This window comes from Trematomus bernacchii, unplaced genomic scaffold (genome assembly GCF_902827165.1).
Source record: "Trematomus bernacchii unplaced genomic scaffold, fTreBer1.1, whole genome shotgun sequence".
Classification (NCBI taxonomy): Eukaryota; Metazoa; Chordata; class Actinopteri; order Perciformes; family Nototheniidae; genus Trematomus; species Trematomus bernacchii.
This window is the reverse complement of record NW_022987786.1, coordinates 2501-216974: the sequence shown is the minus strand read 5'-3', so window position 1 is coordinate 216974 and position 214474 is coordinate 2501. Positions and strand designations below refer to the sequence as shown.

The 214474-nt window shown below is 40.7% G+C and overlaps 4 protein-coding genes and 1 pseudogene across 5 annotated transcripts in view; all 5 read right to left on the bottom strand.

Annotated features, from left to right (window-relative positions):
- Positions 1-13211: 13211 nt before the first annotated feature.
- LOC117497551 lies at positions 13212-125523 on the bottom strand (annotated as a pseudogene).
- On the bottom strand, positions 113996-118720 carry LOC117497571 (coiled-coil domain-containing protein 106-like). The gene is made up of 2 exons (XM_034149539.1): positions 118680-118720; positions 113996-114394 (listed from the first exon to the last, which is right to left on the bottom strand). The coding sequence occupies exons 1-2, from the start codon at positions 118708-118710 to the stop codon at positions 114078-114080; spliced, it is 348 nt and encodes a 115-aa protein (XP_034005430.1). The 5' UTR covers positions 118711-118720; the 3' UTR covers positions 113996-114077.
- Positions 125524-129302: 3779 nt separating the features above from the next.
- Positions 129303-147802, bottom strand: LOC117497538 (semaphorin-4A-like). Its single transcript, XM_034149505.1, is given in 12 exon segments — positions 129303-129759; positions 130214-130409; positions 131724-131794; positions 132223-132386; positions 137655-137770; positions 137874-137883; positions 138530-138718; positions 140779-140917; positions 141950-142131; positions 146090-146152; positions 146231-146391; positions 147775-147802. Coding segments are annotated over 12 exon segments (1596 nt in total). The 3' UTR covers positions 129303-129482.
- A 4794-nt stretch (positions 147803-152596) lies between these two features.
- On the bottom strand, positions 152597-192755 carry LOC117497565 (semaphorin-4B-like). The gene is made up of 16 exons (XM_034149534.1): positions 192576-192755; positions 180066-180226; positions 179925-179987; positions 176610-176708; positions 173961-174057; positions 172761-172880; positions 169270-169391; positions 167016-167197; positions 165845-165983; positions 163601-163784; positions 162516-162631; positions 160556-160719; positions 160067-160137; positions 158536-158731; positions 157857-158081; positions 152597-153679 (listed from the first exon to the last, which is right to left on the bottom strand). The coding sequence occupies exons 1-16, from the start codon at positions 192658-192660 to the stop codon at positions 153367-153369; spliced, it is 2337 nt and encodes a 778-aa protein (XP_034005425.1). The 5' UTR covers positions 192661-192755; the 3' UTR covers positions 152597-153366.
- Positions 192756-198675: 5920 nt separating this feature from the next.
- LOC117497575 (non-classical arabinogalactan protein 31-like) overlaps positions 198676-214474 on the bottom strand; it is a 16917-nt gene continuing 1118 nt past the window's right edge. The window contains exons 3-7 of one of the 2 annotated variants that reach the window (XM_034149543.1): positions 210693-210801; positions 203290-203337; positions 202790-202852; positions 199817-199920; positions 198676-199512 (exon numbers count right to left, since the gene is read on the bottom strand). In XM_034149543.1, coding sequence (XP_034005434.1) covers positions 199458-199512; positions 199817-199920; positions 202790-202852; positions 203290-203337; positions 210693-210801 — 379 coding nt within the window. In that variant the 3' untranslated portion in view covers positions 198676-199457. The remainder of the gene's footprint in view (positions 199513-199816; positions 199921-202789; positions 202853-203289; positions 203338-210692; positions 210802-214474) is intronic. The other variant, XM_034149544.1, reaches the window with a different exon arrangement.

Here is a 214474-nt window from a genome sequence, read left to right as displayed (position 1 = left end):
TAGAGAGAGAGACAGACAGACAGAGATAGACAGACAGACAGACAAGACAGACAGACAGACAAGACAGACAGACCAGACCAGACAGGTGTACCTGAGGCTCGGCTCTCTATCAGGCAGCAGCAGCTGATCAGGATGCAGGTGATGCTCAGCAGTCCTCGCCATGTTACACGTGGAGACAGAGGAGCAGCACTGCCTCTTTATAAACCTGCAACCTGCTGAGTCAGCACCTTCATACTCCTCCTCTTCCTCCTCCTCCTCCTCTTCATCCTCCTCTTCTGTGTGTCTCAGTGGAACCAGGACACCTGAAGCAGCTCTCAGGAGGTGGTCAGCGGGCCGTGGAGCCCTGTGATTGGTCGAGAGGATCTCAGGAGGTGGTCAGCGGGCCGTGGAGGCCCTGTTGATTGGTCGAGAGGATCTCAGGAACACAGGGTGAGCGTGCAGTGTGACGTCCTGCACCCTGAAGAGCTCTCACCTCAGGACCAGGTGTGCACACAACAGGACATTAAGAGAGAGAGAGATTACAAACTAAAACCAGAGGCACTATTTTTATTGTGTATTTGTTTTTACTGTTTGTTTATTAGTTTTGTGTCTGATATATGTTCATGTTGTATTGTTGCAGGAGCCTGGCTCTTCAGATTCTCATGTCTTCAGTGCGTCTGATGATAAACCCTTTAGAGCTTTATCCGAGTCGTTACAAGGCAGCAGATGTTATTATATTCCTTTACATGAAGGACTGGGAAACCATCAGAAATGCTTTTAACTGGAACCGTTGTGTTTCCATTGGTCATATACTGTACTGTGTGTTTATCTCAGCTATTTTAGAAAAGACTGGTTAGCGGATGTTTTGTGATCCTGTTATTATCAATATATATTTTAAATACTATTGAAAGCTTCAGATCAGAGTGTCCCATTTGAATATCTCTACGGTGTCTTATGAATGTATTTCTAAGTCAGGGGTGTCCAAACTACGGCCCGGGGGCCAAATGCGGCCCGCCGACCATTTTGAATCGGCCCTCCTCATCTAATTCAAAAAGTATGATATGGCCCACAAATGAAACTTGTGCTTGTCTTATATTGTACTCCTTAAATATGAATGTAAATATACATTACTCAGTAGTGTTCATGTGTTAATGAGACCACTTTTCAAATAAATGTAGTCGATTAAAGTTGGAAACATTTTCTAACATGTCTTAGTTGATAAGAAAAAAGCCCAATTACTTATTTCCATAACAAGTTTGAAATAAACCCATCGTATAGAGCGGTGCAGGGAGGACGTGTTCACCCTGAAGGAAGCTGCTGGTTCCCTCCACTAAAAAGCAACGGGATTTCTCCAGAGGGTTTAGGAAAATAGCTGGAAATCAGGTCTGTGGAAAAGGAACCTGTTTGATAAATGCACGTTTTGTTCAGCCGGATCATCTCCACATGTCTACCCTACTTTTATAATGTTCTAATCATAAATCTAATGTCCAGAAGCTAAATGCTAACGTGATGCTATAAAGGAACTACAGCCGAGTCCAGCAGCACGACTTCAACGTCACGCCAACTGCAGATCCATATTCAAACACACAGATTCTAAATGGAACGAGTTGAAGCGTTTGTTTGAACACTTTGCAGGAGGCAGGTACTTGCTTTCAAGCAGAACAGGGCAAACTAACTTAGAGGAGTGTTTACGTGTTCGGCGTAATGACGTACAACGTCCTCCACGACTTCTGTAGTCCTATTCAGCCACTTGGTAACAACCATCGTTTTTCAGACACGTCAACTCTTCAGAAATCACCAGTGGGGTCACTGCTGATGGATTTAATGTCCTAGAACAAAACGTGATCCGTCTCTTCAACGTGTCTCAACCACAGACCTTATTTACAGATATTTTCCTAAATCCTATGGAGAGATCCCATTGGCTCTGAGACCAGGGAACAGGAAGTGGTGAAATGCTGACTCACTTCCTGGTTTTAGGACTCATTCCTGCACCTCTCTATTTCTCCTTATTATAATCAATCTGAGGCTCCTGTTTTAAGGAATGAGCTGCCAACACTCACAAGCATCATTTACCTACATTTGATTGATTTTGCTCATTTATAACTGAATTTATGAGGCGATAAACCTCTAGTAGTATGTGGCCCTCGGTGAAAACAGATTGAACCCCCCTGTTCTAAGTGAATAAAGGGACTCGTGTTGTATGATAACACCTCCTCTTACACAGGCTGCTTCTTCACTACTTGTGTAACGCTGCGACCTCTCTATTTACCTCGAGTGTGTACTTAGTGTTAGTCCACTCTTATCTGCAGCGTCCCTGTTCAGATGCTGATGAATGCAGAAATACTTCTCCTATCACAGTTTGTATGAGTTCTGAATCAGAGTTACAAATACAGAATTTGGAGGGCAGGTCAACATCTCTGCAGTGTGTCATTATCCTGCTGGAAGAGGGTCTGTCACAAAGATTAGGGAGGTGGTACGAGTCAAAGTAACATCCACATTGTGACAGTTAGATTTTTATTTATTTATTTAGGGGTGCAGCCAAGTCTCTCTCCTGGCATTTTCGTTTCAATAGGATTTTTCTATTTAAATGTTTAAATCAACCATCACAAAGGTATGCACACACATCAGAATGTACACCCTACACATTGAATGACCATTGATAATCTTGCCCCAAAACCCCACAGTCCCCAAACAATAATCCAACTTAAAATTCCACTACGGGTTTTCTTCCACACATCTATTTTTAGTCCCGGTAAAATTTCGTCGCTCCAGAAAAAGGTGAAAAAAACACACGATGTTCAATTCTGTTCTGTGCTTTAAATAGCAACAAAAACAGACACGAAACCTTTGAGAAAAATAAATAGTCTGGTTGTTAAACACGGGCCAGCCTTCGCTCCCCATCACTGAGCCTCGGCCTCCCCTGTCGCTTGGTCACTGTTTTTCCTTCCTTGGACCCAGGGGCGGTTCTAGGGGGAGCAACAGGGGCCAGTGCCCCCTTCATTGACCAGGGACCACCGTACAAAAAAAAAGGTTACAATATTACGATGTATTGGAACTAAATCAAATCAGAGACCCGGATGTACAGTGGAGATTAAACTGTTCATGAATGTGAATGCTGTGCTACAATTCTTTATTCTTCCCCTTATTATTTCAGCCAATACTTTGGCTCTCCATAACTTCAGCTTATTTTCAGCTACAGAAACCATTCAAATATTAAACTATTCAGCCTTTTCAGGAATCGATGGGACACCTTCAACTTTTTAAAAATATGTAATACTTTTTGAAATATTCAGCTCTTCATGCAAACTCTTTTTTTAACATGGAAGTCAATGGGAGATGCCTTCAAATCCTCTTTTCCTACACCTTGCGCCAAATGCTACTCCTTCCACATACTTTCAGCTAGACACTTCATTCCAACTTTCAAATGATCACAAGACCTTCAGCTATTCAAAGATGTTTTAAACTTGCCATAATTCCCAAACCCTACACTCCTCAGACATATTTTTTCATGAAAAACGTAGGAAAACCTCTCCTAGGTTGGAAAATAAAAAAAAATGAAGAAAAAATATTAAACAAAATGCCTCTTGAGGGCATGAAGAGACAAAAAGTCCACCTAGCTCCCAATTGATTCCCATGTTAAATCTTTCCGGATCTTTCTTCATAGCAGAGAGAAGTACACTTTAGACAAACTGCTCCCATCTTCACATTTTACACACAAAACCCCCCAAAAAAACATATATCAGTTCATTGGGGTTCCCTGATGCTCACGGTCTGCTCATTTTTTTGATAGGAGCCCACTGCAAAAACTGAAATCTTACTAAGATGAAATCAAGGCAAAATATGCTTATTTCATTTCATTTCATTTCAAACCTTTATTTAACCAGATGGTCCCATTGAGATCATAGATCTCTTTTTCAAGGGAGACCTGCAGCATATAGGTTCCACATGAAACATTAAACAATAAAGGACATCATACATTATATTTACAGGATACATTTACATACTTATAGACATATACAAGTATCCATAGTATCAACGAGCATTTCATTTAGCCTAGCTTTAAAAACATGCAGAGGAATGAGATTGCTCAGTTTCAATTCTTGCTGTAGATTGTTCCAAGCAAGTGGAGCTGCGCACATAAAAGCTGTCTCACCTAAGACAGTCCTTGCTCTTGGCACATCTAACAACACTACATCATGCGATCTCAGACAATAGCTGCTTGCAACTCTCTGTGTGATCAGAGAGCAGATAGAATACGGGAGTTTACCCAACAAAGCTTTATAAATAAACGTGTACCAATGACTGAGCCTCCGTACAGTAAGTGATGGCAGACCTGCCTTGGCATACAGGGTACAGTGATGAGTAAGTGCTTTACAGTTTGTGACAAATCTCAGTGCGCTGTGATAGGCGGCATCTAACTTGTCCAGGCAATGGGCAGGTGCATTCATATAGACCAGATCACCATAGTCCAGCACAGGTCAAAAGGTCACAGAGCCTTTTCCTGGCCTCGAGCGAGAAACAGGACTTGTTCCTGTAGAAGAAACCTAGTCTAACCCTCAGCTTTTTAAGCAGGTTATTGACCTGAAGTTTAAAAGAGAGGCAATCATCAAGCCAGATACCAAGGTATTTATAACAGGTAACCACTTCTAGTACTTGTCCTTGCATAGTAACAATATCTAAAACAGGCTCTGGTGTCTTTTTAGCTTTTGAAAAAAGCATTACCTTGGTTTTATCAACATTTAAAAGAAGCTTAAGTTCAGAGAGCTGAGTCTGAATAATGTTAAAAACAGCCTGTAATTTAACAACAGCCTCCTTAATGGAGGGACATGCACAGTACATAACGGTATCGTCCGCATAAAAATGTAAAGTAGCTTCATCCACATTTTCACCTAAACTATTGATGTAGATGGAGAATAAAAGTGGACCTAAAACAGAACCTTGAGGAACACCATTAGCAATGTTCAACCACTCAGAAGACAGCCCATCAAAGTGAACACATTGGGACCTTTCAGAGAGGTAGTTCACAAACCACCCACTGCATGGCTGGATAAGCCAATACTGAGTAGCCTCTGCTTTAAGATGTGATGATCGACGGTATCAAACGCTTTGGAAAGGTCAATAAATAGAGCTGCACAGCTCTGCTTATTATCTAAAATACTCGTAATGTCATTCACCACTTTCATTGTGGCAGTGATGGTGCTATGTTGCTTTCTGAAGCCTGACTGATGTTTAGACAGGATGTCATTTGTACATAAAAACACCTTTACCTGTTCACTCACTAGGCGTTCAAGAACCTTAGCCAGAACTGACAATTTAGAGATGGGCCTATAGTTATTTAAAACAGTTGCCTCCCCTCCTTTCAGCAAAGGCAGGACATACGCTGACTTCCATACTTTAGGAATTGTGTTTGTGCTGAGGGAGAGGTTAAAAAGAGAAGTGAGAGGTGGAGCAATAAAATCTGCAGCTATCTTTAAAAAGAAAGGTTCTACGTCGTCCGGGCCGGCCGGTTTCTTAGGATCTAACTTAGATAATGCTTCATGAACAACATTTACAGTAAAAGGAGTAAAACTGAAAGGGTTTTCCAGACCACATTGTTCAGAGTCACCGACTGTGGTGTTCACAGAAGCAGAGTTAGTCACAGAATCAAACAGAGAGCCACAGGACACAAAATGCTCATTAAAACAATTTAACATAGTAGCCCTGTCCGATATAGAGCCAGATGTTGTGGTAATGCACGGAGGTAGCTCATTACGGATCTCACCGGTGGATATCGATTTTATGGCTTTCCAACATTTCCTAGGATTATTCAGGTTTTCTGTGGTAACTGACAGATAGTACTGAGACTTAGCACTTTTGACCTGTGAAGTGAAGCTATTCCTTAGCTGCCTAAAACGCAGCCATTCAACCTCTGAGCCTGATTTCCTAGCCTTTGCCCAGGCCTTGTTTCTCTCATGTAGGAGACTGGACAGTTCAGCAGAAAACCAAGGATTGTCTCGTCCCTTTACTCTAAAAGTACGTAGGGGTGCATGTCTATCTATAATTTCCATAAAACCAAGATAAAAATAAGACCATGCAGTTTCAACATCAGCACACAGATCGATTTTTCCCCAATCAAACCCAAACAGATCATGAACAAAACCCTGCTCCACAAAATGTTTTATGTGTCTCTTAATAATAACACGGGGTCTAACCTTTTGGACCTTAGTGTCCCTAATTGTGGCTACAGCACAGTGGTCTCTCACATCATTCACAAATACTCCCACAGATGGGTATTTATAGGGAACATTAGTTAGAATGAGATCAATTAGGGAGGATTTATTAGGGGACTTAATGTTAGGGCGAGTAGGACTGTCAACAATCTGAGTAACATTCAGAGAGATACAAAGGTTTTTAAAATCCTCTGATACTGCAGTTAACCAGTCCCAGTTCAAATCACCAAGCAGCACTATTTCCTTGTAGTCAAGTTTAGATAAAAGATTTGCTAGCGAAGACAAGGAGTCCTTGACAGCTGAGGGGGGTCTGTAACACCCCACCACCATGACTTGTTGCCCCTTTGCCACTTCTATATTTAAGGCTAACAATTCGAATTGCTTACTGATAGATTTGGAAACTAATGTGGTTACACTGAACTTATTCTTAACATAAATGGCAACTCCACCACCTTTATTAGGCCGGTCGGTACGATACACATTATAACCATTTAAGGATATGTCAGAGGCCAAAATAGTTTTATTTAGCCATGTTTCTGATAACACAATGACGTCAGCGTCAGTCGAGCTTGCCCAAATGCGGACAAAATCTAGTTTACCTAACAGACTGCGCACATTCAAGTGGATGAGACCCAACCCAGACCTAGCTTTAAAATCAGCAGGAGTAGCGATCTGACTGCTACTACTGGGCGGACCAGGGTTAGGTTGGACATTTCCTGACAGTAATAACAACAAAAACAGGCATATTTTCCTCTTAATCGACACACATACATTGACATCTACTTTAGAATCACCGGAAAAGTCTGCGAGAGTTTGATTAGAGTTTAAGAAGCAGTCCTGAAGAACCATCATCGCAGGCAAACAAAAAAGACAAACATATTTTGTCGAGCAGATTGTCTGCGACAAGGTGACCGGTAACTGTTTGTGTAACACATCCGACCCTTTGCAGGGGATGCCCACTGCGGGTGGCAGAACAGACCTGAATCAGTAGACTTCTCAGGATGACTATAGATCTTCTCATAGTCCAGAACAGTTAACAGGCACAGCAGAATCACGATATGGGCCATTTCCCAGACCAGCACACAGTATCCGCCATGTTCCTGGGGCAAATCAGCACAGCAGCAAAGGACAGGCGAAAGCAGCAGCGTGGAAGCGCTCCGGTCCCTCCGTGGTATCCCCGGGGTGAAAGGTCTCCTCAGCAAGCAGCACACGACACCGCAGCACACGACAGGTAGGAGCAGGCCTCCACAACAGCAGAACCAGGACAGATGGAAAGCAGGCCAAGCCCGAAGCGTGGAGCCACTCCGTCTCTCCGCGACGACTCCGGGGTAAAAACCTCCTCAGCACAGCCGTACTCTACAGGTGGGAGCAGGCCTCCGAAGACCGCAGACAACTAAAACTATTACTTGTAAGCAGGGATGGCTAAATGTTTGTAAGCAGGAGAGATAGATGCTAACAGATACCAGATGCTAACAGGTAGTGGGAGCCTGTAAAAATTGCGACTGCGGTACCTGAGTGGAGATGCAAGATAGATATTCTCTCATTTCGGCTCATCTCTCCCTCTTCCCTTTTTTTTACATTTTGTCTGCCTAGATATTTCCTCTTACAAAGAAGTTTTTGCGGTTGTGAATTTCACTTACATTAAGTGTTTTTTTACTTCATTATCTTAATGAGGTTTTATTACTTGTTCTTGAGATTTTAATACTGATTCTGAGTAAATTAATGTTTAAATTGAGAAATACCATAATTCTAAAGGTATTAGATCAACACTGATCAGTAGAAAACTGCTTTTTCAAAGTCAGAATATCTTATTGCAAGCATCCTATCCTTTTTCATCTCTTAACATATTAAAAACAGATAATGACCAAATGAAATTCATTGTTTTATTGTCACTCTTTTTCTGTCCTTTAAGTAGGACTCAAACCAATTTAGAACTGTTGCCGAAAGTCCCACCCAGTTTTCTAGTCGGTCTAGTAATATGTTGTGGTCAACAGTGTCAAACGCAGCACTGAGATCTAATAATACTAACATTGAAGTTCTGCCACTGTCTGTGTTTAAGTGGATGTCATTGAAGACTTTACCTAGAAATGGCAGGTTTGATATTGGCCTGTAATTGTTCATTACTGAGGCATCTAGATTATTCTTTTTTAAGAGCGGTTTAATGACTGCAGTTTTCAGGGCCTCTGGAAAAATACCTGAGTGAAGAGATGTGTTTACTATATGAAGTAGATCTGAGGCCATGCAAGGAAAAACATCTTTGAAAAATCCTGTTGGAATAATATCAAGGCAGCAGGAGGAGGATTTCAGAAGTTGAATAATGTCCTCTAAGTTTTTACCATTAATCTGATGGAATTGTGTCATGGTGTTTGAATTGATATTAGGTGGACATAGGGACAAAACATTTGCTGTACCTGATGTAGAGGCACTGACTGCTTGTCTAATTTTCTGAATGTTGTCAGTGAAGAAGGAGGCAAAATCATTGCCCTGGTGGATAGAAATTCAGAGGCTACTGACACTGGGGGGTTAGTTAGTCTGTCGACGGTAGCAAACAAGGCACGTGCGTTGTTTTTGTTTTTGGTAATGATGTCAGAGAAGAAAGACTGTCGTGCGTTTTTCAATTCCAAATTATAAAGGCCAAGTCTCTCTTTATAGATTTCAAAGTGAACCTGGAGATTTGTTTTTCGCCACCTACGTTCAGCTTTTCGACACTCTCTTTTTTCTGTTCTCACGGTCATGGCCTTTCTCCATGGAGATATTTTCTTGCTAATCACTTCCTTTACCTTAGTTGGAGCAATGGTATCTATAACATTTTTAATTTTTGAATTAAAATGATCTACTAGCTCATTTACTGAGATGTTAGCAGGGGCAAGTGTGGATGAGAAATTATGAGTAAACATTTCCCTAGTATTTTCAGTTAAATATCGCTTTGTGGTTACCTCTTTCTGAACATTTTTGTGAACAGAAATAGAGCTCTCAAAGAAAACACAGGAATGATCAGAGAGTGCAACATCAGTCACCACAACCTTTGAGATATTCAGACCCTTTGAGATAATTAAGTCCAGAGTGTGCCCCTTATTGTGCGTGGGCTCCGCCACATGCTGAGTCAGTCCATAGTTATCAAGAACACAAAACAGTTCTTTAGCCCCTCTGTCCTGGGGGTTGTCAACATGGATGTTAAAATCACCAACAATGACTAAACGGTCAAAGTCAATACACACTATAGACAGCAGTTCAGTAAAGTCATCAAAAAAGCTTGCACAGTATTTGGGTGGTCTATAGATATTTAGGAACAGAGCTCGAGAGGAGCATTTCAGCTGAAGGGCCACATATTCAAAAGAAGCAAAGTCCCCATAAGATGTCTTCCTGCATTGAATGGAATCATTGAACAAAATAGCAACTCCACCCCCTTTCTTATGCATTCTTTCCTGACTCATAAAACTAAAGTTGGGAGGGGTTGATTCGATAAGAACAGCTGCACTGTTATTTTGTTCAATCCAAGTTTCCGTTAAAAACATAAAATCGAGATTGTGCTCAGTGATAAAATCATTGATTAAAAATGTTTTTCCTGCCAAAGACCTGACATTTAATAAAGCTAGTTTAAGTTTGTTAAATACACTATCAGTAAAACATTTTGTGACAAGCTGTGGCTGACATTGAATCACTGCTAAATTTGATAACCTCACACAAACGTTTGAGCACTTCCTGTTTCTAAGCTGATTTACCGCTCTTAATCTATTACCTATCAACACAGATATCGGCAAAGCTACTGGCAGGCAGGGCCCCGGCATGTGCTGGAAAGAGTTGAGAGTGCCATATGCCCTTGAGCCTGGACCCAGCACATATCAGTAAAAGTTTGTTGCGTTTTGTACACACACATCCTTATCAGGCTTCGGAGACTGCAGATGCTTTCTTGAAGGGATGGGAGGTGGTTGACATAGGCACAGTGATGAAGACGGGGGAGATGGTGCGCGTCTCTGCTTCGGTGATTTTGGTGGGCGTCGTTGAGGGGCGGGGGTAAAGGACATGCTGCCAACCCTGCATCTCGCCTTCATGCGGTCATCGAACTCCAGGGGGGAGGGCGAGGGTGAAAGGGTGAGCGGAGAGTAGAGAGAGCTGGGAGATGAATGAAGAGTATCCTCCAAGGCGTTGACAGGGGGGGTGACGGGCAGTGGAGACTCCTCCATTTGTGTCATAGGTCTCCCATAATCAGAACATTCCTCAGGCGGGTGCAGTGATACTTCTTCAGGGTTTTCTGCTCAATGTGTTGTGTCTTTCTCCTGTTTTGATTCCTCTTGCCGCTTGTCCTTGGCAGAGGGAACAGATTGCTGACGCAGGCAGTTGAATATGTTAGAGATAAACAATTTCACTCCTGACTTGTTCAGGCGCAGACAAAGATGTCTGCGATCCCAGAAAAAGTTAAAATTGTCAATAAAATGGACAGAATGGTCAGTGCAGGCAGTTGAAAGCCACATGTTCAATGCAAACAGTCTGCTGAATCTCTCCACTCCTCTTCTGACTGGCGGTAGAGGGCCACTGATGAACACCTCCGCATTTAGAGAGCTGACAGTTTCCAACAGACATTTAAAGTCTTCTTTCAGCGCTTCTGACTGTTGTTTCACAACATCATTTGTTCCAATATGTAGTACCACATTCTTCACAGTCGGATGTTCAGCCCCAATATGCAGGATCTTCTCAGCCAAGTCGGAGACCATATCCTTGGGAAAACAGAGTACTTTGGTGTTGTTCTTACTACACAGACCTTTTACATCTCTTACAGCAGAATCACCCACAATCAGAGTTTCAGGCCCAGCCGTTAGCTTTCCCTCTAGCCTTTTACTTTTGGAGTAGCTATTGGTCCTTACCCTGCTGTGTGAAGAGGACGGGTTATCCAGGTCATCAGAAAGAGATCTCCGGTTCTCGGTCAGCGGAGCGTATCTGTTCTGGATTGGCATACTTGGTGGTTTAGGACGATTGTTTGTAGTTCTCCCTTTAGCAGCTGTCCACGGCTGTTTCCTAGTATGAATAGGGGTTGAAGAGGCACTCTTCCTGGGTGATAACAATGCAGGCCAGCCGGTCGCATCACAGATTTCAGAGCGCTGGGCTCTGCCTGTTATTCGTCCTCCCAAATCCCATGGAAATGATTTACTCTTAGGCTTTGCACCCAGAGAGTTCCAGGGAGGACTACCACTTGTAGATTTATTACCCAGTACACAGCCCTCCTGTTCCTTGGAAACCTTGTAGCTGCTAACTAGCTGTGAGTTAGCATACCCTTTTCCATTATCTTGCAACACTGGTAAAGTGGTGTTATTCCCACAACATAGTCCATTCACTTCCACGTTAACTTCCAACCGTTGCATTTTCATTTCCAACACAGCCATCTTCTGTTGAAGTTTGTGGAAGTCATCTGTAGAGAACGTTAGGTAACATTATTCAGGCCAAGGGCATTTAGCAAACATAAACAGCGTTGATAAACACCTAAATGGACTGGGACTACAAATCGGCCCGGGACTCTCGACCGGCCCACTTCGGTAAAAACCACTAGTAAATTGTCGACGGGGGGGGGGGGGGCGGGTGCTAGTGACTTATCCGGACGGCTTCAGAAATGTACATTACTCTTTCTTTTCGGGGAATGGGAATGGACGCTCACATTGCCTTTAAACAGCCGCCGACATAAAAGGATGCGGTGCTTCCATGAGCGTCAAATACCGCCGCCGATGGGAATACATTGCAATCAGTTGAAAGCTCTTTGCGTCCGTTTATGAAGCTGAAGGAGCCTCGGAGCGTCACAACTGCACGCCTCGGGACCCTGACCAAGCATCGCTCCTGGACGTTTAGGGAGTAAGAGTGTGTTGGAGCAAAACACACACTTCAAGTTAGACCTAAAACACTTCGCTATTTTATCTACCTCTGGAACAAGCTATACTGAATTTATTCTAAATATGTTTATTCTTCACTCATTACTGGATCAGTGAGCTGCATGAGATACTGACAGGCTGTCAGGAGAGAGAGAGAGAGAGAGAGAGAGAGAGAGAGAGAGAGAGAGAGAGAGAGAGAGAGAGAGAGAGAGAGATTATTATTCCTGTGTTATTATCCAAAGTTAACGTAAATCTTTGAATAATGTACTGCATCTACTATAAGTAGTTTGTTTGAATGTAATACTTATGTTGTTTGTTGTTTGTGGAAGCGCATCATTTATTGAAAAATCAATCTGAACTTTTCAATCTTTCACGATTATAAACTGAAGCAATATAAAAATGAGCCCCATTAACTGAGTTTTAAACATCAGCATATCCGGTCATAGTCCGGTAATTACCTGCTAACGGAAACTCTGCTACACAATTCATATTATTATTATTATTATTATTGAAACATGACCGGTAAGTTTCGAATTTGTCCGGTAAAATAAATTATTTCCGGACACTTGACCGGCAAGAAAAAATCCTAGCGGACACCCTGATACACAATAATATCTACAAGAACATTTTCCTGCTTCAGTTATTAGTTTCAGTTCTTGACGATGTTTGATGAGTCTTAGGTTTTAATGATACATATGAAGAGCTTAGAGGATTTAAATATACATCTTGTTCTGTGTGGGCATCCTTTGTAAGACATACACACAGTAATATCTACAAGAACATGGAAGTTAAATCTCTGATTCAGCAGCAGTAACTGTGGTATGACTTGCTTGAAGTGAATATATCTGCTCCTTGTTGTTCGGAGTTTGATTCTTTATGGTGAAACAGATGAATACTCACTGGTCGGTTTAGTAAAGGATGGTTTGGTTCGTTGGATTAGCCGCCCTTCTTTCACACAGTGGATGAAACAGCTGTTGTTTAGTGTGACTTCTGTGAATCAGATAAACTGAAGCGGGGCTCATTAACATTTCAATCATCCATTACCACCTCGCTAAAGTGGATCAATGACGGCCAGCTTTGCAGAACATCAGTGAACAGGATTACATCTCAGTGCCTGTTCTCTGTAAGGGTTTCAATTTAAGTTTTTCAATAAAATAATACAATTACATGATGTTTAATTATTTATTATTATATTGGAAGAAGCAGTGCAGACTGTAGGGGACCTGGGACGTTTATAAGACAAAGATTTATTTGCCCAATTCATGGATTCATGAGCTGAGAAAGATGTTTATGTCAGCGTTGGAGCAGGGAGATGCTGCCTTCAGGGACCAACACAGAAATACGACATTCCTGCACCACTCAATGTTAGCACTAAAATATCCAATGCCGCTTCTCGAGTTACATTTTAAGAAGATTAAATGTTAACAGAAAAGTTCACTTATATTTGTACATTTCTTTTATGCCGTCTACGTGTATGCAATACCAAGAGTAGACCAGCAGATGTCCCCATTCAGACTAAATGCAATCATTCAAGATTCAAGGGTTATGTTATCATGTGCACAGCAGCTACAGTGTAGTTATGGTAATGAACATCTTAGGTCCCGAGCTCCTCCAACAGTGTAACATATTATATAAAGGACATAAGAGAAAAAATACAGTAATAACACAAAAATAAAAATAGTGCAATGAAATAGAGCACGATAGATTTGAATAGAAATAGTGCAGGTGAAAGAACAGTCAGGTTAAAAGACATCCAAAGCATGGACTTGTTTTCTTTATACTTTGGGAAAAAAGGTTGGTCACTATTGCCACGTAGGTTTAATTCACCATCTAAGAATATTATACTTACAGTCCCCAACAGGTAGAGGTCTTTGCAGTTTGATCACACAAAACAAACAGAACTCCCAATCGCACACCGAGGTACCAAATGCCCCAAAATCCCAAATCTGACCCAGAAGTCAGTACCAACTGGTAAAATAAGAACAAGCCCTGGTAGCTGCTCTCAGGAGGAAGTCCAGGAGAAAGGGGAGAAGGAAAGTAGCCTTCGCTCAGAATCTGTGTTACCTTCAAGGACAAGGGGAAATAGTTACAGGTAACAAAACACAGGACTAGACTTCAACTGTCACACACACTCCCCGAGGTTTTGCTTCAGCCTCGAGTCGAGCTCTTCGTAAAGATACGGGTCCAGCTCATGGAGAGCATTGATCAGAACCCTGCTGGCTGCAGCTCCTTTATTTCGCACCGCGTCCACCACTTCTCGTGCTCCGTCATTTTTGGGTTTGGTTCTGGCTGATGTCATTTCAGATTCACTGATCACCTCAGACTCAAAGAGTTTATCCAGAAGGAAGCTCAGCACAGGTAGAGACACTCTTTTGATGAACTCTGCCCGAACTGAGAGCAGCCACTGGTCTGCTGGGACTCTGCTCTCTGCTGGGACTCTGCTCTCTGCTGGGACTCTGCTCTCTGCTGGGACTCTGCTCTTTGCTGTGACATTTCTCTGGGACAATTCCTTCCTTGGACCTGGAAGATAAACAGGGAAAATACTTTTATTGAATAACCAACAATCACATTAAACAGATCTCTTAAAAATGTAAGTAACTCAGCATTCCCAGAGGTGGATTTCTGTTCACTTGAAGTTATAATATGTAACATTTCCTCATTAAAATGTATAAAAACTAATACACGTATGTTATTCATGTTTGGTTGAGTTGTGTACATACATTATCCCAAATGGTTCAAAGAGACGTGTAATTTTAATCAAGGTAACAGAACGTTCATAATGGTCTCCTGTAATGGCCGTATCCACTCAACCATGAGAAGCTGAAGACTACAACTCCCATGATGCCACGCTGTTTCACCACCGCACCACAGTAGTTTTTATTATGGTTTTAGAATATTACAGGTTGTGTGTTTAATGTCGTAATGATGCGCTGCCATGGAGCCTTAATAGAGAAGGCTATGAGATGGATCTTTAGAGTTATCAGTCTATCACTGGGTCTGAGCTCAGGTGGAGTCTTTACCTTCCAGTGACACGAGACGATTCCAGACTACGTTTCCATCTTGGTCCTGGACCTTCAAAACCACTCTCTCTGTGCTCGTCGTCAGGAAAACTTCAAATGTCGGAGGGTAATTTGGTCCAAACATTGTTTCAAATTCTTCATGCTGGAAACCAGAAGCAGAAGTTAAATGTTTATCCGTTTCTTTCCTGATTGTGGATCCACATGCAGATACATGTGTGTTAATGATCATTGTGTTTCTTTAGAGGAGCATCAGTGACTCACCTCCGGCTGTATGAAGAAGTCCTCAGGTTCACAGTGCACACTGTAACTGTGATCAATATCCAGCTTACAACGGGAAGAGATCTTGATGTGCACAGCACTTCCTTGTGGGACAGCAACCTTCAGTAACAGGACATTGTGATCACTTCAGTTCATGCTCTCATAGTCAGTTGATTTAAAGATCTAAAAACAACAAATGGTGACGGACCTGCTCCGCAGAGTGATGAGATTTACAATCAATTACAAACATAATAATAAGGATATATCACTCCTCTCTGTATCGAGACATTTAAAAAAGTTATTTTAATTATTGGATATAAGCTATTGAGCAATACTGTTATTTTTAACAGGGATGTTGAATATATAATACTTATCACATAAGTCTTTGAAACACAAAAGACGGCTGCCCGAACGTCAAAACATAGTGAGTAAGGATGAGATCACGTGATCCATCTCAGGAAGCCTTTCAGCTTTGTGCTGTGTTTACCATATGCCTTATGTATCACAAGTGACACTGGCAAAAACAACAACCAACGAACCATCTGAAGATTCAGTTCAGATAGATCTTACTCTCTTTGTGGAAACATCTGTGGTTAAAAACAAGTGTTTAGTCTGACAGTGAGCTTATATCGAGGCTGACTTTACCTCCTCCTTATGGACGTTTTTCTGCAGCATAAATACATCCAGTATTTGCTCCTCTCTGCCCGGGGGTCGTAGGAACAGCAGAATTTGGCCTTTTATCCGCCACTTTAGAAGCCTTTTCACTCGATCGATGATTAGGCCAAAAGAAGAGAGGTGAGGCACGTTCACCACCACGTGAGTGCGTGTGACCTCCAGCGGCTCCAAGATGCTCAGGCCTTCATCAGTGATGTGGACGACAGACAACAGGCCATCCAGGAGCAGCGCTGTGGAGCAAAGAGCTGGTCATCTGTTGCTTTGCTGCTGAAACAGCTTCATCATATTCAATGTCTCACCACTTTAGTTCAGAGCTAATGTTCATCTAATGTCATTCCCTTTGGAGCCTCACTAGGATGTACCAGTTTATATCCTCCACCTTTTATTTTAATGTTTCATTATTGATCCGTCCCCTGTGATCTTTCTGGATGGGAGCATTTACTGTTATGAATAAACTTTATTCATTATTTTATTATTTATAAGAACGCTGAAATGTTTGTCAGAAAAGCTTGACTCTGTCCGGTCACATGTCTGAGTGATTCTCTAGATGTGTGAAGAGTTTTCTAAAGCTTTAGGGCGTTACAAAGTTCTGTTGTTTAGTTTTGTATATGCTTGTACATGCTTCAGCCAAACTGACAATGATAATAAAGTAAAAATTATTCAAACTGCTAGCTTAGCATCACAACAGTAACAGGGAGTTAGCGTTGAGTTAGCACTGTTAGCAGCTGAGCATGCTGTGGACTGACCAATCACAGTTTAAATCTCTTTAATATTACAGTTAAGATTATACAACTTCTGAAATCCTCCTCCTGCTGCATTGATATTATTCCAACAGGGTTTTTCAAAAATGTTTTCCTTGCATGGCCTCAGATCTACTTCATATAGTAAACACATCTCTTCACTCAGGTGTTTTTCCACAGGCCCTGAAAACTGCAGTCATTAAACCGCTCTTAAAAAAGCATAATCTAGACGCTTCAGTAATGAACAACTACAGGCCAATATCAAACCATTTCTAGGTAAAATTATTGAAAAAGTAGTTTTTCAACAGTTGAGTAATTTCTTGCATTTAAATAACTGTTTCGATGTTTTCCAATCAGGCTTTCGACCAAACCACAGCACTGAGACTGCTCTTGTAAAGGTCTTCAATGACATCCACTTAACCTGTTAAGCCCGAGAGACCCCGGTACCGGGGTACTGCCGCAACATCTTGCAGGAAACAGTGTCTGAGGGCATGTTCATTTAATAAAACTATGAATGTTTTATATCCATGTAACGGGAAGAAACTCATCTAACTGATCATTTTTATTTGTTTTTCAAAAGAAAACCCACAATGCTAACACTGAGCCTCTGAATTAGCAACGAGCGAAAAATGCTAACACCTTACTGCACCGAAAATCACTCACAAAACCTTATTATTTATCTTTTCACCACATCCAACACATCGATTGACATCGTGAGGTGACACAGAATCGTTTGACACCGACATTACCACTGAATTATACGTATTTGCGACGTTATAAGCAAAAACGGACATCAAAACAGATGACGCTAGGTAGCTAAAAATGCTAACATTTTTACCTTGACTCTGTAGTCTCTCCAAAGTGGTCTTCAATGGCATTAAAACGATAAAAACGCTGCTGAAGTTAATCCATAGGTTAATCTAATGTGTCTGTGTCCCTTTGAAATGATTTCTGATAATCCATAAGCAATAAAACTGCTTTTCCGTTTCCAGATGTCAGAGCTAGAGATAGGTCCACTCTGATGCAAAATTACATGCGCGAAGCCCGCACCTTTTCTCTTCACAACGTGTGTGTGTGTGGGGGACTCCCCCTTCGATTCTATTGGCTCTAACGGTCAGAAAGAGGTGTCAACCATCAAAATCGAGCAAGGGGGGCCAGAGATATGGAAAATCCACCCAAATGACCCCAGAAGTGGTTTCTTTTTGCTAAATCTCTCTAAAAAGGTCAAATGTCACTTGTTTTGCATCAATTTTGATACAGGGTACTTATTATATGTTGTACTTTGGATTCCTAAAGTCTACTAACCCATCATCCAAGGGTGGTTTTCACTATAAGTAAAAAATAATTTTTGGACGGACACTATAATTGACAGTTTTTTACGATGTAAAATCTGAATTTTCTTTAAAATAAAAAACATCTATATTGATTCTGACTTTTCTACATCCAACTCAGAGGTTTATCATTACTTTGAGAAAAAAGATTATTAATTTAACCCTTTTAGAATGGAAGATATGGTCATTTGTTCTGGGAATGGCATTTTCGAGCCTGAGACCTGAAAAACAGGCTCAGGGCTTAACAGGTTAATTGAAATGCTTTTATGGATTTAGAAAATGTTTTTATTGATTTAAAAAATAGTTGTATGTATTGATTTAAATTGACATGCATCCGCTAAGAAAAATAGTCACTAGACACTTGACACAGTGGCTTTTGGCAAAGCAGAAAAAGAACACTCAAACCGAGAGATGAGTTATTGTTATTACAACGTGACTTCACTATTATTTAACAACTCTTTTTATTGGGTTCTTTTATTTGGGGTTAAGTACATTGTCAGAATAAGTGAGAAATGGATTTAACTTCTGTTAGACAGCTATCATACATACTGAATAAATATTGACTATGAATGTATGCAATATGTATGGCATTCATAATTGATATCTAATTACATTAACTGTGAATGTCCTTCATTTTATTTAAAATAAAATAAAATAACAAAAGATTTTTGTATGGATATTTGAAACGTTTATGCTTCCCGGACTGCAAGCCAGCAACATGTGCTTTTCTGCTGCTCAATAAAGTTACCTTTTGCACCTTCGATGCACCGCCTCCGACTCCTATCTCTCGGCAATACTATTGTTAATAGTTCATTCTTATCTAAAAACAGCGGGACGATAGCTCATATATGACATTTCAAAGGTCTTTTATCTTGAAATGTTACATCAGAATGTCCTGATATTCGCTGACTGACTTTCTCAGTCTGAAGTGGAATGACTGTTTGATTATGGACAGTTCCCATTAAACAATAATACAAATATAGATGGACAATAGATCTAATTTGAGATTTTAAACAGCATACATTTTAAATTTTGCTTCAGAAAGTCATGTTATTTTTGGAGTGTTGTGAGATGGTGTCAACATCAATTGAAATTAGTCACCCAGTGGAAATGGATATTTTAATAATATAATGATATGTCTTCATAACTGTATCCTTAAGTTTTACATTCACTCAGTTATAATGTGGTAGTTATAGGGTGAATTGCCCTAATGTGGGACATTTTTTGCATTTCAGATTTCGGGAATATATTGCGATATGAAGCCAATACAATAAATCAAAATCCAGTACCATTCTGAAATCCCCAGGATGTGTCCTAATCAAACCAAAAGAGCAAATGCAGATATTACACTCAGAAAAGAAATGGTAGACATATCAGTACTCTTAGTGCCAAGTTGTCTCAGACAATCTGCATTTCCTAATGTGGGACAGTTCTGTGCAAAATGTGGGACACTGAAAGGTCTATGTTAAAAAGCCTCAGTCACCTTAATTCATGTAATGAAAACATCTCAGGTCAGTAACACTCAAAGCTAAATGTTCAATACCATGTTCAGCTATGTTACTATTTATAATGTTATTGTTGTTACAACAGAAGATGTTTTTCTTTAAATTGAAGTTAAATGCATCAATCTGGTGCACTTTGAGGTCAAAATTAAGAGATGTATGGATACAGCTCTCAACACTCATATGAAACAGAACTGTATATATTTCAATAATCAAAAAACCATTATAATATGCTCACAACCAATCACAAATATTTGATAAACTCCTCTCTCTTATCTGTATCTTACCTAGTCTGCATTCTTTCTTTTTTATTTATGCATATGTTACTAATCACTCCCCTTTTAAACTGTGTTTTTTTTTTTTTTTTTACTGACCCATAGCACACATTGGAATGATTTCTGTTCAGTGAGGTGCTTGCCCCACGGGAACGCATACGGCAAAACGCATAGGATTAACGCAATCGCAAAAAAGCTTCCGTCCACACGCAATATACACCGGATAGTGTCTGTTCACACGAGACAGCTCCGTTTAGCTCCAACCGCTGGAAAAAGCTGCAGTACATATGCCGAGCCTGTACGTGGCGCTGTAACTTCCTCCACAAAAGCAGCGAAGAAGCATGGTTGTCATGGCTGCCCTTCTGTTTATTTACCGTGGTGGGGGCCGAGGGAACCGGGCAGAGTTTTTCCCCGGTCAACGTGTGTTAAAGTGTTAAAATCTTCCGGACAAAATGATAAAAGTGCCGGTCAAAGGTCTTCTTTGTTATTTATTGAGCTTTAAAACAAATGAATAACGACTCTATATAATGATATATAATAATAAAATACACGGAGCCTGGCCTCTCTTTTTCCTCTCTTCTGACAGCGTCAGTGTCTGTCTCATGCAGCAGCTGATCCAGTAATGAGTGACCCGGCCGACAGTAAAAAATAAACATATTTATAACTAGTTTAGGTAGTTTGAGAGGTAATTAAAATAGCTAAGGGTGATGATCTGACTTGAAGTGTGTGTTTTTGCTCCTCCCGCTGCATCACAGCGGGAGGAGCTGCGTGTCTCCGTCCTGTCAGATTAAACTTCACTCGCGTTTATGTCCATATTGAGATAAAGATAAATAATCTGAATTCAGTGTGCAGTGTACTTTTGCGGGGGTGAGCAGCAGAGGTGGGGGGAGGCAGGGCTATTGGGTCATCATTATCACAAAATGATCGTATAGGTCCTACACACGGAGCCGTTGGACCCCCCAGAGCGTTGCGTATGCCGGTCTATCCACCTTGGGACCCGTTATCGTTACCGCAGTTGTTTACTGCCATATTCGGTCGTCCTAGTGTGGCAGAACGGTCTATATGACACTAAACAGTTACGCAAACGGCCGTATGCGTTCCCGTGGGGCAAGCACCTAAGTCTTAGTTTGGCCACTCATTTTTAATCACACACGTCTCTCCATCCCATTCAAATTCAAATCCTTGATGGGAAGAGCGGTGCAGCCTACATGTAAATGTGTGGCATAGCCTATATGCATTTGAAAATAAATAGTACCCCCCTCTGAGTGACTATCTGTTGACTTCACATCTTGTCCAGGGGACTTTACTTCCTGATTTTTGGAAGACAAGACTGACCCAAGATACCTGTAGTCGACTAATTACAGGCCTCAATAAAGTTCTGCCATAGTTGTGCAAAATAAAGGTGGACATAGTGGAAAGTGAAATTGACATTGTCATCAGGTTCTATAAGGCTACTTCAAGTGCATAAAATAAAAACACAACACTGTCATTGGAAGTGACACTCAGTTAGTTGACTTTTATGTTCAACTGCTAAATTCGTTACTGATAAAAAATGGCTTCTACCTAATTACCTTAAATAAACTCACTAATTAATGAAACCAGTTCAATACGCATTATTCTTATTCTTATCATTCTTTATGAGCGCAGAAATAATCTTAAAATCAGACCTGTTTTTTAAATGAAATCTGACGGCAGGCAGGCAGCTCTGATTACCTAATGATAAATGCGCCACACCTAATCGCCGGCCATTCAGCCACAGCTCTATACAAATCAAACTGTAGACGGTGTGAAAGCACCTATTGTTTTAAATAATGGTCGGAATGTGACCTGTGAGCCTTCTGAATTACCGTGGGACAGCACATTCTAAACTAAAATGTTCAATCAATAAAGTAACATCTTATCTTATCTTATCTTATCTTAATAATATCTTCATATTAATAATAATAATAAATCATACAGTATGTGTCCGAAAGGGAGCAGGAGGAAGCAAACACAAAAAAAAAATTACAAAAAATATACTGCATATTAAAGCAAACGATTGTAAAGGTAAAATGAGCATAACAAATAAAGAAGTGTAATGTAAACATTTACATTATTATTATGATTATTTAATATATAAAGACTATATATTATTGAATTACAAGATTAGATATACTTTATTTGATCTAAAATATTGATGTGTTCAAATGCTCTTCAAAACACAACTGAAAGTCCATGAAAAGTTGTCTTTCTGTATTTGTGAATGAAGCGCCATCTCCTGGTTATGAGGATATTCCTCTAAATTCTGTCGGAATAATTTAAATGTCACAACTGAAGTGGGCCAGTTAAAGTTAGAATTTAAATGTCATAACTGAAGTGGGCCAGTTGAAGTTAGAATTTAAATGTCACAACTGAAGTGGGCCAGTTGAGGTTAGAATTGAAATGTCACAACTGAAGTGGGCCAGTTGAAGTTAGAATTGAAATGTCACAACTGAAGTGGGCCAGTTGAAGTTAGAATTTAAATGTCACAACTGAAGTGGGCCAGTTGAAGTTAGAATTGAAATGTCACAACTGAAGTGGGCCAGTTGAAGTTAGAATTTAAATGTCACAACTGAAGTGGGCCAGTTGAAGTTAGAGTTTAAATGTCACAACTGAAGTGGGCCAGTTGAGGTTAGAATTGAAATGTCACAACTGAAGTGGGCCAGTTGAAGTTAGAATTTAAATGTCACAACTGAAGTGGGCCAGTTGAAGTTAGAGTTTAAATGTCACAACTGAAGTGGGCCAGTTGAGGTTAGAATTGAAATGTCACAACTGAAGTGGGCCAGTTGAAGTTAGAATTTAAATGTCACAACTGAAGTGGGCCAGTTGAAGTTAGAATTTAATGTAAGAAATGTAAAACTGTGAATTGAGGTTTTATATTAGAAAAGGACCACAGCATGATATGTTTTGTATGATTGTCAAATTGTAATGAGCAAAGGTAAAAACCTGTAAAAGTGTGGACCACCGCCGGCGGGGGCAATCAGGCTTAAGAGGTTAAGGGTAAACTGATCCCACCACTGCTCAAAATTTATGAAGAATCATTTGATAGGGGATCCCTTCCTCCTTCACTAAATAATGCATTGATAACACTATTATTAAAACCTGGAAATGTACCTATCTGGGTGTAAAAATCACCCAAATTATTAACGAAATTATCCCAGCTAATTACAACCAGCTCACAGATGCAGTTATCCAGTTGATAAATAGATGGATTAAATTACCCATCTCATTGATTGGACCCATCAATGTTCTCAAAATGACAATTTTACCCAAATTCTTATACCTTTTCCAATCAATTCCACTTTCCCCACCACCTTCCTTTTTTAAACTGTTTAAAACTTTTAAACAAACGTCCAAGACTTAGGCTCTCTTTGTTATATTTGCCATACGATAGAGGTGGATTACCATTACCGAATCTCACCTGGTATTATTGGGCGGATCAAATTAGGGCGGGACTGTGACCCTTCTGCATGGGTCACAATGGAATCCCTGTCACTTGCTGTCCCCATAAACCTTTATATTTACTCAGCAAATAAAAAAGGTTAATTAAACAGAGGAACCCCTTTCTCAAAAACACAATTGTGGTTTGGCACAGTGTTCTGACATACTTTGGTGAGATACAGAATCTATCCCAATTCTCACCCATTTTTGGTAATGATGGATTTCGGCCAGGCAGGGCAGATCCAGGCTTTAAAATCTGGTCGACCAAAGGTATTGCTAAGGTGTCTGACATTTATAAAGAAGCTACATTTATGTCATTTAAAGAGCTCAGAACCTCATATGGAATTCCTGCAAAGCACTTTTTCAAATATCTCCAACTCCGGAGTTTTATAGGGTCCTGCCAGGGCAGCTTAGAACTTCCCCCTCTGTCCACTTTAGAAAACATAATTTTGAAACATCAAGAAGCCAGGGGTCAAGTATCCTTATTATACAATCTGTTTGCAAATGAATGTAAAGAATCCTCAAACAATATATTGCAGGCCTGGAGGAAATTGGACTTAAAACAAATTATAACACAGGAGGAATGGTCAAAGGCTTGCTCCTTGGCTCAAACTCAAACAACGAACACACTCCAAATTACTACAGTATGAATGGCTAACCAGACAGTACATTACTCCGGCTAGGTTGCACCACTTTAATCCTAATATTCCTGATACATGCATTAAATGTAACAACGTGAAGGGGTCGCTCTTTTCAAATAATCTCCTTTTGGAAAAGGGTGTTAGAGCTGATCAGTGTGGTTATTGGTAAAGAGGTACCTCTTGATCCTAAATTGTGTATCCTGAATATATACCCTCATGACTTTGTAACTTCCAAGAATGTAAAGTTTCTGCTCAATGCTTGCTTTTTGGAGGCTAAACGATGCATAGCTCGTCCATGGAAGGAACCATCGAACTGTGGACTTTCTCAATGGCTGAAAGGGATGACTTTCTACCTTGCTCATGAAAGGATACGTTTTCCCCTTACAAACAAACTGGATAGGTTTTGGGAAATCTGGAAAACCTTTTCGACTTCCTGGAGCATAATGGTCTACAACATGATCGGGAGAATGAAGACACTTGAATATTATTTGGGCTGTGTTTCTATTTTCTTTTCTTCTTTCTTTATGTTTCTGACATCTTCACCTCTCATGATCAGATGTTGATGTTCCTGACGGAGACCTGGGTCCACGCTGGCGAGTATACACCGTTTTCTGAACTTCTTCCTCCCGACTGTACTTTCTTCAGCTCCCCCCGTGCCACCGGCCGTGGTGGGGGCATAGCATCAGTGTTTAGACCTAGCCTCCAATGCCGATTGCTTCACCCTGTAACTAGCTATGCTAGCTTTGAGTTGCAGCTTTTTGAACTGAACCCGGCCTCGCCTGTGCTCTGCGCAGTCGTGTATCATCCGCCAAAGTGCAATAAGGATTTCATCACTAACTTTTCTGACTTTCTGTCCGGGATCATGGTGAAATATGATCGTGTTTTGATTTGCGGAGACGTTAATGTCCATGTGTGCTGCAAGTCCAAACCTCTGGTTAGGGACTTATTAAATCTTCTCTGCGGTCCTGCCTGGGTCTCATCATGCTGCTTCCCTGATGGCTCCCACAGGATTGTTGTTGACATCCTCGTGGACTCATCTTCTTATTATAGACACATGCATTTCCAAACATTCGGTCTACCTACGCTGTAAAATGTATTATCTCTTCGATTGACACACGGCATCTATTGCACGTCTGTCCGTCCTGGGAGAGGGATCTCTCCTCTGTTGCTCTCCCTGAGGTTTCTCCCATTTTTCCCTTTAAACTGTGAGGTTTTCTCCGGAAGTTTTTCCTTGTACGATGTGAGGGTCTAAGGACAGAGGGTGTCGTTTTCTCATACTGATATTCTGAACAAACTGTGCTGTTGTATTTGCTGTAAAGTGTCTTTACTGTAGGGTATTTTTATTATATGTACAGCACTTTGGCTCGACCAAAAATCGTTTAGAAATGTGTTATATAAATAAAACTTGATTTGATTTGATTTGTTTTGTTTGTTTTGCTGATAGAAAGTCTGTCTTGTTTATTAAGTGTCTTTTCTATGCATAATAACTAATAAAGAGATGTTTGATACAAATTAAATAATAATCAATAATGTCATGCAACTAAATGGACGTTTTCATAATGTAAATGTCTTCTTTTGGGGATAAAACTATTTGAATGTAAAGAATGGGGCGAAGCCTGCGAGCTAGTTCAGGCAGTCAACTTGAGCACTAATGCTGCATTCATACATAACGCCTCTTGCCACTCTAGAACCAACCAAACAGAGTCTCCTTAATATGCCGCTCTATTTAACCTGCCAGAAATCTCTCTATGCATTGCTTGCTGCTGCTATTGCTGCAGCTACTTCCACGTCGCTGCTGCTTGCCTGCCCCACCACCACCCCAGCTTCCACCTGTAGGCTCGGGGGGTTAGTTATTTAATCATCACTCATCGTGCTATGTATATCTGTGGAGTGATGAGGCCCGAGCCTAGACGCCAAACTCAACTATATGCTGCTTCAAATAAACATGTTAAAGAAACACGTGAGTTGTCTGACTGATATACATTTGGTGTCTTAATTATACTGTTGTTATCTTTGTTAAACTAGTTTAATAAAGCTGCTTCATAACCTTTGAGCGGTAGTGGATATTAAATGGTGCCACAGAAACATTATACAAGTGTATATTTGTTAACACTATATGTCTTTACCATCCTCTGTCTCACTGTGTGGCAGGTGGAGCTGGCAGACGGCAGCTTCCTCAGAACTCTTCACGTCGAACAGCGGCCCTGCTGCCTGCTTGCCAGCTGATTGGAGGAGGCTCTCATCCCAAGGGACCGTCCTGTACAGAAGCTCCGCCTCCTGAGCCATGACGAACACCAGGCCAGTCAAAGCACAATGGAACTCACCTGGACCAGGACACCTGAACCTGTTGACACACAAGAGACAAGTTACTACAACAAGCCTTCACTGGCCTGTGTTCTGACTGACAGGCGTTCATCCAGCTGGAGTCTGACCTGGAGGAGGGTTTGTTGAAAGATCTGAAACACCTGATGATTACAGGAACATCACTGAAGATGTGTCCACATGCATCAGTATGTGTGTGCATGTGTGCAAAAACAAAACAATCCTACACACAGACGCATTATTTCATTTATGTCTGTTAGAAAGAGATTGGATGCAATACCTCAAGGTGAAAGACATGAAATTAAACACAATAAAATAAACCTATTTTTTGAATGTGTTTAAATAATGTTTTGGTCATGTTATAGCATTACCTGTATGAAGATCCAGTTGTGTGTTCAGGTGAGAAGGATTCAGGAGCCTGGAACAAACATTTATTATTTGAAAATTGCAAATTCGTCTGGATCATCTGAGTTCATTGTCAATTTCATACGGTCAAAACACAGTATTACCAGCCAACCACAGTACAGTATTACCAGCCAATCACATCGCAGTATTACCAGCCAATCACATCACAGTATTACCAGCCAATCATAGAACACAAGTACCAGCCAATCACAGTACAGTATTACCAGCCAACCACAGCACAGTATTACCAGCCAATCAAAGCACAGTATTACCAGCCAATCACAGCATATTATTACCAGCCAATCACAGCACAGTATTACCAGCCAATCACAGCATTGTATTACCAGCCAATCACAGTACAGTATTACCAGCCAATCATAGAACATAAGTACCAGCCAATCCAACACACTCTCACTCCCTAAACGTCCAGGAGCGACGCTTGGTCAGGGTCCCGTGGCGTGCAGTTGGGACGCGCCGAGGCTCCTTCAGCTTCATAAACGGACGCAAAGAGCTTTCAACTGATTGCAATGTATTCCCATCGGCGGCGGGATTTGACGCTCAGGGAAGCACCGCATCGGTCCATGTCTCTCTCTCTCTCTCTCTAGGTCGTCCTCAGACGAGCCCTCCATCGTCGCTTCCAGTCATCCCGGTTCTCCATACATCTGGCCAGTTCATTGGTACTTTGTGCTCCTGCGTCATTCTTGAGTACGTCCACGTATGTTAGTGTGCGACGTCCTCGTGACCGATGCCCGTGTGTTGGTTCCCACAGCACCAATTTGCTGGCTGGCAGCTCTTGATGCCTTTGGCAATGTCCTGCTAGTCTCATTCTCCTGGCTGCAATTTTCTCGCTCACCCTTGGTATTCCCTCGTACAGGATCTTGTTGGTTACATGTACACTCTTGCTGATGTTAAGTACTGCTCGCAACATTCTGGTGTAGCATCCGTCTAGAGACTTTTGCAGGGTTGGCTTCAGGGTCCATATCGTTTGGGACTACACCATGTGCTTTGTTTGACAAACCCCGTGAATGTTGGAGTGGCAGTGCGCGAAGTTTACACCGTGTCAAACAGCACTTTGAAATGGAATGAAACCCATCGACGGCACACTATCCAAATCAAGACCTGAACGTGTCCTACCCCCCCCCCCCCTTAGGTCACAGGCTCCTCCAACAGTGCAACACAATAAAACAGATACACAGAACAAATAGTGCAAGTAAATACAAAAAGAAAAATAGTAAAATAGTAAAAAGTTAAATAGTGCAATAAGAGTCTATATACAAGTGATTGGAATATGATATATTAGACAAATAATTTCTAAGTAGCAGCCAGATGAATGTTATGGATGTTGTTTCAAAGTTCAGGTGTTTAATAGTCTTCAGGCCTGTGGGATGAAGCTGTCCCTGAGTCTGGTGGTTTTAGTCCGGATGCTGCGGTACCGCCTGCCAGACGGCAGCAGACAGAACAGTTTGTGGCTGGGGTGATGGGGGTCTTTTATAATCCTGAGGGCTTTCTTTAAGGTTAACCTGGTATTTTTACTACATTTATTTTAGTTACTTTACAGATTTGGATTAATGATGTGAAATATAAACAACCCTTAAATCAGACTTTAGTTACACCTCAGTAAGTGCAAACAATCAGGCGAGATATTTGATAGTTGGTGCTTGAGAAGACAAAAAATGTATCTGCAGATCCCTATAAAGCATATGCATTACTCGTTATTCTCTAATTGTTCATCAACAACTGTATATAATGGCTATTTTGCACATCCCTTTCAAGATTTTCAAAGGTTTATTGAAATATCATATACACAACTACGGTGTAGTTATGCAATGATGACAAACTTGGGTCATAGGTTCCTCAACAAGAGATCTATCAATATCTGTGTACCTCCACCATTAAACTGTCCTATTCTGCACATTTCTTATTCTATCTACATACATCTTATAAGAGTATAATAAATATGTATAAAATCGGTTAAAATAAGTGCTTCAACATAATTAACATTGCAGGAAAGTTGATTGTCGAGTCCCAAAACAAACCATGCAATATATTAAACTTTAAGTACTTTGTCAGGCTTAATATAGATACCCCCAAAGCTTTTTGCTTACATGTATATAAAAGAAGACCTTAACCTAAAGTATTATTTCATGTTTAAATAAAGCCTAATTAGTTTGTCTGTTTTGCACATCCTCCTATTAATATCTGTGTACATCCGGCACTAAACTGTTTTATTCTAGATACCATTTACAGTATCTTCTTGATATTTTCTATTCTATATTTCTATCATTGACCTTCTACTTTCCTCCTATTTTGTATATACTCTTAATATTTAAATGTTTTATAAAATATAACACATTCAAAAGTGCTTTACAAAAATGAAAGACATTAAGAAAAAGGCATTTTAAACAGTCATTAAAGAGCAACACAATCTACCTGCATTGCATTACTCTAAACGTGTAATAACGTGCTTTAACCAGTAGGAGGTGTGGGTTAAAAAGCTGTCAAGTTTACAGTGTTAACAAAATAAAATATACTGCTGTTTCTGGTTTAGTTTACGACGGATATATTTAGTTATTGTTTTTATATTTGTAACACAAAAGCGATGTAAAAAACCCACAGCAACACAGAAAAGATGGTCTTAACATGACCCAGCGGTCTATAGTTAATAAAAAACAATAATATCAAAACAAATTATTACTACTAACTTTATTGTGAAATTAAAACAGAACGGTAAAACAATAGTTTCTGGTCTATTCTGAGGCCCGATCTCTGTAGATAAATAAAGAACTATGAAAGATGTGTAATATTTAATGCAGCCGAACCATTTATTAAAATGCATTCATGTGATGACTTTCAAAGAGTAAAGCAAGCACTGCTGAATAAAGTATGATTTTATCTTTTACGAAACGTTTTTTTTTTATATGGAAAAACAAAGCACATGGTGTAGTCCTAAACGATAGCTGAGGATTCTGGGTAGTGTAGTGTCTTCTGCCATCCTAAACTCCGAAAAAATATTTGTTTCTCCGAATCGAATGGGAAAAATACAAAAGCATTGCACACAATTTAAACCAATCAATGTTGTGTAATGAACAAGGATAATCTGGTGTTTTTGAGTTGATGAGTAGTGCAGATATCACTGTAAAATCAATTGACAGTAAGGAGAATAGTAACTTCCGGGTGTAAAATCCTCCGTTATCCAATGGGAATGGACGCTCACATTGCCTTTAAACAGCCGCCGACATAAAAAAAAAGCTCTTTGCGTCCGTTTATAAAGCTGAAGGAGCCTCGGCGCGTCCCAACTGCACACCACAGGACCCTGACCAAGCGTCGCTCCTGGACGTTTAGGGAGTGAGAGTGTGTTGGCCAAACATAGCACAGTATTAGCAGCCAATCACAGCACAGTATTACCATCCGATCACACCACAGTATTAGCATCCAATCACAGCACAGTATTACCAGCCAATCACAGAACAGAAGTAGTAATATTTCCCATTTCGTCGGGAATCCAGATATTTTAAATGTCATAGTCATACACATTTATTGCATCAACTTGGTGATATGTAATCCCCTTAGGCACACCTCCCATTAAAGAAATGGGAGGTGAAAAGAAACAAATTCAATAGAACTCATAACTCATAATCGAATACCTGAATCCTTTCGATCAATTGCGAGCGTTTAACCGGAAAGCCATAACAATTATATTTTAATTCAGTGTTGAAATAAATACACTTCACTCACCTTTCTGTCTGTCCTCACTTCCTGTTCCACATCGGAGTCACCTGATGGAGAGAAGAGGTGACAGAAATAATAATTAAACTTGAACAAAGAGAAACATTAGCAGCCAAAATGATTGAATAGAGCTGTAACAAAATTAAATTAAACATATTGTTGTTGTTCTATTCAGACCTTTTAAGATCAGATTTAATGTAAAATATCTTGATGAATGGAGGATATGGTTTTAGTACTCACAGTTCTTCTGGATCTTGGCTCTGATCGTCTCATTACGTCTGATCCTGTAGGGATGAACAAAACCCAACAGTTTTAGCTCCAGTTTAAATAAGTGTTAGTTCTTTGAGTTAGCTTCAGAGTCCTGATCTCATGCTTTACATCCCATCATATCTTCTCTGCAAACACTACGACTGACTGCCACAGCTCTCAGCTGCATTACAGGAAGTAACCAGTCATTAGGCTAGAAACTAAAAACATCCCATAAAAAACAGACTACCTTTCCCACTCTTCTGTAAAATCCCATATGTCTGTTAGAATGTTGATTACTAAAGTGTGGCTTTGCATTTTCAGCTGGCCTTCAATAGTTGATGGAAGAATGAAAGAGCCTGCAGTCAGTGGGTAACATCACTGATCTGTTGTGATTCCCCAGTGAGAGAAACACCTCCCTGTGTTTAATACAATACTGCTGAACCAGCAGAGACCCCTTACTGACCTGAGAACCTCCAGTCTGCAGTCTGGACTCTCCAGAAGATCTCTCAGCAGCTCCACATCTGAATCCTGCAGATCGTTCTCACTTAGGTCCAGCTCTCTCAGATGGGAGGGGTTGGACTTCAGAGCTGAGGCCAGAGCAGAACTGCTGATCTCTGACAATCTGCAGCTCTCCAGTCTGAATAAAGAAAACATGATGTAACTTTAACAATGTTCCTGTTTGAAATAACTCCAGGTTTAATAATCTGATCAGAGCTGAAGAAGTTTAGAAAGTGGAAACTCCAGTTGAACATTTTTCCAACGCCAAATTTAAAATGGCCGAATTCCTGTACGTTTTTTTTATACACATCCATGAGGCTTTTTGGTTCGTCTCCTCACTTTTGATATGCGCATTAACCTTTTCACTTCCATGTCTGTTCAGCCCTGAGCCTGTTTTTCAGTTCTGTGTTGAGGGTTTCTGCCCCGTTGCTGTCAAACTCTGTCGGTTGTTTTTTTTCAATCAGTCAGCCTTTAAATAGTTTCATAGCCCATAATGTGGTCCGTCTTTTTGCCTCTCTTACTTCTCCGCTGTTTTCTTGTCCCTCTTGTCTTCATCCAAATTACTCTGCTCTCCAAATATATTACAATTCATATAAAAATCCTCCAGGTTGCTCTCAGACGGGAGACAACGGAAAATTAAAGACAAGCAAACAGTTTGAAGAGCAAACTATATACAGTTTGCTTTTCAAACTGTATACAGTTAAATCAACCGGACTTCTTTCGGCAGATGTGAGCGTCTTTAACAACGGTCAATAAGTCCTTGACAGCGGTCTGTACTACTGGATTAACAACGTGTCACATGTTCTGAGTTGACCAATCAGAATCGAGTATTCAACTAAACCATGTAATAAAATAAGTATAATATATATAATAATAATAATATTCCTATCGATGTCAGTAATGTAACGAGCTATCTGCGTCATGATTTTTCACTATTTTCCTGTGCTTTTGTGTGTGTTTGGCAGGGTCAATAGGGTCTTCGCCGTCCTCTGCTCTCAGACTCTAATAAGTAATCTCAAGAGTTCAAAAGACAATCTTATTCTGGGTTGATAAATCATACATTCACGATCAGAGTATGAGCAGAGTGCACATGTGAGCAAACTGTCCAAAGTGTGTAGAGCTGTTAAAGCTGACAGCTGATCAGCTGAAGCAGACATGGCTTCAGTGACGCTTCAGAGGAAAGCCCTCATCCCTCCTCTAGTCTTATGTGGTCTGAGAGAACATTAAGGACTGTCTCAATGACCCCTTCACTTCCTGATTACAAAGATAACATTTATCTAGCATCAAGTGTCTTTCACCAGACCAGGGCTTTTGTTTTGAAAGGACTTCTGAGTCTTCTGATCATTTGAGCTTTTAGTCACTTTTCTATTGAATAGTTTTAGAGAGAAAGACCATTAAAGTGCAGGTACACAGACTTCTCATTAATATTAAACACAACGTGCTTCTACTTCACATCTGAGACTCTGCTCCATCTACACTAACTCATGATGTGCAGTCAGACAAACACAAACCCTCAGAAACTGATTCAACTCAACATCACAACGTTTACAAAGAGGACAAATAGGATACATTTTAAATGTGAAAAGAACATCCAGAATCTGTATTTTAGGAACAGTGGTGTCATCAAATCACAGTTTCTTCAGTGTAAACTATTCAGTCAGTAAAGCATCATGTAGCTACAGAAACATGTTGGAAACAGCAACAACTGAAAATACTTGTTAGTGTTTTTAACATATTTAATTATTGTATTTCAAATAATTTGTTAAAATTATTATGGAGAATATAAGAGGTATTTAAGGTGTTTAAAGGTTCAGAGGGAATTATGCAGTGAAGGTTGTTTTTGTTATATTTAAATCTAAAGTTCAACATGGCTCTGCCACAGTCAGTGAACTAAACCACAGAAGAAGAAAGTAGACTTTAGCATTAAGATGATCAGTGAGGTTCAGAGTGATATCAGCCTGATGTCTGCAGCTCAGAGTCAACACAACTCTCTTAATCTCAGAAAGGAAGTTAAAGATGGAGAACTGACCTGAGAACCTCCAGTCTGCAGTCTGGCGTCTCCAGAAGATCTCTCAGCAGCTTCACTCCTGAATCCTGCAGCTTGTTGTGACTCAGGTCCAGAACTCTCAGATGGGAGGGGTTGGACTTCAGAGCTGAGATCAGAGTAGCCCAGCTGATCTCTGACAACCTGCAGTGCCTCAGTCTGAATAAAGAAAACATGATGAGGATAAAAGTCTGTTTATAATCCAGTCAGATGTTCAGGTTTAATGCATGTAGCTCAACATTACTTCGTCCTAATCAATTATATTTTCCCTTAATTACATTGACTGTCATTCTGTTATTGTGGATCATCATTATATCAGCCTTCTGTTTTTTATCTGTGAAAATACGTCTAAATAATGGGAACATAAACATTTCTATGTCAGAAAGTTTGCGTAAAACTAATATTAGCTCAGAGGACCTTCTTATTCAGAACATTTTCTAAAGAAAACATACATTTACTTTAACAACTAACAGTGGAAGAATAATAGTTTCTTTAGGAAACAATCAACTGTTACAACAACATTTACAAACATATGGATGATGACGAATCAGGTTGAATAACTAATGAAACAATGAGATCTCCAGCAGTAACAGAGAGTCAGTGAACTGACCTGAGGGTCTCCAGTCTGCAGGCTGGACTCTCCAGAAGATCTTTCAGCAGCTTCACTCCTGAATCCTGCAGATCGTTGTGACTCAGGTCCAGATCTCTCAGATGGGAGGGGTTGGACTTCAGAGCTGAGATCAGAGCTGAGCAGCTGATCTCTGACAACCTGCAGCGCCTCAGTCTGAATAAAGAAAACATGATGTAACTTTAGAAAACAATTTTCCTGTTTGAAATAACTCCACGTTTAATAATCTGATCAGAGCTGAAGAAGTTTAGAAAGTGGAAACTACAAACAGGCTCAAAAAACTGTGAGACAGAAAAAGAGAAATCGAGCTGATAGTCCGTGTTTTCTTTATTTCAATAGTTTTATTTGTTAAACCAGTAAACAGAGAGGAGACTGCAGGCTCTTTAGTTTCTGCTTTTAGTCTTATTAAATGATCATAGATCTTTGGGGAGAGGGGCGGGAAAGCCCTTGCTCCATAACGTGGGGGGAGGCTTTGTAAAGAATGACATCATCAAGGCATGTATATTAATATTTCAGTGAGAAATGTCAGCCTACATAGCCATGAGGCGCTGTCTGTAGTGAGGTCTGTGCTGAAGCGTTCCTCTGACGCTGCTGTGGCTCGTTTTGAAAGGAAATCCAACCACTGTTAAAAAACTATGGCCAGCCAGATTGAGCAGGAGAGTCAGTAAACGTCCGGTCAGCAGAGCGCTGTAGTGTTGTCTCTGCTGTATAACTACTCTATATGACAGTGGAAGAGAGACGATAAACACTTCATATTCATAAAGTACCGCCAGTTACATATATTCAAACTTTCCCACCAAACCAACCAGACTTGTATGGACAGTTAGTTCCTGAAGTTAATTCATGCTCCATCTGTTTTATTATTGTTACTTTGGGCGCAGCCGTGTTGCATTCTGGGAGCTTGTTCATTACGGCAGTGGATTTAAGCAGCAGAAAGCCGGGCAAGTGTACAGCCTCTAATGCTAGCTGCAAACTTCGCTACGGTGCTCGAGCGGCACTTTGATATATACATATTGATCTCAGCACAGAAGTTAAAGATGGAGAACTGACATGAGAGCCTCCAGGCTGCAGTCTGGACTCTCCAGAAGATCTCTCAGCAGCTTCACTCCTGAATCCTTCAGCTTGTTCTCACTCAGGTCCAGATCTCTCAGATGGGAGGGGTTGGACTTCAGAGCTGAGATCAGAGCAGAACAGCTGATCTCTGACAAACTGCATCCTCTCAGTCTGAATAAAGAAAACATGATGTAACTTTAGAAAACAATGTTCCTGTTTGAAATAACTCCAGGTTTAATAATCTGTTCAGAGCTGAACAGGGTTTTAATGTCAGCGATGATGTAGAAACAATCCATTGATAATCTGGAACTTTAACTTTGATTAGATGTTTAACAACTCCTTCTTCTCCCTCACAGCTCATCAGTACTGACAGCATCTTCATTGACTCATGGAGAACAGAGTGAGTCTGTGGAAGCTCAAACACTCTCTCTCACACATTCACCTTCTCTTTGAAAAATATTCAGTCATTAGCAAAAGTGAGAGCAATTATTAAAATGTATTTGTTCTCAGGTAAATTCAGAAAATCATAAATACAAACAGATCTGTATGAACTGCACTCGGTGAACTGACCTGAGAGTCTCCAGTCTGCAGTTTGGACTCTTTAGTCCAGAACTCAGCAGCTTCACTCCTGAATCCTGCAGATCGTAGTTGTAACTCAGGTCCAGATCTTTCAGATGGGAGGGGTCAGACTTCAGAGCTGAGGCGAGGACTTCACATTGAGCCTCTGAGAGTCCATAGTTAGAAAGTCTATAATAACACATATATTACAACATGTGTTAAAAAAGAGGAAACATTATATTAAACTCAAGCATTTAATTAAAACATATTTAACATATGTTCTGATAGACATTTTCTGTTATTCCATGTAATATTATATGTAATAATTTATTACAATAGAGTTTAATGTGTTGTCAGTGTGATCTGATCACATTTCTGTGCTCCTGCTGTCAGTGACTGTTACCAAAGAAACATCAATTAAATAAATCACTTGACAATATTAGAGATGTACATATTTAAATGTTCATTAATATTTGGATGTGATGGATGAAGGATGTTTTGGCTTTTCTGAGCATCTGAAAATGTACTGCACACACAAACACAATTAACAAACCAATACATTTCAACATTTTAAACTGAATACCATCAGATGTTCCCCGTATATCAGCATTAACACATAACTCTGTTATTGGTGGGAAATGATATAGATCTTATTTTAAACTCAAAAACATTGTGATAAAAACGTGTGTGTTTAATGATAAATAAACTACAAGAAAGTAATAATAACAGCTTTCTCTGATAACTGTAAGTCCTGCTGTGTGGTGTGATCACATGCTGAGAAACCTCTAAAGTCCTTCACGTATTTGACATGTCGCCTCCATCACTCAATATGAAGATAGAAACGGTTCAATTTAACCATTATTATAAATAAAGACAAAACAGTGTTGGTTTTATTTTGCTCTCACAGTATTTGAAAGCAGAAATGTTATAGTGTTTATTTGAATAATTAAACTTCTGATCCACATTAGTTTATACAGTTAATCACATCTGGACTTACACAGCCTTCCTGCAGTTCCTCACAGCTGGAATCAGTCTCTGTCGTCCCTCATCTCAAAATAAATATATATTTTAAATAATGTTTGGTCATGTTATAGCCTTACCTGTATGATGATCCAGTTGTGTGTTCAGGTGAGAAGGATTCAGGAGCCTGGAACAAACAAAGTTATTTATGTATTATTTGAAAATGGCTAATTAGTCTGGATCATCAGAGTTCATCGTCAATTTCAAACGGTCAGAACACAGTATTACCAGCCAATCAAAGCACAGTATTACCAGCCAATCACAGCTAGTATTACCATCCAATCAAAGAACACAAGTACCAGCCAATCACTGCACAGTATTACCAGCCAATCACAGCACAGTATTACCAGCCAATCACAGAAGAGAAGTACAAGCCAGTAAGAATATTTCCCATTTCGTCGGGGATCCAGATATTTTAAATTGCATCGTCATATACATTTATTGAATCAATTTGGTGATATATAATCCTCAAAAAAGAAACAACTTAAAGTGGACCTATCATGCTATATTTAAATGATATATTGTGGGGCCATACCTATATAAGGTATATTTATACGTTTCTGTTTTCAAAATACCAAACAGATCATGCATTTTAGCCATGCCTCATTTTGCTCTATGTGCTGTTTGCTGTCTACGGGTCTGATTCTGCTGACCACGCCCCCCTGCAGGAGAGGGGAGACGTGCTCTGATCAGCTGCTGGGCTGTCAGAAGAGGGGGAGAAAAAGAGATCTCCGTCCTCCGTGTTTTATTATATAGAGTCGTTATTCATTTGTTTTAAAGCTCAATAAATAACAAAGAAGACCTTTGACCGGCACTTTTCTAATTTTGTCCGGAAGATTTAAACTTTAACGGACATCTTGACCGGCGAAAGAAACTGAAACTGAAACTCTGCCGCACGGTCCCCTCGTTCCTTGGAAGAGGCGGAGAGGTGGGTGTTTGTCATCTGCTGGTGGACTAACCTGAGAGAATTACAGTGCTTGCCTCGACGGGGAGGGATTGCATTGAATTAAAGCAGCGGGAGCAAACGCTTGCCTCGGGGAGGGAGAAAGAAAGCCACAGCGGAGAATAAACAGAAGGGTAACCATGGTAACTATGGGCGGGAAGTCTTCTTCGCTACTTTTGTGGCAGACTACAGCACCACTTACAGGCCTGGCATATGTACTACAGCGTCTCCAGCGCTTTCGAACGGCAATGGCCGTGGCTGTCTCCTCCTGATTGGTGGAGTTGGCCCAATAGCCGTAGCGCCACCGTCCTGACGTCAGGACAGTGTTCAAATCTGGATCAGTTTTCATCAGATCCGTTGCAGCCCCTTTTTTAGAGATTTGGGTATGGAGGAAAATAGAGAGGGTTGTGTTTTCTGACACTTGGTGAGTTCCCTGGAACACCGGGGACACATATTCATGTAGAAAAGACGTACAAAAGTGCATTTTGCATGATAGGTCCCCTTTAACCTGTTAAGCCCGAGAGACCTCGGTACCGGGGTACTGCCGCAACATCTTGCAGGAAACAGTGTCTGAGGGCATGTTCATTTAATAAAACTATGAATGTTTTATATCCATGTAACGGGAAGAAACTCATCTAACTGATCATTTTTTTTTTTTTTTTTCAAAAGAAAACCCACAATGCTAACACTGAGCCTCTGAATTAGCAACGAGCGAAAAATGCTAACACCTTACTGCACCGAAAATCACTCACAAAACCTTATTATTTATCTTTTCACCACATCCAACACATCGATTCACATCGTGAGGTGACACAGAATCTATTGACACTGACATTACCACTGAATTATACGTTATTTGCGACGTTATAAGCAAAAACGGACATCAAAACAGGTGACGCTAGGTAGCTAAAAATGCTAACATTTTTACCTTGGCTCTGTAGTCTCTCCAAAGTGGTCTTCAATGGCATTAAAACGATACAAAGTTAATCCATAGGTTAATCTAATGTGTCTGTGTCCCTTTGAAATTATTTCTGATAATCCATAAGCATTAAAACTGCTTTTCCGTTTCCAGATGTCAGAGCTAGAGATAGGTCCACTCTGATGCAAAATTACATGCGCGAAGCCCCCACCTTTTCTCTTCACAACGTGTGTGTGTGGGGGACTCCCCCTTCGATTCTATTGGCTCTAACGGTCAGAAAGAGGTGTCAACCATCAAAATCGAGCAAGGGTGGCCAGAGATATGGAAAATCCACCCAAATGACCCCAGAAGTGGTTTCTTTTTGCTAAATCAAATCAAATCAAATCAAATCAAGGTTTATTTATAAAGCACATTTAAAAGCGATTTGTGGTCGGGCCAAAGTGCTGTACATGTAATAACTACAATCACATAAAAACACATTTCTATAATCACAATAAAAGACAATAAATTACAACAGATAAAACACAGGGAAAAGTCAGGAGTCGTGCTCCGCTCTGACTAAAAGGCCAGGGAGAAGAAGTATGTCTTAAGAGTGGATTTAAAAACCCCTAGGGCCTGGGCCGACCTCACATGGAGGGGCAGAGTGTTCCAGAGCCTCGGGCCAGCTGCTGCGAAGGCTCGGTGCCCTCGGGTTTGGAGCCTGGTCTTGGGCACTATCAGCAGCAGCTGGTCAGCAGACCTTAAAGCTCTTGTTGGGGTGTAGCGCTAGAGGAGTTCAGCTATATAGGCCGGAGCCAGCCCATTTAGTGCTTTAAAAACAAATAAAAGGAGTTTAAAATTAATTCGGAACCGAATTGGAAGCCAGTGCAGTGAGGCCAGAATTGGGGTGATGTGGTCACGCTTTTTGTGGCCAGTGAGTAGACGTGCAGCTGCGTTCTGGACTAGCTGCAGGCGTTTAATTGACGCCTGGTCCATACCCACGTACAGAGCGTTGCAGTAGTCCAACCTCGAGGTAACAAAGGCATTAATAACCCTTTCCAGGTCCTCAAACGATAAAAACGACTTAGTCTTTGCCAATAGTCGTATTTTAAAAAGAAATGTATAAAAATCTCTCTAAAAAGGTCAAATGTCACTTGTTTTGCATCAATCTTGATACAGGGTACTTATTATATGTTGTACTTTGGATTCCTAAATCTTGTAGTCTACTAACCCATCATCCAAGGGTGGTTTTCACTATAAGTAAAAAAGAATTTTTGGACGGACACTATAATTTACAGTTTTTTACTATGTAAAATCTGAATTATCTTTAAAATAAGAAACATCTATATTGATTCTGACTTTTCTACATCCAACTCACAGGTTTATCATTACTTTGAGAAAAAAGATTATGAATTTAACCCTTTTAGAAGGGAAGATATGGTCATTTGTTCTGGGAATGTCATTTTCGAGACCTGCAAAACAGGCTCAGGGCTTAACAGGTTAAATAAAAAATATTCATAACTCATAATCGAATACCTGAATCATTTAGATCAATTGCGAGTGTTATAGCGTTTAACTGGACAGCCCTAACAATTACATTTTAATTCAGTGGTGAAATAAATACACTTCACTCTGTACAACTGCTCCTCTCTCACCTTTCTGTCTGTCTTCACTTCCTGTTCCACATCGGAGTCACCTGATGGAGAGAAGAGGTGAAACAGAAAAATTATAATTAAACTTGAACAAAGAGAAACATTAGCAGCCAAAATGATTTAATAGAGCTGTAACAAAATTGAATCTAAAGATATTGTTGTTGTACTATATAGACCTTTTAAGATCAGATATAATGTACAATATCTTGATGAATGGATGATATGGTTTCAGTACTCACAGTTATTCTGGATCTTGGCTCTGATCGTCTCTCCTCTGATCCTGTAGGGATGAACACAACCCAACAGTTTTAAATCCAGTTTAAATAAGTGTTTGTTCTTTGAGTTAGCTTCAGAGTCCTGATCTCATGCTGTACATCCCATCATATCTTCTCTGCAAACACTACGACTGACTGCCACTGCTCTTAGCTGCATTACAGGAAGTAACCAGTCATTAGAAACTAAAAACAACCCATAAAAAAAGACACTACCTTTTCCACTCTTCTGTAAAATCCCATATGTCTGTTAGAATGTTGATTACTAAAGTTTGGCTTTGCATTTTCAGCTGGCTTTCTATAGTTGATGGAAGAATGAAAGAGCCTGCAGTCAGTGGGTAACATCACTGATCTGTTGTGATTCCCCAGTGAGAGAAACACCTCCCTGTGTTTCATACAATACTGCTGAACCAGCAGAGACCCCTTACTGACCTGAGGGTCTCCAGTCTGCAGTCTGGGCTCTCCAGAAGATCTCTCAGCAGCTTCTCTCCTGAATCCTGCAGATCGTTGAGACTCAGGTCCAGAACTCTCAGATGGGAGGGGTTCGACTTCAGAGCTGAGGCCAGAGCAGAACAGCTGATCTCTGACAAACTGCAGCTCTTCAGACTGAATAAAGAAAACATGATGAGGATAAAAGTCTGTTTATAATCCAGTCAGATGTTCAGGTCTGAAATGTGTAGCTCAACATTACTGCGTCCTAATCAATGAGCTTTTCCCTAAATTACAGTGACTGTCATTCTGTTATTGTGGATCATCATTATATCAGCCTTCTGTTTATTATCTGTGAAAACACGTCTAAATGTTGGGAACATAAACATTTCTATGTCAGAAAGTAAACTTTGCGTAAAACTAATATTAGTTTAGAGGACCTTCTTTATTATTTTTTTTATTTTCATGAGATCTCCAGCAGTAATATAGAGTCAGTGAACTGACCTGAGAGTCTCCAGTCTGCAGTCTGGCCTCTCCAGAAGATCTCTCAGCAGCTTCACTCCTGAATCCTGCAGATCGTTCTCACTCAGGTCCAGATCTCTCAGATGGGAGGGGTTGGACTTCAGAGCTGAGATCAGAGCAGAACAGCTGATCTCTGACAAACTGCAGCTCCACAGTCTGAATAAAGAAAACATGATGTAACTTTAGAAAACAATGTTCCTGTTTGAAATAATTCCAGGTTTAATAATCTGCTTAGAGCTGAAGAAGTTTAGTAAGTGAAACTCCAGTTAAACATTTTTCCAACACCAAATTCAAAATAGCCGACTTCCTGTACGTTTGTTTGTACACCTCCAAGAGGCATTTTGGTTCATCTCCGCACTTTTGATATGCGCATTAAAATAATAATCATAATAATAATAATAATAATGATAATATTCCTATCGATATCAATAATGTAACGAGCTATCTGCCGTCATGATTTTGGACTCTTTTTCTGTGCTTTTTGTGTGTGTTTGGCAGGGTCAATAGGGTATTCGCCGCCCTCTGCTCTCAGACCCTAATAAGTAATCTCCAGAGTTCAAAAGACAATCTTATTCTAGGTAAATAAATCATACATTCACGATCAGAATATCACTGAGTACAGACACAGGTAATGAATAGGTAGGCTCAGATGAACTCTTTCTGCCAGTTTAGATGCATCCTGTGCCGCTAAGCAGGACACAGAACAAAGATGAGATGCAGGTGGTTGATGATGAGCAGGTGTGTGTTTAACAGGTAACACACTGCTGCTGCTTCATGATAACTGAGAGCATTATATTAGTATGAGTAAAGTGCACACGTGAGCAAACTGCCCAAAGTGTGTAGAGCTGTTAAACCTGACAGCTGATCAGCTGAAGCAGACGAGGCTTCAGTGACGCTTCAGAGGAAAGCCCTCATCCCTCCTCTAGTCTGATGTGCTCTGAGAGAACATTAAGGACTGTCTCCACGATCCCTTCACTTCCTCTTGTGTGATTATAAAGATACCTGAACACATTTATCTAGCATCAAGTGTCTTTCACCAGACCAGGGGCCTCATTTACAAACGTGGCGTACGCTCAAAATATGGTGTACGCCAATTTCTAAGCAATCTTTGCGATTTATTAAAAACAAACTTGAAGGGAAAATGTGCGGTCCTCCACGCAAACTCTGACCCATCCGTACGCACAAAAACGGGAGAGACGAGAAACTGCGACACCGTTGGCAGAAGGAAGAATAGAGAGGAATATGTAAAATAATACCATAAATCAAAACATTACCTCTCATTTATCAAATATGAATAATTCATTTGCAAAAATGTATTAAAGCCAATCTTAAAATGATGAAACAAACGCCTGTTTGAGACTCCTCAGTGCACACAAAAACATAACTTGGAGAAATAAATAAATACGGATATGTTATTGAAAACCACCTCGGATATGTTGTCTTAATGTTATGAAATGTATTCTCATAAATGATGTGGTAAACAGAAGGACAGAATTACGTCTAAACTGACCGTTTGCCAAAACTTGATAATGGAAACTAAGAATACCATGTATTTGGTCAACTGTGCAGCTGATTTAACACAACACATTTGTTTTATTTCCTTTAACTCGTGGATAGAGTTGCTGCTGGGGTGTTGAGACGCACAGCTGATTGAGTTGGTTGTGAGTTGAGTCATTTCATGTTTTTAAATGACGGTTTTGATGTGTTTCAGTCGGGCTTTCGACCAAACCACAGCACTGAAACTGCACTTGTAAAGGTCTTAAATGACATTCATTTAAACACAGACAGTGGCAGAATATCAGTTTTAGTATTATTAGATCTCAGCGCTGCATTTGACACTGTTGACCACAACATATTGATAGATCGTCTAGAAAACTGGGTGGGAGTTTCAGGAACAGCTCTAAATTGGTTTAGTACCTACTTAAAGGACAGAAAAAACATTGTCTCAATAGGCAACTACACATCAACTTTGACAAATATGTCATGCGGGGTTCCCCAAGGCTCCATCTTAGGACCTTTGCTTTTTAACCTGTTAAGCCCTGAGCCTGTTTTTCAGGTCTCAGGCTCGAAAATGACATTCCCAGAACAAATGACCATATCTTCCCTTCTAAAAGGGTTAAATTAATAATCTTTTTCCTCAAAGTAATGATAAACCTGTGAGTTGGATGTAGAAAAGTCAGAATCAATATAGATGTTTTTTATTTTAAAGAAAATTCAGATTTTACATAGTAAAAAACTGTAAATTATAGTGTCCGTCCAAAAATTCTTTTTTACTTATAGTGAAAACCACCCTTGGATGATGGGTTAGTAGACTAAAAGCTTTAGGAATCCAAAGTACAACATATAATAAGTACCATGTATCAAGATTAAAGCAAAAAGAGATTTAGCAAAAATAAACCACTTCTGGGGTCATTTGGGTGGATTTTCCATATCTCTGACCCCCCTTGCTCGATTTTGATGGTTGACACCTCTTTCTGACCGTTAGAGCCAATAGAATCGAAGTGGGAGTCCCCCACACACACACGTTGTGAAGAGAAAAGGTGGGGGCTTCGCGCATGTAATTTTGCATCAGAGTGAACCTATCTCTAGCTTTGACATCTGGAAACGGAAAAGCAGTTTTAATGCTTATGGATTATCAGAAATCATTTCAAAGGGACACAGACACATTGGATTAACCTATGGATTAACTTCAGCAGCGTTTTTATCGTTTTAATGCCATTGAAGACCACTTTGGAGAGACTACAGAGCCAAGGTAAAAATGTTAGCATTTTTAGCTACCTAGCGTCACCTGTTTTGATGTCCGTTTTTGCTTATAACGTCGCAAATACGTATAAGTCAGTGGTAATGTCAGTGTCAATCGATTCTGTGTCACCTCACGATGTGAATCGATGTGTTGGATGTGGTGAAAAGATAAATAATAAGGTTTTGTGAGTGATTTTCGGTGCAGTAAGGTGTTAGCATTTTTCGCTCGTTGCTAATTCAGAGGCTCAGTGTTAGCATTGTGGGTTTTCTTTTGAAAAAAAAAAAAAAGATCAGTTAGATGAGTTTCTTCCCGTTACATGGATATAAAACATTCATAGTTTTATTAAATGAACATGTCCTCAGACACTGTTTCCTGCAAGATGTTGCGGCAGTGCCCCGGTACCGGGGTCTCTCGGGCTTAACAGGTTAATATTTATATGCTACCTCTGGCTGAAATTATTAAAAAGAGCGATCTAAGCTATCACATCAATGCAGACGACACCCAGATTTATTTTAAAATTACACCAGGAGACTATTCTCCGATTAGAACACCGAGCAAGTGCATTGAGCACATCACTGACTGGATGACTCAGAACTTTCTCCAACTGAACAAACAAAAAACTGAGATCATTGTTTTTGGAGAAAAGAAGGGCCGATTAAAAGTAATCGCAGAGCTTCAGTCGGCAGACTACAAAACCACTAATAAAGCCAGAAATCTAGGTTTAGTGATGGACTCAGACCTGAATTTCAACAGCCACATTACAACAGTCATTAGGTCTGCATACTATCACCTGAAGAACATATCGAGGATTAAAAAACTAATGTCACAACAGGACTTGTCCATGCTTTTATTTTCAGTAGACTCGACTACTGCAATAGTGTATTCACAGGGCTGACAAAAAAATCCATCAGAAAGCTGCAGCTGATTCAGAACGCTGCTGCACGTGTCCTCACTAACACTAAAAGAGTGGATCACATCAGTCCATTTCTGAAATCTTTACATTGGCTTCCAGTCGGCCAAAGAATTGATTTTAAAGTACTATTGCTAGTTTTTAAATCATTACATGGTTTAGGACCAAAGTATATTGATGAACTCCTACACAATTACGAGCCATCAAGGTGCCTCAGGTCTTCTGGGACGGGTCTGCTATCGGTTCCGAGAGTAACAACAAAACATGGAGAGGCAGCATTTAGCTATTATGCCCCGACACTCTGGAACAAACTACCCAAATCATGCACGTCCGCAGAAACGCTTACCATTTTTAAATCAAGACTAAAAACATATCTCTTTACCGCTGCTTTTGATTGAGCTGCTCATATTCGGACTACAGTATGCCTTTTAAACATGTATTGTATACCTGTTGTGTTTATTTTTATTATTTTATTATCTTTGCTTTGTAATGCCTGTTGTAAAATGCAATTATATAATGTGTTTTTACTGTATTTATTCATAAAAAGTATTTTAATTTGTTTTGTAAAGCACTTTGAATTGTCGCGTACAGAAAAGTGCTATATAAATAAACTTGCCTTGCCTTGCCTTGCCTTGCCTCATGTAACAGATACAATCTCATTTGAATCCATACAGCAGTCTGCAATGGCTTCACCAATCACACCGCAGGACTCTAACGGCTAACTAGCTGTCCTACTGCCGACATAAGAAGACGCTCTCTGTTGTAATAATAATCCCTAGCGGAAGATTCCAAACTGTACTCAGCTGAAGTACTTCAGTACATTTATTTACTGTAAACTTGTTGTGTAAAGTAGGGGTGAGTGTGATAACATTACTCAGTCAATCAAATCGGTGCAGTCAGTGAGTCAGCACGATAGATTCAAACACACGCACACAGACGAGACAAGAAGAGAGAAACAGTCGGAGTAATTTCAAATGGCGTGCTCAAAAAAGAGAAAGGTAGACAGCGAAAACAGAGCATTAAATGACATTTTCTCTTACTTGACCTTTTTGAAATGCAATTGAATACCCCTGTATTATAGCAACAACAACAATAATAATAATAATATCAATCAATCAATCAATCAATGTTTATTTATATAGCCCAATATCACAAATGTTACATTTGTCTCAGTGGACTTCACAGTTTGTACAGAATATCAGTATGACAATACGACACCCTCTGTCCTTAGACCCTCACATCGTACAAGGAAACACTTCCAGAGAGAAACCCCACAGTTTAAAGGAACATGGAGAAACCTCAGGGAGAGCAACAGAGGAGGGATCCCTCTCCCAGGACGGACAGACGTGCAATAGATGCCGTGTGTAAATCAAAGAGATAATACATTTTACAGCGTAGGTAGACCAAATGTTTGGAAATGCATGTGTCTGTAATAAGAAGATGAATCCACGAGGATGTCAACAATTCTGTGGGAGCCATCAGGGAAGTAGTATGATGAGAGCCAGGCAGGACCGCAGAGACAGGTTCAGCCACGACTCGAAGTCCAGGACTCAATCCAGAACTCAGGATAGAGGATCCAGGACTCAGGACCACAGCAACAGGATCAGCCTCGACTCAGGATCCCGGCGTAGATATAGACACCAAAGATAAATGTTGGGGGAAGCTGGGTTATTGGGAACATGAGAGTACACAGGTACAGACAGGCAGAAGGAAGAAGTAAGGTGTCCCCCGACAGTCCAAGCCTATAGCAGCTAAACTAACGTGTCTACGTACAAGCACTCCCTTAGGATAGGTTGAGGGATAAGGGGCAGCAAGTAAGAAGTAAGGAGCAGAGGTGGAGAGGCACAACGTGTCTACGTACATGCACTCTTTTTAGATTATTTTATTAGCTATAAGCTTTATCAAAAAGGAAGGTCTTAAGCGTACTCTTAAAAACGGATAGGCTGTCTGCCGCCCGAACACAAACTGGAAGCTGATTCCACAAAAGTGGAGCTTGATAAGAAAAGGCTTTGGCTCCCATGGTACTTTTAGAGACTCTAGGAACAACCAATAACCCTGCATTCTTGTAACGCAATGCCCTAGTAGGACAGTAGGGTATAATGAGTTCTTTAACCTGTTTAGCCCTGAGCCTGTTTTTCAGGTCTCAGGCTTGAAAATGACATTCCCAGAACAAATGACCATATCTTCCCTTCTAAAAGGGGTAAATTAATAATCTTTTTTCTCAAAGTAATGATAAACCTGTGAGTTGGATGTAGAAAAGTCAGAATCAATATAGATGTTTTTTATTTTAAATAAAATTCAGATTTTACATAGTAAAAAACTGTAAATTATAGTGTCCGTCCAAAAATTCTTTTTTACTTATAGTGAAAACTACCCTTGGATGATGGGTTAGTAGACTGAAAGCTTTAGGAATCCAAAGTACAACATATAATAAGTACCCTGTATCAAGATTGATCCAAAACAAGTGAAATGGGGGTTTTACCGTTTCTCTGGAACCCATTGGTCGATTTTGGTGATTGACATCTCTTTCTGACCGTTAGAGCCAATAAAATCGAAGGGGAATCTCCCCTCTCACACACATGGTACAAAAAAAAGGTGGAGGCTTCGCGCATGCAGTTTTGCATCAGAGTGAACCTATACTCTAGCTCTGACATCTGGAAACGGAAAAGCGGCTTTATTGCTCATGGATTATCAGAAATCATTTCAAAGGGACACAGACACATTGGATTAACCTATGGATTAACTTCAGCAGCGTTTTTATCATTGTAATGCCATTGAAGACCACTTTTGACCAGACTATGACACAGGTAAGCCATGTTCGCGTTTTTAGCTACCTAGCGCCACATGTTTTGATGTCTGTTTTTGTTTATAAAGTTGCGAGTTCATATCATGGAGTGATAATGTATGCACCCATCGATTCTGTGTCACCTCACAATGTGAAACGATGTGTTGGATGTGCAGAAAAGATAAATAATAAGGTTTTGTGAGTGAATTTCGGTGCAGTAATCTGTTAGCATTACGCTCGTTGCTAATTCAGAGGTTCAGCGTTAGCATTGTGGGTTTTATTTTGAAACAAAATTAAAATGATCAGTTAGATGAGTTTCTTCCCGTTACATGGAAATAAAACATTCATAGTTTATTAAATGAACATGCCCTCAGACACTGTTTCCTGCAAGATGTTGCGGGAGTGCCCCGGTACCGGGGTCTCTCGGGCTTAAGCCATGAGCCTGTTTTTCAGGTCTCAGGCTCGAAAATGACATTCCCAGAACAAATGACCATATCTTCCCTTCTAAAAGGGTTAAATTAATAATCTTTTTCCTCAAAGTAATGATAAACCTGTGAGTTGGATGTAGAAGAGTCAGAACAATATAGATGTTTTTTATTTTAATGAAAATTCAGATTGAACCTAGTAAAAAACTGTAAATTATAGTGTCCGTCCAAAAATTATTTTTTACTTATAGTGAAAACTACCCTTGGATGATGGTAAGGTAGACTAAAAGCTTTAGGAATCCAAAGTACAACATATAATAAGTACCCTGTATCAAGATTGATGCAAAACAAGTGACATTTGACCTTTTTAGAGAGGTTTAGCAAAAGAAACTCCACCTCTGAGGTGATTTGGGTGGAAATGGGGGTTTTACCGTTTCTCTGGAACCCATTGGTCGATTTTGGTGATTGACATCTCTTTATGACCGTTAGAGCCAATAGAATCGAAGGGGAATCTCCTCTCTCACTTATATTGTACAACAAAAAGGTGGGGGCTTCGCGCATTCAGAATTGCATCAGATCGAACCTATATTGTAGCTCTGACATCTAGAAACGGAAAATCAGTTTTATTGCTCATGGATTATCAGAAATCATTTCAAAGGGACACAGACACATTGGATTAACCTATGGATTCACTTCAGCAGCCGTTTTTATCGTTTTAATGCCATTGAAGACCACTTTGGACCAGACTACGACACAAGGTACACCATGTTAGCATTTTTAGCTACCTAGCGCCACATGTTTTGATGTCTGTTTTTGTTTATAAAATCGCGATTTCGTTTAATTCAGTGATAATGAGGGTACCCTTAGATTCTGTGTCACCTCACGATGTGAAACGATGTCATGGATGTGCAGAAAAGATGAATAATAGGGTTTTGTGAGTGAATTTCGGTACAGTAATCTGTTAGCATTTTTCGCTCGTTGCTAATTCAGAGGCTCAGTGTTAGCATTGTGTGGTTTCATTTGAAAAAAAAAAAAAAAAAGATCAGTTAGATGAGTTTCTTCCCGTTACATGGATATAAAACATTCATAGTTTATTAAATGAACATGCCCTCAGACACTGTTTCCTGCAAGATGTTGCGGCAGTGCCCCGGTACCGGGGTCTCTCGGGCTTAACAGGTTAAGGTAAGATGGCGCCTGCCCATTAAGGGCTTTGTAGGCGAGAAGAATCATTTTGAATTCTATCCTGTGTTCTATAGGGAGCCAGTGTAAGGCAGCCAGAACAGGAGTAATGTGGTCCCTTTTCCGAACTCTAGTTAGTACACGTGCTGCAGCATTTTGAATCAGCTGAAGAGACTTCACTGACTTCTTGGTACACCCTGATAATAAAGAGTTACAATAATCCAGCCTTGAAGTAACAAATGCATGGACTAGTTTCTCTGCATCGTTTTGAGGCAAGATATGCCTGAATTTTGCAATGTTGCATAGATGAAAGAAGGCGGTCCTTGAGATTGATTTTATGTGGGCGTTAAAAGACACATCCTGATCAAATATAACACCAAGGTTCCTTACAGTCTCACTGGAGGCCAAATGAATGCCATCCATAGTTAGTATATCTTTAGGTAATTTGTTTCGTAGATTCTTTGGGCCGAGTAATAATTGGGAGGGGGGGCGCGGCTGTTCTTATGTTCTCTGAGGGGAGGCTCACCTTCCCACACTTTGAAAACCCCTGCTTTAGACAATAAGAAATATGAAGTTAACTGTATGGAGTGGCTCAGTTTTTTAAAATAAACAATACTATTACTGTATTTCAATATCTCACGTCTGAAAGTTTAATTTAAAAGAAGAAGAGGCACCTAAAATAAAGATTGGTATTTCAATACATTTAGTTGATTTTGTCTTTTTAATTGTTTAAAGTAAAGTAGATAGAAGAGTTTTAATACAGTCTGGTTGCGGAGGAGGCACACAGGTAAGAGCACTAACTAGCTACCATCACATGTTACTAAGCTTGACTTGAATGTATTAAAAGTATAATTAAGTGACAGCAAAAAATCAATAACTAAAATCATGCAAAAATGTGAATCTTTGCTGCGTCCACTATTTACCACATACTATATATTTTAGAAACCTGAAGGCATTTTAAGATTTGTAAGTATTATCCCAAAACTCAATACCTTAGATTATTATTGAAAGTTTTGCTGAATAGTTTCATCTTCACTTACCTTAAGCAACGTAAAATGTGCAGACCGGGAGCAACAGATGTAGGTTAGCTGGCTAGCATCGCAGAGCAGCACTGCTGAGCATGTTAGCTTAGCTTGTTAGGCTCAGCTAGCTCTGGAGCTTCCAGCTCGGTGGCAGCAGGTCCCGCCTCGGCTCCGCCTCTTTGTCCTTAGTTGGATCAGGCTGGAGCAGGCGGGAGTTAGACTCTGACGTCACTGTCGAGACGGCAGTGGCCGACTCCGCCTACACGGACACGGACACTACGTCCATTTATATATACAGTCTACGGTGCAAACCCAGCTTGATTGCACTTGGTTTACTATCATTTCTAAAAAGGGAAGAATATTACGTTACATCTGAGTTATCATGTGAGTCTGGTGAGGGGCACATCCCCCCCCCCCCTCGTAATGACTCCACTCCGGAGGAATTCTCCGATCATACTTACAGTTTCTCATCATGGGGGGGTCTCCTGTCCCCGGCACAAACACTGCCTGAGGAAGGTTATGTGTATTTTGTCGTTTTTTTGCAAATTTCCCCTCTGTGGGACTAATAAAGGTATTCTGATTAACTTTTTCGCACCACTTATTTATTTATTTTGGTGACGATCCGACCTCCATGCTGCTACTCTGGTTCAAACTGCATCCACCAAACAATATGATTTGTCTCCACCTCCCAGGAGAAATCGGAATATTTTTGTGCGTATTCACTTCCTTTGTTCACACGTACACCATCTTCTCACTTGAATCCTACGCAAAATATTATAAATGAGGCGCCAAGGCTTTTGTTTTGAAAGGACTTCTGAGAGTTCCCCCCCCGCCCCTCGCTACTATGATCATTTGAGCTTTTAGTAAAACACAAAAAGAGCCTTAAGTCACTTTTCTATTGAATAGTTTTAGAGAGAAAGACCATTAAAGTGAAGGAACACAGACTTCACATTAATATTAAACACAACGTGCTTCTACTTCACATCTGAGACTCTGCTCCATCTACACTAACTCATGATGTGCAGCCAGACAAACACAAACCCTCAGAAACTGATTCAACTCAACATCACAACGTTTACAAAGAGGACAAATAGGATACATTTTAAATGCGAAAAAACATCCAGAATCTGTATTTTAGGAATAGTGGAGTCATCAAATCACAGTTTCTTCAGTGTAAACTATTCAGTCAGTAAAGCATTGTGTAGTTTCAGAAACATGTTGGGAACAGCAACAACTGAAAATCCTTGTTAGTGTTTGATAGTTTTAACCTCTTAAGCCCTGAGCCTGTTTTTCAGGTCTCAGGCTCGAAAATGACATTCCCAGAACAAATGACCATATCTTCCCTTCTAAAAGGGTTAAATTAATAATATTTTTTCTCAAAGTAATGATAAACCTGTGAGTTGGATGTAGAAAAGTCAGAATCAATATAGATGTTTTTTATTTTAAAGAAAATTCAGATTTTACATAGTAAAAAACTGTAAATGATAGTGTCCGTCCAAAAATAATTTTTTACTTATAGTGAAAACTACCCTTGGATGATGGGTTAGTAGACTAAACGCTTTAGGAATCCAAAGTACAACATATAATAAGTACCCTGTATCAAGATTGATGCAAAACAAGTGAAATTTGACCTTTTTAGAGAGATTTAGCCAAAAGAAACACTTCTGGGGTCATTTGGGTGGATTTGACCTATCTCTGGCCCCCCCTTGGTCGATATTGATGAATGAAATCTCTTTATAACCGCTAGAGCCAATGGAATCGAGGGAAAGTTATATACACACCAAAACGTTAACAAATAAGGAGTGAGAGTGACGCGTTACCAAAACCGGAAGCTGCATACACTCTGGTGGCTACCATTAGCAGCTAACTTTTCCGCTCCGATTTTTACATAAAAAATTGAATTATGGATTATAAATAATTTTTTAAAAGGTACAGGTACATTATCAACCTATGGATCAACAGTTGTAGACATTTTTTTTTCGTTTTAATGCCATTGAACACGTCTTTTGACCTAATTGACAGCTACGGTGAGACGATCTGCCGTAAAAGCTCCGTAAAGGTACGTGTTGTGATGTCTGTGTTTGCTTCCCCTGTCGCAAGTTCGGATCGCTCAGTGATGATACTATACCTAAATAATCAGTGGAGTCTCAGCTTTAATAGGCTATATTGTATGTGCAGCTACGATAAGTAATAAGGGTATCTTTATCTTGAATTGTGTGCCGCAGTGCGTTAGAATTTTTTCGCTCAGGGGTCATTGAGACCCTTTTTATGAGACTTGTGTTTTGTTTTGGTAAAAATGGTTCATATCTTCAGTTAGCTGAGATTCTTCCCGTTAATCTGGTGCTACACATTAATAGTTTCATAAATGTTAAGAAGCCCTGAGACATTATCTCGAAAACAAAAAGGTGGGAGGGGTCCAATGGGGGGACCGCCGTGCTTAAGAGGTTAATAGACATATTTAATTATTTTATTTTAAATAATTTGTTAAAATCATTATGCAGAAAATAAGATATATTTCAGGTGTTTAAAGGTTTATAGGAATGTCTGCAGTGAAGGTTTTTTTGTTGTTATATTTCAATTTAAAGATCAACATGGCTCTGAACTAGACCACAGAAGAAAAAAGTAGACTCTAGCATTAAGATGCTCAGTGAGGATCAGTGTAATATCAGCCTGATGTCTGCAGCTCAGAGTCAACACAACTCTCTTCATCTCAGAAAGGAAGTTAAAGATGGAGAACTGACCTGAGAGTCTCCAGTCTGAAGTCTGGACTCTCCAAAAGATCTCTCAGCAGCTTCACTCCTGAATCCTCTAGATCGTTGAGACTCAGGTCCAGAACTCTCAGATGGGAGGGGTTGGACTTCAGAGCTGAGATCAGAGTAGCCCAGCTGATCTCTGACAAACTGCACCACCTCAGACTGAATAAAGAAAACATGATGAGGATAAAAGTCTGTTTATAATCCAGTCTGATGTTCAGGTCTGAAATGTGTAGCTCAACATTACTGCGTCCTAATCAATGAGCTTTTCCCTGAATAACAGTGACTGTCATTCTGTTATTGTGGATCATCATTATATCAGCCTTCTGTTTATTATCTGTGAAAACACGTCTAAATGATGGGAACATAAAGATTTCTGTCAGAAAGTAAACTATGTGAAACTAATATTAGTTCAGAGGACCTTCTTTATGCAGACCATTTACTAAAGAAAACATACATATACTTTAATAAATAACAGTGGAAGAATAATAGTTTATTTAGGAAACAATCAACTGTTACGACAACATTTACAAACGTATGGATATAATATATGTATGATGAAGAATTAGGTTGAATAACTAATGAAACAATGAGATCTCCAGCAGTAACAGAGAGTCAATGAACTGACCTGAGAGTCTCCAGTCTGCAGTCTGGACTCTCCAGAAGATCTCTCAGCAGCTTCACTCCTGAATTCTGCAGATCGTTGAGACTCAGGTCCAGATCTCTCAGATGGGAGGGGTTGGACTTCAGAGCTGAGGCCAGAGCAGAACAGGTGATCTCCGACAATTTGCAGCTCTCCAGTCTGAATAAAGAAAATTTGATGAAACTTTAGAAAACAATTTTCCTGTTTGAAATAACTCCAGGTTTAATAATGTGATCAGAGCTGAAGAAGTTTAGAAAGTGGAAACTCCAAACAGGTTAAAAACTTTAAAACAGAAAAAGTGAAATTGAGCGGATATTCCGTGTTTTCTTATTTCAATAGTTGTATTTGTTAAACCAGTGAACAGAGAGGAGACTGCAGGCTCTTTAGTTTCTGCTCTTGGTCTTACTAAATGATCAAATTATCTTTGGGGAGAGGGAAGGGACTCTCAGAAGATAATGAAGAACAAAAGCCCTCGCTCAATAACGTGGGGGGAGGCTTTATAAAGAATGACATCATCAAGGCATGTATATTAATATTTCATTGAGAAATGTCAGCCTACATAGCCACGAGGCGCTGTCTGTAGTGAGGTCTGTGCTGAAGCGTTCCTCTGACGCTGCTGTGGCTCGATTGAAAGGAAATCCAACCACTGTTAATAAACTATGGCCAGTCAGATTCAGCAGGAGAGTCAGTAAACGTCCGGTCACCAGAGCGCTGTAGTGCTGTCTCTGCTGTGTAACTACTCTATGTGACAGTGGAAGAGAGACGATAAACACTTCATATTCATAAAGTACCGCCAGTTACATATATTCAAACTTTCCCACCAAACCATCCAGACTTGTATGGACAGTTAGTTCCTGAAGTTAAATCATGCTCCATCTGTTTTATTATTTTTACTCTGAGCGCAGTCGTGTTGCATTCTGGGAGCTTGTTCATCACAGCAGTGGATTTAAGCAGCAGAAAGCCGGCACGTGTACAGCAGAGTTTCCGTTAGGTGGTAATTACCGGACTTTGACCGGCAACATATGCTGAAGTCCGGCAAATCTAAATCTCTCCGGTCAAATTAATTTCCCCTTAGCACAATACCGCATCAGTTGCGCCACTTATGTGACAGACAAGAATAGTACATTTTAATGTCTAACATTTAATGTGGAGAAAGAGATGTCCTGTATGGGTTGATTGTGCGTTGATCTGCTGGTAATGCCTCGGGGTTCTGGTGGGCATGTAAACAAATGCATAATGCTGCGCTATACTTTGTGGCCTCACCCGGTTGCATAGCGACGCTTATTGTGTATGTGTCTTTTGATAAGCAGGTAGTCATATCATTAGCTAGAACTAGCTAGATCTGATCGATATGGACATAAACGCGAGTGAAGTCTAATCTGACGGGAGAGAGAGATCAGCTGCTGCTGACGAGTCGAGACGCAGTTCTGCATGATCACCTGCAGCGGTGAGCGGAGCAAAACACACACTTCAGGTTAGAAAATCACACTTAGCTATTTTAATTACCTCTCAAACAACCTAAACTAGTTATAGATATGTTTATTTTTTACAGTCGGGTCACTGAATCAGCGAGCTGCATGAGACGGATACTGACGGGCTGTCAGGAGAGGGAGAGAGCGCTCCGTTTATTATTCCCGTGTTATTATAAATTACTGTACACTTTTGAAAAATATATTTAATCTACTATAATTCATTTGTTTAACCTGTTTAGCCCTGAGCCTGTTTTTCAGGTCTCAGGCTCGAAAATGACATTCCCAGAACAAATGACCATATCTTCCCTTCTAAAAGGGTTAAATTAATAATCTTTTTCCTCAAAGTAATGATAAACCTGTGAGTTGGATGTAGAGAAGTCAGAACAATATAGATGTTTTTTATTTTAAAGACAATTCAGATTGAACATTGAAAACTACCCTTGGATGATGGGTTAGTAGACTAAAAGCTTTAGGAATCCAACATATAATAAGTACCCTGTATCAAGATTTATGCAAAACAAGTGACATTTGACCTTTTTAGAGAGGTTTAGCAAAAAAGACTCCACCTCTGAGGTGATTTGGGTGGAAATGGGGGTTTTACCGTTTCTCTGGAACCCAGTGGTCGATTTTGGTGATTGACATCTCTTTCTGACCGTTAGAGCCAATAGAATCGAAGGGGGATCTCCCCTCTCACACACATGGTACAAAAAAAAGGCGGGGGCTTTGCGCATGCAGTTTTGCATCAGAGCGAACCTATACTCTAGCTCTGACATCTGGAAACGGAAAAGCAGTTTTAATGCTTATGGATTATCAGAAATCATTTCAAAGGGACACAGACACATTGGATTAACCTATGGATTAACTTCAGCAGCGTTTTTATCATTGTAATGCCATTGAAGACCACTTTTGACAAGACAATGACACAGGTAAGCCATGTTAGCGTTTTTAGCTACCTAGCGCCACATGTTTTGATGTCTGTTTTTGTTTATAAAGTCGCGAGTTTGTATCATTGAGTGATAATGTATGTACCCATCGATTCTGTGTCAACTCACGATGTGAAACGATGTGTTGGATGTGCAGAAAAGATAAATAATAAAGTTTTGTGAGTGATTTTCGGTGCAGTAATCTGTTAGCATTTTTCGCTCGTTGCTAATTCAGAGGCTCAGCGTTAGCATTGTGTTTTTTTTTTTTTTTTAAATAAAAAGGATCATTTAGATGAGTTTCTTCCCGTTACATGGATATAAAACATTCATAGTTTATTAAATGAACATGCCCTCAGACACTGTTTCCTGCAAGATGTTGTGGGAGTGCCCCGGTACCGGGGTCTCTCGGGCTTAACAAGTTAATATTGAATCATATCAATTTGTTTTAAAGCTCAATAAATAACAAAGAAGACCTTTGACTGGCAATTTTGTGCGGAATATTTTACATTTAATGGACATGTTGACCACCAAATATTTTAACGGAAACTCTGGTGAACAGCCTCTAACGCGAGCTGCAAACATCGCTCGGTGCTCGAGCAGCACTTTGATATATACATATTGATCTCAGCATAGAAGTTAAAGATGGAGAACTGACCTGAGAGTCTCCAGTCTGCAGTCTGGACTCTCCAGAAGATCGGTCAGCATCTTCCCTCCTGAATCCTGCAGATCGTTGTAACTCAGGTCCAGATCTCTCAGATGGATGTTGGACTTCAGAGCTGAGATCAGAGCAGAACAGCTGATCTCTGACAACCTGCAGCCACTCAGTCTGAATAAAGAAAACATGATGTAACTTTAGAAAACAATGTTCCTGTTTGAAATAACTCCAGGTTTAATAATGTGATCAGAGTTAAACAGGGTTTTAATGTCAGTGATGATGTAGAAACAATCCAATGATAATCTGGAACTTTACAAATGACTACAACTTAACTTCTAAAAGGGTTATATGAATAATTTCTTTTATCAAAGCAAGGTTACATCTGTGAGTTGGATGTAGAAGTGTCAGAATCAATATAGATGTTTTTTATTTTAAAGAAATTCAGATTTTACATAGTAAAAAACTGTAAATGTTAGTGTCCGTCCAAATATTCTTTTTTACTTATAGTGAAAACTACCCTTGGATGATGGGTTAGTAGACTAAAAGCTTTAGGAATCCAAAGTACAACATATAATAAGTACTCTGTATCAAGATTGATGCAAAACAAGTGACATTTGACCTTTTTAGAGAGGTTTAGCCAAAACCACCGCACCTCTGAGGTGATTTGGGTGAAAATGTTTTTTTTTCCATATCTCTGGCCCCCCTTGGTCGATTTTGATGGTTGACACCTCTTTCTGACCGTTAGAGCCAATAGAATCGAAGGGGGAGGCCCCCACACACACTCGTTGTGAAAACAAACGGTGGGGGCTTTTTGTGCGGATTTTGTGTGGACCGATCTCTCGCTCTGACATTTGGAAACGAAAAAGCAGTTTTATTGCTTATGGATTATCAGAAATCATTTCAAATAGGACACAGACACATTGGATTAACCTATGGATTAACTGCAGCATCGTTTTGTTATCGTTTTAATGCCATTGAAGACCAGTTTTGACCAAGGTAAGCCATGTTAGCGTTTCTAGCTACCTAGCTCCACATGTTATGATGTACGCTTTCGTTTATAGCGTCGCAAATGTTTATCACTGAGTGTTGAGGTGGGCACCCCCAGATTCTGTGTCTCCAGGAGATGCTAATCGAGGGGTTGGCTGTGCATCTAGGATAAGTAATAAGGGAGTTATGAGTGAGTTTAGGTGCAGTTTTAGGTTATATTTTTTCGCTCGTGGCTAATTCAGAGGCTGAGTGTTAGCATTGTGGGGTTTTTTTGGATTTAAAAAAAAAAAATATCAGTTAGCTGAGTTTCTTCCCGTTACATGGATATAAAACATTCATAGTTTATTAAATATTAAGATTCCTTAGACTTTGTTTCCTGCAAATGACGCGTTTATCCGCCCGGTACCGGGGGGGGGCGGTGCGTAACAGGTTAACAACTCCTTCTTCACTGACTCATGGATCACAGTGTGAGTCTGTGGAAGCTCAAACACTCTCCCTCACACATTCACCTTCTCTCTGTTATTCTGATCAATATTCACTCATTAGCAAAAGTGAGAAAAAATATTAAAATGTATTTTATCTCAAGCAAATTCTGAAAATCATAAACACAAACAGATCTGTATTAACTGCAGTCAGTGAACTGACCTGAGAGTCTCCAGTCTGCAGTTTGGACTCTTTAGTCCAGAACTCAGCAACTTCACTAGTGAATCCTGCAGTTCGTTGTTACTCAGGTCCAGATCTCTCAGATGGGAATGGTCAGACTTCAGAGCTGAGGCCACGACTTCACATTCAGTCTCTGAGAGTCCACAGTTAGAAAGTCTATAATAACACATATATTACAACATGTGTTAAAGAAGAGGAAACATATTAAACTCAAGCATTTGATTAAAACATATTTGACTTGTTCTGATAGACATTTTCTGTTATTCAATGTAATAATCAATGTAATAATGTATTATAATAGAGTTTAATGTGTTGTCAGTGTGATCTGATCACATGTCTGTGCTCCTGCTGTCAGTGACTGTTACCAAAGAAACAGAAATGAAATAAATCACTTGACAATATTAGAGATGTACATATTTAAATGTTAATTAATATTTGGATGTGATGGATGAAGGATGTTTTGGCTTTTCTGAGCATCTGAAAATGTACTGCACACACAAACACAATTAACAAACCAATAAAGTTTCAATATTTTCAACTGAACTGATGTTCCCAGTATATCAGCATTAAGACATGACTCTGTTATTGGTGGGAAATGATATAGATCTTATTTTAAACTCTTATACATTTCGATAAAAACGTGTGTGTCTGTTTAATGATAAAGAAACTACAAGAAATTAATAATAACAGCTTTCTCTGATAACTGTAAATCCTGCTGTGTGGTGTGATCACATGCTGAGAAACCTCTAAAGTCCTTCATGTGTTTGACATGTCGCCTCCATCACTCAATATGAAGAGAGAAATGGTTCAATTTAACTATTTTTGTAAATAAATAGAAAACAGTGTTGGTTTTATTTTGCTCTCACAGTATTTGAAAGCAGAAAAGTTAGTGTTTATTTGAATAATTAAATTTCTGATCCACATTAATTTATAAAGTTAATCACATCTGGACTTACACAGCCTTCCTGCAGTTCCTCACAGCTGGAATCAGTCTCTGTCTGTCCTCATCTCAAAATAAATATATATTTTGAAAGTGTTTAAATAATGTTTGGTCATGTTTTAGCATTACCTGTATGATGATCCAGTTGTGTGTTCAGGTGAGAAGGATTCAGGAGCCTGGAATAAACAAAGTTATTTATTTTTTATTTGAAAAATGCAAATTAGTCTGGATCATCTGAGTTCATTGTCAATTTCAAACGGTCAAAACACAGTATTAACAACCAATCACAGCACAGTATCACCAGCCAATCGAAGAACACAAGTACCAGCCAATCACTGCACAGTATTACCAGCCAATCATAGCACAGTATTACCAGCCAATCCCAGCACAGTATTAACATCCAATCACAGCACAATATTACCAGCCAATCACAGAACAGAAGTACCAGCCAATCACAGCACAGTATTACCATCCAATCACAGCACAGAAATACCAGCCAGTAAGAATATTTCCCATTTCATCGGGGATCCAGATACTTTAAATGGCATCGTCATATACAGTGGAGGAAATAAGTATTTGATCCCCTGCTGATTTTGTAAGTTTACCCACTTACAAAGAAATTAACAGTCTGTAATTTCAATGATATGTTTATTTTAACAGTGAGAGTAAGAATATGAAAAAGAACAGAACATCCAGAACATCCTCTCTGAAGATCCTCTCCAAATCCTTCAGGTTTTGAGGCTGATGCTTGCCTCTCGAAGCTCAGCTACCTCCACATATTTTCTATGGGATTAAGGTCCGGAGACTGGCTATGCCACTCCATCACCTGAATGTGCTTCTTCTTTATCCACTCCTGTGTTGCCTTGGCCGTATGTTCAGGATCATTGTCCTGCTGGAAGACCCCTCCATGACCAATTACAGTGTCCTGGCTGAGGGAAGGAGGCTATCGGCCGATATTTTACGGTGCATGGCCCCTTCCATCCTCTCCTCGATGCAGGGATGTCCTCCTGTCCCCTTAGCAGAGAAACCAAAGCATAATGTTTCCACCTCCATGCTGGACGGTGGGGATGGTGTTCTTCGGGTTATAGTCAGCATTTGTCTTCCTCCAAACACGGCGGGTCGAGTTGATGCCAAAGATCAACATTTTTTTTTCATCTGACCACATCATCTGGTCCCAAGCCTTCTCTGAATCATTCAGATGTTCGTTGTCAAACTTCAGACATGTCTTCTTGAGCGGGGGGCCTTCAGGCGCTGCAGGATTTGATCCATTACGGTATCGTGTGTTACCAATAGTTGTCTTGGTGACTGTAGTCCCATCTGCCTTGAGATCATTAACAAGTTCCTCCTGTGTAGTTCTTGGCTGATCCCTCACCTTTCTCATGATCATCAATACCCCACGGTATCAGTATTGTCTTGATGCCATCAAACAATTACCAATAACTACGAGCAGTCTCGATCAATTAAAACATGTGATGGCGTTAATCACAATGATAATCTGTGATTAATCCTGAGTAATCTAAAGTATTGTAGAACTGACTTGTATTAAGATATTGATTTGCATCTTCTCTCGTACCTGGTCACATAGTAAGCAGCTCAGCAGCTGCAGTGCAAATTGCTCTTCATCCCTGACAGCGCTCAGCAGTTATGTAGACCTGAATTTTTCAATAACAACTACTTTAATATATCAAAATCTATATGTCTTGATGATGTCAGTCTTTGTAAAGCCTCCTTTATCAATTGTTTTTAAGTTAAAAGATCAACCCAGACAATAGTTGGCAGGAATATTTCCCATTTCTCCGGTAAATTGAAATCTTCCCAGTCATTTTTCAACGATAACCTTATGGCGAGCACTATCTGTTCTTACAGTGGTGACCCTCTCCTCCATCCTCTCCTGTGCAACTTCAACAAACTGGAACATGCTTCATCAAAATGCCTTCCCTCCGTTATCAGCCATCTAAAGAACGAGTTAGTCATGGATGAGGTGTGCCATTACAGCGAGGAAGTGATGACTCTCACTGAGGGCCAGTGGTCTCCAGTCAGCAACACATGTGGCTTGTTCAAGGTTCAAGGCTTTTATTGATCATACGTGCATAGCTACAGTGTAGTTATGACGATGAAAATCTTAGGTCACAGGCTCCTCCAACAGAGCAACACAATAAAACAGATAAACACAAACAAATAGTGCAAGTAATTCAAGTTCAGGTGTTTAACAGTCTTATGGCCTGTGGGATGAAGCTGTCTCTGAGTCTGGTGGTTTTAGTCCGGATGCTGCGGTACCACCTGCAAGATGGCAGCAGGCAGAACAGTTTGTGGCTGGGGTGATTGGGGGTCTTTTGTAATCCTGAGGGCTTTCTTCCTGAGCCGCTGGGAGTAAAGGTCCTCCATGGATGGCAGCTCTGTCCTGGTGATGTTCTGTGCAGTTTTCACCCCCCTCTGTAAAGCCTTACGATTGAGGTCGGTGCAGCTGCCGTACCAGGCCGTGAAGCAGCCAGTCAGGATACTCTCTATGGTGCACCTGTAGAAGTTGCAGAGTATCCTGGAGTCCATATTGAACCTCCTCAGCCTGCGGAGGAAGAAGAGCCGCTGTCGAGCTTTTTTGGTGATGGTGGTGGTGTGAAGAGTCCATGTCAGGTCCTCAGTGATGTGGACACCGAGGAACCTGAAGCTGCGGACTCTCTCTACCGTATCTATACAATCAGCTCCTTTGTTTTGCTGATGTTGAGATGGAGGTTGTTATCCTGGCACCAAGATGACAGGTTTTCGACCTCCTCTCTGTACGCCGCCTCGTTGCCGTCGGTGATCTGGCCGATGACGGTTGTGTTGTCAGCAAACTTCGCGATGGTGTTGGAGTTGTGTGTGGCCACGCAGTCGTGTGTGAACAGGGAGCAGAGGAGAGGGCGGAGCACGCAGCCTTGAGGGGCTCCGGTGTTAAGGATCAGGGTGGAGGATGTGATGTTTCGACAGGAACGATGGTGGAGTGTTGGAAGCATGTGGAGACTACAGACTGCAGCAGGGACCTGTTGAAGATGTCTGTGAACACCTCTGCCAGCTGAACTGCACACACCGTGAGAATACGGCCAGGGATGCCATCAGGTCCAGGAGCCTTGTGTGGGTTAACCCTTTTAAAGGATTTGCACACATCTGCCCTATTTAAAACAAAAGGGCAGGGCTCCTGGTCCTTCTGTATTTCCACAGGCTGAGTGCTCTCGAAGCTTGCAAAAAAACAGTTCAGCTCGTCTGGGAGAGATGCGAACGCAAACAGTCTCGCAGCATCCCCCGCTGCTCCTTTGTTGTCTGTCATTGTTCTTAGTCCCGCCCACATGTTCCAGGTGTTGCAGCCTTTGAAGTCAGACTCCACTTTGTCTTTGTATTGTCTCTTTGCATTGCTGAAAGCTCTCCTGAGTTTATACCTAGAATTCCTGAACTTATCCAAATCTCCAGCTCTGTGCGCGATAGTGCGTGCTTTCAGCTTGGTACGCACCTCGCTGTTTATCCAGGGCTTTTGATTCGGGAATGTTCGTACAGTAACATTTGCCTCTACATGTGTTAGATCCCTCCACTCTCTTTGCCTTTTCACTTCCACACTTAAAGTCGTGCTGGTGTAACAGGAAGTAGGGTCGAACTTGGTAATGTGATTTTCTTTTAACGCGTTAAGGTTTTTAAATAAATTGCGAGCGTTTTAACGTTTAACTTGAAAGCCCTAACAATTAGATTTTAATTCAGTGGTGAAATAAATACACTTCACTCTGTACAACTGCTCCTCTCTCACCTTTCTGTCTGTCTTCACTTCCTGTTCCACATCGGAGTCACCTTATGGAGAGAAGAGGTGACACAGAAAAATAATAATTAAACTTGAACAAAGAGAAACATTAGCAGCCAAAATGAATAGAGCTGTAACAAAATGGAATTAAAATATGTTTTTGTTGTACTATAAAGACCTTTTAACATGTTAAGCCCTGGGCTTCAATACCACAATATATCATAAGTATCCTGTGTCAGGATAGATGCAAATTTAGTGAAACTTTAATTTTTTTAGAATATTTTGGCACAGGTAGGTCCAGGTGGACTCACCTTTGGGTACATTTGGTTATCATCAGTGCCATTTGACCTTTTCAGGTACCACACTGTAAAACTCATTTTATTCCATTGAAATATCACTATAGGTATTCATTCCATTCAAATACAACTGTTTTTGACCTTTTTGGAGAATTCACCCAGACCTCTATACCTTTTTTGGCCACAAAGAGTAATGAGGCGCCAGCTGCCATTCAGACCTACACATTACGCAGGGTCCTATCTCTGGAACCCATTGGTCAAATTGGGTGATTGACACCTATTTGTAACCGATAGAGCCAGTAGAATCGAGGGGCAGTTCATAAATCCATGTAAACATTACCATTGGTCAGTTAGAATGACTCTTACACAGCACGTCCCAAACCGGATGCTCCGGCCGGCTAAACTATATACGCCGTTTATTACCAAATAAATATAATGATAGATTATCAGTAATCATTTCAAGTGACACAGAGACATTGGATTAACCTTCAGCAGTGTTTTTATGCCCTTGAACACAACTTTTGATCAGAAAAAAGCAAAGGTAAGACATATTTATAGTTATGGCTCTGTTGTGGCTGTGTTGTTTTCTTGCTCTTTCCTGGCTGCTAGTTCAGCTTCGCTTTAGACGCTTGGTGTTGCACTTGTGTTTCGTTTCGGTAAAAATTGTTCATATCGTTAGTTAGCTGAGTTTCTTCCCGTTAAGTGGGTATGACACATGAATAGGTTGTTAATTGTTAAGAAGCCCTGAGACGCTGTTTCTTGCAAGATGTTGTGTTTTGCCACCGCCGGCGGGGGCAATAAGACTCAACAGGTTAAGATTAGATTGATTGTAAAATATCTTGATGAATGGAGGATATGGTTTCAGTACTCACAGGTCTTTTGGATCTTGGCTGTGATCTTCTCTCCTGTGATCCTGTAGGGATGAACAAAATCCAACAGTTTAGATGAAGTTTAAAATAAGTGTTTGTTGTTTGAGTCAGCTTCAGAGTCCTGATCTCATGCTTTCCATGCCATCATATCTTCTCTACAAACACTACGACTGACTGCCACAGCTCTCAGCTGCATTACAGGAAGTAACCAGTAATTAGAAACTAAAAACATCCTATAAAAACAGACTACCTTTCCCACTCTTCTGTAAAATCCCATATGTCTGTTAGAAAGTTGATTATTAAAGTTTGGCTTTGCAGTTTTAGCTGGCCTTCTGCAGTTGATGGAAGAATGAAAGAGCCTTCAGTCAGTGGGTAACATCACTGATTTGTTATGATTCCCCAGTGAGAGAAACACCTCACTGTGTTTAATACAATACTGCTGAACCAGCAGAGACCCCTTACTGACCAGAGAGTCTCCAGTCTGCAGTCTGGACTCTCCAGAAGATCTCTCAGCAGCTCCACTCCTGAATCCTGCAGAGTGTTGAAACTCAGGTCCAGCTCTCTCAGATGGGAGGGGTTGGACTTCAGAGCTGAGGCCAGAGTAGAACAGCTGATCTCTGACAACCTGCAGTACCTCAGTCTGAATAAAGAAAACATGATGAGGATAAATATCTGTTCATAATTTAATCAGATGTGTTACTCAACATTGAAATGAATGGGAACAAAAAATCTGTCTACTTCAGAAAGTAAACTTTATCATGTACAACTAATATTACTTCAGGTGAACTTTATTCAGATGTTATCGTTTACTAAATATTAAATACATAGATTTACTTTGAACAATTAACATCTATTACAGTTCCTTTAAAAAACAGTCAGCATTTATGTCTGCAGTTCTTCATTTAGTACGTGAAAATTAAAATAGAAAAAAAGGGACATTTACTAGTCTATGGATGTAAGTTATTAATGTACATAAATAAGGTTCAATTAGAAACTGAACATATGAGATCTACAGCAGTAACAGAGAGTCAGTGAACTGACCTGAGGGTCTCCAGTCTGCAGGCTGGACTCTCCAGAAGATCTCTCAGCAGCTCCACTCCTGAATCCTGCAGCTTGTTGTAGCTCAGGTCCAGATGTCTCAGAGGGGAGGGGTCAGACTTTAGAGCTGAGACCAGAGCAGAACAGCTGATCTCTGACAACCTGCAGCGCTCCAGTCTGAATAAAGAAAACATGATGTAACTTTAGAAAACAATGTTCCTCTTTGATATAATTCCAAGTTTAATAATCTGTTCAGAGCTGAAGAAGTTTAGAAAGTGGAAACTCCAAACAGGTTAACCTGTTCAGCCCTGAGCCTGTATTTCAGGTCTCAGGCTCGAAAATGACATTCCCAGAACAAATGACGGTATCTTCATTTCTAAAAGGAGTAAATTAATAATCTTTTTTCTCAAAGCAATGATAAACGTATGAGTTGGATGTAGAGAAGTCAGGATCAATATAGATTTATTTTATTTTAAAGTAAATTCAGATTGAACATCGTAAAAAAAATATAAATTATAGTGTCCGTCTGAAAAAAACCTTACTTATAGTGAAAACCACCCTTGAATGATGGGATAGTAGACTAAAAGCTTTAGTCTACTATTCAAAACTATAACATATAATAAGTACCCTGTATCAAGTTGATGCAAAACAAGTGACATTTGACCTTTTTAGAGACGTTAACAAAAAAAAAACACTTCTGGGGTCATTTGGGTGGATTTTCCATATCTCTGGAACCCATCGTTCGATTTTGATGATTGACCTCTCTTTTTAACCGTTAGAGCCAATATAATCGAGGGGGAGTTCCTAAAATTCATCTAAACATTACCCATTGGTGAATAGAGTGATGCGCAGCCAGAATGCCCAAAACCGGAAGCTGTCATACACTCTCGTAGCTATCATAATAGCTATATATGAAAAATCCGTTTTTGCCATAAATATGACGATGGATTATCAATAATCATTTCAAAGTGACACAGACACATTGGATTAACCTTCAGCAGCGTTTTTATCGTTTTAATGCCATTGAACACAACTTTTGATCAGAACAACAGCATTGGTAAGACAATGTCCCGTTTTTGCTCCGTAAAGCTCTGTGTTGTGATGTCTGTGTTTGCTTCCCCTGTCACGAGTTCTGATCGCTCAGTGATGATACTTATACCCCTAGAATCTGTGGAATCTCAGCTTGCTAATCGCTATCTTGTTTGTGCAGATCCGATATGTAATAAGGGTATTTATACCTAGAGTTCTGTGCTAAGTGTGTTAGCATTTCTTCGCTCAGGGCTCATTTAGACGCTTCTTGTGAGTGTTGTGTTTTGTTTCGGTAAAAATGGTTCGTATCGTCAGTTAGCTGAGTTTCTTCCAGTTAAGTGGGCGGGGGCCTCCGGGTTGAACGGGTTAAAAATTGTGAGACAGAAAAAGAGAAAACGAGCTCTAGTACCCTGAAGCTTTAAGTCTAATAAGTCATCTCCAGAGTTAAAAAAAGACTCTTATTCTGGGTTAATAAATCATACATTCACAATCAGAATATCCCTGAGTACAGACGCAGGTAATGAATAGGTAGGCTAAGATGAACTCTTTCTGCCAGTTTAGATGCATCCTGTGTCGCTAAGCAGGACACAGAACAAAGATGAGATGCAGGTGGTTGATGGTGAGCAGGTGTGTGTTAAACAGGTAACACACTGCTGCTGCTTCATGAGAACTGAGATCATTATATTAGTATGAGCAGAGTGCACATGTGAGCAAACTGTCCAAAGTGTGTAGAGCTGTTAAAGCTGACAGCTGATCAGCTGAAGCAGACGTGGCTTCTGTGACGCTTCAGAGGAAAGCCCTCATCCCTCCTCTAGTCTAATGTGCTCTGAGAGAACATTAAGGACTGTCTCAACGAGCCCTTCACTTCCTCTCGTGTGATTACAAAGATACCTGAACACATTTATCTAGCATCAAGTGTCTTTCACCAGACCAGGGCTTTTGTTTTGAAAGGACTTTAAAAAAAAATGCTAACGCTGTTTGCACAGAAAACACGGTATAACACCCTTATTACTTATCGTAACTGCAAATCTAACCAATCGACTAGCATCGTGAGAGTACACAGAATCGATAGGTATATATATCATCACTCCATGATAAGAACTTGCGACTTTATAAACAAAAACAGACATCACAACACGGGGCGCTAGGTAGCCAAAACGGCAATATGTCTTAGCTTTGACGTTGTCTGATCAAAAGTTGTCTTCAATGGCATTAAAACGAAAAAAACGCTGCTGAAGGTTAATCCATAGGTTAATCCAATGTGTCTGTGTTAGAAAATTATTTCTGATAATCCATAAGAAATAAAACTAGTTTTCAGTTTTCAGATTTCAGAGCGTGAGACAGGTTTCGATTTGGGGAAACTGCATGCGCATAGCCCCCACTTTTTTTGGTAACGTTGGTGTGTATGTGGAAATTCCCCTTCGATTCTATTGGCTCTAACGGTTAACAAGAGTTGTCAATCATCAAAATCGACCAATAAGTTCCAGAGAAACGGCAAAAACGCCCATTTCCACCCAAATCACCCCAGAGGTGGAGTTTATTTTGCTAAACCTCTCTAAAAAGATCAAATGTCACTTGTTTTGCATCAATCTTGATACAGGGTACTTATTATATGTTGTACTTTGGATTCCTTAAGCTTTTAGTCTACCATCCCATCATTCAAGGGTGGTTTTCACTAAAAAAGACTTTTTGGACGGACACTATAATTTACAGTTTTTTACTATGTTCAATCTGAATTTTCTTTAAAATAAAAAACATCTATATTGATTCTGACTGTTCTACAACCAACTCACAGGTTTATCATTACTTTGAGAAAAAAGATTATTAATTTTCCCCTTTTAGAAGTGTAGTTATGGTCATTTGTTCTGGAAATGTCATTTTCGAGCCTGAGACCTGAAAAACAGGGATGGGGTTTAACAGGTTAATTATTGTATTTCAAATCATTTGTTAAAATCATTATGGAGAAAATAAGATGTATTTCAGGTGTTTAAAGGTTCAGAGGGAATTATGCAGTGGAGGTTTTTTTTGTTATATTTATATTTAAAGTTCAACCTGGCTCTGCCACAGTCAGTGAACTAAACCACAGAAGAAGAAAGTATACTTTAGCATTAAGATGCTCAGTGAGGATCAGAGTAGTATCAGCCTGAAGTCTGCAGCAGCTCAGAGTCAACACAACTCTATTAATCTCAGAAAGGAAGTTAAAGATGGAGAACTGACCTGAGAGTCTCCAGTCTGCAGTCTGGTGTCTCCAGAAGATCTCTCAGCAGCTTCACTCCTGAATCCTGCAAATCATTGAGACTCAGGTCCAGATCTCTCAGATGGGAGGGGTTGGACTTCAGAGCTGAGACCAGAGTAGCCCAGCTGATCTCTGACAAACTGCAGTCTCTCAGTCTGAATAAAGAAAACATGATGTAAGTTTAGAAAAGAATGTTCCTGTTTAAAATAACTCTAGGTTTAATAATCTGATCAGGGTTAAACAGGGTTTGAATGTCAGCGATGATGTAAAAACAATCCATTGATAATCTGGAACTTTAACTTTGATCAGATCTTTAACAACTCCTTCATCTCCCTCACAGCTCATCAGTACTGACAGCATCTTCACTGACTCATGGAGCACAGAGTGAGTCTGTGGAAGCTCAAACACTCTCCCTCACACATTCAAATTCTCTTTGTCATTCTGAAGAATATTCAGTCATTAGCAAAAGTGGAAAATAATAATTTAATTGTATTTATTCTCAGGTAAATTCATAAAATCATAAACACAAACAGATCTGTATGAACTGCAGTCAGTAAGCTGACCTGAGAGTCTCCAGTCTGCAGTTTGGGCTCTTTAGTCCAGAACTCAGCAGCTTCACTCCTGAATCAAGTAGATCGTTGTAACTCAGGTCCAGATCTCTCAGATGAGAGGGGTCAGCCTTCAGAGCTGAGGCCATGACTTCACATTCAGTCTCTGAGAGTCTACAGTCAGTAAGTCTATAATGATACATATATTACAACATGTGTTAAAAAAGAGGAAACATTTTAACCTCGAACATTTGATGAAAAGAGATTTGACATGTTCTGATAGACATTTTCTATTAGTCCATGAAATATTATATATAATAATGTATTATAATAGTATAATGTGTTGTCAGTGTGATCTGATCACATGTTTCTGCTCCTGCTGTTAGTGACTGTTACCAAAGAAACAGAAATTAAATAAATCACTTGACAATATTAGAGATGTACATATTTAAATTTTAACAAATATGTGGATGTGAATGATTGATGAAGGATGTTTTAGGTTCTCTGAGCATCTGAAAATGTACTGTGCACACAAACACAATTAACAAACCAATAAAGTTTCAACATTTTAAACTAAATACCATCAGATGTTCCCAGTATATCAGCATTAAGACGTAACTCTGTTATTGTCGGGAAATAATATAGATCCTACTTTTAACTCTAACACATTGTGATAAAAACCTGTGTGTCTGTTTAACCTGTTGAACCCCATCCCCCCGTCCCCACGCGGAAAAACGCATCATCTGCAGGAAACAGCGTCTGAGGGCTTCTTAATATTTAATAAACTATGAATGTTTCATATCCATGTAAAGGGAAGAAACTCAGCTAACTGATGATATGAACCATTTTAGCAAACAAAAACACAAGGCTAACGCTGTGCCTCTGAATTAGTCCTGAGCGAAAAAATGCCAGCGCCGTTAGCACAGAAAACACGGTATAACACCCTTATTACTTATCGTAACTGCACATCCAACATATCGATGAGCATCGTGAGAGTAAACAGAATCGATAGGTATCTATAGCATCACTCCATGATCAGAACTTGCGACATTATAATCAAAAACAGACATCACAACATGTGGCATTAGGTAGCAACCACGGTAATATGTCTTACCTTTGTCGTTGTCTGATCAAAAGTTGTCTTCAATGGCATTAAAACGATAAAAACACTGCTGAAGTTGATCCATAGGTTAATCCAATGTGTCTGTGTCACTTTGAAATTATTTCTGATAATCCATCAGCATTAAAACTAGTTTTCAGTTTTCAGATTTCAGAGCGTAAGACAGCTTTCGTTTTGGGCAAACTGCTTGCGCATAGCCCCCACTTCTCAATCGTAACGTCGGTGTGTATGTGGAAATTCCCCTTTGATTCTATTGGCTCTAACGGTTAAAAAGAGATGTCAATCATCAAAATCGACCAATGGGTTCCAGAGAAACGGCAAAAACGCCCATTTCCACCCAAATGACCCCAGAGGTGGAAATCTTTTTGCTAAACTGCTCTAAAAAGGTCAAATGTCAATTGTTTTGCATCAATCTTGATACAGGGTACTTATTATATGTTGTACTTTGGATTCCTAAAGCTTTTAGTCTACCATCACATCATTCAAGGGTGGTTTTCACTATAAGTAAAATATATTTTGGACGGACACTATAATTTACAGTTTTTTACTATGTTCAATCTGAATTTACTTTAAAATAAAAAACATCTATATTGATTCTGACTTTCCTACATCCAACTCACAGGTTTATCATTACTTTGAGAAAAAGATTATTAATGTTCCCCTTTTAGAAGTGTAGTTATGTTCATTTGTTCTGGAAATGTCATTTTCGAGCCTGAGACCTGAAAAACAGGCTTGGGGGTTAACAGGTTAATGATAAAGAAACTACTAGAAAGTAATAATAAGTGCTTTCTCTGATAACTGTAAATCCTGCTGTGTGGTGTGATCACATGCTGAGAAACCTCTAAAGTCCTTCATGTGTTTGACATGTCGCCTCCATCACTCAATATGAAGAGAGAAACGGTTTAATTTAACCGTTTTTATGAATAAATAGAAAACAGTGTTGGTTTTATTTTGCTCTCACAGTATTTGAAAGCAGAAATGTTATCGTGTTTATTTGAATAATTCAACTTCTGATCCACATTAGTTTATAAAGTTAATCACATCTGGACTTACACAGCCTTCCTGCAGTTCCTCACAGCTAGAATCAGTCTCTGTCATCCCTCATCTCAAAATAAACCTATATTTTGAATGTATTTAAATAATGTTTGGTCATGTTTTAGCATTACCTGTATGAAGATCCAGTTGTGTGTTCAGGTGAGAAGGATTCAGGAGCCTGGAACAAACAAAGTTATTTATTTTTTATTTGAAAAATGGTAATTAGTGTTAGGATGCGTGGAAAGGGTAGGACCCAAATGCAGACTACAATAAAAGGTAAAAAGGTCTATAAACAAAAAGCGAGCTTTATTTTAAAAGCTGAACAAAAACATGGCATGAAACACATAGGTAGCACAAAAACTGACCGTGACGGACATGGAGGGAGACAGGAAAAACCAACAATGAACCGACAAGGCACACAGGGGAAGACAAGACTAAATACAGAGAGGGGTAATCACAAGACAAGACACAGCTGGGGTAAGGGAGGCAGAAACACAAGGGCAACAGGTGAACACAATCAGACACCACCAGGGAAACTAACGACAGGAAGGCAAACACAGGAAGAAGGAACAGAGAAGACACAAGGAGGAAAACATTTCAAAACAAAGGTGGGAAAATGAAAACATAAATACAAAACCGTAACAGAACCCCCCCCTCAAGGGACGGATTCCAGACGTCCCAAGAAAACCCCCAAAAGTCCAAAACCCTCTAGAAGGGTGGGCGGAGGGGGCCCGGAGGAGGGACGCACAACCAGGACCAAAAGGGTGGGTGGAGGGGGTCCGGAGGACGGGCCCGGAAGGGGTCCCGGGCGGACGGCCCGTGGGCAAGGCAGAGTCCAAAAAGGGGCGAAGGCCACAGCGGGCGAACTCAGGGGCCCGGAAATGAGAGCGAAGGCAGTGGCTGGAAGAGTCAGGAGGCCGGGCTCGAGGGCGAAGACCACGGCTGGGGAACTCAAGGGGCCGGGCTCGAGGGCGAAGGCAGCGGCTGGAAGAGTCAGGGGGCCGGGCTCGAGGGCGAAGACCACGGCTGGGGAACTCAGGAGGCCGGGCTCGAGGGCGAAGACCGCGGCACTCAGGGGGCCGGGCTCGAGGGCGAACAAGAAGGCGTCAACGGGACAGCTCCGGAGGAGGGGCAGGAAGGCGCTGACGGGACAGCTCCGGAGGCCGGGCAGGAAGGTGCTGACGGGACAACTCCGGAGGACTGGCAGGAAGGCCATGACGGGACAGCTCCGGAGGACGGGCAGGAAGGCGCTGACGGGACAGCTCCGGAGGCCGGGCAGGACCCGTTGTCGGCCAGACAGGAACCGGAGCCGACGGAACAGGCGTAGACGGGATCCTGGACATGACATGGACTGGTGTCAATGGGACCCCGGATGGAGCAAGGGCTGGTGTCGACTGGACCTCCAACGGAACAGGACACAGAGTTGGCAGGACCCCCGGTGGAACAGGTGTCGGCGGGACCTCCAACAGGACAGGACACAGAGTTGGCAGGACCCCCGGCGGGACAGGTGTTGGCGGGACCCCCAACAGAACAGAACATGGAGCTGGCAGGACCCCTGGCGGGACAGGTGTCGGCGGGACCCCCAACAGGACAGGATAAGGTGTAGGCAGGAAATCTGGTGGAGCAGGTGTCGGCGGGACCCCCAACAGGACAGGATCTGGTGTTGGCAGGAAACCCGGCGGAGCAGTAGTCGGCGGGACCCCCAACGGGACAGGACATGGGGTTGGCAGGACCCACAGCTGAACAGGTGTCGGCAGGACCCCCAACGATACTGGACGTGGAGTTGGCAGGACCCTCAGCGGAACCCCCAACGGCACAGGACATAGGGTTGGCAAGACCCCCGGCAGAAGAGTAGTCGGCGGGACCCCCAATGGGACAGGACATGGAGTTGGCAAGACTCCCGGCAGGAGAGTAGTCGGCGGGACCTCCAACAGCACAGGACATAGGGTTGGCAGGACCCCCGGCAGAAGAGTAGTCTGCGGGACCCCCAACGGGACAGGACATAGGATTGGCAAGACCCCCGGCAGAAGAGTAGTCGGCGGGACCCCCAATGGGACAGGACATGGAGTTGGCAAGACCCCCGGCAGGAGAGTAGTCGGCGGGACCTCCAACAGCACAGGACATAGGGTTGGCAAGACCCCCGGCAGAAGAGTAGTCGGCGGGACCCCCAACGGGACAGGACATAGGATTGGCAAGACCCCCGGCAGAAGAGTAGTCGGCGGGACCCCCAATGGGACAGGACATGGAGTTGGCAAGACCCCCGGCAGGAGAGTAGTCGGCGGGACCTCCAACAGCACAGGACATAGGCTTGGCAGGACCCCCGGCAGAAGAGTAGTCGGCGGGACCCCCAACGGGACAGGACATAGGATTGGCAAGACCCCCGGCAGAAGAGTAGTCGGCGGGACCTCCAACGGCACAGGACATAGGGTTGGCAGGACCCCCGGCAGAAGAGTAGTCGGCGGGACCCCCAATGGGACAGGACATGGAGTTGGCAAGACCCCCGGCAGGAGAGTAGTCGGCGGGACCTCCAACAGCACAGGACATAGGGTTGGCAGGACCCCCGGCAGAAGGGTAGTCGGCGGGACCCCCAACGGGACAGGACATAGGATTGGCAAGACCCCCGGCAGAAGAGTAGTCGGCGGGACCTCCAACGGCACAGGACATAGGGTTGGCAGGACCCCCGGCAGAAGAGTAGTCCCCAGTGGAACCTCCAACGGCACAGGACATAGGGTTGGCAGGACCCCCGGCAGAAGAGTAGTCGGCGGGACCTCCAACGGTACAGGACATGGGGTAGGCATCGGCCGGAGAGCCAACAGGAGACGAGGTGCTGGAGTCGGCCGGACCACCGACAGGACACGAGGGGCTGGAGTGGGCCGAACCACTGACAAAACACGGGGGGTTGGCGTCGGCCGGGGAGCCAGTACTGGAGCCGAAACTGGAGCCGGAACCATGGCTGCTGGGGCCGGAACTGGGGCCGGAACCATGGCTGCTGGGGCCAGAACTGGGGCTGGAACAATGGCTGCTGGGGCCAGATCTGGAGCTGGAACCACTGGAGCACGGGCTGGAATCTTGGTCTTGCGTCTCCTAGAGATTCTTTGGAGGATCTGTGGGCCTCCCCAGGCCTGGTCATACCCCAGGAAAGGGTTAGAGGCTTCGGACAAGTCCTCAGGACTACTTGTGAAAAGTTGTAGCCACGAGCAACCTCCTGACGTGCCTCCTTCAACGCAGCCTCTCTACCACGTCTAGAAGAGGCGCCATTCCAAGTATAAAAAATGTACTCCAGAGAGTACCCAAGACATTCTGCCTGTAGAGCAAAACGATCCGAGTCTGCTGAGTCCAAAGCTGGTCGGTTCATTCTGTTAGGATGCGTGGAAAGGGTAGGACCCAAATGCAGACTACAATAAAAGGTAAAAAGGTCTATAAACAAAAAGCGAGCTTTATTTTAAAAGCTGAACAAAAACATGGCATGAAACACATAGGTAGCACAAAAACTGACCGTGACGGACATGGAGGGAGACAGGAAAAACCAACAATGAACCGACAAGGCACACAGGGGAAGACAAGACTAAATACAGAGAGGGGTAATCACAAGACAAGACACAGCTGGGGTAAGGGAGGCAGAAACACAAGGGCAACAGGTGAACACAATCAGACACACCAGGGAAACTAACGACAGGAAGGCAAACACAGGAAGAAGGAACAGAGAAGACACAAGGAGGAAAACATTTCAAAACAAAAGGTGGAAAATGAAAACATAAATACAAAACCGTAACAATTAGTCTGGATCATCTGAGTTCATTGTCAATTTCAAAAGGTCAAAACACAATATTACCAGCCAATCACAGGACAATATTACCAGCCAATCATATCACAGTATTACCATCCATTCACAGAACAGTATTACCAGCCAAACACCAGCCAATCACAGCACAGTATTACCAGCCAATCATAGCACAGTATTACTAGCAAATCACAGAATATAAGTACCAGCCAATAAAAACACAGTATTACCAGCCAATCAGAGCACAGTATTACCAGCCAATCACAGCATGTATTACCATCCAATCACAGCAAGTTATTACCAGCCAATCACAGCACACTATTACCAGCCAATCACAGCACAGTATTACCAGCCAATCACAGCATAGTATTACCAGCCAATCACAGCACAGTATTACCAGCCAATCACAGAACAGAAGTATCAGCCAATCACAGCACAGTATTACCAGCCAATCATAGAACAAAAGTACCAGCCAATCACAGAACAGAAGTGCCAGCCAGTAGGAATATTTCCCATTTCGTCCGGGATCCAGATATTTTAAATGGCAGCTTCATATACATTTATTGAATCAACTTGGGGATAAGTAATCCTCTTGGACACACCTCCCATTAAAAAAACACACAAACTAATTTACCTGTTAAACCCGAGAGTACCCTAATCCGGGTCGGCGGGTAGTTTTTTTCACGAAACTGTGTCAGAGGGCTTCTTAATATTTGAAAACCTATTAATGTGTCATACTTACTTAACGGTTAGAAACTCAGCTAACTGAAGATATGAACCATTTTTACCGAAACAAAGCACAAGTCTCACAAGAAGCGTCTAAATGACCCCTGAGTGTAAAAATGCTAACGCACTTAGCACAGAACTCAAGGTAAAAATACCCTTATTACTGATCGTATAACTGCCCATAAAATATATCAGATTAAAGCTGAGCGATCAGAACTCGCGACAGGGGAAGCAAACACAGACATCACAACACGTAGCTTTACGGAGCATTCACGGGAGATCGTCTCACCTTAGCTGTTATTCTGATCAAAATTCGTGTTCAATGGCATTAAAACGATAAAAAATGCGGCTGAAGGTTAATACATAGGTTAATCCAATGTGTCTGTCACTTTGAAAAAATGATTGATAATCCATAATTCAATTTGTATGTAAAATCGGAGATTTTATATTAGCTGCTAATGGTAGCCACCAGAGTGTATCGCAGCTTCCGGTTCTCTCTAAAAAGGTCAAACTTCACTTGTTTTGCATCAATCTTGATACAGGGTACTTATTATATGTTATAGTTTGGATTCCTAAAGCTTTTAATGTATCATCCCATCTTTCAAGGGTGGTTTTCACTATAAGTAATTTCTTTTTTGGACGGAAACTATAATTTACATTTTTTTACTATGTTCAATCTGAATTTACTTTAAAATAAAAACATCTATATTGATTCTGAGACTTCTACATCCAACTCACAGATGTAACCTTGCTTTGAGAAAAAAGATTATTAATTTACGCCTTTTAGAAGGGAAGATATGGTCATTTGTTCTGGGAATGTCATTTTCGAGCCTGCTCCTCTCTCACCTTTCTGTCTGTCTTCACTTCCTGTTCCACATCGGAGTCACCTGATGGAGAGAAGAGGTGACACAGAAAAATAATAATTAAACTTGAACAAAGAGAAACATTAGCAGCCAAAATGATTGAATAGAGCTGTAACAAAATGGAATTAAAACATATTGTTGTTGTTCTATTCAGACCTTTTAAGATCAGATTTAATGTACAACATCTTGATGAATGGAGGATATGGTTTCAGTACTCACAGGTCTTCTGGATTGTGGCTCTGATCGTCTCATCATCTCTGATCCTGTTGGGATGAACACAATCCAACAGTTTTAGATCCAGTTTAAAATAAGTGTTTTTTCTTTGAGTTAGTCAGCTTCAGAGTCCTGACTGATCTCATGCTGTACATCCCATCACATCTTCTCTGCAAACACTACGACTGACTGCCACAGCTCTCAGCTGCATTACAGGAAGTAACCAGTCATTAGAAACTAAAAACATCCCATAAAAAACAGACTACCTTTCCCACTTTTCTGTAAAATCCGATATGTCTGTTAGAAAGTAGATTATTCAAGTTAAAGCTTTGCATGTTCAGCTGGCCTTTTATAGTTAAAGGGCCCATGTCATGGCCATTTCCACTGATCATAATTCCACCATTTCCACTGATCATAATTCCATTGTTGAGGTCTACTAGAATAGATTTATATTTTATATTTCCAAACTCACATTGGTTTCTCAAACAGCATCTCTGTAAACTACGTGTATTCACTGAATTTCACTCTCTGCCTTTAACGGCTCGTTGTAGCTCCAATAGCTCCAGCCCCCACCCTCCCTGTGAGCACAGTGTGCTCTGATTGGTCGGGACGTTGTGAATCGCGCTGAGCTCCGTGGAGGTGTTGTTTCCTTGTTAGCGATACACAGCCAAACACAGCCAAACTCATCCTGAGCAAACACAAAGTCACAGCCGAAGTAAAAACAATAAGTGTGGCTTGATATTGAGTAAGAAAAAGGTTGATAAACGCTGTGAGAATGGGTCTGCAGAGAGAATGGGTCTGCAGAGAGAATTTCGCCGCGATCCCAACTGTCTGTTATCAGCCTGCAGCCAGGGAGGAGAAATCAGCAGAGCTGCCTGCTCCCTGCACACAGATGTGTGTGTGAGGAAGTCCGTGGATTGGTCAATTTGGACCAATCAGCGGGGGCTTAACGTAACGGCTCCGCGGACGTAACGTAACGGCTCCACGGATTGGTCCATTTCGTTCCGGGTACGGCTTGACATCATGCCGTACCCGGAACGAAATGGAAAAATCAAATGGACAATGACGTATCTCCAACGAGGCGTTTTGGGGAGGTATTTTCTGTGTTAGAGTTTTACTCGCTACAGGGTGTACTTTGAGGGTTTGTGACTCTGCACACCGTTTACATGCATATAAACCTTCATAACACACAAGGGGACGGGTAATAACCGGAAAAGCATGACATGGGCCCTTTAATGGAAGAATGAAAGAGCCTGCGGTCAGTGGGTAACATCACTGATCTGTTGTGATTCCCCAGTGAGAGAAACACCTCCCTGTGTTTAATACAATACTGCTGAACCAGCAGAGACCCCTTACTGACCTGAGAGTCTCCAGTCTGAAGTCTGGAATCTCCAGAAGATCTCTCAGCAGCTCCACATCTGAATCCTGCAGATCGTTGTGACTCAGGTCCAGATCTCTCAGATGGGAGGGGTTGGACATCAGAGCTGAGGCCAGAGCAGAACAGCTGATCTCTGACAACCTGCAGCTATCCAGTCTGAATAAAGAAAACATGATGAGGATAAAAATATGTTTATAATCCAGTCAGATGTTCAGGTCTAAAATGTGTAGCTCATCATTACTGCGTCATAATCAATGAGCTTTTCCCTGAATAACAGTGACTGTCATTCTGTTATTGTGGATCATCATTATATCAGCCTTCTGTTTATTATCTGTGAAAACACGTCTAAATAATGGGAACGTAAACATTTCTATGTCAGAAAGTAAACTTTACGTAAAACTAATATTAGTTCAGAGGACCTTCTTTATTCAGACCATTTACTAAATAAAACATACATTTACTTTAACAAATAACAGGGGAAGAATAACAGTTTCTTTAGGAAACAATCAACTATTACGACAACATTTACAAACGTATGGATGTAATATATGTATGATGAAGAATTAGGTTGAATAACTAATGAAACAATGAGATCTCCAGCAGTAACAGAGAGTCAGTGAACTGACCCGAGAGTCTTCAATCTGCAGTCTGGACTCTTTAGTCCATAACTCAGCAGCTTCACTCCTGAATCCTTAAGATCGTTCTCACTCAGGTCCAGATTTCTCAGATGGGAGGGGTTGGACTTCAGAGCTGAGGCCAGAACAGCACAGCTGATCTTTGACAACCTGCAGCCTCTCACACTGAATAAAGAAAACATGATGTAACTTTAACAATGTTCCTGTTTGAAATAACTCCAGGTTTAATAATCTGAACAGAGCTGAAGAAGTTAAGAAAGTGGAAACTCCAGTTGAACATTTTTCCAACGCCAAATTCAAAATGGCCGACTTCTTTCACGTTTTTTTATACACCTCCAAAGGCTTTTTGGTTCGTCTCTGCACTTTTGATATGCGCAGTAAAATAAGTATAATATAAATAATAATAATAATCCTATCGATATCAGTAATAGAGCGAGCTAATTGGCGACATGATTTCGGACTCTTTTTCTGTGCTTAGCTGGGTCAATAGGGTCTTCGCCGACCTCTGCTCTCAGACCCTAATAAGTAATCTCCAGAGTTCAAAAGACAATCTTATTCTAGGTTAACCTGTTAAGCCCTGAGCCTGTTTTTCAGGTCTCAGGCTCGAAAATGACATTCCCAGAACAAATGACTATAACTTCACTTCTAAAAGGGGAAAATTAATAATCTTTTTTCTCAAAGCAATGATAAACCTGTGAGTTGGATGTAGAAAAGTCAGAATCAATATAGATTTTTTTTATTTTAAAGTTAATTCAGAAAATGTACATTTTAATGTCCGCCCAAAAAAAACACATTACTTATAGTGAAAACCACCCTTGAATGATGGGATAGTAGACTAAAAGCATTAGGAATCCAAATTATATTATATAAGTACACTGTATAAAGATTGATGCAAAACAAGTGACATTTGACCTTTTTAGAGAGGTTTAGCACAAAAAAAAGACACCTCTGGGGTCATTTGGGTGCATTTGCCGTTTCTCTGGAACCCATTGGTCGATTTTGATTATTTACATATCTTTTGAACAGTTAGAGCCAATATAATTGAAGGGGAAGTTCCTAAATCCACATACACGTTCCATTGAGGAGTGAGTTTGCAGTCGAATAGTCAAAAAATGAGCTCCTATCGTTTATCCCTATCGTCTATCCCTTGACCTCTGTGTGAAACGTCACGGGGTTAGGGGATAGTGGATAGGATAATTCAAAAGGACTTAGGAGAAGAGACTGCGGTACTTTAGAGAATCGACTGCACTTTCACTATCCGACGTGTTTATGATGCGCCACCGGACGTCATAAATGTGCGTCTGCTTCTGAGGGGAAACTATGGAAACTACAGTTTTCTATACAGCGGACTAGAACATGGATGTTTAATAAGAACGAAGGACTACTGTAAACTCATCTAGAGACTCTGCACCGTGCTCTGATGCTGTTATGCTTTATGAATGTGGAAAACAGAGAAACATATTCTTCATGACCAAAGTTGGAATTTAAATAAAAAAGGAAAGTGAAACTTATGCTCGTCACCCTCTCCCTCCGGTCCACATTAATACAAATGATCCCAATACGTATGAGTGTATGAAAAGATCTTAAAATCAATACAAATGTATTTATTATGAACGTTAGTCCTTAACATCTATCACTGTGTATATCACCATTCAAACATCTTTTAAAAGTTGAACAAACCCCACACAGCTCAGTAAAGACTGTGAAATGTTGACTTTATTTGATCATTTCAGTAAAAACTAACGTTCATATTTCTCTTTTTGATTATAATACTGATGAACGTTCAAAACAAAGCACTTTGGCAACTTACCACATACGTTTTAAAATGCTTAATAAGCACCGTAACTTTCATGATATAATTTCTCGGTCATAATTGGTTGTTTTGGTGAACGGCCGACTGTTGTGTGACGGCAAATGCTGGTGGGGCAGCATGTTCCCCTCTCCTTTCGTAAAGGAAGGTCCAGTGGTTCCTAAGCTAAAGGAAGTTATAATGGACGTTTGAAACCTCCGTTCCTATCATCGAGAGCAGTGGTTTTCAACTGGTCAGGCCTCGGGACCCACTTTTTCCTTTGTCAATAAATCGCGACCCGAAATTTGAACGACTTAAATCTATTCAACAAAAAATCGTGCTGTAATACGCTTTTCAGCGTACATTATTAAGTGAAGTACAGTGGATATATCCCTTATATCCCTTCACAGAACTAAAGTATGTTATTAAAAAGGTTTAATGAGATGATGGAATCAAAGCTGAAGTGTATAACATAAAAAGGCAGACATGCTGAAAACCCAACCCCAGCAGGGGGTCTGGGGGGATTCTCCCCCAGGAGATTTTTAGAAATACTAACATATAAACTACGCATTCTGGTACACTCTGAGAAGAAAATAAATAAATCTATTACTACCCGACATATTAATAATATTTTATGCCATTGTTTGTTTTTCACTTTGTTCTGACAGCTTGCTGCTCCACACAGAGAGAAGAGCAAAGAGGAGATAGTCTGTGAATTACTTTAAATTGTGGGTAGGGTAGATAGCCCCCATTGTTCTGTGACCTGTCAATCATCAAACCGGGGGTCATATTTTATTATGTGTTCATTTTTATCTGAAGTTGTACCCATGGATGTATAAAGTATAGTTCTACCGCAAAGTTATTCTCCGTGGTGACTTCCGGCAACAATCTTGATTCTGATTGGCCAGAAGACTCGAAAAAACCATCAGCAAAGATGTTTTATTGAGAAGATGATCACTACGTGACAGAAGTTTTCCAAACCGTTTATGGTCTCCGGTACTTCCAGTCCAACGCCTACTGCATGCACAGCGTTAGAACATCGGGCCTTCAAAATAAAAGTTTGACTTTTTTCCCAAAAGAAAATAAAGATATTATTTTTATTTTCAACTTTCTTTTTTGTTTCACTCACAAATCTGTGACCGACTCGAAACGGGAACCACTGATCTGGAGAATTCGAACGGCACTTATCATGGCTGCCACTGACGTACTTCCGGGTCATTTCACTCTGTTAGGAAGGTTCCTAAGCAAAATGGACTATTCGACCTCAACCGGAGAGCGATGCGCATGCAACTGAAAACTAGGTTTATTACTGATGGATTATCAGAAATAATTTCAAAGTGACACAGACACATTGGATTAACCTATGGATTAACCTTCAGCAGCATTTTTATCAGTTTAATGCCATTGAACACAACTTTTGATCAGAACAACTGCAAAGGTAAGACATATTGCCGTGGCTTCAGTGACGCTTCAGAAGAAAGCCCTCATCCCTCCTCTAGTCTGATGTGCCCTGAGAGAACATTAAGGACTGTCTCAACGAGCCCTCCACTTCCTCTCGTGTGATTACAAAGATACTTGAACACATTTATCGAGCATCAAGTGTCTTTCACCAGACCTGGGCTTTTTTTTTTTTTTAAAGGACTTCAGAGTTGCCCCACTGCCCCTCGCTACTATGATCATTTGAGCTTTTAGTAAAATACAAAAAGAGCCTTAAGTCACTTTTCTATTGAATCGTTTGAGAGAAAGACCATTAAAGTGAAGGAACACAGACTTCTCATTAATATTAAACACAACGTGCTTCTACTTGACATCTGAGACTCTGCTCCATCTACACTAACTCATGATGTGCAGCCAGACAAAAACAAACCCTCAAAAAATGATTCAACTCAAGATCACAACGTTTACAAAGAGGACAAATAGGATACATTTTAAATGTGAAAAAACATCCAGAATACGTATTTTAGGAATAGTGGAGTCATCAAATCACAGTTTCTTCAGTGTAAACTATTCAGTCAGTAAAGCATCATGTAGCCTCAGAAACATGTTGGAATCAGCAACAACTGAAAATACTTGTTAGTGTTTTATAGTCTTAAATATGTAATTATTGTATTTCAAATCATTTGTTAAAATCATGATGGAGAATACAAGATGTATTTCAGGTGTTTAAAGTGGATCTATCATGCTATATTATAATAATATAGTGTAGGACCATACCTATATAAGGCATATTTATTTTTCAAAATACCAAACAGATCATGCATTTTAGCCAAGCCTCATTTCGCTCAATGTGCACTTTTTTAGCCCTGGGCTGATTCTGTGAAAACAGCACCACCTACAGGCCTGGCATATCTACTACAGCGTCTCCAGCGCTTTCGAACGGCAATGGTCGTGGCTGTCTCCTCCTGATTGGTGAAGTTGGCCCAATAGCCGTAGCGCCACCGTCCTGACGTCAGGACAGTGTTCAAATCTGGATCAGTTTTTATCAGATCCGTTGCAGCCCCTTTTTTAGAGATTTGGGTATGGAGGAAAATAGAGAGGGTTGTGTTTTCTGACACTTGGTGAGTTCCCTGGAACACCGGGGACACATATTCATGTAGAAAAGACGTACAAAAGTGCATTTTGCATGATAGGTCACCTTTAAAGGTTCAGAGGGAATTATGCAATGAAGTTTTTTTTGTTATATTAAAATGTAAAGATCAACATGGCTCTGCCAGAGTTAGTGAACTAAACCACAGAAAAAGAAAGTAGACTCTAGCATTAAGATGATCAGTGAGGTTCAGAGTAATATCAGCCTGATGTCTGCAGCTCAGAGTCAACACAACTCTCTTCATCTCAGCACAGAAGTTAAAGATGGAGCACTGACCTGAGAGTCTCCAGTCTGCAGTATGGACTCTCCAGAAGATCTCTCAGCAGCTTCACTCCTGAATCCTGCAGATAGTTCTCACCGAGGTTCAGAGCTCTCAGATGGGAGGGGTTGGACTTCAGAGCTGAGATCAGAGCAGAACAGCTGATCCCTGAAAACTTGCAGCCCCACAGTCTGAATAAAGAAAACATGATGAGGATACAAATCAATTTATAATCCAGTCAGATGTTCAGGTCTGAAATGTGTAGCTCAACATTACTGCGTCCTAATCAAAGATCTTTTCCCTGAATTACAGTGACTGTCATTCTGTTATTGTGGATCATCATTATATCAGCCTTCTGTTTTTTAACTGTGAAAACACGTCTAAATGTTGGGAACATAAACATTTCTATGTCAGAAAGTAAACTTTACGTAAAACTAATATTAGTTCAGAGGACCTTCTTCATTCAGAACATTTACTAAAGAAAACCTATATTTACTTTAACAAATAACAGTGGAAGAATAATAGTTTATTTAGGAAAGAATCAACTGTTACAACAACATTTACAAACGTATGGATGTAATATATGTATGATGAAGAATCAAGTTGAATAACTAATGAAATAATGAGATCTCCAGCAGTAACAGAGAGTCAGTGAACTGACCCGAGATTCTCCAGTCTGCAGTCTGGACTCTCCAGAAGATCTCTCAGCAGCTCCACTCCTGAATCCTGCAGCTTGTAGTTCATACTCAGGTCCAGATCTCTCAGATGGGAGGGGTTGGACTTCAGAGCTGAGACCAGAGCAGAACAGCTGATCTCTGACAAACTGCAGCCTCTCAGTCTGAATAAAGAAAACATGATGAGGATTAAAAGCTGTTTATAATCCAGTCAGATGTTCAGGTCTGAAATGTGTAGCTCAACATTACTGCGTCCTAATCAATTAACTTTTCCCTGAATTACAGTGACTGTCATTCTGTTATTGTGGATCATCATTATATCAGCCTTCTGTTTATTATCTGTGAAAACACGTCTCAATGATGGGAACATAGACATTTCTGTCAGAAAGTAAACTATGTGAAACTAATATTAGTTCAGAGGACCTTCTTTATTCAGACCATTTACTAAAGAAAACATACATTTACTTTAACAAATAACAGTGGAAGAATAATAGTTTCTTTAGGAAACAATCAACTGTTACGACAACATTTACAACCGTAGGGATGTAATATATGTATGATGAAGAAATAGGTTGAATAACTAATTAAACATATGAGATCTCCAGCAGTAACAGAGAGTCAGTGAACTGACCTGAGAGTCTCCAGTCTGCAGTCTGGCCTCTCCAGAAGATCTCTCAGCAGCTTCACTCCTGAATCCTGCAGCTTATTGTGACTCAGGTCCAGAACTCTCAGATGGGAGGGGTTGGACTTCAGAGCTGAGATCAGAGTTGAGCAGCTGATCTCTGACAACCAGCAGCGCCTCAGTCTGAATAAAGAAAACATGATGTAACCTAAGAAAACAATGTTTACTCCAGGTTTAATAATATGTTCAGAGTTGAAGAAGTTTAAAAAGTGGAAATTCCAAACAGGTTAAAAACTGTGAGACAGAAAAAGTGAAATCGAACTGATAGTCCGTGTTTTTTTAATTTAAATAGTTTTATTTGTTAAACTAGTGAACAGAGAATAGACTGCCGGCTCTTTAGTTTCTGCTTTTAGTCTTACTAAATCAAATGATCTTTGGGGAGAGGGAAGGGACTCTCAGAAGATAATGAACAACAAAAGCCCTCGCTCAATAACGTGGGGGGGAGGCTTTATAAAGAATGACCTCATCAAGGCATGTATATTAATATTCCATTCATAAATGTCAGCCTACATAGCCACGAGGCGCTGTCTGTAGTGAGGTCTGTGCTGAAGCGTTCCTCTGACGCTGCTGTGGCTTGTTTGAAAGGAAATCCAACCACTGTTAATAAACTATGGCCAGCCAGATTCAGCAGGAGAGTCAGTAAACGTCCGGTCAGCAGAGCGCTGTAGTGCTGTCTCTGCTGTGTAACTACTCTATGTGACAGTGGAAGAGAGACGATAAACACTTCATATTCATAAAGTACTGCCAGTTACATATATTCAAACTTTCCCACCAAACCAACCAGACTTGTATGGACAGTTAGTTCCTGAAGTTAAATCATGCTCCATCTGTTTTATTATTGTTACTCTGAGCGCAGCCGTGTTGCATTCTGGGAGCTTGTTCATCACAGCAGTGGATTCAAGCAGCACAAAGCCGGCATGGGTACAGCCTCTAAAGCGAGATGCAAATATCACTCCGGTGCTCGAGCGGCACTTTGATATATACACATTGATCTCAGCACAGAAGTTAAATGTTAAGAAGCCTTCAGATGCTGTTTATTGCAAGATGTTGCGTTGGTTAAAGATGGAGAACCGACCTGAGAGTCTCCAGTCTGCAGTCTGGACTCTCCAGAAGATCTCTCAGCACCTTCACTCCTGAATACTTCAGATCGTTGTCACCCAGATCCAGCTCTCTCAGATGGGAGGGGTTGGACTTCAGAGCTGAGATCAGAGCAGAACAGCTGATCTCTGTCAAAATGCAGCCTCTCAGGCTGAATAAAGAACAAATGATGGGGATCAAAATCTGTTTATAATCCAGTCAGATGTTCAGGTCTGAATAAAGAAAACATGATATAACTTTAGAAAACAATGTTCCCGTTTGAAATAACTCCAGGTTTAATAATCTGATCAGAGTTAACCTGTTAAGCCCTGAGCCGGTTTTTCAGGCCTCAGGCTCGAAAATGACATTCCCAGAACAAATGACTATATCTTCACTTCTAAAAGGGTTAAATGAATAATATTTTTTCTCCAAGCAATGATACACCTGTGATTTGGCTGTAGAAGTGTCAGAATCAATATAGATGTTTTTATTTTAAAGTCAATTCAGATTGAACATAGTGAAAAAAATGTAATTAAAGTTTCCGTCTAAAAAATAAAACATTACTTATTGTGAAAACCACCCTTGAATTATGGGATAGTAGCCAAAAATCTTTAGGAATCCAAACTATAACATATGATAAGTACCCTGTATCAAGATTGATGCAAAACATGTGATATTTGACCTTTTTAGAGAGATTTAGCAAAAGAAACCACTTCTGGGGTCATTTGCCAACTCATCGCCACCATCATTAACTCAAGGTTCAAGGTTCAAGGTTCTTTATTGTCAATCTGACATAGCTACAGAGTAATTATGCAGTTGAAAATCTTATGTCACAGGCTTCTCCAACAATGCAACATAATAACATAACATAATAACAATAAGAGCAAGAGCAATACAAAAATAATAATAGTTATAAAAATGAAATAAAGTTATGATGTGGAATAGTGCAGTATGAGTCTATATACAAGTTATTGGAATGATATATATATATTAGGTATTAGATACATACTACTGAGTAGCAGTTGAATGTTTGAAGTTGTTTCAACAGTTCAATTTTTTAACAGTCTCACTGCCCGCGGGAAGAAACTGTCTCCGAATCTTCTTGTCCTTGCCAGGATGCTGCGGTAACGTCTGCCAGACGGCAACAGAAAGAACAGTTTGTGGCTGGGGTGATGGGGGTCTTTGATAATCCGTAGTGATTTCTTCCTGAGCCGCTGGGAGTAAAGGTCCTCCATGGATGGCAGCTCCGTCCTGGTGATGTGCTGTGCAGTTTTCACCACCCTCTGTAAAGCCTTACGATCGAGGTCGGTGCAGCTGCCGTACCAGGCCGTCATGCTGCCAGTGAGGATACTCTCTATCGTGCACCTGTAGAAGTTGCAGAGTATCCTGGAATCCATTTTGAACCTCCTCAACCTGCGGAGGAAGAAGAGCCGCTGTCGAGCTTTCTTAGTGATGGTGGTGGTGTGAAGAGACCATGTCAGGTCCTCAGTGATGTGGACCCCAAGGAACCTGAAGCTTTTGACTCTCTCCACCGTAGTCCCATTGATGGCGATGGGGGCGTGTCCCTCTCCCTGCTGCTTCCTGTAGTCCACAATCAGCTCCTTTGTTTTGCTGATGTTGAGATGGAGGTTGTTCTCCTGGCACCAAGATGTCAGGTTTTCGACCTCCTCTCTGTATGCCGTCTCGTCATCGTCTGTGATCTGGCCGATGACGGTCGTGTCATCAGCAAACTTCACGATGGTGTTGGAGCTGTGTGTGGCCACGCAGTCGTGGGTGAACAGGGAGTAGAGGAGAGGGCTGAGCACGCAGCCTTGAGGGGCACCGGTGTTGAGAATCAGGGTGGAGGATGTGATATTTCCCACCCGCACTGCCTGGGGTCTGCCCGTCAGGAAGTTCAGGATCCAGTCGCAGAGGGCGCTGTTGAGTCCGAGGTCTCTGAGCTTGATGGCCAGCTTGGAGGGCACAATGGTGTTGAATGCTGAACTGTAGTCAATGAACAGCATTCTCACATATGTGTTCCTCTTCTTCGGGTCCAGGTGTGAGAGGGCAGTGTGGAGGGTGAGGGCTATGGCGTCGTCTGTGGACCTGTTTGCTCTGTAGGCAAACTGCAGGGGGTCCAGAGATTCAGGGAGGGAGGAGGTGATGAATAATTTGACTAACCGCTCAAAGCACTTCATTATGATGGAGGTGAGTGCTACTGGGCGGTAGTCGTTGGGGCAGGTGATGATTGTCTTTTTGGGGACAGGAATGATGGTGGAGTGTTTAAGACATGTGGGGACTACAGACTGCAGCAGGGACCTGTTGAAGATGTCTGTGAACACCTCTGCCAGCTGAACTGCACACACCCTGAGAACACGGCCAGGGATGCCATCAGGTCCAGGAGCCTTGTGTGGGTTAACCCTTTTAAAGGATTTACACACATCTGCCCTATTTAAAACAAAAGGGCAGTGTAGCTCCTGGTCCCTCTGTACCTCCACAGCCTGGCTGCTCTCAAAGCGTGCAAAAAAACTGTTTAGCTCATCTGGGAGAGATGCGCACGCAGACACTCCCGCAGCACCCCCCGCTGCTCCTTTGTAGTCAGTCATTGTCCTTAGTCCCGCCCACATATTCCTAGTGTTACAGCCTTTGAAGTCAGATTCCACCTTCTCTTTGTACTGTCTCTTTGCATTTTTTATTGCTCTCCGGAGATCATACCTAGACTTCCTGTACTCCTCCAAATCTCCCGCTGTGTGCGCGAGAGTGCGCGCTTTCAGTTTGCCGCGCACCTCACCGTTTACCCAGGGCTTTTGATTTGGGAATGTCCGTACAGAAACCTTCGGTACCACGTCATCGATGCATTTCCCAATGTAGCAGATGACAGTGTCCGTGTGTGTGTTGATGTTATTGTCCTCAAACACACTCCAATCCGTGGATGCAAAGCAATCCTGCAGTGCTGAATCTGACTCCTCGCTCCATCGTTGTACTGTCCTTGTTATCGGTCTGTCCCTTTTAAGTTTCTGCTTGTAAGCAGGCAACAACAGTAGTGAGATATGGTCTGATTTGCCGAAGGGAGGGCGAGGGAGAGCCTTATATCCATTCCGGAAAGGGGAATAAACATGGTCCAGTATGTTTCCCCCGCGCGTCGGGAAGTTGATGTGTTGGTAATATTTTGGCAAAACCTTCTTCATGTTGGCGGTGTTGAAATCTCCGGCCACAACGAACGCCGCATCTGGCCGTGAAGTCTCGGTTTTATCAATAAACCCAAACAGCTGATCGAGTGCCGTGTTGTTGTCGGCGAGTGGCTGCGGCGGGATATACACTGCTGTTATCACAACAGATGTGAATTCCCTCGGCAGATGGAAGGCCCGACATGAGATCATGAGGTGCTCTAGCTGTGCGGAACAGTCCGATGAAATAATCTTCACATCTGAGCACCAGTTGTTGTTAGTCATTACACACACACCGCCTCCCTTACTTTTCCCCGAGTTTGCAGTCCGGTCCTGACGAAAAATAGAGAATCCGTCAGGGACAATAGCGGAGTCCGGGATAGCGGGGTTGAGCCAAGTCTCAGTGAGAATTAACACGTTACAGTTCTTAATGTCCCGTTGAAAAGCAATCCGGCTTCTGAGTTCATCTAGCTTATTTTCAATGGATTGAACATTAGCCAGAAGAATACTCGGAAGAGGGGGCCGATTCTCACGTTTTCTTAGTCTGACCAGCAACCCGGCCCGGCATCCCCGCTTTGTCTTCTTCTTGCGTCTCTCAGGTAGAACAGCAACAGGTAGCCATGGTGAATCTCCATTGTCTGTCGGAGGGTTAATATTGTCCACGAAGTTTCGCAATTGGAAAAGTTCCTCTCTGCTATATTGTATGGCAGAGTAGGTGCGGTCGGCTAGCATGTTGCGAACCATGTTAAAAGTAAAACGGCAAAAGTAAAAGAAATATGTACAAAATACGAAAATGGGCAAAGTTGGAGAGGAGCACGAAGACGATGCGGCCATCTTCACCGGCGCATCTCCTCCCTCAGATCTGGATCAGTTCCCACCTCTCTCAAACTGGCTGCTATCACACCCATTCTCAAAAGACCTGGACTCACACCTGATATCATGTCCAACTTCTGGCCCATCTCAAATCTCCCCTTTCTGTAAAAAATACTTGAACGTGTCATTGCCTCACAACTAAAATCCCACCTCAGCTCCAATGACCTCTTTGAGCCATTTCAATCCGGTTTCCGATCAAAACACAGCACCGAAACAGCTCTTCTGAAAATCACAAACGACCTCCTCCTCTCCTCTGACTCCGGCAACCTGAACATCCTCATCCTCCTCGACCTCACCGCAGCATTCGACACCATCAACCACACCATCCTGCTGTCCCTCCTCGAATCATCACTCAACATCACCGACACTGCACTCTCCTGGCTGAAATCCTACCTCACCGACAGACATCAGTTTATCAACATCAACAACTGCACCTCCTCCACTGCTCCTCTGTCCCAAGGCGTCCCCCAGGAGAAAAGTCAGAATCAATATAGATGTTTTTTATTTTAAAGAAAATTCAGATTTTACATAGTAAAAAACTGTAAATTATAGTGTCCGTCCAAAAATGTATTTTTTACTTATAGTGAAAACTACCCTTGGATGATGGTAAGGTAGACTAAAAGCTTTAGGAATCCAAAGTACAACATATAAGAAGTACCCTGTATCAAGATTGATGCAAAACCAGTGACATTTGACCTTTTTAGAGAGATTTAGCAAAAAGAAACCACTTCTGGGGTCATTTGGGTGGATTTTCCATATCTCTGGCCCCCCTTGCTCGATTTTGATGGTTGACACCTCTTTCTGACCGTTAGAGCCAATATAATCGAAGGGGGAGTCCCCCACACACACTCATTGTGAAAAGAGAAGGTGGGGGCTTCGCTAATGCAGTTTTGCATCAGAGTGAACCTATCTCTAGCTCTGACATCTGGAAACGGAAAAGCAGTTTTATTGCTTATGGATTATCAGAAATCATTTCAAAGGGACACAGACACATTGGATTAACCTATGGATTAACTTCAGCAGCGTTTTCATCGTTTTAATGCCATTGAAGACCACCTTGGAGAGACTACAGAGCCAAGGTAAAAATGTTAGCATTTTTAGCTACCTAGCGTCACCTGTTTTGATGTCTGCTTTTGTTTATAACGTCGCAAATTCATATAATTCAGTGATAATGAGGGTACCCATTTATTCTGTGTCACCTCACAATGTGAATCGATGTCATGGATGTGGAGAAGAGATAAATAATAAGGTTTTGTGAGTGATTTTCGGTGCAGTAATCTGTTAGCATGTTTCGCTCGTTGCTAATTCAGAGGCTCAGTGTTAGCATTGTGGGTTTTCTTTTGAAATAAAAATAAAATTGATCAGTTAGATGAGTTTCTTCCCGTTACATGGATATAAAACATTTATAGTTTATTAAATGAACATGCCCTCAGACACTGTTTCCTGCAAGATGTTGCGGCAGTGCCCCGGTACCGGGGTCTCTCGGGCTTAACAGGTTAAAAAAGGTTTAATGAGATGATGGAATCAAAGCTGAACTGTCTAGCATAGAAAGGCAGACATGCTGAAATCATGCATCAGCAAAGATGTTTTATTGAGAAGATGATCACTACTTGACAGAAGTTTTCAAAACCGTTTATGGTCTCCGGTACTTTCAGTCCAACGCCTACTGCATGCACAGCGTTAGAACATCGGGCCTTCAAAATAAAAGTTTGACTTTTTTCAATATTTAATATATAAAAAATAATGTATTATAACAACAACAAAAAACGGGTCCGTGAACCACTTTTGGGTAGATACCCACCAGTTCAGAACCACTGCTCTACGGCATACCATCCAACCTCCTCAATAAACTCCAACATATCCAGAACTCTGCTGCCCGCCTCCTCACCCACACCCGCTCCCGAGACCACATCACTCCCATCCTCTAGAACAGGGGTGTCAAACTCAAGGCCCGGGGGCCAAATCCGGCCCGTGACTTCATTTCATGTGGCCCCACAAGAGCTTGCAAAGAATATAATATGTTTATTATACGGTTACATAAACTACATGTCCCAAAATGCATCTCATATATGCCTGTTTTCTCAGAATTTTACTTTTTCTTCAAAACTTCACTTGTTTTTTTTAACTTTTTTTTTTACAGAATTTGGCTTTTCTTTTTTATTCATTTTGTGACATTCTCACTGAAGAGACTTGCACATATTTGCCCTAGACTACTGCTTTCAGACGTAGTTAATTATGAAGTTATACCCTATCCCAGGGGTCGGCAACCCCTGGCACGCGTGCCAGCATTGGCACGCGGCACCGTAATCAGTGGCACACTAGGATTAAGTGGAATAAGTGTGCAAAATATTTAAATTGTATTTTTGGATCCTGAACGAGACCGCCGCCAGAGCGCGTCTCCCCGTTACATGCAGAAGGAAGCCATGCACGCAGCGCAGCCCCGCTCTGTTGAACTCCAGGTGACTTTCTGCCGCTTTCCTCCATGGTGCAGTGCTGATCGTTTCACCACGGAGGAAAGCACAAATTGCAGTACCCATAAGGAGCTGTACAAATATCACAGTTTTTGCGTGGCTGTGTCTTTAGTTGAAAGCCCAGTGGCGATCTGCTCATCTCTCATTGAAATAATATGCTACAAAGGGGCGGACTGGCAATCTGTGTGTTGAACTTTCCTGTCGGCTCCCAGACCGTAGTCGAGGAGGGCAGAAGCAACAAGCTTCAGGTTCAATAACCCACTTTAGCTTAAATGACTGGAGAGAGGCGAGCTCTTCTTGGGATGCATTTATTTAGCTGTTCTTCTGTTTCACAAAATACATCACAGACCTCTGTTTTTCTGCTGCCTCGTTTCACTTCCAGAAACATACACACGCTCCCTCACTGTCGCTCTACCATCCACACACACACACATGCACACGCCACACCCCTCTCTCTCTCTCTTAAAGGGACAGCGATCTCATCTCACTCTGCCTGACCCTAATATCATAACATGTGTGTTCTGGAGAATCACAGAACGGACGATCGTCCTTATTATTATGCCGTTTAAACCAATTATTTAAATGTGTTTGTTAAATTCGGAATTATGTAAGTTGTGCTGACAGGTCCACACACTGCTTCCCCGCAGCGAGGCTCCCCCCACCCTCCTGTTGATAGTTCACCAGCGTCAAGCTCCTCAACACCCCCCCCCCCCCCCTGTTGATCATTTTCGATCGTTGGCACGCTGATAACAATGAATTTTTTTAATGGCACATCATATCAAAAAGGTTGCCGACCCCTGCCCTATCCGATAATAATCCAATGCAGAGGCAATAATGTAATATAATACATTATTTTTTATATATGAAATATTTATACATGCATTTAAGAAGAAAGAAGAAGAAGATACACTTTATTAATCCCTTACAGGGAAATTTCTGTATATAGTCTTAAAGTTACAACTGGCCCTTTGAGTGCAACCATAATGCTGATGTGGCCCGTGTTGAAATTGAGTTTGACACCCCTGCTCTAGAACCTCCACTGGCTCCCCGTCCGTCAAAGAGTCGACTTCAAAGACCTGCTCATAACGCACAAAGCCCTCAACAACCAGGCCCCCACCTACCTCACAGACCTGCTGCACCACCACACCCCTTCCCGCTGCCTCCGCTCATCAGAAGCCAACCTCCATCCCCACCCGTATCAAGCACCGGACCTGGCGGGACAGAGCCTTCTCCGTCGCTGCCCCCTCCCTCTGGAACTCACTCCCACAACCCATCAGAGACTGCCCTGACCTCACCACCTTCAAAAACTTAAAAAAAACTCACCTATTCAATCTGGCTTTAAAGGGCCCATGTCATGGCCATTTCCACTGATCATAATTACATTGTTGAGGTATACTAAAATAGATTTATACTGTGCAATTTTCCAAACTCACATTGGTTTCGCATACAGCATCTCTGTCAAGCATGTGTATTCAGCAGTATTCACTTTCTCCAATAAACGACTCGTTGGAGCTCTTGCCCCCCCCTCCCTGTGAGCCTAGTGTGCTCCGATTGGTCAGCTCGGCCACTCTGTTCTGATTAGTCAACCACCAGAGAGGCTCCGCCCGCTTTTTTCGGGGAACATCAGTGTTCCAGGCGTCGGTACAGCTGATATTTTATACTAACTAACCGAACTGAACCTACAACTGTTGTTATAGAAGAGTGTGACGGCCCCAGGGCCTTTGTGCAGGTGTGTTGCAGGGCTTACGGTGGGGTGGAGCTGAAGAGGGTAATCAGCGCGATCACGGACACTTCCGTAGCCGGTGCTATTAATCCCAGCGGCCCGGAGTCTCTCTCCAAAGCGGCTGCAGAAGGACGAACTGAGCGACCCTCTCCCCTCGACCACCTATTTCTGCATTTACCACAATAAATGTGCCGTGGTTTTGTAAACTCGTGTATGTCTCCTTGCCTTTCCGTTGTGGCCTACGAGCCAACATAACAAAGAGTAAGTTATTTTTACCTGTAATAAACTACTACTGTTTGATGAGAAATCAAATCATGGTTTGCTAATATATGAATTCAGGGAAGAAAGGATAGGCCTACTAAGTATTTCCATTAAACTTTATTTTTAGAAATGTACAAAATGAACATAAATATACATATATACACGGTATATCATCCATTCCTCCTCCTCTTGCCTGCGCACAGCCGGTGCGGTGCGGTGCCTTTTAGCACGAGGCCTCAGTAGTAGTAGAAGTCCCGTCCCCGTCATGGATTGTCCGCCAGGATCTGGCTGGACGAAATCAAATGCAAATCACAAAAATATTAGAGAAACTTAGTTGTTTTAGATTCGTTAGTAGTAGTTGTGTAATGAACAGCTTGCCTGCTAATATGCTAACCTAGCTTTGTTTACCTTGGTAGCTAACACGATATGAACGTTAGCTTGGAGGAAAGGCAACTATAATGCAGTGTAATAAAACTACTATGAACAAAAGCTAGTGGTTCATATTAGGCTAGCAATAACGTGTTTATAATTGCAATCGTATACGGGTATTCTGCTACCATACAATGTAACTTGCATGAATACATTGTTTTGCGCTAGCATACAGCTAGCCTCGTTAGCTACATGCAGTATATGTACGGTCACAATGTACGGTAAACCGGAGTATACTGTATGAGTATTCCGTGTGTGTGACTGCAGACATTCTCCTGCCATGACAAACATGTAAGGCCATCTGCTGACATTGTAGTTGATATATTTAAACGCTAGCAACGTAGCATCACAAAAATGTTTTTCCGATTAAATCTAGCTCTAGCTCCGTGTGTTAGATCGGTTGCACACACGCTATGCCAGCTATAATGTAATTACGTTTCGCGACTGACCGCACGGCAGTATACTGTCAATAGGTATTTTGTGTGTGAATGCAGACATTCTCCTGCTATGAGATACATGTATGCAAGGCCATCTGCTGATATTAGAGTTGATATATGGAAACTCTAGCAACTTAGTTAGCACAGTTAGCACTGTGTCAATGGCTTAGCAGTCCAACACAGTTTACACATTTAAACAGTCTTGTTTGATAAATACACAAATAACAATGCAAACTTACAGGTTGTATACCCGGATCTTCCCCTGCTCCAAACGGTCCAAACAAGCTGTGCATATCCGGCCTCAAACTGGGCAATGTTTTTGGAAGCTTTCGTCTGTGAAATGCCGGTTCTTCGAACCTCTGGAGGAGGAACACGCCGCTGCTGGTGTGGCCATAGCTCTTCGGGATTGGTCCATTTCGTTCCGGGTACCGCATGACATCAGGCGGTACCCGGAAGAATCAAATGGGCAGTGACGTATCTCCAACGAGGCGTTTTGGGGAGGTATTTTCTGTGTTAGAGTTTTACTCGCTACAGGGTGTACTTTGAGGGTTTTGACTCTGCACACCGTTTACATGCATAAAAACCTTCATAACACACAAGGGGACGGGTAATAACCGGAAAAGCATGACATGGGAGCTTTAAATGTGTGATTGTTTTTGTATTGCTTGATTTTAATTTGACTTTAACTATATTTATTTGTTGTTCTTGTCATTTCACTATCTCTGTAAAGCGACTTTGAGCACCAGTAAAAGCGTTAACAAAATAAATCTAATTTTTTATTTGGGTGTATTTGCCGTATCTCTGGAACCCATTGGTCGATGTTGATGATTGACACCACTTTTGAACCGTTAGAGCCAATAGAATCGAGGGGGAGTTCCTAAACCCACCTAAACATTACCATTGGTGATTGAGAGTGATGCGCACGCAGTTTTCCCAAAACCGAAAGCTCCATTACACTCTATATGAAAAATACGTTTACTGACATAAATGTTTGATGGATTTTCAGTAATCATTTCAAAGTGACACAGAGACATTGGATTAACCTTCAGCAGTGTTTATATGCATTTGAATGCCATTGAGCACAACATTTGATCAGAAAACAGCAAAGGTAAGATGTATTTGTCGTTTTGGCCCTGTAAAGGGAAGTTGTGTGTTGTCTTTCCTGGCCTTCGCTACCGTGAGTTTTGGTCGCACAGTGATGATACTTATACCTAGGGATGGGTATCGTTAGGATTTTATCGATACCGATACCGATACCGATACCGATACCGATACTGCTTATCGATACCGGTATTTTTTCGATACTCTTATCGATACTTTTCAATAATTTGGTGCTCAAAATTATAGACATGATCACAGTTTCGTGAATATTGTTTTGTTTGGGGCTATCAGGCTTAACCAGTTAAGCCCCATGCCCCCGGTACCGGTGGAAAAACGAAACATCTTGCAAGAAACAGCGGCTGAGGGCTTCTTAACATTTAACAAACTGAATGTCTCATACCCACTTAACGGGAAGAAACTCAGGTATCAGACAATATTAACCATTTTTAGATAAACGAAACACAAGGGTATTACCAAGGCTCTGAATTAGAACTAATCGAAGAAATGCTAACGCACTTAGCACAGAACTCACGGTAGAGATATTTTATTACTTATCGGATCTGCACAAACAAGATATCGGATGAAAGCTGAGATTCCACAGATTCTAGAGGTATACGTATCATCACTGTGCGATCAAAACTCAGGGCAGCGAAGGCAAACCCAGACAACACACAATGTAGCTTTACGGAGCCAAAACGGCAAATACGTCTTACCTTTGCTGTTTTCTGATCAAAAGTTGTGTTCAATGGCATTACAACGATATAAACGCTGCTGAAGGTTAATCCAATGTGTCTGTGTCACTTTGAAATGATTTCTGATAATCCATCATTCCATTTTTGTCAAAAACCCACAAAAACTGAGATTTCATATAGTGTGTGAGAGCTACAACCCAGCTTCCAGTTTTGGGCATGCATCACTCTATTCACCAATGGGTAATGTTTAGATGGATTTTAGGAACTTCCCCTCGATCCTATTGCTCTAACGGTTCAAAAGAGGTGTCAATCCTCAAAATCGACCGAGGGGGGCCAGAGATATGGAAAATCCGACCAAATGACCCCAGAAGTGTTTTTTTTTTAACTAAATCTCTCTAAAAAGGTCAAATGTCACTTGTTTTGCATCAATCTTGATACAGGGTACTTATTATATGTTATAATTTGGATTCCTAAAGCTTTTAGTCTACTAACCCATCATTCAAGGGTGGTTTTCACTTTCAGTAATATTTTTCTTTTGGACGGACACGATAATTTACATTTCTTTACTATGTTCAATCTGAATTTACTATAAAATAAAATAAATCTATATTGATTCTGACTTTTCTACATCCAACTCACAGGTCTATCATTGTTTTGAGAAAAAAGATGATTAAAAAAAGATGATTTTAAAAGTGAAGATATAGTCATTTGTTCTGGGAATGTCATTTTCGAGCCTGAGACCTGAAAAACAGGTCCATTGATAATCTGGAACTTTAACTTTGATCAGATGTTTAACAACTCCTTCATCTCCCTCACAGCTCATCAGTACTGACAGCATCTTCACTGACTCATGGAGCACAGAGTGAGTCTGTGGAGGCTCAAACACTCTCCCTCACACATTCACCTTCTCTTTGATATTCTGATGAATAGTCAACCATTAGCAAAAGGGAGAAATAATATATTTAAAATGTCAACACAACTCTCATATATTAAAGGTGGGGTAGGTAAGTTTGAGAAACCGGCTCGAGATACACTTGTTGTTATATTCCATGGAATGCTCTTAACATCCTGATAGCAATGAATATCTGAAGTGCTTTGACAAAAAATCCATAAAAAAATATCATCTGTGGAAGCCGTAGTACTGTAAAAAGCACGACCAATCATCTGAGCCGGCCCGGCTAAAATAACTGGATGGCCTACCTGCCTGTCAGCCTTCCATCTGTGCACAAACTTATCTCATGCCCTCATTGGTCATGTGCGCGTTCTTGTGTGTTGGAGGAGGGGCTCTGTAAGGAAGTGGCAGATTTGTTCCGGCTGTGTATTTTCAAATTCTAGCGAACTCGAGCTGGTTTCTCCAAAATTACCTACCCCACCTTTAATCTAAGCACAGAAGTAAAATATGGAGAACTGACCTGAGAGTCTCCAGTCTGCAGTTTGGACTCTTTAGTCCAGAACTCAGCAGCTTCACTCGTGAATACTGCAGCTTGTTCCGACTCAGGTCCAGATCTCGAAGATGGGAGGGGTCAGACTTCAGAGCTGAGACCACGACTTCACATTCAGTCTCTGAGAGTCCACAGTTAGAAAGTCTATAATAACACATATATTACAACATGTGTTAAAAAATGAGGAAACATATTAATCTCAAGCATTTGATGAAAAAAGATTTGATATATTCTGAAAGACATTTTCTGTTAGTCCATGTAATATTATTAGGGCTGTCAAGTTAACGCGTTAATAACGCGGCACACCTTACGTGTTTTTGTTGTTGTTGTTAGCATCTGGTGCTAGCTAGCTGCGCTAACGGATATAAGGAGCTGTTTCAATGAAAACAGAGGAGCGACATTTCGCCGACAACTGCGCCGAGCACTTGACTTCATGCAGGTAGCCAGACAGTGGGACATTGTACGAAAAGTCAGCACACTCAGCACGGATAGTACGCGCAACATGATTGCAGCGTCCAGGCAGCTCCCATTCGAGCATATATGCCTTGAGCTGCACATAGCTCCAACGATCCATCACAGTGTCTCCACACACACACACACACACACACACACACACACACACACACACACACACACACACACACACACACAGTATTATTGTATGAGAGAGGTTCCAGGTTGAATTGAGGTGAATATTTGTAATGTTCAGGTTGTTGTGTTTAATATTCATGAGAATATTTGTCATTGTTCAAATGATAATAAACAAACATATAAAGCATATTTGTCCACTCATATGTTGATAAGAGTATTAAAAACTTGAAAAATATCCCTCTAAGGTACATTTAGAACAGATAAAAAATGTGCGATTAATTTGCGATTAATCACGATTAACTATTTTAATCGACTGACAGCCCTAAATATTATATATATTAATGTATTTTAATAGAGTTGAATGTGTTGTCAGTGTGATCTGATCACATGTCTGTGCTCCTGCTGTCAGTGACTGTTACCAAAGAAACAGAAATGAAATAAATCACTTGATAATATTAGAGATGTAAATATTTAAATGTTCATTAATATTTGGATGTGATTGATGAAGGATGTTTTGGCTTCTCTGAGCATCTGAAAATGTACTGCACACACAAACACAATTAACAAACAAATAAAGTTTCAATATTTTCAACTGAATACCATCAGATGTTCCCCGTATATCAGCATTAAGACATAACTCTGTGTTAGTAGTGCGTGAGGCCATATGTACAGACATGTACATGGGACATGAAAACAGTGCATCTCATATTGCCAAAAAAATCCTCACTAACCAAGTTTTCCAAATCACTCAAAAAATAAGCCATTGTGATACACGTGTAGACAACGTCTGCAGAATCATAAATGATCATTACATTGGGGTCATTAAACCATTATTTCGCTAAGATAAAAAACATTAAAGTTTGGGATTTTAGTGTAATTCACAAATATTCCACCAGATGGTGCCACACACACCCAGGGGGATAATATGATATATTAACCCAGGAATAAGTTGGCAAAATATGGGTACATTAGTGTTTAAAGTTGGGGGAACTGTTTTAATTCAGGACCAGGGTGAAAAGATAACACATTTACCCAGGAATAAGTGTCTGAATCATGGGTATATTAGGGTTTAATGCCGTGGGAAATGTTTAATTCAACAGGAGAGTGTAATTCATGTGTTACCCGGTGAGCAGCGCTGCAAACATGGCTACATGAGTGTTGAAATAAGGTCAAACTGTTTTAATTCAGTCATAATTGTCGTTTTTAGACGGTGTACATTGTACTCAATAAACAGACAGAGTTATAGACATAAACGTGTCAGTATAGACAGGACAATGTACATATTAATCATATTTAATTTGTTAAATGTACAAGAAACTAAAAACAGCAGAATCACTGCTTTAAGCAGCATATCACACGTCCAGGCAGACATACACACACCCAGGGGGAACACATACCACATGTACCCATGAATAAGTGTCTGAATCATGGGCACATTAGTGTTTAAAGTTGGGGGAAATGTTTTAATTCAGGACCAGGGTGAAAAGATAACACATTTACCCAGGAATAAGTGCTCAAAACATGGGTAAAAGTGTGTTAAAAAGTCGGGGAACATGTTTAAAATGACAGCAGACTGGTGGTTGTTAGCAGGCTGACTCAGTTCACTTGTCTCACACACACACACACACACACACACACACACACACACACACACACACACACACACACACACACACACACACACACACACACACCCAGGGGGAAAAGATAACAGATTTACCCAGGATTAGGTGCTCAAATCATGGGCACATTAGTGTTTAAAGTCGGGGGAAATGTTTTAATTCAGGAGGTTTTAAGTGTGGTTTCACTTCTAGCACACACCCAGAGTGAAAAGATAACATGTTTACCCCGCTAAAGTGTTCAAAACATGGGTATATTAGTGCTCAAACTCGATTAAACTGTTTTAATTCCGGAGGTTTTACATGTTGGTTCACTCGTCTCACACACCCAGAGTGTTAACAACATTTTTACAAATTTTATAAATTAGTCTAGAGCTCCATCTATTGTAATTTGAGTGTATTACACGTCTGTCCATGGAACGCGAGTTTTGCGCAATTTGAGTGGAGTAAACTGATATGCAGCTGGAGTAACGTAATGTACATTGAGACGCATTGGGACATATCATCGTCACTTTCAATGTTAACCTTGTACATAGGAGGCACAATACGCTTACTCTGTTATTGTTGGGAAATTATATAGATCGTACTTTAAACTCTAATACATTGTGTTAAAAACGTGTGTGTTTAATGATAAAGAAACTACCAGAAAGTAATAATAACAGCTTTCTCTGATAACTGTAAATCCTGCAGTGTGGTGTGATCACATGCTGAGAAACCTCTAAAGTCCATCATGTGTTTGACATGTCGCCTCCATCACTCAATATGAAGAGAGAAACGGTTCAATTGAACTATTATTATAAATAAATATAAGAACAGTTTTGGTTTATTTTGTTCTCAATATTTAAACAGCAGAAATGTTATAGTGTTTATTTGAATAATTAAACTCCTGATCCACATTAGTTTATGAAGTTAATCACATCTGGACTTACTTGGCCTTCCTGCAGTTCCTCACAGCTGGAATCAGTCTCCGTCGTCCCTCATCTGATGTTTTGTACTTCTTCAGGTCAAACTCATCCAGAACCTCCTCTGACATCTGCAGCATGTAGGCCAGAGCTGAGCAATGGATCTCAGAGAGTTCCTTCTCTGATCTGTTCTCTGACTTCAGGAACTCTGTGATCTCCTGAGTTACTGAGTGGTCCTTCATCTCTGTCATACAGTGGAAGATGTTGATGCTCCTCTCAGGAGAGATTGAAGAACTGCTCATCTCCTTCAGGTTGCTGATGGCTCTCTGGATGATTTCTGGACGGTTGTCTGTGCGACCCAGCTGGCCTTTGAAGAGTCTCTTGATGATTTCTGGAAGCTTGTCTGTGCGAGCCAGCAGGCCTCCTAACAGTCTCTGGTTGGACTCCAGAGAGAGGCCGTGGAGAAAGCGTACAAACAGGTCCAGATGGCCATTTTCACTTCTGAGGGATTTCTCCATGGCTCCCTTTAGGAAGACATCCAGGGATGGGTAATCTCTGTTATACCTGTAGCTATAGTCTCCCTGCAGGAAGTCCTTCAGTACCTCTGTGTCTCTGTTGCTGTAACAGTGCAACATGTAGACTGCAGCCAGAAACTCTTGAATGCTCAGATGAACAAAGCAGTAGACTGTTTTCTGGAAGATCACACTCTCTCTTTTGAAGATCTCTGTACAAACTCCTGAGTGCACCAAGGCCTCGGTGACATCAAGACCACAGCGCTCCAGGTCTTCTTGGTAGAACATGATGTCTCCTTTCTCCAGATGTTCAAACGCCAGCCTCCCCAGCTTCAGAAGAACCTTCCTGTCAGCCTCCGTCAGCTGCTGTGGACTCGTCTCATGGCCCTCTTCATACTTCTGCTTCTTCCTCTTGGTCTGGACCAGCAGGAAGTGTGAGTACATGTCAGTGAGGGTCTTGGGCAGCTCTCCTCTCTGGCCTGTAGTCAACATGTGGTCCAGAACTGCAGCAGTGATCCAGCAGAAGACTGGGATCAGACACATGATGTGGAGGCTCCTGGAGCTCTTGATGTGAGAGATGATTCTGCTGGACAGGTCTTCATCACTCGATCTCCTCCTGAAGTACTCCTCCTTCTGGGCGTCAGTGAAGCCTCGTACTTCTGTTACCCTGTCCACACACTCAGGAGGGATCTGATTGGCCGCTGCAGGTCTGGAAGTTATCCAGATGAGAGCCGAGGGAAGCAGCTTCCCCCTGATGAGGTTTGTCAACAGCACGTTGACTGAGGACTGCTGTGAGACATCAGACACAACCTCATTGTTTCTGAAGTCCAGAGAAAGTCTGCTTTCATCCAGGCCGTCAAAGATGAGCAGCACTTTGCAGACAGCCAGCTGCTCTGCTGTGACCTTCTGTAAGGTTGGATGGAAAACATGGAGCAGCCTGAGAAGACTGTACTGCTCACCTTTGATCAGGTTCAGCTCCCTGAAGGAGAGCGGGATCACCAGACTGACATCTTGGTTTTCCAAACCCTCTGCCCAGTCCAGAGTGAACTTCTGCACTGAGAAGGTTTTTCCAACTCCAGCGACTCCGTTGGTCAGGACCGCTCTGATGTGAGTCTGTTGGTCAGGTAAGGCTTTAAAGATGTCCTGGCACTTGATTGGAGTGTCATGGAGGGTCTCTTTCTTGGAAGCTGTCTCTAGCTGCCTCACCTCATGTTGGGTATTAACCTCTTCACTCTGGCCTTGTGTGATGTAGAGCTCAGTGTAGATCCTGTTGAGGAGGGTTTCACTTTCATCAGTTCCTTCAGTCACAAGTTCACATCTCCTCCTCAGACTGACCCTATGTTCATCTAAAACCTCCTGCAGACCACTATCTGCTGAAAGAGAAGGAAACATGAGAGAATCAGAAAATGCTTTTGAGAATCTAACAATAAAAACAGACAGAGTTTAACATTTTTATAAAACAGCTTACTGTCTATGCTCTAAAACAGTTTACCTCCAAAACAAATAAACCAGGAAGAATCCTGCTTTACTGTCTTCTGTAAAAGTTATTTGCTAACGTTCCCCTTTAGATCTGTCCAGTGTTTCTACAAAGGAAAACACTGCTGTCTGTTTTAAAACACACTTCAGAAAACAATGCATGTGTTCGGCCTCTTACCTCGTACAGAGCTGGTCTGACTGGCTGTCTGCAGGCCAGCTCTGGTTCTGGATCTTTCTCCACACTGGGGACAGGAGGGGTCTCCTGATGGAGGTCTCTGCTCCCAGTATGAGGTGATGCACTGTCTGCAGAACCAGTGTCCACAGCTGGTAGAGACTGGATCCTTCAGGACGTCCTGACACAGAGCACAGCTGGACAGCTGCTCCTCCACAGGAACACCACTCTTCCTCTTCCTCTTCCTCCTCCTTCTGTAGAGATGAACACATCCTTTATAGCACTTTACATTAGTGGAGCTGATTCTCGACAAAGGTACAACAAGGTGGCAAATTCTAGTTCAACATTTAAAAAGGTCTTTATCTGTATATAATATATCTTAGTGATCAGGTAGATAGTTTACACTTCACATTATTATAAAAGCAAACCTCATCCTGTCTGGATTCATCACCCAGAGGAGCACATGTTCCCTGTCTCTACTAAGACACACACAGCTGTATTAACCTGGTGCACTATAGCATTATAAACACAATTCACATAGAACTTGCTGTGAATTAATTACAATAAACATATGGAAAGGATGCTGAAATAACAACATGATAGTGATTTATAAAAAGCCTGAGCTTTGTCAGGTCTGTCTCCAACACAACGAGCATAAAAACAATTAAAATGTTTTCTGAATCGGTTTGATTAAAGCTAGGCTAACATTGTAGCTGCTCCATCAACACTCAGAATGACTTCATGAAGTCATATGTTCAGCAGTGACTATATTGTTAGTAGGGCTGACCTCGACTAAAGATGTTTCTAGTCAACCAATAGTCGTCAATAAAGGCGATTAGTTGACTAATCGTCGCACGTTTTGATACATTATGATTATGAATATATATTTTTTTGAATTCTTTTTTTGAATTTTTTTGAATGGTTTCAGTTTCAAAGGCTGATAAAGAGCGTTATTATAACAGCATGGTACGTTGTGCTTCACATAAAATGTAAAATAAAACTGTAATAATTAACCTTTGAAATATAAATTAAATGTAGAGAGCATGAGAGTCAAAGCACACGGACGCAGCGGTGTAAACAGCACAAGCTCCGGTAAGGATTCTTATTGTGTGTGTGTGTGTGTGTGTGTGTATTTGTGTGTGTGTGTGTGTGTGTGTGTGTGTGTGTGTGTGTGTGTGTGTGTGTGTGTGTGTGTGTGTGTGTGTGTGTGTGTGTGTGAACAAGCAGCGAGGACACACACTGAACATTTAGTTCTAGTTTCTATTATTCATATCTAAAGATAACAACCCACTACAGAGGAAACAGAAACACTGAAAAGATGAGCGTCGGCAAAATCCCCTCAAAGCTTTATCGTTTTCTGAGGTCAGAATGATTATATATTAGGGGTGGTAATCACCAGCCTCCCCACGATACGATACTATCGCGATACTTAAGCCACGATACGATAGTATTGCGATTCTACGATATGCTAAATATTGCGATACGATATATTACGATATTGCAAATTACATGTCTTCCCATCCTGGTTAAAAAATGTATTTGCAATATCAATAGTTTATGTAAATAACCCAATTTGTGTTATTTGAACCTGAAAAGGAGATGGCATTGTTTTTGTTACTTTCGCGATTGTATACATGTCTTAACGTAACTTCCTGTTTTAAATACAGATGGAGCATCTTATTTCAGACTCCAGCATCCAGCTTCCTGCCTACTACCAGCCAGTTACCTGCCTAAGACCTGCCAAAGACCAGTATCTGGGAATGTTAAGCCCTTCCACTATTTTCCAAGAGGGCGTTGCCAGATTTTCAATTTCAGGATTTAACCAGGAGATGGCGCTATATATTAAATAACTATGGCCAAACTAAGACTTAGTTTTTCAAAAGAGAAAATGCAGATATTATATAAAAAACTAAAGTTAAAATCTTGTTTTTAATGCCCCAAGAGCAATAAAAACACTTGTTAAAAAAATCCTGAGTGAGGCTTTCATAAATTGCATTTAGCTGATGCTTTTATCCAAAGCGACTTACTATTTAATAAATGATAAATGATTATTCATAACAAATATGAGTGATGTGTGATTATTATTCATGCTATATACTGATATAGGGCTAAGTAAGCAATCAATCCTGCAAATGAACCCTTAGTTGTTCAATATATTTATTCAGACAATGTGAGTAGAAATACAGAAATTCTGCTCCCACCTAAGGCCAACGTTGCAATATTACAACATTTCCCTAAAAACTTACCAAAACGTAAACATTTTTAAAACTCTTTCATTTCTGCTCCAGAGGCCAGGGGTTAAATTGGGATTTTATATGTGGGGGGGCTCTGTTAGAAGGTGCGACGGGGGAGGGGGGAGAGAGTTAGACGCTCGTGAATTGTCAACGGGGGGGGGGCCTCTCTGCACGGAGGAGCCGCGGAGGAAGAGACACACGTTCACTAAGCCGAATCACAGTGATCTGCTATTTTAAAGTAAATTCAACACATATCGACCCTAAATATAACATATATTAAGAACGAGAAAGTGTTAACATCGTTTTTTGTAAACATATGACAAATGTGCGAGGGTGATGACATCAGAGCATCGTCCTATGGGCTTAGCCCCGGACAGGTACAACAGGTATTCACTCAGAGGGGGGTAGGTTACTATTTACATGTCAAAAATCAACATACAGTAGGGGGGTGGGGGATGGTGAACGGTATGGTCAATGTAATTAATTCATGTAATAAAAACATCTCAGGTCAGTAACACTGAAAGCTAAATGTGCGTACGTAGCGCTGTAACTTCCTCCACAAAAGCAGCCTTTAATATTCTGAAAGCCAAGACTTTGTTTATTTGAAATCAGATGAAAACAAACTGTAACGGACCCTGCCGTATTATCTTGATATTTCCGGCACAGACCCTTTCATACCGGCAATGCGCGATAGAACTGCGACAGCATAAATATGCGAACACAAACCTACATACTGCTGGAGAAGAGATATCACAGGGGGGGTTGGGACACACACATTCCGATGGCCAATTCGTTTTAAACAACTGTTTTGCCTGGCTGGACCTGTAATTTACAGGAAAGGAGTGCACGCTACTAAAGAGACACGCTACCATGGAAACCAAAACAATGGTGTTGCTGTATTGAAGTCCGAGTGGAAACAGTCATATTTGGAGCGTTATGTTAGAATGAAACAGCGAGGTCGTGAATCACAAAAAAAAGTGTTACTTCACTAACTGTAAGCTTGTCACTCAGAGTAACCTACAGTTAACTTAACTGTTGGAAAAGAAAGATCAGGGGGGGGGAGAGCTGTGATGGGCCATTAGGTGTGTAAACACACAGCTGAGAGCTGCCGTTTCATTCTGACTGTTTAAAAAACAGTAACAACGGACAATTTTTCTTAGCGGATGCATGTCAATTTAAATCAATACATACAACTATTTTTTAAATCAATAAAAACATTTTCTAAATCCATAAAAGCATTTCAATTAATAATGGGAGTCATGTCGTTACTTTGTTGAAAATGTGGCCATGTAATAAGTGGGATAATTTGCAGCGACTTGGTCATTATGGGGAAAAATAACACCCAGGGATCAAGATCCCTCCGCTACGCGGATTTATGTTTTGTAAATGATTACATGTCTTATTTAGCACAGACTATGATCCTATCCGTGACATATGGATCTTAACAAAGATCCGCTATACATTAGTACCAGACATACTGTACATCCAGCTTACTGTGTCGAAGTTGATTTCACATGACTCCAGTGTGGAACCCCACTGCACCCCCTGGTGGATCAATGATTGGTTCGTGATGAAGAGCCGGCCCCCAGTCTGACTTAATACCGCCCCTGTGATAAATACATTTAATTATTGTGAAGCCAGCTGCAATGGATCATTGATCCACCAGGGGGTGCAGTGGGGTTCCACACTGGAGCTCATGTGAAATCAACTTCGATACAGTAAGCTGGATTTACAGTATGTCTGGTACTAATGTATAGCGGATCTTTGTTAACCTGTTCCACTCTGAGCCTGTTTTTCAGGTCTCAGGCTCGAAAATGACATTCCCAGAACAAATGACCATATCTTCCCTTCTAAAAGGGTTAAATTAATAATCTTTTCTCAAAGTAATGATAAACCTGTGAGTTGGATGTAGAAGTGTCAGAATCAATATAAATGTTTTTTATTTTAAAGAAAATTCAGATTTTACATAGTAAAAAACTGTAAATTATAGTGTCCGTCCAAAAATTATTTTTTACAGATAGTGAAAACTACCCTTGGATGATGGGTTAGTAGACTAAAAGCTTTAGGAATCCAAAGTACAACATATAATAAGTACCCTGTATCAAGATTGATGCAAAACAAGTGACATTTGACCTTTTTAGAGAGATTTAGCCAAAAACTGGGCCATCTGGGGTCATTTGGGTGGATTTGACCTATCTCTGGCCCCCCTTGCTCGATCTGGTTGGTTGACATACCCTTGTGACCGTTAGAGCCAATAGAATCGAAGGAGGATACCTACATAGACACACATTGTAAAGAAAAAATGTTGCCGCTTCGCGTGTGGAAAGCGAAACTAAACTGGAGGAATGTCTCCTTCTGGAGTTTGGAAACTAAAACGCAGTTGTATTGCTTATGGATTATCAGAAATAATTTCAAAGAAGGCACAGACACATAGGATGAACCTATGGATTAACTGCAGCATCGTTTTTTTATCGTTTTAATGCCATTGAAGACCACTTTTGACCAAGGTAAGCCATATTTATATGTTTAGCTTCTTGGCTCCACATGTGATGATGTACGCTTTCGTTGATAGCGTCGCGAATGTTTATCACTGAGTGTTGAGGTGGGCACCGTTAGATTCAGTGTCTCCAGGACACCAAAAAATAGTGTTTGGTTGTGCATCTAGGATAAGTAATAAGGGAGTTCTGAGTGAGTTTATGTGCCTTTGTCGGTCCCGTTTTTTCGATCGAGGCTAATTCAGAGGCTGAGTGCTAGCATTGTGGGTTTTTTTTGAAAAAAAAAATTAAAAAGATCAGTTAGCTGAGTTTCTTCCCGTTACATGGATATAACACATTCATAGTTTTATTCAATATTAAGATTCCTTAGACGTTGTTTCCTGCAAATGACGCGTTTATCCGCCCGGTACCGGGGGGAAGGCGTGAAACAGGTTAAGATCCATATGTCACGGATAGGATCATAGTCTGTGCTAAATAAGACATGTAATCATTTACCAAACATCACCATGTTGTTATTTAATAAAATAATGTTGTTTAGTCGAAAAAAACGAACGAGAGGAAATGCAGCCGGCTCTCCCGATTTTTTATCCTAATTTAATCATCATCTTCACCACGATCATTTATGTTTATGTTCGCCGAATTGACATGAAATCACTGACAAATATGAATATTCTGTATTCAACTTCATTGAAACGATCAGGATGGGTGTTATTTTTCCCCACAATGACCAAGTCGCTGCAAATTATCCCGCTTATTACATGGCCACATTCTCAACAAAGTAACGACATGACTCCCAATCTTAATTGAAATGCTTTTATGGATTTAGAAAATGTTTTTATTGATTTAAAAAATAGTTGTATGTATTGATTTAAATTGACATGCATCTGCTAAGAGAAATAGTCACTAGACACTTGACACAGTGGCTTTTGGCAAAGCAGAAAAAGAACACTCAAACCGAGAGATGAGTTATTACAACGTGACTTCACTATTATTTAACAACTGTTTTTATTGGGTTCTTTTATTTGGGGTTAAGTATAGGTGAATTGCACTAATGTGGGAAGATCGTGATGTCTCCTCCGATCTGCTTTATGATCTTCTTTCTCCCGCTGTGTAGATTGGGGGACCGCCGTCCTCTGTCTTCAATGTTCTACATCGCGTGAAACAGAGGATTTCGACATTCTATATTCATTGCTTACTTCCTTAAACCTTTTCTCCTCCTTATCTCTTTCATTACTTTTTATTTAATGCTTTATAACAGCTGTAATAGTTCGTTTAGAAATCCTAGAAACACTTTTACGGCAGCTCTCATTTACGGTAACTCCTTCTGACGTCATAGCTACCCACGTATAATATATAAACAAAGTCTTGGCTTTCAGAATATGAAACTTTTATTTCCAAAATCACACGATAAATACATTTGTGAAGCTTGTAAAGGGAAGATGACAGGCACCTCACTCGCAATCTGCTCTTCCGCCCGCAGCGCCGCCCCCCTCCCTCCGGCTGAAATTATGAATGTACAGTAAGGCATATAGTAATCATAGATAACACGGCAGGGTCCGTTACAGTTTGTTTTCATCTGATTTCAAATAAACAAAGTCTTGGCTTTCAGAATATTAAACTTGTTTCGGCAAATTTAGATGATAAATACAACTATGAAGCCTGTAACGGCATAATTAGAAGCGGAGAACGGAGTAATTTAACGTTACAGCAGGCATAACAACAGCCGGTGTTTATTTTATTATTATATATAGTCATTATTCATTTGTTTTAAAGCTCAATAAGGAAGATTTAAACTTTCACACACGTTGACCGGCGAAAAACTCTGCCCGGTTCCCTCGGCCCCCACCACGTTGAATAAACAGAAGGCTGCTTTTGTGGAGGAAGTTACAGCGCTACGTACAGGCTCGGCATATGTACTGCAGCTTTTTCCAGCGGTATCCATAAATCTCTTAATTTTGACCTCAAAGTGCACCAGATTGATGCATTTAACTTCAATATAAAGAAAAACATCTTCTGTTGTAACAACAATAACATTATAAATAGTAACATAGGTGAACATGGTATTGCACATTTAGCTTTCAGTGTTACTGACTTGAGATGTTTTTATTACATGAATTAAGGTGACTGAGGCTTTTTAACATAGACTTTTCAGATGTCTGAGTGTAATATCTGCATTTTCTATTTTGGTTTGATAAGGACACATCCTGGGGATTGTGTTTACAAACATTGACCATACCGTTCACCATCCCCCACCCCCCTACTGTTGATTTTTGACTTTGTTTTCCAACATGTAAATGGGTGGCATTTTGTACCTACAGCCCTCTGAGTGAATACCTGCTTAGCTACTTGGCACTAAGTACAGATATGTCTACCCTTTATTCTTAGAGTTAGCCAAGAGGCTATTTTTCATCTGTAGTTAGTTAGATTTTAAAAGTCAATCTAAAACACATTTCATTTTAAACAAGTAAATACAATACATTTAAAACATGCAACATACACTGTAAACAAAATCTGTAATCTAGGCAGTAAATTGCTGTATTACCCACAGTCATTTACTTTGAATTTGTAATACAGTGTGATACTGTACATTATGCTGCACTGTGGGAATATTATCCTTAGGCGGGAAATGTATGTGAGCTGGAGTCTGAAAAAAGATGCTCCATCTGTATATGCAGTATCTTTTTATTTTTTATTTAACCTTTATTTAACCACCTGGGTGTAAACGACGTGTACAAGGAGGTTGGACCAGCCCTTCTCTGTCGCTACTCTCTGCAGGTCTGCTCCATTTCCTACTGCAGATCAAAAAAAGCTAAAGATATGTATTTCTTAATAAACTAAATAGGCCACCATTGGTAGCAGTTCTCATTATATACTTCTCAGTAACTGCTCCCCTTAAATTAAATGTATTCTGTAGATTTTGGGGATTCATTAATGCATTTATTGCCATCACCATGCTTTTTCAAGACTCTTTTAAATTCTATCATTTTATAGGGCTATTTAAGTTTCACTTTTCTGAAAATAACAAAGCAGGGTTGAGGAAATATTCCCAACTGCATCTTCAAAAGTAATCCAAATAGCTACATCAGCATCTAGCAAATGAAAAGCTTTCTTTGTAGACACACATATCAACTGTAGTGGCACAGTGGCAAATCCCTGCTGTGACTATTTGGACGTTTTAGGAATATTTTCCCGTCAATTAGCACAAGTCTGAAGTTCTTCAGTAAATACCAACAAAAGTATGAGACCTTGAGGCCCGTGCAAGTCCAGAGGGATTTGTTTTATTTTTTTATTTTTATTTAACCTTTATTTAACCAGATAAAAAGTGAGTGGGTTGTAAGGAGCAGAAGATTGGGTCAGTGTTGGCAGAGCGTCTCCCGATCCCATTCAAATTCAAATTCTTGACTGAAAGAGCCTACAGTACATGTAAATAGATAGCATTGCCTATGCGCATTTGAAAATAATTAGTACCCCCCTCTGAGTGACTACGTGTTGAGTTCACATCACCATTCTCCCATATGCTACAAATGGCTGTCTAGCCCTGTTTGTTTTTTTGACCTTTCAGATGTTGTTGTATAGCCTCTGGCAGGGGTTAAATTGGGCCGGGGCTGTCCGGGGCTAAGCCCATAGGACGATGCTCTGATGTCATCACCCTCGCACATTTGTCATATGTTTACAAAAAACGATGTTAACACTTTCTCGTTCGTAATATATGCTATATTTAGGGTCGATATGTGTTGAATTTACTTTAAAATAGCAGATCACTGTGACCGGATATAGTTTTTTCGGCTTAGTGAACGTGTGTCTCTTCCTCCGCGGCTCCTCCGTGCAGAGAGTTTGCAGCGGTGTGTGTCAGCAACGTGCAGTCAGGGGGGGCAGGGATTGGCCGTCGGGAGAGTCGGGACTTATCCCGGTGGGCCGCTGGCCAGCTGTGAGTTCTGGGGAATCACAGCACGGCCGGACGCCAACGGCCCGGTTCGCTTACGGCCGACAACACCCCCCCCCCCCCCCCCCGTTGACAGTTCACGAGCGTCTAACAGAGCCCCCCCCCCCCCCCTCCGTCGCACCTTCTAACAGAGCCCCCCCACATATCAAATCCCAGTTTAACCCCTGGCCTCTGGAGCAGAAATGTAAGAGTTTTAAAAATGTTTACGTTTTGGTAAGTTTTTAGGGAAATGTTGTCATCCTGAAATTGAAAATCTGGCAACGCCCTCTTGGAAAATAGTGGGAGGGCTTAACATTCCCAGATACTGGTCTTTGGCAGGTCTTAGGCAGGTAGCTGGCAGGTAGTAGGCAGGAAGCAGTAAGCTGGAGTCTGAAATAAGCTGCTCCATCTGTACAACCATCTTTATATGCTACAGTTTTTATGCAAATATTATTATTTTTTTAATTAAAAAAAGTTTATATAATAAAATATCGATACTTGGCATCCGTGTATCGATACAATATTGCCACGCAAAGTATCGCGATACTATGCTGTATCGATTATTTCCCCCACCCATATTATATATTATAGGTCTATATATGTTGATACTTGCTGCCTGACTCTCTGCAGCTGTTTTCCTCCGAGTCTGAGAAAGTAACTCACGTTGCGGGATAATTAAGCTCTGTGTGTTGTTATGAAGCCGGCATTCAGGAAGCTGCGCTGTGATGGCGTGGAAATAGAGGAGACTTGTTGCCGTCGTAGTCTGCATGTCACCTTGTGGGACTCGTCCCAGAAAGATCCACACTTTAGATTCCCTGCCCGACCAAATTAACTTAATGACCAGGCTCTGCTCTGAAAGAAGTCTGAGGGTTTCCAGCTGACTCGAATGGAGCTTCGTTTTTCTGTTGGTAACACTTTACAATAAGGTACACAAAATGTGCTTAGTTACTGCTTAGTTACTGAGGAACTACTAGATAGTTAATGGTTAGTTAATGAGTAGTTCCTCAGGGACTGCGATTGAGGAACTGATGGTTAGTTACTGGTAAACAGACTGGGGGGTACTGCATTAACGAATCATTCGTTAATGGTTACTTAATGAGGAGTTCCTGGGAGACTTTGATTGAAGCAATGGTCCGCTGCAGCAGGGCACTTTTAAACCTGCCATCTTCGGCTGGCTTGGGTCCCACACTGGATCAACTGGTGGAGGTGGATCCGACTCACGTTTTACTGCTTAAGTCATCATTATTTACCTTACCATTACTTAGGCCGTTTGGGTACGGTAAACTCAAGGAACGCAAACAAAAACAGTAGTTACCCATTACCTAATGCTTACTTTACCGTTCCTTAAGCAGTATGTGTCCCCTCAAGTAAAGTAATGCATCAAAAACAGTAGTTACCCATTACCTAATGCTTACTTTACCATTCCTTAAGCAGTGTGTGTCCCCTCAAGTAAAGTAATGCATCTAAAACAGTAGTTACCCATTACCTAATGCTTACTTTACCATTACTAAAACAGTAGTTACCCATTAACTAATGATTACCTCAATTACAAACAAACAAACAAACACTGTTGATGACAATGACGGATCTACAGCCACTGAAGTTTTACATTTTTATTGAAACAAGGATGAACATAAAAAAAAAGAAAATGTAAATAAAAACGACTTTTTATTAAAAAAACCTAAAAACAAGTGCAAAGCAAAAAAACATCCATTCCTTCCTCACTTCCCCTTTGGATTAATGGATAATAGTCCTCCATTCGTCTTTAAGTCCTGGACCTTCCCCTCTAAATGTTGGTCCTTTATGGCAGACTTACACATCTCAGAGAAACGGAGAAGGGTCTCCCCCTTCTTCAGTGTTCCCCGGATATCTTGGAAGATGCCCGGGTTCACAGCATGCAGTTCTGCAATTCCTGCAGTGTCGGTAATGGTTTTGCGGTCCACTCCTACCGCTCTGTAAGCCGCCGTTTTATTGTTGCCCTTATTCACCGCCTCAAGAACACGCTTGTAGCGGGTTATGGCGTCTTCTGGGGTCAGGACTGAAACAGAAAAAAAGACAAATATTTAACTATTTAACAACAGTACTTTGTTGTTGCCTATCCTAATGATGTCTGTAGTGCAGAAATCAGTTTGGATATGGGTTTATTAGTATTGATAATATTCTTGTACTAGTGTTATATAGTGGTAGTGTAATCCTTACATACAAAATTGTGTAATGAATTGGTGTAGTGTAAAGCAGCCGCGGCGTTATGGGTGGGCCTACTGGGCCTAGGCTCACCCACTCTGTCACTGGGCCCACCCATTCATTGATCAAAAATGACTGGGCGAAAATATATTTTCCAACATTTTTATTTTTGATTATCAAAACTAACGATTACATAATAAAATAAGAGCAAACATGTGTTTCCCTTTAAACTTAGAAATGTAAAAGCAACAAGAATTAATGTAATCAGGCAACGTAAAATGTGAATTTGGACCGAACTCATAGTGGAAGCGCTGGAGCAAACACATCGTAGAACGTCTCGCGGGCGCGCGCAGATGGAGGACAGTGGACTGGACAGACACAAAAAATATACCGCACTCACTAACGATGTCACAACAATCGATGTTCAGGTTTTCATTTTAAAGAGTAAGACGACACAGCAGGTGCCGCCTTAGAGAGACGAGAGTGTGTTTAATGTTGGGCCCCGCTGAGCTCAGTCCCTCTGCGGGACGTAGCACCCGTTGCAGGTCAACAGAAAATAGCATCCCAGTGCCGGACCTCTCAGCCATAGATGACCCGGCGGCTACACAGCCAAAGCTCATAAAGTACCCTCAGACACTTTTCGGACAAAAGAAAAGGAGCTCCGCTGCCCACTGGTATGACAAGTACACATTCTTGGAGTATAGCATTAGCAAGGACAGTGTGTTTTGTAAAATATGCCGGCATTTTAGTGAGGGGCCGGCGGAGAAGATACATTCAGTCGCCATGGTTACAGGGACTGGAAACATATCGACTATGCTCTCAGTAAACACGAATGCAGCGCAGCTCATGCAATAGCTATGGAGAGAAATACAAACTACAGACAGTGCGAGAAGTCTGACCATGGAACCATCCTCCATCAGCTACTCAACCCAGAGGGCCGACAGGGAGAGATCATTGAGAAAAATCGGGAACACGTAAAGTTTTAACGGACATAATTGTCACGTGTGCAAAGCAAGAGATTCCTCATTTCATATTGAGACTAAATATCTAGGGAAATGATTAAGAAACGTAGAGCTAAAATGTCATGCCATTTGAAACTACCAGAGCGCACCCAGACGCGGCAGGCATTCTCCAGCCCACATCAGCAAAGCTTATGAGTGTGAAGCAACAGTATCTGCTGCCCAGCTGCTTTAGGATGAAACGTATACTTCAGCTCATGAAAGCTCTGCAGTATCAGAAGGAAGTAGCCTAATGATAAATCTGCAGCCTCTGAAAAGTGCCGCGTCAGAGAACCAGTGCCTTTTACGCACGGCCGCTCACTTCGCTCGATCCGCTAAAGGACAGCAGGCTGCAATCTAACCACACAGACACACATCAGGTGCTCGGTCATTATTCCATATTCTGCCGTTGTATGCTCTTTGTTTCTAAACGTATCAATGTATTGTGAACCAAAACTAAATAACATGCAGTATAACATTTATTTTCACTCATTGCGGCGTGCCGCTTAATCATTTAAATAATATTTAAGCTTCTCATAAGTGAAAATGTTTAAAAGAGAAGGGTTTTGAAAAAGTGTCTTTACTATAGGAAATATGCATTACACAGTTGCCTACAATGATATGCAGCCATTTATTTTTATTACATTTTTGTTAACGAGAAACATCTATTAGAACAGGCCCAGCCGAAATTACATTGGCCCACCCACAATTGAAATCCTGGCGCCGCGGCTGGTGTAAAGGTATTACTAGTCGTGTAGCTTTGCTCAAAGTAATGTTTAAATGTTAGTTATTGTGTTTGGGGTGTGTACCTTTATATACAGAAGTTAGGTTTGGGCAATCAGCTCTACTTTTATCCAATCATGTTTAATAGAGATAACTGATAAGACGATCCACAATGTGGATTTAACGCTATATCGAGATTGCTCCGTTTCTAATTTATAACGCATCAATATTGCCAAGTTTGAGCCTGGCATGCTCATGTCTCAGCAGCCTTTAAATGGAACAGTTTGGAGAAGCTGCTCTCCCTGTTTTTTTTGAAAGATCTGACACTGCAGGTTAATGTGAGCGTGCAGAGACCAACAGAGATGGAGTTGTTTGGAAACACTGGTCTCACTCTGAACAGAGCGACATCACGGCATGTTCTGTTTAACATTATAGGCCTACTTATATTCAGGGATGCAAACACATGTATGGTGAAAAAAGAGAGAACTATTCGAAACAGAAAAAACAGCGTAATATACCATCTGACAAAGGCCTGCGCTATAATGCTTCAATTAACTGGCTATTCTTTATAATATACTCTGATCAATAGGAGACAGAGATGTTCAGTTACAAATCAAGGGTTTTTATTATTATTTAGATCAGGGGTGGGGAACTTTTTTCTCTCAAGGGCCATTTCAATTTTTACAACTTTCTCCAAGGGCCGTACAAATTATTGAACTCAATTTCTGCTTAAAAATACTAAAATCACAGCTCATTCATTTCGCCTTTCTTTCATGCTGTGCAAAGAAAAAGCAACCTCTTAATCCAGATATTTTACCATGACTCGCGCATGCATGCACGTGCACGGTGTGGCATGACCACCAAAACAGAAAGATATGGACACAAGATGTGTGCAAATTAGTTTTTAAATGTTGAAGTTAAATGCATCAATCTGGTGCACTTTGAGAGCAACATGAAGAGATCTATGGACACATCTCCCAACACCCATATGAAACAGACCTGGAAGCAGATTTCTCTTTTTCTTTATGGATATTTTACAAATCACTCCCCTTTTAAACTGTATTCTTGTTATTTAAAAAAACGTTTTTGTTACTGTCAAAGTATTTTATACCTGTTTTTCATTTAGTCTCTTTTTTTATATAACTATAATGATCATATCAAGGTGTGCCTTTTCCTCACTGAGCTGAGGTTCTTTGAGCCTCTCAGTCTGTCAGGAGAGAGCTCTCTTCCACCTGGTTGTAGAAGAAGCTCTTTATAGCTAGCTAGCTAACCAGATGCTAATAACAACAGATCGCCAATGGGCTTACAACTAAAGACACAGCCACGCAAAAACTGCAGCATGTATAAGGCATCCTTATGAAGTGCTGGAGCGGCGTTCTGTTGTCCGTCAGTCTGTGAGTCGGACCCCCCACGCCCCCAAAAAACTCTTCGGTTCTCCACGAATTACACAAGTCACCCAAATCAGCGTTAAAAGGTTAGCCTGTTTTAATTTTGAACGCAAAAAACAATGCTGTGTTAAAATAAAATACTCTCGTTTCTAGCGCCCTAATGTCATTTACTTATTTAACAATTTAACTAATTTAACCCATAAGAACCCAGACCCATTTCTACTTTTGGGGAAATTAAGGGGAACATAATTTAGACTAAATAGACCACATTTCTGACAATGTCACATTGAACTTTAATGGTAAAGTAACTCTTATTTATAACTTAACGAATGAGGAGGATTTTTTTATTTAAATTTGTTTGAACATTCTTTGAATTGAAGAATAAAGAATATATTAACTAAATATAATTGGATCAGCTAAATTAACTGAGCAGATCATAATCATATTTCTAATTGTGACATGTGTTACTCCAGATTTACTGTGAAAGTTTAAGGTTAATGTCCCGATGTGACATCAGTGTCACAGAGATTTTTATCTCATTTGTTTCATATCAATTTGATCAAGAAATGTTAACAGGTTAAATGTAACAAAGGACATGTTATGTAAGCATTTTCATTCTTAAATGGCTTGATTTGTACCTTTAGCAACCAAAAACAAGCCTCTGAAATGTAGCTAGTTCTGTCACATGTGTTAGCCCAGCACATGACCCACCAGACTGTTCAGGGTGTGTCACTTAAGGACTTTATGAGATAAAAACAAGTCTAAAGCTGTATAAGGAACTTTACAGAACATTTAAATGTCATGTAAGCGCTTTGAGCTCCAGGAAGGGGCTTTATAAATGTAATGTATTATTATTATTATTATTATTATTATGTAACAACTGTGTCACGGTGGGTCCTCGTGGTTTAGCTAGCAACCTCAAATCAGATAGCACTGAACAAAAAGTGTAATACATGTGTCAATTGAGATGATTTCGCGAAGCAGTGTTACTAATTTTTCAAATAAAAAAGAAATTTCAATTCATACTTACATTCTGACAACAAACGCTTGCGGGACCCCATCTTCTTTCGTTTGCTTCTCCTAATGTCCATTTCAGCCGAGATGCACGTGACAGGCTCATGGCCAATCGTAGCACGTGAATGCTATGAAGGGGCGTGTCTTGCGTAGTGCTCCAGCCGGATCCCGATTTGCAGCGCATTAACACTTTATTGCGGTTTTAATATTTTAATTGTATATCAGTGAAGATACAGAAGCTGTGCTTTGTCAATTTAACAAGGAAGATGAAATACCTGATTCAAAACATCAAAACTATTGGTTTGAATCGTGTGAACAAGAAATGAGGATCAGGGTGCTAGGGCGCTCGTGCGCTCCGCGGCGGAGTTCGCTGTGCTTCAACTTCCGGGCTGGCCCGGCAGCGGCAGTACATCTTGAACTACGCTGGGTGTTACCCCTAGATTCCACCGGGTCCGTCTGCGCCGCGTTGCGGTTTTGGTCCGGCCTCCTCCGGCGTCATACCCTACCAGGCGCGTTTCAGAAGCATTTCAGAAGCGGAGCGTCTTGCCTGCCGGCTCGCAGTTTTTGTTGATTTGGGCATATTTCCTGGACAGGCTACTTTGTACAGACAAAGTTAATAATAACTGTAATATTCCAGTTATAAACGACATGAATCAAAGATGTGTTGCTGTATTTTAGTGGTAAAAAAATGCATTCATCATCATAATTATTCTATATATATAATTTACACAGTGCCTGTAAACCGGAGGAGAACGCTGGCATTTCTACGGAGGGATAGGGTCTGCAAAATTAGTTTGTGTGTGTGTATATATAGCTCTGAAAGTTCCACTTCCTGCCTGCCCGACGTAACGTTACGGCTGCGCCGCGACAAAAATAGGATTCGATCCTAATTTTAGAGGAGCCCTGCGCCGAGCCGCTTCTGGGACGCTTCTGAGCCGTAACGCGCCGCGTGTGGTGGAATAGCACCCATTGACTAGAGTGGCCGCGATCGCCGTGAGTACCGCGGGGCAGCCGTAACGCGCCCGTAACGCGCCCGTAACGCGTCGCAGACGGACCCGGTGGAATCTAGGGGTTAGGGTTTGTGGACGGGCCGCAGTAACGCAGTAGTAACGCCGCAGTAGTCTATGGTTTTAGGTTATCATGACACTGCACACCAAACAGACTTTTAATGAAAATGGAATTGCTTCAAGGAAAAATGAAATGCAAACTCTGCAAAAAGAGGAGGAAACTGGAGAAACACTCAAACGTCGACGGACTGCAGTGGTAAGTCTTACATTTTTAGCACGGGTTTTAACGATGACTTCCTCTGTTTACTGATATGTCATGTTACAAAGATAAGTTCTTTATCAGGAAAAAAGGACTTTACGATTGGTCTTTTGTAGGAAGTGCCGACGTAAAAAACACCGAGGGAAAACGACAAAGAAGTCAGTGAGGTGTGTGTCCCTGTTTGAGAAGAGCAAATGATCCTTGTTCAGCTGGATGAAATACATTTACAGGTAATATTAATTCATCAATAATATCAGTCATTTCCTCAGAGCACAGCAAATGAATGCCTGTAAGTATTACGTTTATTTTAAGCATGTTGACTGTTGTTTAACATTGCCGATATCTAAATGCTAATTTCAGTTAGCGCGTCAATTCCGTTATCCATTATATGTTAGCATTGAGCTAGCGGACTAAATGCTAGTTATTTGGCAATTCACAACGCAGGCGGCTTGGAGGTGTGGCGGGGCACATTGGCGTCGCTTTCACAGGAACTACAGGTATCCCTTGAAAAAGAGATAGTTGATCTCAATGGGATTTTTCACCTGGTTAAATAAAGGCTACAAACAAACTGCGCCGGACTCTGATGACAATATTCAAGAGTTATTTCCCTCGGCATTATGAACGCGCATCTAACCCACGGGACCGCGCCACCCGGCACGTTCATGTTACGTGTTCAGTACTACATGCGTTTTACCCATAGACTGTATATATAAAGGTTTTACCTTTACCCATGGATGCACAATAAGAACGAACCCATATCGCCTTACCGTTCGGGTGTTCAGAGCAGAGCTCCCTGTTGGAGCAGCAGAGCGTGATGTGAACAAAAAAATGTTTCTGTTGCAATATTATTTAAGGAATCGTTGAGCTAGCTAACTAGCATACATTGTCACTATCTGCTAACATTAGCTTTAGCCTTCGTTTTCAAATTTTTTCATAGGCTATAAACAGAGGTGGTATAAGTATAGATCAGGGGTAGCCAACACGGTGCCCGCGGGCACTTGGTCGCCCGCAGGGGCAACTTGAGTCGCCCGCGGGGCATGTTCTAAAAATAGCTCGCCAAGCAAATCCAAAATGTATAAAATACACAAAACAAAAAAGGAAATGTAATTAAAAGAATCTACCCTATGCATAAAGGAAACCTAAATCATAGCGAACTCTATCTACTTACTACAACTCTATATCTATCTAACACCCCTCCTCCCCCCACCCCCAAAATGAAGATCGACCAATCACGTTCTTGCTTGATTTGCGGGACCAGCGTTGCAGTCTGGAAGAAAAGGCACCTCCCCGCTGATTTCCCTTCTGGCAGAATCTACACAACACATCAGCCCCATTGAACAGCCTGTCATGCAGCCTGTACAGCACATGAGGGGCAGAGCTTTACTCTGTGTGCTGCAACTTGCATATATATTTATTGCACTTGACGCACACACACATGGCGTAATTTCCACCTGGGACAGGGGGGAAATGTCCCCCGCTCTTTTCGAAATCCCGTTTGTGTCCCCCCACTTTAAAAATATGTTTGTTTTTTTTCATCGCCACGGAGGAGCACACAGCCTCTGTGAGCGAGCGAGACAGAGAGAGAGAGCGAGCGAGAGAGCTAGGGAGGGAGAGAGCTGGGGGGAGGGAGGGAGGGAGGGAGAGAGAGAGAGCTAGGGAGAGCATACCTTTATCTATTTAATATAGATAAAGTAAGAAATCATTCCAATGTGTAAAGGACAGTAAAAAAAACAAAAAACAGTTTAAAGGGGAGTGATTAGTAAAATAAGCATACATAAAAAGAAAGCATGCTAACTAGGTAACATAAGATCAGAATAAACCAGTTTGAATGATTTGTTATTGGTTGTGATCATATTCTAAAGATGTTTGGATTATTGAAAAGTTTACAGCTCTCTTTCATCTGAGTGTTGAGAGCTGTATCCATCAATTCATCTGGGGCTCAGAGTGCTCCAGATTGATGCATTTCACTTCAACATTTAAAAATAATCTTCACGGGGGTGCATGCCCCCCGACCCCCCTAGAGGAGGTGAGGACCCCCCTAGAGGAGGTGAGGACCCCCTAGAGGAGGTGAGGTCCCCCCTAGAGGAGGTGAGGACCCCCTAGAGGAGGTGAGGCCCGTCCACCCCCAAATAAAGCAGGTTAAAATAATTAAATTGCATGCATGTTCTTTTAGTAAACACTGCAAACGGGTCCCACAGACCCAAACAGCACACAAAGGTTAAAGGTCAGCATATCATAATGTTAAAATGTGCTAAATATATACACTGCAAAAAAGAAAGAAAAAGAGGAGTAAAAGTAGCCCCCGACTTGTTTTATTTTTTAAAAGTAGCCCTCACCCTAAAAAAGGTTGGTGATCCCTGGTATAGATCTTGTACTTGATTAAAAGTAGAAGTACTCAGATCTTGTACTTGAGTAAAAGTAGAAGTACTCAGATCTTGTACTTGATTAAAAGTAGAAGTACTCAGATCTTGTACTTGAGTAAAAGTAGAAGTACTCAGATCTTGTACTTGAGTAAAAGTAGAAGTACTCAGATATTGAACTTGAGTTAAAGTAGAAGTACTCAGATCTTGTACTTGAGTAAAAGTAGAAGTACTCAGATCTTGTACTTGATTAAAGTAGAAGTACTCAGATCTTGTACTTGAGTAAAAGTAGAAGTACTCAGATATTGAACTTGAGTTAAAGTAGAAGTACTCAGATATTGAACTTGAGTAAAAGTAGAAGTACTCAGATCTTGTACTTGAGTAAAAGTAGAAGTACTCAGATCTTGTACTTGATTAAAAGTAGAAGTACTCAGATCTTGTACTAGAGTAAAAGTAGAAGTACTCAGATCTTGTACTAGAGTAAAAGTAGAAGTACTCAGATCTTGTACTTGAGTAAAAGTAGAAGTACTCAGATATTGAACTTGAGTAAAAGTAGAAGTACTCAGATCTTGTACTTGAGTAAAAGTAGAAGTACTCAGATCTTGTACTTGAGTAAAAGTAGAAGTACTCAGATATTGAACTTGAGTAAAAGTAGAAGTACTCAGATCTTGTACTTGAGTAAAAGTAGAAGTACTCAGATCTTGTACTTGAGTAAAAGTAGAAGTACTCAGATCTTGTACTTGAGTAAAAGTAGAAGTACTCAGATCTTGTACTTGAGTAAAAGTAGAAGTACCAGAGTGTAGGAATACTCTGTTACAGTAAAATTCCTGCATTCAAAATGTTCCTCAACAAAAAAATGGGTTCAGAATGTTTCAATGTGTGATTATTCTAATAGCTTAAAAATACATGCGTAGATGCTCTGATATAGGGAAACTTGATAGATAAAATTAATTAGCAACATTAAAATATTCTGTTTCATTTTGAGTAATAACAAATGTCTAATGTGAATTATATAATTAATACATTAGCCACTGGTGCTGAATGCGTTCGTCTTCATATGTTTTTGTTCATATTTAGTAATTTTATATTGATCTTTAACAGATTTTCCCAGGGACTGCAGCTAAGGCAAATTGACATGCTGCAGGATGGCGTGGCAGGAAGCAGTCGCACGCTGTCAACAATTAGCCAGAAGTTGAGGAAGGTCTGCAAGAGTGCAATCAGGAGGAGAGAAAGGAGGGGAAAGCAGAGACTTGGAGGACCAAACGAATTTGTCATGCTGGACGAAAGCAACTTCTACCACAAAAGGAAGGTGTGTATAAACTACAGAGCCTTAGCCTTTGGCCTCACTAAAACTAAAACCTTTGTTTTTCAAGGTGAAATAATAACATATCTTTTAAGGTCAGAGATTAACAAATGACTGAGCAAAGTAATGTCATTGTATAATTGTGTCATTCACACCCTTATGACTGGCGTGCTTAGGCTTCCAAGACAGAGTATACATTAGAGAGAGCCAGCTCCACAGTGTATACACAGTCAAATAACAGAAAAAAGGAATTTAGAAGCTAAGAAGTATCTCATCCAATCAGATCATTAATCAATAAGGAAATAAATCCTTATTCTTACATTTTATTACTAACATTTTAAAAGTGCATAATCTATTTATATATCATCTAATTCCAATATCTATCTCACCTTTTCATGTTTCTTGCAGCAAAATAAGCAAACTTTAACTTTTCTGTTTGTACCACTACATTTTAATATTTTTCTCTTCTTTTTTGAGAAAGGAAGTGAATATTTTTAAATTGTAAAAGAACGCAAATAACAAACACATTTGACTTTTGTTTATCAATTGAAATTACTGATGTTTATTTTTATATAATTGTGTTGTACTGCTTTATTACAGTATGGTAGGGGAAGATTCGGTCCTACGTGGAGGAGGAGAAAATGGGTCTTTGGTATGCTGGGCATCAGAGGAACAAGGAGAAGACCTATCCTGAGGCTGGTGAAACAAAGATCAAGGCGCCACTTAATTCCTCTGGTCACAAAATACGTTCGCCAAGGGACCACGGTGATAACGGACATGTGGAGGGCATACATCACTGCAATCGCAGAAAGTGGCTTTGTAACTACTGTTTTTGATGCATTACTTTACTTGAGGGGACACATACTGCTTAAGGAATGGTAAAGTAAGCATTAGGTAATGGGTAACTACTGTTTTAGATGCATTACTTTACTTGAGGGGACACATACTGCTTAAGGAATGGTAAAGTAATCATTAGGTAATGGGTAACTACTGTTTTAGATGCATTACTTTACTTGAGGGGACACATACTGCTTAAGGAATGGTAAAGTAATCATTAGGTAATGGGTAACTACTGTTTTTGATGCATTACTTTACTTGAGGGGACACATACTGCTTAAGGAATGGTAAAGTAAGCATTAGGTAATGGGTAACTACTGTTTTTGTTTGCGTTCCTTGAGTTTACCGTACCCAAACGGCCTAAGTAATGGTAAGGTAAATAATGATGACTTAAGCAGTAAAACGTGAGTCGGATCCACCTCCACCAGTTGATCCAGTGTGGGACCCAAGCCAGCCGAAGATGGCAGGTTTAAAAGTGCCCTGCTGCAGCGGACCATTGCTTCAATCAAAGTCTCCCAGGAACTCCTCATTAAGTAACCATTAACGAATGATTCGTTAATGCAGTACCCCCCAGTCTGTTTACCAGTAACTAACCATCAGTTCCTCAATCGCAGTCCCTGAGGAACTACTCATTAACTAACCATTAACTATCTAGTAGTTCCTCAGTAACTAAGCAGTAACTAAGCACATTTTGTGTACCTTATTGTAAAGTGTTACCCTACTGATTAATCGACTATTTGGGGACAGCCTTAATTGTTAGTTCCACAGACAGTCTCTGGTTTAAACAGGTATCTGCGAAGATTAGTCAACTAATCGCCTGAAATGACAACTATTGGATCGACTACAATAATCTTTAGTCGTGGGCAGCCCTACACATGATATTAAAGAACAGTTTAAATGATCAGGTTATATACAATCTGAATCCTCTTCAGGTCAGGTTACAGTAGAAACTCTTACTTTGTGTCTGAGGGTCCAGGTTCATCTCTGAAGTCTGGAGGGTCCTCTTTAGACCGCTCACCCTTCAGAGACAGACAGCTGGAGACTGGAGATGTGTCCTCTTTCTCTTCTTTTAAATCACTCATCTTCTCCAGTCTGAGAGATAAACCAGTAACACTGGAGACACACACAATATAATAACACACCTGATTCAATCATGAAATGATAAACTTGGTTAAAAGTTAAAACACATTAAATGAGTCAGACTTCAGACAGGCCGCTCTCCTGTCACATGTTATGAAACTCTGAAGGCTCAAAAACCAAGAAATAAAAAAATGTTCCCAACATTTGAAGAGGTCTCATTGGACTCTAGGAAATATATATTTATGAACACATTATGTTCTCACATCCAGTATAACAGAGTAAATAGTGTGTTAAAAAGCAGATCCTGGTGTTAACACTCACCCTGTTGTCCTCCTGCTCTGTCGAAGTGTAAAATGGTGTCTGGCAGTTTGACTTCCTATTTTCAACCGTCCTCCCTGTCTGCAGCTCCTCCCTTTGTTTCATTACCAGCTGAACAGGTTCATGTTCAACCCTTTATGGAACCTTCCCTGGTGGTAGTTGATCTATTATATCAATAATGAGTTTAGTATCTAAAGTATCTAAATCTCTAAGGTACCCCAAACTCAAAATGCACAATAAAGGTTCATTCTAATTCTAGGTTTGTTTAGGATATTGGTTTAGCAAACTCTATAAACAAGTTAAGACCTCCAGCCAACACAATGACACACAGGACCACAACTTAGGAACATGTCAAATCAAAACATATAGATCAGAGAAAATACAATTACTCACAGTATGTATAAACTAAAAATGAAATAAAATGTATTAAAATGTTTCTGATAATCAATCTATGTTTATTTATATAGCCCAATATCACAAATGTTACATTTGTCTCAGTGGACTTCACAGTTTGTACAGAATATCAGTATGACAATACGACACCCTCTGTCCTTAGACCCTCTGTCCTTAGACCCTCTGTCCTTAGACCCTCTGTCCTTAGAGCCTCTGTCCTTAGACCCTCACATCGTACAAGGAAACACTTCCAGAGAAACCCCACAGTTTAAAGGAACATGGGAGAAACCTCAGGGAGAGCAACAGAGGAGGATCCCTCTCCCAGGACGGACACACGTGCAATAGATGCCGTGTGTCAATCAAAGAGATAATACATTTCACAGCGTAGGTAGACCACATGTTTGGAAATGCTTGTGTCTATAATAAGAAGATGAATCCACGAGGATGTCAACAATCCTGTGGGAGCCATCAGGGAAGTAGTATGATGAGAGTCAGGCAGGACCACAGAGACAGGTTCAGCCACGACTCGAAGTCCAGGACTCAAATCAGGACTCAGGACTCAGGACTCAGGTTCAGCCACGACTCGAAGTCCAGGACTCAAATCAGGACTCAGGATAGAGGATCCAGGACGCAGGACCACAGCAACAGGTTCAGCCACGACTCAGGATCCCGGCGTAGATATAGACAGCAAAAATACATTTGGGGGAAGCTGTGTTATTCGGAACATGAGAGTACACAGGTACAGACAGACAGAAGGAAGAAGTAAGGTGTTTAATAAAATGCTTTCAAAATGAATCAGAGATCTGTTTACAATGTTTAAAATAAAACTCCAAAGAAAGGTGTTCTTTAACCTGTCTCTACCTTCCTGTGGATCAACATCCACATATCATCCATAGGAGACACAACATCTACATATCATCCATAGGAGACACAACATCTACATATCATCCATAGGAGACACAACATCCACATATCATCCATAGGAGACACAACATCCACATATCATCCATAGGAGACACAACATCCACATATCATCCATAGGAGACACAACATCCACATATCATCCATAGGAGACACAACATCCACATATCATCCAGAGGAGACACAACATCCACATATCATCCATAGGAGACACAACATCCACATATCATCCATAGGAGACACAACATCCACATATCATCCAGAGGAGACACAACATCCACATATCATCCATAGGAGACACAACATCCACATATCATCCATAGGAGACACAACATCTACATATCATCCATAGGAGACACAACATCCACATATCATCCAGAGGAGACACAACATCTACATATCATCCTATTGATTTGAACACGATCCGTGTATCCATCATTTCCTGGTCTTCTCTAAAGAAGAGGGACCAATGAAAACGTTGTCATGTTGCCGTTGTTCAGCATGGAAACATTCATTAGCTAACAATGACATTATTGTTCTATTAATATAAAGGGAGGTCAGGTACTCTTTAAAACAGCTGCTAGTTATGGGTACTTTTTACTGAAGTACATTTCAAAGTTCTTTACTTTTACTTGAGTAAAGAAGTTTAGTCAGTACTTCTACTTTTACCAGAGTATTTTTAAACACGAGTATCTGTACATCTACTTGAGTACAGGATGTGTGTACTTCTACTTGAGTAAAGGATGTGTGTACTTCTACTTAAGTAAAGGGTGTGTACTTCTACCTGAGTACAGGATGTGTGTACTTCTACTTGAGTAAAGGATGTGTGTACTTCTACTTGAGTAAAGGATGTGTGTACTTCTACATGAGTAAAGGATGTGTGTACTTCTACCTGAGTAAAGGATGTGTGTACTTCTACATGAGTAAAGGATGTGTGTACTTCTACTTGAGTACAGGATGTGTGTACTTCTACTTGAGTACAGGATGTGTGTACTTGTACCTGAGTAAAGGATGTGTGTACTTCTACCTGAGTAAAGGATGTGTGTACTTGTACCTGAGTAAAGGATGTGTGTACTTCTACCTGAGTAAAGGATGTGTGTACTTGTACCTGAGTAAAGGATGTGTGTACTTCTACATGAGTAAAGGATGTGTGTACTTCTACTTGAGTAAAGGATGTGTGTACTTCTACATGAGTAAAGGATGTGTGTACTTCTACCTGAGTAAAGGATGTGTGTACTTGTACCTGAGTAAAGGATGTGTGTACTTCTACCTGAGTAAAGGATGTGTGTACTTCTACCTGAGTAAAGGATGTGTGTACTTCTACCTGAGTAAAGGATGTGTGTACTTGTACCTGAGTAAAGGATGTGTGTACTTGTACCCTCTCTGCTCCCTGTCGGGAAATTCATTATTTTAACAGCAACAGGTAAGAATGAAACACAACACAGATTCACACAGATTCATAGAATTAAAGATAAAATCGAAGATAAAAACACAATTATATACAGTTAAGTAACTTTAAAATAAGAAATTAATTAAAATGAACATAAATACATATTGGGTCATACATATATAAGTCAATGCAAAGACGCGCTAGATGCAAATTCGTACATAATATTCATAATGTTCACAAGTTTGCTTAAAACCTTCCTGTTGTTCCTGAATGATGTGTTGTATTCAGATCAGGGTGTCAGACTCAAGGCCTCAGTTAATGTGGCCCAGCAAGAGCTCGCAAAGAATATAATATACAATACAATTGGTGTAATTGTTGAATATTTGCTTTCAATTATTTGACTTTCAGACGTAGTTATTCATGAAGTTATTACCCTATCCGATAATAATCCAATGCAGAGGCATTAATGTTATATAATACATTATTTGATATATATTATATATTTATATAGTCTTAAAGTTACAACCGGCCCTTTGAGTGAAACTATAATGCTGAGGAACCCCTGGTTTAGATGAACAGCCTCTGGTGTAATAAAGTGCTGCCTGTAAACATTGGAAAGGTTTAAAACAGAGCCCTGACTACGTGTCGACATTAACCAGTCTGAGATCATCCATCACATTTATCTATCATAGAATCTGTTTTAGGTGTAAACGAGGTTTTTTGACAATAAATAATACAAAAAAAGATAAATAATGAGTTGGAGTTAAATTAAAAGGTTAACCAAGATCTGGGTTTTCATTTAAACGATATGTTGTATAAACAGCATCATGACTCATTAATGAGCTGTCTGATGGCAGCACCGGATGCATTAGATATGTTTAGTTTCATGTATGCTTGCCTGTGTGTGTGCTAGATCCTAATGAAGAACATCAGTCTGTATTGTGGGGGGGTTTACCAGGGGGTGTGAGGCTCTTCAGGATTCAGTGTGAACGGGTCCTCGGGGAAGATGTCCTCGAACGGCTCGTCTTCCTCGTTCTTCGTCACCTGGTCTTCCTCGTTCTTCGTCACCTGGTCTTCCTCGTTCTTCGTCACCTGGTCTTCCTCGTTCTTCGTCACCTGGTCTTCCTCGTTCTTCGTCACCTGGTCTTCCTCGTTCTTCTGGACGGGGCTGAAAGCTCGCGGAGACAAAACCCGCCCGACGTTAAAGCTGGCGACGACCTCGCTGACCCTGTGGGACGTTTACAAAGAATGAAGAGGATGCAAGTGGTTCATCGTATAGCTTCTCCTTATTTAAAGGTCTCCTATTATACTTTTTTTAAGCGTATATTATGGGTCTCAGATATATAAAAAACATGTCTATGAAGTGTTTTGCTCAAAATACCAAATAGGTCATTCTAGCCTCATCTCCCTCTATTTCAGCTGTTACTAAAGTAATGATTCTGAGTCTGTAGCTTTAAAAACGGTTAGGGTTAACCCTAAAAAAGAGAGTAGGTCTCATCAGGAGAATTCTCCCAGCAGAAACTCAGCTAAATGCTGTCCGTAATTAATATCATGTTTCTGAAACAGCTCAAACTCTTTTTCTCTCTCAGGTTTACCACAAGGTGAGAAAAGGTGCATTTTGCATTATAGGAGACCTTTAAATAGGTCTGCTTCTCTTCTATATATCACAGGGCGTAACTCACCCGGCCTCCCTCGCCTCGCAGCGATACTTCCCGAAGGTGTGGGCGGTGGCGATGAAGCTCAACGCGCCGTCAGCTGATCGCAGGAAGTGACTCTGCGGGAGGTTTGTGAAGCAAGAGGACGTCCAGGTCAGAGAGGACGGCTGAGACGGCTTCACACAGGGAAGAATCACCACCTCGTTCACAGCAGCAAAGACCTCTGAAGTGGAGAAAGAACATCAGAATAAACTAAAAGGGAGAGCTAGCTTTAGCCGGGATGCTAGCGAAAAGCGCTGCCCAAAAGTGAGCTAAAGGGAAGAGTCCTAATCCATTCACTTCCTGTCACCTGGTCTGGAGCTCAATGGTTTCCCCAATGTGTTTCTGGTTGTTATCCTGAAATCAGGTCTGTGGTTAACACAACCTGGAGAGATTTTAACGCTTTGTTCTACCACATAAAATATGTCAGTAAATCACCCGTGTCCCTGGGTCACGTTAGCTGTTAGCTGTTAAGTGTTAGCTGTTAGCTGTTAGCGCACTCAAGCTGGTTTCTCCATTCTTACCTACCCTACCTTTAAATGTTAGCTGTTAGCTGTTAAGTGTTAGCTGTTAAGTGTTATAATAATAATATTGGGAGGGATGAAAACCTCTTTAACGGTCACACATGCAGAGCACACAGCACACACAGTGACATTTGTTCTCTGCTTTTAACCCATCCTAGTGCCAGGAGTCTAGTACCAGGAGCAGTGGGCAGCTATTGCACAGCGCTTGGGGAGCAATGGGGGTAGGGGGTTGTCCGGTGCCTTGCTCAAGGGCACCACGGCAGGGCAGGAGGTGAACTGGGACCTCTCCAAGTAGCAGTCCACACTCCATTGTTAGGTCTGTTCGGGGACTTGAACCAGCGACCCTACGGCTAGCTGCTAGCTGTTATCTGTTAGCTGTTAAGTGTCGACTGTTAGCTGATAAATAATAATAATACATTGGATTTGTATAGCGCTTTTCCTAATGCGCAAAGACGCTTTACATAAAATCAGAACAGAAACAGTAGCCTACAAAGAAAACAAAAAACATAAACAGCAGTCCTTATCCAAAGGTGGGGTAGGTAATTTTGGAGAAACCGGCTTGAGATCGCTAGAATTTGAAAATACACAACCGGAGAAAATCTGCCACTTCCTCACAGAGCCCCTCCTCCAACACACACGAACGTGCACATGACCAATGAGGGCACGAGATAAGTTTGTGCACAGATGGAAGGCTGACAGGCAGGTAGGCCATCCAGTTATTTTAGCCGGGCCGGCTCAGATGATTGGCCGTGCTTTTTACAGTACCACGGCTTCCACTGATGATATTTTTTAATGGATTTGTTGTCAAAGCACTTCAGATATTCATTGCTATCGGGATGTTAAGAGCATTCCATGGAATATAACAACAAGTGTATCTCTAGCCGGTTTCTCAAACTTACCTACCCCACCTTTATCTAAGTGGTAGCTATTATCTGTTAGCTGTGAGATGCTAGCTGTTAGCTGCTAAAAGTTACCTGTGTCCCGGATGGCCTTAGTTTCTCCTTGACATTGTACTTTCACGTTTCCGTCCTCCAGGTCCTGAGCCCTGAGGGGGAAACAGCCTGTCAGTCACTACCCAGGAACACATTACACATTACACAACACTACACTACACTACACAACATTACACAACATTACACAACATTACACAACATTACACAACATTACACAACATTACACCACAGCACTCGTCAGTTTATTTCATTACTTTCTCCTGTAAATAATTAGAAGACAGTAATTTAGAAAACAGTTGAGAAGATTTCACCAGTTACAGTGAAATAGAGGGGGAAGAGGCTAGAATGATCTGTTTGGTATTTTGAGCAAAACACTTCATAGACATGTTCATGAGACCTATAATATATGCCTAAAAATAGTAAAATAGGAGACCTTTAAGGTAACTTTCCCCGCTCTGCTCTCCAGCGTGACAGTTAAATAGCAAAACAAACAACTCTAATAGTGATAAAGGTAAGGTACATGTGTGGATGGTTGGCGTCCGGCGCTGTGCAGACGCTTCCGGTCCGGCTCCAGCCACACTGAGGGTCTCGGGCCAGAACACATTGACTGCAGCTGCTGTGGACAGAGCAGCGAGACACCGGGACCCCCGTCACCCCCTCAGACGTCCCCACATACAGCATCCCCTGCAACAGATACTCACTTTCAGAGATGGCAAGAGTAGACACATCCTTTACTCAAGTAGAAGTACAGATACTCGTGTTTAAAAATACTCTGGTAAAAGTAGAAGTACTGACTAAACTTCTTTACTCAAGTCAAAGTAAAGAGGGCTTTGAAATGTACTTCAGTAAAAAGTACCCATAACTAGCAGCTGTTTTAAAGAGTACCTGACCTCCCTTTATATGAATAGAACAATAATGTCATTGTTAGCTAATGAATGTTTCCATGCTGAACAACGGCAACATGACAACGTTTTCATTGGTCCCTCTTCTTTAGAGAAGACCAGGAAATGATGGATACACGGATCGTGTTCAAATCAATAGGCACGCAAATGACTCTAAATAATAATGATCACGCCCACCAAACACACATTCAAACTAAAGGAAACCAGCCTGTTTGGAAATTTGAGAGAGTAGAAAGTACAGGTATTTGGGTTCAACATGTAAGAAGTAGAAAGTACAGGTATTGTGTTCAACATGTAAGAAGTAGAAAGTACAGGTATTTGAGTTCAACATGTAAGAAGTAGAAAGTACAGGTATTTGTGTTCAACATGTAAGAAGTAGAAAGTACAGGTATTTGAGTTCAACATGTAAGAAGTAGAAAGTACAGGTATATTGTACGTTCAACATGTGAGAAGTAGAAAGTACAGGTATTTGTGTTCAACATGTAAGAAGTAGAAAGTACAGTTCACATGTAAGAAGTAGAAAGTACAGGTATTTTGAGTTCAACATGTAAGAAGTAGAAAGTACAGGTATTTGTGTTCAACATGTGAGAAGTAGAAAGTACAGGTATTTGTGTTCAACATGTAAGAAGTAGAAAGTACAGGTATTTGAGTTCAACATGTAAGAAGTAGAAAGTACAGGTATTTGTGTTCAACATGTAAGAAGTAGAAAGTACAGGTATTTGGGTTCAACATGTGAGAAGTAGAAAGTACAGGTATTTGTGTTCAACATGTAAGAAGTAGAAAGTACAGGTATTTGTGTTCAACATGTAAGAAGTAGAAAGTACAGGTATTTGTGTTCAACATGTGAGAAGTAGAAAGTACAGGTATTTGTGTACAACATGTAAGAAGTAGAAAGTACAGGTATTTGTGTTCAACATGTGAGAAGTAGAAAGTACAGGTATTTGTGTTCAACATGTAAGAAGTAGAAAGTACAGGTATTTGTGTTCAACATGTAAGAAGTAGAAAGTACAGGTATTTGGGTTCAACATGTAAGAAGTAGAAAGTACAGGTATTTGTATTCAACATGTAAGAAGTAGAAAGTACAGGTATTTGTGTTCAAAATGTAAGAAGTAGAAAGTACAGGTATTTGTGTTCAACATGTAAGAAGTAGAAAGTACAGGTATTTGTGTTCAACATGTAAGAAGTAGAAAGTACAGGTATTTGGGTTCAACATGTAAGAAGTAGAAAGTACAGGTATTTGTATTCAACATGTAAGAAGTAGAAAGTACAGGTATTTGGGTTCAAAATGTAAGAAGTAGAAAGTTCAGGTATTTGGGTTCAAAATGTAAGAAGTAGAAAGTACAGGTATTTGGGTTCAACATGTAAGAAGTAGAAAGTACAGGTATTTGGGTTCAACATGTAAGAAGTAGAAAGTACAGGTATTTGGGTTCAACATGTAAGAAGTAGAAAGTACAGGTATTTGTGTTCAACATGTAAGAAGTAGAAAGTACAGGTATTTGGGTTCAACATGTAAGAAGTAGAAAGTACAGGTATTTGGGTTCAACATGTAAGAAGTAGAAAGTACAGGTATTTGGGTTCAAAATGTAAGAAGTCAAATTTAAAAGTCTTCAGAAAAATAAGTAGTGGAGTAAAGTACTGATACCAGAAAAATGTACTTAAGGACAGTAACGAAGTATTTGTACTCCACTACTTCCCACCTCTGGTCACTTTGATATGACATACAACGTAAAAGAATATATATAATAAGTGGTTTGGTAAATTGAGTTTATTGAAGGTGTGTCTTTGTTTTTTTTGTCTCTATGTGCAGCATAAAAGCACTGGTTGAGAGGGAGAAAGCTCCAGAGCCAGGTTTCTACTTGGTAAGTCCTCTCAAATTCACTTGTTTTGAATGTATTGTTGAATGAAAGTTTTAATGTGTTTTTTACCACCGACCATTTAAGAGGATATTCCTCTAAATTGGAATAATTAAAATGTCACAACTGAAGTGAGCAGTTTAAGTTAGAATTGAAATGTCACAACTGAAGTGGGCCAGTTGAAGTTAGAATTGAAATGTCACAACTGAAGTGGGCCAGTTGAAGTTAGTATTTAAATGTCACAACTGAAGTGGGCCAGTTGAGGTTAGAATTGAAATGTCACAACTGAAGTGGGCCAGTTGAGGTTAGAATTGAAATGTCACAACTGAAGTGGGCCAGTTGAAGTTAGAATTGAAATGTCACAACTGAAGTGGGCCAGTTGAAGTTAGTATTTAAATGTCACAACTGAAGTGGGCCAGTTGAGGTTAGAATTTAAATGTCACAACTGAAGTGGGACAGTTGAAGTTAGAATTTAAATGTCACAACTGAAGTGGGCCAGTTGAGGTTAGAATTTAAATGTCACAACTGAAGTGGGACAGTTGAAGTTAGAATTTAAATGTCACAACTGAAGTGGGCCAGTTGAGGTTAGAATTTAAATGTCACAACTGAAGTGGGCCAGTTGAATTTAGAATTGAAATGTCAAAACTGAAGTGGGCCAGTTGAGGTTAGAATTTAAATGTCACAACTGAAGTGGGCCAGTTGAGGTTAGAATTTAAATGTCACAACTGAAGTGGGACAGTTGAAGTTAGTATTTAAATGTCACAACTGAAGTGGGCCAGTTGAGGTTAGAATTGAAATGTCACAACTGAAGTGGGCCAGTTGAGGTTAGAATTGAAATGTCACAACTGAAGTGGGCCAGTTGAAGTTAGAATTGAAATGTCACAACTGAAGTGGGCCAGTTGAAGTTAGTATTTAAATGTCACAACTGAAGTGGGCCAGTTGAGGTTAGAATTTAAATGTCACAACTGAAGTGGGACAGTTGAAGTTAGAATTTAAATGTCACAACTGAAGTGGGCCAGTTGAGGTTAGAATTTAAATGTCACAACTGAAGTGGGACAGTTGAAGTTAGAATTTAAATGTCACAACTGAAGTGGGCCAGTTGAGGTTAGAATTTAAATGTCACAACTGAAGTGGGCCAGTTGAATTTAGAATTGAAATGTCAAAACTGAAGTGGGCCAGTTGAGGTTAGAATTTAAATGTCACAACTGAAGTGGGCCAGTTGAGGTTAGAATTTAAATGTCACAACTGAAGTGGGACAGTTGAATTTAGAATTGAAATGTCACAACTGAAGTGGGCCAGTTGAGGTTAGAGTTTAAATATCACAACTGAAGTGGGCCAGTTGAAGTTAGAACGAGAGAAGGTAAAAACCTGTAAAAGTGTGGACCATTTTCTTCAAATAAAATCATCCCACCCTTTTGGATTGGGACAATTTAAAGAAATCTGCGTCCTCTCCTGCTTAAAGGTACGATCGCACACTGCCACACTCACACTCAGGCAGGGCCACACCTCATTACTGATACCAGAATCCTACGGGATCGCTTAAACAGATTTAGCGTGTCGTCTGAATTGAAACAGAAGTTAATTGAACCTGGTTCTTCAGGAGTTAGTAGAGGTGAGACCTTGCTGATCCAGGTGGATCCGAGCCTGGCAGCAAACTTACTTAGACTCAATAGCTTCTGTTAGGTCAATTAGTAGGTCTGAGTAATTGCCGGAATAAATTAACAGGCCTCCCGACTCCAACAATATCATAAACGTTTGTTTGACACAGAGATTATTTTCTGACATAATCCAAAATCCCATGGAGAAATCCCATTGGACCAGGAGATGCTGCCTTCAGGGACCAACACAGAAATACAACATCCCTGCACCTCTCTATAGAGTGGCGAAGTCACGCCCATCTACTTCCTGTCCATGGGACCTTATTTCGGAAAAATTATGCATTGAAGTCAATGGGGAGAGAAAACTTATCTTTCGATCCCGTTTGAATTGTGCCATGAATTACACATATGATGTTTGTCAATCTTAAAAAATCATTTCCATGTCAAAAAAGTCACAGTTTGTCTTAAAACTGTTGAAATATAAGACTTTGAAAAATACGAAACTAGAAAGACTACAAATCCCAGAGTCGCGTAAGTGATGTCACAATTGAGACACTACGATACACGTATAATACCGTATATATACGATCAGCGCCATATAGATAGAATCTATCTATATGGCGCTGGCTAAGATAAGATAACTTTAACAAGATGCCTGTGTGCTTAGTACCAGGTTGTTATCATACCAGCAATGGGTCTTGCTCGTTCTTTCGCTTCCCGTCTGATGAAAGAGGAGTGTGTAGATCAAGTTAGCTACCTAGCTAGTAGCTAGCACGTTAGTTAGCATTACAGCCTTGTCATTTTTATTAGCCTTAACATGAAGTAACATTAAGTAACCCAAAATGTTAAACAGTACGAGTAGTAGTCATATTTCGTGAACCCTTTGAATAGTACTGTCACCGGTGTGATCATTCTATAATACACAATTTAAGCCCGGGGGAGAAATGCTAACGCTAATGCTAGCGATCTTCTCTACTTCATGCTATCTGCACAAATGGTTGACATTAAACATTAAAACGACCGGGCAGTTCAGAGAGAATCAAAGGAAGGCAGGCAGGCAGCTTTGCATGACTTTCTTCAGGACGTGTTTCATTGTGGTGATTAGTGAAGGTAAGCCAATCGTTTTGTTGACAGTAGTGACGGCCATCTTGGTGACGTGTGTTGTTCTGTGAGACCAGAGATGTAGTTCATTGAGCGTTTCACACAAACAAATGTGTTACTTCACAGTTTTACGACACATTTTATTTTTTTTGACTTGCAAAATTATCTTTTAAATTGACAAACATCATATGTGTAATTCGTGGCACAATTCAAACGGGATCGAAAGATAATCTTTCTCTCTCCATTGACTTCAATGCATAACTTTTCCGAAATAAGGTCCCATGGAGGTCCACTGGAAGGGGAGGGACTTCGCCACTCTATACTGCCAAAGATGGCTTAATGCAACTCTAGACACATTAGAACATGGGTAAATACCATCATCATCATCAGACATATAGTAAACCATAAAAAAGGGCTTTAAAACCTAATTTCTGAAAATCAAGTTAATTTTGACTGTTTAGCTAAATATTTCCATCCCTCCAGATGAGTGTTGCGTACCTTTGAGGAGGAGAGGACGATGCTTTTGACGATCTGAGGCTGAGTGAAGACCTGAATCTCCTCAATCACCCGAGATCCTCCAGCCAGCAAAAGCACTTTGTGGAGGAACCCGGACTCTGCAGGATCAGAGAGGACGAACACGGTATTATCAAAATATTTAGATAGAATAGAACAACTGATCAGAATCAGGGACAGGTTTGTTGCCAAGTAGGTTTACACCAACGAGGAACTTGCCTTGGTGAGTATCCTGTCTTGTAAGCATATATTCCTGCTACTGACTGCAGTATTTTTGACTTTCTTTAGAACATTTTAATTATCCAGAAGTTCTATACTGTTTATATTTGATATTATATTTTTCATTTTATTTTTAGTTGTTAATTCTCTATTCCACTATTTTAAGTATTTTAATTGTAATGTCTGAACAGACTGATGATGCTTCTGTAACAAAATAATTTCCCAAATTGGGATAAATAAAGAATATATCTATCTATATTTATATATCTATCTATGGTGCGTAGATAAACACACTAAAAGACGCACAATTTGTTCCCCCGTTTTTAGAGATGTGGGTACGGAGGAAAAGAGAGAGGGTTTTATTTCCGGCACACCGGGGACACATATCCAGGGGTGGTTCTAAGGGGGGCCAACAAAGGCCAGTGCCCCTTAACGCTGACCAGGGACCCCACTCCAAAAAAAAAGGTTACAATATCACAATTTCTTGGAACTAAATCAAATCAGAGATCCGGATGTACAGTGGAGATTAAACTGTTCATTACCTTATAAAAGAAAATACTAATAATATTTATGTTTTTTAATTAAATTGTCACTTAAAGTTACTAAAACAAATACCAATTACTGTATTTCATATTTTGCACAATTACTTTATACTCTTTTAACCCGCTCTTATTGTGCCCCTCTCATGTAATAACCGGCCCCCCTGCCACGCGACTGTACCGCTGATCTGAAGAAACGAGCGGAGCGTCGTCCGACTTCACGCTGCCGCTCGTCAGGAAACTCTTCTTCACTTGAGATAATTCAGAATCTGTAGCGCTGTCCAGCCCACACTGTCAGCAGGACATGGAGGGGGGGTCACACGTTAACATTATCGTAGAAATGTATCACAAGTTCAAATTCAAAGGTTTTATCATCATATGCACATAAGCTACAGTGTAGGAATGGCAATGAAACTCTTCTGACCTGAGCTCCTCCAACAATGCAACGTATATAATAAAATAAAATAAATTGAAAATCCAAATAAAAAAATTGTGCAAAAAGTCTATATACATGCAAATAGAATATGATATGTTCAAGAACAGAATATGAAATGAATTAATTAAGACTAAATTAAATACGGTTTATTGCGGTGACAACTATTTATATAAATAAGTAGATTGCAAGATGACTAACAGATTAATGTTTATTGAGGCACTTCACAGAGCTCAGGTGTTTAATAGTCTTATGGCCTGTGGGATGAAACTGTCCCTGAGTCTGGAGGTTTGTGTCCGGATGCAATTTCTGTGAGAAAATGTACGCCTAGCTACTAAATGTTCTCAGACAGAAGGGTGGACCATTGTCAGGAAATTATCATATTGATCTTAGGTTTGTAATCACCATCTTCGCAAGTTTCGCCCGTCTGGCCAACATTTCAATGGCCTCTAATGTAAATTCTAGCTGAGACCTCCCCCCTTTTGTCTTTGTCCTGTATAAAGTGCTTGTTTTTCTGGAACGGGGTCAGATCTTTGAGCTACATCAGTGGTGCAGGTTATCTGACCTTTCAGCTGGAAATAGATTGATTCTGTTAACCTGTTAAGCCCAGAGCCTGTTTTTCAGGTCTCAGGCTCGAAAACAAATGACTATAACTTTACTTCTAAAAAGGGTAAATTAATAATCTTTGTTCTCAAAGTAATGATAAACCTGTGAGTTGGATGTAGAAAAGTCAGAATCAATATAGATGTTTTTTATTTTAAAGTAAATTCAGATTGAACATAGTAAAAAACTGTAAATTATAGTGTCCGTCCAAAAATTCTTTTTTACTTATAGTGAAAACTACCCTTGGATGATGGGTTAGTAGACTAAAAGCTTTAGGAATCCAAAGTACAACATATAATAAGTACCCTGGATCAAGATTGATGCAAAACAAGTGACCTTTGACCTTTTTAGAGAGATTTAGCAAAAGAAAAACACTTCTGAGGTGATTTGGGTGGAAATGGGCGTTTTTGCCGTTTCTCTGGAACCCATTGGTCGATTTTGGTGATTGACATCTCTTTTTAACCGTTAGAGCCAATAGAATCGAAGGGGGGTTTCAACATACACACACAGGTTAACAAAAAAAAGTGGGGGCTTTGCGCATGCAGTTGGCCGTAAACCGAAACCTATCTCACGCTCTGAAATCTGAAAATGGAAAAGCAGTTTTATTGCTTATGGATTATCAGAAATCATTTCAAAGTGACACAGACACATTGGATTAACCTATGGATCAACTTCAGCAGCGTTTTTATCGTTTTGATGCCATTGAAGACCACTTTTGATCAGACAACGACGAAGGTAAGCCGTATTGCCGTGTTTGCTACCTAGCGCCACATGTTGTGATGTCTGTTTTTGCTTATAATGTCGCGAGTTCTTATCATGGAGTGATGATATGGATACCTATCGATTCTGTGTATTCTCACAATTCTGTGTATTCTCACGATGCTATTCGATATGTTGGATGTGCAGTTACGATAAGTAATAAGGGTGTTATGAGTGAGTTTCTGTGCACACGCCGTTAGCATTTTTTCGCTCGTGGCTAATTGAGAGGGTCAGCGTTAGCTTTGTGGGTTTTTTTGCAAAAAAATTCAAAATGATCAGTTAGCTCAGACACTGTTTCCTACAGATTATGCGTTTTTCCGCCCGGGGACGGGTCGATGGGGTTCAACAGGTTAAGTGTGGAATTTCCACCACAAACATCTTAGAACTCAATCCAACTCAATTAAATGAAAACAGTCAGAATCACTAAGAACAGAAGCAGGCCCAGATTCAAACCCTGAGGGGCGCCGTGTTTTTGTTTTTGTCAAGGAACCACATTTAGTTGATTAATTAGTTTGGATCCTGGCTTTGACTCGTGGTGTGACAGTAACGTCCTCACCTGTCCCAGATGTGAGTGTTTTCCCAGCAGGGAGTTCCACAGGTGTGTTTGTGTGTCGAAGGTCCGGTAGCTTCCATTAAACACCGCCTGGACGTCCTGCAGCTTAAAGACGCAAACCGCTGACTCTGCCCCCGAAGACCTGAAGCAGACGGGAGGGAAAACTGAGAGGCTTTATCTCAGACATAACGACGATACGATAATACTTTAATGGTCAGATCAAGTCTGAAATGTGACTTGCATCACAGCAGCTCCATGTGTAACATCAACAGACAACTATCCAGACACATGAGAAACAAGCAACAAACGTTGAACAGAGAAAAGCTGCTTCTTTCTATTGAGATGTTTACATTTTGGATTGTTTATTTCCAGTCTTTTAATTTCTCTAATTGTTCAATGCCTGGTCTTTTTATGCTTCTGCAACGCAAACATTTCCCAAATTGGGATCAAGAAAGTACTTCTTATCTTATCTTATCTTATCTTATCTTATGTACCTTCCGCTGACATTGTGAGGTTCGGCCTTTAAAAGTTAGTGAATGAATAAGCAGAGAGAGAATAAGGAAGCAAAATCGAACATATCTACTTCCTCCCAAAAGCAGAAGAGGTGATCGTGACTGCCTGATCTGCACTGCGCTGCGAGAGTTGGTCCTCCTGTTGGACCGCTACGTACAGCAAGAGGGACATTTACGTACTGATCTAATAACACAGTTTCGTCTTGAATCAACTTTCTTTTATGAAAAGTCATTTCCCTTTTCCAGGAATCTCAACAGAAAAAGTTTGGCCAGACTAATACATTTCTAATGCTAAATAAATGAAAACCATTCACAGTTCAGAATTAGATATTAATGATTAATGCCATAAATGATTGCATACATTTAGTTTCTTATTTCTCCAGTGTGATAGCTAACAGAAGTTAAATCCACTTCTCTTATTATAAGAATGTACTTAACCCACTAAAAGGATTTATTCTCAAATAATAAGGAAATTAAGTTGTAAAAACAATAACTTTATCTCTCTCTCTCGTTCAGATCAATGTGGTCGGGGTTTTTCTCTTCTTTGTGAAACGCCGCTGTGTGAGATGCCCTGCAGTACGTAGCCGTCCAATAAGGAGGACCAACTCGAGCTTGCGCAGTAAAAATCGGGCAGAAACAGTGATCCACCGCTGGCTCCCTACCACTGCGAGGTGAAGACGCCGTAGAACAGCGTCTCTGAGGAGCTGTCGCCCTCCGGTGGTGGGAGGGTGAAGACGTGCTGCAGGACGTTGAAGGGAAGCTGTCTGGGAACCTGGCAGAGCAGCGGCGCTTTAGCGAAGGACGTCCACTTATTCTGGAGAGTCCGCTGCCCCCCCACATCGTCCTGTGGAGACAACGCAGCAACGTGTTATACATTCAGATATCTGAACCCAGAAGAACCCGGACCCATTTATACCTTTGGGGAAATTATGTGGAACATAATTTAGACTTAATAATAGACCACATCGAACACATTTCAGACAAGTAAACCCCCCCCCTACTGTTAGAGATCTGAAAAGTTACATATATGTCACATTGGGCGTTAATGGTAAAGTAATGCTTATTAATAACTTAATTAATGAGGATTGTTTTTTGGTTTAAATTTGTTTTAACATTCTTTGAATTGAAGAATATAGAATACGCAGCAACATGTTACACATTTATCTTTAAGTGGTGTCACTCGATTAAAAAACATCCCTGTAGCTTTTTTCCGAATACATTTTCTTTTCTTTCTCAAAATTCTTTTTTTTCCTTCAAAATCCTGACTTTTTTCAGAATTCCGAAAATGTTCTCAACATTCTGAGTTTTTCTTTTTCCTCGAAATTCTGACATTATTCCAAATTCTGACTTTTTTCAGAATCCCGATTATTTTTTTTCTCATAATTTCCGGGGTTTTTTTCTAAAAATTCTGACATTTTTCAAAATCCCGAATCCCGGGACTCAATAATAAAAAGACACGATAGACAAGAAAATATGCAAATAAAACGATTTAAAATACAACACAATACCATAAAATGTAAGACAGTCTTGCACTAATGTACATTCTCAAGATATTGAAGGGACTGTTATTTTGTATATATTGATTGTTGTGTTTTTATTTATGTCTTAATATGTGTATACTTTACGAATAAAGGTATTCTGATTCTGATTCTGAATAATAACAATAATAATAACAATTATTATAATAATAATAATAAATAATAATAATGTCAATTATAATAATAATAATGATAATAATAATGATAATAATAATAATAATGATAATAATAATGATAATAATAATAATAAATATAATAATATAATAATGATAAATATAATAATAATGATATATTAATCATAACAATAAATACAATAATCATAAATATAATAATGACAATTATAATAATAATACATAATAGTAATAAATATAATAATAATAATAATAATAAATACAATAATAATAATAATAATAAGAACAAATTATAATTATTATAACAAAATTATAATAAAACTAATAATAGTAAGTTAAATAAATATACAAATAAATGTAAACTATAATAATAACAAAATAGCAATAATAATATTTGTAATGTTGAAACAATAAATAAATAAATACATTAGTAAATAATTATAATAACAATAATAAATGAATACATTCAAAGTTTGATTTGTTGAGGTTTTTGTGTTTGTTTAAAAGGTTTCAGACAGCTCAACTTCCTGTTTCCTATCAACGATAATTCACTTCCTCTTTTAGCAAAACAAAAAATATAATGTCTGGAAGAACTTCTCACTTCTGTGTTTCTTTTGAACTTTTGATCCTGTTTCTACAAACTCTGCATATTTTAAATGTCAAGCTGAACAAAAATCCGGCCATCCCATAAACTGAAGGTGTCATTTGTAAAAAAAGAAGAAAGTCTGAATTTATTCTAATAAAAAAATCGGAATAGACGAGAGTAACACCTACGACACTTCCGGACGAAAATGACGGCCCCACCCACTTTTGGGGGAAAACAACGCTTTGAATGGCGGTCAATACCAATTCTGAAGTTTTTGCCAATCCAATCAGACATTTTTGAAAACCGTGGATTTTTGGATCTTCAAAGAGCCCGATTACGATGGCCATTCAGGCAAACTATTACATTAAATCATTGGAAATCGACGATCGGGCTCGATATATGGTTAAATTAAAATCAGTAGGCGAGGCCGTAATTTCGCCAGTGGAAAATAATAGTCTTATCATGCCAAAAAGCTGCTGTGTCGTTTATTGCTCCTCAAACATTAAAACAAATCCAGAGTTCAGTGTTTCTGTACTTCCTCTAAGAAAAAAGGACAGTTTAGAGCTCTGTGGCTTCAGGCTTGACAGCGTTGGTTTCCCCAAAAGTGGGCGGGGCATTAAAGTGACGTAGATGTGACTGTCATCTATGGACATCGATCGCTTACTGCTATATTTAAGGTGTTTTTATGTAAAGGAACCCTTAACTGAGACTGTAAGAGACACCTGAACTGAAGGTATTTTTATTTAAGGGAACCCTTAACTAAGACTTTAAGAGACACCTGAACTTAAGGTGTTTTTATTTAAAGGAACCCTTAACTGAGACTGTAAGAGACACCTGAACTGAAGGTGTTTTTATTTAAGGGAACCCTTAACTAAGACTTTAAGAGACACCTGAACTTAAGGTGTTTTTATCTAAAGGAACCCTTAACTGAGACTTTAAGAGACACCTGAACTTAAGGTGTTTTTATGTAAAGGAACCCTTAACTGAGACTGTAAGAGACACCTGAACTGAAGGTGTTTTTATTTAAGGGAACCCTTAACTAAGACTTTAAGAGACACCTGAACTTAAGGTGTTTTTATGTAAAGGAACCCTTAACTGAGACTGTAACCCCTAGATTCCACCGGGTCCGTCTGCGTCGCGTTACGGCTGCGCCGCGGTTTTGGTCCGGCCTCCTCCGGCGTCATACCCTACCAGGCGCGTTTCAGAAGCATTTCAGAAGCGGAGAGTCTTGCCTGCCGGCTCGCAGTTTTTGTTGATTTGGGCATATTTCCTGGACAGGCTACTTTGTACAGACAAAGTTAATAATAACTGTAATATTCCAGTTATAAACGACATGAATCAAAGATGTGTTGCTGTATTTTAGTGGTAAAAAAAATGCATTCATCATCGTAATTATTCTATATATATAATTTACACAGTGCCTGTAAACCGGAGGAGAACGCTGGCATTTCTCCTCCTACTTGAAAGACTACGGAGGGATAGGGTCTGCAAAATTAGTTTGTGTGTGTGTATATATATAGGTCTATATAGCTCTGAACGTTCCACTTCCTGCCTGCCCGACCTTACGTTACGGCTGCGCCGCGACAAAAATAGGATTCGATCCTAATTTTAGAAAAGCCCTGCGCCGAGCCGCTTCTGGGACGCTTCTGGGACGCGTCTGAGCCGTAACGCGCCGCGTGTGGTGGAATAGCACCCATTGACTAGAGTGGCCGCGATCACCTTGAGCACCGCGGCGCAGCCGTAACGCGTCCGTAACGCGCCGCAGACGGACCCGGTGGAATCTAGGGGTAAGAGACACCTGAACTGAAGGTGTTTTTATTTAAGGGAACCCTTAACTAAGACTTTAAGACACACCTGAACTTAAGGTGTTTTTATCTAAAGGAACCCTTAACTGAGACTTTAAGAGACACCTGAACTTAAGGTGTTTTTATCTAAAGGAACCCTTAACTGAGACTTTAAGAGACACCTGAACGTAAGGTGTTTTTATGTAAAGGAACCCTTAACTGAGACTGTAAGAGACACCTGAACTGAAGGTGTTTTTATTTAAGGGAACCCTTAACTAAGACTTTAAGAGACACCTGAACTTAAGGTGTTTTTATCTAAAGGAACCCTTAACTGACACTTTAAGAGACACCTGAACTTAAGGTGTTTTTATCTAAAGGAACCCTTAACTGAGACTTTAAGAGACACCTGAACTTAAGGTGTTTTTATGTAAAGGAACCCTTAACTGAGACTGTAAGAGACACCTGAACTGAAGGTGTTTTTATTTAAGGGAACCCTTAACTAAGACTTTAAGAGACACCTGAACTTAAGGTGTTTTTATTTAAAGGAACTCTTAACTGAGACTTTAAGAGACACCTGAACGCACCATCAGCATGAGCAAATGTGGTGAAATGTAATCCTGAAGTTATGGGATGAATGTTGTATAAGATAAGAAAACAAACGACCTGGGTTATAGGTTAGGGACCAGAAAGACGTGTTATACCTTTTGCAGAAGTATTTGTTGTTAAAAATGTGAATATAGCACTTAATAAAGTTTGTAATCACCTCAGCGTCCTTCCCTTTATTCTGACACTCTGTGATTTCACTCTGAGACGGACGCCACTCCACCTGGAGACAGAAAGAGAAAACACTAAACATCCATCATCACCACAAAGCATCATGGGGGATATAGTAGACGGGGCTCACCTTTCTCTTCAGGCTGATGACATCACTCTGGCTGACGTCCAATGAGAACACCGCGTCTCGAGCCCCGACGAATAGCGTGGAGCCGTCGTCGCTTAGCAACAAGGTCGTGCTGTTCAGGAGGTCGGGGGGGCGGAAGAAGACCAGGGGGCGCTCTGCAGAGTCTGAACACACACACACGCACACACACACACACACACACACACACACACACACACACACACACAGTTTAACAGGCAGAGATGGCAAGAGTACACACATCCTTTACTCAAGTAGAAGTACAGATACTCGTGTTTGAAAATACTCTGGTAGAAGTAGAAGTACTGACTAAACTTCTTTACTCAAGTTAAAGTAAAGAAGTTTGGGCTTTGAAATGCACTTAAAGGTGACCTATCATGCAAAATGCACTTGTGTACGTCTTTTCTACATGAATATGTGTCCCCGGTGTTCCAGGGAACTCACCAAGTGTCAGAAAACACAACCCTCTCTATTTTCCTCCATACCCAAATCTCTAAAAAAGGGGCTGCAACGGATCTGATAAAAACTGATCCAGATTTGAACACTGTCCTGACGTCAGGACGGTGGCGCTACGGCTATTGGGTCAACTCCACCAATCAGGAGGAGACAGCCACGGCCATTGCCGTTCGAAAGCGCTGGAGACGCTGTAGTACATATGCCAGGCCAGTAGATGGTGCTGTTCTCACTGAATCTGCCCAGAGCTAGAAATGGTCAAATAGAGCGAAATGAGGCATGGCTAAAATGCATGATCTGTTTGGTATTTTGAAAAAAAAAAAGTATAAATATGCCTTATATAGGTATGGTCCTACAATATATTATTCAAATATAGCATGATAGGTCCACTTTAAGTAAAAAGTACCCATAACTAGCAGCTGTTTTAAAGAGTACCTGACATCCCTTTATATGAATAGAACAATAATGTCATTGTTAGCTAATGAATGTTTCCATGCTGAACAACGGCAACATGACAACGTTTTCATTGGTCCCTCTTCTTTAGAGAAGACCAGGAAATGATGGATACACGGATCGTGTTCAAATCAATAGGCACGCAATGACTCTAAATAATAATGATCACGCCACCAAACACACATTCAAACTAAAGGAACCAGCCTGTTTGGAAAATGTGAGAAGTAGAAAGTACAGGTATTTGGGTTCAACATGTAAGAAGTAGAAAGTACAGGTATTTGTGTTCAACATGTAAGAAGTAGAAAGTACAGGTATTTGGGTTCAACATGTAAGAAGTAGAAAGTACAGGTATTTGTGTTCAACATGTAAGAAGTAGAAAGTACAGGTATTTGTGTTCAACATGTGAGAAGTAGAAAGTACAGGTATTTGTGTTCAACATGTAAGAAGTAGAAAGTACAGGTATTTGTGTTCAACATGTAAGAAGTAGAAAGTACAGGTATTTGTGTTCAACATGTAAGAAGTAGAAAGTACAGGTATTTGTGTTCAAAATGTAAGAAGTAGAAAGTACAGGTATTTGTGTTCAAAATACCATCTCAAAAACATTGCCAGACTCCGCCCCTCACTGTCTGACTCAGTGGCAGAAACACTCATACACGCCTTCATCACATCCCGTCTGGACTACTGCAATGGAGTCCTGTCCGGGGTTCCCAGCTAAACCCTGGCCAGGCTCCAATATGTCCAGAACTCTGCCGCCAGGCTTCTCACCCGCACTAAGCCATGGCAACACATCACCCCCACCCTCATCCACCTCCACTGGCTGCCGGTCAAGTCCCGGATTCACTACAAAACACTCCTCCTCACGTACAAGTCCCTCCATACCCTCGCCCCCCAGTACCTAACAGACCTCCTACATCCCTACACCCCCTCTCGGAGTCTGCGGTCCTCCGACACGGGCCTGCTCTCCATCCCCCGCTCTCGCCTTCGTACTGTGGGTGACAGGGCGTTCAGTGTTGCGGCCCCCACCCTCTGGAATGCACTTCCTGCATATCATCCATAGGAGACACAACATCCACATATCATCCATAGGAGACAACATCTACATATCATCCATAGGAGACACAACATCCACATATCATCCATAGGAGACACAACATCCACATATCATCCAGAGGAGACACAACATCTACATATCATCCATAGGAGACACAACATCCACATATCATCCATAGGAGACACAACATCCACATATCATCCATAGGAGACAACACAACATCCACATATCATCCATAGGAGACACAACATCTACATATCATCCATAGGAGACACAACATCTACATATCATCCATAGGAGACACAACATCTACATATCATCCATAGGAGACACAACATCCACATATCATCCATAGGAGACACAACATCTACATATCATCCATAGGAGACACAACATCTACATATCATCCATAGGAGACACAACATCTACATATCATCCATAGGAGACACAACATCTACATATCATCCAGAGGAGACACAACATCCACATATCATCCATAGGAGACACAACATCCACATATCATCCATAGGAGACAACATCTACATATCATCCATAGGAGACACAACATCCACATATCATCCATAGGAGACACAACATCCACATATCATCCATAGGAGACACAACATCCACATATCATCCATAGGAGACACAACATCTACATATCATCCATAGGAGACACAACATCCACATATCATCCAGAGGAGACACAACATCTACATATCATCCATAGGAGACACAACATCCACATATCATCCATAGGAGACACAACATCCACATATCATCCAGAGGAGACACAACATCTACATATCATCCATAGGAGACACAACATCTACATATCATCCAGAGGAGACACAACATCTACATATCATCCATAGGAGACACAACATCCACATATCATCCATAGGAGACACAACATCTACATATCATCCATAGGAGACACAACATCCACATATCATCCATAGGAGACACAACATCTACATATCATCCATAGGAGACACAACATCCACATATCATCCATAGGAGACACAACATCTACATATCATCCATAGGAGACACAACATCCACATATCATCCATAGGAGACACAACATCCACATATCATCCATAGGAGACACAACATCCACATATCATCCATAGGAGACACAACATCCACATATCATCCATAGGAGATGACACAACATTAACCCAGTAAGGTGTTAGCATTTTTCGCTCGTTGCTAATTCAGAGGCTCAGTGTTAGCATTGTGGGTTTTCTTTTGAAAAAAAAAAAAAAAAAGATCAGTTAGATGAGTTTCTTCCCGTTACATGGATATAAAACATTCATAGTTTATTAAATGAACATGCCCTCAGACACTGTTTCCTGCAAGATGTTGCGGCAATGCCCCGGTACCGGGGCCTCTCGGGCTTAACAAGTTAAAGCAGGGGTGGGGAACCTTTTTCCTCTCAAGGGCCATTTCAATTTTTTCAACATCCTCCGAGGACCGTACAAATTATTTACCTCTGCTTAAAATTACTAAAATCACAGCCCATTCATTTGGCCTTTCTTTCATGCTGTGCAAAGAAAAAGCAACCTCTTAATCCAGATATCTCACCATGACTCGCGCATGCATGCACGTGCACGGTGTGGCAGGACCACCACAACAGAAAGATATGGACACAAGATGTGTGCAATTTAGTTTACTATCCATGTGAATATGATTTAAGTGGGGGGGGGGACCTAACCTTGAAGTTAAAAGCATCAATCTGGTGCACTTTGAGAGCAAAATTAAGAGATCTATGGATACATCTCTCAACACCCATATGAAACAGAACTGGAAGCAGATTTTCTTTTTCTTTATGGATATTTCACAAATCACTCTCCTTTCAAACTGTATTCTTGTTTATTAATAACAACTTTTTTTTACTGTCATATAGTATGTTATACCTGTTTACTTTATTCTCTTATTGTTGTATAACTATAATGATCATATAAAGATGTGCCTTTACCTCACTGGTTGGAGAAAAAGCTTCTTATATTCGTTAGCATAGCTAGCTAACCAGATGCTAATAACAACAAAGTTATTGACTGCCGTGAAGGCAGCATACAGACAGCATCATTTCCACAGAATGATTTTCCTTAAAGAGACAGTCACCTCCTGACCTGAGAACGAGTCTGGAATTATAACAACACAAATATTCTACAGAGTGTTTTTAATTATATAATCACAGATATAAAAACACCTTTCTACTTCAAAGATCCTCAAACCTGCATTTTTTTTTAATAATGTGATGGTGAAATAAACGTTTTTAAGTGTACAAGAAAGAGAGGAGATAAAAACACGTCAACGTTTAAAAACTGCAGATGTTTCAGATATCAGTAAAACACACACAGCTAGAATAACACAAGTGGCGGGACAAAGAGAAATAATGAAAACAAAACAGTGATTTTTTACATTTTTAATTTGAGATGCGAGGAGGAAGTGGTTTTAAAGACAATTAATTGAAACTATAATAAGATCTTCTTATTAAATTATAAAAAAATATAAACATTTTCATGTCTTTCTTCCATTCACAGCAGGGTTCATTCTGTTTAAATCTACACTCATATATTCACTGTGTTCAGAACATTAAAACACGAGAGACAGGATTTAATATTCAGCTCGACCCCTGATCCAATACACAGAACATCAACAGGTATATTAACACAAAACATCCACAATAAAGACAGTGGAGGGATTCAAGATGCATTTAAACATCAGTATTAACACCAAATATATGACGTCTCTTCACCTAAAGATGTCTTCTTTCCAGATATTCCTCTATTTATCTCAATCATCCAGCCCCTTCACTTTCCCCTTTATTCATGCATTTAACTTAAGAAAATGAAACCTAGAAAATCTAAAGTGGACCTATTATGCTATATTTGAAACATATATTGTCGGGCCAGACCTATACAAAACATGTCTGTGAAGTTTTTTGCTTAAAATACCAAACAGATCCCCCGTTGTAGCCATGCCTCATACTGCTCAAACCACTCCTTTGAAGCCCTGTTAGAGAAACACGGATTCTGGGTCCTTAGCTTTAAAAAAAAAAAGAGGAGGCGGAGCTAATGCCTGATCAGAATTCTACCGGAGATAAAGTTACATTTTGCTGTGATAAAATGCCATTCTGTTCTAAACCACATCAAGGATTATTTCTGAAACAGTATGGAGCTCAAATGCTTTCTCTCTCTCAGGTTTATCACAAGGTGAGTTCCTTTTTTTATTTCCTGCTTTTCCTGTGCTCTCCACAGTACAGGTTAGCTCTGAGTGTTAGCGAGGCTTGCTAATGTAAACACAGACGAGTTTACGTCCAAAACACGTCAGGCATTGTTTCTGACAGCAACTTTCTGTAGGTCCACCATCCGAAATTACGTCATATCGTCAGCAAATCTGTATCAGCTCGTTGTACCCCCGTTTTTAAAAGATGTGGGTACGGAGGAAAAGAGAAAGGGTTTTATTTGTTGGCGCTGCGTGAGTTCCCCGACGCACCGGGGACACATGGTTATGTATAAAAGACATCAACAAGTGCATTTTGCATGATAGGTCCCCTTTAAGGTAAATATCCAGTTTTTGTTCATATTGCAATGTACATTTTTTTGCACGATATTTAAAGATCAGATTGATGTTAAAACTACGGTATTTCAAAGATATATTATATTACATGACATGTCACTTGTTAGACGCTTTTATCCAAAGCGACTTACATACTCAATACTGTGGGCAATCCCCACAGGAGCACTTTGGGGTGAAGTGTCTCAGGGACACAACGACATGCTGACTGCAGTGGGGTTTGAACCTGTGCTCCCCTGATCCCAACACCAACGCTCTAGTTCACTGCGCCACAGCCGCCCAATCCAGCGATTTTAAATGATGGGTTATATACAGTGTTATTGAAATATTGATTTTATAAATATTTAAATATCGGTATGACAGGGAGATATATTTGATCTGTATCACATGGAAATGCAAGTGTTGGTATATTTGAATAATAATATAATTACTCAGCGATATTTGTGGATAAAGAAATATTAGTAATATAGAATAATAAAAAGGGAGGGATATTGACTTTGTATCCACAGCACCACTCTGTGCAATATAAATACCATCATTACACACTCTCTGCTATATAAGGAGGCGTGTGGTGCAGTGGGTTGAGCGTTGGTGTTCCAGGTGGTCACAGGTTCAAACCCCACTGCAGTCAGCATGTCGTTGTGTCCCTGAGACACTTCACCCCAAATTGCTCATGTGGGGATTGCCCACAGTATTGAGTATGTAACAAGTAACATGTAATGTAATGTAATGTAATATAACATATATGATTATTATTAATAATGTTCTATAATCACGTGCAATTATGCATCGTTTTGCTCTACTAATTATTAGCGAAATAAATACGATCATTTTTGAGTTAATAAAATAACTTCAATTAATATTGGGAGTGGAGTCGTTAGTTTGTTTAGTATCTGGGCGTGTAATAAGCGGGATCTTGATCAGCCTGAATAATAATAATATAACTTTAGTTTATATAGCGCCTTTCAGGGGACCCAAGGTCGCTTCAGAACAACAGGAGTAGAACAACAAACAGTCAGACAAACAAAACAACAAATAAACTTGAGGGCCCTTTTCAAAAGGTGTTCTTTTCCCCATAATGACCGCCTCGCTGCACATTAGCCCTTCTCTTAAAGGTCTCCGATCGTGCTATTTTTAGGCTTATATTGTGCGTCTCAGATATGTAAAAAAATAGATCTTGCATTTTAGAAATTCCTCATCCCCCTCTGCTTCTTCACACATGCTCTCTCCAGTACAGGTTAGCTCTGAGTGTTAGCATGCTAATGTAAACACAGACCATATTACTTCCAGAACACGTCTCATTGTTTCTGATGGCAACGTTTCTGATTGGCCCGTGGGTGTAAAGCCCGCCCACATTTTAGTAATCTGGATCAGCTCCGTTGTTCCCCCGTTTTTAGAGATGTGGGTATGGAGGAAAAGAGAGAGGGGTATATTTCCTGACCCTTTGTGAGTCTGCTGACACACCGGGGACACACCGGGGACACACCGGGGACACACCGGGGACACATATTTATATAGAAAATACATCAGAAACTGCATTTAGCATGGTAGGAGACCTTTAATGAGCACAGAGCTGTTACTGCCCCCCGCTCGGCTCGTCCCCCGTCCGGCCCAGCGAGGCGACTCTCTCCATGGCTGCATTGCTGGCCCCGCCCTCCTCGGGGCTCAGCAGCCGGCTGATTTTGATCCGAGCGTCTCGGCGCCACAGCAGGAGGCCTCCGAGGATCATCAGACCCACGCAGAGCGCCAGCAGCAGGGAGACCACCAGCAGGGCGGGGCGGGGGGCCGCCTCCTCGTCATCACTCCTGGACTGAAGGTCCTCCCTCAAGGCCGGAGAGAAGAACACCTCCAGGGTCTCGTCTTTAGAATCGCTGACGTGTTCGGCCTTCCTGCAGGAGAATCACAATCAGAATTCCTGCATTCACAGCAGACCAGATCCTGTTTTCAGACCTCGTGTTTACATGATGAGATAAGATAAGGAAAGGTAGTAAGGTAAGGAAAGGTAGTAAGGTAAGGTAAGGTAGTTTTTTTTGTACTTTTTTTTGTACTTTTTTTAAAAGTACAATGGGAGCCAGAGCCTTTTCTTATCAAGCTCCACTTTTGTGGAATCAGCTTCCAGTTTGTGTTCGGGCGGCAGACAGCCTATCCGTTTTTAAGAGTGCGCTTAAGACCTTCCTTTTTTATAAAGCTTATAGTTAGGGCTGATTAGATTCAGCCCCTAGTTTAGCTGCTATAGGCTTAGACTGTCGGGGGACACCTTACTTCTTCCTTCTCTCTGTCTGTACCTGTGTACTCTCATGTTCCGAATAACACAGCTTCCCCAAATCTCTTTTTGGTGTCTATCTACGCCGGGATCCTGAGTCGTGGCTGAACCTGAGTCCTGAGTCCTGGATCCTGAGTCCCGAGTCCTGGACTCTGAGTCGTGGCTGAACCTGAGTCCTGAGTCCTGAGTCCTGATCTGAGTCCTGGACTTGGAGTCGTGGCTGAACCTGTCTCTGTGGTCCTGCCTGACTCTCATCATGCTACTTCCCTGATGGCTCCCACAGGATTGTTGACATCCTCGTGGATTCATCTTCTTATTACAGACACAAGCATTTCCAAACATGTGGTCTACCTACGCTGTGAAATGTATTATCTCTTTGATTGACACACGGCATCTATTGCACATGTGTCCGTCCTGGGAGAGGGATCCTCCTCTGTTGCTCTCCCTGAGGTTTCTCCCATGTTCCTTTAAACTGTGGGGTTTCTCTGGAAGTGTTTCCTTGTACGATGTGAGGGTCTAAGGACAGAGGGTCTAAGGACAGAGGGTCTAAGGACAGAGGACAGAGGCTCTAAGGACAGAGGGTCTAAGGACAGAGGGTCTAAGGACAGAGGGTCTAAGGACAGAGGACAGAGGCTCTAAGGACAGAGGGTCTAAGGACAGAGGGTCTAAGGACAGAGGGTCTAAGGACAGAGGGTCTAAGGACAGAGGGTCTAAGGACAGAGGGTCTAAGGACAGAGGGGGTCGTATTGTCACTGATATTCTGTACAAACTGTGAAGTCCACTGAGACAAATGTAACATTTGTGATATTGGGCTATATAAATAAACATTGATTGATTGATTGATTGATTGATTGATTGATTGATTGATTGATAGTAAGGTAAGCTAAGGTAAGGTAAGGTAAGGTAAGGTAAGATAAGATGAACCTTTATTAATCCCCGTCAGAGGAGGGAAGTATTGGAGTACAAATACTTAGTTACTGTACTTAAGTACATTTTTCTGGTATCAGTACTTTACTCCACTACTTATTTTTCTGACCACTTTTTACTTTCTACTTCTTACATTTTGAACACAAATACCTGTACTTTCTACTTCTTACATTTTGAACACAAATACCTGTACTTTCTACTTCTTACATGTTGAACACTAATACCTGTACTTTCTACTTCTTATATGTTGAACCCAAATACCTGTACTTTCTACTTCTTACATGTTGAACACTAATACCTGTACTTTCTACTTCTTACATGTTGAACCCAAATACCTGTACTTTCTACTTCTTACATGTTGAACACTAATACCTGTACTTTCTACTTCTTATATGTTGAACACAAATACCTGTACTTTCTACTTCTTACATGTTGAACACAAATACCTGTACTTTCTACTTCTTACATTTTGAACACAAATACCTGTACTTTCTACTTCTTACATGTTGAACACTAATACCTGTACTTTCTACTTCTTATATGTTGAACCCAAATACCTGTACTTTCTACTTCTTACATGTTGAACACTAATACCTGTACTTTCTACTTCTTACATGTTGAACCCAAATACCTGTACTTTCTACTTCTTACATGTTGAACACAAATACCTGTACTTTCTACTTCTTATATGTTGAACACAAATACCTGTACTTTCTACTTCTTACATGTTGAACACAAATACCTGTACTTTCTACTTCTCACATGTTGAACCCAAATACCTGTACTTTCTACTTCTTACATGTTGAACACAAATACCTGTACTTTCTACTTCTTACATGTTGAACCCAAATACCTGTACTTTCTACTTCTTACATGTTGAACACAAATACCTGTACTTTCTACTTCTTACATGTTGAACACAAATACCTGTACTTTCTACTTCTTACATGTTGAACACAAATACCTGTACTTTCTACTTCTTACATGTTGAACACAAATACCTGTACTTTCTACTTCTCACATGTTGAACCCAAATACCTGTACTTTCTACTTCTCACATGTTGAACCCAAATACCTGTACTTTCTACTTCTCACATGTTGAACTCAAATACCTGTACTTTCTACTTCTTACATGTTGAACCCAAATACCTGTACTTTCTACTTCTTACATGTTGAACACAAATACCTGTACTTTCTACTTCTCACATTTCCCAAACAGGCTGGTTCTTTTAGTTTGAATGTGTGTTTGGTGGCGTGATCATTATTATTTAGAGTCATTGCGTGCCTATTGATTTGAACACGATCCGTGTATCCATCATTTCCTGGTCTTCTCTAAAGAAGAGGGACCAATGAAAACGTTGTCATGTTGCCGTTGTTCAGCATGGAAACATTCATTAGCTAACAATGACATTATTGTTCTATTAATATAAAGGGAGGTCAGGTACTCTTTAAAACAGCTGCTAGTTATGGGTACTTTTTACTGAAGTACATTTCAAAGCCCTCTTTACTTTGACTTGAGTAAAGAAGTTTAGTCAGTACTTCTACTTTCACCAGAGTATTTTTAAACACGAGTATCTGTACTTCTACTTGAGTACAGGATGTGTGTACTTCTACTTGAGTAAAGGATGTGTGTACTTCTACTTAAGTAAAGGGTGTGTACTTCTACTTGAGTAAAGGATGTGTGTACTTCTACTTGAGTAAAGGATGTGTGTACTTCTACTTGAGTAAAGGATGTGTGTACTTCTACTTGAGTAAAGGAGGTGTGTACTTCTACCTGAGTAAAGGATGTGTGTACTTCTACATGAGTAAAGGATGTGTGTACTTCTACCTGAGTAAAGGATGTGTGTACTTCTACCTGAGTAAAGGATGTGTGTACTTCTACCTGAGTAAAGGATGTGTGTACTTGTACCCTCTCTGCTCCCTGTCGGGAAATTCATTATTTTAACAGCAACAGGTAAGAATGAAACACAACACAGATTCACACAGATTCATAGAATTAAAGATAAAATCGAAGATAAAAACACAATTATATACAGTTAAGTAACTTTAAAATAAGAAATGAATTAAAATGAACATAAATACATATTGGGTCATACATATATAAGTCAATGCAAAGACGCGCTAGATGCAAATTCGTACATAATATTCATAATGTTCACAAGTTTGCTTAAAACCTTCCTGTTGTTCCTGAATGATGTGTTGTATTCAGATCAGGGTGTCAGACTCAAGGCCTCAGTTAATGTGGCCCAGCAAGAGCTTGCAAAGAATATAATATACAATACAATTGGTGTAATTGTTGAATATTTGCTTTCAATTATTTGACTTTCAGACGTAGTTATTCATGAAGTTATTACCCTATCCGATAATAATCCAATGCAGAGGCATTAATGTTATATAATACATTATTTGATATATATTATATATTTATATAGTCTTAAAGTTACAACCGGCCCTTTGAGTGAAACTATAATGCTGAGGAACCCCTGGTTTAGATGAACAGCCTCTGGTGTAATAAAGTGCTGCCTGTAAACATTGGAAAGGTTTAAAACAGAGCCCTGACTACGTGTCGACATTAACCAGTCTGAGATCATCCATCACATTTATCTATCATAGAATCTGTTTTAGGTGTAAACGAGGTTTTTTGACAATAAATAATACAAAAAAAGATAAATAATGAGTTGGAGTTAAACTAAAAGGTTAACCAAGATCTGGGTTTTCATTTAAACGATATGTTGTATAAACAGCATCATGACTCATTAATGAGCTGTCTGATGGCAGCACCGGATGCATTAGATATGTTTAGTTTCATGTATGCTTGCCTGTGTGTGTGCTAGATCCTAATGAAGAACATCAGTCTGTATTGTGGGGGGGTTTACCAGGGGGTGTGAGGCTCTTCAGGATTCAGTGTGAACGGGTCCTCGGGGAAGATGTCCTCCAACGGCTCGTCTTCCTCGTTCTTCGTCACCTGGTCTTCCTCGTTCTTCGTCACCTGGTCTTCCTCGTTCTTCGTCACCTGGTCTTCCTCGTTCTTCTGGACGGGGCTGAAAGCTCGCGGAGACAAAACCCGCCCGACGTTAAAGCTGGCGACGACCTCGCTGACCCTGTGGGACGTTTACAAAGAATGAAGAGGATGCAAGTGGTTCATCGTATAGCTGCTCCTTATTTAAAGGTCTCCTATTATACTTTTTTTAAGCGTATATTATGGGTCTCAGATATATAAAAAACATGTCTATGAAGTGTTTTGCTCAAAATACCAAATAGGTCATTCTAGCCTCATCTCCCTCTATTTCAGCTGTTACTAAAGTAATGATTCTGAGTCTGTAGCTTTAAAAACGGTTAGGGTTAACCCTAAAAAAGAGAGTAGGTCTCATCAGGAGAATTCTCCCAGCAGAAACTCAGCTAAATGCTGTCGTAATTAATATCATGTTTCTGAAACAGCTCAAACTCTTTTTCTCTCTCAGGTTTACCACAAGGTGAGAAAAGGTGCATTTTGCATTATAGGAGACCTTTAAATAGGTCTGCTTCTCTTCTATATATCACAGGGGCGTAACTCACCCGGCCTCCCTCGCCTCGCAGCGATACTTCCCGAAGGTGTGGGCGGTGGCGATGAAGCTCAACGCGCCGTCAGCTGATCGCAGGAAGTGACTCTGCGGGAGGTTTGTGAAGCAAGAGGACGTCCAGGTCAGAGAGGACGGCTGAGACGGCTTCACACAGGGAAGAATCACCACCTCGTTCACAGCAGCAAAGACCTCTGAAGTGGAGAAAGAACATCAGAATAAACTAAAAGGGAGAGCTAGCTTTAGCCGGGATGCTAGCGAAAAGCGCTGCCCAAAAGTGAGCTAAAGGGAAGAGTCCTAATCCATTCACTTCCTGTCACCTGGTCTGGAGCTCAATGGTTTCCCCAATGTGTTTCTGGTTGTTATCCTGAAATCAGGTCTGTGGTTAACACAACCTGGAGAGATTTTAACGCTTTGTTCTACCACATAAAATATGTCAGTAAATCACCCGTGTCCCTGGGTCACGTTAGCTGTTAGCTGTTAAGTGTTAGCTGTTAGCTGTTAGCGCACTCAAGCTGGTTTCTCCATTCTTACCTACCCTACCTTTAAATGTTAGCTGTTAGCTGTTAAATGTTAGCTGTTAGCTGTTAAGTGTTAGCTGTTAAGTGTTATAATAATAATATTGGGAGGGATGAAAACCTCTTTAACGGTCACACATGCAGAGCACACAGCACACACAGTGACATTTGTTCTCTGCTTTTAACCCATCCTAGTGCCAGGAGTCTAGTACCAGGAGCAGTGGGCAGCTATTGCACAGCGCTTGGGGAGCAATGGGGGTAGGGGGTTGTCCGGTGCCTTGCTCAAGGGCACCACGGCAGGGCAGGAGGTGAACTGGGACCTCTCCAAGTAGCAGTCCACACTCCATTTTTAGGTCTGTTCGGGGACTTGAACCAGCGACCCTACGGCTAGCTGCTAGCTGTTATCTGTTAGCTGTTAAGTGTCGACTGTTAGCTGATAAATAATAATAATACATTGGATTTGTATAGCGCTTTTCCTAATGCGCAAAGACGCTTTACATAAAATCAGAACAGAAACAGTAGCCTACAAAGAAAACAAAAAACATAAACAGCAGTCCTTATCCAAAGGTGGGGTAGGTAATTTTGGAGAAACCGGCTCGAGATCGCTAGAATTTGAAAATACACAACCGGAGAAAATCTGCCACTTCCTTACAGAGCCCCTCCTCCAACACACACGAACGTGCACATGACCAATGAGGGCACGAGATAAGTTTGTGCACAGATGGAAGGCTGACAGGCAGGTAGGCCATCCAGTTATTTTAGCCGGGCCGGCTCAGATGATTGGTCGTGCTTTTTACAGTACTACAGCTTCCACAGATGATATTTTTTAATGGATTTGTTGTCAAAGCACTTCAGATATTCATTGCTATCGGGATGTTAAGAGCATTCCATGGAATATAACAACAAGTGTATCTCTAGCCGGTTTCTCAAACTTACCTACCCCACCTTTATCTAAGTGGTAGCTGTTATCTGTTAGCTGTGAGATGCTAGCTGTTAGCTGCTAAAAGTTACCTGTGTCCCGGATGGCCTTAGTTTCTCCTTGACATTGTACTTTCACGTTTCCGTCCTCCAGGTCCTGAGCCCTGAGGGGGAAACAGCCTGTCAGTCACTACCCAGGAACACATTACACATTACACAACACTACACTACACTACACAACATTACACAACATTACACAACATTACACAACATTACACAACATTACACCACAGCGCTCGTCAGTTTATTTCATTACTTTCTCCTGTAAATAATTAGAAGACAGTAATTTAGAAAACAGTTGAGAAGATTTCACCAGTTACAGTGAAATAGAGGGGGAAGAGGCTAGAATGATCTGTTTGGTATTTTGAGCAAAACACTTCATAGACATGTTCATGAGACCTATAATATATGCCTAAAAATAGTAAAATAGGAGACCTTTAAGGTAACTTTCACCGCTCTGCTCTCCAGCGTGACAGTTAAATAGCAAAACAAACAACTCTAATAGTGATAAAGGTAAGGTACATGTGTGGATGGTTGGCGTCCGGCGCTGTGCAGACGCTTCCGGTCCGGCTCCAGCCACACTGAGGGTCTCGGGCCAGAACACATTGACTGCAGCTGCTGTGGACAGAGCAGCGAGACACCGGGACCCCCGTCACCCCCTCAGACGTCCCCACATACAGCATCCCCTGCAACAGATACTCACTTTCAGAGATGGCAAGAGTAGACACATCCTTTACTCAAGTAGAAGTACAGAGACTCGTGTTTAAAAATACTCTAGTAAAAGTAGAAGTACTGACTAAACTTCTTTACTCAAGTCAAAGTAAAGAGGGCTTTGAAATGTACTTCAGTAAAAAGTACCCATAACTAGCAGCTGTTTTAAAGAGTACCTGACCTCCCTTTATATTAATAGAACAATAATGTCATTGTTAGCTAATGAATGTTTCCATGCTGAACCACGGCAACATGACAACGTTTTCATTGGTCCCTCTTCTTTAGAGAAGACCAGGAAATGATGGATACACGGATCGTGTTCAAATCAATAGGCACGCAATGACTCTAAATAATAATGATCACGCCACCAAACACACATTCAAACTAAAGGAACCAGCCTGTTTGGGAAATGTAAGAAGTAGAAAGTACAGGTATTTGTGTTCAACATGTAAGAAGTAGAAAGTACAGGTATTTGGGTTCAACATGTAAGAAGTAGAAAGTACAGGTATTTGGGTTCAACATGTAAGAAGTAGAAAGTACAGGTATTTGGGTTCAACATGTAAGAAGTAGAAAGTACAGGTATTTGGGTTCAACATGTAAGAAGTAGAAAGTACAGGTATTTGGGTTCAACATGTAAGAAGTAGAAAGTACAGGTATTTGTGTTCAACATGTAAGAAGTAGAAAGTACAGGTATTTGTGTTCAACATGTAAGAAGTAGAAAGTACAGGTATTTGTGTTCAACATGTAAGAAGTAGAAAGTACAGGTATTTGGGTTCAACATGTAAGAAGTAGAAAGTACAGGTATTTGTGTTCAACATGTAAGAAGTAGAAAGTACAGGTATTTGGGTTCAACATGTAAGAAGTAGAAAGTACAGGTATTTGTGTTCAAAATGTAAGAAGTAGAAAGTACAGGTATTTGGGTTCAACATGTAAGAAGTAGAAAGTACAGGTATTTGTATTCAACATGTAAGAAGTAGAAAGTACAGGTATTTGTGTTCAAAATGTAAGAAGTAGAAAGTACAGGTATTTGTGTTCAACATGTAAGAAGTAGAAAGTACAGGTATTTGGGTTCAACATGTAAGAAGTAGAAAGTACAGGTATTTGGGTTCAACATGTAAGAAGTAGAAAGTACAGGTATTTGGGTTCAAAATGTAAGAAGTAGAAAGTACAGGTATTTGGGTTCAACATGTAAGAAGTAGAAAGTACAGGTATTTGGGTTCAACATGTGAGAAGTAGAAAGTACAGGTATTTGTGTTCAAAATGTAAGAAGTAGAAAGTACAGGTATTTGGGTTCAACATGTAAGAAGTAGAAAGTACAGGTATTTGGGTTCAACATGTATCCATATCCAGGTGGATCCGAGCCTGGCAGCAAACTTACTTAGACTCAATAGCTTCTGTTAGGTCAATTAGTAGGTCTGAGTAATTGCCGGAATAAATTAACAGGCCTCCCGACTCCAACAATATCATAAACGTTTGTTTGACACAGAGATTATTTTCTGACATAATCCAAAATCCCATGGAGAAATCCCATTGGACCAGGAGATGCTGCCTTCAGGGACCAACACAGAAATACAACATCCCTGCACCTCTCTATACTGCCAAAGATGGCTTAATGCAACTCTAGACACATTAGAACATGGGTAAATACCATCATCATCATCGGACATATAGTAAACCATAAAAAAGGGCTTTAAAACCTAATTTCTGAAAATCAAGTTAATTTTGACTGTTTAGCTAAATATTTCCATCCCTCCAGATGAGTGTTGCGTACCTTTGAGGAGGAGAGGACGATGCTTTTGACGATCTGAGGCTGAGTGAAGACCTGAATCTCCTCAATCACCCGAGATCCTCCAGCCAGCAAAAGCACTTTGTGGAGGAACCCGGACTCTGCAGGATCAGAGAGGACGAACACGGTATTATCAAAATATTTAGATAGAATAGAACAACTGATCAGAATCAGGGACAGGTTTGTTGCCAAGTAGGTTTACACCAACGAGGAACTTGCCTTGGTGAGTATCCTGTCTTGTAAGCATATATTCCTGCTACTGACTGCAGTATTTTTGACTTTCTTTAGAACATTTTAATTATCCAGAAGTTCTATACTGTTTATATTTGATATTATATTTTTCATTTTATTTTTAGTTGTTAATTCTCTATTCCACTATTTTAAGTATTTTAATTGTAATGTCTGAACAGACTGATGATGCTTCTGTAACAAAATAATTTCCCAAATTGGGATAAATAAAGAATATATCTATCTATATTTATATATCTATCTATGGTGCGTAGATAAACACACTAAAAGACGCACAATTTGTTCCCCCGTTTTTAGAGATGTGGGTACGGAGGAAAAGAGAGAGGGTTTTATTTCCGGCACACCGGGGACACATATCCAGGGGTGGTTCTAAGGGGGGCCAACAAAGGCCAGTGCCCCTTAACGCTGACCAGGGACCCCACTCCAAAAAAAAAGGTTACAATATCACAATTTCTTGGAACTAAATCAAATCAGAGATCCGGATGTACAGTGGAGATTAAACTGTTCATTACCTTATAAAAGAAAATACTAATAATATTTATGTTTTTTAATTAAATTGTCACTTAAAGTTACTAAAACAAATACCAATTACTGTATTTCATGTTTATTTTGCATGATTACTTTATACTCTTTTAACCCGCTCTTATTGTGCCCCTCTCATGTAATAACCGCCCCCCCCCCCCAGTCAAATTGGTCTAGAACCGCCACTGCACATATTTATGTGTAAAAGACATTAAAAAGTGCATTTTGCATGATGGGAGACCTTTAAAGTAAGGCCTGGAGGAGTGTATGGAGGGCTGAGGGTCCCCCCAGCTGTTCACCTGTCAGCAGGAACAGGACGGTGTATTGTTTGCCGTTGAGGGCCTTCGTCCTCATCACTGCCACGCGACTGTACCGCTGATCTGAAGAAACGAGCGGAGCGTCGTCCGACTTCACGCTGCCGCTCGTCAGGAAACTCTTCTTCACTTGAGATAATTCAGAATCTGTAGCGCTGTCCAGCCCACACTGTCAGCAGGACATGGAGGGGGGGTCACACGTTAACATTATCGTAGAAATGTATCACAAGTTCAAATTCAAAGGTTTTATCATCATATGCACATAAGCTACAGTGTAGGAATGGCAATGAAACTCTTCTGACCTGAGCTCCTCCAACAATGCAACGTATATAATAAAATAAAATAAATTGAAAATCCAAATAAAAAAATTGTGCAAAAAGTCTATATACATGCAAATAGAATATGATATGTTCAAGAACAGAATATGAAATGAATTAATTAAGACTAAATTAAATACGGTTTATTGCGGTGACAACTATTTATATAAATAAGTAGATTGCAAGATGACTAACAGATTAATGTTTATTGAGGCACTTCACAGAGCTCAGGTGTTTAATAGTCTTATGGCCTGTGGGATGAAACTGTCCCTGAGTCTGGAGGTTTGTGTCCGGATGCAATTTCTGTGAGAAAATGTACGCCTAGCTACTAAATGTTCTCAGACAGAAGGGTGGACCATTGTCAGGAAATTATCATATTGATCTTAGGTTTGTAATCACCATCTTCGCAAGTTTCGCCCGTCTGGCCAACATTTCAATGGCCTCTAATGTAAATTCTAGCTGAGACCTCCCCCCTTTTGTCTTTGTCCTGTATAAAGTGCTTGTTTTTCTGTAACGGGGTCAGATCTTTGAGCTACATCAGTGGTGCAGGTTATCTGACCTTTCAGCTGGAAATAGATTGATTCTGTTAACCTGTTAAGCCCTGAGCCTGTTTTTCAGGTCTCAGGCTCGAAAACAAATGACTATAACTTTACTTCTAAATAGGGTAAATTAATAATCTTTTTTCTCAAAGTAATGATAAACCTGTGAGTTGGATGTAGAAAAGTCAGAATCAATATAGATTTTTTTTATTTTAATGTAAATTCAGATTGAACATAGTAAAAAAATTTAAATTATAGTGTCCGTCCAAAAATTATTTTTTACTTATAGTGAAAACTACCCTTGGATGATGGGATAGTAGACTAAAAGCTTTAGGAGTCCAAAGTACAACATATAATAAGTACCCTGGATCAAGATTGATGCAAAACAAGTGACCTTTGACCTTTTTAGAGAGATTTAGCAAAAGAAAAACACTTCTGGGGTCATTTGGGTGGAAATGGGCGTTTTTGCCGTTTCTCTGGAACCCATTGGTCGATTTTGATGATTGACATCTCTTTTTAACCGTTAGAGCCAATAGAATCGAAGGGGAATTTCAACATACACACACAGGTTAACAAAAAAAAGTGGGGGCTTTGCGCATGCAGTTGGCCGTAAACCGAAACCTATCTCACGCTCTGAAATCTGAAAATGGAAAAGCAGTTTTATTGCTTATGGATTATCAGAAATCATTTCAAAGTGACACAGACACATTGGATTAACCTATGGATCAACTTCAGCAGCGTTTTTATCGTTTTGATGCCATTGAAGACCACTTTTGATCAGACAACGACGAAGGTAAGCCGTATTGCCGTGTTTGCTACCTAGCGCCACATGTTGTGATGTCTGTTTTTGTTTATAATGTCGCGAGTTCTTATCATGGAGTGATGATATGGATACCTATCGATTCTGTGTATTCTCACAATTCTGTGTATTCTCACGATGCTATTCGATATGTTGGATGTGCAGTTACGATAAGTAATAAGGGTGTTATGAGTGAGTTTCTGTGCACACGCCGTTAGCATTTTTTCGCTCGTGGCTAATTGAGAGGGTCAGCGTTAGCTTTGTGGGTTTTTTTGCAAAAAAATTCAAAATGATCAGTTAGCTCAGACACTGTTTCCTACAGATTATGCGTTTTTCCGCCCGGGGACGGGTCGATGGGGTTCAACAGGTTAAGTGTGGAATTTCCACCACAAACATCTTAGAACTCAATCCAACTCAATTAAATGAAAACAGTCAGAATCACTAAGAACAGAAGCAGGCCCAGATTCAAACCCTGAGGGGCGCCGTGTTTTTGTTTTTGTCAAGGAACCACATTTAGTTGATTAATTAGTTTGGATCCTGGCTTTGACTCGTGGTGTGACAGTAACGTCCTCACCTGTCCCAGATGTGAGTGTTTTCCCAGCAGGGAGTTCCACAGGTGTGTTTGTGTGTCGAAGGTCCGGTAGCTTCCATTAAACACCGCCTGGACGTCCTGCAGCTTAAAGACGCAAACCGCTGACTCTGCCCCCGAAGACCTGAAGCAGACGGGAGGGAAAACTGAGAGGCTTTATCTCAGACATAACGACGATACGATAATACTTTAATGGTCAGATCAAGTCTGAAATGTGACTTGCATCACAGCAGCTCCATGTGTAACATCAACAGACAACTATCCAGACACATGAGAAACAAGCAACAAACGTTGAACAGAGAAAAGCTGCTTCTTTCTATTGAGATGTTTACATTTTGGATTGTTTATTTCCAGTCTTTTAATTTCTCTAATTGTTCAATGCCTGGTCTTTTTATGCTTCTGCAACGCAAACATTTCCCAAATTGGGATCAAGAAAGTACTTCTTATCTTATCTTATCTTATCTTATCTTATGTACCTTCCGCTGACATTGTGAGGTTCGGCCTTTAAAAGTTAGTGAATGAATAAGCAGAGAGAGAATAAGGAAGCGAAATCGAACATATCTACTTCCTCCCAAAAGCAGAAGAGGTGATCGTGACTGCCTGATCTGCACTGCGCTGCGAGAGTTGGTCCTCCTGTTGGACCGCTACGTACAGCAAGAGGGACATTTACGTACTGATCTAATAACACAGTTTCGTCTTGAATCAACTTTCTTTTATGAAAAGTCATTTCCCTTTTCCAGGAATCTCAACAGAAAAAGTTTGGCCAGACTAATACATTTCTAATGCTAAATAAATGAAAACCATTCACAGTTCAGAATTAGATATTAATGATTAATGCCATAAATGATTGCATACATTTAGTTTCTTATTTCTCCAGTGTGATAGCTAACAGAAGTTAAATCCACTTCTCTTATTATAAGAATGTACTTAACCCACTAAAAGGATTTATTCTCAAATAATAAGGAAATTAAGTTGTAAAAACAATGACTTTATCTCTCTCTCTCGTTCAGATCAATGTGGTCGGGGTTTTTCTCTTCTTTGTGAAACGCCGCTGTGTGAGATGCCCTGCAGTACGTAGCGGTCCAATAAGGAGGACCAACTCGAGCTTGCGCAGTAAAAATCGGGCAGAAACAGTGATCCACCGCTGGCTCCCTACCACTGCGAGGTGAAGACGCCGTAGAACAGCGTCTCTGAGGAGCTGTCGCCCTCCGGTGGTGGGAGGGTGAAGACGTGCTGCAGGACGTTGAAGGGAAGCTGTCTGGGAACCTGGCAGAGCAGCGGCGCTTTAGCGAAGGACGTCCACTTATTCTGGAGAGTCCGCTGCCCCCCCACATCGTCCTGTGGAGACAACGCAGCAACGTGTTATACATTCAGATATCTGAACCCAGAAGAACCCGGACCCATTTATACCTTTGGGGAAATTATGTGGAACATAATTTAGACTTAATAATAGACCACATCGAACACATTTCAGACAAGTAAACCCCCCCCCTACTGTTAGAGATCTGAAAAGTTACATATATGTCACATTGGGCGTTAATGGTAAAGTAATGCTTATTAATAACTTAATTAATGAGGATTGTTTTTTGGTTTAAATTTGTTTTAACATTCTTTGAATTGAAGAATATAGAATACGCAGCAACATGTTACACATTTATCTTTAAGTGGTGTCACTCGATTAAAAAACATCCCTGTAGCTTTTTTCAGAATACATTTTCTTTTCTTTCTCAAAATTCTTTTTTTTCCTTCAAAATCCTGACTTTTTTCAGAATTCCGAAAATGTTCTCAACATTCTGAGTTTTTCTTTTTCCTCGAAATTCTGACATTATTCCAAATTCTGACTTTTTTCAGAATCCCGATTATTTTTTTCTCATAATTTCCGGGGTTTTTTTCTAAAAATTCTGACATTTTTCAAAATCCCGAATCCCGGGACTCAATAATAAAAAGACACGATAGACAAGAAAATATGCAAATAAAACGATTTAAAATACAACACAATACCATAAAATGTAAGACAGTCTTGCACTAATGTACATTCTCAAGATATTGAAGGGACTGTTATTTTGTATATATTGATTGTTGTGTTTTTATTTATGTCTTAATGTGTGCATATATAAAAATGTGTCTTGATTGTGTATATATAGGATATACTTATTTGCACACATATTTTTATATATATTTGTTTTTATATTCGGGATTGTGGGAAACGGTATTTCGATCTCTGTACACACAAACTGAAAGATTGACAATAAAGTTGGCTTTGACTTTGACTCAGGAGGATGTGGCGTAATCTTAACCTGTTAAGCACCTAGCCTGTTTTTCATGTTTCAGGCTCGAAAATGACATGCCCAAAACAAATGACTACAACTTAACTTCTAAAAGGGTTATATGAATAATTTCTTACATAGTAAAAAACTGTAAATTATAGTGTCCGTCCAAAAATTATTTTTTTACAGATAGTGAAAACTACCCTTGGATGATGGGTTAGTAGACTAAAAGCTTTAGGAATCCAAAGTACAACATATAATAAGTACCCTGTATCAAGATTGATGCAAAACAAGTGACATTTGACCTTTTTAGAGAGATTAGCAAAAACCACCCCACCTCTGAGGTGATTTGGGTGAAAATGGTTTTTTTTCTATATCTCTGGCCCCCCTTGCTCGATTTTGATGGTTGACACCTCTTTCTGACCGTTAGAGCCAATAGAATCGAAGGGGGAGGCTCCCACACACAGACGTTGTGAAGAGAAAAGGTGGGGGCTGCGCGCATGTAAATGTGCAGCAGAGTGGAGCTACATTCTAGCTCTGGCATTTGGAAACTAAAAAGCAGTTTTATTGCTTATGGATTATCAGAAATCATTTCAAAGAGGACACAGACACATTGGATTAACCTATGGATTAACTGCAGCATCGTTTTTTTATCGTTTTAATGCCATTGAAGACCACTGTTGACCAAGGTAAGCCATGTTAGCGTTTCTAGCTACTTAGCTCCACATGTTATGATGTACGCTTTCGTTTATAGCGTCGCAAATGTTTATCACTGAGTGTTGAGGTGGGCACCATTAGATTCAGTGTCTCCAGGACACCAAAAACGAGTGGTTGGCTGTGCATCTAGGATAAGTAATAAGGGAGTTATTGTGAGTTTAAGTGCCGTTTTAGGTTAAATCTTTTCTCTCGTGGCTAATTCAGAGGCTGAGTGTTAGCATTGTGGGATTTTTTTGGAAATAAAAATTAAAAAGATCAGTTAGCCGAGTTTCTTCCCGTTACATGGATATAAAACATTCATAGTTGTATTAAATATTAAGATTCCTTAGACGTTGTTTCCTGCAAATGACGCGTTTATCCGCCCGGTACCGGGGGGGGCCGTGCGTAACAGGTTAAAGCAGCTCTATTATTGATATTTTCCGTCACCTTGCAGACTTGAGCGACGCGAGCGATCCGCAGCTCGTCCACGAAGCTGAACTCTTTCCCGCCTTCAGTGAAGAAGAATAACAGCTTCCTGTCCACCGCCGCCGAGCCCACGAACGCCGGCTCTGAAACAGGAAGTACAATTATTTATATTTTTTAAATATTTTACACATTTAATAAATCAACAAAACCTTTTTTTCAAAATAATTTTTTTTCTCCAAATTCTGACTTTTTTGAGATACAGTAACACATGCGTCACTTCCAGGCAAAAATTACGGCTCCGCCCACCAAAACAAAGCTGTCATTTGAATGGCGGTCAATACACATTCTGAAGTTTTTGCCAATCCGATCAGAAATTAAATTTTTGGATCTTCAAAGAGCCCGATTACGATGGCCAAACAGGCAAACTATTACATTAAATCATTGGAAATCGACGATCGGGCTCGATATATGGTTAAATATAGCAGTAAGCAATCGATGTCCATAGATGACAGTAACATCTACGTCACTTTAATGCCCCGCCCACTTTTGGGGAAACCAACGCTGTCAAGCCTGAAGCCACAGAGCTCTAAACTGTCCTTTTTTCTTAGAGGAAGTACAGAAACACTGAACTCTGGATTTGTTTTAATGTTTGAGGAGCAATAAACGACACAGCAGCTTTTTGGCATGATAAGACTATTATTTTCCACTGGCGAAATTACGGCCTCGCCTACTGATTTTAATTTAACCATATATCGAGCCCGATCGTCGATTTCAAATGATTTAATGTAATAGTTTGCCTGAATGGCCATCGTAATCGGGCTCTTTGAAGATCCAAAAATCCACGGTTTTCAAAAATGTCTGATTGGATTGGCAAAAACTTCAGAATTGGTATTGACCGCCATTCAAAGCGTTGTTTTCCCCCAAAAGTGGGTGGGGCCGTAATTTTCGTCCGGAAGTGTCGTAGGTGTTATTCTCGTCTATTTCGATTTTTTTTTTAGAATACATTTTTTTTTTTCTCAAAATTCGATATTTTTCAAAGATCTTCAAGAAATCCGTTTTGTTCTCCATATTCTACAATTTTTCCAATTTGGGATTATTTTCAGAATCCCGATTTTTTGCCCAAATTCAGGGTTTTTTTCTCCAAATTCTGACTTTTTCAAGAAATTCGTTATTTTCTCCAAATTCTGACTTTTTTCAGAATCCTGATTTTTTCCTCAAAATGTTGTTCAGATTACTACTTTTGTCACAGGATTCTTTTTTTTCACGTTGTGAGTTGGGACTTTTTTCAGAATTCAGACTTTCTTCTTTTTTTACAAATGACACCTTCAGTTTATGGGATGGCCGGATTTTTGTCCAGCTTGACATTTAAAATATGCAGAGTTGTAGAAACAGGATCAAAAGTTCAAAAGAAACACAGAAGTGAGAAGTTCTTCCAGACATTATATTTTTTGTTTTGCTAAAAGAGGAAGTGAATTATCGTTGATAGGAAACAGGAAGTTGAGCTGTCTGAAACCTTTTAAACAAACACAAAAACCCCCCTACTTTAACTTTCACGTAAACGAACGAAACTCGCTACGCATATCTAAGGTGCGGAGACGAACAAAAAAGCCTCTTGGAGGGGTATAAAATAACGTACAGGAAGTCGGCCATTTTGAATTTGGCGTCGAAAAAGGCGTCAAAAAACGCCATTTATCGCGTTTTTCGTCCTCCGCGCAAAATCTATCTTCTCCCAGGGACTTTATCCGTACGACTCGAAATTCGTCGGGTAGCATCTCGAGACATGGGCAATTAAAAGTTATCACGGAAGTTTTTTTCTTTCGCACGGCGCAGCCGTTATTTGGCGCCAAAGTTCGCGTTCGCTCGATGCTAGGCCCATCAAACTAATACGATGATGTCATAACTCAAACTGACATGCTCACAACGCCACCAAACTTCACAATGTTGTCTTAAGTCAATGGAAAATGCTCCAAACTGCACCAGACTTCAGATGACAGTTAATGGTCTGGCCCTCAACAGCACTATGCCAATTATGGGATGTCATCATATGCCGTTTCCATGGCAACGAATCACTCGCCGTAAAACACGATGTTGTCTTAAGTCAATGGAAAATGGTTCAAACTGCACCAGACTTCAGATGATGGCTACGAGTCCGGCCCTCAACAGCACTATGTCAATTATGGGGTGTCATCATATGCCGTTTCCATGGCAACGCATCCCTCACCAAAAAACATGAAGTTGTCTTAAGTCAATGGAAAAGCTTCCAAACTGCACCAGACTTCAGATGACAGTTAATGGTCCGGCCCTCAACAGCTCTACGCCAATTCTGGGATGTCATCATATGCCGTTTCCATGGCAACGCATTCCTCGCCATAAAACACAATGTTGTCTTAAGTCAATGGAAAATGATCCAAACTGCACCAGACTTCAGATGACAGTTAATGGTCCGGCCCTCAACAGCTCTACGTGAAATCTGAGATCTCACCGTATGCCGTTTCCATGGCAACGCATCACTCGCCATAAAACACGGTGTCGCTGTAAATCCAATGGACACGGTCCCATTGTCCCCCAATCTTCACTTTTATATCACCGGTCCATGCCTCAACAGCTCTACGTGAAATATGAGATCTCATTGCATGCCGTTTCCATGGCAACGAATCACTCGCCGTAAAACACAATGTTGTTTTAAGTCATTGGAAAAGGTTCCAAACTGCACCACACTTCAGATGACAGTTAATGGTCCGGCCTTCAACAGCTCTACGTGAAATCCGAGATCTCACCGTATGCCGTTTCCATGGCAACGAATCACTCGCCATAAAACACGATGTTGTCTTAAGTCAATGGAAAAGCTTCCAAACTGCACCAGACTTCAGATGACAGTTAATGGTCCGGCCCTCAACAGCTCTACGTGAAATCTGAGATCTCACCGTATGCCGTTTCCATGGCAACGCATCCCTCACCAAAAAACACGAAGTTGTCTTAAGTCAATGGAAAATGGTCCAAACTGCACCAGACTTCAGATGACGACTACTAGTCCGCCCCTCAACAGCTCTACGCCAATTCTGGGATGTCATCATATGCCGTTGCCATGGCGATAGATCACTCGCCATCAAACACAATGTTTACTGTATGATACTGCTGTAACTCCCATTTACGTTGTCCGATCGGCCTGAAACTTCCCACGTTTGCCAACGGCCGAGTCCGGAAAACTCCTGCATGATACCTCGACGTGCGGACAACAGCCTGCGGAGCGTCGAAGACCCGCTCAACGCTGCTTGCAGCTTTAATTATTATTATTATTATTATTATTATTATAATTGACATTATTATTATTTATTATTATTATTATAATAATTGTTTTTATTATTGTTATTATTCAGAATCAGAATACCTTTATTCGTAAAGTACACACATATTAAAGATTAAAACAAATTAAGAAATTACACAATTGACAAAATACACATCCTGTTACAGTTATTATTGTTGTTGTTGTTGTTATTTGTCCTGCCTCTCACCCTGCAGTAGGGCGATGGAGGTGTCCTGGCTGACGTCCTGCCCCCCCCGGCTGAAGTGTCTGGAGATCTGAGGACTTTTTCCTCTGAAGTCGGTGGTGGAGGCGGTGAAAAGCTCTCCGTCTGCGCAGAGAACAACAATACGTTTAATATGACCTCAAATAAACTTTGATTTCATGAAGCATCTCTAAAACCTGCATCAGAGACCAGAGGCCTGTACGACGAAGCCGGTTCAACATAACCTGGATATGTGTGAGTTACCCGGTTTACCTAATCCAAAACAAACGCGCTCTCGCTAAGCGGTCCTACGACACTGATTATCAACTCGGTAACTCAAGCTGACACAATCTGCACTTTACAACGCTCTGTTTGTACACATGTTGCTATCTGTCTGCTTTGTGAATATGTATTTTTGTTTTGTTTTTATGTTTTGATATATGCTTTTATCATAATATAAGCATCTATGTTGAATGTTGTTTTACTGATTGTATTTACCTGTCATTTGAATTGACATTTTCTTTTTTAGGATGACTTTCAACATCTGTCCAGGGACTGCAGATGAAAAATAGCCTGTTGGCTAACTCTGGCGCATTTACAGAAATGTCAATCAATGTGCACTGTCCCTGTCAAATAAATAAATAAATAAATAAGCCAGGGTTTCTCTGTCCGGCTGGGTGCGCGTTCACATGAAAGGGGCGGGGTTAGCAACATTTGACCAATCACAAACATGGAGGAGCGTACTGACAGTGCAGCGTCATACTTCCTGAATGAAAAGTGAACTTTAATATTAGTCAAATATGAAGACGTTAAACTTTAAACATCCATGACTTAAACACTTTATCCAGGATCAAAGCCACATAGCTGCACCTGCAAGGTGAATACAGCTGGTAACAGAGAAAGTGTTTGAATGCGTACATTAACAGGTTTATAATATCACTGCCCCGTCTAAGACACGATCTGACTTTAATTACATTTGACTCCAGTGTTTCGTCAACTTAATGTGTTGCTTAAAATAATACTTCTGCATACAGTATGTGACACTGTAAGTGTAACTCAAACATATCCAGGGTATGTTGAACCGGCTTCGTGGTACAGGCCTCAGGTCAGAACGCTTTAATAAAGGAATGATTCTCTGTTGCTCTTCATGATGTTTCTGTGTTTAATAATGTGTATTAATCTTTAGTAACGGACGTTCAGACTGACCCACGGTGAGGGCGCTGTTTCTCTGCAGCGGGCTGAACGGACAGCGTAGCTTAGCTTTAGCATCGACGAGTCCAACCAGAGAGAAGCTTTCTGCGTCCTGAAGACCAATCACAGAGTCACAGAGCCACAGAGCCACAGAGCCACAGAGTCACTGAGTCACAGAGTCACTGAGTCACAGAGTCACAGAGTCACTGAGTCACAGAGTCACTGAGTCACAGAGTCACAGAGTCACTGAGTCACAGAGCCACTGAGTCACAGAGTCACAGAGCCACTGAGTCACAGAGCCACAGAGCCACAGAGCCACAGAGCCACAGAGCCACTGAGCCACAGAGCCACTGAGTCACAGAGTCACTGAGTCACAGAGTCACAGAGTCACAGAGCCACTGAGTCACAGAGCCACAGAGCCACAGAGTCACAGAGCCACTGAGTCACTGAGTCACAGAGCCACAGAGCCACTGAGTCACAGAGCCACAGAGCCACAGAGCCACAGAGCCACTGAGTCACAGAGCCACTGAGTCACTGAGTCACAGAGTCACAGAGTCACAGAGCCACTGAGCCACAGAGCCACAGAGCCACAGAGCCACAGAGTCACTGAGTCACTGAGTCACTGAGCCACTGAGCCACTGAGCCACTGAGTCACAGAGCCACTGAGTCACTGAGTCACAGAGTCACTGAGTCACAGAGTCACAGAGTCACTGAGTCACAGAGCCACTGAGTCACTGAGTCACTGAGTCACAGAGTCACAGAGTCACAGAGCCACTGAGCCACTGAGTCACTGAGTCACTGAGTCACAGAGCCACTGAGTCACTGAGTCACTGAGTCACAGAGTCACAGAGTCACTGAGTCACAGAGTCACAGAGCCACTGAGCCACTGAGTCACTGAGTCACTGAGTCACAGAGTCACAGAGCCACTGAGTCACAGAGTCACTGAGTCACAGAGTCACAGAGTCACAGAGCCACTGAGTCACAGAGTCACTGAGTCACAGAGCCACTGAGCCACTGAGTCACAGAGCCACTGAGTCACTGAGTCACAGAGTCACTGAGTCACTGAGTCACAGAGTCACAGAGCCACTGAGTCACAGAGTCACAGAGCCACTGAGTCACTGAGTCACTGAGTCACTGAGCCACTGAGTCACTGAGTCACAGAGTCACAGAGTCACTGAGCCACTGAGTCACTGAGTCACTGAGTCACTGAGTCACAGAGTCACAGAGTCACTGAGTCACAGAGTCACTGAGTCACTGGAAGATCCATCATTTATATCAGTCAGTGATATACAGTAAGTATTCAGATGTCAACAAGATCTGAGAACTTCTACTTTTAAGTACTTGAGTAAAAGTAAAAGTACTCAGATCTTGTTCTTGAGTAAAAGTAAAAGTACTCAGATCTTGTACTTGAGTAAAAGTAGAAGTACTCAGATCTTGTACTTGAGTAAAAGTAGAAGTTCTCAGATCGTGTACTTGAGTAAAAGTAAAAGTACTCAGATCTTGTTAGTAAAAGTAAAAGTACTCAGATCTTGTACTTGAGTAAAAGTAGAAGTACTCAGATCTTGTACTTGAGTAAAAGTAGAAGTACTCAGATATTGTACTTGAGTAAAAGTAGAAGTACTCAGATCTTGTTCTTGAGTAAAAGTAGAAGTACTCAGATATTGAACTTGAGTAAAAGTAGAAGTACTCAGATCTTGTACTTGAGTAAAAGTAGAAGTACTCAGATCTTGTACTTGAGTAAAAGTAGAAGTACTCAGATCTTGTTCTTGAGTAAAAGTAGAAGTACTCAGATATTGTACTTGAGTAAAAGTAGAAGTACTCAGATATTGTACTTGAGTAAAAGTAGAAGTACTCAGATCTTGTACTTGAGTAAAAGTAGAAGTACTCAGATCTTGTTCTTGAGTAAAAGTAGAAGTACTCAGATATTGAACTTGAGTAAAAGTAGAAGTACTCAGATCTTGTACTTGAGTAAAAGTAGAAGTACTCAGATCTTGTACTTGAGTAAAAGTAGAAGTACTCAGATATTGTACTTGAGTAAAAGTAGAAGTACTCAGATCTTGTTCTTGAGTAAAAGTAGAAGTACTCAGATATTGAACTTGAGTAAAAGTAGAAGTACTCAGATCTTGTACTTGAGTAAAAGTAGAAGTACTCAGATCTTGTACTTGAGTAAAAGTAGAAGTACTCAGATATTGTACTTGAGTAAAAGTAGAAGTACTCAGATCTTGTTCTTGAGTAAAAGTAGAAGTACTCAGATATTGAACTTGAGTAAAAGTAGAAGTACTCAGATCTTGTACTTGAGTAAAAGTAGAAGTACTCAGATATTGTACTTGAGTAAAAGTAGAAGTACTCAGATATTGTACTTGAGTAAAAGTAGAAGTACTCAGATCTTGTTCTTGAGTAAAAGTAGAAGTACTCAGATCTTGTTCTTGAGTAAAAGTAGAAGTATTCCGATCTTGTATATTATTATTTTTCAGGAAAATAATAAATCCTTAATACATATGCAGTGATGGATAATGACCATGTTACTGTTGTAGCTCGTATTTATTATATTTACCTCTCCACAAAGTTAAATAATATACAGTACTTGAGAAACTACACGTGGTTATTTTCCACCACCAGCGTTACTGAAGCAGAAATGAAAGTGAGTTTCAGTGATTCACGTACGATGAAGGCGTCGTGGGGGCTGAAGGCGAAGCTGCCGCAGACGTACAGGTGAGACGAGTTCACCTGAGAGAGGACGCTCACGAAGTTAGGACAGTCCACCTGAGAGAGGACAACAGGAAGTTAGGACAGTCCACCTGAGAGAGGACAACAGGAAGTTAGGACAGTCCACCTGAGAGAGGACAACAGGAAGTTAGGACAGTCAACCTGAGAGAGGACAACAGGAAGTTAGGACAGTCAACCTGAGAGAGGACAACAGGAAGTTAGGACAGTCCACCTGAGAGAGGACAACAGGAAGTTAGGACAGTCAACCTGAGAGAGGACAACAGGAAGTTAGGACAGTCAACCTGAGAGAGGAGAACATGAAGTTAGGACAGTCCACCTGAGAGAGGACAACAGGAAGTTAGGACAGTCAACCTGAGAGAGGACAACAGGAAGTTAGGACAGTCCACCTGAGAGAGGACAACAGGAAGTTAGGACAGTCCACCTGAGAGAGGACAACAGGAAGTTAGGACAGTCCACCTGAGAGAGGACAACAGGAAGTTAGGACAGTCCACCTGAGAGAGGACAACATGAAGTTAGGACAGTCAACCTGAGAGAGGACAACAGGAAGTTAGGACAGTCAACCTGAGAGAGGACAACAGGAAGTTAGGACAGTCCACCTGAGAGAGGACAACAGGAAGTTAGGACAGTCCACCTGAGAGAGGACAACAGGAAGTTAGGACAGTCAACCTGAGAGAGGACAACAGGAAGTTAGGACAGTCCACCTGAGAGAGGACAACAGGAAGTTAGGACAGTCCACCTGAGAGAGGACAACATGAAGTTAGGACAGTCAACCTGAGAGAGGACAACAGGAAGTTAGGACAGTCCACCTGAGAGAGGACAACAGGAAGTTAGGACAGTCCACCTGAGAGAGGACAACAGGAAGTTAGGACAGTCAACCTGAGAGAGGACAACAGGAAGTTAGGACAGTCAACCTGAGAGAGGACAACAGGAAGTTAGGACAGTCAACCTGAGAGAGGACAACAGGAAGTTAGGACAGTCAACCTGAGAGAGGACAACAGGAAGTTAGGACAGTCAACCTGAGAGAGGACAACAGGAAGTTAGGACAGTCAACCTGAGAGAGGACAACAGGAAGTTAGGACAGTCCACCTGAGAGAGGACAACAGGAAGTTAGGACAGTCAACCTGAGAGAGGACAACAGGAAGTTAGGACAGTCAACCTGAGAGAGGACAACAGGAAGTTAGGACAGTCCACCTGAGAGAGGACAACAGGAAGTTAGGACAGTCCACCTGAGAGAGGACAACAGGAAGTTAGGACAGTCAACCTGAGAGAGGACAACAGGAAGTTAGGACAGTCAACCTGAGAGAGGACAACAGGAAGTTAGGACAGTCAACCTGAGAGAGGACAACAGGAAGTTAGGACAGTCAACCTGAGAGAGGACAACATGAAGTTAGGACAGTCCACCTGAGAGAGGAGAACATGAGAGACACAGGGACCAGAGATGGCAAAAGTACACGTCCTTTACTCAGGTAGAAGTACAGATACTCGTGTTTAAAAATACTCTGGTGAAAGTAGAAGTACTGACTAAACTTCTTTACTCAAGTAAAAGTAAAGAGGCTTTGAAATGTACTTCAGTAAAAAGTACCCAAGTGTTTCAACATGTAAGAAGTACAAAGTACAGGTATTTGTGTTCAACATGTAAGAAGTAGAAAGTATAGGTATTTGAGTTCAACATGTGAGAAGTAGAAAGTACAGGTATTTGGGTTCAACATGTAAGAAGTAGAAAGTACAGGTATTTGTGTTCAACATGTGAGAAGTAGAAAGTACAGGTATTTGTGTTCAACATGTAAGAAGTAGAAAGTACAGGTATTTGTGTTCAACATGTAAGAAGTAGAAAGTACAGGTATTTGTGTTCAAAATGTAAGAAGTAGAAAGTACAGGTATTTGTGTTCAACATGTAAGAAGTAGAAAGTACAGGTATTTGTGTTCAAAATGTAAGAAGTCAAAGTAAAAAGTGGTCAGAAAAATAAGTAGTGGAGTAAAGTACTGATACCAGAAACATGTACTTAAGCACAGTAACAAAGTATTTGTATTCCACTACTTCCTACCTCTGAACAGTTTTCAACACACATCAACGTCCAGGATGTTAAACCTGGAGCTCATGATCACATCGAGGACAGAGTTTCCCAAAGGGTACTATCTGAGGAACCCTTAACTGACACTTTAAGAGACACCTGAACTTAAGGTGTTTTTATCTAAAGGAACCCTTAACTGACACTTTAAGAGACACCTGAACTTAAGGTGTTTTTATCTAAAGGAACCCTTAACTAAGACTTTAAGAGACACCTGAACTTAAGGTGTTTTATGTAAAGGAACCCTTAACTGAGACTGTAAGAGACACCTGAACTTAAGGTGTTTTTATGTAAAGGAACCCTTAACTGAGACTGTAAGAGACACCTGAACTTAAGGTGTTTTTATTTAAGGGAACCCTTAACTAAGACTTTAAGAGACACCTGAACTTAAGGTGTTTTTATGTAAAGGAACCCTTAACTGAGACTGTAAGAGACACCTGAACTTAAGGTGTTTTTATTTAAGGGAACCCTTAACTAAGACTTTAAGAGACACTTGAACTTAAGGTGTTTTAATTTAAAGGAACTCTTAACTGAGACTTTAAAAGACACCTGAACTTAAGGTGTTTTTATCTAAAGAAACCCTTAACTGAGACTTTAAGAGACACCTGAACTTAAGTTGTTTTTATCTAAAGGAACCCTTAACTGAGACTTTAAGAGACACCTGAACTTAAGTTGTTTTTATCTAAAGGAACCCTTAACTGAGACTTTAAGAGACACCTGAACTTAAGGTGTTTTTATTTAAAGGAACTCTTAACTGAGACTTTAAGAGACACCTGAACTTAAGTTGTTTTTATCTAAAGGAACCCTTAACTGAGACTTTAAGAGACACCTGAACTTAAGTTGTTTTTATCTAAAGGAACCCTTAACTGAGACTTTAAGAGACACCTGAACTTAAGGTGTTTTTATTTAAAGGAACTCTTAACTGAGACTTTAAGAGACACCTGAACTTAAGGTGTTTTTATCTAAAGGAACCCTTAACTAACACTTTAAGAGACACCTGAACGCACCATCAGCATGAGCAAAGGTGAAATGTAATCCTGAAGTTATGGGATGAATGTTGTATAAGATAAGAAAACAAACGACCTGGGTTATAGGTTAGGGACCAGAAAGACGTGTTATACCTTTTGCAGAAGTATTTGTTGTTAAAAATGTGAATATAGCACTTAATAAAGTTTGTAATCACCTCAGCGTCCTTCCCTTTATTCTGACACTCTGTGATTTCACTCTGAGACGGACGCCACTCCACCTGGAGACAGAAAGAGAAAACACTAAACATCCATCATCACCACAAAGCATCATGGGGGATATAGTAGACGGGGCTCACCTTTCTCTTCAGGCTGATGACATCACTCTGGCTGACATCCAATGAGAACACGGCGTCTCGAGCCCCGACGAATAGCGTGGAGCCGTCGTCGCTTAGCAACAAGGTCGTGCTGTTCAGGAGGTCGGGGGGGCGGAAGAAGACCAGGGGGCGCTCTGCAGAGTCTGAACACACACACACACACACACACACACACACACACACACACACACACACACACACACACAGTTTACTAGGCAGAGATGGCAAAAGTACACACATCCTTTCCTCAAGTAGAAGTACAGATACTCGTGTTTAAAAATACTCTGGTGAAAGTAGAAGTACTGACTAAACTTCTTTACTCAAGTCAAAGTAAAGAGGCTTTGAAATGTACTTCAGTAAAAAGTACCCATAACTAGCAGCTGTTTTAAAGAGTACCTGACCTCCCTTTATATTAATAGAACAATAATGTCATTGTTAGCTAATGAATGTTTCCATGCTGAACAACGGCAACATGACAACGTTTTCATTGGTCCCTCTTCTTTAGAGAAGACCAGGAAATGATGGATACACGGATCGTGTTCAAATCAATAGGCACGCAATGACTCTAAATAATAATGATCACGCCACCAAACACACATTCAAACTAAAGGAACCAGCCTGTTTGGGAAATGAGAGAAGTAGAAAGTACAGGTATTTGGGTTCAACATGTGAGAAGTAGAAAGTACAGGTATTTGTGTTCAACATGTAAGAAGTAGAAAGTACAGGTATTTGAGTTCAACATGTAAGAAGTAGAAAGTACAGGTATTTGTGTTCAACATGTGAGAAGTAGAAAGTACAGGTATTTGTGTTCAACATGTAAGAAGTAGAAAGTACAGGTATTTGTGTTCAACATGTAAGAAGTAGAAAGTACAGGTATTTGGGTTCAACATGTAAGAAGTAGAAAGTACAGGTATTTGTGTTCAACATGTAAGAAGTAGAAAGTACAGGTATTTGTGTTCAACATGTAAGAAGTAGAAAGTACAGGTATTTGTGTTCAACATGTGAGAAGTAGAAAGTACAGGTATTTGTGTTCAACATGTGAGAAGTAGAAAGTACAGGTATTTGGGTTCAACATGTAAGAAGTAGAAAGTACAGGTATTTGTGTTCAACATGTAAGAAGTAGAAAGTACAGGTATTTGGGTTCAACATGTAAGAAGTAGAAAGTACAGGTATTTGTGTTCAACATGTAAGAAGTAGAAAGTACAGGTATTTGGGTTCAACATGTAAGAAGTAGAAAGTACAGGTATTTGAGTTCAACATGTAAGAAGTAGAAAGTACAGGTATTTGGGTTCAACATGTAAGAAGTAGAAAGTACAGGTATTGTGTTCAACATGTAAGAAGTAGAAAGTACAGGTATTTGTGTTCAACATGTAAGAAGTAGAAAGTACAGGTATTTGTGTTCAAAATGTAAGAAGTAGAAAGTACAGGTATTTGTGTTCAAAATGTAAGAAGTAGAAAGTACAGGTATTTGGGTTCAAAATACCATCTCAAAAACATTGCCAGACTCCGCCCCTCACTCTCTGACTCAGTGGCAGAAACACTCATACACGCCTTCATCACATCCCGTCTGGACTACTGCAATGGAGTCCTGTCCGGGGTTCCCAGCTAAACCCTGGCCAGGCTCCAATATGTCCAGAACTCTGCCGCCAGGCTTCTCACCCGCACTAAGCCATGGCAACACATCACCCCCACCCTCATCCACCTCCACTGGCTGCCGGTCAAGTCCCGGATTCACTACAAAACACTCCTCCTCACGTACAAGTCCCTCCATACCCTCGCCCCCCAGTACCTAACAGACCTCCTACATCCCTACACCCCCTCTCGGAGTCTGCGGTCCTCCGACACGGGCCTGCTCTCCATCCCCCGCTCTCGCCTTCGTACTGTGGGTGACAGGGCGTTCAGTGTTGCGGCCCCCACCCTCTGGAATGCACTTCCTCCTGAGATCCGGAACGCTGCCTCACTGGACATCTTCAAATCCTCACTGAAAAGGCACCTGTTCACCGTGGCCTTCGGACCCTAGTCCTTTCCTGGTCCCCTGGCTTCCTTTATTTTATTTTATTTTATTTTATTGTTTTGTTCGCTCCTCATTGTCTGTTTTCTTTTGTCTGTCCACCATGTACAGCGACCTTGGGTCCCGTGAAAGGCGCTTTATAAATTCCATTTATTATTATTATTATCAAAATGTAAGAAGTAGAAAGTACAGGTATTTGTGTTCAAAATGTAAGAAGTAGAAAGTACAGGTATTTGTGTTCAACATGTAAGAAGTAGAAAGTACAGGTATTTGTGTTCAACATGTAAGAAGTAGAAAGTACAGGTATTTGTGTTCAACATGTAAGAAGTAGAAAGTACAGGTATTTGTGTTCAACATGTAAGAAGTAGAAAGTACAGGTATTTGTGTTCAACATGTAAGAAGTAGAAAGTACAGGTATTTGTGTTCAACATGTAAGAAGTAGAAAGTACAGGTATTTGGGTTCAACATGTAAGAAGTAGAAAGTACAGGTATTTGGGTTCAACATGTAAGAAGTAGAAAGTACAGGTATTTGTGTTCAACATGTGAGAAGTAGAAAGTACAGGTATTAGTGTTCAACATGTAAGAAGTAGAAAGTACAGGTATTTGTATTCAACATGTAAGAAGTAGAAAGTACAGGTATTTGTGTTCAACATGTAAGAAGTAGAAAGTACAGGTATTTGTGTTCAACATGTAAGAAGTAGAAAGTACAGGTATTTGTGTTCAACATGTAAGAAGTAGAAAGTACAGGTATTTGTGTTCAACATGTAAGAAGTAGAAAGTACAGGTATTTGAGTTCAACATGTAAGAAGTAGAAAGTACAGGTATTTGGGTTCAACATGTAAGAAGTCAAAGTAAAAAGTGGTCAGAAAAATAATTAGTGGAGTAAAGTACTGATACCAGAAACATGTACTTAAGTACAGTAACAAAGTATTTGTACTCCACTACTTCCCACCTCTGAACAGGGCTGAAACAGAGGGGATTATGGGATGCTGCAATGATCTATTTGGTCTTTCAGCCAATCAGAGACAGGCTCTGTATTCATCTGAGACCTGTAATATACTGTGGAGAAAGAATATCAGAATAGCTGACCTTTAAAGTGAAACAGCAAAGCTCTAACCACGTCTTGCAGGTTTTATCATGAGATCTTGAACCACAAAAGCCTTCCCAGCATGCACTCTGCCAGGAAACACTGGGTATTAATATCATGAGGTTGTTCTCTGAGTTTACAGCGAGAACAGAGACCAGGTCAGAAGTGAGGATATGAATATCAGCTTTCACAGGAAGTGGTTCAGAGCTGCAGAGGTCTTTTTCTGATCTCACACGAACATGAACAGAGACGAGACAATTAGATCAAGATCAGAAACAAGTCGTCTCACGGTCTGAGGGCTGAAAGCAGATGGTCACATTTATTCATTTGAATAAGTCACGTTACATGTTGAAATCTGTATGTAGTCTTTGTCTGTGAAATAAGACCCTGCAACACGGGATATACACCTGAACATCAGAGGAGAGGACTCTTTAAAGTAGAGACACTACATACTGTACTGATATACACCTGAACATCAGAGGAGAGGACTCTTTAAAGTAGAGACACTACATACTGATATACACCTGAACATCAGCAGGAGAGAACTCTTTAAAGTAGAGACACTACATACTGATATACACCTGAACATCAGCAGGAGAGGACTCTTTAAAGTAGAGACACTACATACTGATATACACCTGAACATCAGCAGGAGAGGACTCTTTAAAGTAGAGACACTACATACTGATATACACCTGAACATCAGAGGAGAGGACTCTTTAAAGTAGAGACACTACATACTGATATACACCTGAACATCAGCAGGAGAGGACTCTTTAAAGTAGAGACACTACATACTGATATACACCTGAACATCAGCAGGAGAGGACTCTTTAAAGTAGAGACACTACATACTGATATACACCTGAACATCAGCAGGAGAGGACTCTTTAAAGTAGAGACACTACATACTGATATACACCTGAACATCAGCAGGAGAGGACTCTTTAAAGTAGAGACACTACATACTGATATACACCTGAACATCAGCAGGAGAGGACTCTTTAAAGTAGAGACACTACATACTGATATACACCTGAACATCAGCAGGAGAGGACTCTTTAAAGTAGAGACACTACATACTGATATACACCTGAACATCAGCAGGAGAGGACTCTTTAAAGTAGAGACACTACATACTGATATACACCTGAACATCAGATGAGAGGACTCTTTAAAGTAGAGACACTACATACTGATATACACCTGAATAAGTCAGTCACACGACAGCAGGGGTCTTCCTTTCTGCCTGAAGACCCTCATTTGCATATTAAACTGTGTGTGTGATTTAATGACATTATTCATATCTTTATTATTGCTGCCTTTGTAGCTGCTATGCTGCAGGACTCATGAAGGACTTCTGATTCTGATGCAGGACGTCCTGAACTGCGCACCACGTTAAGCCATTTCAAAAATAAATAAAACGTAGACGTGGCTTTGTATTCTTTGCGCACTGACTTAGCACAGGTTAGCTTGTTCACATGGTAGAGCAGGCTATCATTAGCACAGGTTAGCTTGTTCACATGGTAGAGCAGGCTATCATTAGCACAGGTTAGCTTGTTCACATGGTAGAGCAGGCTATCATTAGCACAGGTTAGCTTGTTCACATGGTAGAGCAGGCTATCATTAGCACAGGTTAGCTTGTTCACATGGTAGAGCAGGCTATCATTAGCACAGGTTAGCTTGTTCACATGGTAGAGCAGGCTATCATTAGCACAGGTTAGCTTGTTCACATGGTAGAGCAGGCTATCATTAGCACATGGGAAGAAGGTGGAGTATTTCATCTGCTGTCAATCAATTAGAAATGTGATTCATTTAGTTTAAATTGGTGCTGTTAGACCTGACAGCTGCCTTCGACACTGTGGACAATAGCATCCTGTTGTCACGGCTTGAACAGTCCGCTGGCATCACAGGCTCTGCCCTTGCATGGTTCAGGTCCTATCTGACAGACCGTAGCTTCTCAGTGCAGCTAGGTGCCTTCTCCTCTGCCAAAGCCCCTCTTACCTGTGGGGTTCCCCAAGGCTCGATCCTGGGCCCCATCCTCTTTTTACTGTACATACTGCCCCTAGGTTCAATTCTCACAAAACATAATATTCCCTTCCACTGCTACGCCGACGATGTACAGATCTGCCTCTCAAAGCAAATGTCACACACTCACTACAGCAGCTGATGGACTGCTTAGCAGAGATAAAATCCTGGCTGAGCAAAAACTTTCTCAACCTCAACGAGAGCAAGACCGAGGTCATCTTTTTTGGACCGCAACCTCCAGCCTCTCCGGTTGATATTCTGGGCTCTATCAAAAAAAACATCCTCCCCTCGGTCATGAACCTTGGAGTGACCTTCACTAGCACTTTTAAATTCGACAAGCAGGTCAGCAGCGTAGTAAAATCCTGCTTTTTTAAAATAAGACTATTGGCCAAAACCAAGTCGTATTTATCTTTTAAAGACTTAGAAAGGGTTATTAACGCCTTTGTAACCTCGAGACAGGACTATTGCAACGCTCTGTATGTGGGTATGGACCAGGCCTCAATTAAACGCTTACAGCTAGTCCAAAACGCTGCTGCACATTTGCTGACTGGTCACAAAAAGCGTGACCACATCACCCCAATTCTGGCCTCACTGCACTGGCTTCCAGTTCGGTTCAGAATTGATTTTAAAATCCTTTTATTTGTTTTTAAAGCCCTAAATGGGCTGGCTCCGGCCTATATAGCTGAACTCCTCCAGCGCTACACCCCAGCCAGAGCTTTAAGGTCTGCTGACCAGCTGCTGCTGGTAGTGCCCAAGACCAGGCTCAAAACCCGAGGGCACCGAGCCTTCGCAGCAGCTGGCCCGAGGCTCTGGAACACTCTGCCCCTCCATGTGAGGTCGGCCCAGACCCTAGGGGTTTTTAAATCTACACTAAAAACACACTTCTTCTCTCTGGCTTTCTAGTTAGAGCGGAGCACGACTCCTGACTTTTCCTTGTGTTTTTGTTTTTATTTTGTTTTTAAGATATATCTGTTGTAATTTATTGTCGTTTATTGTGATTTGTAGCAATGTGTTTTTATTACATGTACAGCACTTTGGCTCGACCAAAAATCGCTTTTAAATGTGCTTTATAAATAAAACCTGATTTGATTTGATTTGATAAATCAGGATAACACAAATACACATATACTCGATGGTAGTATTCATACTGTGATCGCCCTCTGTATAATGTGTACTACACATATACTCGATGGTAGTATTCATACTGTGATCACCCTCTGTAATGTGTACTACATATATACTCGATGGTAGTATTCCTACTGTGATCGCCCTCTGTATAATGTGTACTACATATACTCGATGGTAGTATTCATACTGTGATCGCCCTCTGTATAATGTGTACTACACATATACTCGATGGTAGTATTCATACTGTGATCGCCCTCTGTATAATGTGTACTACACATATACTCGATGGTAGTATTCATACTGTGATCGCCCTCTGTATAATGTGTACTACACATATACTCGATGGTAGTATTCATACTGTGATCACCCTCTGTAATGTGTACTACACATATACTTGTATGGTAGTATTCATACTGTGATCACCCTCTGTATAATGTGTACTACACATATACTCAATGGTAGTATTCATACTGTGATCACCCTCTGTATAATGTGTACTACACATATACTCGATGGTAGTATTCATACTGTGATCACCCTCTGTATAATGTGTACTACACATATACTCTATGGTAGTATTCATACTGTGATCACCCTCTGTATAATGTGTACTACACATATACTCTATGGTAGTATTCATACTGTGATCACCCTCTGTATAATGTGTACTACACATATACTCGATGGTAGTATTCATACTGTGATCACCCTCTGTAATGTGTACTACACATATACTCGATGGTAGTATTCATACTGTGATCACCCTCTGTATAATGTGTACTACACATATACTCGATGGTAGTATTCATACTGTGATCACCCTCTGTAATGTGTACTACACATATACTCGATGGTAGTATTCATACTGTGATCACCCTCTGTATAATGTGTACTACATATATACTCGATGGTAGTATTCATACTGTGATCACCCTCTGTATAATGTGTACTACACATATACTCGATGTTAGTATTCATACTGTGATCACCCTCTGTATAATGTGTACTACACATATACTCGATGGTAGTATTCATACTGTGATCACCCTCTGTAATGCATCACAGGGTTCATCACTCTGTGTAAGGAACATCCTGGTTCTCCTTTGACTGGTCGGCACTTCTCTTTCCTCTCTGACTCAGACGGGGTTTCATGAGACCGCAACATGTCCGAGGCAGAGTTTCAGATGAGTTCATGACCATCGTATATCACAGTTTCAGAGAGAATCACATCCAGAGTTCTGCAGCTCCACTTATCCACATTTATTTTTAGATTAACGATGCATGAAAGTACTTCATCTGAGTACAGATGAACTTTACTTCATCTCAGAGGCATTCATCTGACAGCGTTAGGTCCTCTACAGATTCAGATGAACACATGTTCATGTGTATAGATCAGAGAGTGAAGATGAGCTCCACCTTTACCAGCTGCAGCATCACAAGAGATGAACACATGAATGCATCAATATAATAACATCATGTATGTTCTGCACAAAGAGTACATGTTATATATTTGTTTTGACAGACGTGCTTCATGAGCATGTAACTCTGCAGAAATATATGAGACATTTGTGACAAACAGTTGAGAGGAACATATGCGATGTTGAAATCTGCATTTAGTCTTAGTCTGTGAAATAGACTCTGCAACACGTGGTCACTTCCTGTGCCAGCTTCAGTCGGAGCAGGAAGTGCTGCAGGCTCCTCACACAATAACACTTACCACAAACACTCTGAACTAGCTCTGGTTTCCGTCAGAGGGTGAGAAGAGGTGCTGCAGCTTTAATGTAGAGACACTACATACTGATATACACCTGAACATCAGCAGGAGAGGACTCTTTAAAGTAGAGACACTACATACTGATATACACCTGAACATCAGCAGGAGAGGACTCTTTAAAGTAGAGACACTACATACTGATATACACCTGAACATCAGCAGGAGAGGACTCTTTAAAGTAGAGACACTACATACTGATATACACCTGAACATCAGCAGGAGAGGACTCTTTAAAGTAGAGACACTACATACTGATATACACCTGAACAGCAGCAGGAGAGGACTCTTTAAAGTAGAGACACTACATACTGATATACACCTGAACATCAGCAGGAGAGGACTCTTTAAAGTAGAGACACTACATACTGATATACACCTGAACATCAGCAGGAGAGGACTCTTTAAAGTAGAGACACTACATACTGATATACACCTGAACATCAGCAGGAGAGGACTCTTTAAAGTAGAGACACTACATACTGATATACACCTGAACATCAGCAGGAGAGGACTCTTTAAAGTAGAGACACTACATACTGATATACACCTGAACATCAGCAGGAGAGGACTCTTTAAAGTAGAGACACTACATACTGATATACACCTGAACATCAGCAGGAGAGGACTCTTTAAAGTAGAGACACTACATACTGATATACACCTGAACATCAGCAGGAGAGGACTCTTTAAAGTAGAGACACTACATACTGATATACACCTGAACATCAGCAGGAGAGGACTCTTTAAAGTAGAGACACTACATACTGATATACACCTGAACATCAGCAGGAGAGGACTCTTTAAAGTAGAGACACTACATACTGATATACACCTGAACATCAACAGGAGAGGACTCTTTAAAGTAGAGACACTACATACTGATATACACCTGAACATCAGCAGGAGAGGACTCTTTAAAGTAGAGACACTACATACTGATATACACCTGAACATCAACAGGAGAGGACTCTTAAAGTAGAGACACTACATACTGATATACACCTGAACATCAGCAGGAGAGGACTCTTTAAAGTAGAGACACTACATACTGATATACACCTGAACATCAACAGGAGAGGACTCTTTAAAGTAGAGACACTACATACTGAGATACACCTGAACATCAGCAGGAGAGGACTCTTTAAAGTAGAGACACTACATACTGATATACACCTGAACATCAACAGGAGAGGACTCTTTAAAGTAGAGACACTACATACTGATATACACCTGAACATCATCAGGAGAGGACTCTTTAAAGTAGAGACACTACATACTGATATACACCTGAACATCAGCAGGAGAGGACTCTTTAAAGTAGAGACACTACATACTGATATACACCTGAACATCATCAGGAGAGGACTCTTTAAAGTAGAGACACTACATACTGATATACACCTGAACATCAGCAGGAGAGGACTCTTTAAAGTAGAGACACTACATACTGATATACACCTGAACATCAGCAGGAGAGGACTCTTTAAAGTAGAGACACTACATACTGATATACACCTGAACATCAGCAGGAGAGGACTCTTTAAAGTAGAGACACTACATACTGATATACACCTGAGCATCAGCAGGAGAGGACTCTTTAAAGTAGAGACACTACACACTGATATACACCTGAACATCAGCAGGAGAGGACTCTTTAAAGTAGAGACACTACATACTGATATACACCTGAACATCAGCAGGAGAGGACTCTTTAAAGTAGAGACACTACATACTGATATACACCTGAACATCAGCAGGAGAGGACTCTTAAAGTAGAGACACTACATACTGATATACACCTGAACATCAGCAGGAGAGGACTCTTTAAAGTAGAGACACTACATACTGATATACACCTGAACATCAGCAGGAGAGGACTCTTTAAAGTAGAGACACTACATACTGATATACACCTGAACATCAGCAGGAGAGGACTCTTTAAAGTAGAGACACTACATACTGATATACACCTGAACATCAGCAGGAGAGGACTCTTTAAAGTAGAGACACTACATACTGATATACACCTGAACATCAGCAGGAGAGGACTCTTTAAAGTAGAGACACTACATACTGATATACACCTGAACATCAGCAGGAGAGGACTCTTTAAAGTAGAGACACTACATACTGATATACACCTGAACATCAGCAGGAGAGGACTCTTTAAAGTAGAGACACTACATACTGATATACACCTGAACATCAGCAGGAGAGGACTCTTTAAAGTAGAGACACTACATACTGATATACACCTGAACATCAGCAGGAGAGGACTCTTTAAAGTAGAGACACTACATACTGATATACACATGAACATCAGCAGGAGAGGACTCTTTAAAGTAGAGACACTACATACTGATATACACCTGAACATCAGCAGGAGAGGACTCTTTAAAGTAGAGACACTACATACTGATATACACCTGAACATCAGCAGGAGAGGACTCTTTAAAGTAGAGACACTACATACTGATATACACCTGAACATCAGCAGGAGAGGACTCTTTAAAGTAGAGACACTACATACTGATATACACCTGAACATCAGCAGGAGAGGACTCTTTAAAGTAGAGACACTACATACTGATATACACCTGAACATCAGCAGGAGAGGACTCTTTAAAGTAGAGACACTACATACTGATATACACCTGAACATCAGCAGGAGAGGACTCTTTAAAGTAGAGACACTACATACTGATATACACCTGAACATCAGCAGGAGAGGACTCTTTAAAGTAGAGACACTACATACTGATATACACCTGAACATCAGCAGGAGAGAACTCTTTAAGTAGAGACACTACATACTGATATACACCTGAACATCAGCAGGAGAGGACTCTTTAAAGTAGAGACACTACATACTGATATACACCTGAACATCAGCAGGAGAGAACTCTTTAAAGTAGAGACACTACATACTGATATACACCTGAACATCAGCAGGAGAGGACTCTTTAAAGTAGAGACACTACATACTGATATACACCTGAACATCAGCAGGAGAGGACTCTTTAAAGTAGAGACACTACATACTGATATACACCTGAACATCAGCAGGAGAGGACTCTTTAAAGTAGAGACACTACATACTGATATACACCTGAACATCAGCAGGAGAGGACTCTTTAAAGTAGAGACACTACATACTGTGTGAATACGGCCTATTTAAGTCACAGCACATTTGTATAGTTGTTATTGTTGTAAGGGTGTGAAGTATTAACACTTTTCTAATTTAACTGATCTTCAAAACGAGTAAAATATAACAAATTAAAAACTCAATAATGTTGTTTGAACAAAAAGACCTTACTCTGAAATACATAGTGATAATGCATCTTTTCTCATATGGACAAAAAGCTAAGCGACTTTGATCTGATTATACACACACACACACACACACACACACACACACACACACACACACACACAGACACACACACACACACACACACACACACACACACACACACAGAGGAAGTGACTGGCATCAGGTTGGATGTGTCACTTCTCCATTTTCACTTCACAGTTTATTCACAAGTAATTTGAAACCCAGTTTTCAGATCATCTTGAGGACACTGAACACATCACAGAAAGGTTTCCTCGTCAAAACCCCGCCAGCCCGATGTTATGTTAGGTTGTTGAGCTGTGTCTTTACTTTATTCCTAATGTGTAACTGTAATCCTGGTTTACTTACGGTGGGTTTTATACAGCTTTCTATCAGGGTTATTGGAGGCGGCGGGGAATTAATGATAAGAATGTACGCGATAGTAGTGGTACGTATATGAAAGAAAACACCTCACTAATGTACATTAACAAAAACCTTGGAACATGTTTTTGTGAAGGAACTAAAAGACTTTCCCACAAACTAAAACCTAAAAGAATACCCAAGTACATTTTCTCAAAAGACCCTGAAACCAAATCGTTTATCCACCGGTCGAAACATCGGTCAATTCATAAGATGCAAAAAACAGAAATATCAACACCGTGTTTTATACGTTTCTGCAAACCAGGAATATGTTCAATGTCGACGCACCACGCAGTAACGCACAATGCCACGTTGTCGTGAAACAATGAACCGTCACAACCATAACAACACAAGGTAACAAACAACCATTCTTACCATAGGTAACAAGGATACATCGTAAGGAAACAACGCAACATTGTTAGGTAACATGAATACATCGTAAGGTAACATGAATACATCGTGAGGTAACATGAATACATCGTAAGGTAACATGCATCATCATGAGGAAACAAGGATACACCGTAAGGAAACGACACAACATCGGGAGGAAACAAGGATGCATCGTAAGGAAACGACACAACATCGGGAGGAAACAAGGATGCATCGTAAGGTAACAATATTCATATATATATAAGATCGCAATATTAACATATATAATCAAATAAAACACATACTACACACACAGCATAATAAAGAACGTCAGATTGACTCACTGAGGAGGAAGGAGTTTCGTGGAGGAGGCAGAGAGACGGAGGAGCTCAGGAGGAAGAGGAGGAGGAAGAGGAGAGACGGAGGCATGATGAAGGAGCAGCTGATGAAGATGGAGGACTTTTCTCTGCAGCTCTTATCGTAGCGACTGTCAGTGCCGACTGTCAGAGAGCGACTGAAGAAACACTCAGAAACCTCAGAAACCTCAACTTCCTGTCACTGTGGACGGAGGTTTCATCATCCTGTCAGGAGGGCCCCTTTACAGTCAATGCCTTACAACGCACATGACCAAAAATGAAATTAGTAACCTATTCTGAGTTTTAATATATAAAAAGTAACCTGATTACTTTCCATATCTTTTGGATTGGATATCAAATGCAATGCAAATAAAAACAAGAGAATATAAATAACATTAAGATGTTGTTTACTTAAGTGTTTGTAATACTGTAACCTCAGAAAAGTAGAAACTAAGATATTTCATATAACATTTTTTAGACATAGTTTACAAATGCTGTTTAACAGTAATCTGATTACTTATTTATTTAAAGGGGACCTATCATGCAAAATGCACTTTTGTACGTCTTTTCTACATGAATATGTGTCCCCGGTGTTCCAGGGAACTCACCAAGTGTCAGAAAACACAACCCTCTCTATTTTCCTCCATACCCAAATCTCTAAAAAAGGGGCTGCAACGGATCTGATCAAAACTGATCCAGATTTGAACACTGTCCTGACGTCAGGACGGTGGCGCTACGGCTATTGGGCCAACTCCACCAATCAGGGGAATGTGGGGTTGGGCCACGGCCGGCCATTGTCGCTCGAAAGCGCTGGAGACGCTGTAGTACATATGCCAGGCCTGTAAGTGGCGCTGTAGTCTGCCACAAAAGCAGCGAAGAAGACTTCCCGCCCATAGTTACCATGGTTACCCTTCTGTTTATTCTCCGCTGTGGCTTTCTTTCTCCCTCCCCGAGGCAAGCGTTTGCTCCCGCTGCTTTAATTCAATGCAATCCCTCCCCGTCGAGGCAAGCACTGTAATTCTCTCCGGTTAGTCCACCAGCAGATGACAAACACCCACCTCTCCGCCTCTTCCAAGGAACGAGGGGACCGTGCGGCAGAGTTTCAGTTTCAGTTTCTTTCGCCGGTCAAGATGTCCGTTAAAGTTTAAATCTTCCAGACAAAATTATAAAGTGCCGGTCAAAGGTCTTCTTTGTTATTTATTGAGCTTTAAAACAAATGAATAACGACTCTATATAATAATATAATAAAACACGGAGGACGGAGATCCCCCCCCTCTTCTGAGAGCCCAGCAGCTGTTCAGAGCACGCTCCCCTCTCCTGCAGGGGGGCGTGGTCAGCTGCAGCTCACAGAATCAGCCCCCTGCAGGGCTGGAGAACAGCAAATAGAGCTGGTTGATGAGGGGAAAGGAACGTTTGGGGCTCTCTGCTGGAACTGATACCTCCACGACCCGACCACGGATAAGCGGGAGAAGATGGCTGGATGGATGGGTAATCGAATACAGTTACTTTTTTGTATCCTGTTACATGTAATCCATTTCCCCCGAAGCCTGATCATATCACCTGTTAATGCGTACTGTGTGTCACATGCAACACTAGTGCTGAGCACACACAATTATAATTTAATTGTTGTGTTTTTTCATTAAAAAATATCAGTAGCATCATGTTAGCCAATTGGCATTTCAAGGGTTAAATTCTGAAAATAAATTAATATTTTGCAGTTATGATGAAAACTGATCTTGGTTCAAAGATTTCACCTTTTGTTTTATAATTTAAATAATATTTTGTAAAGCATTCTTTAAAAGGGAGGGGACATGTTGGTGCTCTGAGGACATCGGAGGAACGTTTCTTAAAAATAAGCACAAGGGGTTAAAAGACAACAGCTTATCGTCTGTTCAAATGATTCTGAGAAAAATATAAATATGCATCAAAATCCAATGTCTGGTTTTTAATCATTTAATAATAATAATAATAGATTTATTTTGTAAGCGCTTTTACGGGTGCTCAAAGTCGCTTTACAGAGATAGTGAAAAGAAAAGAACAACAAATAAATATAGTTGAAGTCAAATAAAAATCAAGCAATACAAAAACAATCACACATTAGAAGCCAGATTGAAGAGGTGAGTTTTTGTGAGTGTTTTGAAGGTGGAGAGGTGCCGTCTCTGATGGGCTGTGGGAACCGACCAAGACAGTGAAAAGATAATCCCTCCACATTTGAATGGTTACAATCCTGACAAGTGAATGTATTTTGTAAGAAAAGAGTGAAGATTCAGTGAAAATTATATTTATTTATTATTTCTTGATGGTGCTTCTTTTTCCTTTAAGCACATGAGTTTAGAGACACGAGGTTTTAGACGGTTTCTCTGATACCCCATTCACACCAACGGTGTTTCGGGGCCGGTTCAGAGCTGGAGCTTGAAAAGCACCGGGTTTTCCTGTTCACACCGCAGCGGAGCCGCCTCTAAGCTCCGGAATCCGGTTCGTTTCGAGCACCAAAAAGTTGTCCGTCTAGAAGCAAGAACCGCATACGTCACGCTTACGTCGGAGGGGGGCGAGATTAACCTGAGCTAACAGTTAAGGCGAGTACGGCAAATAAAAGTTGTAACAAGCAGTAGTGCTGAGCAAAGTGACTAGAACGCAACCACACACTTGTTAAAAAAAACACACTTTATAAAGTCAGGCAACACTAACCAGGCTTCGTGTGATTCTGTTTATTTGTACCTTACTTTGACCATCCGTTCGCTGTTATTGATCATTGTGGAGAGCAGGCAGACGTTTTGTTTGTTAGTATAGCAGCTATCGGATGGAATCAATACATGGGCTGCACAGGTTGTCATGTCCGACTATCACAAGTAGAATCATAATGAAAAATACGCCGGTAAAAAGTGCCTGTAGAAAACTGCTTAGCAAGTAGTCAGTTTAGCTTCGGTTGCTATGCTAACATCACCCATGTTATACCAGAGAAACTTTCATAACAGCGTTGTGATGCCAAACAGCGTCAATTCAGACTGACACACATTCACTTAAGGGGAACTGGGGATATGTATCAGCTGCTTGTGTGACAGTCAGACAGTGAATACTTTAGAGCCGTGTGAGCTAACCCGGAGCTAACGGGAGAATACACTCCCGTGGAAGAGCAGCCAGCACTGCAGCGGTCGCTAAATGAAACACATTAATAAACAATGAACCACGGCACTCTGGAGAAAAGTATAAGGTTGGAGAAGTCGTTATTTAATTTAATCTGGCTTCGTATGATTAAAAGCAACACGATCATCGACCCGAAGCAGTGTCCCATTGTTGTTGAAGTAGTGAGCGCCGTAACGCCGTTGAGGAGAAAATCAGCGACGTAAACTGTGACGTCATGACGCAGCAGCGGCAGCACCAGTCGGGCTCTGAGCGGTGTGAACAGAGCGGGAGCTGAACCGAAGAACCGGTTCTGAACCAGAAAAGCTCTAGCACGGAGCTAGAACGGGAAAAGCCTTGGTGTGAAAGGGGTATGAGTCACATTTGGTTTCTCGTAAGGACTTTTCAGATTCAGATCCCTCGCCTCTGGTTCCAGATCTCTCGCCCACGTTTCTTCTGGTTAAAGAGTTCGCTGACTATAGGAGAAGTGTGATAAGTAAGTGATATGGGTTCTTTTAATGACCGCCTCGCTGCACATTATCCCGCTTATTACAAGGCCACATTCTCAACAAAGTAACAACATTAATTGAAATGCTTTTATAGATTTAGAAAATGTTTTTATTGATTTAAAAAATAGTATTATTGATTTAAAAAGTAGTTTTATTGATTTAAATTGACATGCATCCGCTAAGAAAAATAGTCCGTTGTTACCGTTTGAATTACGTAGCAATGGCAGGAACTGCTTCGATAGCGTTTTTGAGGAGCTTTTTGATTACAGATTTGAAAACATCGTTGCTTGCTTTAAAAGTAGCTCAAGTCATGATGTCAGACGTTGGGAAGTATCTAGATATCCCTGCCCTCATGCCAAAGGAACTGCACACTGAATATGTGTCGCCGTTTGATGTCTATGTCTGGACCTTAACAACTTAAGTACTACTGGATTAACAACGTGTCACGTGTTCTGAATTGACCAATCAGAATCGAGTATTCAACTAAGCCATGTAATAAACTGGGTTAAACACCAAGGTTAATATTGTCCTCAACAAAAGGGTTCAATTTTAACTGTATTGTAATATTATATTTTAAATGTACTATGTACTACTTTACAGACCTGTACTTTAATCTTGTTTTATAACTGTTTGTCTGATAGCGATTATGCAATGTTTGTAGTGTTTGTTGATTGTTATACATGCAGATGGAAATGAGCTATTAGCTCAGATCTGGCATAAATCATCTCTTCTCTTTCCTGAGATTATTGTATTTGTATGCATGGTCCTAAATAAATACATAAATTCAAATTAAATCGTCACTTCACAATAAAAAGTTATTACAAGGAGTTTTCTTTTCCTGGTAATGAACCATTCTCATTGTAATGAAACGTACTCGTACACTTCATTAAAAGTATTGAACATTATGGCAATTATTGATCATTATGGCAATTATTGATCATTAAAAGGTCAACATTGTTGAACAGATGCCTTAACTGACTTACATTACGGTTCAGGCTCTACTCGGCTCTATCGTTATGTGGTCTTGAAAAATGTGATTTTTGAGGCGAAACATGAATAAATCCAGTTTTCGAACGAGATGTTTTTACAGTAATATAAACCAGATATTATGGAGGGAATTGTTGTTTCTGAATTTTCTCAAGTTTCAGACTTTTTTCAAGAATTCTGACTTTCTTCTTAAAAATATTGATGTTTTTAAAAAGTTGTACATTTTTCTAACTCGACTTTTTTCAAAAAATTCTGACTTTTTTGAGAATCTCTGCTTTTCTCTAAAATTCTATCTTTTTTCTGAACTTTGACATTTTTTAAGAAATCTGAAGAAGAAAGACATTTCTGACTTCAGAATTCTTAGACTTTTTCCTCAACATTCGGAAATGTTTCAGTCTCAACTTTTTTTTGTCAGAATTCTGCTTTATTTCTAAGGTTTCTTAATTTTTTCAAAATTAATTCTGTATCTTTCGCAAAATTCAGACTTTCCTAAAACTGTTGACATTTTTCTGAACTTTTACATTTTTCAAGAAATGTGACTCTTTTTTTCCGAATTCCAACTTTTTCTCAAAATTCAATTTTTCTTTCAGGAATCGGACTGACTTTCTTTAAAAAAAGACCTGTAAATAAACAAACCAACGAGCAGAAAATGCAGAAAGTTGGTTTTATTGAGGACATTTCCTCTAGCAGCAAACATGTGAACATAGCAGGACACGAACAGCATGAATATCAACAATTTACCTAATCAATCAATTATCAATCTAACAACCAATCTGGCAAACAACCAATACATCTTTCCACCAACCAACCAACCAACCAAATGGCCAATTGTTCCAGCAACCAATCAACCAACCAAACAAACAACCAACCAACCAATCAACCAACCAACATAAACAATCAACCAACTAACCAAACAACCAACCAAACAACATAAACAATCAACCAACCAACCAACCAATCGACCAAACAACCAACATAAACAATCAACCAACAAAACAATCAACCAACTAACCAACCAACCAACCAACCAATCAATCAACCAACCAAACAACCAACCAACCAACCAATCAATCAACCAATCAACCAACCAATCAATCAACCAACCAATCAATCAATCAACCAACCAATCAACCAACTAACCAACCAACCAACTTGAATATCTGGACATGTTTGATCTGAAGCTCTTTAAGGATCGTCAGGTAAAAACAGATTCAGTTTCCTGTGCAGCAATAGATTGAACGGACATCACTTTCACACATTTTAATAAAACAAATATTCTTAAAGGGATGTTTTGCCTTCACGTGACGCTTTAATTCATTGTAGATAAAAAAGGTAAATTGTGTCAAGAATAAATCTAAATCCTGGCGTTATATTCTGAAAGTTTGACTTTATTCTCAAAATGTTGACTTCGAGTTTGGCTTTGAATCACTGCGGCGGAAAGTTCAGCAATAACATTGATCATTATTTAGAAAAAATAAGTTACATCAGATCACAAAATCAAAACATTTTAAGAAAACGGTTTTAGCATTTCAGAATGAAGTGGAGGCAAGAAAAAGGTCAGAATATATTAAAGGAATTGTCATAATATTACAAAATGAAAAAGCATAAAGGAGTACAATTTAGAGGAAATTGTCAAAATATTTAGAAGATAAAGTCTTTTTTTTAGAAGATTAATTCATAATATTTTTAAATAAAGTTGTCAACGCTAGCTTTCTCTTTTAATAGAAACGTCATCCTCAAATAATTATGACTTTATCCCCGAAATATTACAACTTTTTCCTCTAAATATTACTTTATAAAATATTGGTGTTTCCCCAAAAATGTCAGTGTTCAGCCAAAAATAATTCTAACACTTTTTTCTCAAAATATTTTAAACTTCACAAAATCCCAGAAGGTTTTGGTAAAGGTCCGAGCTGTCCGAGGAAAGTCCCGTTAGCAACATAAAGGTTAAACTCCGTGATTATATATAATCCTGTTCCTTAAAGTGTCTGAAACTTTCTGCATTTCATTGTTTTGCTAAAAAGAAAATCCTGATTGTAGGTTCAAAACTATTTCCCGTGATCCTCCTCGGGTCCGGGGCCACAGTGTGAGACCCGGTCTTTATTCCCTTCTCAGGGTCCATAAGGCACTGCGCATCACTGCCGAGGATCAACAGTCTCTGAGAGAAATCCGACGAAAGCAAAGTCATCTTCATCTTCATCTTCATCTTCGGGCGAACAGACCAACGTTTTATTTAAAGCTGGTCTTCGCTCCGTCAGAGCGCCGATGAGTCGACTCTCTGAGCGCCTGCGGGCCGCAGAGGGGGGCGTCTGCAGAAAGAGACCTGAGGTTACTTTAAACCTTCCTTTTCATTAGACCTGGGGGGTCCAAACTTTGTTCTCCGAGGGCCACATATAGAAAAACATAAGAAGGGCTGGGCCGCTAACTAGAGGAGAGGGATATCGCCTCATAAGTTAAGTTATAAGTTAGCTAAATCAATCAAATACTTGAATGTGCATTAAGAAAAACAGACTCCTTAAAAAAAACTAAAATATTTCCTGTTCTTTTGTCAAATAAACAAACTTGAAAATAAATAATTGTCCCAACGACTTCAAAGACCCCCAGGGGCCGTACCTTTTGGGTCCGGCTGGGTTAGCAGCTGCTCCGTGTCGGGGGGGGCAGTTGGGCAGGGGGGCGACCAGACGAGGCTTCACAGGGACCAAAGGTTTGAGAGGGATCTGAGGAGAGCATCATGGGTAATAACTTTTAATTTGATTTGATTTATTTCGAACGTGTAAAACAATAATACAAAAGATAATACAAATAATGAAATGAAAGAAGAGAATTATGATACTGTACAAACTTAAAGGTGGGGTAGGTAATTTTGAAGAAACCGGCTCGAGTGCGCAAGAATTTGAAAATACACAGCCGGAAAAAATCTGCCACTTCCTCACAGAGCCCCTCCTCCAACACACACGACCAATGACCAATGAGGGCACGAGATAAGTTTGTGCACAGATGGAAGGCTGACAGGCAGGTAGGCCATCCAGTCATTTTAGCCGGGCCGGCTCAGATGATTGGTCGTGCTTTTTACAGAACTACAGCTTCCACAGGTGATATTTATTTATGGATTTATTGTCAAAGCACTTCAGATATTCATTGCTATCGGGATGTTAAGAGCATTCCATGGAATATAACAACAAGTGTATCTCGAGCCGGTTTCTCAAACTTACCTACCCCACCTTTAAGCAGTATCAGATTGATAAACAAAAATATTATTGACTTTCAAATGATCTATAAACAAATGATTTACCTAACTACACATCCGAAAAGAAGTGGGAAGAAGTTTACACTCATTTAATCCCACCCCCTCTCCCAGAAACTCAACAGTAACAGGTGCATTTCACCCGCCGGTGTAAATGTCCGATGCTCATTTCTGTTCCTGAACACACCTGTCTGATCCAATCACCTCACCTGAACTAAATCTGCTGTGACCTTATTCAGAGAAATGATTCAAATGAAAGCTATTCAGTTCGGAAAAAATATGATTCAACGTAGGGCTGTGCAATTAATCGTATTTTAATCGCAATTACGATTTTGGCCTGCCATAATTACGAAAACAAACATAATCGAAAAAAACTATTATTTTGCTTTGCTAGGTTGTGACAGTGCAACATATTTGATCTAATTTATTTTTGGTCTAATTTATTTTTATTTATCATATTTATATATGTTTAGTAGCTTGTGGAAGTGCGCTCCAAAATATTTGTTGATCTTGTTTATTGGTATTTATTATTTTGATATTATTTATTTAAATGTATCATTTATTTTTGTATTGGTTTTTCAGTTGAATTATACGTTCAGGGTAATCTACAGTTACAAAGATACTGTTGGAAATTATTATTTGTATTTGTTTTAAAGATCAATAAATGGATGTTTTCAAAGTCAATGAATAATCGTATTTAATAATCGTGATATCAATTATTAACCAAAATAATCGTGATTATGATTTTTGCCATAATCGCACAGCCTTAATTCAACGTTTTTTCTTCAGAGTTCTTCAGAATTAAAATATTTGCATAATTGATTTTTCAATGAAGAAGCTACATGCTAGCAGCTACATTTTAACAGTGTCATGCTAACAGCTACTTTTTAACAGCTACATGCTAACAGCTCAATTCTAGCAGCTACATACTAACAGCTACATTTTAACAGCTTCATGCTAGCAGCTACATTTTAACAGTGTCATGCTAACAGCTACTTTTTAACAGCTACATGCTAACAGCTCAATTCTAGCAGCTACATACTAACAGCTACATTTTAACAGCTTCATGCTAACAGCTACTTTTTAACAGCTTCATGCTAACAGCTACTTTTTAACAGCTACATGCTAACAGCTAAATTCTAGCAGCTACATACTAACAGCTACATTTTAACAGCTTCATGCTAACAGCTACTTTTTAACAGCTTCATGCTAACAGCTACTTTTTAACAGCTACATGCTAACAGCTCAATTCTAGCAGCTACATACCAACAGCTACATTTTAACAGCTTCATGCTAACAGCTACTTTTTAACAGCTTCATGCTAACAGCTACTTTTTAACAGCTACATGCTAACAGCTAAATTCTAGCAGCTACATACTAACAGCTACATTTTAACAGCTTCATGCTAACAGCTACTTTTTAACAGCTACATGCTAACAGCTAAATTCTAGCAGCTACATACTAACAGCTACATTTTAACAGCTTCATGCTAACAGCTACTTTTTAACAGCTTCACGCTAACAGCTACTTTTTAACAGCTACATGCTAACAGCTAAATTCTAGCAGCTACATACTAACAGCTACATTTTAACAGCTTCATGCTAACAGCTACTTTTTAACAGCTACATGCTAACAGCTAAATTCTAGCAGCTACATACTAACAGCTACATTTTAACAGCTTCATGCTAACAGCTACTTTTTAACAGCTACATGCTAACAGCTAAATTCTAGCAGCTACATACTAACAGCTACATTTTAACAGCTTCATGCTAACAGCTACTTTTTAACAGTGTCATGCTAACAGCTACTTTTTAACAGCTACATGCTAACAGCTAAATTCTAGCAGCTACATACTAACAGCTACATTTTAACAGCTTCATGCTAACAGCTACTTTTTAACAGCTTCATGCTAACAGCTACTTTTTAACAGCTACATGCTAACAGCTAAATTCTAGCAGCTACATACTAACAGCTACATTTTAACAGCTTCATGCTAACAGCTACTTTTTAACAGCTTCATGCTAACAGCTACTTTTTAACAGCTACATGCTAACAGCTATATTCTAGTAGCTGAATTCTAACAGGTCAATGTTAAAAGCTACAAACTCTCGGCTACATGCTAACAGCTACATGCTAACAGCTACATACTAGCAGCTACATGCTAACAACTACATACTAGCAGCTTCATGCTTACAACTACATTTTAACAGCTTCATGCTAACAACTACATTTTAACAGCTTCATGCTAACAGCAACATTTGAGCGGCTGAATTCCAACAGCTCTGTGTTAGAAGCTACAAACTATCTGCTATATGCTAACAGCTACATGCTAACAGGTGTACCTGTGCAGGTGTGCCAGGGTCAGGGGGGAGGGGCTTGTTGGGTGGAGCTGGTCTCCCGAGCAGCTGGAGGTTAGTGGGGGGAGGGGGGGCATTCAGTACAAGAGAGGGTTAAACAGGAACATCATGCTCAGACATATTTTTAATTTGAGTTATTAGTGCTGCATGCAGATAGAAACAGAGCAAAGGAGAGAACATGTACAAACATCATGCAGTGAAGTGAATGAATTCAGACTGAAATCTGATGACTTTAATGATATCAGTCAATCAACTCGGGGAGATCAAGAAAATATATGGTCAATTACATGTATTAATCATTAGTCTATCAAAGCACTTCTACAAGTCAGCATTCACCCACCGTTTAAATCAAAATAATTACACAACAAATCTGAATTTGCAGCTTTCAAATGATGATTTAAAGTCACCATTATAAATGCAGCTTCAAACTCTTTAGTAGAAGAAGACTGTATTAAACTTTGCAGAAACTGTACAGGTGAGTGTACCTGAGCGGGGGGGTCGCAGGGCAGAGGCTTGCTGGGGGGGGCAGGTCGCTGGTTAGCAGGTTAAAGCAGAAATAAAAGTTACAGAGCAGCAGGGTCAGAAATAAGAGACGATAAAACATTTTCTCTGATCATGATTTAACTCGGACGCTAGCACAGACGTTAGCACAGAGAAGCTAACATACAGAGACGTTAGCACAGAGACGCTAACACACAGACGTTAGCACAGAGACGCTAACACACAGAGACGTTAGCACAGAGACGCTAACACAAAGAGACGCTAACACAAAGAGACGTTAGCACAGAGACGCTAACACACAGAGACGTTAGCACAGAGACGCTAACACACAGAGACGTTAGCACAGAGACGCTAACACACAGACGTTAGCACAGAGACGCTAACACACAGAGACGTTAGCACAGAGACGCTAACACACAGAGACGCTAACACAAAGAGACGTTGGCACAGAGACGCTAACACACAGACGTTAGCATAGAGGCGCTAACACACAGAGACGTTAGCACAGAGACGCTAACACACAGACGTTAGCACAGAGACGCTAACACACAGACGTTTATGAGGTGTGATTTGTGCCAAAGACTGAACTCACTGAGCAGCCAATCGTGTCGATCGTCGCCTACCATGCCGTGAACTATGCCGCGAGAGAAATAACCTCACACTCTCGTTGCCACCCCTCTCGTCTGAGAAGCTACGTGACGTCTGCGTCTGAAGTTACTTTACTTACACCAAATAACCCAGTAATGTTACAGCTACTTAGTTGCTGTTCAAGCTAGACTCTATTTCAATATAGTTTTGGTATTAAAATAACGTTACACCTCTTGTATGCCCTGAATGCAAAAACAACCACAGACAAGAATATATATTTTTAATTATCAAAATGATAACAAAGGCTGAAACACAGGAGAAGCCTGTCTTCCCTTGGTCTCCAGGAGAAAACTGTATATCACCAAGTTTTCATATAGTTTTGTGTGTGAAATAGATCGCTGCAGTGAACACGACTTTATGTATTTGTTTATGGTTTATTTGATTTGGAGGGATGCAGTATACATAGAAGTTCAGAGAAGAGGCAACCCCTATTGTTTATTTTATTTCATTTCATTGTGGCACCATGGCAGAGGCAAATATAGAGTTAATGTGCGGAGATTATAATGTCCCGTTTACTAAAATATGTAGGCTATTGTTTTTTATGTTTAGTTGATAAAATAGTCACTGTGCTACATTTTGCTGCACTCAAGCATCTGAAGACGAGTTGTGTCCCCCTTTGGCCACAAGGGGGAGTATATATATATTGTGTATATATATATATTTTGTATAGATGTTGCAACTATACAGAGCTTTGGCAATACTATATGTAACTGAGGTCATGCTAATAAAGCTATTGAATTGAATTGAGTATACCTTAAGTGAGCTGTCAGGAGGAAACAAAGGTTCACCAACACATTGCACTTTAATGCTGAGAAAGTACGAAGACGTGAAACGATGTGCTGCAATGTCTGTGTATCTTTGAAGAATGCCAAGTAAAGGAAGAAAGTAATAACTCGCACTGAGTCTTAATACATTACTTTATTTCTATTATATAAAAACACTATCCAATGATTTATTATGTTTGTGATTTATTATGTTTGTGATTTATTATGTTTGTATCAGGCTACAATATAGAAAGAAATGTGGCTCATAATGTTCGCTCACTTACTTTCTGCTTCGTCATTCTATACCATAGGGGGTTCTGAATAAATCAGTGATTTTAGCACATTTCGCTGCCTTTTGTTGCAGGGTGGGGGTCCATCCTTCCACAATAATTAACCTTGCCGTCAGTTTCAGTCGGTCCAGTCCACACTAATGTAAACAGCAGCGCGCTGGTCTCGTGAGGAACGGAGAGTGGAACAACCAATCACATCTTCATTATTCTCCTGAAATGTAAATGTGCCCATTCGCCAGTCTGACACATAGACTGTATATAAAGGTCTGGTCTGACAGGTGCGTGGTTCTCACTGCGCTTCATACCGGTGCAACTTTGAACACCTTCAATATATGCCACATTAATGGATTTGGCCTGCAGTCACCGCATCTGGGCTGAATTAAACACGTATTATTTTAGTCCTGTGTGTTTATTAGAGGCCATGTCAGCAGGCCACATCATGCCAGCGTTGCGTTCACAAGACATACAAGCCACAAACTGGCAATCGAAACATGCTACAACCTCGGGGCAGTAGCACCTGAGGGACAGTGAATGAGACACAGAGACACACCCAAACACACCTTGAGGGAGGGACAGCTCAGTGCAGCGATCAGCTGTTCGAGAGAGAGAGAGAGTGATACCAATACTGTGCCTCCAAACTACTGTAGGAGCGGAATCATTCGAAAAATATAATGCTAGGATAATGCTATACAATGCTAACGGAGGCGAGACATACGTTATTCACACGCTTATCCACACGTACGTTATTCACGCGCATATCCACACGTACGTTATCAACACGCATATCTAAGATAGCGCTTTTTAAGCTACGCCGCCGCCACGTGAGCGCGTACTTTGAGCGCACATATGATACGTTGCCGTGACGTCTGACATCGTCGTGACGTCGCCTGTATTCTACGTCAACCCATTCAAAATTGATGGAGGCGTTGGCGCACGTTCACACGTTAGTTATCCGCTCAGTCAGCTTAGTTGTCTGTTCTTTGGCACAAATCACACCTCATAGACGTTAGCACAGAGACATTAGCAAACAGACGTTAGCATAGAGACGCCAACACACAGACGTTAGCACAGACGTTAGCACAGAAGTTAGCACAGAGACGTTAGCACAGAGACGTAAACGCAGAGATGTTAGCACAAAGATGTAAGCACAGAGACGCTAACAAACACAGACGTTAGCACAGTAGTCAGCACCAGTGGCGTCTCCTGGCCTGGGCATTCGGGGCTTTAACACAAGTCATGTGCACGGAAATGCTGTTCAACCATTGGTCAGACATTAAGGGGGTAAAAACGCAAATCCCGACAATTTCTACCGGAGCCTCCGCCATGGAGCATCGGCACTTTATCGGCAGGTTATTTTCATGCTGCTGTTAATCTGGAGATCAACAGACTCTAGCGGCCCGCGCATATGATTATAGAATCAGACAACGTCCGTTAAAAAACATTATAACACATATAATGAGAGACGTTCTGCAGTAAGGAGGGGGTTTCACCGACGACAGGTGTTCTTAATTTTAAGTAGTTGACGGAGCATTTTTACTTTACACGACACTGTTGAACACTTCATCCTGCTTCACTCTTTAACTGAACAACCGCGGATGTCTTGAAAGACTCTTTCTCTAAAGATTTTTGAAGACATCCGCGTTCTTGTGACACGTAAATACTACACTTCCTATGTTTTGGTGCGGACTGCGTTCACACCAGCAATGAACCGCTCCAGAGTTCGCAAGCAAGCGTTCCGAGACCACCTATTTTAGCGGACCAGAGTCCGGTTGTTTAGTTCACTTAAGAGGTCTCGGACTGTGTTCACACCGACCCAAATGAACCGCACCAAGCGGCTAAACGCACCAGGGTTCGATTCAACCGGACTATAAAAGGCTGGTGTGAATGCTCAGAGGCTCAGGTGAGCTAAAGGACTCTCTGAGTGTTTAGATAGTTAGTCTAAGTTATCTCAGTGGGTCTCAAACGGTTTGGTCACAAATTATTCAAAAGATTATTTCCGCGGCACACCTTCATATGATCATTATAGTTATATAAAAAAAAGAGAATAAAGGAAAAACAGTTATGAAATACTATATGGCAGTAAAACAAGAATAGAGTTTAAAAGGGGAGTGATTAGTAAAATATCCATAAAGAAAAAGTACATCTGTTTAGTTCTGCTTCATATGGGTGTTGAGAGAGGTATCCATAGATCTCTTCATGTTGCTCTCAAAGTGCACCAGATTGATGCTTTTAACTTCAATATTTAAAAAATCTTCCAGGGGGAGCATCCCCCCGGACCCCCCTAGTGGAGGTGAGGTCCACCCCCCACTCAAAAAAATACCACTTTACCCCTGCCTATATGCCGTGAGCTGATTATCGAGCCTTCATTGTAACAGTCGCGGGTGTACTGTGTGTGTGTGTGAGTGTGGGGAGTGTTGCAGTGAAAAATGCCACTGTAGTGCCGCCGCCACTGTGGGCTAAGCCCCGAATGTTTTCAGGTCCAGGCGACGCCCCTGGTCAGCACACAGACGCTAACACACAGAGACGTTAGCACAGAGATGCTAACACACAGACGTTAGCACAGAGATGCTAACACACAGAGACGTTAGCACAGAGATGCTAACACACAGAGACGTTAGCGCAGAGAGGTTAGCACAGAGAGGTTAGCACAAAGAGGTTAGCACAGAGAGGTTAGCGCAGAGAGGTTAGCACAGAGACGTTAGCACAGAGACGTTAGCACAGAGACGTTAGCACAGAGACGTTAGCGCAGAGAGGTTAGCACAGAGACGTTAGCACAAAGAGGTTAGCACAGAGAGGTTAGCAAAGAGATTTAAATAAACAGAAGTTAGCACAGAGACGTTAGCATAGAGACATTAGCACCTGGTTACCTGTGGGGGAGGGTTTAGGGGCGGGGTCGGGGGGGAGGGGCTTAGTGGGAGCAGTAGGTCGGTCATGAACCTGATGAAACAGGAAACAGGAAGCAGAGAAACAGCTGACACATGCGCAGAAGAAGGTCAGACCAGCAGCTTGTTGACGTGAGAAACCTCTGCAGCGTGATGTTGACTCACTTTCTGTAACTTTATTTCACCATGTGTTGCAACCACGTTCAATACACCTGCATTCAAGTGATATCAACACTGGTAGAAGTACTCAGGTCTTGTACTTGAGTAAAGTAGAAGTACTCAGGTCTTGTACTTGAGTAAAGTAGAAGTACTCAGATCTTGTACTTGAGTAAAAGTAGAAGTACTCAGGTCTTGTACTTGAGTAACAGTAGAAGTACTCAGATCTTGTACTTGAGTAACAGTAGAAGTACTCAGATCTTGTACTTGAGTAAAGTAGAAGTACTCAGGTCTTGTACTTGAGTAAAGTAGAAGTACTCAGGTCTTGTACTTGAGTAAAGTAGAAGTACTCAGATCTTGTACTTGAGTAAAGTAGAAGTACTCAGGTCTTGTACTTGAGTAACAGTAGAAGTACTCAGATCTTGTACTTGAGTAAAGTAGAAGTACTCAGATCTTGTACTTGAGTAAAGTAGAAGTACTCAGATCTTGTACTTGAGTAACAGTAGAAGTACTCAGATCTTGTACTTGAGTTAAAGTAGAAGTACTCAGATCTTGTACTTGAGTAAAGTAGAAGTACTCAGGTCTTGTACTTGAGTAAAGTAGAAGTACTCAGGTCTTGTACTTGAGTAAAGTAGAAGTACTCAGATCTTGTACTTGAGTAAAGTAGAAGTACTCAGGTCTTGTACTTGAGTAAAGTAGAAGTACTCAGGTCTTGTACTTGAGTAAAGTAGAAGTACTCAGATCTTGTACTTGAGTAAAGTAGAAGTACTCAGGTCTTGTACTTGAGTAAAGTAGAAGTACTCAGGTCTTGTACTTGAGTAAAGTAGAAGTACTCAGATCTTGTACTTGAGTAAAAGTAGAAGTACTCAGGTCTTGTACTTGAGTAACAGTAGAAGTACTCAGATCTTGTACTTGAGTAACAGTAGAAGTACTCAGGTCTTGTACTTGAGTAAAAGTAGAAGTACTCAGATCTTGTACTTGAGTAAAAGTAGAAGTACTCAGATCTTGTACTTGAGTAAAGTAGAAGTACTCAGGTCTTGTACTTGAGTAACAGTAGAAGTACTCAGATCTTGTACTTGAGTAACAGTAGAAGTACTCAGATCTTGTACTTGAGTAACAGTAGAAGTACTCAGGTCTTGTACTTGAGTAAAAGTAGAAGTACTCAGGTCTTGTACTTGAGTAAAAGTAGAAGTACTCAGGTCTTGTACTTGAGTAAAGTAGAAGTACTCAGGTCTTGTACTTGAGTAAAAGTAGAAGTACTCAGATCTTGTACTTGAGTAAAAGTAGAAGTACTCAGATCTGTACTCGAGTAAAAGTAGAGTAATAAGTACCAGAGAAGTACTCAGATCTTGTTCTTGAGTAACAGTAGAAGTACTCAGATCTTGTACTTGAGTAAAAGTAGAAGTACTCAGATCTTGTACTTGAGTAAAAGTAGAAGTACTCAGATCTTGTACTTGAGTAAAAGTAGAAGTATTCAGATCTTGTACTTGAGTAAAAGTAGAAGTATTCAGATCTTGTACTTGAGTAAAAGTAGAAGTACTCAGATCTTGTTCTTGAGTAAAAGTAGAAGTACTCAGATCTTGTACTTGAGTAAAAGTAGAAGTACTCAGATCTTGTACTTGAGTAGAAGTAGAAGTACCAGAGTGTAGGAATACTCTGTTACAGTAAAAGTCCTGCATTCAAAATGTTCCTCAAGTGAAAGTAGAAAAGTATTATCATCAAAATATAGTGAAAGTAGCGACAGTAAAAGTAGTCATTGTGCAGATTGGTCCATTTCAGAATAATATATATGATATGTTTTATAATGATTGATCATGAAAGTGTTCTCAAAGCTGGTAAAGGTGCAGCTAGTTTGAATGACTTTGTATACTGCAGGGTAGCTTGTGGATTTACTCCAGGTGGAACTAAAGTCTGATTTAACACTTGATTATATTTCACATCATTCATCCACATCTGTGAAGTAACTAAAGGGATTAAATACATGTAGTGGAGGAAAAGTACACCATGTACCTCTGAACTGTAGTGGAGTAAAAGTATGAAGTAGCAACAAATGGAAATACTCAAGTAAAGTACAAGTACCTCTAAGACACAGTTGAGGAAATGTGAAAGCTTTAAGAGCCGAAGTGAAAGCAGGACTTCCAGTTTCTGTCCTCGCTGACTTTTATCACTAATAAAGAGACAAACATCACGCCGGAGGTTTCAAAGAAAGACGCAGGGTTTATTTTTGGGTTTTTTTAGCGAATGGACACCGTTTCCTTTGCAGGTTAAACCTCACAGCTGGACAGAAGAGACTGTGTCTGTTGTCAGATCTCTCATTCCCCTGATAGGTGGAGAGTTGCCCATACAGGCGGAGCACCCCGTTACTGACGTCAGTGCGTGTTCAAATCTGAATCAGTCTGTATCAAATCCGTTGCAGCCCCGTTTTTTAGAGATTTGGGTATGGAGGAAAAGAGAGAGGGTTTTATTTTCTGACGCTGCGTGAGTTCCCCGACGCACCGGGGACACATATGTATGTATAAAAGACATCACAAAGTGCATTTTGCATGATAGGTCCCCTTTAAGTTGTAAAAGTTGCCCGAATTGAACAAAAAAACAACAAATATTTTATCATATCGGTGGTCAGTGAAGGCATCGTTGCCGTGGTTACCTCTTTGTGAAGGGGGGTCAGAGGGATGTCCGGCGGTGCGTTCAGGTGAAATCGGAGAGGTCGGACCTGCTCTCCGTTCCTGCGGTCGGCTCGCTCCATCACCGGCGTCCTGAACACAGACACTAACAATGAGACCCTGAACACAGACACTAACAACGAGACCCTGAACACAGACACTAACACTGAGACCCTGAACACAGACACTAACACTGAGACCCTGAACACAGACACTAACAATGAGACCCTGAACACAGACACTAACAACGAGACCCTGAACACAGACACTAACAATGAGACCCTGAACACAGACACTAACAACGAGACCCTGAACACAGACACTAACAACGAGACCCTGAACACAGACACTAACAATGAGACCCTGAACACAGACACTAACAATGAGACCCTGAACACAGACACTAACAACGAGACCTGAACACAGACACTAACAACGAGACCCTGAACAGAGACACTAACACTGAGACCCTGAACACAGACACTAACACTGAGACCCTGAACACAGACACTAACACTGAGACCCTCAACAGAGACACTAACAATGAGACCCTGAACAGAGACACTAACAATGAGACCCTGAACAGAGACACTAACACTGAGACCCTGAACACAGACACTAACACTGAGACCCTCAACAGAGACACTAACACTGAGACCCTGAACACAGACACAAACAATGAGACCCTGAACAGAGACACTAACAATGAGACCCTGAACAGAGACACTAACAATGAGACCCTGAACAGAGACACTAACACTGAGACCCTGAACAGAGACACTAACAATGAGACCCTGAACACAGACACTAACAATGAGACCCTGAACACAGACACAAACAATGAGACCCTGAACACAGACACTAACACTGAGACCATGAACACTAACAACGAGACCCTGAACACTAACACTGAGACCCTGAACAGAGACACTAACACTGAGACCCTGAACAGAGACACTAACACTGAGACCCTGAACAGAGACACTAACACTGAGACCCTGAACAGAGACACTAACACTGAGACCCTGAACACAGACACTAACAATGAGACCCTGAACAGAGACACTAACAATGAGACCCTGAACAGAGACACTAACAATGAGACCCTGAACACAGACACTAACACTGAGACCCTGAACACAGACACTAACACTGAGACCCTGAACAGAGACACTAACAACGAGACCCTGAACACTAACAATGAGACCCTGAACACAGACACTAACACTGAGACCCTGAACACAGACACTAACACTGAGACCCTGAACAGAGACACTAACAACGAGACCCTGAACACTAACAATGAGACCCTGAACACAGACACTAACACTGAGACCCTGAACACAGACACTAACAATGAGACCCTGAACACTAACAATGAGACCCTGAACACAGACACTAACACTGAGACCCTGAACACAGACACTAACAATGAGACCCTGAACAGAGACACTAACAATGAGACCCTGAACAGAGACACTAACAATGAGACCCTGAACAGAGACACTAACAATGAGACCCTGAACACAGACACTAACAATGAGACCCTGAACAGAGACACTAACAATGAGACCCTGAACACTAACAATGAGACCCTGAACAGAGACACTAACACTGAGACCCTGAACAGAGACACTAACAACGAGACCCTGAACACTAACAATGAGACCCTGAACACAGACACTAACACTGAGACCCTGAACACAGACACTAACAATGAGACCCTGAACACAGACACTAACAATGAGACCCTGAACAGAGACACTAACGCTGAGACCCTGAACAGAGACACTAACGCTGAGACCCTGAACACAGACACTAACAATGAGACCCTGAACACAGACACTAACAATGAGACCCTGAACAGAGACACTAACAATGAGACCCTGAACAGAGACACTAACAATGAGACCCTGAACAGAGACACTAACAATGAGACCCTGAACACAGACACTAACAATGAGACCCTGAACAGAGACACTAACAATGAGACCCTGAACACTAACAATGAGACCCTGAACAGAGACACTAACACTGAGACCCTGAACAGAGACACTAACAACGAGACCCTGAACACTAACAATGAGACCCTGAACACAGACACTAACACTGAGACCCTGAACACAGACACTAACAATGAGACCCTGAACACAGACACTAACAATGAGACCCTGAACAGAGACACTAACGCTGAGACCCTGAACAGAGACACTAACGCTGAGACCCTGAACACAGACACTAACAATGAGACCCTGAACACAGACACTAACAATGAGACCCTGAACACTAACAATGAGACCCTGAACAGAGACACTAACGCTGAGACCCTGAACAGAGACACTAACACTGAGACCCTGAACACAGACACTAACACTGAGACCCTGAACACAGACACTAACACTGAGACCCTGAACACAGACACTAACACTGAGACCCTGAACACAGACACTAACAATGAGACCCTGAACACAGACACTAACACTGAGACCCTGAACACAGACACTAACAATGAGACCCTGAACACAGACACTAACACTGAGACCCTGAACACAGACACTAACAATGAGACCCTGAACACAGACACTAACAATGAGACCCTGAACAGAGACACTGAGACCCTCAACACAGACACTAACAATGAGACCCTGAACACATCACAGCGGTGCGTTCAAGGACACTTACACAGATAACATACGTATTTTTTAATGAGTGTTACATTTGACTCACTTTAAAAACAGATTTCTCTAAAAACAGACAAATTACACTCTTAAAAAATAGTTTAAACAAAACCCTCATTAAATGAAATAAAGCACGTGATATGTCTTTAGAAAGCGAGCTCTAACACATCGACAGACACACAATAATCACCACTAACACTTAAACACAACACAAGAGGCGTTCAGGGTCTGTGCTGCAGTGGGAACAATCGGCGTCTCTTGGCTGGTATCAAACTGACTGAGGATTTATCTTATAATTAAATAACAACAATCAGACTTAAAGCTGCACCTTGCTAACCCTCTTCAAGTTTTCAGGACTACATTACCCAGAAGCCTCTCTGTTCTGAACTACAGACTGTTATTTTAAATACAGGTTTATAACCGTTGCTCGAAATGTCCTTTTTATTTTCTCTTTAGATTTATAATGTGTTTAAAAATTATCATAACTTGAAAGGTATTGCAGTAAAAAGGACACACACGCACACGCACGCACGCGCGCACGCACGCACGCACGCACGCACGCACGCACGCACGCACGCACGCACGCACACACACACACACACACCACACACACCACACACACACACACACACACACACACACACACACACACAACACACACACACCACACACACACACACCACACACACACACACACACACACACACACACACACACACACACACACACACACACACACACACACACACACACACACACACACACTAACAGACGGTGTGCAGCTTTAAGGTCTGAAGAGGAGCTCCTCTGCAGTCAGAGAGACGAAGGTCGACCTCACATGTATGTAGTTAACCTCTCACAGTACCTGCAGACGTGTTCAGGTACCAGGTCCAGCATCTCACACTGAGACACACTGCATCATGGGTAAAGAAAGCTTATTTTGTAAACAACAACAAAACATCTGTTGACTGTTTCTGTCGTCAATAACCCACCGTGAGGATGCACCTCAGCGTGTCAGGTGTTCTGAAACATATCTTTATATTTGAATTAAATAGTTTTCATATCACCAAAATAAAACTAAAGGCACT

Coding starts and splice junctions, on each gene's coding strand:
- LOC117497571 (XM_034149539.1), bottom strand. CDS start 118,710: ATGGGGTCCCGCAAGCGTTTGTTGTCAGAAT. Junction 114,395..118,679: donor CAAGCGTTTGTTGTCAGAAT/GTAAGTATGAAT, acceptor TTTCTGTTTCAG/TCCTGACCCCAGAAGACGCC.
- LOC117497565 (XM_034149534.1), bottom strand. CDS start 192,660: ATGCCTCCGTCTCTCCTCTTCCTCCTCCTCTTCCTCCTGAGCTCCTCC. Junction 167,198..169,269: donor GCGTCGCTCAAGTCTGCAAG/GTGACGGAAAAT, acceptor TTGTCTCCACAG/GACGATGTGGGGGGGCAGCG. Junction 160,720..162,515: donor TCGTCCTCTCCTCCTCAAAG/GTACGCAACACT, acceptor TATCTGTTGCAG/GGGATGCTGTATGTGGGGAC.